The sequence below is a fragment of the Schistocerca serialis genome, chromosome 6 (assembly GCF_023864345.2).
Source record: "Schistocerca serialis cubense isolate TAMUIC-IGC-003099 chromosome 6, iqSchSeri2.2, whole genome shotgun sequence".
NCBI lineage: Eukaryota > Metazoa > Arthropoda > Insecta > Orthoptera > Acrididae > Schistocerca > Schistocerca serialis.
Genome location: NC_064643.1, coordinates 119,883,502 through 120,134,285, shown reverse-complemented (window position 1 = coordinate 120,134,285; position 250,784 = coordinate 119,883,502). Strand labels below are relative to the sequence as shown.

Below are 250,784 nucleotides of genomic sequence, written 5' to 3'. Positions count from 1 at the left end.
TGTTGTGGTCTTCAGTTCTGAGACTGGTTTGATGCAGCTCTCCATGCTACCCTATCCTGTGCAAGCTTCTTCATCTCCCAGTACTTACTGCAACCTACATCCTACTGAATCCGCTTAGTGTATTCATCTCTTGGTCTCCCTCTATGATGTTTACCCTCCACGCTGCCGCCCAATGCTAAATTTGTGATTCCTTGATGCCTTAGAACATGTCCTACTAACCGGTCCCTTCTTTTTGTCAAGTCCTGCCACAGAAACGCTTTCCTTGCCGTTGCAACAAAGTTAGAGTTCTTAAAGTGTTATACTGATGTCACAGAACTCCAAGGCGCACTCACTCTGGTCCCATACACGAAACGCCTCTGGATATGTGTGTTTACCGCTGCTAGCGCGTCACCTGTGGATACTGATGTCACAGATCATGGTACTGAAATCTGTTCCAGAATAGCACAGGCTGCTTTCTCCCTCTCGATCCTAACGGGACATACAAGCTGCGTCTAGCCATGCACACGTGCTTACCTCCCCAGAGAGGCTGATGCAACTCTGCGAAATGTCTGCATGGACACTCACCATTTAAAAGGTACTCTATGTTATACTGACGTCACATGGCTATCCAAAATAAGAGCCAAGTCGTCTTTTGGAAATTGTATACTGCTCCAGAAATAGTTAACGGTCACTTTTGTAGCAGCTTTTATGATGTCTCAGCTTGTCTCCATGGAAATTCTTTTCCTAACAGAACCTGTTTACGAAAATAGTGCGGAATAACGCCGAATGCATTCCTCCTGATAGTCCTGACATGGCACCCCGTCCATCACGTGTTACTCTTCCTGGAAATCGTTAAGTCGTGCTTTCAACAAACATCTCTGAAACGCAAACATTCTCACCGCTGTGCAGAGGCTCCTACATCCCGGCACAAAGGATGTCTTGTGAAATGAATGGAGCATTATTATTGGTTCTTATTGCATTTACCTGCCAAATTACTGATTCCGTCAGTGTGGAAGCACCGTCTGCCTTTCTTATTTTCTTTCTGCAGACGAGATTTTCAGTGGCAAAAAACTATTTTGCATCGATCACCATATTGCACCGACAATTAGACCTTGGAAAATGGCCTACAGATCGTCGAATGCGGAAAGACTCTTACTCAATTACACTGCTCTGCCACTAAGGACAGGAGCTTGAATATCAGAGTGTGAGAAGGTCACCATTTTTGCCAGTAAGTTTGGCAAACTTCATTAGTGTTTCAGTAACAGGTTTCTTGGCGATAATGGATTTCTCTCCTCCAAACATTTTATTATTCACGAGAATTAAACAGTTAATGCAAAGAAGTCCCTTTCTAACTTGTGAGAACACCAGCCATGGATACTGTTTGAAGTGAATATCGTGCACTTGTCTGTGTTCAAAGTAGGAAAGGTATAACTTTTTTCAGGTTTTCTTGGAGCTGTGGGAAACATGTTTTATATCATAACTAAAATTTCCTGACGCTAATATATCCAAATAATTGCCAATATCCGTGGGATTAAGGGAATCAGTCGATGAACCTTGTGGAAGTTTCGACGAAGTGCTGGCCTCTGCCTGTACATCTGGCAGTGTTTTTGCGGCTGACTGGTGACCGGTATCTTCAGATGTTTCTACTTTTCTTTTTCTTATTACATAACGATCCATTTTGTTATATTGTTACGACGTAGGAATTAGATACAAATTATTCTCAAATAAACACTTTATTCACACTGAAAAATTCAACACTGGTATACTTCGCACTAAAACACACAAGGTCACACTCTGCGTATTTATAATATCACTAAGCAGAACACTGACAGAAGTCCGTGGTAATAGCCGATAATCGCAGTTCTTCACTTTTTATCACTTCCAAGTTAACGTGACGATTGTAGCTTTCAAACTACCTACCTGTCAGCGACTCTGCTTCCCCTATAGATGTGGCTCGGTTGTTTCGAGAACATTTGCTGCCAGGATGTTCGCTTCCAGACTTTTATGGAGTGTGAACAAATACCTACCGCGAAAGCGACAAAGGCAATCTGTACTTACGACGTATAATATATGTGCGAATTTCCAATGATGACGTCATTCAGCAATTTATGTGTGTGTAACTTTTATTGTCGATTCCGTTCCTTTCTAGTGCATTTGAAGGAGCGCCTATGTAGTGACAATGCATTTTAGGTATATTCTCGAAAGTCACTATTACCCGAGATATAAGCATCAATAGTTTCCCAGGCATGTTATTAGTAAAAATATTGTTACGAGTCTCGTAACAATATTTTTACTGAGAAATTACTATGAATTACTATTATTAATACTTCACAATCAAGTGATCACTCTCACTCTTGACTAATCTTCACACTTGCAGTTGCTACTACTAGGACATTTACTTATTCGTTCTTCAGTCTTAATACTAGCTTCCTATTTGGCGAATAGTCCTTATTTATAACGCAACGCATCGAAGGTTCTCTGTACAAGAAAGCAGTACAATATTGGCGGTTTTACTCGAACAAATGCCAGACAGAATCATGTATCGAGATCACTAGGCTTTTCTCGTAGCTATGTGTTGGCTATCTATGTGCCAGGCAGAAACGTATAAAATATGATGATGCAGACACGCGTGCTTTATAGGAAAGTAAGAAACGAACGAATAGCGTGCGCGGGGAGTGCGTGAGCCCCCCCCCCCCCCCCCATATGAATCTGCCACTGGTTCCTATCATATTTAGCTGTCTTACATCTCCGTGGTAGTATGACAGTCATAATTAGCAGCACACTTGCTACATCTCGCTAGACTTTGGGAGTATTTTCCTGTGTGTGCTTCATGTGTCATTGGAAGACGCTTCACCATGATGTGGAAGCTCAATAACTTCTTCAGCTCACAGGCTTTGTCTCATCTATTCTCAGCACAGATCTTTCGTATTACTCGAGCTTCTCAGCTTGACTGCCCTTCGCCAAATCTGGAGTATGGTAACCATTTCTTCAACACACGAACATGGAAACCTATGGAGGAGTATTCTGACTATTGACAACTTTTTTTTCATGCTATGTCTTGGCAGGTGCTGAGACAATGTATTTGGGTACCAGGAACTCGATGCCCTTTTAACTTTACAGGTTCTTTCTCTGTTATTTCTAGGAGAGAGTCATTGTCCAGACAATTGACACTGGGCTCAAATGATGTGCAATCCTGGAGAGAGCTCCTTGTCAAGCTCTCTCTAGCCCTGCATTGAATGTGCAGAGGAGGAGCAATGTCTTTCAATCATTTGTCACATACACCTCATTGTCTGTGTGGACAACAGCAAGCATCTTCATATTATATTGGTGTGCATGTAAGGGTCCAGGTCAAGGAGTGATGTACAGTGGCTAGGGTCATGCATAGATTTTCATGTTATTTCAGCTATAGTGAAGGTACTAAGCCTTTGTAGTGATCACTGTTGTGGCATAAAGTAAACATGAGACTATTACGTTAAAAAGTGAGAGCAATAATTTTCCGATCATACAATTTTTTCTAAGGAGAACCAGAAGCAGAAAGAGGGATTCAGTCTGACACTCATCTCAATATTTCCAGTTACCAAGGTAGACAATGGTGTGAGTATGTGATGTGGGACAGAGACAGCAAACACACTGCCTACACAGCCTTTTTACTTGTGCATCTCTATGGTCCTCATGAATGATCTCCCCAGCAGAAAAGTCCATCTTGTTTCTCAAGGTTCACCAATTGTATGCCAGTGGACAAGAAATTGAAAAATGAGTTTGTTGCTCAGTCAGCTCAGTAAACAGAACTGCCTAGAGTTCCATCACTTCAATTGGTGTCACATCTGTTCTTGCCTATGCTGCACACCAGTAATGACATTTTAACTGAATTTCTGCAGCACAAATCTGTATGTCTTCTCTCCCTTGTGAAAGAGACCATTTTAAAGAAAGTACAATCTCGTAAAATCAACCTTACTCACAGTTTAACTCAGCAAGCCAAGCAGATGACTGCCTGCCACAGTCAACAAGTAGTGCTAACCCAAAACTTACAGTGAGAGTCTCTGAGTACCACATGCACCCTTTCCTTTGTCTCCTGAGTCACTTCACCCAAAGCTACATCTTTATTCTGCAAGTCACTACCAAGTCCAAGGCATAGTTATGCGATGTTGTACCAATATTATTAAACTTACAATTCCACGATCAACCATCTGGCTTTCGTCTGGACAAACTAATGGTTTCTAAACTGACTGAACATGGTAGTATCCAGATAATGTCATGATACTTTTCTCATTTAGATGGTACTGTTGTGTATTAACATCCAACATGTCTCAATCAAAATTGCTGCGCACAGCAGTGAGATGTTTATTACACCCTCTATTCAGAATTGCCACATGTGGTGTTCCATGCAGGCTAAGCATGTTGCATCTACTACAAATGACAACATCTATGGCTAATTTAGAGTAAAATGGTAGCACAGACATAAAAATAAATCAGCACATATTGGCAGTGAATACACACTCCTTTTTTTCCAAATAGAATGTAGTAAAAATGGTCCAAAAGAAAATTCTCTCTCGTGCAATGCATTGTAAATAAAATTCAAAGAAATAAACAGAGCTGAACACACTGAAAGTATCCTCTGAAAAATTTCTTTGTCGTCATGAAGTTGTCCATAAATTGCATTCCCGAGATAATAGTAATTCTCATCAAATAATTGAATATTTTACTTTATTTGATCCCTTAATGGATTAACATGGGACAGCTTTGGAGAACTAAAACTGAGGATACAAGGCAGGTGCAATATGTTGGAAATATTACTTGACACCAGTTGATTTAATTCATAACTAACACTATTAAAAATAAAATTATTTCTGAAACTTCATGGCAGATTAAAACTGTATGCTGGGCCAGGACTCCAACTTTGGATCTTTTATTTCTGTAACTCAAAGAGTGAAAAAAAAATATATTCGATCAATGCTGGTTACATGCTTGGTATCGGTTATAAGAGCAAATGACTATTAAAATTATATTTGTTGATATTGTTAAATCTATAAAATAATTAATTCTTTATTTATCAGCAAGGAGCATGGTTGTGTTGCTATCCTTGACTTATTCCTCAAGACACCACCTACTGTTATTTGTCAGTATAGTTTTGTTACTTATCTATTGATGATATGTACACTAAGTGAAGTCTCCTACTTGTATATATATGTGAAGGCTCCCTAATATTTGCACATTAAAGCAGTTTTCACTCCACAAAAAATATAAAACAAATTAGATTCCTTCTATGACACTCTTAACAATAATATTAAATGCAAAATATTGGCAAAATGAATTACTATTATGAAAATCAGTAGCGAGCTTTTCAAACGGGACACACCTACTGCCGATGATACAGCAGATAGGGTATATTCATTATTATACTATGGGCTGTATAAAGACAAATCATCTCACTGAAATCAATTATTGTTGTTGGTGTAGCATTTATAATTGCTTATGGAGCTATGAGATATTTGCTTCTGGTATCTAAGTCAACCTATGTGGTTGCATTTTGTTCCCTCCTCCCCTTCTGGGAGTATTATACAATACTGTTTTGAGAGATTCATCCTTCTGTCCTCATTAGTGGCCATTTCTTAAAATAAATTAAGAAAACTAACTACTACAATCATATCATCAAAGAAATTTATTTCAAACAACTAGTTTCAGCACATTGCTTGCACCATCTTCAGCTTCGCTATAAACCAAGGAGTACTTTCATTCCTTGGCCCATATGTCATAGAAACCATATAGTACTAGTTGCCATGGACTGCAAACATCAGAAGTGCATACTCACTATAGTGAAGGTATTGGGAAAACGGTCAAAAATTTTTGTCACTAAATATTCTGAGCCTCTGATAGTTTTACTCTTTAGTGTTGTATACATAGACATCACTGTTCTTCTCAAATTGTGAAGATGAATTTCATTAGCGAATATTATGTATTGTGATGGTGCAGTTAAAATGCCCAACCCCATGAAGAGGAACATGTGTGGCGAAGATGGATGAACAAAACGTATTATTCTTACTGCTCACTTTTGTGCAATCAGTACTTTCTAAGTGATGAGTACCTCAAAAAAATAAATTCATAAGACCTTACTGAGTGGAAGAATGCAAAATATATCATGAGGCTGATTCGTTTGTGTCCCAGAATAGCAATTGTATGAAGAGCGAAAGTAGCTGAACTTAACTGTTTGAGAAGCTTAGTAATATGCCTCTTTGAGTTCAAGTTTTCATCAGTATGTACACCCAAATATTTGGAGAATTCTATCCTGTTTACTGACTCCTTTTCATATGCTGCATCAATTTTTAGCATGACTATTTATTTTACAGGTTGAATGTAGCGTGTTTCCTCAAAATTCGCAGAGAGCCCATTTTCAAAGAAGTACTTAAGAATTCTTGGCACATCATCATTGACAGTTTCTTGTATTGGTTTCTCTCTAATGGAATTTATTATAACACTAGTATCATCTGCAAAAAGTACCAATTCTGCTTGTTGAATATTTTATATTGATATCGTTCAGCTACATAAGGAATAGGAGTGGACCCAAAATTGAAGCCTGTGGGTTCACTTTGTAATTTCTCCCCAGACACTAAAATTTTCAATCTGCCCAGAATTGTTTGAATTATTCAGCTAAACATTTTGCATTCTGATTCGGATCAGTTATGTGTAAAGCCAGCAATTCCATAAAATTTAAGTTTTATAACCATATAGCAAGAACTGCATAATCTAATGCTTTGGAAAGATCACAAAAAATAGCAACTGGTGACTTTTATTATTTAATGCTTGTAATATTTGGTAGGCAAATGTGTAAATACCATTGTCAATTGAGTAACTCTTCCATAATCCAAAGTGTGATATGCTAAATAAATTGTTCTCGCTTAAATGTGAGCCTACTCTAGAGTATTTTACTTTTTTGAACATTTTGGTAAAAGATGTCACTAAGGAAAATGGATGAAAATTATGTCTTTCTTGTCACCTTTCTTACAAAGAGCCTTAACAACTGTGTATTTTAACCTGTCTGGAAAAATTCCCTGTGAGAAATAAGGACACTATTTATTAAGTTAGAGCAACTTTTCAGAATTCTCTCTGAAGTTCCAGCAACACAACATGAGCCTTTGTTTTTTTACAATTTTTATTACTCTATTAATTTCAGTGTAGGATGCTGATGCTACTTCTAGTTGTTTGAAGTTTTGTGGAATACATTTTTAATATATTCTCTTGACACTTCAACTGAACCACTTAATTCTAATTTTGCTACTACATTTAGAAAGCAATTGTTGAAAGTACTGTGCTTCCAACTTCTGACCTAACAGCCAAAACATTATCATTTAGTTTAATTGTTATGGTATCACATTCACAGACTGGCCGATCAGTCACCCATTTGACAATAGGCCATAAAGTTTTAATCTTATTACGTGCTTTATTGATTTCTGCCAGGACATGCATACTTCTAAGCATTTTACGATTTTCCTTAAAATATAACAGAATTTTTTGTTGTATGCAAGTAATGTCAAATCTTGACTTTGAAAAAATTTCTAGGCGGTGTGATGAATGGTATTTTGCTCTAAATGTAGAAAAATATAAGTAAATTCGAATGAGTAGGAAAGGCAGTTCTGTAACATTTGAATACAACATCAGTAGGGTGTAGCTTAACCAGTCACTTGGATTAAATATCTAAGTGTAACGAAGCAAAGTGATATGAAATGAAATGAGTGCATCAGACTGGTAAGTAGGGAAGTAAAATGCTAGACTCCATTGTATTGGGAGAATTTTGGGAAAGTGTAGCTCATCCAGGAAAAAGACAGCATATAGAATGCTAGTGAAACCCATTCGTCAGCTCTGTTCAAAAGTTTGGGATCTCCACCAGGCAGATTAAAGGAAGATATCAAAATAATTCAGAGGTATGCTGCTACATTTCTTATCTGTAGGTTCAATTAGCATGCAAATATTATGGAGCTGCTTTATTAACTCAAATGGGAATCCATGGAAGGAAGATGATGCACTTTCTGGAAAGCACTATTGCACAAATTTAGAGAACTGGTATTTAAGGCTGATTGCAAAACAATTCTTCCGCTGGAGATGTACACTTCGTGTAAGGGCCATGAAGATAAGATGCAAGAAATTTGGGCTCATATGGAGGCTTTTCAACAATTGTTTTTCACTCGCTCTATTTGTGAGTGGAACAGGAGAGAAAATGACTAGTGCTGGTGTGGAGTACCCTCTGCCATGCACTGTATGGTGGTTTGCAGTGTATGTATGTACGTATGTATGTATGTAGACTCTGGCCTTTGTATAAATTTCTCTCTTTTTATTACATGATATTTTGATTTAATTAGTTATCCACAGTTTACTCGTCTTTTTTTCTTTCTTTGTTTTTAAATGGAATTTCTGAATAACCTCAGGATATTGATGCATATATACTAAGAAATAAATTCAATTTGATTTTAGCATCTCTTTCTATACATACTTCATCACACATCACAAAGAATACATCCTGTTCTCATTAATGTGCCTCGCTGCTTTGTATGAACTTACCATGAGTGTAAGGTGTAGTGTTTATTTCTGTTAATTGTGCATTATGATCAGATAGTGCATTAGCAACTGGGTACACATTAACTGTTTCAGCTTGAGTTCTGTCTACAAAAATTTTATTAATATGGGTCCTTTTATCTTGCTGCACACTGAGTTGGAAAATTAACCTTTGAAATCAGATTGAATAACTCAAATAATGATGCCAGTTAATTTTTCCTGTCTGTATATCTTAAGTAAACTACATCAAAATCTCCACAATCTTAAGTGTTTCTTCTTGTCTGACAGGTAGCTCAACAATCCATCTAGATTTCTCATGAATATGGAAGTATCCTAGAGGGGATCTGTAAACTATTACAATTACAAGAGAAGCATTCTGAAATAACTACTCACAAGCATGTCTCTAGGTACTGATCAACATACAACCTGTTAGTGTCAATATTTTTTACTTGCATCCAACATTTACATATGTTGCATTTCCTCCTTTTTCCATGTCCACACAAAAATGATGCTAGTTTACAATCCCTTATATTTAACTTTTCTACCCCCTATAGCTACATGATTTTCAGACAGGCAGACATCATTCCATTAGGATTTTCCACATCTTTTAGGCATAAAAGAAGATCATCTATCTTGTTTTGCAGCCCACTAATGTTCTGATGAAGCAAACCAATTTCACTTTTCTGGAAACTGTTACATACAGTATGGCCCTGCTCTGTTCTAATTTCTTTCAAGAAAGTCAGTCTGTAACCTGATTCCGATACAAAAAATGAGTCCTCTGATTCCATTAACCACAGGGATTTTACCTTGTGTGAACCCCCATCTCCCAATTGCAGCAACAGCTACAGCAACAATATGAGGCTATTGCAGTCCGAAGCAATTCACTCAGCTTTTTGTTAAAATGGCTAACAGGGTTGTTAACCCAGGGCTGGACATGGCACATCCACAAATCCCACGAGTGTGCACTTGTGCTGCACCTATTTCCTCCAGATCACCTTTAATGCTCTTAAGTTGCTAGCCAGGTTATTTCCTGCTTTTCCTACCATAAGTACCTGATCCTCTCCATCAAAATCTTTGCACAAGTTCCTACGTTCTCTGTCATCTGGCTACAGTTAGCACTAGGTTTCATGAAGCTTGTGACCTGGTACTCTATTCCTAGCTATTCCTGTAGCATTTCTCAACACCCATCCCATGGTTGCTTCCTAGCAGCAGGAGTCTCTTCTTTATACTTCACTTTTCTACTGACCTAGTCCTCAAGTTGTTTCAGGAGTCTTCTGCACTCCACTCTGCTCAAAATTTGGTTCGGTTCTTCCCTGTTTCAAGTAACAACTTGAATTGACTGCTAACCAGGGAATGAAATGTGATTTCTGAGGGTTTCTCCTTTTGCTTATTACATATATCTTTTTCCCAAGTCATATTTTTTCTTTCCCCCTTCAACTTATCAAGATCAGATTAGGTCATTTCTAATTTTGCCTAATGGGCACAAATCTTTTTCCCCATTCCACAATTCTCGTGTCTCATCTAAACAATCCCCTTCTCCATGGAAGAGCCTCATCTGACACTTTAATGGCTTCCCCACTACAGTCATCCCAGTGAAACAGTACCCTACAGTTCTGACGAGCATCTCCCATACTAATTAACCTACGGCAACACTCACAATGTCTCATATGACACTACTTTTTATCAAAAAATTGTAAAGCACTAACACACACTTACACTGTAGCAGAGTAAGATTTAGTTAAAACTTACCTTGCAATGCACTGCACAGCTAACTTCAAGATGTCAGACTGAAGTAAAAACACATGAAGGGGGAACCAGAGAAGGCGAAAGGATTACACATGTGCACTGGCAGAGTAGACGGTGTGTGTAGGGCTGGCATGGGTGCAGGTAAGGAAATAGGCAGGTGGAGGACAGGGACTAGTGAAGTTTGAGGCCAGGGGTTATTGGAACGAAGGATTGTTGTAAGGAGAGTTCCCACATGGCACACTTACATTGTGCCCATCATGTTGAGGTGCATGCTCAGGAATTGGATGGTCCACCTATGTCTTGGCAACAGTTTGGCGGTGTCTCATATCTCTACAACAGACCTAGATGCAAGACCTATCCAATACATCCTCCCACTACCACTTACTCCAGTTGTCACAGACATCTCCTACCCAATGAGAACAAGGGCAACTGTGAAAGGAGCCATGAGATCTACCAACTTAGTGCAACTACTGTGCTGCATTCGAAGAGGACATGACCACTAGAAGGCTATCAGTTCACTTGAATGGCCACTGCCAAATTGTGGCCAAGAGACAGGTAGACTAGCCAGTTGCTGAGGATGCCACCCAACACAATGTGTTTGACTTTGGTGACTGCTTCACAGCTTGTGCTGTCGGAATCCTTCCCAACGACATCAGCGTTTCTAAATTGTGTATGTGGGAACCCTCCCTACAACAATCCTTCATTCCCATAGTCCCCAGGTCTCATCAATCTTCGCCGGTCCCTATCGTCCACTGACCTACCATGTATACCATTCCTTGCTCCCATACCAGCCCTGCAAACACCTTCTATTCCACCTACACACCTTCATAGTCCTCTCCTATTCTCTAATTCTCTCTTCTGCCCTTTTCCATCCACAAGTACAGCCTCCTGATGCTGCACATAGCAGCCCAGCCTACTACACTGTCCCACCACGTCCCTGGGTGCTCTCATAGGCAACACTATAGTCCAATCCATGAACGATGGCAGTTTGCGCACGTTAAGGCACAGGCGGGGATTGTATTGTTGATGATTCCAAGGGACAGTTGCTGTACGTGCATGCGCGTGCTTTCCGCTCAAAGGAAGCATATATCCTGGAAATTATGTCCCTCACTTGCTTATGCAGGATTTACCACTAACCACCACCATCAGCGGTAACAGTATGCAAAAGATTAAATAGAAATTCACTGAACAACTCACTACAATCACATTTAATGCTCACATTAGATATGGCATTCAGAGCAGGGCACTCAGACCACTACTGAACACTCACTGGCTGTTGGAGTGTGCATGACGTAGGTGTGCAGAACAAGCCTAAACTCGACTGCCTTCATTCATGACTCCAACTATAGCATCTTCCCCTACCCCTACTCTATGATCCCTTCCCTCCCCTCCCCACCCCACCCAAATGCCTCTTCTGTACCCCACTACCCCACCTCTTCTGTATCCCACCCAACTGAAGATTGCTGTACCCCCTCAACTGTTGGCCATTAGTGGTCAGAGATGGCATCGACCATGTGTGTGCTAGCTGTAAATGTGTGTGTGTTTTGTTTTGCCTACATCCGATGAAGGACTTAGTCCAATAGCTAAATGTGCCTGCCTACCACCCAACACCTCTAATTGGTAAATAGCACTGTAACCTTTCCACACCATTACTATCACTCCTGGATTTTCCATTATTTCATTTGTATGAAACTGTTTTATCAAGCAGATATAGAAGAATCCATGAAACAAACACCATTGTAATAAGACAAAAAAATTGGAATTCATGTTTTGATTTGTACATAATAAAAGTAATATATTTTACATCAATTGTATAAAGTAGTGTTTCTGTAATAAACACTTGAACCCATTTCACATAACTCCTCCAGACATGTTAATATAAAATGTACAATTCATTTAAATCTGGGCTAAGTGAGCTATGATTTAATCTACTCTTAAACAAGAAGTCATGGTTAAGATTTAGAAAAACCACCACATAATAAGCAAACAATTAATACCAAAAGTATATACAAAAATTGAGTATGCTTATACAAGTTTAAGTTTATCACAGCCTGCATATTATGAAACACATGTTTATAAATTCTGGCCCACGTTTGTTTCATCATCAGAAGAAGCCTGTTCAAAGACTGGGCTGCAACAAAGAAGTAATATACATCAGTCTGTTCATAAAAGTTATATGTATGATTAATTTTGGCAGTGCTCTCTAACTCATTCATCTTAAAGTTCAGGTCTTTAATGTCATTACCTGGAGATTATTGTTCCACTATGTGTGTGAAGTACCAGATAGTTCTCTTTAGTTTTAACTTTATGTTTTTAACACAAAACCATAAATTTCATTTTGCGTGTTGGCTTTTGTCTCAGTCCTTTGGCTGACATTTATTTACTGATTTTTCTGTTGCTTCACCAGCATGAGTGGCTGACATTGTCAAAAGGTCACCTCCATGCTGATGGCAGATTGGAGTCAAACCCACAGCCAGAGATCGTGTGTTCCTGTTGTGCCAACATCTGAAGCCCTTTCGTTGGTCATTACTGTTGTGGTTCTGCACTTGTTTGTTGCAACAGTCATTTACTGCAGCACAGGAATCCAAGGTCAACTTACCTTGGGACTTCTTCTTTATTATTACAACTATTGTCATGTTTATGAATTTCAAGTGCTTCACTGAAAAAAAAAAATGTAGCAGCTCTCCTCCACAGTGAAAACCTGTGCATTGGTTCATGAATTTCATTTCGTGGTCAGAGTGCTTACTTCAGCATGGCCAATTTCTCCACCTGCAGTACTGTTTATGTTCAATGACCCTAGTGTTAACGAATCATCTGGTTATTACAACACAGACTACTCCACATGTCCATGATATACTGTACCAATATACTCCCTGACACTGCAAGTGGCTGTCTTTTGTCCCATACGCTTCCGACATAGTCTCCAATCTTCTTTCTCAGTTTAAAAACAGACTTTACTATATGTTTGTGCAACATATGACCAATTCTGTCTGTCAACTTAAGAGACAGATGGCCATATCTGATATTTCATCTCTCAATATGTCACTTTGGTGAGTGCTGACTTTCATATAATAATATGATTGGTGGAGTACACATAGATCCTCACAACACAATCCAAGATGTCCTTGAAAATCATTGTTGTTGTTGTTGTTGTTGTGGTCTTCAGTCCTGAGACTGGCTTGATGCAGCCCTCCATGCTACTCTATCCTGTGCAAGCTTCTTCACCTCCCAGTACTTACTGCAACCTACATCCTTTTGAATCTGTTTAGTGTATTCATCTCTTGGTCGCCCTCTACGATTTTTACCCTCCACGCTGCTCTCAAATGCTAAATTTGTGATCCCTTGATGCCTCAGAACATGTCCTACCAACCGGTCCCTTCTTCTTGTCAAGTTGTGCCACAAACTCCTCTTCTCCCCAATCCTATTCAATACCTCCTCATTAGTTATGTGATCTACCCATCTAATCTTCAGCATTCTTCTGTAGCACCACATTTCGAAAGCTTCTATTCTCTTCTTGTCTAAACTATTTATCATCCATGTTTCACTTCCATACATGGCTACACTCCATACAAATACTTTCAGAAACGACTTCCTGACACTTAAATCTATACTCGATGTTAACAAACTTCTCTTCTTCAGAAACGCTTTCCTTGCCATTTCCAGTCTACATTTTATATCCTCTCTACTTCGACCATCATCAGTTATTTTGCTCCCCAAATAGCAAAACTCATTTACTACTTTGAGTGTCTCATTTCCTAATCTAATTCCCTCAGCATCACCCGACTTAATTTGACTACATTCCATTATCCTCGTTTTGCTTTTGTTGATGTTAATCTTGTATCCTCCTTTCAAGACACTGTCCATTCCGTTCAACTGCTCTTCCAAGTCCTTTGCTGTCTCTGACAGAATTACAATGTCATCGGCGAACCTCAAACTTTTTATTTCTTCTCCATGGATTTTAATAGCTATTCCGAATTTTTCTTTTGTTTCCTTTACTGCTTGCTCAATATACAGATTGAATAACATTGGGGAGAGGCTACAACCCTGTCTCACTCCTTTCCCAACCACTGCTTCCCTTTCATGTCCCTCGACTCTTATAACTGCCATCTGGTTTCTGTACAAATTGTAAATAGCCTTTCGCTCCCTGTATTTTACCCCTGCCGCCTTCAGAATTTGAAAGACAATATTCCAGTCAACATTGTCAAAAGCTTTCTCTAAGTCTACAAATGCTAGAAACGTAGGTTTGCCTTTCCTTAATCTATTTTCTAAGATAAGTCGTAGGGTCAGTATTGCCTCACGTGTTCCAACATTTCTACAGAATCCAAACTGATCTTCCCTGAGGTCGGCTTCTACCAGTTTTTCCATTCGTCTGTAAAGAATTCGCATTAGTATTTTGCAGCTGTGACTTATTAAACTGATAGTTCGGTAATTTTCACATCTGTCAACACCTGCTTTCTTTGGGATTGGAATTATTATATTCTTCTTGAAGTCTGAGGGTATTTCACCTGTCTCATACATCTTGCTCACCAGATGATAGAGTTTTGTAATGACTGGCTCTCCCAAGGCCGTCAAGTAGTTCAAATGGAATGTTGTCTACTCCCGGGGCCTTGTTTCGACTCAGGTCTTTCAGTGCTCTGTCAAACTCTTCATGCAATATCGTATCTCCCATTTCATCTTCATCCTCTTCCATTTCCATAATATTGTCCTCAAGTACATCGCCCTTGTATAGACCCTCTATATACTCCTTCCACCTTTCTGCTTTCCCTTCTTTGCTAAGAACTGGGTTTCCATCTGAGCTCTTGATATTCATACAAGTGGCTCGCTTTTCACCAAAGGTCTCTTTAATTTTCCTGTAGGCAGTATCTATCTTCCCTCTAGTGAGATAAACCTCTACATCCTTACATTTGTCCTCTAGCCATCCTTGCTTAGCCATTTTGCACTTCCTGTCGATCTCATTTTTGAGACATTTGTATTCCTTTTTGCCTGCTTCATTTTCTGCATTTTTATATTTTCTCCTTTCATCAATTAAATTCAATATTTCTTCTGTTACCCAAGGATTTCTACTAGCCCTCGTCTTTTTACCTACTTGACCCTCTGCTGCCTTCACTACTTCATCCCTCAGAGCTACCCATTCTTCTTCTACTGTATTTCTTTCTCCCATTCCTGTCAATTGTTCCCTTATGCTCTCCCTGTAACTCTGTACAACCTCTGGTTTAGTCAGTTTATCCAGGTCTCATCTCCTTAAATTCCCACCTTTTTGCAGTTTCTTCAGTTTTAATCTACAGTTCATAACCAATAGATTGTGGTCAGAGTCCACATCTGCCCCTGGAAATGTCTTACAACTTAAAACTTGGTTCCTGAATCTCTGCCTTACCATTATATAATTTATCTGATACCTTCTAGTATCTCCAGGATTCTTCCATGTATACAACCTTCTTTTATGATTCTTGAACCAAGTGTTAGCTATGATTAAGTTATGCTCTGTGCAAAATTCTACCAGACGGCTTCCTCTTTCATTTCTCTCCCCCAATCCATATTCACCCACTACGTTTCCCTCTCTCCCTTTTCCTACTCTCGAATTCCAGTCACCCATGACTATTAAATTTTCATCTCCCTTCACTACCTGAATAATTTCTTTTATCTCATCATACATTTCATCAATTTCTTCATCATCTGCAGAGCTAGTTGGCATATAAACTTGTACTACTGTGGTAGGCATGGGCTTCGTATCTATCTTGGCCACAATAATGCGTTCACTATGCTGTTTGTAGTAGCTTACCCGCACTCCTATTTTTTTATTCATTATTAAACCGACTCCTGCATTACCCCTATTTGATTTTGTATTTATAACCCTGTATTCACCTGACCAAAAGTCTTGTTCCTCCTGCCACCGAACTTCACTAATTCCCACTATATCTAGCTTTAACCTATCCATTTCCCTTTTTAAATTTTCTAACCTACCTACCCGATTAAGGGATCTGACATTTCACGCTCCCATCAGTAGAACGCCAGTTTTCTTTCTCCTGATAACGACGTCCTCTTGAGTAACCCGCCCGGAGATCTGAATGGGGGACTATTTTACCTCCGGAATATTTTACCCAAGAGGACGCCATCATCATTTAACCATACAGTAAAGCTGCATGCCCTCGGGAAAAATTACGGCTGTAGTTTCCCCTTGCTTTCAGCCGTTCGCAGTACCAGCACAGCAAGGCCATTTTGGTTAGTGTTACAAGGCCAGATCAGTCAATCATCCAGACTGTTGCCCCTGTAACTACTGAAAAGGCTGCTGCCCCTCTTCAGGAACCACACGTTTGTCTGGCCTCTCAACAGATACCCCTCCGTTGTGGTTGCACCTACGATACGGCCATCTGTATCGCTGAGGCACGCAAGCCTCCTCACCAACGACAAGGTCCATGGTTCATAGGGGGTGAAAATCATTAACATGGGGTAAAAAGGTGAGTACCACAGCAGCAATGACCTGGGAAAGTCCCTCAGACACTTACATGACAGGTACATTTAAATTACGCCTTGACTCCAGTCTACCATTTATGCTGGCGAAACATCAGAAAAATCAGTATATATTTTGAGATGAAAGCCAACAGGCAAATCATCAATAGTTGACCACAAAGTTTCTACAGTTTTATTCACGTCACTGTTGGGAACAAATAATGGTTCTTCACTCTTTAGTAGCAAAAAGTTCTATTAATAAAATTTAATATTTGCAATCCATTCAACTATCAGAGTCTGTCAGGCAGTTTTTGGAGGAAGAATTTAGAATCAAATACACATTGTATAAAAAAGACTGATAGATGGCACACGTCTTTCTCAGATGAATCACCTGAATTTTTACATAAAAATCATAGAGTTTTGTAAAATCATAGAGATTTCATAAAATCATCATGAACAAGAACATTCAAAAATAAACAGGGTGAAAATTAATAAAACCGATAAACTGCAGGGATGGATTCCTATGAACACGGGTCCAGAAATGGACAGTGTGCATGTAGTGACAACAAATCGGAACAGTACAGAGATGCATCACACCCACATCACAGCAGATGCTCAAAGTGGCCCTCCATGGCATGCTGTGTCATGCAGGATACACATGATCACTCATACTTTGGCCCGCCATGTTGGTGGGCCACTTGCCTGGAGCTTGCACTAAGGTTCTTGTCAATATCCTGTACAAGCTGGTCCTCCAGTTCTGGTGTAAGCACAGTCTGCCACCTCCCTGCATGTCCATCTGTCTGAAAGGACCTATGGTCACACAAATGTCCAAAAAGGGCTTGAAATGTTGTGTGATGTGTTTTGGTGTAGACATGTTGCCTCTCTACAGTTTCCATCTGTTTGGTCATACATGAACACCATCACGGCTTGTTCCCGGTACGAAAACCGGACCATTCCACTGCTTACAGAATGCTGTGCCAATCACACAGCCTGCAACATGCAAAGAACACATGGCACATGGTCAGAGGAACCATCATTCATCAGCACCATGTACCATGGCAATGATGCATTTCCGGACTTGTGTTCATAAGAGCTTTTTTCCTTCATTGCCAGTCAGGAATCTATACCTGCAGTTTGTCCGTTTTATTAATGTTCACCCTGTACATTAAACAAGAGAAGTCAAAAATATTCCAGTATGTCATATTAACAATTGAGAAGTGGGAAAATATTTCTGCATTTCATATTAATAATTGACTGTTATTAAGTACTTTCATTATGTTGGTATATTCTACTGGCAACCCACCAATATTTCTGAGTATGTTAAAGTGACAGCGTCTGGGCCAACGGGAGGCCCACCGACTCCAGTTCGAATTCACCCAGTGGATTAACAATGAGGGCTGGTGTGTTGACCATCCTGGATGTAGTTTTTAGGTAGTTTTCCACATCTCTCTAGGTAAAAACTGAGCTGATATCCTTGTCCTCCCTCATTTACACACTACAAAAACATTTCAAACATGTTCTCACACCTGAACATGAGATTACTCCAGATGCAGGCATGCGGGGTAAAGAAATTATCGTCCCAGGGGGATGCTGTGGTGTCAGGAAGGGCATGCATCCACCAACTAACACTAACAATGTTAAAACTGATCTAACATGCACACCACATACACACGGCACACGGTAAAGAATGTATTTTGTTGAAGCTTATAAATCTATAAATGAACATTGCATTACTGCTTGCTCAGGTATTTTCACACTGTTTGTTGAGATGAAACTAACATCAAAAATTGAATTTATTTTTTCCATTTATTTCATCAGACCAGATAAAGACCTTCTGCCTCCCTCTTCTAACAGAACAGGAGTTACAGCATCAAACTTTCACAAAATACTGTACTAACAATAATTATATTTAACAATATGAATAACACAGATGGAAATGGGAAGTGTAACACCCAGAAACACCAGTCACACTTTGTGGATATGGTCACAACAGAATGGGTATTCACTTATTAAATATTTATTCCATTCAGAACTGATGACCACCATCAACATCAGTGTTAGGTGTGATCCCAGAAGGGCACAAATGCACTCTTGTATTCATAGTGATGTGGAAGCAAACCACCTCCAAATCTCACCTCGAGAAATTTCTTGCAGTTCCAGAAACATAATCTGTAAGGTTCATTAAGATTGACTGGAGGCTGGTGTGAAAACATACACCTACTTATCACAAGACATGCACCACGAGTGACAAACAAAGGAACCAGTCAGGCAAGTCAAGGATCTGAACATTCTTCAATACGTTTGTAGCATGAAATGCAATGTGGGGTCATGCATTGTCCTGTTAGAATAATGCATTTGGTACCCTGGTCATAAAGGGTATGAAAACAGTGTTTACTATTGTTGTTATGAGTACATACTTCAGGCATTCAGCCTCCCTTCAATAGTTATGAAGTCACACCTGTTGCCACATGAAATTGCTCTCCACACCATGTTTCCAGGAGTGGGAGAGATAAGGACATTGAGAATTGCTGCTTTCTGTGACCTTTCAACACATCATCTATGGACAAGTTGGCATCAATAAAAGCAAGACTCATCACTAAACATCACAGAACATCACTCGAAGTGCCAGTTGACTGGCTCTAGACTATTCAAGAGTCTGTTGTTTGTAGTATAATGTCATCTGTAAATGATGAACGGAAGCTCAATCTAGTTTCCAGCAATAGTTCATGGTGACACATTGCCTATATTTTCGCTGCTGTCATCCATTTATTCATTGAAGCCAAGAGAACAGTCCTACAACTTCTCATGGTGTAGTCTTCTTGCGACACTGTTTTCCTTGTTCCAAAGCTATTACACTATAACAATTGTCGGCAGTATGATTATGCCAAGGCCCCCCTACCACCCATGTACATGACTTGATTTTTTCAAAGTCCAAAAGATGGAGATAAGCTACACATACAAATCCTCTGGGGCACACTGGATTGTGATTTCAACCTGGAAAGTTCCAATAATGTTGGACACGACCAAAAGCAATCTTTTACTCACAGCATTCTCTGTATACTGACTCATACCCTACAGTGGTAGGATTAAAATGTTTGACCAACTGATAGAGACCTGGCCAATGATACCTGTTTCTGACATTATTAAAGGTCTTTGCAAGTCGCAGATGACCCGATGTTGGGGGTTTTGAAAAAAATACTTCATTATGGATGGCCATAAATGACATGGGATGATGAGCAACCATTAGGTTTAATTCCTCCTATACAATTCTTATGTGACAGCTTCTTCCTTCTCTGAGGCCCTATGTCTTCAATGATACTTTATCTCTTTTCATTCAGCTGCCATGTTTGTCAGTAACAATTGATATACCACCAGGACTGTAACAACCCTCCAATCGATTCCACAAAAGGCAGACTTTATCTTTGTGTCTGAGTTCATTTTTGAACACTGTAGTAATGTATTCCTGCAGACAGTGCCCATCTTTCCAACTTCTGATTCATCCTTCAGGATTATCAGCCAGTATAATGAATGGTGGTCAGTCACAACAGTGAATTGTCTGCCATGTAAATGAGATCAGAGCTTGCTGATTGCCTAAACAACTGCCAAGGCACTTTTTCCTCAGCCAGAGTGATTCTCATCAGATTTGGGGAGTACAGTACTCTGTAGGCATAAGCAATTGTTGTTTTGGTGCCCTCCTGGATTCACAGTAAAACTATTTTTGTTCCACTGCCACTCACAACAGTGTGCATTTCTGTATCATCATCATCCATCATCAAAAAATGTCAGGGCTGTTGAAGAAGTCGCCACCTGGGTAAGTATATGGAAAGATTACGCTTTGCCCCAAGGTTATCTGGGATCTTCCTGCAGCAGTTCTTCCAGTGGGTGTGCCTTGCAACCAAAAGCCTTTATGAAGCATCTGCAGTAGGAGCACATTTCGAGGGAGCCTTTCAAGTAACAAATGTGCTGAGGTGTTGGGAAATTTGCTATTTTTTTTACTTTTTCTGGATCAGGATGGAATCTGTTTTTGTTAACTAATTGCTCTAAGATTTTTGTTTCAGGTGAAGACCTATGTCTTGGATAAACTTCAGCATAATTGAAAAGCAGTTTACATGTTCTTCAAATATCTCTAAGAAAATAACAATGCATCCAGATAGCAAAGGCAGGTAGTTTATTTAATCTTTCAAAGCAGGTTGTCTTTCATACATTCTTAGGTGGCTAGAGCTTTGCACAACCAAATGATGTAACTTTGAAATCATAGAGATCATCAGATGTTATGAAAGCAATGTTTTCCTGGTTAGCCTTATTAAAATTCATCTGCCTACAGGCTGTCAGCATATTCATAGTGGAGAAACATATTGCTCCCTACAATCTACGTTGTCACGAATTCATGGCAATGGGGTACATCCTCTTTGGTGACACTGTTCTTCCACCAGTAATTGATGAAGAAACACCACTTGCCACTGTTCCTCATCATGAGAAAAACATGGGAGAACCAATGACTGACTCCCTGACTGGTGAATGGTGTCATGTTGCAGTCTTCTCTACTTGCTTCTGAATTAGCAGTCATCCAGCTGGATACACCCTGTATGAGTGCTGACTAATGGGGTGATGATTTACAATGTTGATAACATGTTTCACAATGCGTCGTCTGATCTGTCTTGAATGCTACCAAACACTGGCACAAAACAGCCAACACTTATTGACATTGTTTATCGGATAAGCTGTGGGATACAGGTGAGTGGACAATAGATTCCTCCAGTGGGTTAGGTGGTAAGGGTAGTGTAATATGAATCACTATTTATGCCACTGGGTTGACCTGCCTGGACTGATTTAGCTCTGCCTACAGCTATTACTCTGAAGGATGAGTTGCAACAATTCATAAAAACTGGTGATCCCGAGCTTTCTCTGTCCACTTGTAATGGTTATTATAATCTCTGGCATATACACTGATGGAAAAAAAATCACAACACCAAAAAATAATTAATGTAGCATAATGAAATTTCGGGAATACATTTGTCTAGATAACAAAGGTAAGTCCTTAACATAGCAAGGACACAGGTTAATGTAGGTGCAAGGTAAGGCATTGCAAATGTGAAATGCTGGTACATTAGTAACTGGTGTGCCCACCAGAATGTTGAGCACAAGCATGCAAAAATGCATGCATTGCGTTGTACAGGTGTCAGATGTCAGTGTGTGGGATGGAGTTCCTTCCTGTTGCACTTGGTCAGTAAATACAGAGACACTTAACAGTGGTTGTGGATGATGCTTGATTTGTCATCTGATGATGTCCTATATGCAGGGCCACTGACAGCCAGGACCAGGCCTGAGGCAAGATGTGTGACTGGACCCCATGTCCAAATGTTTCAATCCAATTTTAATGTTATTTTAAAGAACATTTGACAGGATTTAAACATAGCACAATTCAGGGAATATTGGAGATGCATCAAAATTGCTCATTGGGGTGAAATACGGAATATAATTTCTTATTAAACACTAAACAAATTTTCACAACTACCAATATGTTCTAAAGAGCTACGCATGAGAATGCTATTTTTCAGGTAGTCATACCTCAAATTCTATTCATCACAGAGATATGGGATCAAGTGCTTTGGATAAGCCTTGACCTGGCAATAATTTGTATACCTAATGGAAGAACAGGCATATTATAGCTATCCTTCAGTAGAAGGTCAAAATTTAAACACTACACACTTTCTCCAGGCCAGCAAATTGAGCAAATCAGTTGGTTATTTTGCGTTAGGTGTGGTCTAAGGTGGGTCTTGATTTTATAAAAGCATCATTTGTTCACCAGTAATTCCTGAGAAAAGCCTGATCTTTGGGTATGAAAAAAACCAACTGTAGGGATGCCAACTTCTATAATTTCTATTGACAGCAGATTCCTGGGGAATATTGAAACTTGCTTTGAAATCTTTATCAGTCACCGATGACCAGAGGTTTCAAAATTACCGAACTTACACAGAAAACTGCAAATATCTGTTTTTAGCCATTTTTGCACCATGGGTCACAAGAATCTAAGTAACTAACCATAGCAAGAGATTCAAATTTTTACTGTACATTTTTTAGAAGTTCAACTATAAACCACATTTTAGAAAATCTATACCTGTTATGAAGATTCTCTCTCTCTCTCTCTCTCTCTCTCTCTCTCTCTCTCTCTCTCTCTCAGAAGCATTCCACGTGGAAAAAATATAGGTCGATAGACACACAAACATACACACAAAATTCTAGCTATCGCAACCAACGGTTGCTTCATCAGGAAAGAGGGAAGGAGAGGGAAAGATGAAAGGATGTTGGTTTTAAGGGAGAGGGTAAGGAGTCATTCCAATCCCGGGAGTGGAAAGACTTACCTTAGGGGGAAAAAAGGACAGGTACACACTCGCATGCACACACATATCCATCCGCACATAAACGGACACAAGCAGACATTTGTAAAGGCAAAGCGTTTGGGCAGAGATGTCAGTCGAGGCGGAAGTACAGAGGCCAAGATGTTGTTGAATGACAGGTGAGGTATGAGCGGCGGCAAATTGAAATTAGCGGAGGTTGAGGCCTGGCGAGTAACGAGAAGAGAGGATATACTAAAGGGCAAGTTCCCATCTCCGGAGTTCTGACAGGTTGGTGTTAGTCGGGAGTATCCAGGTAACCCGGACGGTGTAACACTGTGTCAAGATGTGCTGGCTGTGCACCAAGGCATGTTTAGCCACAGGGTGATCCTCATTACCAACAAACACTGCCTGCCTGTGTCCATTCATGCGAATGGACAGTTTGTTGCTGGTCATTCCCACATAGAAAGCTTCACAGTGTAGGCAGGTCAGTTGGTAAATCACGTGGCTGCTTTCACATGTGGCTCCGCCTTTGATCGTTTACACCTTCCGGGTTACAGGACTGGAGAAGGTGGTGGTGGGAGGGTGCGTTGGACAGGTTTTACACCGGGGGCGGTTACAAGGGTAGGAGCCAGAGGGTCGGGAAGGTGGTTTGGGGATTTCATAGGGATGAACTAAGAGGTTACGAAGGTTAGGTGGACGGCGGAAAGACACTCTTGGTGGAGTGGGGAGCATTTCATGAAGGATGAATCTCATTTCAGGGCAGGATTTGAGGAAGTCGTATCCCTGCTGGAGAGCCACATTCGGAGTCTGATCCAGTCCCGGAAAGTATCCTGTCACAAGTGGGGCACTGTTGGGGTTGTTCTGTGGGAGGTTCTGGGTTTTGAGGCGATTAGGAAGTGCCTCTGGTTATTTGCTTCTGTACCAGGTCAGGAGGGTAGTTGTGGGATGCGAAAGCTGTTTTCAGGTTGTTGGTGTAATGGTTCAGGGATTCCGGACTGGAGCAGATTCGTTTGCCACGAAGACCTAAGCTGTAGGGAAGGGACCGTTTGATGTGGAATGGGTGGCAGCTGTCATAATGGAGGTACTGTTGCTTGTTGGTGGGTTTGATGTGGACGGACGTATGAAGCTGACCATTGGACAGGTGGAGGTCAACGTCAAGGGAAGTGGCATGGGATTTGGAGTAGGACCAGGTGAATCTGATGGAACCAAAGGAGTTGAGGTTGGAGAGGAAATTCTGGAGTTCCTCTTCACTGTGAGTCCAGATCATGACGATGTCATCAATAAATCTGTACCAAACTTTGGGTTGGCAGGCCTGGGTAACCAAGAAGGCTTCCTCTAAGCAACCCATAAATAGGTTGGCGTACGAGGGGGCCATCCTGGTACCCATGGCTGTTCCCTTTAATTTTTGATATGTCTGGCCTTCAAAAGTGAAGAAGTTGTGGGTCAGGATGAAGCTGGCTAAGGTAATGAGGAAAGAGGTTTTAGGTAGGGTGGCAGGTGATTGGCGTGAAAGGAAGTGTTCCATCGCAGCGAGGCCCTGGACGTGTGGAATATTTGTGTATAAGGAAGTGGCATCAATGGTGACAAGGATGGTTTCTGGGGTAACAGATTGGGTAAGGATGCCAGGCGTTCAAAAAAGTGGTTGGTGTCTTTGATAAAACATGGGAGACTGCATGTAATGGGTTGAAGGTGTTGATCTACGTAGGCAGAGATACGTTCTGTGGGGGCTTGGTAACCAGCTACAATGGGGCAGCCGGGATGATTGGGTTTGTGAATTTTAGGAAGAAGGTAGAAGGTAGGGGTGCGGGGTGTCGGTGGGGCCAGGAGGTTGATGGAGTCAGGTGAAAGGTTTTATAGGGGGCCTAAGGTTCTGACGATTCCTTGAAGCTCCGTCTGGACATCAGGAATGGGATTACCTTGGCAAACTTTGTATGTAGTGTTGTCTGAAAGCCGACGCAGTCCCTCAGCCACATACTCCCGACGATCAAGTACCATGGTCGTGGAACCCTTGTCTGCCGGAAGAATGACAATGGATCGGTCAGCCTTCAGATCACGGATAGCCTGGACTTCAGCAGTGGTGATGTTGGGAGTAGGATTAAGGTTTTTTAAGAAGGCTGGAAGTCAGAAATTCCTGGAAGGTTTGGAGAGGGTGATTTTGAGGAAGAGGAGGTGGGTCCCGCTGTGACGGAGGATGGAACTGTTCCAGGCAGGGTTCAATTTGGATAGTGTCTTGGGGAGTTGAATCATTAGGAGTAGGATTAGGATCATTTTTCTTCGTGGCAAAGTGATATTTCCAGCAGAGAGTACGGGTGTAGGACAGTAAATCTTTGACAAGGGCTGTCTGGTTGAATCTGGGAGAGGGGCTGAAGGTGAGGCCTTTGGATAGGACAGAGGTCTCGGATTGGGAGAGAGGTTTGGAGGAAAGGTTCACTACAGAATTAGGGTGTTATGGTTCCAGATTGTGTTGATTGGAATTTTGAGGTTTTGGGGGGAGTGCAGCTGGAAGTGGGAGATTGAGTAGATGGGAGAGACTGGGTCTGTGCGCAATGAGAGGAGATTGAGGTTTGCTGAAAAGGTTGTGAAGGGTGAGTGAGTTGCCTTTCCGGAGGTGGGAAACCAGGAGATTGTATAGTTTTTTGAGGTGGAGGTGGCATGCTGATCTAATTTGCGTTTGGCTTGTAGGAGGATGCTCTGAACAGCCGGTGTGGATGTGGGAGAGGAAAGATTGAGGACTTTTATTAAGGAGTTCACGGGTTCCTCAACTCCTTCGGTTCCATCAGATTCACCTGGTCCTACTCCAAATCCCAAGCCACTTTCCTTGACGTTGACCTCCACCTGTCCAATGGCCAGCTTCACACGTCCGTCCACATCAAACCCACCAACAAGCAACAGTACCTCCATTATGACAGCTGCCACCCATTCCACATCAAACGGTCCCTTCCCTACAGCCTAGGTCTTCGTGGCAAACGAATCTGCTCCAGTCCGGAATCCATGAACCATTACACCAACAACATGAAAACAGCTTTCGCATCCCGCAACTACCCTCCTGACATTGTACAGAATTAAATAACCAGAGCCACTTCGTCATCCCCTCAAACCCAGAACCTCCCACAGAAGAACCCCAAAAGTGCCCCACTTGTGACAGGATACTTTCCAGGACTGGATCAGACTCTGAATGTGGCTCTCCAGCAGGGATACGACTTCCTCAAATCCTGCCCTGAAATGAGATCCATCCTTCATGAAATCCTCCCCACTCCACCAAGAGTGTCTTTCTGCCGTCCACCTAACCTCCATAACCTCTTAGTTCATCCCTATGAAATCCCCAAACCACGTTCCCTACCCTTTGGCTCCTTCCCTTGTAACCGCCCCCGGTGTAAAACCTGTCCCATGCACCCTCCCACCACCACCTATTCCAGTCCTGTAACCCAGAAGGTGTACACGATCAAAGGCAGAGCCACGTGTGAAAGCACACACGATTTACCAACTGACCTGCCTACACTGTGAAGCTTTCTATGTGGGAATGACCAGCAACAAACTGTCCATTCACATGAATGGACACAGGCAAACAGTGTTTGTTGGTAATGAGGATCACCCTGTGGCTAAAGATGCCTTGGTGCACGGCCAGCACATCTTGGCACAGTGTTACACCATCCGGGTTATCTGGATACTTCCCACTAACACCAACCTGTCAGAACTCCGGAGATGGGAACTTGCCCTTCAGTATATCCTCTCTTCTCGTTATCCGCCAGGCCTCAATCTCCGCTAATTTCAATTTGCCGCTGCTCATACCTCACCTGTCTTTCAACAACATCTTGGCCTCTGTACTTCCGCCTCGACTGACATCTCTGCCCAAACTCTTTGCCTTTACAAATGTCTGCTTGTGTCTGTGTATGTGCGGATGGATATGTGTGTGCATGCGAGTGTGTACCTGTCCTTTTTTCCCCCTAAGGTAAGTCTTTCCACTCCCGGGATTGGAATGACTCCTTATCCTCTCCCTTAAAACCCACATCCTTTCGTCTTTCCCTCTCCTTCCCTCTTTCCAGATGAAGCAACCGTTGGTTGCGAAAGCTTGTATTTTGTGTGTATGTTTGTGTTTGTTTGTGCATCTATCGACCTGCCAGCACTTTTGTTTGGTGAGTTATATATATATATATATATATATATTTTCCCACGTGAAATGTTTCCTTCCATTATATATATATATATATATATATATATATATATATATATATATATATATATATAAAAAAACAAAGATGATGTGACTTACCAAATGAAAGTGCTGGCAGGTCGACAGACACACAAACAAACACAAACATACACACAAAATTCAAGCTTTCGCAACAAACTGTTGCCTCATCAGGAAAGAGGGAAGGAGAGGGAAAGACGAAAGGATGTGGGTTTTAAGGGAGAGGGTAAGGAGTCATTCCAATCCCGGGAGCGGAAAGACTTACCTTAGGGGGAAAAAAGGACGGGTATACACTCGCACAAACACACATATCCATCCACACATATACAGACACGGTCTTTAAATATGTCTGCTTGTGTCTGTATATGTGTGGATGGATATGTGTGTTTGTGCGAGTGTATACCCGTCCTTTTTTCCCCCTAAGGTAAGTCTTTCCGCTCCCGGGATTGGAATGACTCCTTACCCTCTCCCTTAAAACCCACATCCTTTCGTCTTTCCCTCTCCTTCCCTCTTTCCTGATGAGGCAACAGTTTGTTGCGAAAGCTTGAATTTTGTGTGTATGTTTGTGTTTGTTTGTGTGTCTGTCGACCTGCCAGCACTTTCATTTGGTAAGTCACATCATCTTTGTTTTTAGATATATATTTCCTACGTGGAATGTTTCCCTCTATTATAACCATATATATATATATATATATATATATATATATATATATATATATATATATATATATATATAAAACAAAGATGATGCGACTTACCAAACGAAAGTGCTGGCAGGTCGATAGACACACAAACAAACACGAACATACACACAAAATTCAAGCTTTCGCAACCAATGGTTGCTTCATCAGGAATGAACCTTGGTGCCAGATAGCCGGCGCAGGCCACCCCACACAACCGAAGGAGGAGTGTAACTGTTGAATGGGCTGGTGAAAACCACCCATGCAAGCCCTTTTTCCTTTCTTTGATAACACAATGACATTGTGCACGGAGTCGTTTGTAACTGATACAGTTCGTCACTGTAGGGTGGCGTTGGAAGGTGCGTAAAGCACGTCACCGAGCACGAATAGCGTCGCTGTATGCTGTAGTCCACGAGGGGACTGGGACTCGACGTGGAGAAGAGGAAGTAGGAGGGATGGAATATTCAGCAGCTGGGAGAATAACATCCATGAGGTATACGACATGACTATCGCAGCTGGAGAAATTTTGATCATGGAAGGTCGCCAGGGAGGTGAAAAGCACCCAGTCGGCTTTGGAGATTTTCCAGCAAGTGGAACGTGGAGAAGGGGTGTGATGCAGGAGATGGATTAGGCAGGGGAAATGGTCGCTCGAGTATGTGTCAGACAGAGCATACCACTCGAACCAACGTGCAAGTTGGATAGTGGATATTGAGAGGTCCAAGTGGGAATAGGTACGTGTTGAGTCCAAAAGGAAGGTAGGTGCACCAGTATTTAAGCAGACTAGATTGAGTTGGTTGAAAAGGTCTGCCAAGAGGAAGCCTCTCGGGCAGGATTGTGGACATCCCCAAAGGAGATGGTGGGCATTAAAGTCTCCAATCAACAAAAATGGTGTAGGAAGCTGATCAATCAGTTGTATCATGTCTGCCGTAGTAAAGGCAGACGACGATGGAGTGTAAACAATACAAATGGAAAATGTGAAAGTGGGGAGAGTAATTTGGACGGCAACTGCCTGCAGATCTGTGTGCAATGTGATTGGATCATAGTAGACATCATCCCGAACCAGCAACATGACCCCTCCATCATGAGCTGGAATACCTGCCACAGGGGGTAGGTCAAAACGCACGGAGGTATAGTGTGCCAGGTCAACACGATCGCAGGGGCGTAACTTTGTTTCTTGGAGACCTACGACAAGCGGGCAGTACATTCGAAGGAGCAATTTTAATTCCTCTTGGTTGGACCGAATGCCACGAATATTCCGTTGAAGTAGTGCCATTATGAAAATGAAAAGAAAAGAAGAAACAAGAAAGGGTCACCTTGATGGCTGCTGAGGGCCTGGCTTCGAAGGAGCACTGCTGCTGCAATCGATAGGTGGTGAGTCATGGTCCATCAACTCAACAGTTGTGTCTGCCACCTTCCTGAGCTTGTCAGGAGGGCAGCTTCCTCTGCCGGTGAAAGGCCAGGTGATTGGCTACCAGCGGTGCAGCCTGGCGAAACTGAAGATGGCCGGGAACGGCAACCGCTGGGTGGTGCAGGAGAAGAAACAGAACTCTTTTTGCTATGAGCCTTCTTTGAAGAATTACGTTTTGGCGAAAGAACAGTTGATGGCTATGAAGTTTGTGTACACAAGAAATCTTCGCATGCTGGTTCTTTTTTGAAGGTCCGAGCATCTGATTTAGAGGTCCTAATCTTAGCAGTAGCAGATGATGATGTTTGAGCCTTAGGGTTGGTGGGAGGAAGAGGAGACATTGATCGGGCAATCGTAGCACTGGCCGCCGATCTGACGACCAAATAGCTAAATGTTAGATCGCATGTCTGTGTAGCTACCTCCCTGGTAGGCCGAGGAGAGGCGAGAACGGTACTGTATTTACCCGCCAGAAGCACAGTGGGCTTTCTGCTATTGAATAACTTGCGAGCAGTCGAGGTCGACACCTTCTCTTTCATTCAAATTTCTTGTATACTTTTCTCATCTTTGTAGACGGGGCACTCCCGAGAGGAGACAGCATGGTCACCCATACAGTTAATGCAATGAGGGGACGGAGGTGGACAGTCACCCTCATGGGCGTCCCTGCCACAGGTAACGCATTTAGCCGCACTTGAACAAGACGTGTATGGTTAAACCGCTGACATTGGTAACACCTTGTAGGGCTGGGTACATATGGCTGAACAGAAATGATCTCTCATAACCCGCTTTAATTTGTGAAGGCAGTTGCACATTGTCGAATGTCAGGAATATGGTTTGGGTCGATATGAGGTCCATGTCGACCCTTTTCACGACCTGATGGATGGCCGTCACTCCCTGATCAGAGAGGAAGGGCAGAATCTCCTCATCAGTTAGTCCATCGAGTGACCTGGTATACACCACGCCATGTGACGAATTCAAGGTACTGCCAGCCTCCACCCGCACAGGAAACGTAAGAGAGGGGCTCGAAGTAATTTTTGGGCCTGGAAGGTGCTCTCTGCTCCAACAGCAAGGTACCATTGTGCAACCGAGTACAAGATTTCACAAGTCCTGCAATCGCATCTACACCCTTTTGAATGACGAAAGAGTTGACTGTTAAGAAATCGTGACCGTCAGATCTTGTGACAACAAGAAACTTTGGTTCTGGTGGTAGAATTTTCGGAACAGGAGTTTCATCTAGCTTTCTTTTTTGGGAAGAAGACAGTGAAGAAGAAGAAGAAGAAGAAGAAGAAGAAGAGAAGAAGAAGAGAAATCCATTGCAGATGAATCCCCCATGATTGCCAGTGTCTCTGATGGCGCGCACCTTCCTTGTGGGGGCCCTCTCAGAGGGCACTCCCGCCTTAGGTGATTGTTCACACCTCAGGTCACACCTCCTGAGAAACGGACGGAGGGACCAATCAGCACATTCGGAAGGTAACAGCTCAGGCAATCACCCCTCCCTGGGCCTGGTCTTTACCAGGTGGTGAGTGCAAGCTTTACTTGTCTACCCAGGGCGGGGAATTACGCGTTACCCCGTCACCAGCTACACGTGCGAATGCGTGGGTTGGCCTTCAGACACGCACGGGCAGGAAAGAAGAGAGGAAAGGGATAGAGGGATAGAAGAAAGAAACTCAAACGCCGAAGCAGAGAATAAGACACAGAAAAGAAGACAAGGAGAATAGGGCAAGGACAATGAGGTAGAGATAGAGGGAAGGGCATGAAAGCAAGGAGAAGAGTACACACAGGGAAAGACCAATGGAGAAAGAAAGCGTGAGGATGGAGAAAAACAAAGGAAACAGGATCTTGGAGTTTTCAAAGGTCTGTCTCCGGACAAAGGCTCGATACATTACTCCCAAGAAGAGGGAGTGTGAAGGGGAGGTAACAGGGGGGGGGGGGGGAGGATTGGGGATGAGGAGGGATCGGGAAGGGGGGCAGGGCAGCCCAGAAAGGAAGGGGAACTGCACTAGCTTGGGGCCCCATGCTCACCACGCACATATCCACAAAAGAGTTGTGGACCCCCTGAGGGGGAGGGGGAGGGGGGGGGCTGATGGGCTGATAGCTATCCACATCAAGCGGGTTTTTACCGGGTTTGAGTACTGGAATGATGTTGGTCTCCCACCATTGCGAGGGAAAGACGCCATCTTACCAGAACCGGATGAAGATGACGAGAAGATGTCATTTGTAGTCTGATGAGAGATTTTTAATCATCTGGCTGTGGATGCGATCAGGCCCAGGAGCTGTGTCAGGGCAATGTGCTTCCACTCTGTAAATGGGGCGTTATAGGATTCATTGCAGCATGTAGTGAATGAGAGGACGTTCCCTTCCAGCTGCCGTTTGAGTGTGCAAAAGGTTGGGGGTTAATTCTCCGATGCAGAGGCTCGAGAAAGTGCTCAGCAATTGTGTTTGCCATTTATGGTAACACCGGGGACAACTGTTGGGACCTGGTACCTGAAAAGACGTTTGATCTTTGCCCCGACTTGCGAAGGTGACATGTGGCACCCAATGGTGGAGGCATATCTCTCCCAACACTCCTTCTTCCATTGTTTGATAAGGTAGCGAACACAGGCACGGAGCTGTTTAAAGGCTATGAGGTGCTCCAGGGAAGGGTGCCGTTTATGCCGCTGTAGAGCTCGCTGATGCTCCTTAATTGCTTCAGCAACTTCCGGCTACCACCAAGGGACGGCCTTACGCCTCGGGCACCCTAAAGAGTGAGGGATCGCATTTTCTGCAGCAGGAACAATTGTGCTAGTTTCCTGCTCACCCATCACATCGATGTTACTGTGTGGGGGAGATTCAGCGGTGACAGCAGAGGTGAAAGTTCCCCAGTCTGCCTTGTTCAAAGCCCATCTGGGCAGGCTTCCGTGCGCCTGATGCTGGGGCAGTGACAGGAAGATGGGGAAGTGGTCACTACCACATGTGCTCTCCAGTGGATGGATGGGTGAAGTCCTGGGCTGCAAATTGATAAATCATGGGTGAGTAACTACCATGAGGCACACTGAAATGTGTGGCAGCCCCAGTATTTTAAGAGGCAGAGGTCGAACTGCGACAGTAAAGTTTCGACATATCTGCCTTGGCCAGTAAGCATGGTACCTCCCCGCAAGGGGTTATGGGCATTAAAATCTCCCAGAAGTATGAAAGATTTAAGCAGTTGATCAATCAGTGCAGCTAATAAATTCAGGGGTACTGCAGCATCTGGAGGAAGATATACATTGCAGAAAGTTATTTCCTGTGCCATGCCTATTCTGACATCCACAGCTTCAAGAGGGGTTTGAAGGGGCACATGCTCACTACAGACCGAGTTTAGAACATAAACACAAACTCCACCTGACACTTTATTATAGTCGCTACGGTTCCTGTAATATCCCTTATAGCTGCGGGGGGCAGGGGTCTGCATTGCTGGGAACCAGGCTTCCTGGAGGGCAATGCAGATAGCAGGTGTAAAGCTTAACAGTTGCCCTAGCTCAGCCAGGCGGTGGAAGAAACCACCGCAATTCCACTGGAGGATGACATTGTGAAACTGGGAAGGCATGGAACATTCAATGAGGCAGTTTATGCCTCAGAGTCACCTGCTGCCACCAATTTATTGCCTGAGCTGCCTATATCCATCGTGTCTGAGAGTCTGGTAAGATCTAGGTCCTCAGCGGACGCCAAAATCTCCACCTTATCCTCAGCCGCAGAGCTTGTAGGTAGCGGTGGTGTGGGTGCCTCCGCATTTTCCTTGGTCTTAGGGGTTTTCTTCGTGCATTTCTCTTACTACTCCTTGGGTTTCCCTGTCTGGGAGGACTTCACTGGCTCAGTCTCCAGGACTGAGGATGAGCATGATGCCCTACGACCAGCTGCTTTTGGGTTCTTTAGTTACTGGTGGGTGTCGTCTTTCCCACTAGAAGAAACCTGGGAAGGGAGTGACCCAAGGGACCCCTTCCTAGCGAGAGAAGCTGAAGAAGACTTACGCTCCTCCGGCTTAGAAGTGGGGACGGACGTCCCTGATGATTGGGGGGGGGGGGGGGGGGAGGGGGGTGGTGTTGCTCCCAAAGTAGGTGGTGCAGGAGCAACAGGGAGGGAAATGCCCCCCACCATTAAGAGGGCAGGTGTAGTCTACCGGCTCTGAGAAGTGACCTGGATTGGCGGAACTGATGGTGCCAGAACTTTTGTAGCAGTGGCATAAGACAATGTCATATGTACAGGATGCAGGCATTCAAATTTTCTCATAGCCTCAGTGTAGGTCAGTCTGTCCAGGGTCTTGTATTCCACGATTTTCCTTTCTTTCTGGAGAATCCTGCAGTCAGGCGAGCAACGCGAATGGTGCTCTCTGCAGTTGACACAGATGGGAGGCAGGGCGCATGGAGTATTGGGAAGTGATGGGCGTCCACAATCTCGGCATGTGATGCTGGAAGTACAGCGGGAAGACATATGGCTGAACTTCAGCACTTGAAGCACCACATCGAGGGGGGGGGGGGGGGGGGATATACGGCTTTACATCACACCAGTAGACCATCACCTTTCTGATTATCTTTCGGACCCTGGTGGACATGCTGGACGAAATGTACACCTTGCCAGTCTATTTGGTGTACAGCTCATCGTCAGACTGCAAAAGAAGGTCTCTGTGGAATATGATACCCTGGACCAACTTTAAGCTCTTATGTGGCGTGATGGTTACAGAAACATTCCCCGCTTGTCACAAGTGAGTAACTCCCATGACTGGGCAGAGGATGCTGTTTTGATCAAGACTGACCCAGATCTCATCTTGGACACGTCCTACACCTCCCCGAACGTGTCCTCTAAATGCTCAACAAAAAACTGAGGCTTCATCGGCATGAAAGATTCCCCATCAGCTCTTGAACTTATAAGGTACCGAGGTGAATAAGATACGCTGCCATCCTTAGCCTGATGTTCCTCCCATGGTGTGGCCAGGGAGGGGAACGATTTGGGGTCAGCAGAGCAATCCCTGTGTGGTCAGGGGGGCTACAACCAACGGGGTACATGGCGGCCCCACCACAACAGACTGGCTACCATGCTGGATATCAGGTGCAAAGAAGTCCATGGTCATCGTCAACAGAGAAATCGACACTGCATAGTGCACGGTGGAAAACGCACCCAGGAAATTGTACTCACCCAAGAGATGGAGAATGGGCAGGACTGCAATGTGATGACGAGAAAGTGGGCTAACGATCCCAATGCACTATTGACATGATGCACCTTGTAAGGCGCCCTACCCCAATTGGCTTGTTCTTCGAGAAAATTTTGAAGAGTGGAGGCCAAACCCTATAGGGGACCATCACATAAAGGCCAAAATGTGTGAAACTCTTTTTAGTTGCCTCGTATGACAAGCAGGAATACCTCGGGCCTATTCTAACCACTGGACCCACAGGGGGGCATGGCTCATTGAACAGACGCACACACAGCTATAGGTACGTAGTTCTGATGATGGCCAGATGTAGAATTTCAGGACACATTTTATGACCTTCCTGTGTGGGAAACATCTCTTCTACACATATTGAGATACAATTCCACAAAAAACAATCGTGTGAAACCCAGCTTACTCTGTATTTCCACAAGACCTAGAAGTCAGCAGATACTGACACCCATGTTGATGTTGCATTTCAGAAGGCATCCGATACAGTTCCACACATTCACCTAATGAACAAAATACAAATATCATGCCAGATTTGTGATTAGATTGAAGATTTCTTAGAAAGCCAAACACAGCAAGTCATTTTTAATGGAGAGAGGTCTTCAGGAGTAAAAGTAATGTTAGGTGTACTCCATGGGAGTATAATAAGAGAGCCTGTATACAGAGAAATCGCAACAGTAGAAAATTGTAGTGAAATGCAGGAAGACGTTCAGAAGGTTGATATTTGATGTGGGGATTGGGAGATGACCCTCAATATGAACAAACATAACATATTGCATATAAATAGGTGGGAAGATCCATTATTGTATGGCTACATAATTGACAAACAATTTCTGGAAGCAGTTACATTTATTAAATATTTGGGAATCTGCATACAAAGTGATTTAAAGGAAATAACCACATAAAGCAAAACCACAGTTAAGGCAGGTGCCAGAATGAGATTCATTGGAAGAATCATTAGGAAGTGTACTCCATCCAGCATTAAACATCCTCGATTGACCAATATTTCCAATATTACTAGTCAGGGGTTCTCAACGAACTCCTGTGGCAGATGCTACAAGGGAAGAGTTATGCATCATGGTGTGCTTTACTGTTATAATTCCAAGACCATTATTGCTTCCTCCTATCTACATCTCAAGACAATGTCATAAGCTCACATGGCTGCTTACCAACAATCATTCTTCCCGCACACCATTTGCAACTGTGCAGGAAAATGAGTAAGTGACAGTGGAACTCAAAGTGTCTTTCACCACACTCTATAAGATGCTTGCAAAGTATATATGTAGATGAAAGCTCCACATCATAAACCATGGACATTGGCAAATTAGGATGATTTGTATACCTCAATAACACATATAGCAAAACCATTGGTGCAACTACAAGGGTACCTGCGGAGAGGCCAGTCTAACTTCTGGTTCCGGAAGATGAACAGCAGCTTTTACAGTAGTTACACAGGCGAAAGTCTGGATGACTGGCTCATCTGGAACTGTAACATTAGCTAACATGGTATTGACATGTTGGTACTGCAAATGGCTGAAAACAGGTGGGAAATGACAGCTGTTATTTTTCCCAAGGGCATGCACTGCTGTATGATTAAATGATGATGGCATCCTATTGTGGAAAATAGTCCAGAAGGGAAGTAGCTGGAAGGGAACAACTCTACAGGATGTCATCACACAACAAAAAAAAAAAAAAAAAAAAAAAAAAAAAACAAACCCACACAACCTATCATTTTAAGGATCAGAACATGGGATGTTAGCTCTTTTAATCATGCAAGTAGGCTAGATAAATTAAATAGGGAAATTGATAAGTTGAGGTTAGATATGGCAGCAACACATAAAGTCAGAAAGAACAGGACTTCTGGTCGGGTGAGTACAGGGTTACAAATACAATATCAAATATGGGTAATGAAGGAGTGGGTCTAATTATAAACAAGAAAATAGGAATGAGAGTAAACTTCTATGAACCATATAGTGAATGCATTATCATAGCCAAGACAGACACAAAGCCCATACCCACAACAACAGTATTAGCTTATAAGCCAACTAGCGCTACAGATGATGAAGAAATTGAAAGAATGTATTTTTACATAAAAGAATTTATTCAGATAGTTAAAGAAGATGAAAATTTAAATGTGTTGGGAACCTTAACTCAATAGTTGGAAAAGGAAGAGAAGGAAAAATAATAGAGAACACTGATTGGAAATCAGTGGGAAGAGGAAGCTGCCTGGTAGAATTTTCTACACAGGATAATTTAAATCATCATTAATACCTTGTTTAAGTATCAGAAAAAAGGTTGTATATGTGGAAGAGACCTAAAGAAAAAGGGAGAGTTCAAATAGATTATATAATGGTAAGCCAGAGATTTACAAACCGGATTTTAAATTGCAAAACATTTCCAGTGACAGATTGAGCGGACTCTGATTACGGTGTAGTGACTATGAACTGCAAATTAAAACCGAATAAATCAGTAAAAGTTAGGAAATTAAGGAGATGAGACCTGAATAAATTAAAAGAACCATGTGTTGTTGAAAGTTTCAGAGGGAGGATTAGGCAATGATTGACTGAAATAAAGGTAAGGAACACAACAGAGGGTGAATGGGTAGCCTTTATATATGAAATAGTGAATGCAGCAGGGGATCAAATAGACAAAACGACAAAAGCCACGTAAAAATACTTGGATAATGCATGAGATATCTAACATAACTGATGAAAAGAGAAAATATAAGAATGCAGAAAATGAAGCAGGCAAAAGAGAATACAGGCACCTAAAACTGAGAATTACAGCGAGTGCAAAATGGCACAGGAGGAATGTCTACAGAATAAATACATGAATGTACGAGGGTTGGAGCTTTAATAGTGGCAACTATTTATTTACAGCTCGTACAATATAGATATGTACAGTTGTAGGTTGTGTTCCAAAAATGAACAGCATAGTGGCAGAAGTGATGACGCTATCTGCAGGACCTGACCATCATTTTGCAGGACAGTGCTCAAGCACGTACAGTGCAAGCTGTTACTGATTTGTTTGACTGATGGGGCTGCTAAGTGCTATACGGCCTACTGCACTCCCCTGACTTAATCCCTAGTGAGTTCAACTCGATATCCAAACGGAAGGAAACACTTCACAGCATTCGCTTCAGAACTGCTACAAATTTGTTGAGCAATAGACCGTGCCAGTCGAACTGTCAACGCAACTGGAACTGCTGAGAGTATCCTATGACTTCCACATCACTGGCAATGGGCTATACACAATGGTGGTGACTACTTTGACAGTCAGTAAAACTTTGAAACACGTATCTATTTTGTACGAGCTGTAAATAAACAGAAGCCACTATTAAAGTTCCAACCCTCGTAGCAGCATGCATAACTAGGCAAGAGATAGGAAAATTAAAGAGACTTATGGAGAAACGAGAAGCAGCAGTTTGAATATCAAAGAAAGAAGATGAAAAGATAGATGGAATACACAGAAGCATTTGATAGGGCACTGAAAAACTTGAGTGGAAACAAGGCCCCTGGAATAGGCAGCCACAAAAAAACTGTTCCACCATGTGTGCAAGTTAAGGCAAAAGATCCTCATAGTTCAAGAAGAATGTAATAATTTCATTTCCAAAGAAGGCAGGTGCTAGGTGTGAATACTACCCAACTACCAGTTTAATAAATCATGCTTGCAAAACATTCAAATGAATTATTTACAGAAGAAAGAAAAATCTGACAGAAACTAGACTCAGGGATCAGTTTGGGTTCTGGAGAAATGTAGCGACACGCAAGGCAATACTGACCCTACAACTTATCTTAGAAGATAGGTTAAAGAAACATAGGCCTGCATTTATAGCATTTGTAGATTTAGAGAAAGCTTTTGACAATGTTGACTTAAATGTCCTCTTTGAAATTCTTAAGGTAGCAGGCATAAAACAAAGGGAGTGAAAAGTTATCTCCAAATTGGGCAGAAACCAGATTGTAGTTCTCATCATTTATAGATGATAAGCATTGCTAACAAGAATAGAGTAGCAACTTTTGAGATGTGGTGCTACAGAAGAAAGCTGAAGGTGAGATGGGTAGACTGAGTAACTAATAAGGAGGTACTCAACTGAATTGGGGACGAAATTTATGGCACAACTCGACTAAACGAAGGGATAGGACACAGGGAGAAAGAACAAATCATCAGTTTTGTAATGGACACAAGTTTGGGGATAAAAATTGTGGATGGAGACCAAGGAATGAACACAGTAAGCAATTTCAAATGGATTTCGGTTGCAGTAACTGTTCAGAGGTGATGAAGCTTACACATAAGAAAGGTGCATCAAATCTCAGTCTGTGGACTGAAGCCAACGGTGACGAGGGCGGCAACAACAACAACAACAACAACAACTACTACTACTACTACTACTACTATTTTTGGGGGGGGGGAGGAGGGGGGGCTAGGACATTATTCTTGTTCCAGATTCTTGTCACAACAACTATCACTGCTGGAACTAGTTCCCTGAATCATCAAAATATTTCCTATTGCGTTTAATGTTTTTACAGCTTTTATTTCAATGTCAACAAGATTTGAATGAACGTCCAAGAAATTAAAAGCAAATCATGTATATGTAGGTCTTGATTTCGATTGCATACCACATGCTTCACATTTTACCTTTGAAAGATTGAGAATATTGAATGAGTTCTACACTACTGTGACACCCAGGAACCTGCACAGATGCTCTTAGAAGGCATGGGTGAAGGAAATTCAATGAATATTACTCCAGTTTGAAAGCCACTCCTACTCTGGGTTAAAGGAGTTGTTGGTTGGTTGGGTTGTTTTGGGGAAGGAGACCAGACAGCGAGGTCATCGGTCTCATTGGATTAGGGAAGGATGGGGAAGGAAGTCGGCCATGCCCTTTCGAAGGAACCATCCAGGCATTTGCCTGGAGCAATTTAGGGAAATCACAGAAAACCTAAATCAGGATGGCCGGACACGGGATTGAACGGTCGCCCTCCCGAATGCGAGTGTTTGAGTTAATTGGGTGTCAAAAGTTATTGGGGGTCAGGCTTGTAAATTATAATAGACTAGAGGAAAAAGAGGGGGGGGGCAGGGTTATGCACAGGGTACACATGTCAATTTATCAAAGTTCCTAACCACGTACCTACTGCCACATGTCCTATCCAAACTACCACTATTTCTGTTCATAGCTTCACATTGAAATAATAAAATATTTTGGAATGATGTTAAAACTATTTCAATGAACACCCAATTTCTTGTTCTTTACACACAAGCAACATCCGTATGTGTCTTAATCACACTTATTCTACGGTCACACTCAGTCACTTTACACAATTCAATTTCTATTGCTATTCGATTCTTTGTAGTCACCTTTAAATTCAAATGCTTTTGCGAATCACCAAATTAAACCCATTCTTCAAATTACACAATTTTATACGCAATATCATGCACCACTCACCCTGCAACCCACTTGGCATGGTGACTAAAGCCACACTGATATATGTGCCAAGGATTGGTAGGTGCCAAACTGCACCCTGCCTGTAGTATGGGGCTTCCCCACATCACCTATCTCACTTTACCAGAGCAAATATGAGTAAGGGCGGATTCAACCTGTCAGGTTCAGAATTGATATCTGCATCCTTATGAGCTTTCTCCTCCACTGTTAACACATACCAATACTGTAGCAGGAACTGGTAACTATTGTTGTTTATGGATATTAAATGGGTTACAAATTCAGTGTGTTCAAGCTCTGTTAACACTACACATTTCTCCAGCTGCCCGATGGCCAACAGTTACTTTTTTAAATTTTTGTAGAGTGTCTTTATCAGATAAACTTTTAACAGCACATTCATTTTGTTGTATTTTGCAAGACATTTCACAGCAGGTGTCAATGAGTCTGATGAGATCAATCTCTCATTAGACTAAGCAAACACAAATAGTTTAAAACTTCAGAATAATTAATTATTAATGCAGTTTTTAAGAGCTACTTCACTCTGCTAGTTAACTCGAGTTATTTCACATCCTGCAGGTTTTACTTCAGGATGGGAACTACAGAACACTACAGATGTATGAATGAGCAAACGAATAGCAGGATGTGTTTACTTCTGCAGGACATGGCATAAAATTCTGAAAGAGTAGCAGTGTGTGTGTGTGTGTGTGTGTGTGTGTGTGTGTGTGTGTGTGCGTGCTCGCATGCACATGCGTGTGCACGCATGACAGAAGGCGTGAATCTGTCCTGCTTGTAGATGATACAAGAATAAGAATAAAAAATAATACCAAACTTCCTAGTGAAAGGGCAGCTAATGAAATCTCTGCAGCATAGTGTGCACCGATTTGACTCTTCCTGGCAGATTAAAACTGTGTACCAGTTGATGACTTGAAGCTGGGGCCTACGGCATTCACAGGCAAGTGCTCCACCTATTGAGCATCCAAGCACAACTCATGATCTGACGAGGTACTGGTGGTAGTAAAGCTGTGAGGACGGGTTGAGAGTCATGCTTGGATAGCTCAGTCGGTAGAGCACCTGACTGCAAAAAGCAAGGTCCTAGGTTTGACTCCTCATCCAGCACACAGTTTCAATATCCTAGGAAGTTAAATATCAACAAATGGTTAAAGTCAATGGTTGTTGTTGTTGTTGTTGTTGTTGTTGTTGTTGTCTTCAGTCCTGAGACTGGTTTGATGCAGCTTTCCATGCTAATCTATCCTGTGCAAGCTCCTTCATCTCCCAGTACCTACTGCAACCTACATCCTTCTGAATCTGCTTAGTGTATTCATCCCTTGGTCTCCCTCTACGATTTTTCCCCTCCACACTGCCCTCCAATACTAAATTTGTAATCCCTTGATGCCTCAGGACATGTCCTACCAACCGATCCCTTCTTCTAGTAAAGTTGTGCCACAAATTTGTCTTCGACCCAATTCTATTCAGTACCTCCTCATTAGTTGCGTGATCTACCCACCTAATCTTCAGCATTCTTCTGTAGCACCACATTTCGAAAGCTTCTATTCTCTTCTTGTCCAAACTATTTATTGTCCATGTTTCACTTCTATACATGGCTACACTCCATACAAATACTTTCAGAAACGACTTCCTGACACTTAAATCTATACTCGATGTTAACAAATTTCTCTTCTTCAGAAACGCTTTCCTTGCCATTGCCAGTCTACATTTTATATCCTCTCTACTTCGACCATCATCAGTTATTTTGCTCCCCAAATAGCAAAACTCATTTACTACTTTAAGTGTCTCATTTCCTAATCTAATTCCCTCAGCATCACCGGACTTAATTCGACTACATTCCACTATCCTCGTTTTGCTTTTGTTGATGTTCATCTTATACCCTCCTTTCAAGACACTGTCCATTCCGTTCAACTGCTCTTCCAAGTCCTTTGCTGTCTCTGGCAGAATTACAATGTCATCGGCGAACCTCAAATTTTTTGTTTCTTCTCCATGGATTTTAATACCTACTCCGAACTTTTCTTTTGTTTCCTTTACTGCTTGCTCAATATACAGATTGAATAACATCGGGGAGAGGCTACAACCCTGTCTCTCTCCCTTCCCAACCACTGCTTCCCTTTCATGCCCCTCGACTCTTATAACTGCTATCTGGTTTCCGTACAAATTGTAAATAGTCTTTCGCTCCTTGTATTTTACCCCTGCCACCTTTAGAATTTGAAAGAGAGTATTCCAGTCAACATTGTCAAAAGCTTTCTCTAAGTCTACAAATGCTAGAAATGTAGGTTTGCCTTTCCTTAATCTTCCTTCTAAGATAAGTCGTAAGGTCAATATTGCCTCACGTGTTCCAACATTTCTACGGAATCCAAACTGATCTTCCCCGAGGTCGGCTTCTATCAGTTTTTCCATTTGTCTGTAAATAATTCGCGTTAGTATTTTGCAGCTGTGACTTATTACACTGATAGTTCGGTAATTTTCACATCTGTCAACATCTCCTTTCTTTGGGATTGGAATTATTATATTCTTCTTGAAGTCTGAGGGTATTTCGCCTGTCTCGTACATCTTGCTCACCAGATGGTAGAGTTTTGTCAGGACTGGCTCTCCCAAGGCCATCAGTAGTTCAAATGGAATGTTGTCTACTCCCGGGGCCTTGTTTCGACTCAGGTCTTTCAGTGCTCTGTCAAACTCTTCACGCAGTATCATATCTCCCATTTCATCTTCATCTACATCCTCTTCCATTTCCATAATATTGTCCTCAAGTACATCGCCCTTGTATAGACCCTCTATATACTCCTTCCACCTTTCTGCTTTCCTCTCTTTGCTTAGAACTGGGTTTCCACCTGAGCTCTTGATATTCATACAAGTGGCGCTCTTTTCTCCAGTGAGATAAGCCTCTACATCCTTACATTTGTCCTCTAGCCATGCCTGTTTAGCCATTTTGCACTTCCTGTCGATCTCATTTTTGAGACATTTGTATTCCTTTTTGCCTGTTTCATTTACTGCATTTTTATATTTTCTCCTTTCATCAATTAAATTCAATATTTCTTCTGTTACCCAAGGATTTCTACTAGCCCTCATCTTTTTACCTACATGATCTTCTGCTGCCTTCACTACTTCATCCCTCAGAGCTACCCATTCGTCTTCTACTGTATTTGTTTCCCCCATTCCTGTCAATTGTTCCCTTATGCTCTCCCTGAAACTCTGTACAACCTCTGGTTCTTTCAGTTTATCCACGTCCCATCTCCTTAAAATCCCACCTTTTTGCAATTTCTTCAGTTCTGATCTACAGTTCATAACCAATAGATTGTGGTCAGAGTCCTGCCCCTGGCAATGTCCTACAATTTAAAACCTGGTTCCTAAATCTCTGTCTTACCATTACATAATCTATCTGATACCTTTTAGTATCTCCAGGATTCTTCCATGTATACAACCTTCTTTTATGATTCTTGAACCAAGTGTTAGCTATGATTAAGTTATGCTCTATGCAAAATTCTACCAGGCGGCTTCCTCTTTCATTTCTTATCCCCAATCCATGTTCATCTACTATGTTTCCTTCTCTCCCTTTTCCTACTCTCGAATTCCAGTCACCCATGACTATTAAATTTTCGTCTCCTTTCACTACCTGAATAATTACTTTTATCTCATCATACATTTCTTCAATTTCTTCGTCATCTGCAGAGCTAGTTGGCACATAAACTTGTACTACTGTAGTAGGCATGGGCTTCTTGTCTATCTTGGCCACTATAATACGTTCACTATGCTGTTTGCAGTAGCTTACCCGCACTCCTATTTTTTTATTCATTATTAAACCTACTCCTGCATTACCCCTATTTGATTTTGTATTTATAACCCTGTATTCACCTGACCAGAAGTCTTGTTCCTCCTGCCACCGAACTTTGCTAATTCCCACTATATCTAACTTTAACCTATCCATTTCCCTTTTTAAATTTTCTAACCTACCTGCCCGATTAAGGGATCTGACATTCCACGCTCCGATCCGTAGAATGCCAGTTTTCTTTTTGCTGATAACGACGTCCTCCTGAGTAGTCCCTGCCCAGAGATCCAAATGGGGGACTATTTTACCTCCGGAATATTTTACCCAAGAGGACACCATCATCATTTAACCAAACAGTAAAGCTGCATGCCCTTGGGAAAAATTACAGCTGTAGTTTCCCCTTGCTTTCAGCCGTTTGCAGTACCACAATAGCAAGGCCGTTTTGGTTAGTGTTACAAGGCCAGATCAGTCAATCATCCAGACTGTTGCCCCTGCAACTACTGAAAAGGCTGCTGCCCCTCTTCAGGAACCACACGTTTGTCTGGCCTCTCAACAGATACCCCTCCGTTGTGGTTGCACCTACGGTACGGCTATCTGTATCGTTGAGGCACGCAAGCCTCCCCGCCAACGGCACGGTCCGTGGTTCATGGGGGGAGAAAGTCAATGGAATTATCATTAAATGTCAACAAGACTCTGTACAGACAGCTTAGAAATTCTCTTAGTCATAAGCTATAAAAATGGAATTTTCAAACAATGAAGTACAAGAAGTAGAAAGGGATGAATTTTTGGGACTGTAGATAGATCACAGTCTCAACTGGATAAACACATACTAGAATTAATGAAGAATGTTAGTTCAGCTACATTTGCAGTACACATGATAATGCCATAGGTGATTTAAAAATGAAGAATATTGTTTATTATTAATATTTCTTTTCATTAATGAGTTAGACCATTTTTTGGGGAGAACTACACTTACAGGGACAGATTTTCAGAATACAGAAGCATGTTAAATCAATTATATCTTATCTTCATTCTACAGCATCCTCTAGATCTCTCATTCAACGCAAGGAAATAATAGATTGTGAATGCATGCGTGGTGTGATATGCACATGAACATGACTGAAAATACTGTAGAACTTTTGGATGGTATCTTCCTCCACAGCTAACAGGCATAGAATTAACATAAATACACATTCATACCTATTGTTGTCCTAAGTAACTACTTTGTGCTGACTGTAGCTTGACTGGGAGGAGAGGTTGTACTAGTTGGAGTAAAAAGTTTGCTCTGGTGCAGTCAGTGGGGCATGGACAAGGAGATCAGATGGTTTAGGCCAGCAGGACTGCAGGATATGTTGTAAGAACAAACCTCATCTGTGTACGTCAGAGAAGTTGGTTTTTGGATGGGAGGGATACATATAGCACAGGTTGTGAAGCAGCCACTGATATCAAGCATATTGTACTCAACATGTTCCACTACTGGGTTGTCAACTCTGTTCTTGGCCAGAGTTTGGTAGTAGCCACTCTCATCTGATGAAGGACTTTATCTGAAAGCTGACATTCCAACAATCTACTTTTAAATGAGTCTGTCTACCACTCAATGTTTCCTTTATGTGGTGAATGGTTGTCACTCAAACTGATATTGTTATTCCATTCCAGATTTCCCATTGACTTAAACATGCTATTGACTACAAGGAGCAATACAAACCTCTTACGCATTGGTAGAATCATTGCAGACCTTCCCATTGTGTCTCCCACCATTTTCATGGAAATTCGCCATAGTTCTTGAGCCAAATCGTAATCTTGAGCAGCTTCACTGGGTTCGCACCGACAACAGTTGTTAAAGTACATTCCTGAGACTGAATCTAGATCTGGAGCTGTTGCACAGTATACAGTTGTTGCTGCTGCTTGTTGCTGTATTCAAAATTAAACAAATAATGAATTACTTTCTCTGTAATTTAGTGTGTTGATTGCTTAAATTATTTTGAGACAGCAAAAATGCAAATTACCTGAAGCTGGCACTCTGATTTAACTGCAATGCCACTTTAGGTTTCAGAACTATTAGTTCCTTCCTCAGTGGGGAAAGAGGGATAAAGTGTGAAAGTTGGAAAGGAGGGCGAGTCACTCAGATCCCAGGATGAGAGGGAGGCACTTGATGTGGACAGGTAGGCATTCACTACCCAAAGATAAGTTGTGACCAACCCAGGGCCACTTCAGGAACATTTTCTCACGCAACTGAATAATCATTTAGTGCCCTCCTTTTCCCCTTTACCCTTGCACAATTTCACATACTTCAGCTTTAGCCACAATCTGTGATACAAACTGTACACAAATCTTGTACCTGGGTGCCCCCCTCAGCACGTTGACCCAAGCGACTGCTACTAATTATGGTATGTCCTACATAGAAATAACAAAGTTATGGTGACTCTGATGTCCCTCTCAGCTTGGTGCCCCAAGGGGTAGTTTACATAGCTTGGACCTTAAACGATCCCTGAGCCAACCATTCTGTCTCATTATGATTTTACTGTTTTCTCAATTTCTTTTCCTTACATTTTCATATATAATACAGCCACAAACAAACAGCTTTTCATAATCACTAAATGTCATATATATTATATATATATATAAAATAGAGAGAAACATTCCAAGTGGGAAAAATATATCTAAAAACACAGATAATGTGACTTATCGAACGAAAGTGCTGGCAGGTCGATAGACACACAAACAAACACAAACATACACACGAAATTCAAGCTTTCGCAACCAACGGTTGCTTCATCTGGAAAGAGGGAAGGAGAGGAAAAGACGAAAGGATGTGGGTTTTAAGGGAGAGGGTAAGGAGTCATTCCAATCCCGGGAGCGGAAAGACTTACCTTAGGGGAGAAAAAGGACATGTATACACTCGCGCGCACACACACACATATCCATCCGCACATACAGACACAAGCAGACATTTGTAAAGGCAAAGAGTTTGGGCAGAGATGTCAGTCGAGGCGGAAGTACAGAGGCCAAGATGTTGTTGAAAGACAGGTGAGGTATGAGCGGCGGCAAATTGAAATTAGCGGAGATTGAGGCCTGGCGGATAACGAGAAGAGAGGATATACTGAAGGGCAAGTTCCCATCTCCGGAGTTCTGACAGGTTGGTGTTAGTGGGATGTATCCAGATAACCCGGACGGTGTAACACTGTGCCAAGATGTGCTGGCCATGCAGCAAGGCATGTTTAGCCACAGGGTGATCCTCATTACCAACAAACACTGTTTGCCTGTGTCCATTCATGTGAATGGACAGTTTGTTGCTGGTCATTCCCACATAGAAAGCTTCACAGTGTAGGCAGGTCAGTTGGTAAATCGTGTGTGCTTTCACACGTGGCTCTGCCTTTGATCGTGTACACCTTCCGGGTTACAGGACTGGAATAGGTGGTGGTGGGAGGGTGCATGGGACAGGTTTTACACCGGGGGCGGTTACAAGGGTAAGAGCCAGAGGGTAGGGAAGGTGGTTTGGGGATTTCATAGGGATGAACTAAGAGGTTACGAAGGTTAGGTAGACGGCGGAAAGACACTCTTGGTGGAGTGGGGAGGATTTCATGAAGGATGGATCTCATTTCAGGGCAGGATTTGAGGAAGTCGTATCCCTGCTGGAAAGCCACATTCAGAGTCTGATCCAGTCCCGGAAAGTATCCTGTCACAAGTGGGAGCTTCTGGGTTTGAGGGGATGAGGAAATGGCTCTGGTTATTTGCTCCTGTCCCAGGTCTGGAGGGTAGTTGCAGGATGCGAAAGCTGTTTTCAGGTTGTTGATGTAATGGTTCAGGGATTCAGGACTGGAGCAGATTCGTTTGCCACCAAGACCTAGGCTGTAGGTAAGGGGCCGTAATGATGTGGAATGGGTGGCAGCTGTCATAATGGAGGTACTGTTGCCTTTTGGTGGGTTTGATGTGGATGGACGTGTAAAGCTGGCCATTGGACAGATGGAGGTCAACGTCAAGGAAAGTGGCATGGGATTTGGAGTAGGACCAGGTGAATCTGATGGAACCAAACAAGTTGAGGTTGGAGAGGAAATTCTGGAGTTCTTCATTACTGTGAGTCCAGATCATGACGATGTCATCAATAAATATGTACCAAACTTTGAGTTGGCAGGCCTGGGTGACCAAGAAGGCTTCCTCTAAGCGACCCATAAATAGGTTGGAGTACGAGGGGGCCATCCTGGTACCCATGGCTGTTCCCTTTAATTTTTGGTATGTCTGGCCTTAGAGGAAAGCTATGTTGATCCTGTGGTGAACTTGAGTTGGTAAACAACGATGTGCACAAAGCTTAGGTGGTTGTGTTGCCGCCAAAACACGTTAAAGGGTGGAGAAATTCGGGAAAATTTTGAAAAAACTGCGTGTAAATGTATTAAAAGGAGTGGTTTTGTGGTGGCAGATTATGAAAATGAAGCTAACAACTGTCTGACGAAGAAATAATGACGTTAAAACCTGTGGGAAGCGGCTAAAAATGATCAGCTCCACTCCCCCCAAAACCTCAAAATTCCAATCAACACAATCTGGAACCACAACACTCTAATTCAGTAGTTAACCTCTCCTCCAAACCTCTCTCCCAATCCAAAACCTCTGTCCTATCCAAAGGCCTCACCTTCAGCCCCACTCCCAGATTCAACCAACCAGCCCTCGTCAAAGATTTACTGTCCTACACTCATAGTCTCTGCTGGAAATATCACTTTGCCACGAAGAAAAATGATCCCAATCCTACTCCTAATGATCCAGCTCCCCAAGACACTATCCAAATTGAACCCTGCCTGGAACAGTTCCGTCCTCCGTCACAGCAGGACCCACCTCCTCTTCCTCAAAATCACCCTCTCCAAACCTTTCAGGAATTTCTGACTTCCAGCCTTGCCTCTCAATCCTTCTTAAAAAACCTTAATCCTACTCCCAACATTACCACTGCTGAAGCCCAGGCTATCTGTGAGCTGAAGGCTGACCGATCCATCATCATTCTTCCGGCGGACAAGGGTTCCACGACCGTGGTACTTTATCGTCGGGAGTATATGGCTGAGGGACTGCGTCAGCTTTCAGACAACACTACATACAAAGTTTGCCAAGGTAATCCCATTCCTGATGTCCAGGTGGAGCTTCAAGGAATCCTCAGAACCTTAGGCCCCCTACAAAACCTTTCACCTGACTCCATCAACCTCCTGACCCCACCGACACCCCGCACTCCTACCTTCTACCTTCTACCTTCTTCCTAAAATTCACAAACCCAATCATCCCGGCTGCCCCAGTGTAGCTGGTTACCAAGCCCCCACAGAACGTATCTCTGCCTACGTAGATCAACACCTTCAACTCATTACATGCACTCTCCTATCCTTCATCAAAGACAGCAACCACTTTCTCGAACACCTGGAATCCTTACCCAATCTGTTACCCCCGAAACCATCCTTGTAACCATTGATGCCACTTCCTTATACACAAATATTCCGCATGTCCAGGGCCTCGCTGCGATGGAGCACTTCCTTTCACGCCGATCACCTGCCACCCTACCTAAAACCTCTTTCCTCATTACCTTAGCCAGCTTCATCCGGACCCACAACTTCTTCACTTTCGAAGGCCAGACATACCAACAATTAAAGGGAACAGCCATGGGTACCAGGATGGCCCCCTCGTACGCCAACCTATTTATGGGTCGCTTAGAGGAAGCCTTCTTGGTTACCCAGGCCTGCCAACCCAAAGTTTGGTACAGATTTATTGATGACATCGTCAGATCAAAGCAAAATATGCGATCGATTCAAACCAGATGAAGCACGTGAAAAAGGAAGGGTTCCCATATAAATACGGACTGAGCGCCTGATGCATAGCACTGGCTACCTGGTAAAGCTTAACTGCTAAGCTTACAACTCGCACCAATCTACTGCAGGTGTATCTTCATTCATTCGACCTAAATTGTTTCTCATGTTACAAAGGACCAACTTTGTTTCAATTTGGAGGTGCGGTCTAAAACTTTTCTTTCCCCTTGAATTTCGAGTCTCAAATTTCAGGTGCGGCTTAGATTTGGGAAATTTTTTTCCTTGCTTTCGAGTCTCATTTTTCTCAGTTGCAGCTTAGATTCGAGTAAATACGGTATACCATGCGGGGCATTGACCTGGGCTTCCATGACACCTGTGATTGTAATCAAAGACACTACGACGGTGTGGACCACCTGCATCCCTTCACCCTTGATGTCTTCCCTGATGCGGATCTTTGTCACACAGCCAGAAAAGTGCTACAATGGTTTGGAAAGCATCATAGTGAACTTGTGTTGATATCTTGGCCAACAGTTTCACCTGTTCTGAGCCCAATGGGACATATATGGTATGCTTTAAGGTGGCATCTCTGCACCCACAAAAGAGAAGCTCACCATTTATGTGAATTGTGTCACCTGTGCATAGACACCTGGTGTGGCATACATCTGGAAACCTGCCAAGGACTTTTTGAATCCATGCCACACATAACTGCTGGTGTATTACATCCCAAAGGTGGACTAACACTCTAATAAGTAGGAGGTCATATTGTTTTGGCTCATCAATGTACATTACGATAAGTTTCATCAGAAAAATGTTTTTATCTCATTTAAAAGCTGTTTTGAGTTTATGAAATTATGTGATGTTAAAGAAGTCTTCTACTGGGCCACAATGATTTTGAGTAATACTCACCAATGATTTTGTAAATGGTCTGACCAAGGTAAACAGAAGTCGATAAAACCACCAGTGTCGAGGTAAATCTGAGCTCACTAAGTTTCCAGGATGCAAAGAATTCACACATACTCCCTTATCTAAGCATCTGCGGGCCAGTTCATTGGCAAACAGAATGTTACAGAGTTTTGAATGATTATAAGCCATCAAAGACCAATAATGACTCCCCGAACTGGGAGATAATTTACTTTGTGAAATATTGCTGAGACACAAATCCGAAGACCTGCAAAAGAAACTTCATATCAGTTTCTGTCTTAAAGTGGATTAAGACAAATGAGTACTTAACACAATGAAAAATTCATACAACTGGACGCAGAAGAAACTACAAAGCTTTAAAATAATGGAATGAGGAGATGAAACTAACTAAAGATGGTACTTATCACACAAAAATAAAAATATGTTGTACTTCATTTTTAATCACTAGATAGAAATTTTGTGACCATAACATATATATAAAATAATTCTCTGGGAAAATGCACCATCAGCACATTAAGGTATATGGAAAAACTGTTATTGCTACTTGTAACTTGGAGAAATTAGAACTTCACAGACCATAAATCATTCCATTAAAAATAATGAGTTTTGTCCGCAGCCTTTAACACTCTGTGCTGTTGCAATGACCATCTTTTGAACAGCATGGGGAAACTGCAAAGAATGAAACAAGGTCACAGCAACAACAAACGAACCAACACATGACTCAGTCCTGAACAGAATTTTATCAGAAAAATGTTTCACACATCACATTATTCAGTAGCCTTTTTAATCATATAAAATAAAAAATATAGTTTTCTTTAAAGTTGTTTCTCAATGATAACAGCTTTTACTCAGTTAAAACATTTCTTCAGCTCTAAACCATAGCATCTGAAATTTGTACTATATATGCGCTTTCTGGCCATTGCTCTTTCTTAACAAAATGTTAAAATGACATATCTGACTATTTCAATAGAAGGCCAGAGTACGTAGTGTTTCAGGATATTTGTAAACATCCCAACGCACCACTGGGAAGCCATCAACAAGAGATGCTCTTGAGTAAGTTGAATAAGGATAAATGTAGTGGGAAAGGGAAACTGTGTGTTTTCCTTTCTTGTATGCAGTGAATGTGGAGCAGTGGTGGAGACGGCGAGAGGGGGATCAGTAAAAATGGTATTGCAACCACTGGTCGACTGGGAGTCATTTGGGATATGGTGTAGCAAGTGCCTGAATACGAGAGCCATGGAGTAAATGATGCACCAACAAGGGCATAATGAACATTTGAACAGCAGTAGTTTTTTATCTGTGTTTTGTTTGCTCTCTCAGGTCCTAAAGTATGCATGTACAAATGTTTTTGATTGTACTCAAGAGAGTGGTACTACCGTAGCAATTGTTCGTCGTGTTGTTAAAAGAAATAATGAAAATGTTGGGCAAAATATACCTGTTTGTGGGAAGTGTAGCTATTTATGTAGTAGTGCAATAGAGAGAACTTGCGGAAGCATTCCAGGAATCTTCACTGCAGCTGGATCGACAGGGAGGTGGCACGGAAGGATCCAGACCACCAAACAACTACTCTGAGAAGAGAGGATAAAGGTAATACTACTTTCATCTGGTGGTGTATTAGGGTCAGCAAAATACTGCCCAGTTATATCGGCCAGGGATGCAACTCTCCGCTAGTGCTGGTATAAGACCCACCACAAACCCTACAAAATATACATCAGCAGGAAGAAGAGGGAAAAATACACCCCAAATAGGATGGTGCAAAATGGGAATGACATACTGTTGAATAGTTCACATACTTTCAGTTGGCAAGAACTGAATGGATATGGCAATGAAAAATACAGGAATACCTTCTGTTAGTGAAGACATACAACCAACATATTTTTTTTTTTTTAGCACTTTTCATTCCTTCTCCTAAGGTGAGAAGGCGGGCTGTTTTAGGGCTTGTCTGTTTGCCCTTTATCAGCCATAGGGTACATTTTTATTTTATTTATTTCCATTTTTCTTATATATCTGATTACATGCTATTATCTTATGTTGGGTTTCTTAATTTTACGTTATTTTTTGGTGTATATAATGTGAGAGAATATTGATTGATTTTGTTATGTATTAACTGAACATGTTTAACAATATAACTAACTTAATAAAACTAATTGTTTACTTAATTGATATTAGTTTATAACTTATAACTGGAAGTGACACATTATTCTAATGGGGGATTTTTTTTTTTTTTTTTTTTTTCAGCGCTTACACTTATTTTTCCCTCTGTAATACTTCCATGTGATGGAGTATGTTGTTTTGGAAGATATATTCTAGCTTAGACTAATCTTAATATTAATGTTTACAGGTTCTCCTTTCCTGTTTTGTAGTACTTGGAGCTACAATGTTTTTTGCCTTATTCTAGTTTTACATATTCTCCTTTCCCTTTGGTGGTACTTGGAGCTGGTTTTTTTTGTTGTTAACAATAGTTCTTATCTTGTCTATGATTTCCTTAATGTTATTGTGTTTTGTTCTATGGGGTGTGTTGTGTGTTGAGTGTGAGGGGCTGTCGTGGTGCACTAGGTCATTGGTTACTGTGCTATTGTCTTTTGTCTAGGTGGGGTGGGGTGGTTTCGCCTCCTGTCAGTTGTGTCACTGTGGGTGCTAAGTCGGGGAACTCAGTTGTTGTATTTTGTGCTACTGTAGGCGCCGGGTAAATGTATTTCCTTTTTGGGCGTCTTGCTGTGCGTGGCTTGGTCGTCAGGATGTCTTCCATGTCGGGTCGTTTGTGTAAGATGTGTGAGCCGTATCTTGCTCTGAGTTTTGTCAGTCTTGTTTGCAGAGGGGTTATTTCTGTCGCCTCGTATACTTCGTCGCTAGGGGTGCAGCATGGTAGTTTTGCTATGCTGCGTAGTAGTCGGCGTTCTGTCGAGTACAGTCTGTTTGCTACTGTCTTTGGTATTCCGCCCAGTGGTGCCGTGGCGTATTCGTACATTGGTCGTATGTATGTCTTGTATGTGTGTATGGCTGTCCTGGTGGAGCAGCCATACAGTCATCCTTGTACTTGTCAGATTAACTGTTGTCGTTTCCTCGTTTTGTTGAGCAGGTATTGCAGGTGGGCTTGGTAGTTGAGGTGTTTCTCTAGGCAGACACCAAGGTATCTTGCCTTGTCAGTCAGTTGTAGGGGTTCGTTCCATAGTCGGAGTGTTATGTCTTCTTGTTTTTGCTGTCGTTTTTTTGTCAGGTTGCGGTGTTGGAATAGGACTAGTTGTGTTTTAGCCGGGTTTGGTCGGATTCTCCATTTAGTCATCCATGTCTCTAGTTTGGTCAGGTATTTTGCTGCTTTTCTTTGTATTGCGTCTGTTCTGAGTCCTGTGCACCAATATGCAGTGTCATCTGCATATAAAGCGATTTTTTTGTGTTGGTCTGTTGGGGTCGGTATGTCGTGTGTGTATAGCCCGTACAGTAGTGGGGATGATATTGCACCTTGCGGGACTCCTGCCTCTGGGGTGAATGGTTCAGAGGTGGCGTCTTGCACATGTACTCTGCTGTGTCGTCCGGTGATTTGAGTTTTTATTAGGAGTACGAATTTCGGTGGCATGCCGAGTTTGAGCAGTTTGAACAGGAGCCCATTGTGCCATAGACGGTCGAAGGCTCGCTCAATGTCGAGGAATATGGCTAGCGTACAGTGCGATCTGTTGAAGCCCTGGGTGATGTCACATGTCAATTTCAGAAGTGGGTCTGTGGTGGAGTGGTTGGGGCGGAAGCCGGCTTGGAGTAGGGGGAGTAGTTGTTTGTTGTCCACATATTTTCGCAGTCTGTCGGTCAGTATACGTTCATAAGTTTTTCCTGTAACGTCCAGTAGTGAGATAGGTCGGTAGGAGAGGGGGTCCGTTCATGGTTTGTCGGGTTTGGGGATCATTATGGTCTTACTTGTCTTCCATGCAGTCGGGATTGTTTCTGTCGTTAGGCAGCAGTTGAACAACAGTGAGAGGATTGGGATTAAGGCAGGGAGGGGGGCGTTCTGCAGGTGGATACGTTTGATGTTGTTTTGTCCTGGGGCTGAGTTTCTTCCGGTCCATATTGCGTTGGTGATTTCAGCGTCTGTTATGGGTTTGGTCAGTTCGGAGGTGTCTTCTGTTTCTGCTGTTGGACTTGTTAGTAGGTCAGGGAGTTGGTTCTCTACGTGTCGGTAGAAGTCGTTGTCGAACTTGGCGTCTGTTGGGAAGGAGTGGATGATTCGGAGGGCGTTCTGGAATGTGTCTGCTTGTGTTTTAGGGTCTGTGATTGGTTCGTTGTCTACTATTAGTGTCTGGTTGGGGGGTTTCTTTTGTCCAGTTAGTGTCTTGAATTTGTTCCAAAATTTTCTGCCTTCTTTGTAGTTGAGTTGGCGGCAGGTGTCGTCCCACTCTTTTTGTTTGTGCTGGGAGATTATGCGTTTCGCTTGTGCGTTTAGTCGGTTCCACTGTTGTCTTAAGTCTGGGTTATTTGTACGTCTAATTTCGCGCTGTAGTTGCCTTTTCCGCCTTAGAATTGCTAGCGCCTCCGCCGGAATGGTGGGCCTCCAGTTCTCTATTGTCTTTTGTGGGATTGCCTCGTCTATTGCTGTTGTGAAGGTGGTTTCTAGTCGTTCGTTTAGGTGTTCCAGGTCGGCGTTGTCTGTCAGGGTAGTTGGCAGTGCTAGTTCGTCTTGTATGATGGTTTGGAATTTCCTCCAGTCGACTTTTGCGTATAGGCGGATGTTGCGTTGGGTGGGGTGAGGCGGTGGTGGGTTTATAGCGGTTGTGGCGAATATGATGGGGAGATGGTCGCTGGTTATGGGGTCACCTAGGAAGGGATTGGATAGGTTATTGGTTAGGATCGGGCTATGGAGGATGTGGTCTGGGATGGAGGAGCCGCAGTGTCCGATGAATGTTGGTTGGTCGAGTGCAAGTCTGGATATCAGGTCGGTTGTTAGTATGTCAAAGAGTGCTCGTCCATTGTCATTCGTTGCTGTGCAGCCTAGTTGTGTGTGCGTTCAGGTCGGTCAGCAGGATGAATTTGTTGCAAGTCGTCATCAAGTACTGCAAGAAGTCTTCTGGGATGGGGTGTCCGGGTGGGTTGTACAAACATGCGACAGTCAGCTTGCATCTTTGTTGTGTCCTGATTTGCACCACGACAGCTTCCGTATCCTGTAATTGTTGCGGGAGGGGCATCTCTTTAACTGGGATGTTGCTATCTGTGTATATTGCTACGCCCCCCTGCCGTCGGGTCTGTTTTTGGAATGGCAGGTGTATCTGCTTAGTTTGCAGTATTGTTGTGGGCGTAGCCATGTTTCGGCCACGCCAAGGATGTGTATCTTGTGTTGATGCATGCTGTGCATAAGTGCATGTTTTCTATTTTGCAGCCCTTGGGCATTCACAAACATGATGTTTGCGCTGTCGTTATCTGTCAGTCCCGCCATCGTGCTTCTGCCGTTGTAGGGGAGGGGGGGGGGGGGGAAAGTTGTCCTTTGGGGTATTATATAGGAATAAGGGTACAGTACAGCGTTTCTCAATGTGGGGGTAATTACCCCCTATGGGGTAAAATAAAATTTTCTGAGGGGTAGAAACAAAGGGGTTCAATTACGTTTTGCTCAAGAATTTTGATTATTTTTAAAATATCTGTACTATTATCGAAAATGGCTCTGAGCACTATGGGACTTAACATCTAAGGTCATCAGTCCCCTGGAACTTAGAACTACTTAAACCTAACTAACCTAAGGACATCACACACATCCATGCCCGTGGCAGGATTCGAACCTGTGACCACAGCAGCAGCGCGGTTCCGAACTGAAGCACCTAGAACCGCTCGGCCACCACGACTGGCTGTACTATTATCACTATTTTATAAGAGTGTAATACAGATTACATAAGTTGCCAATAACTAACTTTTTTCCAAAAACTAATGTAATGCATGACACAATGTAGTGAAGGTTGCAGCTTGTGAAACGGATATATGAATACCTGGTTCCTCATATAGTCCATACAGGACAGACATACTTTACAGTACTTTGTACCGTGCATCTACGACAGTAAAATTATAATATATACATCTCATAAGTTTACACATCTTAAATAAATTATCTTCTCCAAGTTGTAGGTAGTTCCCACAATGGACCAGAAATTGCTTCATTATGCACTTTGCAACAGATTCACAAACTAATGGACAGCATAACACAAGAGTAACTATGTAATTGTTATGGTACTGTTGTAGAGGAAACCTATTATTATTATCATCATCATCAGCAGCAGCAGCAGCAGCAGCAGCAAATTCTTTCAATAAATGGAAGACATTAAGCAAATAAATCTGTCAACTTTTCTTTAGGTTCTTGTTCTTCCAATACGCTTTCATTCTTTCCGAGAAGGCTTGTTTACGTTCTACTGACCACTTTGGTCTGTACTGCTTTTGTTTTGTTTGCTCCGACCCAACTTCCCATTTGTCTGCTTTGTGTCTGAAGATGTGTGTATCTAAAATGCCAGTTGGTGTCATATTTGCATTTTTGAGGTTCTTTCAAATTTCATTCAGACAAGTTGTTGAGTTCTTAAGTGATGGTACCTAGTCTAGTATCCTTTTTGTCAATCGCTTTTCTGGTAGCTGTTGGGATGTCCAGAGAATTTCATTTGTATTTTTTTTAATGTCAATTTTGATATTTGAAAATTTTTCCGTTAATTCGACTGATTGTAGCCTGTAACCATCTTGGGTAGGTCACGCTCCTAACATTTTCCTAATGATCTTTCTCTCTCCTTCTTTGACTTCTTCATGTTCAAGTTTTCTATTAAGTGTCAGTGATTCACTTGTATAGAGAACTGTGGGTTTTATAACTGTCTTGTAGTGCCGAATGTCTTGACATGGATATTTTGATGCAGAGGTTTTAGATTAACTCTAATCTTTCTCCTTTTTGGAGGTGATTTTGCTGTGAGATTTTTTCAAGGCCTGTCAGTTTCATGAATTCTCTGAGGTATTTAGAGCACACGGCCCTGTTGACTTTACTGTATTTTGTTTTCAGGCTCACAATTTCTATCTTTAAACATAAGAATTCAATTTTCTTGAATGTGATTTGAAATCTTATTTTTTCTGCTAAGTACCTCAAGATGATTCACGGCAAGCGCTTTGTACTCTGTAATTATTGCCAAGTTGTCTACAAATATGAGGTATAGTATGTAGAGGTTGTGTCTGGAGGAAGCCCAGTAGAATTGGCTTCCAAAACCCACGTTTCTTGAGTTCTTTCCCCCATTCTTCAATAACCTTGTCTAGGACATTGCTGAACAGAACAGGAGAGAGTTTATCTCCTTGTCTCACACCTGTACGAATGTCAAAGGTTTCTGACATCTCCCTCATAAATTTTACTTTGGATTTCATGCCATTCAGTGTTTATTTTATGAGACCTTGTGTTTTGGTATCTAGTCCCCCACGTTCTAAAATTTGGAATAGTGAGGGCCTGGATATCAAGCAGAATACGTTTTTGTAATGTACATATGTGTATACTAGAGGTTTTTGTCCAAGAGCTTGCATTTTGAGTATGGTTTTGTGATTAAAAATTTGTTCTGAGCATGATCTCTGTAGTCTGGATCCAGGTTGATATTCTGCAAATATGGGTTCTAATCACTTTCATGCTGCAGTGAACAGACAAGCTGAAAAATGGCTCTGAGCACTATGGGACTCAACAGCTGTGGTCATCAGTCCCCTAGAACTTAGAACTACTTAAACCTAACTAACCTAAAGACATCACACACATCCATGTCCGAGGCAGGATTCGAACCTGCAACCGTAGCAGTCGCGCGGTTCCGGACTGAGCGCCTAGAACCGCTAGACCACCGCGGCCGGCCAGACAAGCTGATAAAATTTTGTATGTGACTGGTAAGAGGAGAGATCACTCTATAGTTGCTTATATATGATTTGTTGCCTTTTTTTTGTAGTGGATGGATTAGAACAATCTTCCAGTCAAGAGGGATTTTTTCCCGTTTGCCAAATGTTTCAGATTATTTGAATGAGTTTGCACCTAGCTTTTTCAAGAGTTCAGCCACAATTCCACCATCCCGTGGTGCTCTGTTGTTTTCTAGTTTCTTGACATGTAAACAACTACTTCTTGTGTTGGTGGTGACGAACTTTCCATTTGGACTCATGGCTGTATTTTTAGGAATCTCTCTTTGGGTTTTAGGCAATTTAAAAGCTGTGAAAAATATATGGTTAGTTCTTGGCAACTTTCTTTTTTTGTCAAGGTTAATTTACCATCTTGTTTTTGAAAGCAGAGACAAAAGTCTTGTAGAAGTTGTGTGTTGTAACTTTTGAAGTTGTCTTTGGTTGACTACAGATGGTCTTTGACATATTTCTGTTTATTTTGTCTTAAAATCTTCGACGTTTGTTTGTGAACTCTGACGAATTTCTTCTGTTTTTCTTCTGCATTTGCAATTTGGAAATGTCTTTTTTCTTTCTTCTAGTGGGTTCTCACATTTTTGCTCCCACCAAGGATATTTTGGTTTTTTGTGAAGAGGAATCAGATCTTTTGCAGCTCTTATGATTTCAGTTTCAAATTTCTCCCAGTCTTCTGCAAGTTGTTCTTTCCATTTTTCTTTTATTTTAGAGCCTTAGTAGAACAAATTTTGGGATCATCAGAGTTTTCTTGTTGAATTTTCTTTTGGATGTGAATTTAATTTTGATTTTGGATAAATAATGATCCGAATTGATGTTTGTACCTTTGCATACTTGCACATCATGGATTTCTTTTTGATAGTCACACGATATAGCCACATGATCAATCTGAAATTCTTGTAAATGATGGATGGGTGATCTCCATGTCTTTTGGTTTTTTTTTTTTTTTTGGGCTTTTTGCGAAGTGAAGTGACATAATTTTTAGGCTATTTTGTTGGCATAACTCAATGGGTCATGTGCCATTCTTACTGGTGAACTTGAGTTGAGGATAGTCTCCCACTGTTCTCTAGTATTTGCGTTCCCTGTCTATTTTGGTGTTAAAATCACCGAGTAGATTTTTGCATCATCTTTTGGAATTTTGGCAAACTCTGTTTCAAGTTGTTTCTGGTTTTTTGAGTCCTCTTTTATTGTTACCATTTGCTGGTACATGCACGTGATTAAAGATGTAGTTTTTGTATGTGTGTTTGATTCTTAAGGTCATAAGTCACTTATTAATGGGTTTCACTTCCTTTACTGAATCCAGAACTTTTTTTGTCTATAATGAAGGCAATGCCAAACAGTGCCACTCCTTTGCCAATTTTCTTGTTTGTTCCACTTTTTAAGATTCTGTAATTATGGTAGTCAATCTTTTCTCAATCTTTGAAGTGTGTTTCTTGAAGGGCAAGAATTTGGATTTTCTGCCAATCTAAGTACATGCTTTTTGTGGAAGTTTACGGGAACACACCAGCTTGCTCTGTCATGTAAGTCTAAGCTCCCCAGAGTTCAAAAGCTTGGTTGCCACTTTGGAGGGTGTGGTTTGCTTACCTGGTGTAATTCTGTCTTCACTTGTACGGGTCATATTTGCTTGTCATGAATTTTCTACCTTCTGCTAGTGGTGTAGAACCAAAGATTGTGAGTTCCTGGAGCATGTTTACATCCATACCTCCTGGTGAACAGACACTGATTATACTGCTCCAAATCACAAGCAGCATGGACTTTGGTTATCATTTTGGTCTGTGGGTAGTATTTGATTCCCGACCTACCCTGCATATCTGCCAAATATTTCCCTATCCGCCTCCTGTGGGCACGCCAGATGGGGCTGATAAACCCCATCCTGGACCCATTATTATTATTATTATTATTATTATTATTATTAGTTGCAGACACAAAGCATTAGCAGCATTAGCATCTTTAAGTCTTCTAGTTTCTGTCAGTTTAGAAGTAAGAGGTCTAGCAGTCAAGTCATTATAAGTATGGTGCTCACAACTTAATTGGTTGATTTTAAATTAGGGTGCATGGTGTGGGTGAAGCTAGGGAGAGAAGAGATGCATAGGAAGCACGTGTTGTAACAAGTGTCTATTCATGTCATCCTCAACATGGATCATTGGCTTTCTTTTCTGCAATGGAATTGTAGGTAGCAATGGCGATGTGTTAATCATAGCTAAGCAGCATCAACTGTTTGTTGACGAGGTGGTGAGGTTTAGCTAATATGTGGTTCGACTCAAGAGTAATGGTCTCAAAACGCTTGGAAACTACTGTCCCCTATTTCTGTCTGCATGTGTTGACTCACAAAGGCAGAGGTGTGGGTATCTGACACTTGCCACTGGTGAAAAAAATTCTGTTACGTGGATGTGTGTTTCATGAGGCATAGTGCACTACTGTTGATGTGTGTAACTTAGTAGTCCACTGACTCTATACTCTATGGTCAATAGTTTTGTTGAGTTCACTAATATTCCCTGTGGGTCATTAATATGATGTATTGCAACGAAATGGAATGATTTGATTTACAAATTATTTAATACAATTTATATTTAAGCGTGGCTGAATGTATATTATTTATAGAACTACTTCTGCTTTTTCCTGGCCATATCCCCTGTCTTCATGGGGCAGCATGTTATTCTGGATTTGGCATTGCAGAACTGGTGCTCGAAAGTGATGAGACCCTACACTGCTGATGTATGTCATGACACTGAAGTGGCATGCACGTGACAGTTGGCTGCATGGAATCAGTGCTACAAGAGGTGATAATGTGGGAATGTGACATAGTTACAGAAATGAGCTACCATGTATAGCTGTGCCCATGACTATACACTGAATAAAGTCACCAGATTTAGTACTGCACCAATGTGGGCAGTTGATTCTGTCTACAAGGAATGGAGTACCACTTGCAGCCACCGAGCGAGGTGGCGCAGTGGTTAGCACACTGGACTCGCATTCGGGAGGACGACGGTTCAATCCCGTCTCCGGCTATCCTGATTTAGGTTTTCCGTGATTTCCCTAAATTGTTTCAGGCAAATGCCGGGATGGTTCCTTTGAAAGGGCACGGCCGATTTCCTTCCCAATCCTTCCCTAACCCGAGCTTGCGCTCCGTCTCTAATGACCTCGTTGTCGACGGGACGTTAAACACTAACCACCACCACCACCACCACCACCACCACCACCACCACCACTTGCAGCCATGTAATACAGTGTAAGAATAGTGGTAATAAAGAGATCCTAACTGACAATGGGACTGGAGACAAGTGTCATGTCTTCTCAATGACATTTTTTTTTGTTCCTGTCAGTGAGTAAGGGTCCACCTCCACCAGTTTCTGAACACACATTGTGAAGGGAACATAAGAGGCATTACTCACAGTCGCACATAGAGCTGCATGTCTTCAATTCAGAGGTGAATAAATCCTATTCCATTCCATGAATATAATAGAGGGAAACATTCCACGTGGGAAAAATATATCTAAAAACAAAGATGATGTGACTTACCAAACGAAAGTGCTGGCAGGTCGATAGACACACAAACATACACAAAAAATTCAAGCTTTCACAACCAACGGTTGCTTCATCAGGAAAGAGGGAAGGAGAGGGAAAGACGAAAGGATGTGGGTTTTAAGGGAGAGGGTAAGGAGTCATTCCAATCCCGGGAGCGGAAAGACTTACCTTAGGGGCAAAAAAGGACAGGTATACACTCGCACACACACACACACACACACACACACACACACACACACACACACACACATATCCATCCGCACATACACAGACACAAGCTGACATTTGTAAAGGCAAAGAGTTTGGGCAGAGATGTCAGTCGAGGCGGAAGTACAGAGGCAAAGATGTTGTTGAAAGACAGGTGAGGTATGAGCGGCGGCAAATTAAAATTAGCAGAGATTGAGGCCTGGCGGATACCGAGAAGAGAGGATATACTGAAGGGCAAGTTCCCATCTCCATCTCCGGAGTTCTGACAGGTTGATGTTAGTGGGATGTATCCAGATAACCTGGACGGTGTAACACTGTGCCAAGATGTGCTGGCCATGCACCAAGGCATGTTTAGCCACAGGGTGATCCTCATTACCAACAAACGCTGTCTGCCTGTGTCCATTCATGTGAATGGACAGTTTGTTGATGGTCATTCCCACATAGAAAGCTTCACAGTGTAGGCAGGTCAGTTGGTAAACCACGTGTGTGCTTTCACACGTGGCTCTGCCTTTGATCGTGTACACCTTCCGGGTTACAGGACTGGAGTAGGTGGTGGTGGGAGGATGCGTTGGACAGGTTTTACACTGGGGGCGGTTACAAGGGTAGGAGCCAAAGGGTAGGGAACGTGGTTTGGGGATTTCATAGGGATGAACTAAGAGGTTACGAAGGTTAGGTGGACGGCGGAAAGACACTCTTGGTGGAGTGGGGAGCATTTCATGAAGGATGGATCTCATTTCAGGGCAGGATTTGAGGAAGTCGTATCCCTGCTGGAGAGCCACATTCGGAGTCTGATCCAGTCCCGGAAAGTATCCTGTCACAAGTGGGGCACTTTTGGGGTTCTTCTGTGGGAGGTTCTGGGTTTGAGGAGATGAGGAAGTGGCTCTGGTTATTTGCATCTGTACCAGGTCGGGAGGGTAGTTGCGGGATGCGAAAGCTGTTTTCAGTTTATTCGTGTAATGGTTCAGGGATTCCGGACTGGAGCAGATTCATTTGCCACGAAGACCTAGGCTGTAGGGAAGGGACCGTTTGATGTGGAATGGGTGGCAGCTGTCATAATGGAGGTACTGTTGCTTGTTGGTGGGTTTAATGTGGACGGACGTGTGAAGCTGGCCATTGGACAGGTGGAGGTCAATGTCAAGGAAAGTGGCATGGGATTTGGAGTAGGACCAGGTGAATCTGATGGAACCAAAGGAGTTGAGGTTGGAGAGGAAATTCTGGAGTTCTTCTTCACTGTGAGTCCAGATCATGAAGATGTCATCAATAAATCTGTACCAAACTTTGGGTTGGCAGGCCTGGGTAACCAAGAAGGCTTCCTCTAAGCGACCCATGAATAGGTTGGCGTACAAGGGGGCCATCCTGGTACCCATGGCTGTTCCCTTTAATTGTTGGTATGTCTGGCCTTCGAAAGTGAAGAAGTTGTGGGTCAGGATGAAGCTGGCTAAGGTAATGAGGAAAGAGGTTTTAGGTAGGGTGGCAGTTGATCGGCGTGAAAGGAAATGCTCCATCGCAGCGAGGCCCTGGACGAGTGGAATATTTGTGTATAAGGAAGTGGCATCAATGGTTATAAGGATGGTTTCCGGGGGTAACAGACTGGGTAAGGATTCCAGGCGTTCGATAAAGTGGTTGGTGTCTTTGTTGAAGGATGGGAGACTGCATGTAATGGGTTGAAGGTGTTGATCTGCGTAGGCAGAGATACGTTCTGTGGGGGCTTGGTAACCAGCTACAATGGGACAGCCGGGATGATTGGGTTTGTGAATTTTAGGAAGAAGGTATAAGGTAGGGGTGCGGGGTGTTGGTGGGGTCAGGAGGTTGATGGAGTCAGGTGAAAGGTTTTGTAGGGGGCCTAAGGTTCTGAGGAGTCCTTGAAGCTCCACCTGGACATCAGGAATGGGATTGCCTTGGCAAACTTTGTATGTAGTGTTGTCTGAAAGCTGACGCAGTCCCTCAGCCACATACTCCCGACGATTAAGTACCATGGTCGTGGAAACCTTGTCCGCCGGAAGAATGACGATGGATTGGTCAGCCTTCAGATCAGCAGTGGTGATGTTGGGAGTAGGATTAAGATTTTTTAAGAAGGATTGAGAGGGAAGGCTGGAAGTCAGAAATTCCTGGAAGGTTTGGAGAGGGTGATTTTGAGGAAGAGGAGGTGGGTCCCGCTGTGACGGAGGGCGGAACTGTTCCAAGCAGGGTTCAATTTGGATAGTGTTCTGAGGAGGATCAACATAGCCCAGCTATAACCAACACTTTTTCACCTTTTTTCACACCAGATCTCCAGTTGATTTCTAGTTCACCTTTATCTCTCCCATATATTTTTACTTTCATTTTCATTTCTGCCTCATGCTACACTTCCCACCTTCTAATACCATGTCACCCTCACAACATCCCCACAACGACCCCACTAAGTTTTATTTACATTCCCTCCGCAAACATGCCTTCGCCCTAGGCAGATTACACTCCCATATTTTATTTTCTCATGCCTGTCTGACATTTGGCATTACCCCTAAAGGCCTCACACTTAAAGTTCCCATCTCTGGCTGTAACCCTTCTTTCCATCAGTCCCTATACCAGTTAGAAACTGAACAATCCATTGCCCTCACCAACCAAATCCTTCACCTACACATCAACTCAGCCAATGAACACACCCGTCAACTACTATCCTTAATAAAAGTCCTCAATCTTTCCTCTCCCAAATCCACAACGGCTGTTCAGAGCACCCTCCTACAGACCAACCGCAAATTAGAACAGCATGCCACCCTCCACTTCAAACCTCAAAATTCCAATCAACACAATCTGGAACCACAACACTCTAATTCAGTAGTTAACCTCTCCTCCAAACCTCTCTCCCAATCCAAAACCTCGGTCCTATCCAAAGGCCTCACCTTCAGCCCCACTCCCAGATTAAACCAAACAGCCCTTGTCAAAGATTTACTGTCCTACACCCGTACTCTCTGCTGGAAATATCACTTTGCCACGAAGAAAAATGATCCTAATCCTATTCCTAATGATCCAACTCCCCAAGACACAATCCAAATTGAACCCTGCCAGGAACAGTTCCGTCCTCCGTCACAGCGGGACCCACCTCCTCTTCCTCAAAATCATCCTCTCCAAACCTTCCAGGAATTTCTGACTTCCAGCCTTCCCTCTCAATCCTTCTTAAAAAACCTTAATCCTACTCCCAACATCACCACTGCTGAAGCCCAGGCTATCCGTGATCTGAAGGCTGACCGATCCATCATCATTCTTCTGGTGGACAAGGGTTCCACGACCGTGGTACTTGATCGTCGGGAGTATGTGGCAGAGGGACTGTGTCAGCTTTCAGACAACACTACATACAAAGTTTGCCCAGGTAATCCCATTCCTGATATCCAGGCGGAGCTTCAAGGAATCCTCAGAAACTTAGGCCCCCCACAAAACCTTTCACCTGACTCCATCAACCTCCTGACCCCACCAACACCCCGCACCCCTACCATCTACCTTCTTCCTAAAATTCACAAACCCAATCATTCCGGCCGTCCCATTGTAGCTGGTTATCAAGCCCCCACAGGACGTATCTCTGCCTACGTAGATCAACACCTTCAACCCATTACATGCAGTCTGCCATCCTTTATCAAAGACACCAACCACTTTCTTGAACGCCTGGAATCCTTACCCAATCTGTTACCCCGGAAACCACCCTTGTAACCATTGATGCCACTTCCTTACACACAAATATTCAGCACGTCCAGGGCCTCGCTGCGATGGAACACTTCCTTTCACGCCGATCACCTGCCACCCTACCTAAAACGTCTTTCCTCATTACCTTAGTCAGTTCATCCTGTCCCACAACTTCTTCACTTTCGAAGGCCAGACATACCAACAATTAAAGGGAACAGCCATGGGTACCAGGATGGCCCCCTTGTACGCCAACCTATTCATGGGTCGCTTAGAGGAAGCCATCTTGGTTACCCAGGCCTGCCAACCCAAACTTTGGTACAGATTTATTGATGACATCTTCATGATCTGGACTCACTGTGAAGAAGAACTCGAGAATTTCCTCTCCAACCTCAACTCCTTTGGTTCCATCAGATTCACCTGGTCCTACTCCAAATCCCATGCCACATTCCTTGACATTGACCTCCACCTGTCCAATGGCCAGCTTCACACGTCCGTCCACATTAAACCCACCAACAAGCAACAGTACCTCCATTATGACAGCTGCCACCCATTCCAGGTCTTCGTGGCAAATGAATCTGCTCCAGTCCGGAATCCCTGAACCATTACACCAACAACCTGAAAACAGCTTTCGCATCCCGCAACTACCCTCCCGACTTGGTACAGAAGCAAATAACCAGAGCCACTTCGTCATCCCCTCAAACCCAGAACCTCCCACAGAAGAACCGCAAAAGTGCCCCACTTGTGACAGGATACTTTCCGGGACTGGATCAGACTCTGAATGTGGCTCTCCAGCAGGGATATGACTTCCTCAAATCCTGCCCTGAAATGAGATCCATCCTTCATGAAATCCTCCCCACTCCACCAAGAGTGTCTTTCCGCCGTCCACCTAACCTTCGTAACCTCTTAGTTCATCCCCATGAAATCCCCAAACCACCTTCCCTACCCTCTGGCTCTTAACCTTGTAACCTCCCCCGGTGTAAAACCTGTCCCATGCACCCTCCCACCACCACCTATTCCAGTCCTGTAACCCGGAAGGTGTACACGATCAAAGGCAGAGCCACGTGTGAAAGCACACACGTGGTTTACCAACTGACCTGCCTACACTGTGAAGCTTTCTATGTGGGAATGACCATCAACAAACTGTCCATTCACATGAATGGACACAGGCAGACAGCGTTTGTTGGTAATGAGGATCACCCTGTGGCTAAACATGCCTTGGTGCATGGCCAGCACATCTTGGCACAGTGTTACACCGTCCAGGTTATCTGGATACATCCCACTAACATCAACCTGTCAGAACTCCGGAGATGGAGATGGGAACTTGCCCTTCAGTACAACCTCTCTTCTCGTTATCCGCCAGGCCTCAATCTCCGCTAATTTCAATTTGCCGCCGCTCATACCTCACCTGATCTTTGCCTCTGTACTTCCGCCTCGACTGACATCTCTGCCCAAACTCTTTGCCTTTACAAATGTCAGCTTGTGTCTGTGTATGTGCGGATGGATGTGTGTGTGTGTGCGAGTGTATACCTGTCCTTTTTCCCCCCTAAGGTAAATCATTCCGCTCCCGGGATTGGAATGACTCCTTACCCTCTCCCTTAAAACCCACATCCTTTCGTCTTTCCCTCTCCTTCCCTCTTTCCTGATGAAGCAACCGTTTGTTGCGAAAGTTTGAATTTTGTGTGTACATTTGTGTTTGTTTGTGTGTCTATCGACCTGCCAGCACTTTCGTTTGGTAAGTCACGTCATCTTTGTTTTTAGATATACTATTCCATTCTATCATACTCTAAATTTGAAAGCAAACAGAGAACGATTCTTCTGGAAAATTACTGTTCAATAGAAGAATAATTATTTATAAATGTTCCTTGATTGTGGCCTCGTTCAGGCATGGAAGATTGTCCACAAGTTTCTTCAACATGAAAACTGAACAGCAGCTAATTGGAAGAGTGTAGTGTGGCACGACAAATCACAGTAATATTGTCTCTTTGCAAATTATGCAAAGTGTCAAGTGCACCAGTGGTCAATAAGCTATTTAACTCATGGTGTGTGGAGTGTATAATGCAGACCATAGGAACAGAATGTGATATTTTGGGGATGTTTTTCATACCACAAATTGAGCTCACTGGTTCAGGTTACAGCGAACATCAACTGGGATTTTCTTTTTTGACAGTCTCAGTGACTAAGAGTTGCCCTTTATTTTATAACTTCATGATGAGTATGCTGTGTGTACTTCCTCTCCTAAGATTACAAGAGCTGCACAGATATGGTCTCAGTTTCATTAACACTCGAGCACTCTATCATACCTCGACTGGGTTGATAAATCATCCGATGTTAATCCCACAGAAAGTGCCTGGAAGCATTTAGAATGATGGGTGAAAGATAGCAGCCAATATTCCTCCAATTTGGCACCTGTACTGGATCTAATTAGCAGAGGATGGCTTCAGCCAGAAATGGCATACCTAAAGAAACTTGTGGACACTCTTCCTTGCCTAAACAATGCCACTATCAAGGCACAGTAGCTCTCTAGAATAATCTTCCTCAGTTTGCTTTCAAACTTAGAATAAAATAGAACAGAATAGGATTTATTCTCATTTGAATACGTTTGAATGTAATTGGCGCCATGAAGTTGATTTAATCTGGAAACTGTGTTAATATAGTGTGCTTCAACAGGTCTTATTAAGTAAAGTTAGTATGAAAACTTAAAAAATTGTCATTCTACACTACATTTGTATGCCACAACAACTAATTACTCATATCACATTAAATGATGATGCATGCTGTTACAGCTTATTGTTAAATGCCATTCATCATTAAAATTCCAGGTCAACTACGAGGGTCGTACCAAAATCAGTCTCCTATTTTCATTAACGGAAACTATAAGAGATACATAAATCACAGCAGCACAGCTAAATAGAGCAACATTTCAGTTACAGACTGTCATTTTTTCACAGTCACCATCATTTGTTATGAACTTTTGCCAATGATGAACCTGAGCCTGTGCTTGTAAAAATCATCAGAACCAGCTGACACTAACCACTTCCTTACAGCTTTGACAACAGCATCTGATTCTCGAAAACGGCGCTACCTAGTCCAGCTTTCAGAGGCCCAAAGGGATGGAAGTCTGAAAGCCCTAAATCGGGACTGTACGGTATATGTGGTAAGACAGTCCTGCCAAATTTTGAAATGAGTTGTGTGGTAGGAAGACTGGTGTGGGGCCCAGCTTATCGTGTTGTAGGTGAAAGTTAGTCTTTTTCTCTGGACTTACCCTGGAAATTCAGACTTTCAGCCCAGTCAGTGTTGTCTTGTAGCATCCTGAATTAACAGTTCTCCAGGCTCCAGGACATCCGAAACAACCACACCCTGGCTACCCAGAAGACTGTGCACATCGCCTGCAGACGACAGTGTCTTGAATCTCTTATTTGATGGAGAATTCAGATGTTGCAATTCCAAGGACTGTCTTCTCTGGTCATTATCCACTGATCGGCACAGATGAGTTGATCAAGATGAAATTCATTGCGAGAGATGAAAACTGTGCAGGGTCAACTGGGCCACGGCTAGTCATGCACAACCTATTCACCACCTTGAAAATGCTGTACCTATTGCCTCACATTGGTCACGTCTATTGTATCATCTCCATATACCTTTAACAAGTGTTGATGGATTTCAATTAGCACAATTCTTCAACAATGAAGAATTAAATCATACATCGCTGTTTTATACGTGTGTCCATATCAGACTCCATTTTGGAATACTCCTCTGCTGATGCCAACTACTGCAGAACAATGGAATCACCTACAAATGAAAGGGGAGGGTTCAAGCATTAGCACTACACCAACAACATATAATGCAGACATCCTGAGTGACCACAAAAAAATAGGAGGCATTACCTTCATAACAACCTTCATATTATATGGTCCTTGAATACTAACACTGAAAAACGTGCTTTGCTTTAAAACCATTTTGCTCCTCTTGTTTTGAATTCAGTCACAGACAGTGAAAAGGTTTTTCTAAATAGTTTGTTAAAGAAGGCAAGGTCAACTACTGTGAACTTTTGTCAACTTAACATGTAACACATCAATCATATGTGTATTCCGCATGTTGTGGTGTTGCACTGATGTCTATAAAGAGTACTTCCGGAGCACTTCATTAACATGATAAGAAACTGTGTCAGAACTATATGCATACCTGTTCTCTGTAACACTGTCACATATGGTAAGCACTACCTCATTTGCTTAACCTGTTACCTACAAATAGAAAAAAAAACTGCCATATTTTGTGAAAGGTCATTCATATCAGGAAATGTATCTTTTTAAGTAAATTGGAATATTCCATTTTAGGACACTTCCTTTTTCTTGTGTATATCAATGACCTTTCATCAGTAACATTACCAGATGCTAAGTTTGCTAGTCCCCCATTCGGATCTCCGGGTGGGGACTACTCAAGAGGACGTCGTTATCAGGAGAAAGAAAACTGGCATTCTACGGATCGGAGCGTGGAATGTCAGATCCCTTAATCGGGCAGGTAGGTTAGAAAATTTAAAAAGGGAAATGGATAGGTTAAAGTTAGATATAGTGGGAATTAGCAAAGTTCGGTGGCAGGAGGAACAAGACTTCTGGTCAGGTGAATACAGGGTTATAAATACAAAATCAAATAGGGGTAATGCAGGAGTAGGTTTAATAATGAATAAAAAAATAGGAGTGCGGGTTAGCTACTACAAACAGCATAGTGAACACATTATTGTGGCCAAGGTAGACACAAAGCCCATGCCTACTACAGTAGTACAAGTTTATATGCCAACTAGCTCTGCAGATGATGAAGAAATAGATGAAATGTATGATGAGATAAAAGAAATTATTCAGGTAGTGAAGGGAGACGAAAATTTAATAGTCATGGGTGACTGGAATTCGTCAGTAGGAAAAGGGAGAGAAGGAAACATAGTAGATGAATATGGATTGGGGGGAAGAAATTAAAGAGGAAGCCGCCTTGTAGAATTTTGCACAGAGCATAACTAAATCATAGCTAACACTGGGTTCAAGAATCATAAAAGAAGGTTGTATACCTGGAAGAATCCTGGAAATACTAAAAGGCATCAGATAGATTATATAATGGTAAGACAGAGATTTAGGAACCAGGTTTTAAATTGTAAGACATTTCCAGGGGCAGATGTGGATTCTGACCACAATCTATTGGTTATGAACTGCAGATTGAAACTGAAGAAATTGCAAAAAGGTGGGAATTTAAGGAGATGGGACCTGGATAAACTGACTAAACCAGAGGTTGTAGAGAGTTTCAGGGAGAGCATAAGGGAACAATTGACAGGAATGGGGGAAAGAAATACAGTAGAAGAAGAATGGGTAGCTCTGAGGGATGAAGTAGTGAAGGCAGCAGAGGGTCAAGTAGGTAAAAAGACGAGGGCTAATAGAAATCCTTGGGTAACAGAAGAAATATTGAATTTAATTGATGAAAGGAGAAAATATAAAAATGCAGTAAATGAAGCAGGCAAAAAGGAATACAAACGTCTCAAAAATGAGATCGACAGGAAGTGCAAAATGGCTAAGGAGGGATGGCTAGAGGACAAATGTAAGGATGTAGAGGCTTGTCTCACTAGGGGTAAGATAGATACTGCCTACAGGAAAATTAAAGAGACCTTTGGAGAGAAGAGACCCACTTGTACGAATATCAAGAGCTCAGATGGCAACCCAGTTCTAAGCAAAGAAGGGAAGGCAGAAAGGTGGAAGGAGTATATAGAGGGTTTATACAAGGGCGATGTACTTGAGGACAATATTATGGAAATGGAAGAGGATGTAGATGAAAATGAAATGGGAGATAAGATACTGCGTGAAGAGTTTGACAGAGCACTGAAAGACCTGAGTCGAAACAAGGCCCCGGGAGTAGACAACATTCCATTAGAACTACTGATGGCCTTGGGAGAGCCAGTCATGACAAAACTCTACCATCTGGTGAGCAAGATGTATGAGACAGGCGAAATACCCACAGACTTCAAGAAGAATATAATAATTCCAATCCCAAAGAAAGCAGGTGTTGACAGATGTGAAAATTACCGAACTATCAGTTTAATAAGTCCCAGCTGCAAAATACTAACGCGAATTCTTTACAGACGAATGGAAAAACTGGTAGAAGCGGACCTCTGGGAAGATCAGTTTGGATTCCGTAGAAATGTTGGAACACGTGAGGCAATACTAACCTTACGACTTATCTTAGAAGAAAGATTAAGAAAAGGCAAACCTACGTTTCTAGCATTTGTAGACTTAGAGAAAGCTTTTGACAACGTTAACTGGAATACGCTCTTTCAAATTCTGAAGGTGGCAGGGGTAAAATACAAGGAGCGAAAGGCTATTTACAATTTGTACAGAAACCAGATGGCAGTTATAAGAGTCGAGGGGCATGAAAGGGAAGCAGTGGATGGGAAAGGAGTGAGACAGGGTTGTAGCCTCTCCCCGATGTTATTCAATCTGTATATTGAGCAAGCAGTAAAGGAAACAAAAGAAAAATTCGGAGTAGGTATTAAAATTCATGGAGAAGTAGTAAAAACTTTGAAGTTCACCGATGACATTGTAATTCTGTCAGAGACAGCAAAGGACTTGGAAGAGCAGTTGAACGGAATGGACAGCATCTTGAAAGGAGGATATCAGATGAACATCAACAAAAGCAAAACGAGGATAATGGAATGTAGTCAAATTAAATCGGGTGATGCTGAGGGGATTAGATTAGGAAATGAGACACTTAAGGGAGTAAAGGAGTTTTGCTATTTAGGGAGTAAAATAACTGATGATGGTCGAAGTAGAGAGGATATAAAATGTAGACTGGCAATGGCAAGGAAATCGTTTCTGAAGAAGAGAAATTTGTTAGCATCGAGTATAAATTTAAGTGTCAGGAAGTCGTTTCTGAAAGTATTTGTATGGAGTGTAGCCATGTATGGAAGTGAAACATGGACGATAACCAGTTTGGACAAGAAGAGAATAGAAGCTTTCGAAATGTGGTGCTACAGAAGAATGCTGAAGATAAGGTGGGTAGATCACGTAACTAATGAGGAGGTATTGAATAGGATTGGGGAGAAGAGAAGTTTGTGGCACAACTTGACTAGAAGAAGGGATCAGTTGGTAGGACATGTTTTGAGGCATCAAGGGATCACAAATTTAGCATTGGAGGGCAGCGTGGAGGGTAAAAATCGTAGAGGGAGACCAAGAGATGAATACACTAAGCAGATTCAGAAGGATGTAGGCTGCAGTAGGTACTGGGAGATGAAGAAGCTTGCACAGGATAGAGGAGCATTGAGAGCTGCATCAAACCAGTCTCAGGACTGAAGACCACCACAACAACAACAACAACAACAACAACAAATTTGCTTTATTTGCAGATGATACAAACGTTCCAATAAACAGTAAACCACGTATAGCTTTAGAAAGGTCGGCTAATGAAATTTTCATGGACAGTAATAAATGGTTCCTAGCCAATTCTCTGACATTAAACTTTGAAAAACATACTACATGCAGTTCAGAACCTGTAAAAGGTTTCATGACAGTATATGCCTAAAATATGACAACAAGCAGATAGAAGAAGATGACAATGTTACATTTTTGGGATTACAGCGTGACAGTAAATTTAACAGGGAGGAGCATACCACAGAACAGACATAGGTTGTATAAAAATAAGAAACTATCATAGTTTAATTATTTTCATTCCATACTGCCAGACGGGATTATTTTCTGGGGTAACTGATCAAGCCATGCTAAAGTTGTCTGAACCCAATAGAAATTATTTCTGGTGTGAACTCAAGAACATCCTCCAGAGGGCTGTTTCGGGAACTGGGGATATTAACTACTGATTCCCATCATATTTATTCCTTAATGAAATTTGCCATTAAAAATATATCTTTTTCTTCAAACCAACAGTTCAGTTCATGGAATAAATAGTAGAAATAAGAATAACTTTCACAAATATTTAAAGTAACTTATTTGGTTCAGAAAGATGTTGACTATTCAGCAATTCACATTATCAATAACATGCTAGCAGCCATAAAAAGTTTAACTAATAATAAAGTTCAGTTTGAGAATAGTCAGACCTGACTGTTATGTGCATGTTGTTAACAATATTCAGGGCTGTAACAAGTTTCCCCAAGTGAAATTTCCTGATCTTTCCCTGATTTCCAGACAATTTTTAGCATTCTACCCTGACAAATTTTGAGATCTTCTGTATTTCTAAACATGTGAACAAAAATCTTAAGTACTAACATCAACATCTTTTGTAATGAACTGTTTTTAGATGGAGAAAGCAAGCCAAATGTTATATATGTTTTGTTAAGACCACTGATGGAGGCAGCAGTGCTCTCAGATCGAAAAGTGATGGTTCGTGAGCTCTCCGAAATGATCCCTGATGTCAGCAAAACCTCTATTGACAAGATTTTGAGAGAGCATCTAGGGTATGCTAAGGTTTGCGCAAGGTGGGTGCCAAGAATGTTGACCAAAGGCCACAAACAGCAATGTGTTGAAGCGGTCCAAGAACTTCTTCAAGATCATGGAACTCATGGCGAGGGATACCCTGACTCCATCATCTCTGGAGATGAGACTTGGGTGCACTACCGCACACCCGAAACCAAAGAACAGACCAAACAAAGGAAGCAGCCAGAGTCGCCGAGACTGCGAAAATTCAAACAAACGCAGAGTGTCGGCAAAGTGATGGCAACAGTGTTTTGGGACAGGAAGGGGGTATTGTTGTGTGAATTATTGCCCACCGGTACAACAATCAACGCTGCCAGGTACTGCAAGACACTGCAAACATTGCGTCGCACAATTCAAAACAAGAGGAGGGGTATGCTGTCCGAGGGGGGTGTGTCTGCATCAGGATAACGCTCGACCACACACCGCTACAGCCACCAGTGAGCTCATCACAGAATTTGGATGGGGTATTGTCAAACACCTGCCCTACAGCCCGGACTTAGCCCCAAGTGACTACCATCTCTTCCCTGACATGAAGAAACACCTGTGTGGATCGCATTTCGGTAACAGAGAAGAGCTGGAAGAAGCGATTCTCAGGTATCTACGCAGCTTGGTGGCAGATTTTTTTGACTCGGGCATTCAAAAGCTCATACACCGCATGCAAAAATATATTGACCTCAGTGGCGACTATGTAGAAAAATAAGTTAAAGTCTGAACTTTCCAAAAATGTACGCATTCATGAAATAAACATGTTTTACACTATAAAAAAAAATTGGGAATCTCATTTTACTGACACCCTTTGTACGTTATTGTTGGTTATTATCCACTGTGTTTTGTCTATTATTCTACAGGTATTGTGTGATTTTTCTTTCAAGAAATGCACGAGTACATAGCGTACAAACAAACTGCCAGCGACTGCCATAATTTTCTTCTTCTTATCGTCCATACTTTCTAATATACAAACCACTTTCGAAGTGCCAAAATGTACTAGAATAAATAAAATGTCACACTGTACAATGTATTTGGGATGAGACAGTCGCAATTCCTGAAATCCATTGCCCATGGCCTCTGTCCTGCCGAGGAGCACCACAGTCCTAGATTCATGGATAAGCCATGAAAATTCGCTACATTACGCCACAGATCAGCGAGACTAGATGCAACAGGCAGGGTCCGCACATTAGTGGGAAACTATGGGCTTCAGATTGGCAGGCCAGATCTATTAGAAATACCCACAGAGATGCCGGCACTTTAGTGGGAAACTATGGGCTTCAGATTGGTAGGCCCGATCTGTTACAGATACCCACAGAAATGGCCTGCATTTTTGGCCCATCATGGAATTCCACTCGTGTGGCCAGCTATTACATGTCAGAGACACCATGTTGATGCAGTGGGACCACGGTGATCACCAACGCAACAGATATCTTGTGCAAATACTCTGAGAATCAATACTAATGAGGATACGTAGCAACTCACTGTAAAGATGATCGCTGAGCCACAGACAGGCGCACAGAAAAGACAGTCACACTCTCAACTAAATTTTTGGCCATAGCAATTGTCAGAAAACGACATCGCACACACATTCACAAAATCATTGTGACACAACTCGTGCACACATGACCGTTGTCTCCAGCCGCTGCTTCCACAAGCTCTGAGAATCAGATCCACACAAACCACTCCTCACACCTGCACCCCTGCCTGTCATCGGCAGCTGCTAGGCTAGCAGCAAGTAGTGGTGGCAGCACTGACTGCGGGGGAGGGGTGGGAAGGGGAGCAGCAATAAGAATAACAGAATACGGAAGCGGTGCACATACTCAGATGTGCCCAACCAGTGATGAAGCATGACATCTCAGTAAACAAACAATTTCATGCTACAGAGACAAATCGAGATTTTTCCAGTGGTTTTTTTTTTTTTTTTTTTTTTTTTTCCCCCCATATTTCCCTGATATGTTTGAAATTCCCTGATATTCACTGATTTACAGAACCTGTGGCAACCCTGATATCAAATAGTGTGAATATTATCTACAATCTGACTTCTGTACAAATTTTGCGCAGTAATGTAATCATTGTAAATAAGTGCTGTGAAACATTTTTTTGAATTTTATTCTTTTATTTGATGATGTGTAGCTAATAACCAAAGAATTATCATATACACGGAAGTGTATTGAACGTGTAATTACTAGTTTTATATCCTTTTGAATGTAAATATGCTTAAGATTTTCCTTGACTGATTCCTCATCACGAGGGCACTTTCTTTTGGTTTCTGTGGAAGGTACATTAACATACCTGTTATTATTTTGTAAATATTTATTGTGTACTCTTGTTTTTGACATGTTTCACATCCCAGAGGATCTCCTCACTATGGATCAATTGGATTGAAAAGTACGTCTAATCTACTTCAATTCAAGAATGGAATCCTATAGCAGGCCTCACTACTGGAATCAAATTTTACCCTTATTTGTTGATGCTTTGTTGATGCCTGAGGATAACCTTCTGCTTCCTGCATTCTTGATAATAATGGAATCATTTATGCGTACTTCCCTAATTTCATTATGTACTGACTCATGCAAAGTGTAAAATACCATTTAGACCTGTTAATGCCTTACACACAAAAGATTAAACTATCTTTCCTCTCAATGCTACTTTCCTGAATCCGAGTCTGACAATAAATTGCAAGTATTGTGATTGTGAACTTCTATTTACAGAAAATCTTCTCAAAGATCTTCAAAAACTTAAGTAATAAGACAACCATCATGTAATTGTCTCTATTATCTCTTGTTCTCTTTTAATAATATGGTTTTTCTAATTAATATTTTAATATGTTTGGAAACTGACTGTACCTGAAAGACACATTGTGCAGATGGCTGGGTGCACTAAGTCATAGTCTATTTGATATTTCTTTGTGGCTATGAAAGTCATTTCTCATCAGTGATTTAATAATGGATTCACAATCTTCGTTGTTTCCTGCTATTTTTCATGATCTAAACTGCATCTGCAGGCTGCTGTTTGGAACCTCATTTCCACATAAATGTCTCCTAACACTAGCATGAAATCTCTAGAGTATCTTAATCAATTAAATTTACCTCTGAAGTAGCATGCCCATGATAATGTGATCAGGTGAGAATTCTTGATTCTGTGAAACATTGAGTCTACTGCACTCAATGTATGCATGCAGTCAATGTACGAGCAGCAGGAAGACAGAAGAACAGAGTAGACGGATGGAGTTGAAATATATGATATGACTATGTGATTATGAAGAAATTAGAAGGAAGAAAAAAGAGACAAGATGAGAATTCAAATAAATGGACATGAAAAACAGGATTGGAACATATTACAAACCCCTCCAATGGATAATTTGCAGCAACTTACCTGTGGGATTCCGAAGACACAACAACAATCCTAGATGATGAATGCAGCGATGACAGAAGCAGCAGTGTGAGATAGAAGTGACTCAAGTGGTTTACTTGAAACAATGTTTCATATCCATCCCCTGTCAATGAGAATGGTAACCCAAAAATCGCTGCATTAAGAATGAGATAGTCCAATGACCTGTGAATACAGTAACAGATTAGTATCAAGTAGAACATGCAATCATTTCATAACAATACAAAAATACCAAAATCTGAAAACATAGGGCAATGGCAACACCAAGAATGGTCAAATATTTCATTTTATACTGCAAACACACTACTATTTTTTTAAAAAATTAATTAATTACTCAAAAGCCTTTCTTTCTTTACATTACCAAATAATAAACTGCAGATAAACTCTGTTTGTTAATGACATTATGAATAACTTGCTTATTTCTTTCAGTGTGTGGCAATTACAACTCATTGGGTGGTATGAGCTAAGATAGGAGATGCACCCTGTGCTTAACAATGCCTGCCAGCAGTGACACCCTTCTGCTATTTCTCATGATCTGAATTGCATCTGCATGCTGTTGTTTGGAATCTCATTTCCAAACTATGTTGTCAACTTTACCCTTTGGCATCTGGCAACTCAGAAGTATACATCTTCAACAGCAGCATTCATCTGCAAATTCAATTCATTGATCATTCAATATGGTCAGATTTGGAGATAAGTGATATGCTGTGTTAAAGCTGTGGATTCAGAAAAACCCCTAACAGTCAAGATCGCAAATGTAGTTTTATCAGTTACTACTTTTGGTTTATCTACAAGCTATCTTTAGATCTGTAATATGCAAAATAATTGGCTAAGGTTCTCTCTTCCAATTTCGTCTTTTCACATACAATACACATTACACTGTATATGCAGATCTAAGGCTACAAGCTTCACAACTTTTCAGTTTCTTGTATATACCAACATCAGATGACTAACTGTCAGTTAATATCAACGTACTGTATTACTCTCTTAACTTTTTTATGAGAAGGAAAGTTGCTACTCACCATATAGTGAAGATGCTGAGTCGCAGATAGGCAGAACGAAAAGATTTTTACACTTAAAGCTTTTGGCCAATGGCCTTTGTCAACAATAGACACACATACGCACGCACACACACACACACACACACACACACACACACAACTGAAACCACATTGTGAGCAGCAGTACCAGTGCACGATGGGAGCAGCGACTGGGTGGGGGAAAGTAAGAGGCTAGGGCAGGGAGGGAGAGGTACAGTATGGTGGGGATGGTGGACAGTGAAGTGCTGAAGGTTGGGTGGTGGGCAGGGGAGAGGTGGGGAGGAAGGGGGGGGGGGGGTTGGGGAAGTAGCGGGGAAAAGGAGAGAAAGAAAGAGAAATAAATAAATAATAAAATAAAATAAAATAAATAGAAAATTTGAAAAAAAGACTGGGTGTGGTGGTGGAATGACAGCTGTGTAGTGCTGGAATGGGAGCAGGGAAGGGGCTGGATGGGTGAGGACACCGACTAACGAAGTTTGAGGCCAGGAGGGTTACGGGAACGTAGGATGTATTGCAGGAAAAATTCCCACCTGTGCAATTCAGAAAAGCTGGTATTGGTGGGAAGGGTCCATATGGCACAGGCTGTGAAGCAGTCATTGAAATGAAGGATATCATGTTTGGCAGCGTGTTCAGCAACAGGATGGTCCACTTGTTTCTTGGTCGCAGTTTGTCGGTGGCCACTCATGCGGACAGACAGCTTGTTGGTTGTCATGCCAACATAGAATGCAGCATAGTGGTTGCAGCCTAGCTTTTAGACCACATGACTGGTTTCACAGGTAGCCCTGTCTTTGACGGGATAGGTGATGTTAATGACCGGACCGGAGTAGGTGGTGGTCAGAGGATGAAAGGTACAGGTCTTGCATCTAGGTATATTACAATGGTATGTGCCATGAGGTAAGGGATTGGGAGCAGGAGTTGTGTAAGAATGGACGAGTACATTGTGCAGGTTCAGTGGATGGCGGAATACCACTGTGGGAGGTGTGGGAAGGATAGTGGGCAGGACATTTCCCATTTCAGGGCACGACGAGAGGTAACTGAAACCCTGGCAGAGAATGTAATTCAGTTGCTCCAGTCCTGGGTGGTACTGAGTTATGTGGCGGGATGGCGGGGCTTTGGGAGGTGGTGGGAGACTGGGAAGATAAGGTACAGGAGATTTGTTCTTGTACAAGGTTGGGAGGATAATTATGGTCAGTGAAGGATTCAGTGAGACCCTCGGTATATTTTGAGAGGGACTGCTCATCACTGCAGATGTGATGACCATGGGTGGCTTGGCTGTATGGAAGGGACTTCTTGGTATGGAATGGGTGGCAGCTGTTGAAGTGTATCTATTGCTGGTGGTTAGTAGGTTTGATATGGATGGAGGTACTGATGTAGCTATCTTCGAGGTGGAGGTCAACATCTAGGAGGGTTGAGTAGGGCCAGGTGAAGCAAATTGGTGAGAAGTTGCTGAGGTCCTGGAGTAATGTGGATAGGGCGTCCTCACCTTCAATCCAGATAGCAAAGATGTTATCAATGAATCTGAACCAGGTATGGGGTTTAGGATTCTGAGTGTTTAGGAAGGCTTCCTCTAGATGGACCATGAATAGGTTGGTATAGGATAGTGCCATGCAAGTGCCCATAGTTGTACCCCGGATTTGTTTGTATGTAGTGCCTTAAAGGAGAAGTAACTGCGGGTGAGGACATACTTGGTCATGGCGACTAGGAAGGGGGTTGTTGGTTTGATATCCGTCGGGTATTGGGAAAGGTAGCGTTCAGTAGTGGTAAGGCCATGGGCATTTGGAGTGATAGTGTACAGGGAGGTGGTATCAACAGTGATGAGCAGTGCACCGTGTGGTAAAGGGACAGGAACTGTGGATAGTCCGTGGAGGAAATGTGATTGGTATCTTTTATATAGGAGGGTAGTTTCCGGGTAATAGGTTGTAGGTCTACGAGAGCAGAGATTCTCTCAGTGGGGCCACAGTAACTGGCCACAATGGGGAGTCCTGGATGGTTAGGTTTATGGACATTAGGAAGCATATAGAAGGTAGGAATGCAGGGAGTGATAGGGGTGAGTAGAGAGATGGACTCCGGGGACAGGTTCTGAAATGTGCCTAAGGATTTGATTAGTGACTGGAGGTCCTGATGGATTACTGGAATGGGGTCACTGTAGCAAGGTTCGTCGGTGGAAGTATCTGACAGCTGGCTGAGTCCTTCCGCTAGGCAATCCTTGCAGTTTAGAACAATATTGGTGAAGACTTTGTCCACAGATAGGATTATAATGTTGGGATCAGTTTTTAGATGGTGGACTGCAGTTCTTTCTGGAGATGTAAGGTTAGTCTACATGTTGAGGGATTTGGGGAATAATGATAAAGCAAGGTTTGAGGTTAAGAAACTCTGGAAAACTAAGAGGGGGTGGTTTGGGGGTAGTGGGGGTGGATCACAGTTGGATGGAAGGGTGAACTGAGTTAGACAAGATTCAATATTGGTCTTTGGTTGAGTCTAATTGGTAGGGTTGGTGGCAAAAAAGTGTTTCTACTGCAGGGATTGGGAGAAGGAAAAAAGGTCTTTAACAAGTCCTGTATGACTGAATTTGGAAGTGCGGCAAAGGTGAGCCCAGTCACTAACATCACCTATGTCATAGGAGGTAGGGCTATCTGTGAAACTAGTCATGTGGTCTACAAGCTAGGCTGCAACCACTGTGCTGCATTCTATGTAGGAATGACAACCAACAAGCTGTCTGTCCGCATGAATGGCCACCGACAAACTGCGACCAAGAAACAAGTGGACCACCCTGTTGCTGAACACGCTGCCAAACGTGATATCCCTTATTTAAATGACTGCTTCACAGTCTGTGCCATATGGGTCCTTCCCACCAACACCAACTTTTCTGAATGGTACAGGTGGGAACTTTCCCTGCAATACATCCTACATTTCTGTAACCCACCTGGCCTCAACCTTTGTTAGTCACTGTCCTCACCCATCCAGTCCCTTCCCTGCTCCCATTCCAGTACTACACAGCCGTCATTCCACCACCACACCCAGTCATTTTACATTTTTAAATTTATTTTATTTTATTTTTTATTTATTTCTCTCCTTTTCCACTACTTCCCCCCCTCCCCACCTCTCCTCTGCCTGCCACCCAACCTGCAGCACTTCACTGTTCACCATCCCCACCATACTATCCCTCTCCCTCCCTGCCCCAGCCTCCTCCTTTCCCCCACCCAGTTGCCACTCCCATCATGCACTGGTGCTGCTGCTCACAGTGGGGTTTCAGTTGCCTGAGACTGTAGGCGTTCGTGTGAGTTGCGTTTGCGTGAGTGTGTGTGTGCCTATGTGTGTCTATTGTTGTCAAAGGCCATTGGCCGAAAGCTTCAAGTGTGAAAATCTTTTTTTTTTCTGGTGCCTATCTGCAACTCAGCAGCTCCACTATATGGTGAGTAGTAACTTTCCTTCTCATAATATTGTTATACTCCATCCTGGATTTTCCACTGTTTGATTTCTTAACTTTCTCCTATTTACAAAAACGGATATTATTGTTTCAATACAATGTTTTATGTACACACACTTTTATCACTTTATATCTTAAAACTAAAATGTACACAACCAATGTGAGGCTTGTTAATGATAGTAATAGTATTGGCTTACTGATTGTTATCATTCAGCCTACTTCCAGACACTAATATAATTGACAAATACCTGTTCTTTGAATACTGATGTCAAAATTATGGCACAGTGCTAAACACTTTGTTGGCAACAGTTACCTATCATGTTGCTTGATAGTCTCTTGGGCATGCAGTTGGGTTCATTGATCACTGTAGAATGAATTTTTGATGGTGTAATGTGGTATCGTCATCACGTTACTCCTGCTGACTGACATTCTGGACCAGTAAGTGCGACATACAGAGTGGAGAAAAATTGTGACACGAAATTTTAACTCTGGACAGCTGGTGCCAGTAGGAAGCAAAATTACTAATGTTTTGTAGGTCAACAATGCACAATTTTTAAACTACAGAAACTTGGCACCATGCACTCCGACTGTCAGTGGGATTGCCCTGTTGCCAAATGCTCTGAACAATGCATGACCATGAATGATTTGCCTGCCAGAGATTGCAATGTATCCAAGCCTTCTGCTCTGGGAGCCAATCGCAGGGGTCCCCGACACATCCATTGTAGTTTCATGGTAAGACTCACCAGGAACAAACCCATTAACAGCTGTTAGTTCATGTACCAAAAGTCTTTTACAAATTATGTCAGCCTTGAAATGGGCCTTTTTTGTAGCTAGGACATTGTTTACTTAAAGCAGGTGCTCGAACTGGCACTCGCTGCCCCCCCCCCCCCCCCCCCCTCCCACACACACACACACACACACACACACACACACACAGAGGAAAAAGTCTAGTGGCGTGATGTCTGGTGATTGCGGAGGCCATGTCCTACGAGCACCTCTGCCAATTACCTGGCTGTTGAAGAGATCATTTAAATGTCTGCGCACAGCACAACTGTTATGTGTGAGCGCCTCATTGTGCTACAACCACAAGCAGGTCGGGTAGAGTTTCTTGCAAAAACTGAAGGTAATTTGCCTTGGTAAGTCAAGGAGGTAGACAGACCACCCCACTCAATGGTCACCCACAAGGACTGCCCAAATGTTGAGCGAAAATTGTTCCTGGTGTCCATGGACATACGTAACATGATGATTTCACCTTGTCCAGTAATGAAAATTTTGAGTGTTTTAAAGGCCATCCTGATGGAAGGTGCACTCGTCGGTAAACAACACAGTGGCGAGGAAGTCAGGATCTTGTGCAACACATTGCTGAAACCACCGGCAAAACCATAGCCTGTGTTCATAGTCCACCACAGGATTTAGGTCTTGGACAGGGTATAAACTAAATGGATGCTCACTGTCATCTCTCAAAACCTCCCAGATTAACCGACGAGTGACCCCCCCCCTCCCCATGTCGTGTCCAACTGCTCAAGTACTCGTCATAGGTGCTCCCTCGAAGCGCTCGAGAACAGTCTCTTCAAATGCAGCATCCCGTCATGTTTGAGGTCTTCCAGTATCACCATGATACCGCTAACGAGCCTGTTTCACCAAGTTACGGCTGAATTGCTGTAAATGTTTGTGGGCGTGGGTGGCATCTTGCTGGGTACCATTCCTCATACAACAGTCGGGCTTCATGCGCATTATTGCCAGCTAATTCATAAACAAAAACCATATCCCATTGTTCTTCAAACAAATACTCTGCAGCCATGCTTACTGTATGACTAAATCGCAGATGACGTGTGTGTGTGCTCCGAAGGGAAGCTTACATATGAATGCCTCTGACGTGAGGTGGAGACAAACAGAAAGACCTATTTGACACGTGTGTGTATCACGTTGGGGCAGTGACGGGGCAAGGGATGTTTGTATGTGTGAACCGACAACCACAGTGCTGCCTGTCAACTGACAAACAGCAACAGGGCAATCCCACGGCCAATCGGAGTGTGTGGCACCAAGTTTCCGTAGTTTAAAAATAGTGCATTGTCAACCTACATAACATTAGTAATTTTGGTTCCTGCTGGCATCAGCTATCCAGGGTTAAAATTTCATGACACAATTTTTCTCCACCCTGTATGTACTGGTCATCTCCCCCTACATTGACCGTATGTACAGACTGCATGGTGTACTGGCCGTGGTGGTGGGGGTAGGTCACACTCTGGAATCAAGTGGCAGTCCTCAGTCTATGCTCTACCTTTGCTTGCTCAGTGTTCCGTCATGCTCAGTGTTTCGTTTCCACTGCATTTGGAGAATTTTCAGTTCCGGAGCCCACATTGACGAAGTTGATCCACTGTCCTTTTTGATGAGGTTCTCATGTAGCTGGATTTTGATAGCTTCCTTGTATACACTATCCCAATAGTAGGATGTGTATTGCAGTATTTTTGTATCTTTGTATTTCATTTTGTGGTTAATTTCAAGGCAATGTAAAGCAAATGCTGATTTTGTGGGCTGCTGGAAGCTGATGTGCTGTTTGTGTCCCGTGCACCTTTCTTCAATTATGTAAATGGTTTGCTGACATACATGTTCCCAACTCACGTGGTATGTAATACACTCGAGATTCAAGACACCCAGGTCATCTTTACTGTCCCTAAAAGGGAATTGGTCCTCCCCACCATGTGGTACACACATCTAATATCTTGTGATTGTAAAATTTTACTTATTTTTCCAGATATGTTGCCCATGTATGGAACTTAGGCTATCTGTTTTGGTTGGTCTTGATTGGGTGTTGACTGTGGTGTGGTCTTTTGCTTGAAGGTGCATAAATTTGGTGATCACTATAGCCATTTTTCTGAAACATGTCACTAAGGTGGTCCAGTTCAAGTTTTATACTTTCTCTGTCAGAGATTACATGAGCTCTATGGACCACATATTTAGCACTCCTTCCCTCAGTGATGGGTGATGACAGCTAGAGGCATGAAGGTAGTGGTCTGTGTGGGTTTTCTGCTGATAGATGCTGTCTGGTTTTCTGCGTACCAGAACATCCAAGAATGGCAGCTCCCTGTACTAAAATGTTACCACACACACACACACACACACACACACACACACACACACACACACACACACACACACACAAATGACAAAAATCTCATACATTGAAAATGTACAGTAAAAAGGAAAATCCATCCAAGGGAACAAAGTAAAAGAATATAGCTGATAGTGATCTTCAACAGATTCGTCTCATCATCAGCTAAAATAAAGGGCAGGTCCCCATTGAAAATTGCTTTGGTCCTCTCATCATAATACAAAATGCACTCATTTATAATGTGACCTACAGTGATCTGCACACCACAGCCATCAGAGACTGGGGGATCCACTCACTGGAATAGGAAGCTATGTGTTATAGGACAGTGCCCAATGCAGAGACAGGTCAGGGCTACTTCAACCTACAGACTGACCAGCATGAGGTACACCATGTCTTCACCAACTGCAGCTTATTGTACCTCACTGCAGCCACTCCACCCTCTACGGTTGCATGGATCTCTAACACAACAGTGAAACCTGCAGGGGAATGCCACGCTGTGTTATGTCACTCTGCTGCAGAGTGAAAATCTCATTCTGGGAACATACTCCTGGCTGTGGCTAAGATATGTCTCCACAATATCCTTTTTTGAGGAGTGCTAGTTCTGCAAGATTTGCGGAAGAGTTTCTGTGCAGTTTGGAAGATAGGAGACGAGGTACTGGCAGAATTGAAGCTGTGAGGACACGCTGTGAGTCATGCTTGGGTAGCTCAGGCAGTAGAGCACTTGTCCGCAAAAGGCGAAGGTCCCGTTCTCAAGTGTCGGTCCAACACACGGTTTTAATCTGTCAGGAAGTTTCATGTTATGTTATGTTTCCTGGAGGCTTTCTTGGTGGCTCAGTCTGTTTCTGCATTTCTCCATTTCCCACATCCCCTTGTACTCAGCAGAATGATACCTGCTTCCTTCACCACTACTGTGTGGGGTAGCCATGCAGTTTGAGGCACCTTGCTACGGTTCACGTGAATTGGGATGGGTTATTAATAAAAATTTCATAAGTGAGTACATATACATGAAGCTACTGTGAATATCCCTAGTTCCTTAAATAAATGTCAGCAAGATGATCTTGGCCGGGCTCCATCTATTATTCTGATTACATGAAATGATGAAGTGCATCAAAAAATGATACCATACAAAAGCAGTGAATGAAAATAGGTATAGTATGCTAATTTACTTCTATGTTTATTGCCAAAATTTGCACTAACCTTAATAGCACAAATAGCTGTACTCAAACATGTCAGCAGATCATCAATGTGTTTCTTCCACCTCAATCTCTCATCAGGGAACACACCAAAAATTTGGAATATTCTGCCTTAGCTACAAACTTCTGCTTGAGGCCCTATATCTATTAATGATGTTGTGTCTTTACTGTACAGAACTGTATATATTGTGGTTCAAATGGTTCAAATGGCTCTGAGCACTACGGGACTCAACGTCTGTGGTCATAAGTCCCCTAGAACTTAGAACTACTTAAACCTAACTAACCTAAGGACATCACACACATCCATGCCCGAGGCAGGATTCGAACCTGCGACCGTAGCAGTCGCGCGGTTCCGGACTGAGTGCCTAGAACCGCTAGACCACCGCGGCCGGCTATATATTGTGTTTTACTAAAATTTAATGAGAGTTCATTTGCAGAAAACCACATAATAATTTTCTGAAAGATGTTATTTACAATTTCCTCAGCTAATTCTTGTGTGTTGGGTACTAATATACTTGTATCATCAGCAAAAATAACAAGCTTCGCATCTTTGTGAATACAGCGTGGCAAGCCATTAATATATATTAAGAACAATAACCCAAGATTGAGCCATGTGCAACTCCATTCTTGATGTCTCCCCAGTTTGAGGAATTTGCTGAGTTTTGTGCATTATGTGAACTGTTTATTTCAACCTCCTGTACTCTTCCAGTTAAATATGAATTGAACCATTTGCACAATGTCCCACTCATACCACAATACTTATGCTTATCTAGAAGAATTCTGTGATTTACACAATCGAAAGCCTTTGAGGGATCACAGAAAATCCCAATTGGTGATGTTTGGTTATTCAGAGCATTTAATATTTGATGAGAAGACGTATATATAGCATTTACTGTTTAAAAGCCTTTTGTGAAAAACAAATTAGCATTTTGTTAAAACTTACTTTTACAAATATGTGAAGCTCCTCTTGAATACATTACTTTTTCAAGAAATCTGGACAAAGCTGTCAGAAGCGAGATTGGGTGGCAGTTGTTGGTATCAGACTATCCCCCCTGTTTAAGCAATGGTTTAACAATAGCATGTTTCAATCTTCCAGGAAAACTGCCCTGTTTCATTGACTATTGTATGTGGCCGAGAATCCTATTTATCTGTTGGGAATAAGATTTTAGTTCTTTGTTGGAGCTGTCATTAATTCCATGTAAGCTTTTACTTTTGATGAGTTTATTGTTTCCAAACTTCAGAAGGAGAGGCAGGTAGAATTTAAGTTTTATCAAATTGCATAGGTATTGCCTCTCCCGTATACTGCTTTGCCTTTTCTAATGAACATTGGTTCCTATTTTCTCCACAACATTTAAAAAAATGATTATAAAAATATGTTCAACCTCTGACTTTTTGTTAGTAAACTTTTCATTCAGTCTGATGGTAACACAGTCTTACTGGCTTCCCTTTCAACAATATTCCAAATTGTTTTAATTTTTTGTCACAGTTGCTACTCTCAGTTATAATGCACATACTTTAGGCCTTTTTAATAACTTTCCTTAATACAGTACAGTAGTTTTTATAATATTTGACCGTTTCTGGGCCGTTTCTTTTTCTTGCTCTTAGATACATTTATCTTTTCTATTTACAAGATATTTTTATCCCTTTAGTAAGCCATGGTTTTTGACATGGTCTTGTAGAAGGGACCAGCTTCTTGGAAGGGGGAGAATGTGCAAGAATTTTTCTTGAGAATAGTTGATTTCCTTGAAAAGTTTCCAGTACTTGTCAAGAGCTAAGAAGCTGTAGAGACCGATTACAGTTGGCCCAAAGTTTCAGCATGTGTTGCTGAGCTATCATTGCTCCTACAATATGATTGCTGACAGAGGGACATTTTCAGGTGGACCTCGTTCATGATTCTTAACCAAAAGGGGTGCGTAGAAGGGTCATGTGGTGCCTGAGATGCAGTCACGCCAGGGAGCAATGTCATATTTTTGGTACAAATAGGAAGTGAAATCGCGAGGACTGTACACCATCCTGAATTGCTTAGATTTTGTGGAAGTAACTGTTAGTGTGCCACCCGTAATGTTAACAAATCTGGTCAATATGTTCTCCGTTGCTTTCTGGCTGACCACAGAAATAGTTTCCAGGCTCTTGTAAAAAGACGACATTGCCGCCCCACAAGTTGTTCACATTCCCTAGTCATATGGCTTATTTTGCTTTCATGAACCACTGCCAATTGCTGTAGCATCATTTTTTCAGTTCCTCCCTTTGCTACCTCCTGTGTAGATGTTTTGCCGCCTGTTGCTCTGCGCTGCTGCACAGGCCATGATTCCCATTTGAGTTCACTTATTGTGATTCATGCTTATGCTATGTCATTATTCCCTACTATGCTTGTGGTTAAAATAAGGATTATCTCCACCACACAGGTGGAGTGAGCAGGGTATCCTCCTCTCCCTTACCTTCAATATTGTTTTACATTGCCGCAAGTTACCACAACCTGCATGTTGGCTGTGTCCAGTATTATTTACAGTATTCTATGCTGTGCTGTTGATTAATGACAGACTGTCCTTGGATAATGAAGTCCATAGAATCTAACATTGAATCATTACCACCTGGAAACACCTCACTGTGTGAAGCTTTTGAGAATGAACGCCTGTGAAATGTAATTTTGCTACACTCTGAGTAGTCAGTAACATTAAGTCATTCTTAGACTCCATAAGACATTAGCACCCATCCATTCTGATGGTTGACAGAGAACAACAATTCTAATTAGTACATTACACAGTCAATAAGCATCATATCACAATTTTATCCATTTGTCAGACACACTTACTTAAGGAACATATGACTATAATCTACGTTTCTATGATTGCTACAGAGATCTTTGTCATACATGGTTACAGCAGTTATTTGTTACCCATCAACTCCACTGTTATGGCCAAGAGAGTTTAACTGTTTTCTGCAATTACTGTTTAGTGCACTTCCGCATATTCTATGGCACTCTATCCAAGTGGCTTAATTCAAATTGTTCTTCCCTTAGGAATTTAACTGATTAAAGTGTGATTGTTCTTGAACTGCCAGCAGTGTAGGTTCCTGGCCACCCTTTACACGTTTTTATGTAGTAAGACATGCTAAACTTTGCAAAGATGAACATGAAAGTGAAATTAGTAGACGTGGGAAGTGCAGACTGAGTACATATCTTTGCTTCAGCAACAAACACCTTCTTAATGCCAAAACTTCTGGACAGTTAAAGCCACTTAGAAAGCAGTAATTAGTGAAAGCAACTGGAAATAGTTGTCAAGCTTTTGTGATTTTGTAATTGTTTATGAAATGGCTATTAATGTCATCCAACTAGATGACTGTAAAGTTGACACTTGAAAGCTATTCAAATTTGCTAGCTGGTCACGCATGTGAGATGCTATTTTGGAGAGGCGAAGTTTACTGCTTTCCCTTACCTCATTCTTGTCCCTCAAGTGCTCGGCCGTTTGGACATTGCTGAGACCTCTCTGAACTCTCTTCTCCCCCCCCCCCCCCCCCCTCACACCACTATTACCACTGGTACTTCACTTACACCAATGTATGTGTACCCCCTTCCCTTCCGACCCTCACCAAATTGATACAGGATTATTTGTTGCAACAAACCTAAAGGAGTATACCAACATCTCAAGTAGACCTCTCGTTCTCAAAAATCCCCTCCTCAATTGGTAGATTCGTTAATGTAATAAAGTTACACTTAATTAGCTTTCACAATGAAGTCTGTTGATATCCTAGATGCCTCTACTATGGGTAGTAACAAAATCAAGTGCAAGGTAGTGTGCTAGCCACTAAACCACGATTGACATATGCACAGCCCATTGACATGCTGAAAGATAGAGCCGACAGACCTCTGACTGGAATGACAGATTGTGGAACAATTCAGTTCGCACTTGTGTGGTGCTGTCATTTTAGAATTCCTTCCAGAAATTTCGACAATGAATACTGCTCTCTTGTACACATTTTCCTTAAGAATTACCACGAATATTGATGCCCTATCCATTAAGATTTACCAAACGTATATCCTGGAAGCTTATCACAAGTATTATTAATTGATTTCAAATTGTAGCTGTGACCACAGTCTGTGTGCTGTTACGTATTAGACATCTTGGTTATGAAAGCAACCTTCAAGACACTGCTGCTTTCATTACACACTCCTTTCTATAATATGCAAGCAATCCATAAGAGACCACCATCGACATAAAAGATACACAGATCAGCCGTGAGTTGTGACAATGCGAGATCCTCATTTTACCTTCTGACATGCACCAGGCTTACTAATTCACTGATTTACATTATATGCCGTTACCATCACAGAACACTTAATTTTATAACTTCTCCACAGCTCTTACTCTATGGAATCAATTGCGAAAACAAATTTTCGGCAGGTACGTAGATCCAGTATGAAACGAGTGACACAGATAAGCACCAAAAAAGGCACAACTGAACCAGTCCACGACATCATCAACAGCTGCCATAATTCATGCCAATAGATACACCATTATTAATCCACAACACCTGCTACACTTATTGGCTGATATGTAGGTTATGCCAAGTGATAGGCGGAGACATGATTCAATAGTAATAAAAAATCCCATTCTCAATGCATTAAGACCATATTTGCCTTAAACTACTATGCCACAATGTGACAGGAAGCTGCAGTCTTGGACGAGACTGCACCTTGTTCCTCGTGTGCATCAGAATACAGTTTATCAGCAAGAGAGCTACATGCCACTAGCTGTTGCACTGCATGGCTGTTACATCATTTACGATGTGCTGAAAACAAGTGACTGGGATAAAACTCTGTTCCTTAAATCCATATAAGAATGAGCCCAGAAAGTACAGATTCCCTTAATGAATGACTGCAAGAAGTCACCCTAAAGCTTATCGCTTACTATAGGGACATTGCAAATTATGTCAACCTATGTCTTGTCCCAAAAGCATATCAAACAATAGCTTCAATTTTGGACACAGCCAGGTGCAAGCTCACTCCCATATGAGACTTTCAAGAAACAACCTCTGCTTCCACTATATCTGACTCCAATCACTTTCATTATTTGTTGATGTTTGTATTACAAATGATTGATACTTATATTATTTTACTACAGTACCCATTTTGATGCTAATCTTCAGTTAACCATTTAGTTTGATGAATATTTACATTTGTGCTATGATTATTTGTGCAATTAGATCATTTAAATTGTCCATACTTGAGCCTCAATGAAGTTCCAAGCTACTGCATGAATTTATACTGAACCATCAACATGTTCCCCTAGCTACGGAGCTGTTCTCCATTACCATATTAACACAATGAAGTATCTGTTCATCGTGTTCCTGAAGTGTACTCTATTTCTGTTGCTAATGATCTGCTGTTGTTTACGGATTTGCCAGGATGTTTCCTCACTATGTTGTTTGCCTCAAATAGCTATGCAGTGTTCACTCATTTCTTCTGTTGCTTGGAAACGTATGACTGTTCTCTGTGCTCCACTGAAACGAATCCAGCAAGTGTCATCTGAGCACTGGTCTATTTGCTTGCAGGAAGAGTACTGGTCTATTTGCTTGCAGGCAGACATCTCCCGAGTCATTTGGATTCACCATATATTTGAAGATAATCTGCTTAAAAGGTTTTTACCAGTTCTGACTTTGTCAGTGTTCTTACAAATTATTCACCCTTCATACCCATCAGCAATGTAGTGATCTGTGTTTGCAATTGGTCCTCTGACTTTACATTTTGGGCATTAATTTACACAATTTATCACTAGAAAGTCTCAAGTCTTTACCAGTGGCTAAATTGGAGTTTTTCTGCAATGACCATGAATGATATGGTTTCACCCAACCAACTGCTCACATTGCATGAGAACTATGGAAGTGTATGTATGTTAATGCCCAGACATGGCCTCCACCTCTGTACAGCCACCTTTGTCAGACATAAAACTCAGCAATGTGCATACTATGCAAGATTATCAAACTGCCAGCTTGTTTATTGTGTGATTGAGAACATCACGTGTTGAGAACCCAAACTGTTTAAGATTGGTACCATGTGATGCTACACATCTGCCAGACATGTGTATCTACTTCCTGCATTGCCAATACCTCATTCATCTAATGAAATCATGATGGGTGTATTACATTATAACAACTACTGGTCTAATACCTCCATACCTTCAGCATTCCACTCCAGCAAGTAATTTAGCTGTCAATTTCCAGCCCTTATCGTAACTTTCAGCATCTCATCCTGTATCAAGCAGACAACTTATGTAAGGTGCTACATGTGGATTGTCTTGAGATTCTATGGATTAGAAGTGAAGTTACACATTTACATCCTTACATTAAAAAAAAAAAAAAAAAAGATGATAAATTATGTAAACCATAATGCCGAATATCCTTAAATCTACCCATACTTTTGAACCACTGTTTCAGTTGCTTCTCCACATGTTTTCCTTTCACTAGAGATTGATGCGCAGTGGCTTCCTACCTCTTATTGCTCAAACACTTTTACCTTCTAAAGAGATTGGTAAGCAGTTCTGTGAACCAGTGGAAGAAGTGACTATAAGAACCACAGCCAGTACACCTAGATTGTACATATAATTGAGGCATGGACCCTCCCTCAGATTAGTACATAACTACAAGTAAAAAGTGTTGAATCTTTCTGCCAGATAAGTATCACAGCACCTTTATTAATATATTAAGGTTGAACTTCTTGTGAATTTTATCAATAATAAGAGTATGTTAGTATACTTTAATATCTAACTGCTTGTTCTATGGACACTCTTTATAAAATGTTGGTAACTGATTGAGCCCTGCATGGATTTTTCACATTTGCATAACACTTTCTGTAAATATTTTTCGCTATAGAAGGAATCAGTATTTAGATTTTTAGGATATAAAATTTATTAAATACTTTCACAGAACCTAATGGAATGAAGAAGTAATTTTATTTAATGTTTAATTGTACAACATGACATAGATACTTGCAATTTGGGTAATTTATTTCTGTTTCTAAATAATTTATAGAAAGAGTTTTAATATTTAAGAGAGAGCCATACTTACTTTGTAGGCAATGCTGCTGTCTCAAATGTTATAAGAATACAAGTGGAGAAAACTAAGCAGAAAATATCTGTAGTCACTCACTAGAATTTTAGAATAGAGGCCTTCAGCCTCAGCTGTTAGCATTATGGAATGCAAACATTCCTCTGAACACAAGAGACTGGACAAATACAAGAACTATCACTTTATTATTGATTATTACTATGCACACAACTTTGTTTATATTAAATATTTTACTCTAAGAGTACTTCCACTGAGCCCTCCTGTAAGACACACTGGACGGGATATTACAATACTGAGGACCTTGCACAGGGTGGCACTTCTGCGCCCTGCAGCTGCTTGCAGAGGCCTACTTCTTCCTGCAGGCCACCACAGCTACGCCGCCTTTGTTTTGCCCGTAGCATTCCGCCGTCACCACTACATGCCCTATCTCTTCGCACCAACCATGTCACTTCTCTCTGCGCAAAGCAAGACATGGTGATGCCATGATGTTGTGATGAATATATTTTGATCCATGACACAAGGGACTTGAACCAAGATCAGAAACATGAACATTTTAACTCAATGTAAACTTGTTGATCTACACATTGTAAAGCTTTATCAATTCTTCACTTATTTTTTATAATAACAATTGTTATCAAATTTTACCATGTGTAAATCACCCTAGTTATTGACAAATTCACAAGACAAGTAATCTCCCCCCTCCCTTCACCCTTCGTTCATAAGGCTTCTCAGCATGCCTGTCCAAGGAAGTCCTAATGTTCCATCACTCTTAGTACACAGTCCTATCGTTATAAACTTACTCCTGCAGAAGGAGAATGAGTGTAGAGGAGACCACCTGCTTGCATGGAGTAGAAAGCATAACTTTTTTTAAAAAAAGATTATAGAGAACATTTTATTTTCTTGAAAGGTTTCCAGTAGTTGTCGAGAGCCAAGCAGCTGTAGAAACTGGTCGCAGCTGGTCCACAATTTTAGCATGTGTTGCTGAGCTATCATTGCTCCCACAGTTGGACTGCTGAAGAAGGGACACCTTAAGGTGGACCTTGTTCATAATTCTTGGCCAATAGGGGTGCATAGTAGAAGGGTTACATGGTGCCTGAGACGTGGTCATGCCAGGTAGCAGAGCCGGTGGCTTTCCTCTCTTGCTTGGCGACCCTTGACTAGCCAGCATGTACCTTTTCCACTCTCCTATGCCTATTCCAGATTCTCAGTCAGAATGACTACCTTTGTGAGCAGGGGGTTGAGCCCTCAGTGCAATATATACCCCTAGTTGCAGTCTTGATTGAATAAACCATAATGTGTAGATCTGAGCTAAACTACCTGTACCTATTTCAACCACCTGGAGCCCACAACAATTTTTTTTAGTTTCTATATTTTTCTTGCTATGGTGACTGTTAACATATATGCCAACTCCTCCTCTTCCCATATTGTCTCTGCTTACATTTATATTTTTCATATCTATGGCAATATGACGTTCCGATGGGCACAGTACATCCACTGCATTCTCTGCTTCTAAATCTTATAAGCAAACAAGAATACTCACACTTGTTTCATGAACTAAGCTGTATTTTAAATTAGCAACAGGTTCCCAGTACACCTCATCCCAGTGTAACTGCTGCAATCGTTAAATCATTAATTGTACGCACCATTTTGGAGGACTATTTTGCATTACTGTTTGGAGCTATGTCATAAATTCCAACCAGCTGTGCATCATGATATTCTGATGCAATACACTAACATCATTTCACACTGCATTTTTATAAGAATCTTGTGACACTTTAACATCTACGGTGCCTGCCTGTCGAAGCTTCTCATTATGCTTGATACCTTTCAATGTTGTATCACTGAAGACTGATCTTGCCCTAAAAAAAGAGATACTCTCATGAATTTCAATGCCGCCCACCCCCAGCACCCCATTAAGGATTTTGTTATCAACCCAGCCAATTTACTGTCCCCTTTCCTATTGAGATGCAGAATGTATTTTATGAAAGCCCACCTACCAATAGCATCAACAGGAACCAGACCCATGTCTGACCCCGTAGCTGCCCGAAGCAGCCATTCAGCTCCATATTCCAGCTGATAATGGTAATAGAATAATAGAATTATAGTACTTCATGTTGAATTGGCAGAAACTGGCTTTATTCCCCAGAGTAAGCTAATTTTTAAGGCATCATAGGCTAAGAATTCTGAGGATTTCCATTCTGAAATGGAGTGCAGTGCGTCTTCAAACGGTGGTTTAAAGCACAATTGTTGCCGTATACCCATGTGTCTTCAGTTGATAATGCACGTATTGACTCAGCCCAAGTGAACGAAGATCCAACAACAAATTCCAAAATGGCAGATATTAATGGATGGTTGTCCTCTAATTGAGTACCTCATAGTTCATCACATAGCAGAACAGAACTGTTCATTCTTGTCAATGCCCTAAAGTCTGCACACGAGTTTATGAGATAGATGAAATTGCAAAGCAGCATGGACACCATATTGTTAGATTACCCTCATACCATTATCATTACAATCCAATTGAGCAGATATAGGCTCATGTGAAAGCTTATATTGTGGAAAAGAATGATACATTTAAAACTACAGACGTTGGCAATACACAGTATGTCAAAATCTGCATCGGCAGCTTGTGTAATACAGGCAGAAAAACTGAACGATACAGACATTGGTAGGCACATGACTATGGAACTTTTCATTCTAAAACTTGCTGAGTGTATGTCACCTACAGGAGACCGCGAAGATGATGGCATGGATTTATTACTGTGAAGTATGTAAGTATTATTTAACTGGTGCTTATGAGTTTGTTTGCATGATTGTTTCTGCATCTGCATTAAAAATTATTAATAACATGAGTATTCATCTTTGGCCTCATAATAATGTGGTTTTCATCATAAGACATCTTTCGTTAAATGTATAAATTGTAATGCTGTATTAGGATGCACAATGAAAGAAATCAGCTTTTAGTAACCCATTAAATGATATGTTTCTGATATCACACATTTTTATACCTTGAAACAGATTTAAATATATTCGATCACTGTAGATGCCTAATGTAATCAATGCAAAAATCTGTTTGTTTAACAAACTGGATTACTAATGTTCAAAACACGAAACGTTAAACATTGACAGTATTTAAAGAAAGAAGCTACGTCATGATTACTGACAAAATTTTGTGTGTGTGTGTGTGTGTGTGTGTGTGTGTGTGTGTGTGTGTGTGTGGGTGTGTGTGGGCGCGCGCACGTGCGTGCGTGCAGGTACATGTAAGTGTTCATGTTACTAAGAATGCTGTTCACTGTGGCACGTTGAGTATGCTAGAGCACCGTCACCTGTCAGAGTGCATGAAATGACAGAAGACAACTGGCAGCATTACAATGTATTTTCCCTCTCTCTCTCTCTCTCTCTCTCTCTCTCTCTCTCTGGGCAGAATGACATCACACCTATCTTTGTAGCTGCTCTGGACTCTAGCCAGACCAATGTCTCTGCTGGGTATATGTATCATAATGGTGGTAGGATGTTAACAGAATCTGAGCAGATGAGAAGCTGAACACGTCTCATCTGCTCCAGTGCCTTCAGGATTGCATAGAGAGCAGTGGTAAATACAGTATATTTGCATGGAAGGCAAATCCTAAGGACTTGGTTGGTGAACACTATAGGCCAGCCAAGGGAGTCTCCTTGTTGTGATCCATCAGTGTACGCAACTGTAAAACTGAGATGCCCATCTCAAATGTTAAAAACCAGAGAGTGAAGTGTAAAATATGGTGTGTGATCTTTCTTACAATGCATAAAATCTAAAATAATTCTGTAGGAGCCAAGGGGCAGATACGCTCTGACCTCGCTGTAAGACTTTAAAGCTAGCCACACCCATTCGTCATCTGTTGCGAACCAATGCCCGCGAATAGCTTGTTTTAGAGGTCCAAACACATGAAAGTGAAATGGTGAAAGGTCGGGACTGTATGGTGGATGTTCCAGCAGTTCCCACCAAAACTGTTGCAATGCTGTCTTCGCCGCATTGGCCGTGTGTGGGCGGGCATTATCATGCTGGAGGATAACGCCACTGGACAGCATGCCCCAGCATTTCAATTTGATAGCTCATCGAAGGTTCTGTAAAGTGGCTTGATAATGCTGGGCATTGATGGTGATTCCCCGATCCAGGAAATAAACAAGCGGTGGGCCCTTGTGGTCAAAAAAGGAGGTGCACGGCCTTTGATTTCTTTAGAGGTAGTGAAGTTGCATGTTTCCACTGCTTGCTCTGATGCTTGCTTCCCGGTTCAAAATGGTGACACCATGTTTCATCACCTGTGAAAATACATGACAGAAAGCTGCATTCCTCCTCGTGATAGCATTGCAGATGACTCAAGACAGCATCATTCGAGTATTGTGCTGTTCGGTGGCCAGTTGGTGAGGAATCCACTGCAAACAGATTTTTAAAGTTCAAGTGTTGATGCATTATGGTGTGTGCAGTACCCACGCTAATGCCCAGTAACTGACAGATCTCATCAACGATGATTCTGCAGTTGTCCAAGACTAAAGAATTCACTTCCGCAACAATTTCCATTGTGATGACATGCTGAGCCTGTCCAAGACAAGCATTGTCTTCCAGTGACTTGTGGCCCTCAAGGAATTGTTTGCGCCATTCCACAACACTTGAATGACACAGCCTTCATCCGTCGATACATTTCACGGTCTCCAACTCCCTCCACCGCCAAAAATCGAATCACTCATCATTGTTCCTGTTTACTCACTTGCATGTTCGGTAGTGGATGATAACTTGTGTGACCAGCTTCCCTCCATCAGCTTCCCTTCGGCGTGAAACCACGCTGGCGCTATGCAACATCAAACTGTGTTCATAGGAAAGGATAGTTGCTACTCACCATAAAGCGGAGATGCTGAGTCGCAGATAAGTACAACAAAAAGACTGTCAAACGAAACTTTTGACGAAACGGGCCTTCATCTTCATCAGAATTAGACAATAAATACAAACACACACACACACACACATACACACACACACACACACACACAAGCAGCAGTTTACAGTCAGTGGCCTTGCCACTATTGAACACTACCGTTCCCAATGCTCGATGGATTCCAAACCTTCAACCTCCTTCCCAGTCACCATGGCCAAGTATATCCTCATCAACAATTACTTCACCTTGGAAGGCATAACTTACAAAGAAATCCGGGGTATGGCTATGGGCATCCGCATGGCATCATCCTCTACCAACCTATACACGGGTCATCTAGAGAAATCCTTTCTAACCACCCAGAATCCCAAACCCCTTACCTGGTTCAGATTGACTGGTGACATCTTTGTCTCCAGAACCTCAAAATCATCTACCCATTCACCTCACCTCATCCTCGTCCACCCAACAAGCCACCTTTCTCGGTGTTGACCTCCATCTCAAAGATGGCTACATTAGTATCTCCATTCGTATCAAAGCTACCAATCACTCCACTTTGAAAGCTACCATCCATTCCGTAACAAGAAGGCTCTCACACACAAGCCTAGCCACCCATGGCCGTTGCATCTGTAGTGATGAGCAGTGCCTCTTGAAATATACCAGGGCTCACTGAGGCCTTCACAGACCATAATTACACTATCAACCTTGTACAAAAGTAGATCTCCCGTGCCTTATCTCTCCAGTGACCTTCCACCTCCCAAAACCGCATCATTCGGCCACAGAGCAGCAGTCCCCTTGTGACTCAGTACCATTCAGGATTGGAGTAACTGAATTACATTCTCTGCCAGGGTTTCGGTTACCTCTCGTCGTGCCCTGAAATGGGAAATGTCCTGCCCACTATCCTTCATACCCCTCCCACAGTGGTATCCCACCATCCACCAAACCTACACAATGTACTCATCCATCCTTACACAACTCTTGCTCCCAATCCCTCATGGCACATGCCCTTGTAATAGACCTAGATGCAAGACCTGTCCCATACATCCTCCTACCACCACCTACTTCAGTCTGGTCATTAGCATCACCTATCCCCTCAAAGGCAGGGCTACCTGTGAAACCAGTCATATGGTCTACAAGCTCAGCTCCAACCACTGTGCTGCATTCTATGTGGGAATAACAACCAACATGCTGCCTGTCCGCATGAATGGCTACCAACAAACTGGGCAGGAAACAGCTGGACCACCCAGATGCTGACCACGCTGCCCAATGCGACATTCTTCATTTCATATAGTTTTAAACATAGGAATCACACAGCCAACTGGGTGCAAATAACTGTTTGGTACATTAACGTAGATTTTGATCCTCTATGATGTTATCATCATAGTGAAATTTTAAGAAACCATAATGTTACATTGCGAGAAGGCAGAGTTTCAAGCAAATATGTTCAAGCAAAAAATTGAAACTAAACATGTTCCAGCCTTTGCCATGTATTTAAATGACTGCTTTGCTGTCTGTGTCATCTGGATCCTTCCCAACAACACCAACTTTTCTGAACTGCACAGGTGGGAAATCTCCCTACAATATATCCTACATTCCCATAATCCTCGTGGCCTTTACCCAGCAATCCCCTTCCCTGTTCCTATTCCTATTCAAGCAACACATCCCTCTATTCCATCAACAAACCCATGGTCTTTTTACTTCTCTCCTTTTCCGCAGCCCCCTCCCCCCTGCCTACCATCTACTCTTCAGACTGCCCTAGCTGCTCTACCCTCTCCCAACCTCGTTCCTGTATGCTTGCACAAGTAGAACTTTGCTGTCCTCCACCCCAACCTTGCATTCTTCCCTCTCCCTACTTCAGCCTCCTCCTTACCCCCACGACTCAGTTTGCATCTCCAATCATGTGCTGCTGCTTGCTGTTTGACCTTGGCAGCCAGAGATTGTGGTCGCAGAGCATTTTATTCCTTTATGATGCTCTCAAAGACTCTGAAGACTTGTGCACATAGTATGTGGAACAGAATTGAATATGTGTGTGTGTGTGTGTGTGTGGGGGGGGGGGGGGGGGGGGTGTAGTCTAATTCTGATGGAGGCCTATTTGGACAAAAGCTTTGCTTGCCTTTCTGCGACTCAGCATCTCCGCTATACGGTGAGAGCAATTATCCTTTTCTAGTATTCTAACTAATATTGTCATTTTTGTAAGTTATTAATAAACAGAAACTGGATTTTCTGGAGATTTGTAACCATGTGTGCGTACGCGTGCGCATGTGGTTTTGTTTTTGTGTTTCGCGCAATGGTGAAAATTTTGGTAGTTTAAGTATAAAGTAAACACTACATATTGTGAGAAAATTGGGCAGTTTGAAACAATGCATAAATTTCATGAAAGATAAAATTCTTATTGTTGATGTTTTACTTTCTGTGATGACTGCATGTACGTTAATCTGTGAGATCAGTTGGTAGCAAACAGCTACATAAGAACAGTCAGTGACAACTTCCAAAAGGTTAGGTTAGGTTAGTGTTGTTTTAACGTCCCGTCGACAACGAGGTCATTAGAGACGGAGCGCAAGCTCGGGTTAGGGAAGGATGGGGAAGGAAATCGGCCGTGCCCTTTCAAAGGAACCATCCCGGCATTTGCCTGAAATGATTTAGGAAAATCACGGAAAACCTAAATCAGGATGGCTGGAGACGGGATTGAACCGTCGTACTCCCGAATGCGAGTCCAGTGTGCAAACCACTGCGCCACCTCGCTCGGTCACAACTTCCAAAACTAATTGCTTGATGAGATAAGTATTGTAACAGCAATGATCGATACGTTTTGGGCAATGTAGAGCTATAGAAAACACAATATACTTTCTGCACAACTTCACTTTCTTAAGCAGTTACTATACTAATACAATGAAACAAATAAATACGGTGTGGGTTTTTTCTTGGAGGTTATCATAAACCGCTACTGCAGAATACTGCTCTTGAGATTGCTTTTCTGTAGCAGTGTGCTTTTCACAAATGAAAATCTTCCTATTAGATGCAGAGATTGAGAGCATTAAAAAAAACTATTACCACCATATTCACTCTTACTCCAAATACATGGAATGGCATTTCAAGGGTGTTGTCAGCTACTTGTGCTCTATGTTATGAGCTCCACAGCAGTGTTCAATTTGTTGCAGACTACTTGACCCACCTTCTGGTACATGTGTAAATTCTGCCAATTTACGGAAGATTTTGGATTCCGTTTTTTTGTACATATATAGCAGAAACTTTATTACGAGCAGTCAGCTGTTTAAACTCCTAGTTACAATGAACTTTCGAAAGATGTCACTGTGAAGGATTACAACTCAATCGACACAATTTGAAAACATAGCATTTTATTCCTTTATGATGCTCTCAAAGACTCTGAAGATCTGTGCACATAGTATGTGGAACAGAATTGAATGTGAGCTGCAAGTTAAGATGCCGCATCAGTGGTAGTGACTTATGTATTGGCTTAAATAACTATCATGAGAAGGGGGTTACTACTAATCTCGAAACTAAAATGATTTAGATGAAGATGGACAACACTGATGGTTACTTTAATAGACCACCTGCTTCAAGTGTTACAGTAACAGAATACTTCACTATAACTTAAAATATATTGCACATAAATTTCCCTTTATGATTTCAACTTATTAGCTACAGAGCAGAAGGCTCACAAGGAACAGGCAGCAGGGAAATAGGCATATGTGAACCTGTTTCATGCTACAGGGACCAACTTGCTGAAGCAGCGAGACACTTCTTATGGCCAAATTTGAATCATATCTTTCAGTCTCTAGGTACTAAAAATGATTAAACATAAAAGTATAGAATTAAACTTACTGGTATATGTGTCTAAAATTGACGACAAACATCTTCACACTTGCCAGTGAACAAAGATCTAACTCAATGAAATTACATCGAGCATTTGGTCTTTCAGCTTGAATTCTTGCTATAGCTGCCTCAGCCCTCGACTGACTGCGACAAGCAAATACTACGATGCATCCATGGAATGCTAATGATCTTGCTGTTTCATAGCCTACAAAAACAAAAACTGCAGATTAGTATTTAAATACATGACATAGACACTAATACAGTGTGCCTCAAACCATTTGGGTGAAATTGAAATGGGTGATAGTGGATGAAAAAATTGATTTTATTGAGACGGGGAACCAACAGCTGGAAATGCATACTTGTTGTGTTATGGACATACAAAGCATACACCGCATGACAACAACATAGCTCATAATAATTGTTCAATGTGATAACTGCCAGTCTCAATGCATGCATGGCAATGGTGTATGAAGTTCTGCCGCACTCTTTCAAAGATCACTAGTGTCTGTTGTGCCAGGAGACACAAAGCTTGGCCTCTAGCAGCAGGTCTTCATCCACTTCTAAGGAGGTTTCACACACCAATGCTTGACGTAACCCCATAGGAGAAAGTCCAGAGATGTGACATCCAGCAATCGTGCAGACCATGGAACAGGACCTCTCCTTCCAAACCAACAATGAGAGTATGTATGCCTCACTGCTGCTGTTACTGTTAAAAACATAATCAATGGTGAATGAGACCTTCTCTGTAAACAATACAAACTGTACGAAGTTATGCTCTACAGCACTGTGGTGGATAAAACACTGACAGAAGTGAATGCAGGGCTCACTGTCTGTTGACCCCAGTGCTTGCACATGTTCTACGATAGGGATGCAATAGTTGTTCCACCAGCACTCTACACACTTTTACTTCCAAGTGTGCATTTCATGGCCACACTGAAGGGTGCTTGTTGCTGGATGGTTGGCCACACAATCCAACACTGTGTCCTCAAAGTCTGGTGTCTGGACATGTCTTCGGTGGAAATCTCGGCCAGCTCTCTGATCCGTGAATGATCCCATCTCTTGTAAGTTGGTATCCATGGAGATAGACTTCTTCCAATTAGTACCCCTGTTCGGAAAACATTCTCTGCACATTTGTGCTGATTTACAGACACCACATCCTGCCTCACTGTTGTGTACATAGTTCCACGTAGTCAGCGCATACACAACTTTCCCACTAGAGCGTGCCCCGCTAAGCACAACAGAGCAGGTGCAGCGCTGGTCTGTCTCCGCACTATGAGATGGCGCTGCCTTAGAGACAGACCAAATTCTGCTTCCGCCGATCCACGTATTAATATATAATGCAGCCAATGAGACTGCTGCTAACGTAGAACCTTTTCTCCTAGCGGATCACACTCGCGCAGTGATACATGAACGCGCGAGGTATTATAACGAGTGTAGAGACCTCCGATTAGTCAGTCTGCATTTGTCTGCACCAGTCTGTACCAGTCTATAGTCAAGTTTCAGTCTGCGCCTAATAAGATTATCATATTCCTGTACATAGCCATGAAGATAAATGCATAGACACTTTGTCAAGTATCAGAGATATGTGAGAATAAGATCAACGTACCAAGAACAAAGGAACTTCAGATTGTCAATTGTAAACAGCATCCGGAATCAAGTTATGTAATGTCTATGCTTTTTATTATTTTAATAAATGTGTGTGAAAATTAATCAAGTTGTGTTTAAAGTTGGTCACCTTCAATCTGCTACTCTAAGCGTGCAAGTGACATTTCTATCGTCTGACCTAATGGCAGAAGATAAACACGCCACAATAAGACCACGAGACATATTGCTGACGCCTACTTCATTAGAGCGACAAGTCAAATAATCTGATGGTGTGTGAACCGAAGGTCTTACAGTACGCACACCACACTCACTGTACATTAAATGCTTATCTGCCAACTCTCATAATGAGTAACGTTCCATCTTCAACTGTACACAGTAACACAACTCACTATAATCACGTCACAAACTGTCTGATGCAATGGGCAACTTGTAATGGATCTGGGAGATGTTATTTTTTTACCGTATTTGTTGATACTGAATTGAAAATGTTTTCTTATATTTTTGTCAGAATTTATTATAATTTGTCTTATTATATGTTAATTTACTTCTGTTTTTGAGAGTAAAAGCATATTGATTACTATTAGAAAATGTATTTAAGAATAGCAAAGAAACTGATTGTGTAAAATATCTTTGACGTTGGCGTAGTCTTTGACTATAGTCAGTCCGAGTCGGAAGCTAACTCTTGGTGTGTGTTGACGGAAGAACAATGTGAAGGTCGCAGTCATAAATAATTTTGAATTATGTTAACTATTATTTTTGTATTATCTGAAAAGAAGAAACTACATTGGAAGAAACTGTATTTGAAACACCAAAATGAGAGAAACACGTTGAACCACGTCATTTTCTGCAGCCGACAACGATGCATTGTGGAATCATACTTAGACAACTGAAGCCAAGACTTATATTTGCTTGCAAACGTCTAATGGAAAAGGTACTGTCACGAAATATGGCAAATTTAAGTTTATAAAAAAAAAATAGTGACCATATTTTCAACTTGTGTAATAGCCGGGAAGCCATATTTCAACTGGAGACTGTAGCCGGGATATTGTGTTCACGAGATCTTCAACAGTGCTACGAGGAAGAAAATTTTTGTGTGTTAATACCAGTTTCTTCAGAATGTGTGTTACAGTGTTTGTGTTCATCGGGAAGTAAAAGTTTTGGAGAAGAAATGTTTCGGCGAAAAATATAATTTTCGACAGAAGAAAATACTTCAAGAATTTTGGTCAACAATCACATGGATGGAAAACGTGGTTTTGCAACAGTAGAAGTGTGTTCCAGATAAGTCACGAAACCCTCGTATTTTGTTAAAACAATATTTTTATCTTGTTTTATATTGTTGTGTGTAAATTTTTGTTCTTCACAATGACTTATGAGATTTTCGAGAGTATTGTGCCTAAAGTAGAAAGTAGTAATTTAATAGACTTCGAACATCAGGACAGGTCAAATGAAAGAGAAAGAACCGATCAATTTGATTTAAAAAGTTTTCTTGTAAATTTCACGAAAGAAATTAAACAGTCAGTTGACGACAATAAGACTTACTGGGATGAAAAAATTGATAACATTTTGTTGCAATTCCAAGCAGTCAATACCCAAGTGGGTGAGCTTTCGAACAGAGTTGGCAGTGTTGAGGAAAAAATTGAATCTGTGGAAGCAAAAGTAAATGAAAATGATGTTAAATTGAGCGGTGAAATTAATACTGTAAAAAATGAGTTACTGGTAGATAGGGAAAGAAATTTAATTGATTTTAATGAGATAAAAGGGGAAATTAAAAATTTGGATGAGAATACAAAAGTTTTAGTTAAAAATGTACAACAAGAAACTGACAATCGTTTGGTTACTCTAGAAGAAAAAGTAGAATGCTATGATTTGGAAAACAAAAAATCTGTCAAAAAACTTGGCGAAAAAATTGAAAGTTTTGACATTGAATTTCAAAGCAAAAATTACAATGTCAACACGTGTAATCTTATATCTAATATTCCAGTGAAGCACTTTTCGGTAGATGGGCCCTTACATCCCGTTGATTTTATGCAGTATTGTAAGGATTGTTTTTTACCTCACTCACCAGATGAAATAAAAATTAAATTTGTGAAAAAATTCTTGTAAGGGGAAGCTTTGACTTGGGCAAACCAGATTGTAACTTTAGGGATGACCTTTTCAGAATTTGAATCAAAATTTTTGGAAAAAATTTGGGATGATTTTAAACAAACTAGAATCAAAAGTGAATTTTTGAATGGGCGAAACTATAGGGAATCAGATGGGAACATGAAACAATTTTGCAAAAGTGAACTTCAAAAACTTATTCATTTAACAAAACCTTTGGATGACTTGATCAAAATTGATACCTTAAAGAGAAGATTGCCATCAGCAATGCAGTTGAGTTTAGTTCATTGTCCTGATAGTAATGTAGAGCAGTTTCTCAATTATATTGAAAAGTTGGATAGGGTAACAACAAGAACACACAGTGGGTTTATTCAGAAAGGTAATGGTCAAAATTGGGGAAATGACAACTTTCAAAAAAGGGAACAAAACAATTATCATGGTGTCAGTCAAAATTCAGGGGGATATAACAATTTTGAAAAGAAGGACCATAATTTTTATCCAGAACAAGAACAACATTTTCTCGTTAATAATCAACAAAATAGAGAACACTTTAGGGATCAAAATCACAGAAATTTTGATAGAAACTACCAACAATCAGGTAATGTTTGGCATAGGAATGGGATCAGAAATGTTGATCAGAGACATTGGCAGAACCATAATTAGCAGTTCAAACAGGAACCGGAAATAAAAAACGAGTAGACGCCCCCTTGAAGGTCCGCAAGGTTGAGGCAGAAGGTGAGCATGATGAAAGGACCAATGGATGTGACTATCATAAACCCAAACAGGTCAGTTCCAAACCTAAGCTATCACATGAGGTGATTAGTTGTTACTTATTGAAGAAATTTCAAGAGGAAAATAATAATGATAAAGATAACATTTTCAATACACAAGAACATACAGTAGATACAAGTAATTGTGATTCATTTAATTTAACAGAGTTTTACACTTGGGTAGAAAAGAACAACACTTTGTCAGATGATGTAATTTGTAGTAGTTCAGAGATGTGTGTGAATGAAAGAGAGAATGCATGCTGTGAGAATGAAAATGTTGGTGAAAGGGATCTGGTAACTTTAGAAAGGGGAAATAATATTTTGGGGGATAATTTGATTGTGTATGACCTGAATATGTGTAATGATAATGATGTTGTTGATAAAGTTGATAATGATGGTAATGGTATTGATGATGATGTTGAGGAAAGGTATTTCATTAGTTTAAATAGGGAGTTGGGTATACACATGGTTGAAAATGGATTAAATAGTGAGAATATTATAGAAATTCCCAGGGATGTTACCAGGATGAATAAAGCTCACAAGCTGGATGTGTCTAAAGTGTGAATTTTGATGTTCTTGGTAAAGAATCTGATTACACAAATAACGATGACACATGTATAACTTCTAACCTAAGTGAAACTTTTACAGATACTAATGATACACACACATTTCTTATGAATATATGGCTGAACAGTGAAACTATTTCTTTTGACAAGAACTTTAGAAAGATGCTTATTAATGTATGTGAAACTGTGTGTCCTGAGTGGTGGAAAAAGATGAGATATTTTATTTTTGAAAAGCTGAAGGATAAGTACTTCAATAGTATACAATGTGATTTGGATGAAAATTCTTGGCTATTTGAGATAATAGAGAGTACTAATGACAATTTTGTATCTTGTGCAAATTTTATAACTGTGACAAATAATACATATAATGGTATACCATATGATTCTGATAAGTATAGGTTTGGGGAAATTGAAAGTGATTTATTACATGAGAATACAGGTTCTGAGAAAAGTGATCAATTTTGCAGTCCTTATATAAAAGTTCAAATTGGGTCATGGATTGGTAAATGTTTAATTGATACAGGAAGTGAGATCTCGGGAATATCTGAAAGATTAAGCAAAAAATTGAAAGTGGGGAAAGATTATGTTGAAATGCCAGTTGTTGGGGTAAAGATAAAAGGTGCTACTGGGAAGAGCAGTAAATTGGTAAAAAGCCAGGCTTTAGTGACACTTTTAATTGAAGGCAAGTTGTTCACACATGGATGTTTTGTAATTCAGGAATTTAATGAGGATTTTCTTTTGGGTATGAATTGGATAGTAAAAGTAAATACAGCATTTGATTGGGTTGGAAGAAAACTTTTGATAGAAACTAGTGAAAGGGAATACATTCAGACAAATTTTGTGACACACTTGGTGATCAGAGTAATGGAAATTTTGACAGTATTAATTTACTAAAAGAAAATAGATTGGAGAATATTGAAATTCATAGATTTGATACTGATGAAGTTGAATTTGGGAATTTAGTAAATTTGAAAATTTCAGAAACACAAAATTTATCTGGGGAGCAAAAACAACAGTTAGAAAATCTGCTGTGGGAATACAGTGATGTTTTTAGTGACATACCTGGTAGGGTAAAGGGTTACCAGTGTGAGCTTCAGGTAAAACCTCATGAACCATTTTTCATAAAACCATACACTATTGCAATATCAAAAAGACCTGCTGTTGAGAAAGAGCTGAAAAAGATGGAAGGATGTAATATAATAGAAAGGAGTATCAGTGCATATAATAATCCTCTAGTAGTAGTTTTGAAAAAAGATGGTGGAGTAAGATTGGTTTTGGACTCTAGACACTTAAACAAAATTTTGTTCAGACAGACAGACCATCCTGAAAATATTGATGAGTTACTCTATAAATTTACAGATATAAAATATATGTCAAGTTTGGATCTAACTTCGGGTTTTCATCAGGTACCACTTTCGGTTAATACTAGAAAATATACTGCTTTCTTGTACAATGGTAAGAGTTACCAATATTGTGTTGTGCCATTTGGGTTAAATTCTTCTGTTTCCGAATTTATAAGAGCTTTGGATCATGTACTGGGGCAAGAACTTGCGTCTAAACTGATAATCTATGTAGATGACATTTTGGTTACAGAGAAAAATTGGGAGGAACATTTTTTGATTTTGAAGTCAGTTTGTGAAAAACTTAGAAAAGGGGGGATGACATTGAAATTAGAGAAATGTAAATTTGCAGTTTCTGAATTAAAATTTTTGGGTCATGTTGTCACAGACAAGGGAATTTTGGCAGATCCAGAAAAAATTAAAGCAATTTCAGAAATTCCTATTCCTAAGACTAAAAAACAATTAAAGTCGTTCTTTGGGTTATGCGGTTATTACCGAAAACATATAAGTGATCAGAGTCTGAATGCACCATGTTTAAGTCAGTTACTTAAGAAAAACACTGTTTGGGTTTGGGATAAAAGTTGTCAGGAAGAGTTTGATAAAATTAAGCAAGAGTTGAGGAAGCAACACTTATTACACAGACCTGATTTTAATTTATCATTTTGTTTGAACACTGATAGCAGTAATTATGGGCTTGGAGCAGAGTTATTTCAAGAAAGAGTAGAGAATGGAGTTAAGATAAATTGTACTATAGCATTTGCAAGCAGAATGTTGCTCAAGCATGAGAAAAGTCATAGAAAATCCACACCCTAATGCTTATCGTTTGGTGTAGCCTAAGTCAAAGAAATTATTTGGTCTCAGGAATGTTGTCTCTTTAAAACTGTATAAACAGAAATCATAATTTCAAAAATTTAAATAATCTATTATCATCTAAAACAAAAGTCCTCCACTGGAATACGCTTGTTAGAACAAAACTACCTGTACAACCAAGTATGTATATTTGCATGTATAAATTAATAATTTGAAGTCACATGTTAATTGAAACTGATGAAAAAAAACACTGATGTAACAAAGAATGAGAGAAAGATTTATTTTTACTTTTTTACAAAAAAAGTCTCCCTAGTGAGCATTTCTGAATTTTTCTAATTTTGGAAGCTAAGTCTTCCTTGCAGGTGAAGGCATGCATGTGAGGACATGCATGCAAAGGTATAAGTTTCAAAACCAATTTTAGATAAAGCCTCATGATATATGAGCAGTTTATTGTTGTTTATACTGATGTTGTGGGGAGCAAAAGTACTCTTCATAAAAATGTGACTTGTAGTAATATTGTAGTAGAGAGGAAAGTGTACATAAATAATTGTAAAAAATTTAGATAATACTGATGTATCTTTAGCTGTACTAAAAGAAGAAAATCATAAAAAAAATACAAAATAAAAAAACCATGAGTAAAATAAATTTAAAAAGAAAATCATAAGAAAAAAAATATACAAAAAACAAAAAAGAAACCATGACTAATAAAAAAATATAAAAATTTAAAAAAATCAGAAGTTAAAATATATATATATATATATATATATATATATATATATATATATATATATATATATATATATATATATATATATATATATATAAAAGGCAAATATAGAGAAAAACACATTACACTATATATGTGCAGTATCATTTTTACTGTTACAATATGTAAGCATAATGAAATTAACATTAATATAAAAAAAAATTAATTAAATCTTATTCTAGGAAATGAGTTTTACCTTTCTATTATTTTCAATCTGTATGCTGTATGTTAGAATATTTCTCATGTATGTTTTATACCATGTATATTTGTCATGTTAAATAATTTCTTTACTTGAAATTTTTGTGTATGGGATTGATGGGGAAGTATCATTGCAACAACAGCCAGTAACAAGTCCACAGATTCAAAGAGTCCAAATTTGGAAGAGGTTATCAGACTGCATCATTAATGTACTAATTGTGTAATACAGATCCATCACTGAGTGTTGTCGGGATTTTGTTGTATATGTCCATAACAACAAAAGCCCTGGGGAGCAGTTGTAATGGATCTGGGAGATGTTATTTTTTTACCGTATTTGTTGATACTGAATTGAAAATGTTTTCTTATATTTTTGTCAGAATTTATTATAATTTGTCTTATTATATGTTAATTTACTTCTGTTTTTGAGAGTAAAAGCATATTGATTACTATTAGAAAATGTATTTAAGAATAGCAAAGAAACTGATTGTGTAAAATATCTTTGACGTTGGCGTAGTCTTTGACTATAGTCAGTCCGAGTCGGAAGCTAACTCTTGGTGTGTGTTGACGGAAGAACAATGTGAAGGTCGCAGTCATAAATAATTTTGAATTATGTTAACTATTATTTTTGTATTATCTGAAAAGAAGAAACTACATTGGAAGAAACTGTATTTGAAACACCAAAATGAGAGAAACACGTTGAACCACGTCATTTTCTGCAGCCGACAACGATGAATTGTGGAATCATACTTAGACAACTGAAGCCAAGACTTATATTTGCTTGCAAACGTCTAATGGAAAAGGTACTGTCACGAAATATGGCAAATTTAAGTTTATAAAAAAAAAATAGTGACCATATTTTCAACTTGTGTAATAGCCGGGAAGCCATATTTCAAACTGAAACCAGGGATACTTGTGTGCATGTGGCCAGGTTAATGCGCTGATGTGATGCTTATGGTCATTACATTACACATGGTATGAGCTAAGTTGTATACAGAATGTTTATGATGTACACTGTTTATCACCAACTGCCTGCTCCAGTGTTCAACAGTCACCTGGGGCCTTTGTGAGATTGTGGGAGAACGGCATGTGCTGTTGCAATACATGCACAAGACTCGTGGTTGTCTCTTTGAACAATTACTATGAGCTACACTGTTGTTATGCGGTGTATATCCATAACACAATAAATACAAATTTTTGACCATTGGTTCCCAATCTCAATATAATCAGATATGATCAGTTGTGGACCCATAGAAACCTGTTTCAGTTTGACTCAAAAGGTTCGGGACACCCTGTATTTTACTCTTGTCAGCACTGTGTTGATAAACTGTGACAAGTTAAACAGGGTGCTAGATTATAAACTGACTGAGACAACTGATTTTCACAGGCTGTAACAACTGAGCCACCTACCAGAGCAGATTGAGTGGAAAATAAAGAAAAAAAGAAAAAGAAAGGCTATTTGCCCGGCACCTGGCAGAAGCATATCAACTTAAGGATGCTCTCCCGTAATGCTACAGCCCTACTTCTTCCTCATAGCCTATATTGCCTGTTTATTATCTGAAAATACAATGTTTACAGAAGGATCTTGCACTCATATGAGGGTGGCTTGAAAAGTTCTTGGAATCACCACGAGAGGTCAGTGGTAGCGCGAGTTGTTCACATGATATTCACTGGACTGTTGCCTGTAAACACATGCCATGTCGGTGTTCTTGGAAGAGAGCTGTGGCGGTGATGTGGCTCTATTGTTGTTTTCACGTAGTGATTTGCAAAGATGGAAAAAATTGAGATTTGAACAGTGACTGAATACTTTGTAAAGAAAGGTATGAAAGCAAAGGACATTCGTGCTGATTTCCAGAATACACTGGGGGACTTTGCTCCTTCATATTCAACTGTTGCCAAGTGGACAAATGAATTTAAATTTGGTCTGGAGAACTTAGATGATGATCCGTGCAGTGGTCAGCCAAGATGTGTCACTACTCCAGAAATCATTGCAGAAGTGCACAAAATGGTCATGGAGGGTCGCCAATTGAAAGTGCGTGAAATTGTGTCATCTGAAAGGATATATCACATTTTAACTGAAGAATTAGAAATGAAAAAATTATCTGCAAGATGGATGCCACAACTCTTGACACATGCCCGCACACACATGCCATTGCCATGGCAAAATTACATGAACTAAGTTATGAACTGTTGCCACACCTGCCTTGTTCACCTGCTATGGCTCCATCAGACTTCCATCTGTTCCCAAAACTGAAAATTTTTCTTGGTGGTTGAAGATTCACTTCAAACATAGAATTGATAGACAGAGTTGACAACTATTTTGCAGGCTCTCATTTTAAAGATGGGATCAAGACACTGGAACATCATTGGACCAACTGCATTAATCTACAAGAAGACAACATTTAAAAATAATAAAAAGTTTCAGTGATGTAACTACTTTTTTTCTATTTGGTTCTGAGAACTTTTCAAACCACCCTCGTACTTCTTAGCTTCTCCAAGTCCAGCCTTTCCTGTTAGTTATGTACTTTGTTCACTCGAAAGAAATGTGGGGGCTAACTTTTTCTGCCTGTTCATCCAGCATGTTTATCTATTCTACAGTAGTCTCTCTCTCTTTCTTGACAGGGTCATCAGATCACTGTTGAATGCAAGACAGTTGATTCTAACACTGTTTTCTGAACCTTCAATTTTAACTTTGTTCAGTAACGCTTCCCCATCTAATTCCTTTTCCCTTCTTGGACAACGTTCCCTAAAACACAATTGAATAGAACTGGAGAGAGTCCATCACTCTGTCAGACACCAGTTTTAATTAAATTAGTTCTCACATGAAAATTTACTTTTGAAAATATCTGTGTCAAAGCTTAAGACATCAAACAGTACTTCCAAATCATTCAAATCACAGGCTTTTTGGCTGTCAACAAAGACACTACCTGATCCTTCGAGATGTAATTTTCCAATACTCTTTTCAAACTACAGATATGCTCAAAGCAGGATCCGCCTTTCCTGGCTCCAGCTTGATCAAGATTACTGAACGCAGCACACAGGTCATACTTCTGCCGGAAGAATGTTTATGAGCAGCATTTTGGATTTGGTCTGTAACATCGCCTTTAATGTCATGACCTAAGCACAATTCAGCAACATGAAGGTGTTCAAAGAATTAAACCATCATAACACAATATACGTGTAATAATACAGCTGAGGTAGTTTTTATTAATCATTAACAGCTTGATAGTTACCTATTTAATGATCTAGTGTTTCCACCAGCCTCACCTGCAGCGCTTTGGAGAATACCTTGTAAGTTTGGGGTACAACAGAAATGTCATGGTAGTTGTTGACATCAGTTTGCTTCTCCATAGTCAAACAATGTTAGCTAGTTAAAATGTTTCTTAGCTTTCGCAAGTTCACAATTTACTTGTTTTGTGTTTTTTCTCTCTCATCTGTTACTTCTACATCAAGCCATATTTTCATAATTCCTTAGAATTGACTTTTGTTACATCACAGCATGTGAAGAGCCCTTTCTTATCATCATGGATAGCTGCCTAACATTTTGGGCCTAAAAATATAGTCTTCCACTGCTAGGACAGGAATATTTCATCTTCCTCTTGCACAGGCTGACCACATGTACGGTGAAGTTTTAGTACATAGTACCAGAAACTGATATGAAATGAGTTGATCTGAAATTCTGTGTTTGTGTGGCATTTGACCTGGTGCCGTAAGAGTTATTACTTTTTTTGTTTGGTCAATGATATGGTAGCAGTGAACTCAAACAGAACTGATTTTTGCACATGCACAATTTTTTAAACAGACTGGGAGATGGGTGGTAGCCAGTCTGCAACAGAGTGAAAACTAGGTTCTCTAGTAATGGATTGCCATAAGCATCCTACATTTCACAATGTCTGTATTGGGTATTATACTGTTCATATATAGGACATGCCAAAGTGAAAACATAATATTCACAAGACTGGTAACAAAGCTTGGTACACACTGTTAAACACCAAAAAAAGCTAGCAATTGTAATCAGAGTTCCCATCATTTGTTGAAAGAGAGGGAAGTGATGCAACAGAATCAAAAATAGAGATTACACAGAAAAATTCAGGACCTCAGATCACTAGGCAATAGGGCCTTCAAATCAAATAATTATCTTAACCATTAAAATCTCAAACGGTTTCCCACGTCTCATCAGCCAGTCCCACTATAACTTAATTCTCTTGAAAAGTATGGAGATCATCTGTTGTCACTAAATATTTTCACATTGTAACTATATTCAAGTCCAAACCTGAACGCAAGGTCATCACTGAAATACAACACTTAACACTGAAAGCACATTTATTACTTTAGTTCGTTCACGGCAGGACCCCAGCATAGTTGGCCATTCCATTTCTGCACATCTGCATCATATGGGTTGTCAGCTCTTGGCCTGCAGGTATTCCTTCTTCAAAGACTGTGATGTGCCTTGCTAGCACATCACTTGTTTGGATTTGGTGCTGATAATGTATATTCTGTTAATAGGCATAATGCCTGCAGAAATTACCAGGAACGATTATCATCGCTCGTAGGCAGCGCCTGCAGCAACAACACAGGTGCTGCTGCTGCGAACTAGCTTCCATCCGTGGGTCAAACGGTTATCAAGGGCCTGCTGCTATTCCTCCGCTACTGTGTACTGAAGCCTTGGTGCAACCACCAGCAGCAGCTGTAGTCACAGCCGCACTTCAGGCCACTAGCGCTGATCACCAATGGCCTCCCATCTGTTGGGATTCAAGCGAATCTGCAGCACACAGCATCACTCCACTGTGCCACCCAGCAGCCAGCAGCCATTTTCCTGGGGACTCAGTGCTACTGTGTAATTGTGCTATGGCAATTAATGAACAGACGTTTCTTTGGAGTGCGAGTTGCACTTATGTCTCACCAAGGGTGATCATTTCTGTTATGTCTGTCTTATGAGAGATTTTACTTTTCTGTGATGATACTGTGATGATACTGTCAGACTACTGGCGAATCCTCCTCCTTTGTTGTACTGTTAACTATCATCATATCGGGCCGCACCAGAGATTTGGATACGCTATGCTATTTGGATTTCCCTTTTGTATTCTGTGCCACCTTATGCTTGGCTCAGTATACAAGTTAACTGTTCAGCCTTCTTTTGTACTGCGTGCTGCACTACAATTAATGATGAGGATTATTGGTTTTGCGTTGTTTTCTGCAGTCAGATTTAGTGCTTCTCAGAGTCACCTATCTTTCGTGCATTTCAGACTCTGGTCATCATAAGTGACAACTGTGAACTGAGCTTACATGAGCACCACCTACAGAACCTTGAACTTTGCATGTGCTCTATCACTCAGACTGTGACAATTTTTGTGCAGCCCTTGTTGGACTATGAACTTTTCTGTGATCTGTGGACCTTGGTCCTATGTGCTTTGAATAGCAAACAGTGCTTGTTATTTCTTCCTTTCAGTCCCCATGAACAAACCATCTTTGGCAGCCATTCTGCAGCAGTTGATGAAGGGAAAGTCAGCTCTTGGCTTGGGAACTGATTCCAAAACAGGCAGCCAATCCTTTGGCAAGGCCCACTGCCATTCTTCCATTTGAGCAGCTTAGTGTTCTGGCTATTGCCCCTTCCCCATTATGAATGCCACAACTTCTGATGCTTCAGGTTCACAAAGACACTTTGGAGCCAGGTTCTGCCATCCTTGATCAGCTTTTGTGGTCTCCGTCATCAACAAGGGCTGTCACAAAAAAGTTCTTCTTCACATCTGGTCTGGCACTTTGGCTTATTGCCTTCTTCCGTCCCTTAATCCTGGAGTTCACCTTTTTTCCTCTCCTACACTAAATTTCGGGAACAGCTCGTGGCTCATTATGCTGCCCCCACTGTCTCTCATGCTTCTGCATCCCCTTCCTCTTCCAATGCATCTTCTCTGTCCTCTCTGGGCTCACAAGCACCTTTGTTACAGGCTCCATTGCCTGTTGGCACTGGCTCCTTCACGGCCGGCTCTGCTACTACCCAGGTGTCATGTCAGACTCTTGGAGAGTTGCCTTTCCCTCCCTCTTTCCCTGGCACCTCTGGCGAGTTTCGATGAGTCCTGCACTGCCAACATGGCCCTCTCTCCAGTCTACACGCGTGACCTCCAGCACTGCCGGCCCCAACACAACCTGTCCTTCCATACATGTTTCCCTTCTTCCGACTTCCATTTCTCCTTCTGTTCTGTCCTTGTTTTCGGATTCTTGCTTCCTTGTCCCCTTTATTCCCTCTGTACCCACATGCCTCCACAATCCCAAGCGCACTTCCACATGCCTCAAAGCACTGTTGGGACCTGCCGCAGCCAAATGCGCCCTTCATCATTTTCTCTTCCTGCTCCTCGCAGTTTATGTTTTCCACACCTTTCTGCATGCCTTCCTTGCTGCCTCTTGACCTGTTCCTCATCCTGCTTCCATACCTGATTTTCTGTGCTTCCTTATACATTGCACAATCTTCATCTTTCTCCACCGCCTCTCCTGCCACACACCCCCATGGTGGCCACCGCTGATTCCACAAGGACAGCCCCTGTTGTGACTGGCTCTCGTGTCGTTGCTGGTCCAGACAATGCTGGCTCTGTCACTGCTGAAGCCAGCCCTGTAACCAATGATGTAGCCTCTCTCACTGCTGACCCATTTGTGGCCGGCCTGGTCCTTCCTGCCACCACTGCAGTCGGACCTGTAGCCCATCTCGAAGTCCCATCAGGCACTGATGTGTACTCCTGTGTGCAATTCCACATTTACCATGATACAGTCCCAAGCACACGTGCAAATGGTGTTTTCATTGTCTTCCTCATGCTCACCACACTATGCCTCATATTCGGCTTTTCTTATTCTGCAGGTGGTGCCGTCCCCACAATGGCCCAGTTGTTCTGCCACAGCTGCCCTTGTGCTGCCTGTAACCTTCCTGGTAAGGCAGTGAGGGAAGGTGTGCAGTATATGCAGGGTTCGGCCCCTGCTTAGTCGGCCATTCTGTTTCCAGCATGATGTCTATGCCATGCAGGCTGCCTGCTCTTGACCTACTACTCCTCCTCCTTTGGACACTGTTATGTGCCTCACCATTACATTGTGTGTTTGGATTCGTTGCTAATTCCAAATATTCTCTTTACAGGCGTAATGCTTGCAGCTACTACCAGGAACCACCATTATCACCCACAGGCAGTGCGCGCAGCAACAACAGAGACTATTTTGTGTTCACAGGACATGTGGTCATCAAGAGCCCATGGGTAGTCCTTCACTACAGTGTACTTAAGCCACGGTGCAGCTACCAGCAGTGAGGGTTGCAGCTTCACTCCTGGCCACTTGCGTCACTTGGCTATGGCATCCTATACGTTGGAGCTCAACTAAATCTGCAATACTCCACATTATTCTGCCATGCCACCCAGCAGTTACCAGTCTACTTCCTGGGGATCTAGTGTTACTGAGCAGTTTTGTAACAGTGATAACTGAACCGAAGTTTCTTAGGACTTAAGCTATATTTACGTCTGGTCAAGGATGACCATTTCTGTTATGACTATCTGTACAATAACTGTATACTGTCAGACAATTGCAGATTCCTTATTCTTCGTTGTGCTGTTCACTGTCATCACATTGGGTCACGCCCTATGTTTGGATAAACTACGCTGTTTGGACTTCCCTGTTATTGTATTCTGTACCATCTTATGTTTAGCTTAATAAGCAAGTTAACTGTTCAACTGTTCAACCTTCCTTTATGTTGTGTACAATAATGATGAACACCAGCACATATCCAGAAGAGAACTGACTTCCTGGATGGACAGTGCAGCTATTTGTAAAACACGGAATATTTCAGACTGCTGGTATTAATAAAAACACTGATAATTTCAGAAAACAGTAACATTATGAACACAAAATATTTCAAGAACCTTCCAGAAATGATAAATACTAAATTACAAATAATGGCTCATGGTCAGTTTTGAACTGGAAACATGTAGCAGAGCAGCCAGTGGCACTAATCACTACATCACACTATTGCATCACAGCTCACAGCAGACCCTTCCCTGAAAGTTAGCATACTCTTCTTCTCTCAGTGTTAGAAGGGAGCATCAAACGAAAAATATAAATTTCCAGTAAAAAAAGTGAAGATGGCATCAGCAGCCTTAAGTTTGCAATCATATTCTAGATAGTGTGCTCAATGTTTGTTAGGTGGCAGTGTTATCAAGCTGTGCAAACAGCAGCACAAGAACAGTAGGAATTTGCTTCAGGCATAACAACATTTGATTCCTCATTTATAATTTATAAAATGATTTTAAATGAGGATCACACTATCTGTTATTCTTACCACATCCAACATTGGCAACCCATTTCCTTACTACACAGATCATATCCTTGTTACGGTTCTCATTCTGATACTGGTTTTGTGTACCCTTCTCTACTGTGGTGGACTTTGGTTCATTGGTAGGATGCTAGGAAAATGCAATTGATTTACAAAGAAGATTGCTTGTAAAAAGCTGAGTGCAAAATGAAAACTGTATGTCATCTCCCAGTTAGAGGAATCACAATGGCATGAAGCACTCTAGATGCTGCAACCAGAGCCTCTAAATATCATTCCATGGATTTGAAGAAAGCTTTGATACGTTTCTAGGGTATGTTTCTTCTCTTGATTTGCATGCTATCAACAAGGCATCAATAGAGACTGCTGTGGGACTTTGGCAAACTGGTTCCTTACCAACCATCTTTCCAACATGTGAGATGAGAAGTCAGAGGAACATGTACACCAGAGAACAGTGGCACTAGCCATTATCTGAAGAAGGATTGCAATTCTTCATCACATGATGCCTAGTATTATTTCACTGAAGTATGTTACGTCTATTCAATATGACAGTCAATAATGCTGACTGCCGGTCATAGTCATAAAGGTAGTGCTGACATTCAGCACAGTAATAGTGGCTTTCACATGCTCATTTCTTTATGAGATGCTTTTGGTCTTTAACAATGGAAGTGGATGCAATAGCATATATAGCACCAGTCTAGTTCCTATACAACAGCACCAAACCATCAATGCAGATAGGTTCACTTTTTTTGTAGTGGTCCAGCTTTGAGCCAACACTGGACAAATCTGCACATTTCACTGCAACCGTAGAGGCATGATGGTAATCCTCCCATGGTGCCAAATAGTGAAGTACAGCAGACAATCATCACAGCCGTCATAGCCCGTCATAGCCGTCTTTGCCCTGTTTGTTTAATTATTGTTTGAGTTAGACAGTTGCCAATTGCTAGACCCCTGCACCACGTCGCATCTTTGCTTTGAAGTGGAAGGGAGTATTATTATCACTTAAAGACAAAGTAAACATCATTGATTCATTAAAAAAAAGGAGAACTGGTTGTAAGTTAGCTGATAAGTATGGTGTAGATACTTCTATGATAAGCGATATTAAGGAGAATACTGATTCAGTTTTGAAGTACATCTGCAAACTTGATAGTGAAGATGGCAGTAATCATTGAAAAGTGATGAAGAAATGAAGATTTGGAAAAGCTGTGTATTGTTGGTTTTTACAAAAATGATCAACTAATCAATCAATATCTGGTTCTTACAGTTCAATAGGTTATGCTGGTTCATTGAAGTGGCACTTATCTTGGAAGCTCCTTGTTCTTTGTGCTTGTAGTTAAAAATCATTCAGGTGAGAGAGGTGCACTACATTCTGTCTGCTTGCTGTTCCCCGTATTGTCTGTATGGCTGCTGTGTTTTCTTCTGTTGTTGCTTATTCTTCTTCTGCAGGATGATATCATGTACATACAAAATCTTGGGTGTGCTTGTTGTATGTTGCTTCTGCTTCCTGGCAGCTATCAATATGCGAGTTTATTTCTGGAGCTTGCAAAAGTTAAGCTTCATTCGCCTTTGTCCTTTTTAGTTTAAACCTCTTCGTAACTTACATCAGACTTGCAACTTGACTGTTTGCTACTGTCCTTTTCAGTTTAAACCACTTGGTTATTTGCATCTGACTGATGACTTTATTGTCTGCAACTCACCTGAAACACGTCATTTGTATTTGTTTGCCACTTTTTCCATTTTCCACACAATTCCTCAAAATATGAGTCGATATTTTGTCAACAAGTAACTCCTTTCTTGATGAATTTAAATGAACACTGTGGACTCTATGGAACATTCACTCCAAGCTGCTTATGTCTATAGTATCGACATTCTTGAAGCGAGTACATATTGCCGCAATACACTTGTTTGCAACAATAATTTTGCACTTCACACATGAGCAGGATGCTAAATCATGATGATGCATGATATTCACAACGAGTACATTTGTATGGGTTAAACTATTTAAATATTTCCTCAATTCTGTGCTGATGATTTATGCGAAGCCAAAACCAACTTTCTGTTCCAATAAAATATAACTAACTAATATAATGAAGTCTATGATCTATTAACATACCTATGGCTTTGATATTCTTTAAAGGTAAAAGTGGCCTTATTTCATGAATATAAATCTTCACTCTTACCTATTCCTGTGTTAGCACCTGTTATTACAGCAACTTTTCCTGTCAAATCTCTGCCATGTAAAATCTGTAAAGCAGTAGTCGAACCATCATATCGTTGACGAAAGTCATGTGGATGTTCCTTCTCTTCTGTTGCAAATGCCAGTCTTGGATCAGTATACGTTGTACGACGATTTACATGATCAACATAAAATATTTTTCCGTCTTCAGACACACATTTTTCCCATCCAAATGGAAGATCTGCAATAAATTCATCTTAGTATTAGATCCCTCAATAATAATTCAATGAAACTGATAAGTGGAAATTCTTAGTTAAGTCATATATACATTACCATAAACATTCTTTTTGCTAAGAGCAGCTTTCACTAAATAAATATGTAAAACAAATGGTGAAAAAACAATAGAACACTACAGATTTGTGTATAAATTGTAGATGTCTTCCCTGTTCTTTTCTCCCACTCATTATGTCTTTTATGCCCCAAGACCCACCCCAACAGGGAACTATACTTGTCCAAGTTGGGCCACTGTGTCTGTAGGGGTGGGTTGGGAAGGAGGAGAGTGATAAAGGGGAGCGGGGTCACACATATTTGCTAGTTCTATAAAGGAGGACTGTGAAAGTTCAGGTTGCAGTTATCCTGTTATACAAGCTTGTTTGATGTTCATGCGAAATGCAATCCACCCTCACATAGACATTTACTTTTATTTTATGGTGTTATTACACTGCAGGTAGTGAAGTGACTGAATATCCAACACTGTTCCCTACTTAGGCCCATTAGTATACACAATGATACAATATGGAGTAAAAGGTTGGTTTCGAAGCATATCTGGAGCACCTGCCTTCTTGTACTTCATGAAATTCAAGGACAACCTGTGCTTCACAGTTTATCCAAGTCTGTGAGTAAGGAAGCATTTAACTTCATCACTCCTATGTTACTGAGGTGTTCCGTCCCTTAAATAACAAGTGGCCTGTTGGTTACTAAATAAGTAACCATTTCACCGTATCTAGTGCCAGTGTTGTGGTGATGAAAGTTGTAAACTTTTTGCACCATGAGTAGTTGCCTTTTGACATAAGGAGGCAGCTAACTAGGGAAAGGATTAAGAGCTCAAACTGTACCCATCAATCACCAGCCTTTGCCATCCACAGTGTACAATGCGATGAAGAACACTTCTTATTTGGAAAAATTTGTATGAACTGGATCTTCAGAGTTCATGACAGACAGAAGAATAATCCAGCCAAGAAAGAGCACAGAAAGCTGTCACATATCCACACAAACTCCCATAAGCTTTGTCGCTGTTGTCAAAAAATTATGTGAGGTAACATTTGTGTAAGAAAGTTTCTGATATTTCTGATACCGCGCGCCGCGGAATTTCAATCCGCGCCAGACGTCATGGACGTCGAAGACCCATAGAGGTCTCTGCACCATCGCGCCGTGAGCTGTGGTGGTGCGCGCCTCCTGGCCCGCTTTTAGTGTGAGGGCGTCACAGTTAAACACATGGTCCCAGCAGCCAATAGTGGCGCCTCCGATAGCGTACTTAAGCGCCAGCTTCTCGCTCAGGCAGTCAGTCTAATCTCGCTTATGTCGGTTTACACCTCGATTTGCACTAGACTGCTTACTTCCTAGTTTGTGTACAAGTGGATGTGTTTGTTTCCCTGTGACTCTGTTGTTCCGTCTTGTTGTATTCGTTCTGTCCTTCATTGGTCGTGTCCGTCCTCCTCTGTTGTGTTGTTGTTCGCGGACCTCTCCGCGGGTCCTGCCGTGCTTTCCGTCCTTGCTACCCCGCGACCATCCTGGTTGTAGTTACAACAATATTAGTACCTTCAATACACTTAGGTTATCAAGAGTTGAATGGAACTTCCTGAATCCCAACACTTGAAGCAGTTGATGGCTCCTTTGTCTCAAGAACACAGGATCGATAATAATACATCATCTTGTTCATAAGTTGTCTTCACACAGCTCACTACAATATCTTACTGTAGAAAATTGGTATTGAATGTCTTCTGAATGTACAATAACATATTTTAGTGGACTATAATGAATGGGGTCTTTCTCTTGCACTGTATCACCAGCCACAGACAAATGGAATTCTTGTTTCCACATGCAGAAAGGGCAATTGTGTGGTTCTTTATTGGTGGAAATGAATGTATGGTTCATATAAATAAATGCAATTCAGTCTATTCAAGGCATCAACCACTCTGCAGCATCCTTGTGTTTTGGAGAGGAAACATTGTGTATTAAACAATTGTTTCCATAGTTATAAAAGTGGTGATAAGAATTCATGAAATTTGCGGGTGTAAGTTGTTCTGTTCCTATACTTTATAATAAGAGACTTTACTGTTACAAATGATAAGCCAATGGAATTTTAGTCTAATTGGTTTCTTTGTTATCTACATAATGAGGTGAGTGTAATACACATTCCTGTGTAGGTTGGGGCCACAAATACACTTACCACATTGCCCTCTCATATGACCTTTTAGTTCGCTTGTTTTTTAAAATTTAATTAAGGAATTATTATTTTGTAAAATTTTTTGACACTTTGTATATTTGTGCACTGTAATGGGTTTATATTTAATACTGTTATGTGTGTTGCGTATAGCACATCTGAAGATGACATTGTTTACTTTTGAAATCAATCAAGTGAATTAAATAGCATACATAAAACAGCACACCTGATTACCCAACACAGAATATTTATTAAATGATAAACATAACTTCAGCATACCTTAAACTACCGGAGATACTTTAATGAACTACACCAATGACAAATGACGCAGCAAGAGGAACATCGGAAACAACAAGAATGCCACTAGAACTGCCCCTTCTAGCAAGCAGTATGCAACTAGTGTAACAAGTTTAGCCACACTGCTCTTGTCTATGAAAGCAAAAGTAAAACAAAGGCTCATCCTAAAGAGCAAGTTGATTCAATATCACTGCCCAGACTTGCAGACACAATTTGAAATTTGTATTCATGGATCTTGGATCAGGAAAGTGCATTTTGAACAAATACAAGAGCAGCTAGTACTTAACAAATATACATAAGTTAGGAGTTCCACAACTTTCTCTCACAAAACATGGTTTACTCTCACAAAATATGATTTATATGGCCTGCCATAGCATGATGAAGTAGTTGTTTTTTCAGACATGGTAGCGAGGACAGTTTTTTAAAATTAACTTGCTTTGTTGATTGTGCATGGGCACAAACAAACATGCATATGGGGTGAGGGGGTGCTTGCCTACCTGCTAATCTACTAACTGTCCTCTTCCTTACTTGCTACCTACTGCACATTTCACAACCAGTGACTCATCCGTGTGCTATGTGGGCCACGTGGGCAATGAGTGAAAGCATACGTCCTCGCCCGCCCTTACTTGCTTTCTTTGTTTCAGTTCAGTCAGTCAGTCAGTCAGACAGATACACTCTACGCTGTTGCAGTGGCTGTGCGCTGCTTAATAGTCAGCTCCCAAGGAGATTAAAGGTACGTAAATATACGTAATCTGTCACACAAGAGCATGGTTTTTCTGGTGATGTGTGGTTAGAAGTAGCGCCACAGGACCATAGAGCTGAGTTGCCTGGCTTGTGTGTGCATGTTTCTGGGATTGCTGTGAGCTGTTAAGATGACACCTAATATGGCAGCCATGTTGGCAGTGATATTGCTTGTTCGGTGAACACGTGTGGTAACTATGGTTTATTAGCCACTCTTTTGCGTATGTTTGTCTCTGTCGCACATTTCATGGTGGCTTCCATGATTTAGTATGAAACTGATAGCAGAAACATTGCCAGAAAACGATGCTCATGTACAAGCTCCAAAGCCTCTGACACTGATAGTGCACTGTATCCTTATGAACTGGTGTCAAACTATACATACCAGTATATACATCCCTCTTTGATGTGTACAAGTTTAGGAAAGAAGAATTCAATTTATTGTAATTCAGGTTTCTTAGAGACTGACTTTGCCTCTCAACTGCTTGTTTACCTACATTTTATTCTGATTTTTGACTGACTAATGAGACTTATGAGAATATTCATTATTTTGTTCTAGAAGACATGTGATTATGAAGATTGTTATATTTGTTGGCTGGTCAGCAGGCCATGTTTAAAATACCAAAAGAAAACTCAGAGACTGTAACAAAACTAAGCTTTAAGGCAACAGAAGTTATTGCCAAAAGAGGACAACCTTTATCTGATGGAGAATTCATCAAAGAATGTTTGGAAATCTTTGCATCAGCATTGGGTCCAGAATGGACATTATTAGTGAAAAATACAAGCTTGTCACATCAAACTATAGCACTCTGAGTTGATGACATAGCAAAAGATACTGAAATTTCACTCAAAACACAATTAAAGTAATGTGTGCTTTACAGCTTAGCGCTTGATGAAGTGCTGATGTTTCAGATGACAGTCTTTGTAAGAAGAGTGACAGAGAACTACACTGCAATCAAGGAATTATTTGACTTGCATTCAATGAAACGTAAGACAATGGGACACGACACATATGATGAAATAAGAAGTTGTTTGGAAAAGTTTGACCTTCAAGGTGAAAATCTTTTAGGGCTAACAGATGGTGCGCCACTGATGACAAGGAGAACAAACAGATTTGTGGCTTTGATGAGTAATCGCATGACATACACAATTGTAAAACACTATTACATTATTCACAAAGAACAGCTGTGTACCAAAGATCTTGATTTGAAGAATGTAATGAAAAAGGTATATTATCTGTCAATTTCATATACACAACAGGACTAAATCACAGACAATTTCAGACCTTTCTGTCAGGAGCAGGCCCAAGGCATGATATCATATGGCTCAGCAGATCAGCAATGCTCACACAATTTTATTCTCTGTTGGGTGATAAAAAACCTTAATGAGACAGACAAAGGACAAAATTCTAGGTTTTTGGAGAATGAACAATGGTTGAATGATTTGGCTTTTTTAGTTGACATGACTACATACCCCACCAACCTAAATATAAAGCTCCAAGGTAATACGTGTAGAAATGTATGGACATATTCAAGTATTTATTGAAATGCTTATCTTTTTCAAGAGAAAGGGAAAAGACAGTTGGGTCACTGGGAGATACTGGATTTCAACATGTATGTATCTTTGTTGCAAATAATAAGGAATGAGTCTGACAATAAATTCACAGATTTTAAAAAATCGAGAGCCCTATATAAAAATGTTTCAAAATCCTTTTGAGGTTAAGAATGAAGACATCATGTTACACATATAGACGAAGTTGACTGAACTTAAAGGTAACGAAACCCATAAGACAACATACCAGAGTTGCCTGCAGAATGGACTGATGATTTTATATAAAAATGTATCAGACCTGATAATCATCCCAACCTATCCAAGTTAGCACTTCAACAGGTGCCCGTACTTGGAAGTACACATATCTGCAAGCAATTTTTTTGATGAATGGCAAATGTAAAATCTAAAACAAGATCTTCAATGACACATGGCAATCTCAGCATAATTCTCAGAATTTTGGTATCAAATATATCTCCAAATAATGAAGAGCCATGGAAAAAAAAGCTTTTTGCTCATTGAATATTCATTTTTTTTCATTTGGGCATGCAAAAGGCTGTTTTTACTTGGCGTTTCTTCAACATGCATCCAGTTTTTCATGATAGTGCGCCAGTGTGCAGTATAAAAGCAGAAGCTGCCTCTTCCTCTGTGACTTCTTCTGTTTCCACAGGATGTACTGTTTTGGTGGGGCGAAAAGCGTGCCTAATCTACCATTCTAAGTACCCTGGGAACAGTATTATGGAAAAAAAAAACGGGTACCCAGAACAGTAGACTAGGTGCGCTCTCCGCCCCATCGTAACAGTAAAAGCTATGGAAGTGGAAGGGGTCATGCAGGAAGAGGTAGCCACTGACACTGTACCACACTGGTGCACTATTTGGAAAAATTGGACACATATTGAAGAAGCACTGAGTAAAAACTGTCTTTTGCCCACCCTATAAAACACCAGCATTCTTGGGAAGTGTCAAAGACGATCTCGGTCTGCAGAAGGCTGCTGTATACCAGATTCTTTGTCAATGTTGAAAGATATATTGGACAGACAGTGTGCACCATCAAAGATCATTGACAAGAACACCAGAGGCACCCTCGACTGATGTAACCCAACGAGTCATTGGTCGCAGAGCACTGTTTGTCTTAGAACCACGCGATGGAGTACGAAAGAAAGCACCAGGATCTTACCGAGATTGCAGCTATAATCTTAACAAGGCTTGGGAACCAATAGTGAGTTTAATTAAGGCAACTCTCAGGAAACAAAATGATCTGGCAACTGAGATAGCGTCTCCGCAGTTGCAGGTGTAGACCATGGAGGGAATGGTTCGTGGGGAGGGGTGGGGGGGGGTGGGGGGGATCGGTTGCAGCTCAGCTGCATGTCCTCAGGAGATAGCTCAGTTTTTCTCAAGTCACATTATCAGAAAAGTCCTTCCACTCCTAGAGCCTTCAATGTACACCTTCCACCTATCTGCACTTTCCTCTGCATTTGACAGTAGAATTCCACTTGCACACTCAATACTGATGCCTTGCCTTTCAATGTTACTGCAAGTTGTTTTGAATCAGTCCTGAATTTAAAGTAACAGGGATATTGTTGGGTTTGATGTGGAAAGCATGAAAAATTATTTGTGAATAATGAAACCCGTCTGTCCACATAATGATGAAACAAATTACTGGCTTTCGCCATTTATATTAAAATGAAACATTTACTTACATAAAACTTGCAGTGCCTCGCAAGTAACTATCATTTGCATATTGGGAGGGCTGTGTGCATATTTCTTTATCAGCTTTTGAAACAACTGCTACACATCTGATCTTCATTTTCAAATTAAAATATACAGCTTTCCTCAGTCTAAAAGTTGGTATGAACACCACAGTGTTTTACAAGGTATCATCCTGTAGGAGGTGGAATACCCTTTGCCTTCTTTCAACCTTAGAAATCACTCACCCAGCCAGTTATGGCAGAGGGTGGGACCCAAATTTTAAAGTGTAATGTGGATTTGGTGACAATGTTCGTCTTTTGCATTTTTCACATTAACAAATAATTGCCACTGCTGAAAGAAGCAACAAGTGATGGGTAAAAAGTCTCAGGAACAATTGGAAATTGAACACCAGACCTTTGGATTTGGATTGTGGCAGTTATTCACTGGGCCACTCCATCTGAGTTTATATTTCGTGAGTAAATATACAATAGTATTCTCAGAATAAATGCTTCTTTATCTAACATACGTAGCAACACAAAGTGTTTTCATCAGCTGAGTGCCTCTTCCATTTTCTCACAGCCTCCTATGACAGTACTGGAAATACTCACTGAGAGTATGTGAGTCAGTAACGTCACTTCTGCTCTACTCAAATGGCCACCAACTCTGTTTGCACTGACTGGCCCCAGCTGTTGCCTCCTAAGGCAGTATTGGAGATAACCAGAGGGAGTGCACTAGTTGGAAACTCTGAGTTACCTGCTGCTTATCCAGATCTGATGGCAAGTTCTAGCCAGCAGCCACAGACACTTCTACTGTTGCTCCTCTCATGAGCACCACATCAGTGTCATAACTGCAAACTGAGGTTCCATCCTGAGTGGCTGTGTGGACAAGGACATTTCAAAGGTATTCCAGGTGACAGGAGATAGAGTGATTTCTTTCTGTCTTTGTAATCTAATGTGTACTATGGCCACCAAAGGGCAGTATACTAGACGATTCAGACCTTTGGTAATCACAACAGCTTCTGTTAATTGCACTGTCCTCGTAAACATTAAACAAAATGTATACTCCGGGTGCATACTATCCCTGGAAATTCCAAAATCTTGGTCGTCTTAATGAAATTACGCTCACAGTACTATATTCATGTTCATGCTGACGCCTTGGGAAATGCACAAGGGGCCACTGCTATCACTGAAAAACAAGGCCATCAGCTGAGCTGCCTGCCTAAATTATGATGACAATGAGATGCCACCAGCTGCTGGAAGCCCAGGAAACTGCACTCACCAGGAAAACAACACTGCCAAGGATATCATAAAATTCAAGGACACAGCTGACAGCGAAACGTCATAGAGTGTTAAACCAACACAGTGGAGGGACGTAGTGGCTTTGGCAACCTTACCCCATCTGCCTTGATGCTAGCTGGGACATTTCAGACCCTATTGCCACTATCAAAAGGGAGTACTGGTAAGTACCAGGAAATCTATGTTGTAATGGCAGAGGAAACAGTTCATCTAAGGAGAACACTGTCGTAGAATTTAATCAGTACCAAAAGCTCCAACTGTGACACATCACAATAAGCCACACCTTGCACAACACACTGTCATTACAATATGGAGCACAAACTGGACTCTTCACGTACTGGTATTTGTTTATTCTGTACTCATAATTTTGCTTGTAAGAACATTTCATGGCAGACTACATGATTCTAAGAGGTTATTTATAAATACCGTACACCAAGGATTATAAGTTGTGCTGCAGATACTGATTAGTAATAACGCCAGACTGTACCTCGGTGAAATTCATATTTGTGACTCAAATCCAAAGTGATCATGACAACAGATTGGACACTACACACAAGAATAGATATTATCTTTGGTTCTTGTTAGAAATGCTTTCCTGAAGTACAATCTTTGTCTTATAACACACTAGTATAGAAACTGGGAGAAGCGTTCATGATGTAGCTGTATCAACTATCATTAAAAAAGCTACACAGAGTTACAGATACAAACATAAAAGTCTACATGCAGAGTAAACTAGACATGCATGTATTTTTATCATTCCTAATGCAGTATTCAGAATCATTAAATTCAGGTAAGGGGACATAACTATGACACATGTTCAGGCAAACAGCTGACCAAGGTGAAGACAAATATGCACGTAGCAGAACAGTTGAACACACAGAATCCTCCAATGTTTGTCAATAAGGTTGGGCATAATATTTTCTCTGTTGGTTTATCTGTATCCATTTTATGTTTATAGCATGTATTAGTTGTAAGAATGCTATTTATGGCTTAAGATTCACCAACAAGAATTTGACATTTCATTGGTCTCAGCAAAATTGACAATAAAACATGCAACTGAAGGTTCTTCTTAAGCAGAAGTATATTCGTATTGCAACCACTGAAGCACTGGCTTAACAATTATCCATTACGAAGTATATTGTTTCTCAATGAGCAGCAAAGTAATCTCTGGTTCACAATGACACACACACACACACACACACACACACACACACACAAATGGTTAGAGCTTCAGAAGCAAATGACCAAATTATGGTTCATGAGGGAAACATAAAATACAATAAAATAAAATAAAACAATACAGATTGAACTGAAATGAGAATTATTGTAGACAACATTAAACAAATAAATGGCACACAGTTGCCAATCCGATGCACGTCTTGATACCTTTTGCATGTTTCCGACAACACAGCAAACTGCTTTGATCAAATTTCATAGTTTGTTGATACATCTGATACAGAAGTCAGCCATCAGCCTCTGCTGGTGAAGCACCAGGACACTAGCAAGTTTAATATTTAGCTTTCCTGTTGTGTTCACAGTTTAATTTTTAAATATTTTTATATTTTTATGTGCCTGCATAGTTTCATTCATAGATTCACGTAATTGAGAGGTGTTGTATTGTGTTTCAATAATGGTAATGTGTATATTCGTGCAGTCTGCAGCACAGTAGTCGTTTTTTTGTTCCTTCTGGATAGCCAATAACCATTCGCCACAACATAGTCAGCTACCAGCCTCCATTGGTGAACCTTCAGGAGGCTCGCAAGGCAGATATTTAAGCTTTTTCTGTTTGTTTCACTGTTTAAATCTTAAGTTAGTAGGATGGATAGTGTTGTGTACATAGTTACACGTAGTCAGCGTGTACACAACTTTTTCACTAGAGCGTGCCCCGCTAAGCACAACAGTGCAGGCGCAGCACTCATCCGTCTCCGCACTATGAGGTGGCGCTGCCATAGACACGGACCAAATTCTGCTTCCGCCGAGCCGCGTATTAATATGTAACGCAGTCAATGAGATTGCTGCTAACGTAGAACCTTTTCTCCTCACGGATCACACTCGCGCAATGATACATGAACGTGCAAGGTATTATAATGAGTGTACAGACCTCCAATTAGTCAGTCTGCATTTGTCTGCACCAGTCTGTACCAGTCTGCATTAGTCTGTACAAGTTCTACATTTGTCTGTACCAGTCAAGTTTCAGTCTGCGCCAAATAAGATTACCATATTCCTGTACATAGCCTTGAAGATAAATGTATAGACACTTTTGTCAAGTATCAGAGATATATGTGAGAATAAGATTAACATACTAATACCAAAGGAACTTCAGATTGTCAATTGTTAATAGCATCCACAACCAAGTTAAGTAATTTTCATGCTAGTTATTATTTTAATAAATGTGTGTGAAAATTAATCAAGTTCTGTTTAAAGTTGGTTACCATCAATCTGCTACTCTAAGCATGCAAGTGGCATTTCTATCGTCTGATCTAACGGCAGAAGATAAACACGACATGATAAGACCACGAGACATATTGCTGACACTCGCCTAATTCGTTAGAGCGACAAGTCAAATAATCTGATGGTGTGTGTACTGAGGGTCTTACAGTACGCACACCACAGATAGTGTGTGTGCATGCTGTAGGCGGGTGCAGGAGGAGCTGGACGCAGTATGTGAATGCAGCTGGAGACGCTTATGGCAATGGTCAGCCACCGGCAGGCTGCTGCCTCTGGGTATAGCGGTAGCAGAGCATCTGGCACATTGCATGGGACAACTCAGGTGTCACTCGTTTTGCTCACGTGCTCTGCTACCAAGGCACCTTGCAGTGTACCCATTGCAAGGGGTTCATGCTCACCACATGATGAGTTGCAGATTGTAACATATTCATGGTGATTATGGTGGATAGTCAATGTGGAGGCTGGCTGTCTGGCCTCACCCATTCACTCAGTGAGCGGACAAGTGGCCATTCCTTCAGCAGGCTCTGGCTCTGAGTAGGCACAAGGTGGAGGGCTCACTAGTTATCAGAAGCACGAATGTTAGGTGCATTAAGAAGCCCCTAAGGAAAATAGGGTCCTGGGCTGGCACTCAGTATGTCTGCCGGGGGCCTCATCAGAGATTTGGAGGGGCCCTGCCTGCAGCAATCGAGCGTGCAGGGCGCAATTGTCTGCAAGTTGCAGTTCGTGTTGGCACCAATGACATCTGTCGCTTGGGCTCCAAAGCTATCCTCAGTTCGTACAGGCATCTAGTAGAAGGGGTGCAGACTGGTGGCCTCCCATGTAGGGTGCAAGTAGAGCTCACAACTTGCAGCATCATTCCTAAAGCTGATAGGGGTCCTTTGGTTTGGACCCAAGTGACGGGTCTCAACCAAAGCCTCCAGTGATTCCATGATGGTCTTTGCTGCAGATGTGTAGACTCATATTATGTGGTGAGGGATTATAGTATACCCCCTGATAGATTAGGAGTACACTACACAAAGGAAGCAGCTACTTGGTTAGCAGAGTACTTGTGGAGTGCACATGGTTTTTTTTTAGGCTAGGTGGTAGTTTGAGTGCCTCTGATGAAAGCTCACCAGTCAGTTTACAGAGAGTGAAATCAGACTTCTTATAAAGAAGGTAAACTTCAACTGTCAAAATTTTAACAGCAAATTGTTAAAGTATTCATAATAAAGTTCTTGAAGTTACTGCTCAAATTATTCTAGGAACACTAAGTGGAAAGCTCCAAATTATTTAGTAACGCATAGAGTGTACATCAAAAAGACAGATTAGATGCCATAGGAGGGGGAGCATTCATTGCTGTTGAAATAATATTCTCTCTATCAAGGTCAAAATTGACTCCGATTGTGAAGTAATGTGGACGCAAGTAGCAGGCCTAGGTAAACTCAAGTTAATCAATTGGTTTCACCACCCACCTGATTCTTATGTGACACTTGTAGAATCATTCAAGGGAAGTCTACACTCAATAGTGCAGAAATACCTAGATCACGCAGTACTAGCTGGAGGTGACTTTTAATCTACGTAGTATAGGCTGGCATGTCTCTGGATTCACTGCAGTGTACAGACAGATAGTGTTGTGAAGTACTTTTGAACATGTTTTCTGAAAACTACCTTGAACAACTATTTTGACAACCCACACACAATGGAAATACTCACATAAAAAAAAGTTTTGCATCACCCCGGTTCCCAGAACTCATGAAGATAGATGTTGACTATGGATATTGTATCACAGACACAGTCCCTTTGACTGTTCAGAGATGTCACTAAACCCACCCAAAGATGTAAACAACCATGCATGAGCAGTGCCTCTTAGATGGAGGGGGTCCGACGGCCGATCAGTTCCAGTCATTTCACCAGGAAGGAGGTACATGCCTCGTGTTGTCTGTAGTTCAATCATGCCTAGACAGTCAATACCATGGTTTTATCACATCAGCATTGTTATTTTGTGCCAGGAAGGGCTATCAACAAGGGAAGTGTCCAGGCATCTTGGAGTGAACCAAAGTGATGATGTTTGGACATGGAGGAGATACAGAGAGACAGGCACTCTCCATAACAACCTCACACAGGCCGCCCAAGAGCTACTATTGCAGTGGATGACTGCTGCCTACAAATTGTGGCTCAGATGAATCCTGACAGCAACACCACCATGTTGAACAATGCTTTTCAAGCAGCCACAGGACATCTTGTTACAACTCAAACTGTGCGCAATATGCTGCATGATGTGCCAACTTCACTTCCGACGTCCATTGTGAGGTCGATCTTTGAAACCATGACACCATGCAGCAAGGTACAGATGGGCCCAACAACATGCTGAATGGACCACAAAGGATTGTCATCACGTTCTCTTCACCGATGACTGTCGCATATGCCTTCAACCAGACAATCATCAGAGACGTGTTGGGAGGCAACCCGGTCTAGCTGAACGCCTTAGACACACTGTCTAGTGAGTGCAGGAAAATGGAGGCTCCCTGCTGTTTTGGGGTGGCATTATGTGGGGCCAACGTATGCCACTGGTGGTCATGTAAGGCGCTGTATGGCTGTACGATATGTGAATGCCATCCTCTGACTGGCAGCATATTGGCGAGGCATTTGTCTTTATGGACAACAATTCGCACCCCTATCAAGCACATCTTGTGAATGACTTCCTGCAGGATAATGACATCACTCGAATAGAATGGCCAGCATGTTCTCCAGACATGAACCCTATCGAAAAATGCCTGGGATAGATTGAAAAGGGCTGTTTATGGGCAATGTGACTCAACAACCATTCTGAGGGATCTACACTGAACTGCTGTTGAGGAGAGGGACAATCTGGACCAACAGTACCTTGATGAACTTGTGGATAGTAAACCACGATGCATACAGGCATGCATCAATGCCAGCGGACGTGCTACTGGGTATTATAGGTACCGGTGTGTACAGCAATCTGGACCACCACCTCTGAAGGTCTCACCCTATGGTGGTAGAACATACCATGTGTGGTTTTCATGAGCAATAAAAAGGACGGAAATAATGTTTATGTTGATCTCTATTCTGATTTCCTGTACAGGTTCCAGAGCTCTTGGAACTGAGGTGATGCAAAACTTTTTTTGATGTGCGTATTTTAGACCCAGTAGCTACAAACAATCCAGACCTTATCGACAAGGATTGGTGATCATGCTATCATAGTGACGACAGTTAATAAAGTTCATAAATCCATCAAGAAGGCTACCTGAGTATTTATGCAAGGAAAAGCAGATAAGCAGTTGTTAGCATCCCACTTAGACATCACTTACTTCCCGTGCGATGGATGTTGAGGAAGTTCAAACTGTCGCACTTTGGAGGTGTACACGCAAAGTAAATGTATTAGGGGTGGGATAGACCCTCCATGGTTTAATGATCGAACTCATAAAATGCTAAGGAAACAGAAACCATTGCACTCTTGGTTCAAGAAAGAATGTGCAAATGTTGACAGGCAAAAGCCTGTAGAAATTTCTGTGTCCAAAAGACAATGTATGTGGGAATTATACAACAGCTTCCACTATCATACCTTAGCAAACATCTTGCTGAGAAAGTTCTGGTCATACATAAAATCACTAAGCAGACTGAAGGCTTACATCCAGTCACTTGTTGACCAGTCTGAAGGCAGATGACAGCAAAAGGAAAACTGACATTTTAAATTCTGTGCTTAATCATTCACACAGGAGAATCATACCAATAAACCATTGTCTGGCTGTCACACGGACTTCAGCATGAAGGACATAGAAATAGGCATCTCTGGCACAGGGAAGTAACTGAAAGACCTCAAAACAAATAAGTTGCCAGATTCAGATGGAATCCTAATTAGCTTTTGTAGAGAGTACTCTGTGACACTGACCCCCTTACTTAGTGTTCATTTATTGCAAATGTCTCAGACCTTAAGAGTTGTGAGAACTTGTTTAGTAGCGAAGATGAACAAGTGCTCAAAGTTCTTAAGGCATTTTAAAGCCCATGTTTACTAAAGCTTTTTGCTTTGGATGATTGAGCCTGTTACATCTCTGAATACTGACTATTCCTCCTGGGGTACCCTGTAAGCCATGAAATGGTATGCTGCACTGGGTACTTGGTGCACCTAAATAATTTTCCCAGCTTATAATTATGTTCAAACATTGTGTGTGTTGAGAGAGCAGAAAATATTTATTTTCCTTTTGCATATACCTAAATTTCTCTACTTTCACCATGACGGTAATGCACACTCACTGACTGCAACATCCATCATATGTGAATTACATCTCCTTCGGATTCTTCCAATAAATCCTAATTCAGCATCTGCCCCTCCCCATGGCTACATTTATGTAGATATTCCCCTTCAAAAGACTCAGGACAGATACTACCCAATACCTGACAAATGTCACTGATTTTCAGAGAGCACATGTCAATTGCATAAACTAAAAATGTGGGGCTTTATGTTTGTTTACATGTAATACATTACACTTATTTGTTGTTGAGGGTCGGCAACTACCGTAACCTTTGTGCCAAGCACCGATGAAATTGGGATCTTCTTGCATCTTGTAACACATTCCTAATGATATATTGTCATACAGAACTGCATCATCCATAAACAGCCGCAGATAGCTATATATCTACTTGCCTAATCCTTTATATAAATGGTGAACTAATCACAAAAAATGGCTCAAATGGCTCTGAGCACTATGGGACTCAACAGCTGAGGTCATCAGTCCCCTAGAACTTAGAACTACTTAAACCTAACTAACCTAAGGACATCACAAACATCTATGCCCGAGGCAGGATTCGAACTTGCGACCGTAGTGGTCACGCGGTTCCAGACTGAAGCGCCTAGAACCGCTCGGCCACACCGGCCGGCAACTAATCACACTGGGGTACAATGGACACTAAGAATGTAATCAGAACTGTTAATCAATTTATTGTCACATGTTTTCACTTGCTTATTGTTAATTGCAGATTATGGAAAACAAGTCTTATCACAGTATTTCAGTCATACACACCATGGAAATAAAATGAATTATTTTGTATAAAGATGTTCATTTAGTACAACACATTACTTCACAAGAGCAATAAATAGTTAAGAGTTTCAGAAGCTGCAACAACATGACAACATATAGCATGATGAAAACATTGTGCATTTCTGAAACATTGTAATGATTCGCTTTTGGCAGTGGTGAAGTAGGTAAGTATGAAGCATAATTCTGAAGAGTTGAGAAACACTTTAAACCACGCAAACACTTAAGGAATACAAGAAGTAATAACTGAAGTAACACTCGGAACGAAATCCGTCCTTGGTACCTACGAAAAAGAAATATCTCCAATTTCTGATTCCAAGCAATAAAGTACTGTCAAGAATGTGCAGAAAAATCAATACAACAATTTCAGGCTATTGCGATTAAAAGGATAAGCATTAAGAATATTACATAAGCAGAAGATGACAGATCATAATGGAATACCTGTATGTCTTACACAAAAATGTGGAAGAGTAAGAACTGAAAAAACTGCAGTAAGCATAGTGTAAGTGAAGAGAGCAATAAAGAAAATGACATTCTTTCTTGACTAACACAATATAAGACTACTGTAACATATTTTTCCACAACATGATGAAAACAGACACACTAACCTCCTGACACAACTTTCTTCTTTCCTGTCCTTGGGTGTGTCCATTGCGTTCCTTTTGTTGCATGGCTGCATGAAAAAATTATATTACAAAAACAATCCAAACACAAAAAAGCAACAGTATATTAAGTGCACAATATTTATCATGTACGTAAGAATGAAGACAGAAGATTTATTTTGTTTTCAACCAGACATGTTCCACCCATTTGTGTTAAGCATTATCAGGAAAGTAGATTGCTAATAAAATGAGTTAATACCATATTCTGCGTGTGTCAGGCATGCTGTATTTGCAGTCTTTCTCTGAAATGATGTCTCTGAGATTATTCCTGGAAATTACATTTCAGCCATACCTCAAGGGTAAAGCTGTTGGTGGATTCTACCAGAAAACTGAAGTCAGCCACAGAATTTCAAATGAGAAGTTACAAAAACCTTACATTCATTAAACTGAGCTCTCAAAACTGAACACTTCTTTGTAACACTTTATGATCTGTTACACCAATTTGATGCCACCAAAGTTGTTCTTCAACTTGAAAAGTTCAAAAACACACAAAGGAAGTAACAGGATTTTGCAAGGTAAAGGACATAAGACAGACCTTTACCTTTCCAATGTCAGAGAGAGGGGTCAAAGATCTTGCATATTGAGAGAACAAGAACTGAATTTCCATTTTTCAATATTTTATTTAACTAATTAATTTAATTATTTATTGTGGAGAGAATATGGGTGGAATATCTTATATACACATCAAAGACACCAACTGTCATCAGTGTTCTTCTGTGAGAGAAGAGTGAAACACCAAACATTTGGGTAGCATGCTGGTTTTAACAGCTACAGAGACAATACTGTTCTATTAGTTTCAGACTTCACAGAAGCTGCCATGCATATCTTACTGGACAAGTACCCCGGAAAAAAGGATAACACAAAAAAATGGCTTAGCACAGCCTAGAGATTGTTTCCAGAATTAATCTTTTGAATGATGTCTCAGCACAGTTTTAATTTGCAGAAAGTTTAAAAACGCCATGTACTTTGCTACTGAGTAAAAGGTTCATTCAAAAAACAATCACTACCCAGGGGGTAATTCTTTTATTACCGATAATATTAATCCAGCAAAGTATGCAGCAGAGCATCTAAGAAGCCTAGAAAGTAAAAGAGAGGTACTTGCAGGACAAGCTGTAAAAGCAGGTCCCAACTTGTTCCTGGATAGTTCAGTCAGTAAGTCATGAAAGGCACAGTTCTGGGTTCAAGTACCAGTCTGACACACAATTTTAATCTGCCAGGAGGTTTCAATACATTGCACACACTGCTGCAGAGGAAATACTTTGGTGTATATGAAGGGGTCAAATAATTAGGAGCTCAACCGTATTTAGAAAAAGTGAAGAACACTTCAAAACACTTATTCAACAATACTTAAAAGTTATAATGTTTCTACTGTGAATTGGCCTCATATCACACATATTTTCATTTTGCATCTTCAAACATTGATTACTTCATTCCATAAAGCTGTTTTGATCATCCAACAATGGGACTAAGACTCCAAATTTTTTTCAGTTTTGAGAATTCTATTCAATGGTGACAATTTACTAATATCTTCCCAGTTACAGCTGATTAAATTACAAAAAGAGCACTTTCATTTTCTTTTTATTAGCACAATATTTAGCTTTTGGCAAGGATGAGAATATACACAGTAAGAGATGGAAATATTTATTTATTCATCCATGTATCATCTGATAATGATATAGAATTTGTCATCATAAAACAATGAAAATAACTAGCTGAAATGCACACAGACAGAATATATCTGGATGAGGACACGCCAGGTAGACGACCATAGTGCTTCTGAATGAACGATCTTGGCATTTGGCTGAACTGATTTAAAAAACCACAGAAAACCTACATCAGAATGACCACACAGAGTAAATTCCATTCTCTCAAACATGAGGTCAGAGTCTTAATGACCCCACTGCCTCTAGTTGGTCTGTTATACAGCGTTCTTTTGTTTATACACAATTTGAACAAGATAATTCAAAACACACACACACACACACACACACACACACAGGAAGGTATTTAGGCAGGTGGAATGGTGTTGGGATTGTGTCAAGAGCAATGGGTAGAACGAGAAAAAGGTGGGAAGCAGGAAGAGGGGTTGGGGATGGGTAGCTAGCAGCTCTGAGAGAGGCAGCAGATGTGCTGGCAAGGAATGTGGGAAAGAGGGGCGACAGGTGCATGAGCTAGACATTTGATACACAGTATCAGAACTGGTGTGGTGCATCATACAATGAACATGATTTGGAGGTGTGGATTGGGATGAGGAGACAGTACAGAGAAGGGGAAAGTGTAGGATAGCGGGTGTGGGGCCAGCGGGTTTATGGAGACTAAGGTCAGGAGGATTATGGCAGCTGCAAAAATATTCTCTATCTCTCTCTCTCTATCTCTCTCTCTCAGCATAATATCAGGTCCCATTTCAGTATGGCCTCGCCACCTTTGACGATATCAGTGCAGTTGCTGCTATCACAGGATGCCACTGCTGCCACTTCAAGCCAAGCCCATCATCAACCAGCTGACATCCCACTGGTGCATCAACAGCTAGCGAGCACCACCAGTCCGTCACTTTCAGTTGAGCCTATCAGCTTCTGCCAGCGCCCCACCCGCCTGTCGCGTGATGCAACCACCCCTCCGCAGCCATCCTTGTTGCTGCACTGGTGTCGTGTAGGGACCTGAAGCGATGCTTTTCCTCTGGTGTGCCTGATGCTGTTTGCAGGTTCAAATGAGTCTCTAGCCACTGTCACTACCATCATGTTTCCAGCTGCAGGCAGCCTTGCTGCTCCAGGCTTCTTTGTGGCCATCCCTGTCACTGCAACAGTGTCAAGTTGGGTGCATGTGGAAACGCCTTTTTGTCCATTGCTCCTAGACACCACTGGCAGGTTACGAGTTGTTGGCCACCACTGCCACCGCCAGCCTTCTCGACATTAATGTCACTTTTTCTGCGTCACTTCCTTCTCCCTTTCCTATGTTGTCACCTCTGCCATATCACTCTTGGTCGAGTCATCGTACCCATGTACTATCCTTTTCCGGTGGCATTTGGTGGGGTATTCTTGGAAGCTGCGATGTAAAACCCTGGGCCACACCTGGTTGTGTATTCATCACAGCATCCAGACAGCCAGTTTCCCTTCCTAAATGATGAGCACCCTGCCTGTCTGTTTAATTCCAGATCCCCAAACATGACAGCCTTTCGAGTTGTCCACATCAATGCCATACTGGATGTCTAGCCAGCATTGGCGTGTCTTGGGTTGCCACCATTGATTAAGCATTGACCCCTCATTGGTCGCCAAAGCCCGCTGATGGTGCTTCTGCTCCACTGATCACATGGCATCTTCTCCCACTGGCAGCCCCTTCACCTTCGAGATGGCTTTTCCACCTCTTTTTAAGGCAAAAGGGGTATTATATCCCCTGGGATCCACCATTACGCAACACAGGTCTGTACTACAGGCTGCTGCCCCTCCAGGCTGCTAGCAATACCTGCTATGGAGATGCGGGATAAACAGTACAACCATAACATAAGTACACCACTTCTGTTGTCAACTGCACCTCCCGCACCCACCATGGTAACACACTGCTAGAGGCCCTACAATTAGTGCTGTCATCGGGGGCATCAATTCTTCTACCACAGATCACGTGCCTCCCAATCATGACAGTGGGATTTTTCCACCGGGCAGCTGTAACGGATGCCACTTAGCTGACCAGGGCCAGTTCACACTGCAAGTTGCTCTGGGAAAGTGCTGATCATATTTTGCCTGTCCGTGAATCGGAGCTCCCTTTGCCCAGAACAGCCTTTGCTCTGAGTTGCATGCAAAGCCTTCACTCCATGTCTAGCCTGAGTCCTCCACATCTCGCCTGAGTTCTGCACACCAGCTGCTCAGGTCTTTGCTACAAGCTGTGCCCAAATCTTCACTCCACCTGTCATTTGAGTTCAGCATACTGGCCACTGATGCCTCCATTCCAAGGTACATTCTCCAAGATTTCCATTTTGGGCCCGACATCAGTTGCACCCATAGCTTGCTAGTGCACAACTCAGTCACACTCCCGGATTACGACAGACATGTCCTCGGCCCAGCCGATGGAGCCCATCTTTCTGCAGTAGCCACGCTACCTCTGACCAGTTATGAGCTTCTGCTTTCTCTGGGACCTATCTTCTGGACTGTCCTCAAGCTCTACCACTTTCCACTGATATGGTTGCACTGCCATCACCCTTGTCATGATGCCTTCAGAGGTATATCAGTGGCTATCAGTGGATAGGAAATAAGCAGTGTTGATTGGAGTCCAAATGACTGTTTTGTTGTGTTCAATTTATGAGTGTAAATAAAGTTCATTTATTATTGCTATCTGGGGCATGTTAAGTGGCATGGCTCTCTAGGCCACAACACAAAACACAGCTTTTGATGCAGCCACTGAAGTTGAACGTGTGCTCAACTGCATATTGTGCTACTAGGTGGTCAAATTTGTTTTTGGCCACAATGTGGAGCTCATCAAAGGATTTCTTCCAAAAGCTAGCAAAGTTTTCAGTCCCTTTTATGTGTGCCTATCAACAAGTCAACGTTTCTGCTATTTGGTGAGTGGTCTCCTTCACTTATAAATTATTTACATTCTGCCAGAACTTTCCTTACTCTATTTACAACATAAAAAATAGTTTTTCTTTGTGTCTCTCTCCACTATCACTGCTCACATGCTATGAACATGTGCTAGTAACTTCATGACCACAAACATGTAGCTAAACCCTTCACACTCCTTTCAGTCTGTCCACAAAACTGTCCCCAGGACTATAAACATGTTACCACACCCCAGGTCCTTGCTTCACTCTATCTGGAAAACTGAGTAGCGACTCCCACCCACCTCCCTCCGTTCCCCATCCTCATTCTCATCCTAATCCATGAATGAGATGTTGAGCTCAGGAGAACGATAAGGCTTTAGTATAGGACATGATTGTCTTGTAAAAAAAAATACATTGTGATCAAGTATTGTAAGATGACAGGGTGTCATAACTGTCTTCTTCTATTATTAATTCCTACTCTTGGTCCTTTTTAAACAGACATATATAACAAATCTTCTAGGGAAATTTATCATACAATTTTATTCCATGATAGAAAACATTATTTCAAGTTTTTTGTTCATTTTTCCTTGGTAAATGTGGGTCCAAACTGGATCCTGTTCTGTGATTAGGTACAGAACTATCAGTGGAATCACTTACTTATTTATGTCTTCCTTCATATGCACAACAGATTAGTAGATGCACTTGGCTGATGCATACTAATACTCAGATTCTTAAATAATTCTTTACTATGAGCCTGCGTGCTAACTTCAGTTATTATTATTATGGTTTTTTCTGCAGTTTGAAAATTGCTTCCATGTTTTGTGACTTTGACCCTCAAAAAAGAATCCCATACCTACATAAATAAGAATTGAGTGGACATAGGAATAATATGTCACCACAAGACATTGGATGTTACACACTGATGACATTCTCAGAGCATTACATGCTGATGACATTATTTTTGCTAGTAACTTTGTGTGTTCATTCCATATTAACTGACAGTGAAAATTATTCTTAAAAATGTTATGTTTGTTTGTTTTTTTATTTTTATTTTTTTTTGGGGGGGGGGGGGGGGAGGGGGGGAGGGAGGTTGTAAAAAAATTAAGGTGATATGCATCCGTATCAGAACCTTAGAACATTAATATGAAAAAGGAGTAAAAAGCGATTACATGTTAAGCCCAATTGACAGAAGGAAAGACAGCTAAAAACAAGGACTTCCTCTTTGATGAAGGTCCATAAAATACACCATTGACACAGTGGAGGTCCTGAACTAATGATTAAATGTCCTTTACCATATAGCTATGATGGATAAAAAATAAAACATGGTCAACAGCCTGTATGTCATTCACTAAAACGACCGGTAACTCAGATGGCAAATATAAATTAGAATAGTGGTTAAAAAAGGGAATTCAGTCAAGAACTAGCAAATCATCAAAGGTTGATGACAATGAGCACACAGTGTTGGGGATTACCACTTAACACATGGCGATGGCTAAAACAATAGTGCCCAATATGCAACCTAGCTAAAATGATCTCCTCATTGCAAGAGAACAGAAAGGAGGTCAGCCAAGCAGTTGGGAGAGGTTTAATTCCCAGGAGCTTGTTCCCATGAAGGGATGCCAAATGGACACCGCCTGCTGACAGTCGGCAACACCGAGATCGTGGGAAGAAATGGAAGAACTAGTAGGCCGAGATAGGAGGGCTGCAGCCTTGGCAGCAGTGTCAGCAGCTTTGTTTCCCGTCAGACAGACATGACCAGGGACCCACATAAACATCACAGTGGCTCCATCAGGAGGGAACAAGTGGAAGCTCTGTTGGACCTGTTGCACTAAGGGAGGGACTGAGTGCAGCACATAGAAGCTCTGAATGGCACTAAGGGAGTCGCTGGATGTATTGCGTGGCCTGATACAGGGCAAAGAGTTCTACTGTAAATACAGAGCTGTGTTAAGGAAGCTGATACCGAAAATAGTCGGGGCCCATGACGAAGGTACATCCAACACCACGGTCAGTTTGAGAGCCATCAGTGTACACAAAGGTACTACCGCTAAGTTCCATGTGGCGGACAAGAAACTTGTGAGAATTCGGAGCAGTGTCCTTAGGGAGTGAATGAAGTCCAAGACGAACATGGGCCGCTGCACAAAGCCAAGGTGGTGAAGGGTTCACATCTATCAAGAAAGTGGCAGGTGGTGTGAATTTGAGCTGCTGGAGCAGTAGTTGGAAGTGAACTCCAGGAAGTAACAGAGATAGGGACCTGCCCCATACTGGCAGTCAAAGGAGTCATCGAAGGAGGAGGTGTAGGATGGGTGGCCAGGCATGGCAGAAAAAGGGCATGCATGTCTGCTGAGGAGAACATCACATCAGCATGACAGTGGTAGTTCAGCAGCTTCTGCATACAGACTCTCAACTGGGCTAGTGAAAAAAGGTGCCAGTAGCCAAACGGATGCCACAATGGTGGACTATATTTAGATGGCGTAGGATCGATGGATGTGCAGGCGCATAAATGAAACCCCCATAGTCTATTTTTGAAAGGACAAGGCATCAGTACAAAAGGAAGAGGGCGGTCCGATCCACTCCCCAGAAAATACTGCTGAGGACACTGAGGGACAGTGTACAGCTGGCGGTCGAGTAACACACATGGGAGGACCAAGAAAGTTTCCTATCACGCATGAGCCCCAGGAATTTTGTAGTTTCAGTGAATGGAAGAGCAACAGGCCCAAGAAGTAAAGACGGTGAGAGAAACCCATTGTGCCGCCACAAATTCATATAAATGGTTTTGTAAGGGGAAAAGGAAAAGCCATTGCCAACGCTCAACAAGCAAAGACGATTGAGACGCCACAGAAGACACTGCCCATGGAGACAGCCATGGAGAACTGCAAGAGATCACAAAATCATCAATGAAAAGGGAACTGGAGATGCCTAGCAGGAGACGGACCATAACAGGGTTAGCGGCGATAGCAAAGAGGACGGTGCTCAGAACGTAATCCTGAGGGGCACACACTTTTCCTGGGTGAAGGTGTTCGACAAGGCAGAACTCATACGTACCTTGAAAACTCAGTCTTTTAACAACTCCTGAAGGAAATGGGGTAGGTGGCTTCGGAAGCCCCACCTGTAGAATACAGAGGATGCCAGTCCTTCGACAGAGGTCTTAGGCTTTCTTCAAATCAAAAAACATTGCCACAGTCTGGTATTTCCACAGAAAACTGTTCATGAGATGGGTTAACAAAATGATGAGATTGCCAACAGCGGAATGGCACACTCAAAATCCACACTGTGCAGTGATTAGTAGATTACGAGACTCAAGTCACCATACCAGCCAGGCATGAATGATATGATCCATCACCTTGCAAACACAGCTGGTGAGAGAAAGGGGGTAGTAGCTAGAAGGAAGGTGTTTGTCCTTACCAGGTATAGGTATGGGTATGACAGTGGCTTCATGCGAGCATCTGGGAAATGTGCCATCTGCCTAGATATGATTGTACGTATGAAGGAGGAAGTGCTTGAGAGCATGATCTAACTGCCGCACAGTAAATACAGTGTTGTAACATTCGCAATTCTGAGAGGTGAGGGTTATCAGCGAAGCTTCCTCAACTCATTTCCAATGGAGGAAGGCAGGATGATAGTGGGTGGAGCTTGAAACCTCCACAAAATAGTGGCCCAAGGTGTTGGAGATAGCAATAGGGTCCACTATGACACCATCTGCTATGGTCAAGCCGGATACTGGGAAATGGACCTTGGCCCCAGAGAGCTGTTGGGGGTTATTCCACATGACTGAAGAGGGAGTGGAACTGTTAAAAGAAATAGTTAATGAAATCCAGCAAGCTTTCTCACTACCTTGAGGAATGCAACGACTTTGGGCTTGCAACTGTTTAGAACAAATGCAGTTTGTCATTATAGGACGATGGTTAAAAACATGGAGAGCACATCTCCACATTTGATTGCATTGCAGCACGCCTCAGTCTACCAACAGACCAGGACACGGCACGGTAAAGGTGAAGTGCAAGGAATGGAAGGTTCTACAGTGAAAACAACAATTTTTGTAAAGTATTTTACTTGGGGATCACAACTAGGGGAAATGTTCGTCAATGGTTCCAGCGAGGAGTAAAGCCTCCGGTTGGTCTTAGAAAGCTGCCGACTGGGTCTACTCATAGTTGGGGTAGGAGTCAGCAAACAGATAGCACACAGGAAATGATTGCTTGAGTATGTGTTAGAGAGAACGGACCACTCAAGATGATGGACAAGCTGGGCAGTGCAGAACGAGAGGTCCAAATGGAAATAGGTGTGGGTGGAGTCTGAAAGGAATGTGCATGCTCAAGTGTTAAGGCATACGAGGTAGAGTTGACTGAGAAAGTCAGCCAAGAGGGCACCTCTCTGACAGGTCCTGGGAGACCCCAAAAGGGATGGTGTGCCCTAAAGTCACCGAGCAGCAGAAAAGGGTGAGGGAGTTGCCCAATAAGCTGGAGGAAGTCCAGCCTCATGACACCAGATGACAGAGAGATGTAGATGGTACAAAGAGAAAAGGTGAAGTGAGGAAGGAAAATGTGGACTGCGACAGCTTGCAGGCAGATGGTCAGTGAGATGGTTTGACTATGATCATCATCCCAGATGAGCAATTTTATTCCCTGGAGGCATAAAACAAGTGGACGCTGTGATTCCAAGACCAGTAGTAATTCCTCCTTGTTGGATCTAACATTGTGAACACTCCATTGGAGGAGAATCATGATGGGGAGAGGGGAGGAGGGTAAAAAAATGAAGAGTTGTCACCTCAGCAGCTGCCGAGTGCCAGACTTCAAAGACTCAGTGCTACAGGGTGCAGAGGCTAAATGATCCTTCTCAATGAGATCTACAGAGGTGTCAGCACTCTCACAGGGTTGGGCAGCAGATTTCAGGGCATAGAAACAGTTGGTGGTGTGCACTGCCCAAACGGACATAGGCCAGGTGAGGGTATAACAGGAGGACACTGTCAAAGACGATCTCCGAGTTGGTGAAGGAGAAGACTGTTTCATTTTTTGGAGTCTTTGCAGTTTGCAGCTGAACACTCAGGTGTCTGTTGGCTGTAGGGACATAAAAAGTCTTCATGGGAGTATTCCTTCTGTCCTTTCTGACCTGCCTGATGTGTAGCAGGTGATTTCGTTGCCAGAAGGGAAAATTTGGTGAGTTGGTACACAGTCAGAGGAGAAGATGGGGATGCTACAGTGACATTGGGTGATTTTACAACCATGGTGCTGAATTTGAGGTCGCAAGTCTGTGTGACCGTGTCCTTCGTGGAGCTAGGTGTAACAAGAACAGTACTGTAAGTACGCTAAAATGCATGGCTTCTGAGTAATCAACAACTTGTGAGTAACAGGATAAGGCACTTTTCCATTCATGGGAAATTTTCAGAATGAGGCTGCATGGTCGTCATTGTAACTGGTGGAGCGGGAAGGAGGAAGTGGTCAATCGCCCTCATGGGCATCCCTACCACAAGTAGCACATTTGGCCAGGTTTCAACAGGACATTTGAATGTGGTTGTAATGTTGACACTGGTACCAGAGAATCGGGTTTGCAATGTACAGTTGGATCGTGATGACTCCACAGCTTGCTTTGATCTTTGATGGAAGCACTACTCTGTCAAATGTCAGAAAAAGAATGCATACAGGCATGAAGGATGCATCAACCTTTTTTATTAGCCAAAGAACTGCAGTGATGGCCTGATCAAAGGCTTGAATCTGGATTTCTTCCTCAGTCAGACCATCAAGCAGCCTAGTGTAAATAACACCACATGAAGAATTCAGTGTTTGATGGGACTTGACACAAACAGGATAGCTGTGGAGGAGTGAAACTGCACCCAGTTGTTGTGCTTGATAATCACAATTAGTTTCCAAAAGTAAAGTGCTACTGCATAAATGACAGCAGTATTTCACATGGCCGGCAACTGTGTCAACACCTTTCTGAATAATAAATGGATTAACCGTAGCAAAGACTGACCTTCAATTCGCGATACCAGAAGGAGCCAAGGTTAAGGTGGGAGAGTCTTGGAATCTTTAGCCTCATTCCGCTTGCGTTAGTAGACGTAGACTGAGTTGGTGGTTGGCTCATATCGAGAAAATTCCCCATGATTGTTAGCGTCTCCGATGGCAGACTCCTTCCAACTGGGGGGCCCCTCAGAGGGGGCTCTGAACTCGTGACAGAGGAATCAATTGGCAATTTGGAAAGGTAACAGCTCAGGCTGTCACCCCTCCATGGGCTTGGCCTGTACCAGGGCGTACACGCAAACGCTACCTGTCTACCTGGACCTGGGAATTATGCATTACCCGGTCACCTTTTACGCATTAGATGTGTAAGTCTGCCCTCAGGAGCACACAAGCAGGTAGAAGAAACAAAGAGGAACCTCAAACACAATGGCAGAGGAAGGATACGAGATGGAAAATGAGCAAAAAAAGAAAGGAAAAAAACATTGGAGAGACTATTTTGATGTTAGGCTACTGAAAATCAAAAACACATTTCCAAAAATACCCCAGACATGTTCCCCAAATGAGCGGAAAAAGAATAACAGGAGAATAGACATGCAGCACACAAGGGAAAAGGCGCAGCAATGGCTGGGGTGTCGTGGCAGCCAAGCCTGGACTCACCAAAGAGTGGTGAGCCCCCTGGGGGGTTAAAATTTTGTTTTTATGTTTGTTACACAATCTATATGTTTGCATCTATGCTTCGTGTGTCAAGTTGTTTTCCTCCTTTATGCTGAAGTCCATGCCATCTGTTTTCTTTATGTTGAATGTTAGCCTATTACATACAGCCCAATTTGTAAACATTCTCTAGGGTTTAATTTGCCTTCTCTATTATGAGCTCTGGCATTTTATCAGTGACTGTGATAATCTGTCAACAGATACTAGAATTCTCCCCATGTCTATTATAATAAGAACGGAATTTGATCCAGGAAGGACGTCTTATGTTTGTATGTTTCTTGCCTGCCAATTGTTTACTAAAAAAATATCACAAAGAGAAGTGTGAACTATTTCAACTTTTTGCATATTATCATCATCCAGATAATTTGTTATTCTTCTTGCACCTAGTGCTTTTGGTGTGTTGAGCAGTATTTTATTGTCAGTAGTGTCAAGTCTAAGAATATGTCTGTGACACAGTCAGCTTTGTTAAGAGCTTCAAGTCCCACATTTGAAAGCTCTAATGGCAGGTATTGCACTTCTCTTAACTCAGAAACCAAACTATGCTTCATTACAAAGGTTGTATTTATTCAGGTATCTCATTAGCTCATCTTTCATGACTGATTCAATTATCTTTCAGAGCACCGAGAGTAGTGAAACTAGTCTATAGCTTTCTATACTCTCTAGATTATCTTGGTTTAGTAAGGACTAATTCATGCGCTTTAGGTACCTGGAAAAAAAAAAAACAACACTGAACTAAAGGACTCATGTGATGTTCGTTAACACTGTATATGCACATGTTTAGGACAGTGACTGGAACCTTGTCTATGCCTGCTGACTTTCTTTTTTCCCCCTTTTTGTAGTCTTCCTGACTTAAAGCTCCGATGTGGGAAGCATCAATATTGTGGTTGCTGTGCAGGTCATTATGGGTGCTAGATGTGTTTTTGGAATATTTTGTTGCAAGTTCCCTGTAAAACCAGTACAACAGTGATTTATTTACAAAATGTGTTAGTTTCTGTGGATTTTGTATTACTCTACTCCAATCTTTGATTTGTAAGCTGCCTTTTCTTGTTTCATGTTTTATGACATCTTACATAATTTTATTGCAGCACATAGTACCCTGCTGTATACCAGTTTGTATCTGTGCAGCAGATATGCAATTTGTCATAAATCTGACGCGGGTTTATAAGCACTGACATGCAGGCACGGGATTAGGGTGGCATTTGTTGTGTCTTTCTGATGTACATGCGGTAAATGCAGAAACATGAACTACAGTGACATTATCACCAAATGCATCCGATCAGGACCAATACTGATACACATGTCACAGAATGAAGAATGTATATGGGGCAGCACACTGGTTGAAAATCACTGTTGCGGATTGGTGCACCAAGAGGTGCTGCTACTTTGTGGTAATGCATGTCCCCATATCACAAATGCCATAACACGTAAGTTACGCCAGTGCAAGTGGAAGGCACACTAGCACCTGCCCTATAGTCCTGATCTCTCCCTGTGTGATTATCTGGTCTTCACCAATTGAAGGAGGACTCGAAAGGTCGATGATTCGTGTTGGATGAGGATGTACAGCAAGTAGCTGCAGACTTCTCCATGCAGCAGGACATGTTGTTTTAGAAACAGTTACCTTAAAATGAGTTCTTCCGTTCGATGATTACCTCAATGCTCATGTTGATTTTGCCTGATTGGCATATCAATTCTGGACTGTATGGCATTTGAACAAAAATTTGATTGCCCCTTATATTTTCCTTACCTGTTGCTATTGAAATGGCTTCTTTTAGAAAAGAGAACATGGGATCTACATTGCTTTCCATATACACTTTATCCCAAGTTTGATTTGCCAATTCCCTACAAAAAGTGTGCATTGTATGTTCAGAGGTCCTTTTGTAGGCCTCAGGTTAAGAGAGTTTTACCAAGGCTGTCTTTAGATTTGTATCTGACAGTAATGATCAGGGGGGCCAAAATCTTTGGTAAATAGTTTACAATTTGCTCTGTTGATATTTGTAAGAGCATGGTGTCTGCTGAAATTTAGTGATACTGTAGAATTTGTGTTTACCATTTGTGCTATGCCAGAAGGATTCAACATGTTTAGGAAGTTATTTCTAATTTCATCCTCAACACCTATATTTATCACATAAAACTTTTCGTTATTGTGTATCTAATGAGCAGATGGTTCCAATGTAAAATCTTTACGAGTCATTGTACTGTATATAAGGACTTACTGTTTTGGGAGGACGAAAGAAGAGGTGTGTGAAAAACAGACTATGAATTTTTATAATTTGTTGTGGTTTTCAGTCCAGAGACAGGTTTGATGCAGCTCTCCATGCTACTCTATCCTGTGCAAGCTGCTTCATCTCCCAGTACCTACTGCAGCCTACATCCTTCTGAACCTGCTTAGTGTATTCATCTCTCGGTCTCCCTCTGCGATTTTTACCCTCTAGTACTAAACTGGTGATTCCCTGATGCCTCATAACATGTCCTACCAACCGATCCCTTCTTCTAGTCAAGTTGTGCCACAAACTCCTCTTCTTCCTAATTCTGTTCAGTATCACCTCATTAGTTATGTGGTCTACCCATCTAATCTTCAGCATTCTTCTGTAGCACCACATTTCGAAAGCTTCTGTTCTCTTTTTATCTAAACTATTTATCGTCCACGTTTCACTTCCATACATGGCTACACTCCATACAAATACTTTCAGAAACAGCTTCCTGACACTTAAACCTATACTCGATGTTAACAAATCTCTGTTCTTCAGAAACGCTTTCCTTGCCATTGCCAGTCTACATTTCATATCCTCTCTACTTCGACCATCATCAGTTATTTTGCTCCCCAAATAGCAAACCTCATTTACTACTTTAAGTGTCTCATTTACTAATCTAATTCCCTCAGCATCACCCGATTTAATTCGACTAGATTCCATTATCCTCGTTTTGCTTTTGTTGATGTTCATCTTCTATCCTCCTTTCAAGACACTGTCCATTCCATTCAGCTGCTCTTCCAGGTTCTTTGCTGTCTCTGACAGAATTACAATGTCATCGGCGAACCTCAAAGTTTTTATTTCTTCTCCATGGATTTAAATTCCTACTCAAATTTTTTCTTTTGTTTCCTTTACTGCTTGCTCAATATACAGATTGAATAACATTGGGGATAGGCTACAACCATGTCTTACTCCCTTCCCAACCACTGCTTCCCTTTCATGCCCCTCGACTCATAACTGCAATCTGGTTTCCGTACAAATTGTAAATAGTCTTACGCTCCCTGTATTTTACCCCTGCCACCTTTAGAATTTGAAAAAGAGTATTCCAGCCAACATTGTCTAAAGTTTTCTCTAAGTCTACAAATGCTAGAAAAGTAGGTTGGCCTTTCCTTAATCTATTTTCTAAGATAAGTCATAGGGTTAGTGTTGCCTCACATGTTCCAACATTTCTACAGAATCCAAACCAATCTTCCTCGAGGTCGGCTTCTACCAGTTTTTCCATTCATCTGTAAAGAACTCGTATTAGTGTTTTGCAGCCATGGCTTATTAAACTCATAGTTCGGTAATTTTCACATCTGTCAACACCTGCTTTCTTCGGGATTGAAATTATTATATTCTTCTTGAAGTCTGCGGGAATTTTGCCTGTCTCATACAGCTTGCTCACTAGTTGGTAGAGTTTTGTTAGGCCTGGCTTTCCCAAGGCTGTCATTATTTCTAATGGAATGTCGTCTACTCCCGGGGCCTTGTTTCGACTTAGGTCTTTCAGTGCTCTGTCAAACTTTTCATGCAGTATCGTATCTTCATCTACATTCTCTTCCATTTCTATAATATTGTCCACAAGAACATCGCCCTTGTATAGACCCTCTATATACTCCTCCCACCTTTCTGCTTTCCCTTCTTTGCTTAGAACTGGGCTTCCATCTGAGCTCTTGATATTCATGCAAGTGGTTCTCTTTTCTCCAAAGGTCTCTTTGATTTTCCTGTAGGCAGTATCTATCTTACCCCTTGTGAGATAAGCCTCTACATCCTTACATCTGTCTACTAGTCATCCCTGCTTAGACATTTTGCACTTCCTGTCTATCTCATTTTTGAGACGTTTGTATTTGTTTTTGCCTGCTTCATTTACTGCATTTTTATACTTTCTCCTTTCATCAATTAAATTCAGTATCTCTTCTGTTACCCAAGGATTTCTATTAGCCCCGTCTTTTTACCTACTCGATCCTCTGCTAACTTCACTATTTCATCTCTCAAAGCATTCTTCTAATGTATTTCCTTCCCCCCATTCCTGTCAATCATTCCCTAATGCTCTCCCTGAAGCTCTCTACAACCTCTGGTTCTTTCAGTTTATCCAGGTCCTTTCTCCTCAAATTCTCACCATTTTGCAGTTTCTTCAGTTTTAATCTACAGTTCATAACCAATAGATTGTGGTCAGAGTCCACATCTGCCCATGGAAATGTCTTACAATTTAAAATCTGGTTCCTGAATCTCTGTCTTACCATTATATAATCTATCTGAGACCTTCCAGTATCTCCAGGTTTCTTCCATGTATACAACCTTCTTTTATGATTCTTGCACCAAGTGTTAGCTATGATGAAGTTATGCTCTGTGCAAAATTCTACCAGGTGGCTTCCCCTTTCATTCCTTACTCCCATTCCATATTCACCTACTACATTTCCTTCTCTTCCTCTTCCTACTATTGAGTTCCAGTCACCCATGACTATTAAATTTTCGTCTTCCTTCACTATGTGAATAATTTATTTTATATCATCGTACATTTCATCAATCTCTTCATCATCTGCTGAGCTAGTTGGCATATAAACTAGTACTACTGTAGTAGGCGTGGGCTTCGTATCTATCTTGGCCACAATAATGCGTTCACTATGCTGTTTGTATTAGCTTACCCGCATTCCTATTCATTATTAAACCTACTCCTGCATTACCCCTATTTGATTTTACATTTATAGCCCTGTATTCACCTGACCATAAGTCTTGTTCCTCCTGCCACCACACTTCACTAAATCCCACTATATCTAACTTTAACCTATCCATTTCCCTTTTTAAATTTTCTAACCCACCTGCCCAATTAAGGGATCTGACATTCCATGCTCTGATCCGTAGAACGCCAGTTTTCTTCCTCCTGATAAAAACGTCCTCCTGAGTAGTCCCCGCCCGGAAATCAAATGGGGGACTATTTTACCTCCGGAATATTTTACCCAAGAGTATGCCATCATCATTTAACCATACAATAAAGCTGCACGCCCTCGGGAAAAATTACGGCTGTAGTTTCCCCTTGCTTTCAGCCGTCTGCAGTACCAGCAGAGCACAGCCGTTTTGGTTAGTGTTACAAGGCCAGATCAGTCAATCATCCAGACTGTTGCACCTCTTCAGGAACCACACGTTTGTTTGGCCTCTCAACAGATACCCCTCTGTTGTGGTTGCACCTACGGTATGGCTATTTGTATCGCTGAGGCAAGGTCCATGGTTCATGTGGGGAGGAACATAAACATAAATGTATATAAAGTTGTATTACTGTGTATTGTATGAGACTGACTTATTTGGTTTGCACTACTTTACATATATATTTGTATGTTTAATTTCCTTTTGAATAGTTTTACTTTAATTCACACATACTTGTACATTTGGACAATATCCATACAGTATTTATTGTCTAGGGTAGATAAATGAAATAAATAAGTATTATTATATTTTTTTGAGGTCAGACTCTTTCCAGGACTTCATCTAATAAGGAAGGAAGGAAGGAAGGAAGGAAGGAAGGAAGGAAGGAAGGAAGAACGAAAGAGTGTGTTCACAACATCAAAAGTATAGTGGCACGTGTACAGAATGACTAACTTTTTATCGATGTCTAGCTTTGACAGTTCAGTGCTGCCAATTCAAAATGTTTATCTATCCTCATTGTGATCAGATCCTACCAGAAAAAATATAATGTCTTGAGAGTAGCATAATTCAGTTTCCAAAGTAGTAGTTACTATGATCATTAATACTAAGATTAATTTGCTACAATTTCCCATTCTTCTCATATGCCATCAATTCTCTTCATTTTAGCATGACTTCTGCTGGTCTCATAATTTACAATCTGCCTTATATTTGGTGACTTCTAACAAATTTTTTTCACTTTAACAGGCTCCACCAACAACACAGTATTTATCACAGCTTGCAATTGTTAAATTTCTGTCTTCTGCACTGTCCATGTTTCCCACCAATACAGGGCTGTGTCTCAAAATATACCCTTCCAAGAATCTTTTTCTGCCTATTAACCAATGTTTCTATAGAAGCAAAGCCCTTTTCTCGTGTGCATTTTCTTCTTTGTCTTTCTTGCACCTTTCTTCTTTATCTGTTCAACTTCAGATGCAGAAAAATTCACATGATTAGCTTAGTTTTCTGATCGTTTATGTGCATTTTATAGCTATCAGCTAGCACATGGTAAAATTTTAATTGGGGCAAGTGCTATATTTACATGGTTTGCACAGCAATGTAGTCAGCACTTACTGTGAGATATGACAGGCACAGCACAGGATGTGCCAGCTGTTGGTTCTATATAGCTAATGAGAGAGCAGCAGCCAGATGACTTGTTTCGTAGCAAGAGATGAAAGAATGTCAGTCTCATGTCAATATAAATGCACAATCTGCTATGTATTCAGAAAAAATTGGAAGCAATTGTACATGCAAAGGATAGCAAAATATTTGCTGTAGTAAACAAAGTGAATGGGCAGTGCTTAAGATATAGCTGAATTAAAAACCTGTAGGGGTGTGAGATGTACATAATTTGTTGTGACTGACTGTCTTCTTTTCGTAAGTAATCTTTAAGTTCCATTAGTATTATTCAACAACAATCAACTGTCTGTAACATTTCGTTTATTTACACTTACTATTCTGTAAATGAAATAGCTGACAAAGCGAAATAATAATAGGGTTAAATAAAAAACTGTATTGTTAACATAATTCATATATTTTTCACATAGTGACATCGAATTTTGGAGACACGTATTAACTGGAGAGGTAATTACACTAATCAATATTTAAGTTTCCTTGGGGAGAGGAAGCCCAAAGAAAAAAGAAATAAATTACAATACACATGTAAAGCTTGGTAATTTTGTCAAAATAAAGGAGGGGGGGGGTTGATAAAAAAAAAAAAAAAAAAAAAATATCAGCATCCTAATTGTGTTAGTCTAAATTGTCAAGCAAATTTTAACACAAATCTGGTAGTGAAATCAATTGTTATAAAACTGATAATATAGTAACTTTAATAAAGAAATGAACACTAATCTCATTTACTAGTTTCCAGGATTCCAGGAGACATGATGTCAATAACTGTATGATTTACCAAATTATGCAAAAGTTGCTGAGAACAGTCAAAGTTGCAATACTAATTTCCTTTATTACTTCATGATTTGTTTCAAGCCTAAGTTCATTATCAAATCATCCACTAACCTATGCAATAACATGGAGCATGCAGTTAGTTGAATGAACTTCAACCCTGCACTAATTTAAAAGATACGTTTAACTGGAATGAATAGTCGTGTGGCTTAGGCTCAGTACTAATCATCAAGTATCAAAGAAAATTAACATTGCAACTTTGATGGTTCTCTCCTATTTATTGCATAATTTAGTACTAATTGCATTGTTAAAAGGTTATACAAGTGACTGCAACTCCCATGACAGGATTAGCATTTGCTAAGATTTTACTCAATCCTGGCTTAATGATAACAGAATTTGATTGACTCAGTTTTTTGTGAATAAATGTGAAAAATTAAAGTACCGTGTGTGCTGGACTTTTCGAAATAGAAGTTAAAAGATTTACATCGGAAAGCAATGTGGGAGACCAAGAAACACTACAGTGAAGTATCTGATGCTGGGATTGATGTATATCCCAATCTATAGGTAGCAAATACAACAAATGCCTTGTAAACTTTGCTAACTTTGTAATTCTTAATTTTACAAAAACAGGAGTCTACAAATGTCATAACACATAAAAAAGCATACTTTTTGATGTCAACTTGATATTATCCTACACAAAACTGATTTTGTAGATCGTTCTGGAAAGTTTGCTGCAAATACCCTAATCCTTTACTCTATTGCCCAAGGCCGATTACTTTATTATACCTACCACTGATTTATTGTTATCAAATTCTGTTTCATCCTAGAGGAATGTAGCAGTTCCTCTATTAGTCACAGATGGCAACTGTTTGTCTTCTGCAGGCTTTCCCAAGATGACTTAATTGTTGCAGTACTGCAACGTGTAGGATAACTGGAAACTATCACATTATCTTTCCTAAGACAATGCAATTTCCTACTAAAAATATCATGACAGCTTCCTCCTGGTTAAAATATTATGTAGGTTAGATAGTCATCCATTTGAATGTCCAGACACAGGAAACTTGAGAGAAAATTGAATTTTATTCCATCACTATTTGACTTCATTGCCAACTGCTTCAATCTTCCTACCTTCTAGTATCTTAGAATGCTGTGGTAGTGTCAGGACAGACTAAATCTAAAAGTAGAAATGAAAGGGATGTAGCCACACATTTGAGAAACTGGTGAATAAGACAGGCATATTTGAGGACTGACTACCAAGATGCAAAAATGATACAAGCCCAACAAAGGGAATATCATGGTTTAGAAACATTTTTCAGTCCCAAAATATAACAATATAGCCTACGAATTTCTCAGGGCAGCACTTTAGAACAGATATTATTCATGTACAATAATGACTTTCTACACAATATCACATACAAAAAAAAAAAAAAAAACAAAAAAAAAAAGTCTTTGCTGATGACAGAAATATTATAACCACACATAAAATACCAGATCTGCTGGCAAAGAGAAAAAGAATGGCGTTTTTCACGAGTTGGAAATTTTAGTTGGCCTATGTGGATTAATCTATCAGTTTATCATGCAGATTAATTATCATGCACATTAATTGTTACACCATCAGCTTTCCCTGTGATTGTGGGACAAGAGCCAAACTGAACTGACGCTTAACAAATAAGTCATCATTGTAAGAAGAAACTGCATGAATAGCAGCTACAGCTGCTGCTACGAGACAGCGCACTTACCCAGGTGGACCTAAACAGCTCACAACATTTATCTGAATTAATTTTAGGGAAAGATAAGCATGATAATATCCGAATACATGAATTTGAAGAGAACGGATTAATGCTTCTCTTTCCTTTAATACTGCAATGATAGATAACTCTCAATGTCATCAGAAGGCCAATGTCATAGTACGTATAGGATCTACACAAATTTATTATTAACAAATAGATATTACTTTGCTAGGTACTCATAATGGAACTAATACTTTTACTTCGCTTAAACATCTCTTTTCATTCTTTCTGCTACTTATCATCGGAGTTGATCTTCTACGACGTGTATAAAACATATTCCTATGGGGCTTCACAGATTATTTTAAAGTGTTATTTGGGAAAGAAAGTAACAGCTTACGAATCGTATCAGAAGATGCAGTTGATACATGCTTTCCGTGCCAAAGTTACGAATGATGCGATAATCGTACACATTAAAAACTAGTTTGTCAAAATTTTCGACACATCAAACTGTTTAAAGTATTTTGCTGCAAGTGGATCGTAGTTCGACATACTTCACATAGTAAACACTGCCGTCAACCGTGGTTCTTTCTTCCCATCCCGGTGGTAATTCGTCTTCGCTATCAGAATCTGGCAGAACAGCAGCCATACTCGTAACATAAACTTCGGAACATGTGACAAGTAGCGGTATTTATCGATATGAACACTCGTTTCCTAGGTAACGGAACGAGTTGTAAACGTGGATGAAACGCTACTTTATGAAGTTGCCCTTTTGCTGCCATCTGTCGTCCCTTCATATAAGACTAAACTTATCCCGATTGACCACTAGGTGGCAGCGAATAACACTAGGCTTACAGAGACGATCTCTACTTGGCTGTGGCGCATTGTACGAAAGCTCGTGTGTTGGTCGTTTCAGAAATACGCTTAGTTTTAGTTCAAACACTGTGTGAAGCACATAGAGTTCGCATCTAAAATATCTTTTCGTACTGAATGACAAAACTATTGATAAACAGTCTATGAGACTAAACGGATAACGCGGTTCACGGCTCCATCCCAATCGCTGGTTGCCTATCAAACGGCTTCCACGAGCAACAAAAATTTTACCATCAATATTGTATAGAGTTAATGACAAAATTTAAAAATTTTGAATGCTTTTATAATCTACCCACTAAAAATTATTTTATAGGTTGAACACAGTAAGACAAATAATGCTCTTAGAAACCGTTTATATATTGAGGCAGCATTACTCACGCCGCGGAAATTACTCAAACTGTATTCAGCCAGTATTTGAGAATCAGAGCCCTTAGTGACTTACAACAAACTTTACACATAACTTCAAACTTTCATAAAAAAAATTTCTCGTTGACACTTCTAACAAAATGATGAAAGAAATAAAAGTGTATCGCTTACTACATTTTCGGTGTTCGTACAGCAATGCTTCTGCATCAGGCATTACGTTGTAATTTATCACTCAATTTATATACTATATCCACAATACTACTGAATGTAGCTGCAAAATTATATCACTGTACCCCGAACGACTCCTGGTTAACGGAATGTGACGCCGTAAACATTTATATGCGTGAGAAACTAGTTTTGTCTTAAATCGGAGAGCAAATTAGCCAGACTACAGAAATTCAGTGTTTTCTCTCTTCGCGACTGCCAACAAACTTTAAAAATAATTTGTTATTCCAAACTTTTCCTCGCTTGCAGCCTTAACGTCAAATATTTAACATGTTAACTCATTTGTAAGGTGTGATTCTGTTTTTTAGTTGGGAGTTCGATTCATTAAGCAACGTCAAATATTTAACATATTAACTCATTTGTAAGGTGTGATTCTGTATTTTAGTCGGGAGTTCGATTTATTAAGCAACGGGGTCAATAGTGTTCGCCTACAGAAATACGGGGCTATAATAAAATAACGAGTAATTAATTTTCTGAAAGTTCGTAAGCACTGAAGCCTAAAGGTATAAAGCGTGCATCCGCGACATAAAAGAAAGGATAGGCCTGCTAACTCTGAAGGATACGACTTTAAATATGCACCTATAAGTCGAAAAAAAAGTTCAGGCTGATACACAAGTAGATATCACATCTTTCATTTAAATCTTTTTCGTGCATTTCCGATGCAACGGCTAGAATGGTTATTACCTGGGACCCATCCAATACGTTAAGTGAATCAGTGCAGTTTTTATAGTAAGGAGAACGTGGTTACGAAAGGCTTGAGAAAATTACTCGTAAGGCATAATTAAGCGAATTAAAGCCATCGTATTTTTAATGAAAGGGTCAGCAGCCCTGTGTCTACTGTCATTTAATTTATAATGGTGATTGGAGTTGCAGTTTTCATTTTATTTTAGTTCTATCTCTCTTTGTAAAGGGACTGGCCTGGACGGATATAGCGACTTCGACACAAGCTCTGAACGTCTCTGGAAAGTCTGTGTTACAATTCGAATAGAACTGCAATCATTAAGGTATTCAACGTGATTTATTAACATCGCTATGAACAACTATAGCGTACTAAAAAAAGAACTTTAGGTCGAGATTCATATCAATCCAAAATTAGCATTTCAATAAAAAAAGGTTGTTTGCTAGGTAAATACGAGATGATAAAAGAAATATTTCAGACAGGAAAATTTTGCCTATATTTAATACAAATACATTACTTTTACAAAAAATTTACGTTGTCTCTATCCTTTACAAGTATAGTCAGTTCCAATCAAATAGAGGTCGAAGAACAAGAATATGACAGCAGAAATTTTTTGTTAGCTCTTGGTTCAAAGATATTTATACAAATGCAGGAATATATAGAAATTCTCTCTTTGGTCTCTTACCTATTTGTTCACTTGAGCATTTCTGTTCTTTTTTACTTTCGTTTGTAATCTACTTCTGGAGCTTCTCTCATGACATTCCAACAAAAGTCTGCAAGCACATATGAGTTACACTTGTCCTGGTATCTTTTTACCATCGCTGAAACGTCTTTATGGAAGAGCTCTTTTTGCTCATCACTCATAGTGCCACTATTGCTTGGAAAGAAGTTGAGGTGGGGGTCCAAAAAGCTGATCTTGAGCGCCATATTACAACCCAGATCTTGATATGTCCGTAGAAGTTCATTAACAGCTACATTGAAATTTGCCTCTTTGATTTTCCAAGAAATATTCAGGAGGTATGGATGGGATCAAGCAAACCTTCTCCATGTGGAACTGGTCGTGTAGGTGATGTCAAAGATATCCATGATGGTCCACCTTTTCTTTCTCCTCATTCCATGTTTAAGAGGAGGCACCATACAAAAATAACAATTACTGACATGATTTGAAGTTTCTCGCCATGTCATGGGAACTACAAATTCCACTGAATTTACTGTCTTGCTTAACGAACAGAGATTTACTGGACATGAATTATAGCAAATATTTGATGCCCAAGGTTTAATGTCATCTGTTTTGCAGTTGAAGTAATGGTAATATGCTGTCTTTATTAATGGAGCCAGTTCACATTTCTGAAAACCAAAAGTCACTTCACCACACACATAGCAAAAGTTATTCACTCTTTTAACACATTTATGTGGCATCTCTGAGCTCAATTAATGTAAAACGCAAACAATGTAAATTTGCACAAGAAAATTTAAATTATGAATATGTCTTTTGCACCCATGAAGATAAAAGAAGGTTTGCGCTTGATTTATTATTTATCTGTGAAAGTTTAACTTCAAACACAGATAATTACTTAAACAGTTGGAATGTGGATGATGGCTGCAGTCGCAGCTGAAAATTCTGAGTCCATCTCGGCCATGTATTCTTCTCCAATGAGAGACATGTCTCTCCCACCACTATATTTTCCGCGTCCGGTAGCTGAGTGGTCAGCGCAACAGAATGTCAATCCTAAGGGCCCGGGTTCGATTCCCGGCTGCGTCGGAGATTTTCTCCGCTCAGGGACTGGGTGTTGTGTTTGTCATTTCATCCCCATCGACGTGCAAGTTGCCGAAGGGCCGGCCGAAGTGGCCGAGCGGTTCTAGGCGCTGTAGTCTGGAACCGTGCGACAACTACGGTCGGAGATTCGAATCCTGCCTCGGGCACGGATGTGTGTGATCTCGTTAGGTTAGTTAGGTTTAGGTAGTTCTAAGTTCTAGGGGACTGATGACCTCAGAAATTAAGTCCCATAGTGCTCAGAGCCATTTGATTTGATCGCCGAAGTGGCGTCAAATCGAGTCTTGCAGCAGGCGAACGGTCTACCCGACGGGAGGCCCTAGTCACACGACATTTACATTTTCCAGTATATTCTTCACTGTCCTTGAAGCAAGCTTACTCTTCGATGTTCATGCAGCAAGTGTATTCTGTCTTCAAAACTTAGCTGGTTCTGCCAACATCAGAATATTACCAGCGAACTGCACAAGACCTCTCTGGTTCTGAACAATAATAATGTTTTGTAATGGTTAATCTACATTGGTTTGGCGCGGGAAGGAAGGCAGAAACTGTATCCCACTATAAGACAGATTTCCTAACCTGGCCAGTCAAAAGCGTTGAACATAGGAATGTGTGTGAAATAGTACCCTCTACCGAAATAAGTACTGCGAGCCAGTTACAGACTATTTACTTTATTTCAAATGAACGTTCCTACGCTGCATGCCAGCACTCAGTGTCCAGCCTCACGGTCTGAAGCTCCGTGTTTTACACCTCTTATCTACCAAGATGATTCCTTTTCACGTCTGACATAATGTAGTTTTAATGGAACATAGCCTGCCCTCTCCTACGCTCCTGTGCAGGACACAGAAGGCTGCTATTTCCCTGTCCTATACCTGTGCAGGGATGGCTTTCAGTGTCAAACAAGTTTATGACACTCCGGTCCTTCTAATTTAACTTCTCTGCCATGCGCCACCTAAAAAGAGTCCAAGGTTGCAGAAAATAACAGGTCTCCCTCATTGTAATAAAAGAAAAGAAGAAGTATTTAGCAGTGAGTTATTGGCAGTAGCGAATATTGTCTGTAGTTTTCATGCAGCGCTAAGGAACTGACTATACTGAGTATTGGAATGTGCATATTACATTATAAAATATGTTGGGTGATAGTTTGGGCATAAACTGCCAAGTAACACAACGAACAAATACACTCCTGGAAATTGAAATAAGAACACCGTGAATTCATTGTCCCAGGAAGGGGAAACTTTATTGACACATTCCTGGGGTCAGATACATCACATGATCACACTGACAGAACCACAGGCACATAGACACAGGCAACAGAGCATGCACAATGTCGGCACTAGTACACTGTATATCCACCTTTCGCAGCAATGCAGGCTGCTATTCTCCCATGGAGACGATCGTAGAGATGCTGGATGTAGTCCTGTGGAACGGCTTGCCATGCCATTTCCACCTGGCGCCTCAGTTGGACCAGCGTTCGTGCTGGACGTGCAGACCGCGTGAGACGACGCTTCATCCAGTCCCAAACATGCTCAATGGGGGACAGATCCGGAGATCTTGCTGGCCAGGGTAGTTGACTTACACCTTCTAGAGCACGTTCGGTGGCACGGGATACATGCGGACGTGCATTGTCCTGTTGGAACAGCAAGTTCCCTTGCCGGTCTAGGAATGGTAGAACGATGGGTTCGATGACGGTTTGGATGTACCGTGCACTATTCAGTGTCCTCTCGACGATCACCAGTGGTGTACGGCCAGTGTAGGAGATCGCTCCCCACACCATGATGCCGGGTGTTGGCCCTGTGTGCCTCGGTCGTATGCAGTCCTGATTGTGGCGCTCACCTGCACGGCGCCAAACACGCATACGACCATAATTGGCACCAAGGCAGAAGCGACTCTCATCGCTGAAGACGACACGTCTCCATTCGTCCCCCCATTCACGCCTGTCGCGACACCACTGGAGGCGGGCTGCACGATGTTGGGGCGTGAGTGGAAGACGGCCTAACGGTGTGCGGGACCGTAGCCCAGCTTCATGGAGACGGTTGCGAATGGTCCTCGCCGATACCCCAGGAGCAACAGTGTCCCTAATTTGCTGGAAAGTGGCGGTGCGGTCCCCTACGGCACTGCGTAGGATCCTACGGCCTTGGCGTGCATCCGTGCGTCGCTGCGGTCCGGTCCCAGGTCGACGGGCACGTGCACCTTCCGCCGACCACTGGCGACAACATCGATGTACTGTGGAGACCTCACGCCCCACGTGTTGAGCAATTCGGCGGTACGTCCACCCGGCCTCCCGCATGGCCACTATACGCCCTCGCTCAAAGTCAGTCAACTGCACATACGGTTCACGTCCACGCTGTCGCGGCATGCTACCAGTGTTAAAGACTGCGATGGAGCTCCATATGCCACGGCAAACTGGCTGACACTGACGGCGGCGGTGCACAAATGCTGCGCAGCTAGCGCCATTCGACGCCCAACACCGCGGTTCCTGGTGTGTCCGCTGTGCCGTGCGTGTGATCATTGCTTGTACAGCCCTCTCACAGTGTCCGGAGCAAGTATGGTGGGTCTGACACACCGGTGTCAATGTGTTCTTTTTTCCATTTCCAGGAGTGTATTTGTGCAAACATTAACAGAGACATAAAAGCAATTATTTTACACATTTGAAGTGACATGTGTTGGCTTCAGATAAGAATGCTGAAATAAAATTAATCCGTCCCTTTACAACTCCTGAAAAAACTAATGAAATAGAGAGATAATAATATCAATGAATAAATGCATACTGAAAAAAGTTTTGAATACTACCAAATGTGTTTGTAAAAAATTTAAAGGCTTGCTGGAGACTGCAACTTCAAATTATTCCAGAAGCAACTGTATATGAATTTGTGGAACCACACATAGGACTAAATATGTTAAACAACAGAAGGACTGAATAATAGTTAAAAAAATGATACACTAAAAACAGATTTAGTTTTGGATTTACTGCATTATTAATGAAAATAAACTAATTGCCTTTGGCGGGAACTTTCAAGTGTCAGGGCAGTCCGTCAGCAGCAGTTACAATGCTGCTTTATTACCTAGTGCCATCTTGAAGGTGATGGCGTCGTTCTACATCGACGAAAAGGGCGAAACGGCAACGAGCGAGGTAGCGGAGTGGTTAGTACATTCGGGAGGACGACGGTTCAAATCCGTGTCCGGCCATCCAGATTTATGTTTTCCGTGATTTCCCTAAATCGCAAATGCCGGGATGGTTCCTTTGAAAGAGCAGACCTGATTTCCTTCCCCATCCCTGACAAAATCCGAGCTTGTGCTCCGTCTCTGATGACCTCGGCGTCGACAGGACGTGAAGCCTAATCTTCTTCCTCTGGTAAAACTGCGCTCATTCTTGGTGAAGAGATTCAACAGCTTTTCTTGTTTCAACAGCGGCAGCCGATATAAAACTAGGCAACCCACAGCTTACAACCCCCTTTTGAATGTACACTTATGTCGCCAGCAGCAGTTAACAAGCCCAATGATGTGAAAACGACCTTTCGTAGAGGCGCCTTCGAAGCGATACTTAACCTTAACGAAGAATTAATAAAATAGAGGAACAGATGGAAGGAATTTGTGACAAGAACGAATGGGATCAGAAATTCAGAGATATTGCTGAATTACAAACCGGAACATAGGAAAAGAAACTGAGGAAGAGGTGGCTGGACTACAATATTTGAGGGCGGGAAAACTGGAATGGCTTGATCCTTGCTCGATGATAGAGTTGACATTTGAAGTGATTCTCGGAGCAGTGTCAGACGAGTGAGTACGCGTTAACAGTAGCTTTCTGATAATTCACATATGTGTCCGCTCAGTTGACACAAACAGTTTTCTGTAGAGGAGAGCGTTGTACCTTGGAGCACTGTTCAGACTTTCATCTCTGTAATAGAGGTTTAATAATCTGACGAGAAAAAAATCAAACACCAAAAAATAATTAATGTAGAGTAATGAAATTTCGGGAATACATTTGTCTAAGTAACATTTTAAGTTCAAAAATGGTTCAAATGACTCTCAGCACTATGGGACTTAACGAGGTCATCAGTCCCCTAGAACTTGGAACTACTGAAACCTAACTAACCTAAGGACATCACACACACCCATGCCCGAGGCAGGATTCGAACCTGCGACCGTAGCGGTCGTGATGTTCCAGATTGTAGCGCCTAGAACCGCTCGTCCACCCCGGCCGGCACATTATAAGTGATTAACATTGCAAGATCATGGGTTAATGTAAGTGCGGGATAAGTCATTGCGGATGTGAAACGGTGGTACATTAACAACCGGTGCACCCGCCAGAATGTTGAGTACAACAAGCCAACGTGCACGAATCGTATCGAACAGGTGCCTTCCAGACTCTGAGAAGCTCATCTGCAGAAACCAGCACGGTTTTAGGAAACAGCGGTCATGCGAGACAAGCTGGCCCTCTTTGTGCGTGATACCGGCTCCCAGGTTGAGGCCGTGTTTCTCGACTTTCGAATGGCGTTCGACTCAGTTCCGCACTGTCGCTTGTTACAAAAAGTGTGCGCTTACGGTCTATCCAATGACATATATGGTTAGATAGAAAGTTTTCTAACAGGCAGGGAGCAGTATGTCGTCCTGAACGGGGTGACTTCAACAGAAACAAGCATAACTTCAGGTGTGCCCCAGGGCAGCGTAATAGGTCCTCTGATTTTTACGATTTACATAAACGATCTGGTTGATGGAATTGACAGCGGCCTTAGGCTATTTGCCGATGATGCTGTAGTCTACAGGAAAGTAGTATCACACGAAAGTTGTGAACAAATCAATGAGGATTTGCAGACAATAAATGCGTGGTATAATGACTGGCAGTTATCTCTCAATATTAGTAAGTGTAACCTACTGCGTATAGCAAGGCGAAAATCCCCATTAATGTACGAGAACAAAATAAATGATCAGTCTTTGGAAGCGGTAACATCAGTCAAGTAGCTGGGTGTGACTGTTCGAAATGATCTCAAATGGAATGATCAGATTATACAAGTAACGGGTAAGGCGAACTCTAGGTTGCGGATTATTGGTAGAATCCTGAAGAGATACAGTCCTTCAACAAAGGAAATAGCTTACAATACGTTAGTTCGTCAAGTCTTAAGAGTATTGTTCGTCTGTATGGGACCCATACCAGTTGGGTCTGATTCAAGAGAGTGAGAAGGTCCAAAGAAGAGCGGCGAGATTCGTAACTGGTACATTTAGCAATCGCGAGAGTGTTACAAATCTCATAGAAAGTTTGAAGTGGGACACACTTGCAGATAGACGACGCGCTAAACAGAAGGGGCTGCTCACTAAATTCCGAAACCCAATCTTCACCGAGGATGTAGAACATATATTATTACCACCAACTTTCAAATCGCGTAATGATCATCATTCAAAGATAAGGGAAATATGAGCTTGTACTGAGGCGTTCAGACAGTCGCGCGATCCGCGAGTGGAACAGATGGGGGGGGGGGGGAGAATATGACTTTGGCGCGAATTGTGCACTCCGCCACACACTAGTGGAGTATATATGTAGATGTAGATGTAGATACCTGATGTCAGTTTGCGGGATGGAGTTCCATTCCTGTTGCACATGCTCGGTTAATATAAGGACTGTTAGCGCTGTTTGTGGATGACCCAGCTGTCGTCCGATGTTGTCCCTTATGTGCTTCATTGAAGACAGATCTGGTGATCGAGCAGGCCGAGGCAACACGACGAGAATCTGTAGAGTGTGTTGGTTTACAACAGCGGTATGTGGGCGACCGCTATCATGTTGGAGAACACCCTCGGGAATGCTGTTCATGAATGGTAGCACAACAGGTGGGATCACCAGACTGAGGCACAAATTCGCAGCTAGGGTGCGTGGAATTACCACGAGAGAGTTGCTGCTGTTATACGAAATCGCACCGCAGACCATAACTCCAGGTGTAAGTCCACTGTGTCCAGCACGCAGACACATTGGTTGGAGGGCCTCAGCTGGTCTGCTCCTAACCAAAATACAGCCATCACTGGCACCGAACAGAACCAACTTTTATCAGGAGATACAACAGACCTCCTCCATCCTGTCCTCCAATGAGCTCTCTCTTGACAACACTGAAGTTGCATATGGTGGTGATGTGGGGTCAATGAAATGTACGCTACCAGAGGTCTGGCTCGGAGCTGTCCTTGAAGTAACCAATCTGTAACAGTTCGTTGTGTCACTGTGGTTTCAACTGATGTTCAGATTGCTTCTGCAGATGCAGTACGATGCGCCAGAGCCATATACCGAACACGATGGTCTTCCCTTCCGACAGCGCCACATGGGCTTCCGAAGACCGGTCTTCTTGCGAGCGTACATTCTCCGCCAGCAATAGTATACAGTGGATACATTCCCGTCAAGTCTTTCTGTAGTATCGAAGAAGGAACATCTAGCTTCTCGTAGCCCTATTACACGTCCTTGTTCAAACACACCGAGGCGTTGATATTGGAATTTTTGTCGCCCTAAAGACATTCTTGACAAACATCAACTCACCACGTCCGATCTCAAACGTAACTAATGCTCTCTATCGTAACAGCGTGTGTTTAAAGCAAACCTAATCTGCCAGGAAGTTTCAAACCTAATTTGTATCTTCATAGTGGCGTTACTAGCGCCACTCTTACCGCGGCTGGCGCCAAATTTTAGGCATCATTTTCAGTTGCAGTAATACGCCTACCAACTTTCGTTTATGTCGCACAAGCCCCTCTTGATGTTGTGATTTTTTTCCGTCAGACTGAATTTTTATTTCACCCGCCAGGTTAGCCGAGAGCGCTAATGCGCTGCTTCCTGGACTCGGGTAGGCGCGCCCGGATCGAATCCGCCCGGCGGATTAACGACGGCGGCCGGTGTGTCGGCCAGCATTGATGTGGTTTTTAGGCGGTTTTCCACATCCCGCTAGGTGAATACCGGGCTGGTCTCCACGTTCCGCCTCAGTTACACGACTCGCAGACATTTGAACACCTTCGCACTATTCCATAGATTACACTAGACACAGACAGCTGGGGTACACTCATTCCGTCCTGAGGGGGTACGGTGTGGCGGCAGGAAGGCCATCCGGCCACCCCTTACAACTAACCTTGCCAAATCCGTTCCTAACCGTGACGACCCTGTGAAACTGCGGGACAAGGCACCAGCAAAAGAAAGGAAGAAAGAAAGATTGAATTTTTATTTCATGTTTAAATGACAGCATTCACTCATTGTGTGGAGCAATCTTTTCCTGAATTCACAAAACTTGTTCTAGAAAAGTAAGTCTTTTTCAGATGTGAAAAATATTCCAAGATCAGGTACCTTGGAACAAGTATCCTACTGAAATCTGAAAGTAATGCTATCGCGAAAATCTTGACAAGACTGTATTTAATTGTCGACCTGTTACATTAATTCTCTATTACACACCAAGTGAAACAAAATTAAGCAGAAGTATTATCAAGTGTGTTTTTTTTTAAATATATTCATATTCCGATCAAATTATTATTCTCTTGTGAAGATTCAGAAATCTGTTGTGAGTTTTGCACCACTTCTTGGCGGGAAGTGCAAAGACCTTTTAAAAAACTAAAGTTCTGTAAGTGATAGTTTATATTTCACCGGAATTCTTTGCAGAAGGCGTAGCGTTCTCAAGATCAAGAACAGAGTTCGCATTGCCACTTAATTTATTTGTGTCGTGATCATGTTCGATCACGACCGGATATGAGACATAGCAACTACGAACACAGAAACCTAAGGGACCAGACAGAGCTGGAAATTTTCTTTGCTATACTACACCACACATTAAAAGAAATTGGATTTAAATCACAAACAAGGTAAAATAGCAATGCGCCTTCTGCCTTAACTACGACGTTTGCGGACAGGCAGTCGGTCCTTGGTAGCTGTATGAAAACTATAAAAATACAGTTATTTCTGTTGCTATTAATAGGAGATGGATAGCACAGAAATACTTTAAGTAATAAGCAGGCACTACTGCATTTGAGAACACAATAACTTATTTAATTACCTTAGTCAGTATTGCTAACAATAGGCTCCGTACAAGAACAGAGTTCGCATTGCCACTTAATTTATTTGTGTCGTGATGATGTTCGATCACGACCGGATATGAGACATAGCAACTTCGAACAGAGAAACCTAATCTTGCTGGCTGTTTCTTTAAATAAACTCCTTTAACATCTTCGATATTTCATCTTAGATGCACACATAACTTCTTACATAGCACTGAACAATAGTAATATTTTATAATAACTAATTAGTGATTGCGGACCACGCCATATACGCGTCCGCCGTCTTTAAAAAATATCACGACTGTGATAACAGAAGAGGATTACAATTCTTCAGCTGTCAAAAAATAAGAAAACTCAAAATATCTCTATCGATACAATTTATGAACAATTCGTATTCCGCGCCGTGACGCGTAAGGTATTCTTTGAAATATCAGGTGGTCGCTGCCCAGCGACGATCTAAGAAATTTTTACACAAATTGTGTGGCTTTTATGAGGCTGCATGGTTAGATTATCGAATGTAAGTTTATTTAAGCTATCGAAACAGATACTAATATTACAACAACAAATTACAACTACGATACATTTTGAAATAGAAGCTATCGAAAACTAACACAAATTCTGCTTTTCGAGGAGGTAGAACTGTTAAGACATTAAGAAAACGAAGTATATTTTCATATAAAAGTCGTAATTACGTTTCAAGGTTCAAGATGGTGCACTACCAACGAACTATGGCTTGACCGCCAACTATTTTTAAAATTATATAGAATTTTATTCACCACAAAATTCTGTAACTGAAGAGCTAACAGCATCTTTCAAACAGTTTTAATGTATTACACAGCACTTAATTGTCTAGAATTATACTTACAAATGTTGCACAAAACACAATTTCAGTAAAAGCATTAGAAAATCCCGAATATTGCGTTCGGTGTACTCTACGTGCCCATATGCACTACTACTCTGCAATTCACACTTAAGTGCGCGACAGAGGATTCATCGATCCATGTTCAACTATGTCCTACATTTTCACTCCCGTAAAGCGCACGGGACAAACGAACACTTCAGGTTTTCCGAGCGAGCTCTGATTTCTCTTATTTTATCGCAATGGTCATTTCTTCCCGCGTAGGTGATCGTCAACAGGATACTGTCGCATTAGCCCGAGATAGTCAGTGATTGAAATTTCGTCAAAAGATCTCGCCTTTGTTTTAATGATTGCCACCCAAACTCGTATACCATATACGTACCACTACCTTCCCTATTCCGCGACAACACGAACGAATTGCCATTCTTTGAACTTTTTCGATGTTGTCTGTCAGTCGTATCTGGTAAGCATTCCATATCATGCAGCAGTACTTCACAAGAGGACGAACAAACATAGGATATGCAGTCTCCTTAGTAGATCTGTTGCACATTTTAAGTGTCCTGCCAACTAGACGAAGTCTTTGGTTCTCCTTCCCTGCAACATTTTCTGTGTGGTCCTTCCATTTTGATTTGTTCGCAATTGCAAGCCCTAGGTATTTAGCTGAATTGACAGCCTGTAGATTTGTGTGATTTATCGTGTAACCGAAATGTAAAATTCCTTTTAGTACTCATGTGACTGAGCACACAGTTTTCATTATTTAGAGTCAAGTGCCGCTTCTCACACCAGACGGTAAACGATAACATCATCGACAATCAGTCTAAGAGGGCTGCTTGGATTATCTCCTAAATCGTTTACACAGATAAGAACAGCAGAGGGCCTATAACACTTCCTTCGTGTCGCTCGTCATGGAGCATCAGTGAAGAGGCTGGCCTTACGACCTCGCCCATTCACCCTGTGAATGGACAAGTGATCACTCCTTCAACAGGTCTGAGCTGACACACGAGAGGAACGGTTTGCTTGTAATCGGGAGCTCCAATGTTAGGCGCCTTATGGAGCCCCTTCGGGAAACAGCGTCCAGGGCTGGAAAGAAGCCCAATGTCCATCAGGTATATCTGTCGGGGGACCTCATTTGAGACTTGGAGGAGGTCCTGCCTGCGGCAATCAAGGATGCAGGGTGCAGTAGTCTGCAAGCTGTTGCTCATGTCGGCGACAACGGTGCCTGTTGCTTGGTTTCTGTGGCCATCCTCAGATCACACGAGTTTGTGTTGGTAGTTGTTCAAACGGCTCTGAGCACTATGGGACTTAAGATCTGAGGTCATCAGTCCCCTAGAACTTGTTGTTGTTGTTGTGGTCTTCAGTCCTGAGACTGGTTTGATGTAGCTCTCCATGCTACTCTATCCTGTGCAAGCTTCTTCATCTCCCAGTACCTACTGCAACCTACATCCTTCTGAATCTGCTTAGTGTATTGATCTCTTGGTCTCCCTCTACGATTTTTACCCTCCACGCTGCCCTCCAATGCTAAATTTGTGATACCTTGATGCCTCAGAACATGTCCTACCAACCGATCCCTTCTTCTAGTCAAGTTGTGCCACAAACTTCTCTTCTCCTCAATCCTATTCAATACCTCCTCATTAGTTACGTGATCTACCCACCTCATCTTCAGCATTCTTCTGTAGCACCACATTTCGAAAGCTTCTATTCTCTTCTTGTCCAAACTGGTTATCGTCCATGTTCCACTTCCATACATGGCTACACTCCATACAAATACTTTCAGGAACGACTTCCTGACACTTAAATCTATACTCGACGTTAACAAATTTCTCTTCTTCAGAAACGATTTCCTTGCCATTGCCAGTCTACATTTTATATCCTCTCTACTTCGACCATCATCAGTTATTTTACTCCCTAAATAGCAAAACTCCTTTACTACTTTAAGTGTCTCATTTCCTAATCTAATCCCCTCAGCGTCACCCGATTTAATTTGACTACATTCCATTATCCTCGTTTTGCTTTTGTTGATGTTCATCTCATATCCTCCTTTCAAGACACTGTCCATTTCGTTCAATTGCTCTTCCAAGTCCTTTGCTGTCTCTGACAGAATTACAATGTCATCGGCGAACCTCAAAGTTTTTACTTCTTCTCCATTAATTTTAATACCTACTCCGAATTTTTCTTTTGTTTCCTTTACTGCTTGCTCAATATACAGATTGAATAACATCGGGGAGAGGCTACAACCCTGTCTCACTCCTTTCCCAACCACTGCCTTTCATGCCCCTCGACTCTTATAACTGCCATCTGGTTTCTGTACAAATTGTAAATAGCCTTTCGCTCCCTGTATTTTACCCCTGCCACCTTCAGAATTTGAAAGAGAGTATTACAGTCGACATTGTCAAAAGCATTCTCTAAGTCTACAAATGCTAGAAACGTAGGTTTGCCTTTTCTTAATCTTTCTTCTAAGATAAGTCGTAAGGTTAGTATTGCCTCACGTGTTCCAACATTTCTACGGAATCCAAACTGATCTTCCCCGAGGTCCGCTTCTACCAGTTTAACCATTCGTCTGTAAAGAATTCGCGTTAGTACTTTGCAGCTGTGACTTATTAAACTGATAGTTCGGTAATTTTCACATCTGTCAACACCTGCTTTCTTTGGGATTGGAATTATTATAATCTTCTTGAAGTCTGTGGGTATTTCGCCTGTCTCATACATCTAGAACGCCTAGAACTTAGAACTCCTTAAACCTAACTAACCCAAGGACATCACACACATCCATGCCCGAGGCAGGATTCGAACCTGCGACCGTAGCGATCGTGCGGTTCCAGCGCCTAGAGCCGCTGGGCCACACCACGCTCGTGCGGTGCAAGAAGAGCAGCATCGTATCGAGAATTGACCGGGGTCGTTTGATTTGGAGCCAAATGGACGGTATCAACCAAAGGTTCCGTCGATTCTGTGGCGGTCTTTGCTGCACAATTTCTGGACCTGCGTTATGGGATAGAGAATTGTAGTGCTCCTCTTGATAGATCAGAGAAGTATAACACAAAGAAAGCAGTTATTCAGGTAGCAGAGACTTTGTAGAAAGTAAAGAAACTTCGATTGTCAAAATTTTAACGGTAAATCGTCGAAGTATTCGTAACAAATTTCCTGAATTTGCTCCCATCCAGGAAAGTAATCGCACTCAAAAAATTATAGGAGAGCTGGCTCAAATCCAAAGTAGAAACAAAGTAGAAATCTCCCAGATGTTTAGCGAGATAGGGAACGTATATTGATCTGTGTGTGCTGTCCTTAGTTAGGTTTAAGTAGTTCTAAGTTCTAGGGGACTGATGACCACAGCAGTTAAGTCCCATAGTGCTCAGAGCAATTTGAACCATATATATATATATATATATATATATATATATATATATATATATATATATATATATGTGTGTGTGTGTGTGTGTGTGTATTGGATGCCACCTAGTGGCATTGTGGGCACGTAAGGCGGTAACAAAAGTATGTATGCGGATCAGACACGGACGGGGGAACATCATAGCGAAGATATGGACTGCATCATTGAGATAAACGACTTTCACAAAGGGTAGATTATTATTACGCAGAACCTGTGAACGAGTATCTCGAAAACGGCGAAGCTGGTCGGATGTTCATGTGCTACTGTTGTGAGCACATATGGAAACGGGCACAAGGCCAGTGAAGCTACTACTAGGCGCTAAATGTCTGGACTTCCACGACTCTTCACAGAACGCCAGGGTTCTGAGGCTTGTCAGTTCTGTTAAGTAAAACAGATGATGATCTGTGGTATCTCTACCGAAAGAGCACAATGCTGGTCCACGTACAAGTTTTTCGAAGCACACCGGTCATCGTGCATTGTTGAACATGGAACTCCGCAGCAGACCACCCCTACGTGTTCACATGTTGACCCAACGATATCGCCAATTACGATTGCCGTGGGCACGGGAACATCGGGATTCGACCGTCGATCGAGGGAAACGTGTTGTCTCTTCGGATGAATCACATTTTTGCTACACTAGGTCGATGCTCGTCTCCACACCGAGCTGAACGGCGGCTCGAAACGTTCAGCGCGCCCATGACGCAGGCTGGTGGGAGCAGTATTATTCAATGGGAGACATTCTTCTGCGTCTGCACGTTGCCTATGGTAATAATCGAATGCCGACAGCTGTGAAACACTTGCATCCCTTCTTGCTTGATGTCTTCCCCGACGGCGCTGTCATAAAAAAAAAGGTGGTTCAAATGGCTCTGAGCACTATGGGACTTAACAGCTATGGTTATCAGTCCCCTAGAATTAGAACTACTTAAACCTAACTAACCTAAGGACAGCACACAACACTCAGTCATCACGAGGCAGAGAAAATCCCTGACCCCGCCGGGAATCGAACCCGGGAACCCGGGCGTGGGAAGCGAGAATGCTACCGCACGACCACGAGCTGCAGACAAAGTCGGATGTCGGGATGGAATCCCAATTCGGTTTGACATAGAATACTCGACGGCATTCGCCCTTTACTTTCGCTACAGCGCAACGTTTCAATAAACTGGAAAAAAGCACAGGTGACTCGTTTGTATAAGAACGGTTAAAGACCGGACCAGCAAAATTATAGATTATGGATGAAAGGCATGAGGCCGATTCCATATTGATGGATTTCAGAAAGCGTTTGACACGATGCCCCACTGTTAACAAACGTCCGGACATACGGATTGGATTCCCAGATGTGTGAATGACTCGAAGGCTTGTTAGGTAATAGAATCCAGTACGTTGCCCTCGTCGGCGAATGATCATCAGACACAAGGGTACTGTCAGAAGTGCCGCAGGGAAGTGTGGACAAGACTACTTTCATTCTCTATATACAGAAATGATTTGACGCAAAGGGTAAGTGGCAGTCTCTTGGGTGATGATGCTGTGGTGTTTGGGAAGGTATCGTGATTCAGAGACTGTGTAGGGGGATACAAGATGACTTAGATGTAATTTATAGTTGATGCGATGAATGGCAACTTGCTCTAAATGTAGAAAAATGTAAGTTAATGTAGATGAGTATCGAAAACAATCCGGTGATGTTCAAATAAAGCTTTAGTACTTGCTTCTTGAAACAATGCTGATGATTAAATATCCAGGTGTAACGTTGCACAGCGATATGAAATGGAGCGAGCACGCCAGGTTGGTCAGGTGAAGGCTTGACTTCGTTTTATTGGGAGAGTGTTACGAAAGTGTATCTCATCTATAAAGGAGACGGCGTGTAGAACACTAGTGCGAACCATTCTTGAGTTCTGCTCGAGAGTGTGGGATCCCTACCAGGTCGGATTAAAGGAAGACACCGAAGCAATTTAAAGGCGTGGCGCTACATTTGTTACCGGTAGCTTCGACCGGCACGGAGATATTACTCAGATGCTTCATGAACTCAAATGGGAATCCCTGGAGACAAGACGACGTTCTTTTCGCGAGGCAATGCTGAGAAAATTTAGAGGACCGGCATTTTAGACTGACTGCAGAACTATTCTACTGTTGCTAGCGTACATTACGCGCAAGGACCACAGAGACAAGATAAGAGAAATTAGGCACCATAGGGTGTCTTGCAGAGTCTGTATATAGATGTAGATGGGGAACGCCAGATATGACTTACGTTCTACTCGATGACTTTCAGTCAGTTACTACGAACTGTGACCTTTCTCTCAGGAAATCACGAATCCAGTCGCAGGACTGAGACGATACTCCGTAGCCAGGCACTTTGACTAGAAGCCTGGGAAAAACGGTGTCAAAAGGCTTCTGGAATTCCATAAATTTGGAATCAATTTGGCATCCCCTGTCAAAAGCACTCATTACTTCGTGAGAATAAAGATCTAGTTGTGTTTCACAAGAACGATATTTTCTAAATCCATGCTGGCTGTTTGTCAGTAAATCATTTTCTTCGAGGTAATTCATAATGTTCGAACACTCAATGTGTTACAAAATCCTCTTGCAAATCGACGTTAGCGATATGAATCTGTAATTCAACGGATTACTCCTATTTCCTTTCTTGAGTATTGGCGTGACGTGTGCAATTTTCCATTATTTAGATAAGCATCTTTGGTCGAGCTAGCGGTTGTATATGGTTGCTAAGCATGACGCTGTTATGTCAACATACTCTGGAAAGAACCTGACTGGTATACCGTCTGGACCGGAAGACTTGCTTTTATTAAGTGACCTGCACTGAGGTAACAAAAGTAATGGCGGACTTCTCTTTGCTCAGCGTAGTGGCGCAGTTCGAGGTGGCGTGGTCTCGCAGAGTTATTAAGCTACGGTGCCTCTATAGCCGTCCATAATTGCGAAAGTGTTGCCGGTGGAGCATTTTGTGCACGAACTGACCTCACGATTACGTCCCATAAATTTTCGATGGGATTCATGTAGGGCAATCTGGGTGGCCAAGACATTTGCTCGAATTGTCCAGGATGTTCTTCAAACTAGTTGTGGGCCATCACATGGTGCATTGACATCCATGAAAACGGAATCCGAGAATGGCTGCATATGGTGTCCAAGCAGCCAGTCAATTATCTGTTCAGTCCATACCATATAAACCCAGCCTAGACCATTATGAAACCACTTCCAGCTTGCGCAGTGCCTTGTTGATAATTTGTCGGTCGCGCAGTGAAGATAGTAATTGTGTCTTGCCGCTGGTGTACTTTAAGTATGACCAGAATTTGTTCGGAGTTTCTGACAGATTTCGATACAAAGTTTCGTTGCGTGCTATTACAAGCTGTAAGTAGGCTGTTTATGTTTTCTTATTGGCAACGTTACGTAGCGCTCTGTATGAAAACCACTGGCTGTGCTGTGTGCAGTCTGTGGCTAGTTTGCATTGTTGTCTGCCATTGTAGTGTTGGGCAGCTGGATGTGAACAGCGCGTAGCGTTGCGCAGTTGGAGGTGAGCCGCCAGCAGTGGTGGATGTGGGGAGAGAGATGGCGGAGTTTTGAAATTTGTAAGACTGGATGCCATGAACTGCTATATATATTATGACTATTAAGGTAAATACATCATTTGTTCTCTATCAAAATCTTTCATTTCCTGATTATGCCTATCAGTAGTTAGTGCCTTCAGTAGTTTGAATCTTTTATTTAGCTGGCAGTAGTGGCGCTCGCTGTATTGCAGTAGTTCGAGTAACGAAGATTTTTGGTGAGGTAAGTGATTTGTGAAAGGTATAGGTTAATGTTAGTCAAGGCCATTCTTTTGTAGAGATTTTTGAAAGTCAGATTGGGTTGCGCTAAAAAATATTGTGTGTCAGTTTAAGCACAGTCTTGTATGATTGTTCAAAGGGGACGTTCCATATGTCGACCCTTAGCCGAGGATACCTCACTGGAATCTTCTGATTTTTTCTTGTAGTTTGTGTAATTAGTGTAGCTTTAGTTTATTGCTAGCGCGTAATTGTAGAGAGAATCTCCTTTGTAGTGGCAGTCTTTCATTGTTGTACAGTAAAACAGTTGTGGCATGCATGTAAATTTGCACCAAGTATTTCGCAGCTGCGCTTGCAATTAACTAGATATTTTTTTCAGTACTGTGTTAATGTGTTCTCTTATTTTTGCTCTTCAAATTGTGCTTTTCTGTGTTATCGTGTGAAATATTGTGACAATAATGGCGTGTGAAAAACGTAACACTAGGCTCCAAAGTAAACTGAGAAATAATAGTGACGACGAGCGTAGCTTATCAGCACCACTGTGTAATGAATTAACAGACATTCAAAGTAGTAATTTGGTAATTGTGCATAGGGAAATGGAGCGGGCGGCAAATAATGGTGTAGACAGTGAAACAATTAGTGAACAGGGAAGCATTGTCGATCGATCGGTCGGCAACAGCTCGCCTCAGGATTCCGAAATGACAGGACACAATATTGCAAATACTGTAGACTCAGGTTTTGGGTTCTCACCGTTTTCTCAAATGAGTCAAGACACATTTTCCGCTTGTCAAAATGTGAATGTTGTCGGTGCAAATTCACTGCCGAAAAGCACTGAAGAACATGTTTCAGACACCAGTGCATTGTTATTACAATTAATTCAACAAATGGGACAAAAGCTTCAAAAGTTAGACACAATGGAACGTCCCCTTTGAACAATTATACAAGACTGTGCTTAAACTGACACACAATATTTTTTAGCGCAACGCAATCTGACTTTCAAAAATCTCTACAAAAGAATGGCCTTGACTAACATTAACCTATACCTTTCACAAATCACTTACCTCACCAAAAATCTTCGTTACTCGAACTACTGCAATACAGCGAGCGCCACTACTGCCAGCTAAATAAAAGATTCAAACTACTGAAGGCACTAACTACTGATAGGCATAATCAGGAAATGAAAGATTTTGATAGAGAACAAATGATGTATTTACCTTAATAGTCATAATATATATAGCAGTTCATGGCATCCAGTCTTACAAATTTCAAAACTCCGCCATCTCTCTCCCCACATCCACCACTGCTGGCGGCTCACCTTCAATTGCGCAACGCTACGCGCTGGTCACATCCAGCTGCCCAACACTACAATGGCAGACAACAATGCAAACTAGCCACAGACTGCACACAGCACAGCCAGTGATTTTCATACAGAGCGCTACGTAACGTTGCCAATAAGAAAACATAAACAGCCTACTTACAAAGCATGTCACATTAAAGCCAGCGCGAATTTTCGAGTTTCTGTAGAATATCGCCAATCTTCGAGATTTTGCATTCTTTTAATTGCACTTTCTTCTTGCGGTTCTAAAATTTGTCACTAGATGGAAATAAAGACAAGGAAACGTCATGTGTCCGTAGGTACACTATCCTGAAAGTAGGACACTCTTCCCTACTAAATGCATGATTCCAGAATGAGATTTTCTCTCTGCAGCGGAGTGTGTGCTGATAAGAAACTCCCTGGCAGATTAAAACTGTGTGCCGAACCGAGACTCGATCTCGGGACCTTTGCCTTTTGTGGGCAAGTGCTCTACCATCTGAGCTACTCAAGCACGACTCGCGGCCCCTCCTCACAGCTTTACTTCTTCCAGTACGTCGTCTCCTACCTCGCCCACGAAAGGCACAGGTCCCGAGATCGAGTCTCGGTCCGGCACACAGGTTTAATCTGCCAGGTAGTTTCTAAATGCATGATGTTTTTTTTATTTTTATTTACACCATGCTTCATTACAATATTCGTAATACTACATGTGTGTGTGTGTATGTGTGTGTGTGTGTGTGTGTGTGTGTGTGATATATAGAGTAATGTTTGTGTTGTATGATGACGACCACGATGAGAGAAGGAGAGAGTGGAAGCCGGTGCCCGCTCATAGCCTGTTTTTCGTGAATAGCACCCACGGGAACCCCTCATCCCAAACGTCCATATACAATGGACGTGTCGCTGTCAACAGCGTCACATGCCCTCACTTCGTGAGACACTGCGGAGAGGTCTGGTATTTAAACGAGGACATTGTCGCAAAGTCTGGTGACGAGGAACTTTAAGCCACCACATCTCCTGCCTTTGCCGGCCAAATACTGGCAGAGAAAATTTTTTACACCACAAATGCTTGGTGCCGAATTCAGAATAAAGTAGGTTTACAGACTTCTTTAAGTTATCTGTTCAAAAAGTTTATTACCTCTGCAAAATATGGTTATTACGTTAGTATACCATACACTCACGCACACCTCATCCCAAACACGCACACACACACACACACACACACACACACACATACACAGGCAGGCATACATATGCACACAAACTTTTGATTTCTGTCTGGGATAGTGGACAGGGTAGGCTTCAAGGACCAAGCGGCACGGACTGTCGCTGGAGGCGCCAAGCCGAGCAGGGTGCCAGAAGCGCCACAGCTGAAGATTTCTGTACGAAATGCGTCACAATTAGTAGCGGCCGTTTGTGGCTCCAAGCTGGGAGGGTTGCCAAGCGGTGCCTAAGTGCAACAGTTGTATACAGTGCGTATCACAATACTAGTAGCGAAAACTGACTCGCGTGAATGTGTACGAGGGGAAAGGGGGATGGGGGCGTGCCAAAATAATATGTCGCTTGAGTGGGGAAATGTTCTTGAACCGACCATGTGCATGGCCCAAACGTTTAAATTTAAGAATATGTGTCCTAGATATGTATTCCTTCTTAATATTAGTGGCAACTCTGGCTTCAACTTTACTTTCGACAGTGGCTCATGTTTCTGCATCTACATCTACATCAGTACTCTGCAAACCACCGTGGGGCGCAAAGGCAGAGGGTACGTGCCACTGCATCAGTTATTATGGTTTCTTCCCTTTCCATTCACGTGTAGAGCGCGGGAAGAATGACTGTTTGAATACCTCTGTGCGTGCAGTAATTATTCTAATCTTATCCTAACGATGCGTATGTGAGCGATACGTATGAGATTGTAGTATATTCCTAGACTCATCATTTGAAACCGGCTCTTGAAACAAAACTGTTAAGGCTTTCGTGGCCACTTGTTGACAAACTGCCTATTGGCTCCTGGTTCAAATGGCTCTGAGCACTATGGGACTCAACTGCTGAGGTCATTAGTCCCCTAGAATTTAGAACTAGTTAAACCTAAGTAACCTAAGGACATCACAAACATCCATGCCCGAGGCAGGATTCGAACCTGCGACCGTAGCGGTCTTGCGGTTCCAGACTGCAGCGCCTTTAACCGCACGGCCACTTTGGCCGGCTATTGGCTCCTGTCTCGGGTTCTTCGGACGACGTTCATCTAATGATTTTACTGACGTTTCGCCAGCACGAGTGGCTGGTATTGTCATAGCTTCACCCTCCATTGGCGGTGGTGAACTGGAGCCGAGCTCGCGGCCGCAGACTACATGTACCTGGCGCGCCAACGTCCGAGGACTTCTCCGCGGTCATTTCCGGTGCGGTTCTCCTCTTGCTACCTGCGACGGTCGTTCGCTGCAGTACGGGAAGCCAGCATCTGTTTACCTTAAGGCTTTCCTCCTTCTTGTTGAAACTGTTCGCGTGTTTTTGTATTTCTACAGCTTCTCTGAACAAGCGCGTGTGATAGTGCTTCTCTACAGCCAGAACTTCCGTGTCGGCGAATTTTATTACGTGGTCGGTCTGACTCAGTGCGTGCTCTGCCACGACCGATTTCTCTACCTGCCCCAACCTGCAATGTCGCTTATGCTCTTTGATCCTGGTGTTAACTGATCTTCCACTCATTCCGACATAAACTTTTTCGCATGTGCATGGTATACGGTATATTCCCAACACTGCAAGTGGGTCCCTTTTCTCCTTCGCCGATCTAAGACACTCTTTGATCTTCTTTGTCGGTTTTAAAATCAAAGAAAACTGGCGAAACGTTAGTAAAATCATTAGATGAACGTCGGCCGAAGAACCCGAGACAGGAGCCAATAGGCAGTTCGGTTCTTGAAACTTTGTTATTAGAGTTTCTCGGAATAGTCTTCAAGAGTCTGCCAGTTCTGCTGTTTCAGTATGTCTGTGACACACTCCCACGGATTAAACACACCTGCCCTCCTCTGTATTCGTTCCATATCCCCTGTTAGTCCTGTTTGGTACGGGTCGCACATACTTGGGCAATATTCTAGAATGGGTCGCACCAGTGATTTGTAAGCAGTCTCCTTGTAGACTGACTGCACTTCCCCAGTATTCTAACATTAAACCGAAGTCTACCACCTGCTTTACCCACGACTCAGCCTATGTGATCATTCCATTTCATATCCCTGCAGTTAGACCCAGGTATTTGTATCAGTTAGCCGATTCCAACAATGGCTCATTGATGTTATGGTCACAGGATACTACGTTTTTTCGTTTTGTGAAATGCAAAATTTTACATTTCTGAAGATAACTTGCCAGTCTTTCCACCTCTTTGAAATTTTTTCAAGTTCTGACTGAATATTTATGCAGCATCTTTCAGACAGTACTTCATTATAGATAACTACACCAGCTGCAAAAAGCCTGATGTTACTATTAATATTGTCTTAAAGTCATTAATACACAAACTGAACAGTAAGAATCCCAACACACTTCCCTGGGGCACGCCCGAAGTTACTTCTGCATCTGACGATCACTCTGCATCCAAGATACCATGCTACGCCCTCCCTACCAAAAAGTCTTCAACCCAGTCACAAATTTCACTTCATACCCCATATGATCGTACTTTTGACAATAAGCGTAGGTGTGGCACTGAGTCAAATGCTTTTCAAAAATCAAGAAATACAGCATCTACTTGATTGCCTCGATTCAAAGCTTTCAGAATTACATGTGTGAGAAATGCAAGTTGGGTTCCACATGATCGATGTTTTCGAAATCCATTCTGGTTGGCATTGAGGAGCCCATTCTGTTCAACATACCTCATTATGTTTGACCTCAGAACATGTTCTAAGAATCTACAGCAAACTGGTGTCAAGGATATTGGACGGTAGTTTTGTGGATCAGTTCTACTACTCTTCTTGTAGACGGGTGTGACCTGTGCTTTTCTCCAAGAACTGGACACGGATTTTTGTTCGAGGAACCTACAATAGATTAGAGTTATAGTATAGTATAATCTTATGTAAAGTCCTTACTCTGCATGTGCATAGGGAAACGAAACAAAACTACTGGGTGATCAAAAGGTCAGTATAAATTTGAAAACTTAATAAACCACGGAATAATGTAGTTAGAGTGGTAAAAATTGACACACATGCTTGGAATGACATGGGTTTTTATTAGAACAATAAAAAGTATTGCTAGACGCGTGAAAGATCTCTTGCGCGCGTCGTTTGGTGATGATCGTGTGCTTAGCCACCACTTCCGTCATGCTTGGCCTCCCAGGTCCCCAGACCTCAGTCCGTGCGATTGGCTTTGGGGTTACCTGAAGTCGCAAGTGTATCGTGATCGACCGACATATCTAGGGATGCTGAAAGACAACATCCGACGCCAATGCCTCACCATTACTTCAGACATGCTTTACAGTGCTGTTCACAACATTATTCCTCAACTACAGCTATTGTTGAGGAATGATGGTGGACATATTGAGCATTTCCTGTAGAGAAAATCATCTTTGCTTTGTCTTACTTTGTTATGCTAATTATTGCTATTCTGATCAGATGAAGCGTCATCTGTCGGACATTTTTTGAACGTTCGTATTTTTTTGGTTCTAATAAAACCCCATGTCATTCCAAGCATGTGTGTCGATTTGTACCTCTCTATCTACATTATTCCGTGATTTATTCCGTTTTCAAATTTATACTGACTTTTTGATCACCCGGTATATCATCACGCTTAATAACTAGACAGACGAGCCACAGCAAGGCAGCGTTACTAAATGTGGCATATTGCGACACATGACCAATCCAACGCATGCGATTCCTCAGATCGGTTGGGAATTACGAGCGATTAGCGATCGACTGCTACGATTTGCCCACACAGGAGCAATCTACGGATAAATCCCGCGGCCTGGCGACTGATTGCTTGTGTGTGGAGCCATTGAGATGATTAAATTAAACGCTTCACGCTGTATACTGTGCAGTATTGACATTAAAAGAAAATAGAAGCTTCACTGAGATTGACTCAGTAATACGTTGTACGGCGGGCGGCAGAATGTTTATCTGTGCTGTGACGCGTGTACCACTGCTGCGGCCGGCGATTGCAGCGCCGCCCGGCCGCTGCGGCCGTTCCATTAACGTATTGGGTCAGACGGAGGCGCCGCGGCGGCAGCCCCCACTTAGCGGAACCGCTGGGGTGGGGTGGGGTGCGCCTGATAAGCGCGCAGAATGAGGTCGTAAAAACGCAGGGGGCGGCAGCGGCGGCGAAGGCGGCCGGGGCGCCCGCACGATGTGCGAATGAGTTACTGCGCGAATTTGTAGCTTTTAATAATCATTATCCTATAAAGTGTAGATTACTTTTCCGCCGAGATCACGGCCACAGCAGGAATGAATATTGCGTATTAGGCTGCGAGAGGACTTGCTATCTAACCCGCACAATTCATTTCTAGACGCAAAGAAACTTCGTCCCGGCGGAGGAGAGAGTACTGGGATTAACCTCCGTGATAGGAAATCGACCGCTGCAACCAGACTGTTGGAGATGACAAGGTCTAAACCCTTTCCAGTTGTCTTATGCCCGAATCGTAAGATTAAACCTAATGTAAACAAATGGCTGCGTCGGACGCAATGCATCTACAGGGTGTTACAAAAAGGTACGGCCAAACTTTCAGGAAACATTCCTGACACACAAATAAAGAAAAGATGTTATGTGGACATGTGTCCGGAAACGCTTAATTTCCATGTTAGAGCTCATTTTAGTTTCGTCAGTATGTACTGTACTTCCTCGATTCACCGCCACGATTTCGTACGGGATACTCAATCTGTGCTGCTGGAACATGTGCCCAGCGCCGGCTTTAGGGTGGGGCGACTCGGGCGGTCGCCCAGGGCGCCGGGGCCCAAGGGGCGCCACGTACTAAACGCATGTAAAAAAAAAAAAAATACAATTTTCAATCACCCATTTCGCGAAACTAAAATATTATTCAGTCTCATTCAACATACGTCGCTAATCTCACGAATGCGCGATGAATTCGGGGTAGCAGAAGAGAGATCATGCTGAATGCAATCTTCGTATTGTCTGCAACCATCCATGTTTGACGCGGGCTAGCACGGGCTCTACCAAAGCGCCTCTCTTATTTGTTTCAAGAACTGCAACAAGGAAGAGCCCATGCAGCCGCACCATCTCTCGTTTACAACAGAAACTACCGGTCGCTCCAAATAAAAGAAAATACAGACTGTGAAATATACATTACATTATGATTTAATTAATACGAATGTATTTATATCGAATATTTGTGACTTAATGACTCATGTACATTAATTAATAGATCTTGCAATGCGTGCACTGCATTCATAGAGAATTCTCTCCTAACTCACTGAAATAATACAGCGCCACACAATGTTTGTTAGACTGCATATGTTGGCAGCGCTACGATTTGCACCCGCATGTCAGTAATTGTCAGTAAGAGTCGGAGGCAGCGGGCATGTTTTCGTGGCTGAATAATTGTGAGTGAAACGAGTGTCGTGACTGTGTCAACATTTTAATTTTCTGGTAGGTGCGAAAAACATTTTTATCTTTCAGTTCAGGTTTTTTTCTAGTTACGTCTACTGATAGGTGAATTTCTTTATTTGTTATAGATCGAATATTGTGGTCGCGAAATAGAGCAGTGTCCAAGCAATAATTTGTCAAATTATTAAATCATTCCAGAAGAGAAGGAAATGATTAAAAAAAAAGCTTTCTGGTTCAGAAAAAAGGAAAAGAAAAGCTGAAATAGAAAAAGTTCTTGAAGAAACTAAAAAGCACATGAGTATTTATAAGTACCTTAAAGGAAATTCTAAGGCAAATACTTCAGATATTGAATCAAAAGTTCATGTATCAGCAAATATTTCTTCAGACTGTGAACAATTATACACAAAAAATATACAATCACCTATTGAAGGTGATCAAATTGACCAGCGCAGTACATCTTTGCATGAATCCTCTGATATTTCTCCAAGTCAAAATCAACACATGACATCTGTGGTCGATGAAAGTATCAACGTTCTTGCAATAAAAGAATACAATGTTTCTGATGTAGGTACGTGGCCAAAAGTACTTAATGCTACCGAGCGAGGTGGCGCAGTGGTTCGCACACTGGACTCGCATTCGGGAGGACGACGGTTCAGTCCCGCGTCCGGCCATCCTGATTGAGGTTTTCCGTGATTTCCCTAAATCGCTCCAGGCAAATGTCGGGATGGTTCCTTTCAAAGGGCACGGCCGATTTCCTTCCCCATCCGCCCCTAATCCGACGAGACCGATGTCCTCGCTGTCTGGTCTCCTCCCCCAAAAACCAACCAACCAACTTAATACTAGAGATATAGATCGCATTATAATATGTGGACCCTCACAAGTATGTCTAAATAACTTTCCAAAAGATGAAAATGGGCGTCATTTCTCTTCAACTCATTACACAAGAAAACTATCAAACGAAGAAACTATCAGACGACGGTGGCTAGTTTATTCTGTATCAAACGACAGTGTCCTTTGCTTTTGTTGTCGACTGTTTGATTTAAAGTCAACTACTAATTTGACTACCACTGTGGGTTTCAGAAATTGGAAACATTTAAGTGGAGCTCTGAAACTGCATGAAAATAGTCCTAACCACAAAAAAGCATTTACTCAATGGACTGAAGCTGAAATCAGGTTTAAAGCTGGATTAACTATTGACAAGGAAGAACAAAAGCTAATTTCTAAAGAAAGTTTACGACGGAGCAATGTGCTTCAAAGATTGATGCACATTACTTTGTATTTGGCTGAAAATAATATGGCATTCAGAGGGTTATCAGATAAATTATTTACCCCAAATAATGGAAAATTCTTAGGTCTTGTACAGTTATTGGCAAATTTTGATCCAATCATGGAAGAGCACGTCAGACTGGCATTGAATGGTGATTTGGCTGACCATTATTGCGGCAAAAATGTACAAAATGAATTAATAGAACTCATGGCATCACACGTTATGTCTACAATCGTATCCCGCATAAAGGGTTCAAAGTATTATGCAATCATAGCTGACTGTACTCCAGATATAAGCCACAAAGAACAACTTTCGATAACTTTAAGATGCGCCGACGTAACAGAGGATGGCGTAAGTGTAAAAGAACATTTCATCTCATTTCTGCAAATAGATGATACAACCGGTGAAGGCCTCACAGAAAGCATTTTAAAAACATTGAGTGATCTTGACCTTAACATTAATGACTGCAGAGGACAGGGCTACGATAACGGCGCGAACATGAAGGGGAAAAATAAAGGCGTCCAGAACAGAATTAAGAAGTTAAATCCACTAGCTTTTTTTGTGCCATGTGGATGCCATAGTTATAATTTGGTATTGTGTGATGCGGCAAAATCATCAGTAAAATCCGTGACACTGTTCGGAATGGTACAAAAAATGTTTACTCTACTTGCTGGATCGGTAAATAGATGGAAAATTTTGACCGACCATTTGAAGATATACACCCTGAAAAATGTAAGTGACACACGCTGGGAAGCTCGAATTGATAGCGTCAAAGCGGTTCGTTATCAATTATGCGAAATGCATGACGCTTTGGTTTCCTTGGCCGATGCTACTGAACAAAGCGATGCTGCGGTGTCACACGAAGCGACAACACTAGGAGAACAATTAAAAGACTTCAGCTTCATTGTTTCTCTCGTGACATGGTATGATGTTCTGTTTCAAATTAACGTTGTGAGTAAAGCAAGTCAGTCACCCACAATCAACTTTGTCGAGTTTATGGGAATTCTTGACAAATGTTTTATTTGGAAACATATATACAAACAGGTTTCGAACAAGCTATTGTAACAGCAACTGAACTGGCTTCGAATCTTGATACGCAGCCATTATTTAAACCACAAATGCGATTAAGACGTATTAAACGCAGGCCGGGTGAAGAGGCTGTTGATGATCAAATAACTGACCCAAAAAAGAAGTTTAAAGTAGAGTTTTTCAATGCACTGTTGGACACCGTGCACATACCCATGAAAGAAAGATTTGAACAGATGCAAGAATTTTTTGCGACATGGAGTTTCTTGTTTGACATTAAAAAAAATCAAAATAAAGAAGAACTAATACAATGCTGTTCTAAATTACAAGAAAAGTTAACTGTCAACATGAAGTCAGATATTGATGGAAATTTGCTGTGCGACGAAATTTTAGGCCTGCAACACTATCTCGAAGACAGCCAGGCAACCCCTATTGAAGCCTTAAACTTCATAAAAAAGCATAATCTTCAAGAGTTATATCCCAACATCTGGATAACGTTACGTATTTTGCTAACAATACCAGTGACTGTCGCAAGCGGCGAACGCAGTTTTTCCAAACTGAAGTTGATAAAAACGTACTTGCGGTCTACAATGTCTCAAACAAGACTAACCAGTTTGGCCTCACTGTCCACTGAAAATGAAGTTGCAGAAAACCTGGACTTTGCTAATCTGATCAGAGACTTTGCCGACAGAAAAGCGAGAAAAGTAAAATTTTAGTCGTTTATAATTGTTTTTCATTAGGCATAATATGTTTTGTGTTCAGATGACTGACAGAAAATATAGGTTTATGGCTTACAGTTATATTAAATTCAATAAAAGTATGGCACCCAATTCAAAATTAGTGTTTTTTCGTTATACATATTACCTCCTATATATAAAAATCAATTGTTGTGTGTTAGTCTCACCAAAACAAAGAAATGGCTTGACCAATTTGAATAATTTTTGTTTTGTTTTGTTCGCTTTAGTACAGGGGTGCTTCAGAAAAGAAAAGAAATATTTGGGATATACGAGCCTGTTTCAACCACATTTTACGCATCTTTTCTTTGTTTGGAACACGCAAAAACAATTTTCTGGAGTTGTTGTAGATGTACAGTGCAGTACTACGCAATATTTTTAGACAATTTCCCAAAACGTGAATGCCCAAACAATATATCACTGCTATACTGACTGTTACGGCAGCGACAGCAGCATGCTGGACTGACGTCAGCTACACAAGACTCACATGGAGCGTCTTAGCGGGCTTTCAGATTATTTGGATTTCATTTCCATTTAAAAAAATAAAATACTCAAATTTACGATGGAAAAAAACATGTTATGATCATGAGATGACGCCATTAACCACTTAAGACGATTTCTAGAAAACAGTCAAATACCGTGTTGCAAAGCACTGCCAGGTTCGCTATTTATACAATAAAGGGCGCCAACTGGACGACTCGCCCGGGGCACCTGGATGGCTAAGGCCGGCCCTGCATGTGCCTTTACAATTTATGGGGGAATTTGAAAGCTCTTGTCTACTCAACCCCGGTACCAAATGTAGAGACTCTTCGTGTTCGTTTTGTGGACGGCTGTGATACAATACGCCATTCTCCAGGGCTGCATCAGCGCATCAGGGATTCCATGCGACGGAGGGTGGATGCATGTATCCTCGCTAACGGAGGACATTTTGAACATTTCCTGTAACAAAGTGTTTGAAGTCACGCTGGTACGTTCTGTTGCTGTGTGTTTCCATTCCATGGTTAATGTGATTTGAAGAGAAGTAATAAAATCAGCTCTAACATGGAGAGTAAGTGTTTCCGGACACATGTCCACATAACATATTTTCTTTCTTTGTGTGTGAGGAATGTTTCCTGAAAGTTTGGCCGTACCTTTTTGTAACACCCTGTATATCACACGTTATTTCGTTTCTATTCTAGCATTAATGACACGATGCGGCACGCCAAAGCACTGAAAGTCTTCACTGTTTTTGCCAGTTGCCATTCGTCGTGAAGATTTGTGTAGTTGCTTCATTTTCCGCAGTAAAACTTAAAGCTAGTTTACACGACGACGCCGGCCGCAGTGGCCGTGCGGTTTTAGGCGCTGCAGTCTGGAACCGACCAACCGCTGCGGTCGCAGGTTCGAATCCTGCCTCGGGCATGGATGTGTGAGATGTCCTTAGGTTAGTTAGGTTTCAGTAGTTCTAAGTTCTAGGCGACTGATGACCTCAGAAGTTGAGTCAAATAGAGCCATTTTTTACACGACGACACTAGGTTGCAGGCAAGTGCGCTTCGGGCCACTGCGCATGCGCGCCTCGCGTTTGCGCTACTCGTTGGTGAAACGAAACACTTTCGGCGTGTTCCAACTTGGGCGACACTAGTTACATGAGTTTTGAGGTTATGTGTGTTCGTAGAGTGTAGACAAAGTGAAATATGAAGTGGGAAACTGAGAATAATGTTCGCTTTTTGGATATCTATGTTTTGCATAGGTGTTTGTGGGATTTCAGTGATGCTGATTACAAAAATAAACAACATACTGCTACCACTGAGACCGTCAATGCGATCATAACATTGATGGTTTGACAATATCTCAGCTGCAGGGCAAAATTTATTGAGTTAGGGCTACATATACAACTGAGTTAAGAAAAATACAAGTGTGTGTAATTCTAGCTGTGGTAGTGCTCTCGTCTAAAAGACTAAAATCCCATCCTTTGAGTTGGCCAACTCTTTGTTAAGGAATATTGTTGACAGGAGGGAAGGCTATACAAATTCAAGAAGCTGCATTCTTTATTCAATACTCATCTATTTAAAACGTCGCTGCAGTGCTCCCCATTCACATATGTTAGAATTTTGAAATATTGCCACTGTACAGAACTATCTTCAAGAGAGTAGTTTGCAAACCATTCTCTTCTTAATGCGGCCTGCTTCGAATAATTATTGTTGCTAATGTTAATAATTATTACTGTTAATGTTAATAATTATTGTTGTTAATGAAATAGCGTCATCATCAACTAATACCGTATCTTATAGCATGCCGAGTGTTCTCGATTGTAATGTACGCAATATGATACGTAATTTCAGTTCTGGCAACAATACTTCATGCAGTACAGTTCCTTTATTCCTTACTGCATAATTAACTCTATTGAGAACAAATGTGTCATTCTAAGATAATTAAAAGAACTTCTTGGATCTTCCATTACAAATTATTTCAGCAAGGATGCTGAGCAACCGAGCTGACGTCTTTCCTTCATCTAGTCACGAATAGAACCACGTTTCTTATTTTTTCTTAAGCCGTCGGCACACGGACCGTGCATCCGAACGTTGAGCGTTGAGCGTGTCGAGTTTCTGACGTCATAGCGTGGAATAGCACGTTCGGAAGTCTTTCCGAACGTGCAGAGCAATATCTGGCATGTCAGATATTCTGAACGTGCGTCTGAGCGTTGAGCAATGAGATGTCACAACGCCATCTACGTCACACGCACGCCGTCTCCCTTCAGTACACAGTTGTGAGGCGTTGGCATTCAAAAAATGGTTCAAATGGCTCTGAGCACTATGGGACTCAACTGCTGAGGTCATTAGTCCCCTAGAACTTAGAACTAGCTAAACCTAACTAACCTAAGGACATCACAAACATCCACGCCCGAGGCAGGATTCGAACCTGCGACCGTAGCGGTCTTGCGACTCCAGACTGCAGCGCCTTTAACCGCACGGCCACTTCGGCCGGCTATTGGCATTCATTTCAAGCCTATATGTATATATGCCGTTTCTGAGCACCAGCAAATTAGGAATCACTGGAACACCCGTTGTTAACTGTGTGATTAGTTCCAATAAAATAATGAGAAACATCATATTCGTAGCAAAAGAATTATTGTACCTTGCGTATTATGAGAGTAGGCTATTTGAAGGCAGCGACACACTGAAGATCCAGCCAAAACGCATTGTTCTTGGTACAATTCGCTATAATTAAATTTCAATTAGTGACATGTCTACGATTAAGGTTTTCAGCATGGGGTAACATAATGTGATTAGGTGCACTACATGTGCTATTGATAGCTGGCATGGTAGCTCAGCGTGTTCGGTCAGAGAGTTAACTGCTATTAAAAAAAAAAAAAAAAAAAAAAAAAAAAAAAAAAAAAAAAAAAAAAAAACTGAGTTAATGGATCAATAACGAACTTAAACGGATGTCTTCCGACGTCCGCCCGATCAGATGCAACGAATAAAAGCGAACAAAATGACGTTTAAAAACAAAAAATTGGTTTAGCGTAATGAGTAGTTTCTCTCTCCCCTAACAAGAATTTTGTTGACGGCGGAGGTTCGCAACTTGACACTCCCAAATTTTTTTTATTAGGTTCTGACACTTTATTATTAGTTTAATATAAGTATATAATATAATATTTGATGCTATGTAAATATAAGTTCCTTTTTTGAGGTGTGACTTTGTTCGATTGGCTTAATCTATAGGATAGCTTGCGCTACTTGTATAAAGATATTTTGCTCGTTTTTCTTTTACGCTTCGTAATTCACATGTTGCAAAGCTTCTACTACTGGATAGGTACAGTTATCAAGTAAGACTGACCTTGTGACTTTACTAAAATGCGGGAATGATGAAATAATCTTTATCTTATGCGGAGAAGCATTCCAAATTTGTGCAGCACTGTTTGTAATGGAACTTTTATAAACCTGTGTCCTTATTGATTGAACATGGTACTTTTCGTGGACGAAGGAGGAAATGTGTGTTTTAATGGAGCTAAAGTGGGAATTTTACGCTCGCCCGTTGAGCAATCAGTGTGATTTACAAACTAGAAACATCCCTCAACTGCTGCTGGAGTGCGTTGCTATCGCGTATACCACGTTGGGGCCCACGTACCGTGTGCACAAGTCGCATCGTTCCTGAGCGTTCAGCAGCACGTTCAACTTGGCTCGCTCAATGTTAACGTTCGACAGCACGGTTCGTGTGCCGACGGCTTTATGCTGCGATTCCACGCCACAAGCTTTAACTCCATCACAACTCGTGCGACGTGCAGCTGCCAAAACTTTCATTTCAGACACGACTCAGGGACCGACAAAACGACGAAACTGAACTGTATACTGGTGTCGCCGTGTCTACAGTCAAATATGAAACCACTTGCGTTCAGCTCATTCCACGCAGCGAGTGGCGCAATCCAATGTCGTCGAGTGAACTAGGCAGTACGCTCACAATACCGTTAAAAACCACCGAGAAACAGATTGTGTTTATTGCCTTCTAGACGATTGTGGGGGAAAAATCCGTCCCTACCGCCGCGGTATACTTCAGAAATGACATATGAGTTTACCAGAATTCCAGTGTCGCATGCATTACGAGCCCAGAGGAAGGAAAGTACATAATTAAGCACACACAGGTAAACTGTCAACTGTTGAAATCTCTGTAGCACTCTTTTACATACCACATACCTGAGAAAGGTTCTTCTGCCGCTTGATTCCTTGTAAAGCGTGTTTTGGAGTTTCACCAATCGTTATTTCATTGTCCTTACAGGTCGTACTAAATGAAATCTGACGTTACACTATTTGCCTCCTGCTCGTCGCTTTTACGAATCTCATAAAGTAGGAATTTGATGTTACGTTGTTGGGCTGTTAAGACACGGTAATGCCCCAGTTGTAGTGGGAATCCCAGTAGCAGTGAGCCCGCATCTCGTGGTCGTGCGGTTGCGTTCTCGCTTCCCACGCCCGGGTTCGATTCCCGGCGGGGTCAGGGATTTTCTCTGCCTCGTGATGGCTGGGTGTTGTGTGCTGTCCTTAGGTTAGTTAGGTTTAAGTAGTTCTAAGTTCTAGGGGACTGATGACCATAGATGTTAAGTCCCATAGTGCTCAGAGCCATTTAGTAGCAGTGAGGGCAGCTTTGTGTCTGCAGGTTTAATGAGCCAGAAAGGCGATGAGCGAGCGTCGGGGCGGCAGCACAAACATTCGCGAGTGTAGTCGTCACCGCGTAATTTACGTCCGTGGTAAGGAGACTCCAACGAGACAACAACAAACGCGCAGGGACGTGTAGCACGATGTTAATTTCCGTGTTAAACGTACGTTAAACAGAGTATGCTAACTCTGTTTTTTTTTAATTGTAAAAGAGTGCTGCTATTTAAACAGCAATACGAAGCGATCTCAACGGGGCTGGATGGCCATTTCGTCAGCCGGTGCCCTGGCGAGGGCTCGAATCGCTTGCGCTCTCTCTACACTACCTGTACAAAATAAAGTGGCCTCGAAGTTGCGCACTCAACAACAACTTTAACGTCATTTAAAGTAATGATGAAGGCTTCTTTTACTTTTGTTATTTTTTTTACAGCATGATGTTACGCGTTCTGCGAGTTCAAACATACGCTATCCGTAAATCCCATAATCAAGGACAGCCTTCAGGGGTGTGGAAACAGTGAGGTTATACATTTACAAGTACTCTAAAGTATTCGAACAACAAATAATGGTAATTTGCTCACAATGATAATTATGGAAATTACTTACAGTTTGCTACATATACATGGAATGTGTTTTTTGCAAAATTACAGTGGACAGTATGGAGAAGTGTGTCATATACGCACTTAATTTTTAACTTTTATAGATGCCGAATTACGACACCGATTTTTTTTTGTAGAGCCATATTCTGTTCTTGCGACACTGAAAAGGGCCTTCGAAGATGATTTCAGTAACGTAACATGAGTGGAACTTGATAAATTACACTTGCGTGCAAAACTTAACGATGAAAGTAACTCCCACATGATATGTATGTGCTAGAGTTGTAAACCTACCAGAACTACCATAAGTAAGCTTGGACTGTGGTAGTGCCGGCCGCTGTGACCGAGCAGATGCCGCCACGGTAGCTCAGCGTGATCGGTCAGAGGGTTAGCTGCCCTCTGTAATAAAAAAACTGAGTCAACGGCTGAACACTGAACTTGAACGGGTGTCCTGGGATATCCGCAACGAACAAAATCGAACAAAATGAGAACAATTAAAAACGAAAAAGCGGTTCTGGGTGCTTCAGTCCGGAACCGCGCTGCTGCTACGGTTGCAGGTTCGAATCCTGCTTCGGGCATGGATGTGTGTGATGTTCTTAGGTTAGTTAGGTTTAACTTGTTCTAAGTCTAGGGGACTGATGTTAAGTCCCATAGTGCTTAGAGCCATTTGAACCATTTGAACTATGGTAGTTTGTTGTACGTTAAGTTAGTTGTACGTTAAGTGTGTTGCATATCTCTCAGACGTACCTCATAATGGTCTCTTTCTTCACATATGCGATCACTGTCTTGCTACACTGAAGCGCTTAAGAAATCGGTATAGGCATGCTTATTCAAATACAGAGAAATGTAAACAGGCAGAATACGCCGCTGCATACGGCGCCGCGGTCGGCAACGCCTATATAAGACAACAAGTGTCTGGTGCAGTTGTTAGATCGGTTACTGCTGGTACAACGGCAGGTAATCAAGATTTAAATGAGTTTGAGGGTGGTGTTACAGTCGGCGCACGAACGATGGGACAGCATCTCCGAGGTAGCGATGAAGTGGGGATTTTCCTGTACGACCATTTCACGAGCGTACTGTGAATATCAGGAATCAGGTAAAACATCAAATCTGCGACATCGTTGCGGTCGGAAAAGCTCCTGCAAGAATGGGACCAAAGACGACTGAACCGTTCAGCGCTAGAGAAGTGAAACCCTTCCGCATAGATTTCTGCAGATTTCAATGCTGCCCCATCAACAAGTGTCAGCATGCGAACCATTCATTGAAGCATCATCGATATGGGCTTTCGGAGACGAAGGCCCACTCGTGTGGGCTGCAAGACAGAAAGCTTTACGCCTTGCCTGGGCCTGTCAACACCGATACTGGACTGTTGATGAGAGGAACATATGGTCTGGTCAGACGAGTCTCGTTTCAAATTGTATCGAGCGGGTGGACATGTACGTGTATGGAGACAGGGATATGGGTGGGATCCCTGATACGTCTAGATACGACTCTGACAGCTGACACGTACATAAGCATCCTGTCTGATCACCTGCAGCCATTCAGACCCATTGCGCATTCCGACGGAGTTGGGCCGTTCCAGCCCGACACCCCACAGGTCCAGAAAAGATACAGCGTGGGTCCAGGTACACCCTTCTGAGTTTAAACACTTCCGCTAACCACCAAACTCGCCAGACGTGAACATTACTAAGCATATCTGGGGTGCCTTGCAACGGGCTCTTCCGAAGGGATCTCCACCCCATCGTACTCTTATGGATTTATGGACAGCGCTGCAGGATTCATGGTGTCAATTCCCTGCAGCACTACTTCAGGCATTCGTTGAGTTCAAATGGCTCTGAGCACTATGGGACTTAACATCTGAGGTCATCAGTCCCCTAGAACTTAGAACCACTTAAACCTAACTAACCTAAGGACATCACACACATCCTTGTCTGAGCCAGGTTTCGAACCTGCGACAGAAGGAGCAGCGCGGTTCCAGACTGAAGTGCCTAGAACCGCTCGGCTACTGCTGCCGGCCATTAGTTGAGTCCATGCCACGTCATGTTGAGGCACCTCTGCATGCTCGCGGCGGTCCTACACGATATTAGGCAGGTGTACCAGTTTCTTTGGCTCTTCAGTGTAGATTCCGCTAAAAACCGGAAGCGGTGAACCTACAGAAACATAGTGAGGATATATAACGAGGCGGGTAGCTTGCGGAAGTGTTTTGTTCTACATAGTTATCCTCCTGCGAGTTACTTAGAAATAAACAGTATTTATTGCAAAACTGCAGAATTTAATGTTCAATTCAGATGTTATTCGAAAATTCTCGATTTGTGACGTGAAACAGAGGGATGTTGAAGTAAAATTAAGGAAACAATAGAGATTTACCATACATCGCTAGGAATTTCCTCAACAAAAAGTTAAAAGGAAAAAACCACGAAACAGCAATATACCAAACATTGCTTCAATAGTTCGTCGAACTTATACAAATCATGTTTATGTTATTCATAAACAAGTTTTACATTTATTAATAATAACAGGAATTTCTCGCCTTTCATCATGATGAAGACGTTCTATTGACTACAAAGTAACAACAACAATTATATATATTTTTACGTTTATGCATGTAAATTGTACTTGCATCAAAATTGACTGCTCTGGTTACACAAAAGCGCAGAAGTTACGCGATCAACTAATTTTTATTACTTATAAAATGCAATTTATATTCTCTAAAGCTGTGAAATACACAATGAACTAACACTGATTGCTGTACGGTTCTAATTATGTCCATAACAAACAAACAAAGAGAAGTTGTCGGCCCCAGTTTTTCTTTTCTACAGTAATTTATTCTTCTTTTCTTAGCGATGCTGCCAGATCTACCCGTAACCCTACCATTTACTGCTCATTTATGTAACTCACCAAAACTGCCGAAACGTGGTTTTGGTAGAGCGCAGCTCTAGTCGCTGCCAAGTAACATAGCTCGATGAAACTGGGACCATACACAGAAAAACCTGCTACAGTATAGTACACAGGGTAACTGAAAGAAATACGCAATGAGACGAATGGAATTGAAACTTTTATTCAAAGACGATAATTACACTGAAGTCACCGCGATTTATGATGATCCGCTAGACATGATAAAAGACGGGACATGTTTCATAATAGGCTGTGTGATCGCCATGGATAAAAATGCTTGCCCTGCAACATGCTCACATTCTGGTCACAAGGTTGGGGAGTTATTGTGACTGGGCGTCCCATTTCTCCACCAGCGCAGCTGACAACTGCTAGATCAATGGTTGCCAACCTTTCTGATACCATTACCCCTGAGTGCAACTAGATATTTGTTAGTAACACCCCTCCTCCTCCCACCATTACCGCCTAACTTAACTTTAGAATGAACAAGTATTTTCTTTGAACCTCCGGAATATATTACCCACGAGGACGTCATCATCATTTAATCATACAGTAAAGCTGCTACTTATGTGCCCACAAAATTTTAGTCGCCTATTTCTAATGTGCGCGGCGATGTTGCAGAACTTCTTTGTGGTGTCCCTGGAGTGAAGCCTATATCCATCGTCCGTGAGTTTTGGCCCAATAATTTTCCTAATGATTTTTCTTTCCTGTGTGAGAATGTTCTCAAGGTCGGCCTTTGTGTGTAACATCAGTGTCTCACTGGCGTATAGCACCTCAAGTTTTGATTACAACGTTGTAGTGACGAATTTTAGTGCAGGCGGACAGACATTTCTTGTTATAAATACCCTGTGTTTTGTATTAGGCTCTCTTCATTTTTAATAACCTATTGCTCTGGGCAATTTTCTCCTTTCCTATCGGTTCGAGCACTTCACCTAGGTACTTAAATTGTGTGACCCTGTTGATCTTGCCATACCTTGTGCTCAAATTTGGAATGTTTAATTTCGTGCAGAATAACTCAGTTTTCTGAAAGGAAATCTGTAGCCCTACTTTTTCTCCGCACTCTTTGAGTACTTTTATCTGTCTGATTGCTGTAGTTTCGGTATCTGTGAGTAGTGCCACCACTATTATTATTATTTCTTTCTTGTCTCAGACGTTATGTCTGGTTAAAAATGGAAGGTGACGCAGACCTTGATCAAGCGTGACTTCCTTTTAACTGTACAGTATATGTTACATTGCATTTAGGAACTTTCGGGTAATTGGACAAGTGTCAATAATTACAGATTTCTGTAGTTGTATATATAAGTTTGGATGTAGCTGTATTGCATTGATGTACTGGTGGATATTGTGTGGTATGACTCCTGTAGTTGATAGTATAATTGGTATAATGTCAACTTTATCCTGATGCCACATGTCCTTGACACCCTCAGCCAGTTGGATGTATTTTTCAATTTTTTCTCCTGTTTTCTTTTGTATATTTGTTGTATTGGGTATGGATATTTCGATTAGTTGTGTTAATTTCTTCTTTTTATTGGTGAGTATGATGTCAGGTTTGTTATGTGGTGTTGTTTTATCTGTTATAATGGTTCTATTCCAGTATAATTTGTATTCATCGTTCTCCAGTACATTTTGTGCATACTTGTATGTGGGAACATGTTGTTTTATAAGTTTATGTTGTAAGGGAAGCTGTTGATGCTAGTATTGTACATCCATTTGTGATGTGATCTACTGTTTCTATTTGTTGTTTGCAAAGTCTGCATTTATCTGTTGTGGTATTGGGATCTTTAATAATATGCTTGCTGTAATATCTGGTGTTTATTGTTTGATCCTGTATTGCAATCATGAATCCTTCCGTCTCACTGTATATATTGCCTTTTCTTAGCCATGTGTTGGATGCGTCTTGATCGATGTGTGGCTGTGTTAGATGATACGGGTGCTTGCCATGTAGTGTTTTCTTTTTCCAATTTACTTTCTTCGTATCTGTTGATGTTATGTGATCTAAAGGGTTGTAGAAGTGGTTATGAAATTGCAGTGGTGTATCCGATGTATTTATATGAGTGATTGGTTTGTGTATTTTGCTAGTTTCTGCTCGTTCTATAAAGAATTTTCTTAAATTGTCTACCTGTCCATAATGTAGGTTTTTTATGTCGATAAATCCCCTTCCTCCTTCCTTTCTGCTTAATGTGAATCTTTCAGTTGCTGAATGTATGTGATGTATTCTATATTTGTGGCATTGTGATCGTGTAAGTGTATTGAGTGCTTCTAGGTCTGTGTTACTCCATTTCACTACTCCAAATGAGTAGGTCAATATTGGTATAGCATAAGTATTTATAGCTTTTGTCTTGTTTCTTGCTGTCAATTCTGTTTTCAGTATTTTTGTTAGTCTTTGTCTATATTTTTCTTTTAGTTGTTCTTTAATATTTGTATTATCTATTCCTATTTTTTGTCTGTATCCTAGATATTTATAGGCATCTGTTTTTTCCATCGCTTCTATGCAGTCGCTGTGGCGATGGAAAAAAAGCAGATGCCTATAAATATCTAGGATACATACAAAAAATATTATTATTATTATTATTATTATTATTATTAACACAATATAGGTCCTACAACTGCTTAGTAGCCATTACATAGTTACTGTTGTGTCGTACTGTCTATTGTTTCATTTACTTTCATGGATGGAATAAAGGAGCAATTTATGGTCTGTTGTGAGAACTATCTACAAATCGGACAAGATATTTTTGTTAGATATCTAGGGATATGTGACCTGTGCATCTCTACTCTCATAAATGCAAAGCACAAAGTATGTATGTGGTAAGTGGGCTGTGTGAGGAAGATGATGTTCTTACTTTTGTTTAACAAGCTGTAATATATTCCACATTGTGTCATACATTAAGGCTCGTATTTTTGAAAAAAATGCAATTATTGGCAGTCCAGTGAAAAAGTGATAGTACTGATTTTAAAAATATGTTAGTGTCATGACCGAAACGGAGTTCAATCCTATTGTTTCTACCCTTCAGAAAATAACTTTTTACGCCTCAGGGGACAATTACCCCCAGGTTGGAAACCATTGTGCTAGACGGTCGTTGGTGCATGTGGGCGTGCTGCATGTCTCTCCAACACATTCCATACGCTCCCTGTGGGGTTTACCTAGGAGGAGGGGGATGGGGGACACGCAGGTCTGTCCATTCGCCGAATATCCTTTCGTTCTAAGGACTCCTACAACTTGAACTGTTCGATGCAGTCGCGCATTGTCATCCACAAAAATGAAGTCAGGGCCGAATGTACACCTGAAAAGACGCATGTAGGGAAGGAACACAGTGTCACTATAATCGGTGATTGTACTGTGTTCAAAGATTTGCGATGGCTCACAAGAATGGTTGAAATGGCTCTGAGCACTGGATCGACCGGGAGTGTGGTCGCGTGCTCTTCACGGGTGACACTGCTCTGAATCTGCATAGTGGTTCTAGATGCACCCTTAGACAGCGGGAGGTGGGAACACGTAGTGCACCCAGGAGCATTGTCGCTACGGTTCGGGGACGCATACTGTTGCATGGGCGTACTGACCTTCGAATCTTTGAACATGGTACACTCACCGTTATTGTGACATTTTACTCCTTCCCATGTTCGTCTTTTCACTGGTGCATTCTGACCTGACTTCATTTTTATAGATGACATTGCGCGACCGCATCGAACTGTGGAACGAGAGGATATTCGGCGAATGGGCTGATCTGCCAGGTGCCCGTACTTAAATTCAACCGAGTGCGTGTGGTATGCATTGGGGAGTCGTTATGCAGCACGGCCACATGCACCAACGATCATTCAGCAGTTGTCAACTGAGCCAGAGGAGGAATGGAATGCTCTTTCACAAGAGCTCCTCACCAACCTCGTGGCCAGCATGGGAGTACATTGCAGAGCACGCGCTGCCGTCTGTGGTGATCACATACCCGATTAAGAACTATCATAAACCGTCATGACTTCATTGTAATTTTAGCCTTAGAATCAGAGTGTCATTTGTGTTCGTCTCATTGCGTATTCCTTTCAGTTACCTTCAATACTACTCTGTCGAGCTGTGTTACTTGGCAGTGACACATCAAGTGGATTTTACTTTCGTCCTTAAGTTTTACATACCAGAGTACTGAGAAAATAACAGTGCCAAAAAAAACGTCTGTCGCACTGTAGGAAATGAAACCAAACACGTAACTGAGATGCTCAAAATGTTGACCTCGAGCACTGATACACGGACAGACAATACCACATATTGCATTTCATCTGGAACCGTGTTGTAAGGCATTTCGTGTGGTTGGCCAGATATAAACGATAAACATTAAGTAAATACGCCAGAAAATTTGGTGTTTATGTAACTTTACTCAAAACACTGTCATCTGTCCATATTCTGGCAAAGTCAAAACCTGTTTATTACGGACATTAAGGTCGACCGAAACTCATATCCCTGAACCCTAATATTCTGGTAAAATATAGATGGAGCGCCAAATAAGGAACTAACACATCCTCATCTGAAGAAATAAATCAACTGACGATCCAAATGTCCTGATATCATTTTATTCCGAGATCCCCAACAGAACTGTAGACGCAAATTTTAGTGTGGTAGCTTCATCTGATCCACAGTATAAAATTTTCGCAGATAAAGATGCAGGCACTTGTTGATAATATTCTGACGCAACAGTCTTTTATTTCATACCTGTATCGTTAAGCAGCGGTGCGATTTTGTCAGACTTTTCACTTGAAGTATTTTTTCGATGTATGGACTAGTTTCCCATGGTTTCGTAATAAGCACTTTGCTGTTTAAATTTTATTGTCATGGAAATCCTAAAACACCTTTCGGGCCAGGGTTGGATTACGTAACGACTTGCATGCACACCACTGTTGCTTCTGTGACAAGGACGTTTCGCATAGTTAACATCGCGAGGCCAGATCCGTATTTCCGGCACCATATTGAAAGCGTCAGCTGAACTTAAGAAGAAACAGAACATCCTGATCATCAAATATAAACGACAACCCACTCATCTCGATCGTAAATATAGTTTCTGTGGCAGAGTTGAACTCAACCAACAAGGGAATTAGCAAACGGAGCATTTAATGGTCTTCGTTTCCAAAAAAATTCGCTCGCCGTTTGCCGTTCCCATAAGTTCTTTTCTTTAGAAAAATTGTATACAGTGGTGCATTGTTCCGTATGTGTGCTTCCCCAAGAGCCATCGTGGGAAAGCTAAAGGGTTCGAACAAAGGAATCTCTGATTTCAAAATTAAATGATGATGATGATGTGGCTTTCCATTGCCTTGCTCCGACCGTAATGGGGATGAATGATAATGATGAAGACAACACAACACCTAGTCATCAGGAGGCAAGGAAAAATCCCCGACCCCACAGGGAATCGAACCCGGGACCCCGTGCGCGGGAAGCGAGAACGCTACCGCAAGACCACGAGCTGCTGACTTAAAATTAAATGACAAGAAAATAAAGATCGATAGAAGAATACAATAAACGGTATGCTCATAAATACAATCATCGTCTGCAAGTAGTCTTTGCAATCACATCACAATCTTCTCAAAATATCCATTTGTTGCAATACAGAGTTGGGGCAAACGAGTAATGAAATTAATTAAATGTATTCGCAACCGTGAATGTGGACAACCATCAGCTGTAGAATAAACTGATGGCAATGAAAATTTGTGCCGGGCCGGGACTCGAACCCTGATTTCTCGCTTATCGCTGGCGATCGCCTTACCATTCCTTTCTTTTTTTTAGATTTTTTTTTGCTCTATAGCGTTCGTTGAGTTTGTTCTGGGTGGACGTCCGAGGACAACCGTTCAGGTTCTTCGTTGATCCATTCACTCAGCTTTTTTATTGCACAGGGTAGCTAACCCTCTGACGGAACATGCTGAGCTAGTTGGCTCTCCGTACACGACTCACACCCAGATCCAAACTTCAATATGTCGTCCGCCAAGCGTCTACAACCTGTACTCGTATATCCATTATGTATATTCCCGCACAGATGAAACCTTTTTTACTTGAAAGTCGCTTGCCCGGTATCGGAGGATGAATACAGGGTGCGCCAAAAAATGTATACACACTTTGAACTGTCATAGACAATTTATTTCCCGTTCTACAAGGTTAAATATCTGTGAGAAAGTAATGTTATGTTTCTTCAACAGGTGGCAGCAGTGGCAAGGAAGTGAGTGCAACATAGCGGACGTGCGTTTGAGCTTCGAATTGCGGAAGCAGATAATTAAGTAGTACCGGAAGTTTGAGAATGTAGCTGCGGTTCGAAGACAGTGGAGAAGTGAGTATGGTACAGAACCACCTTCAAGGTTAACAATACACGTCTAAGAGACAAATTCGAAATTCATGGAACAGGTGTGATGTACATAAAGGTCGATCAGGGCGACCTCGCACATTTACAAGTGATGATTCCACAACTGCGGTCTTGGAACTGTTTCAGCGTTCGCCTCAGAAATCTTCAAGGCAAGCGGCACGTGAGAGTAATGTAAGTGCTAGTAGTGTGCTACGCATTCTGAAGAAAGGCAAGTTTCGTGAAGCTGGTGCAACAGATAAGTGACGACGATCCAGATCGAAGGTTAGAATTTTGTGGATGGGTTCAGATGGTGAGACGTGAACCGGGATTTATGGGTAGCATAATTTGGTCGGATGATGCCCAATTCAAACTCAGTGGGACTGTCAATAGGCACAATTGTGTGTACTGGGCTGAAGATAATCCTCACATTACAGTTGAAGAGGCTGTGAATTGGCCTGGTGTAAATGTGTGGTGTGGTTTGTCTGCAAGGGGACTCATTTGGCCTTTCCGCTTTGAAGGTACTGTTACTAGAGAATTTTACCTAACAATGCTTGCTGACTCCATATTCCCTGCCATTCGTGCATTATACGGCAATGATGAGTTTTATTTCCAACAAGATGGCGCCCCGCCGCACTATCATAGGGACGTACGAGCATACCTGGATCACAATGTGCCAGGCTAGTGGATAGGACGCAGGGGACCAATCGAGTTTCCTGCACTCTCTCCAGACCTCACGCTGCTGGATATCTTCTTATGGGACACAGTAAAAGATGAGGTGTACAAACGTAAACCACGTAATCTGGACACACTTTGGAATGAGATTCAGGCGGTGTGCGCAGAAATCTCATTGGACACTTTGGTACGATGTACAGAATCAGTGGTGACTCGTACTCAGAAATGTATTGATGCTGAACGCCACCAGTTTGAACATTAATCACATTTGCAAAGTACATTTATTTTTCCAATTGGACTTTAAGCTTTCCATTTCCAGAAATTTAACATTGTAAAACGGGGAATAAATTTTCTATGACGCTTCAAAGTGTGTATACATTTTTTTGACGCACCCTGTATATTGCAGTGCCTGTGTTACTCTGTATACGATGCAAAGTTCAAATGGACAAACATGTGTGAATTCCTAAGGGACAAAACTGCTGAGGTCATCGGTCCCTGGACTTACACCCGCTTAAACTAAGCTATGCTAAGAACAACATACACAGCCATGCCCGAGGGAGGACTCGAACCTCCGGCGGGAGGGGCCGCACAATCCGTGGGACGGCGCCTCAAACCGTGCGACCACTCCGCGCGGCTGATGAAAAGTTCCTTTTTATATGAATGCATGTATAAAGGAACTTTGCATTGTATTCAGAATAACACGGGCACTGCAACATTGTAATATTGAAAGTTGCAATTGCATCTTGTAGTGCCTCAGCGAAAATGGATTTATTTGCCACACAGATTGACGAATGAAGCACGTCCACCATGGCGGGATAGTTCAGGTAGACATACTCTTTGAATGTGCAGCCAAAAAAAGTAATTATAGTGAATCATATCGGGTGAATGTGAAGGCCAATCCTTGCCTGCATCAGTAAACCTGGGATAATACAACGCAATGACTCTATTCCCGGAGTATCACCAAGAAACCGAAACGCGTGTTCGGTACGATGTCGGACTCCATCTTCTTGTCAAATAAACCAAGATCATTAAAAAGAAGCGAAGCGCACTGCGACTGGCTGGAGCAGTGACGTCACTATTGGAGCACAAGGACGCAGCGGCTGACAGAGCAAGCGGCTCGTAAGTACAAATAACTACTTACAACTGCAATAAGTTTTCAAAAAAATGTTTAAAACAGTTGATTTATCTAGTTAGATGTTAGTAGTGCATGAAGAGCTCCACTGCTTTTTGCTTTCATACTGTTGCCGTCTTTTGCATTTTCATCTCCGTACTGAAGAAGTGCACCCGACTGCAAATAATTGTTCTGACATATAGTTGGACGACTACCGGTGAAAAAATCCGTACGTGAATTGTTCTGACATATAGTTGGACGACTTTGGGTGAAAAAATCCGTACATCTGGTTTGGACAGTAGCGTAGATTGTTTTTACTATAATGATGTCCTTCGAAATACTTTTCAAACCGTTAAATTCATTCAAAATGAATTCAAACTGCGACAGTTTGTGTAGCTAGTCATCTGTCGGAACTGTAAACCCATCGCGAGAAAAGATTTCAATCCAGTCAAGATGTTCCACGTCTATAGCAGAAGGACTTAAAACATCACTAGATGGTATTCCCAGGCTGCCGTCATACTTCTTTGCACGATACGCGGTATAGCCAACCAGGTATCGGAATCCTTCTGCAGGGCAGTCAGGTGCCTCTCTTCACAGATGCTTCTTCTGGTTCAGGTTGAAGAGGAAAATCAATATCTTGCAGTTCTGTTTCACCATTTACCATTTCCAGTGCGTCTCTAATGTCGGTCGAAATCCTTTTGAACGGATGCGACAGTCGGGCGATATTCTTCTGAGCAAATGTGACGTCGAAAGTCCATCAATGTCATCTGCCTCTACGAAGTCATATTTGACAGAGGAATATCACCAGCATTGTGCCCCTAGAGTGGCAGCCGTAATGTATGTTTCAGTACTGTTGGAGAAGGATTCAAGTGGAAGTGACCAAGTCCTCTTATCTGTGAGAAAAAATTTCCAGTGTGCCTTGGTTCAATCGTGCAGTTAGAATATTTTTCATCTCCTGTGGCTGAAGGTCTAACAACAGTCTAAATGACGAGTGAATAGTTGTCATTATGCTAACATTCTTTCCTGAACATGCTTGTGAATCCCATAACAACATAACGTGTTCTTGTCTCTGAATCTTCGGGCATTCAGGATGTCCAATGCATCGTTTTTAAGCTGAAAAAAAATTTGCTGTCTCTTCTTCTTCCGGCGTGAGGTACCTTATGGCTTTAGACGTGGTACTAGAAAATAGTTGGATTGCTGAAAAAAACCTTTTGACGTTCTGTGCACTTGACACTGAGGTGAATTTGTGACAGTTTAGGGCACGACTACATTTCAATCCTATCTAATGCGAGCAGTCTTTCTAACTCGGATTTATTAACAGTTTTCCCACCTGGAAGTCGTATTCCATCATCCAGAAAATGCTTCCTCATTAATTTAAATAAAGGTGGATCGTCTGAAAACTCTCAGATTAGTTTATTTTCAGGTTGCGGATTTGGAATGCAGGAATTTGTCTGTGTCACATTCAGATCTTTCTACACAGATCGATTTTTTGTGGCGAGGTCATACACTACCGCAACAACAATGTAGCCAGCATCTTGTATGGAGCAGACAGAATCGTATGTGACTCTACTGTGCCGCCCGGAGTGGCTGTGCGGTTCTAGGCGCTACAGTCTGGAACCGAGAGACCGCTACGGTCGCTGGTTCGAATCTTGCCTCGGGCATGGATATGTGTGATGTCCTTAGGTTAGTTAGGTTTAAGTAGTTCTAAGTTCTAGGGGATTGATGACCTGAGATGTTAAGTCCCATAGTGCTCAGAGCCATTTGAGCCATTTGACTTTACTGTCTACATTCATTTCGTCAAATGAGAGCAGACACGTTCACCTTTTGGCAGTACAGATGCCTGGGCTTCCATTAACTGCAAAACATCTGTAAATAAACCAGAAATGCATCTAGAAGAGCGTGATGTCCATCTTTTCCGTGTTGATAGCCTTAGAAATGGGAAACCTACCTGATTTCTTAAAGTCGGGCAGAGTGGCCGAGCGGTTCTAGCCGCTGCAGTCTGGAACCGCGCGACCGCTACGGTCGCAGGTTCGAATCCTGCCTCGGGCATGGATGTGGGTGATGTCCTTAGGTTAGTTAGGTTTAAGTAGTTCTAAGTTCTAGGGGACTGATGACCACAGAAGTTAAGTCCAATAGTGCTCAGAGCCATTTGAATCATTTTTGATTTCTTAAAAACAGACAACACTTCCTAGTTACAGCACTAAGAGAGGTCGCATTACAAAACTCTTCCTTTTGCCACTTTGCTCATTCCTTTCCACTCAGCAAGCAGTTTATCGGCGTTCTTGAAAACGGTCTACGTAATATATTAGTCACCTTCTCTTGCACTCCCTTCTTTTGATATTTTTGTTGATGTTTTATTTCCTCAACACAGGATTACACTTTTAGTTTGCGACACTTCCCACTGTACCCCATTTTTGCACACGTAGTTGTCATTCGATTGTTCCTACATTGTAATTTTTCTATGCATTTAGGAAGTCCATTGATTTTATTACTGTCAGTCTCACAGTCATCTGTAGCTGTTGCCTGTTCCATTTGTCTTTTTCTGTGAAACACTTTAGCCAGGATCTCAAGTGCACTTTGCCTTATCTTCCTTGTCTGCGGCCTGTCTGCCCTACTTGGAGATTCTGCATCATCTGCACTCCAGGTACCACTTACACTGGCACCACTTCCTGGTATATTTACACTCAGATACATCTTGTATAAGTACTTTCCTAGAGTGGTAGATTAAGAAGTTCTGCTCGCAAGTCACGGACATAATCACCAGGCGCGAAATGTAAAGCACCCACTGTTGATGTCGTAACACTGAAACAGTCTTTTCGGTGGCACTTCATAATCCAGACACTTTAATTGAGTGTCTTTTGGGAACGAATGATAGATTATATCCGAGCCTTTTGGCTTCATGCTGTACAACAGGCGTCCGCAGCTCGTGCTCGTGCGGTAGCGTTCTCGCTTCCCACGCCCGGGTTCCCGGGTTCGATTCCCGGCGGGGTCAGGGATTTTCTCTGCCTCGTGATGACTGGGTGTTGTGTGATGTTCTTAGGTTAGTTAGGTTTAAGTAGTTCTAAGTTCTAGGGGACTGATGACCATAGATGTTAAGTCCCATAGTACTCAGAGCCATCTGTACAACAGGCATCCCGTTATAGCACGGCCGGGCATTTTAGACAAAACTTCTATAAAACACCGCAAAGCACCACAGACAAAAGCAAACAACACAACTCTCTTACGTGCTTCGGTACACAGTCGAGCTGTGCGCTTTTATCATGACGACATGCGCCGAACGACAATTTGTTAAGCGATCTGAGATTGCCATTTGAGCGCCCTAGAAATAAACTGATTGCTCGGGTCTTCAGAGTACTGTTTATAGGCACTACGTATTGCGATTACAGCGCCATCCGTTAGCATCTTTTGTAATTACTATTTCGAAACTTCTGGATAAAGTTGTTACAGCTTTCACAATAAAAGTACGGAATTTAACGCTCATTCTGAAACTTGAGACAACAAACCGCGACGTGCCTCAGTTCTCAACAATGTAGGGATCCGTGAAGCAGTACGCGCCGTTGCGTAGCATGTTTGAGACGAGACAACTGGCGAGCGACACGGGTCAGAGCGTCCCCAGTCAGCAAATTTGAAGAACACCATGAATTTCAGTACGAGCACGGAGCAGCGACAGCAGTTACAGGGTAAGTCATCAACAAACACATAAGTTGTGCAAATACGTGAAATCCGAAACAGTAGCATCAAATTGGATGCATTTTTCTGTGGACGCACAAGTTAATAGGCTTACATGATGAACATGGAGATCCTTAACACGGCATTTGCATTCAGGGGGACTCGCCATTTTTCAAACCATGGCTTGTCTGAAAGCTTGTGTGCTCCAGAATCTTGAATTGTATAGCTTCTAACTACAGGAAAATCGGAATACTACAAGTTATTCATTCTCCTATGATGTACACTTCTCAATTCGCTCGTACAGAAAATTATCGAGAGCTCGAGTGTGTCACAATGTTGTCTTGAAACATGTTTTTTGCATGGAGATATCGTAATAATCAATATAGTTTAATAATAATTTCTAAATCGTTGTAGACTGAAATCATGCATTAAGCTATAATTTTGTCGAGAAACTAAGTTGTAGAATATTCAGTATACAGACGTTCATAGGTTTCTTGAAGTCCATCCTCTTCACTCTGTAAGAACAGATACTACAGTCGATGAAAAGCAGCGTTGAAGAAACACGGACTAGTACCAACCTAACAGAGGCCACGTAACTCCAGCTAGGTGACAGTTCGTAAGACAATATAGGGCGTTCGGGATTCTATCTATTTGCATATAAAGGTTTAAAGTACAGTTAATTTTGCTGTATTAAATCACTATCAAGCGACTTCGTAATACCGGAAATACTGTTGCGCTACAAATCTTCACATGTAAACCAGCCAGAATTACACATTCAACCAGAATATGTTGCACTATCTGAACAGTTACTGACCCACAGGCTGACAGCTGTTAGCGAGTAACTTCATGCAGTTGTTCAGTGATGATCTAGAAAAGAAATGCTCGCCATAAAATTTACTTAACATGCCATGTAAAGTTGTTAAGCGACCAGAAATTTCACACACAAGTAACTTCCAAGTGATGACCTCAGATGTTAAGTCCCATAGTGCTCAGAGCCATTTGAACTATTTAGAAAATCCAAAATTTCAAAAAAAGATTTCAAACTTTATTACGTCCACTTTTACGGTAAAATAACCGAAAGAGTGGATAAATTTCTACATCTTAGCCGAAATTCGTATCGAGCAGCTGGACTTGCAGAGTCAGCCAGAATGCCGTGGCCGGCAGATAAGCAGTCTGCATGCACCGTGAGAGTGATAGTGGTGACAGTAGCAGGCAGGCACTGTAGGGGAAATGCCGAGCGCTGGAGGGGAAATGCCGAGCGCAGGAGGGGAAATGCCGAGCACTGGAGGGTTGGTTGGTTGGTTTGATGGAGGGGACCAAACGGCGAGGTCATCGGTCCCATTGGATTAGGCAAGGATGGGGACGGAAGTCGGCCGTGCCCTTTCAAAGGAACCATCACGGCATTTGCCTAAAGCGATTTAGGGAAATCACGGAAAACCTAAATCGGGATGGCAGGACGCGGGTTTGAACCGTCGCCCTCCCGAATGCGAGTCCAGTGTGCTAACTATTGTGCCACCTCGCTCAGTGTGCTGGAGGGGAAGTGATGTTCTGAGCTGAAGCCTACACTCACATTGCTTGTAAATATTAAGTATAGCCTCTCTACTCTGACATCTGTGTCGTGGCCATTCAGAAATATTTGTAACCTCTTGATTTGGTTACTATTTAAGAAGAATTTGTCTGAAAATGCAACAAAAGCAGCGATTTATTTTCGCATGCCTCGTTACTATTTGTAAATTTAAGAGAAGCGTCATGAGTGGCGAATTTTGAGTAAAACCTACACATTTCTCTTGTTGGCTTGTTGCAGTCCGGAGCCACGCGACTGCTACGGTCGCAGGTTCGAATCCTGCCTCGGGTGTGGATGTGTGTGATGTCCTTAGGTTAGTTAGGTTTAAGTAGTTCTAAGTTCTAGGGGACTGATGACCACAGTAGTTGAGTCCCATAGTGCTCAGAGCCATTTGAAGCATTTTTTTGTTGGCTTGTTGAAATTTGCTTCTTTTTCCAAAACACAGCGGAGTTTACACAATGTGATACCTCTAACATATTGAGCAGATACAGTTCGGAGGGAATTCTGAAACAGTGATTTGTAAGTTTATTAAGTGAGGAACTGAGGAACCGTAAGGTCAGTAGCTTATGAAAAACCACGTCCTCGATACGAATATGAACGTTTAATGTCTTCACTTATGTTGTTCCAAATAGCATTTTTCGTTTCAACAGCTATCGATGGCCTCGAAAAACTACATTCTTTCTTTAAAAAAAGACTGTAATTGGTAGAATAACACAGTAGATAGTGAAGTTTACCACAATAACAATATGGAAAAATATTCTCCTCTTTACATGCTATTGTTTGTCATTATTTCATTTCGATATCTCAAATCGTTTATGAAATATGAGGAATCTTATGGATATTTTACTCTGGGTTTATCCCTGGCGATCGCGACCGCAAATGAGTGTGCTAATGATTGAAATGGTTCAAATGGCTCTAAGCACTATGGGACTTAACATCTGAGGTCATCAGTCCCCTAGACTTAGAACTAACCTAAGGACATTACACACATCCATGCTCGAGGCAGGATTCGATCCTGCGGCCGCAGCAGCAGCGTGGTTCCGGACTGAAGCGCCTAGAGCCGCTCGACCACAGCGGCCGGCTAAATGAGTGTGCTATATCAAATCAATTTCCTCATGATCGGTAACAGGTACAGACCTCTACCCAAGTACAAAGAAAAATTTAATATTTTAGCTAAATTTCGTGTCCAGCAGTGTTTTATGTAATATCCACCAAATGCAAAATCATAGCGATCCCATTTTTCATTGCAAACCTTTTAGAGTTTCGCCCAATGTTTTACTTCCATGCAAATATCACAGTAACTACGACCATAAAGGAAATGATGGCCATATCTTCATAAAGCTGACATATAAGGCTATAAGTAAGGCAAAAATGAAATTTTTTGCCGAATAGTTTCTGTAAAATCTTCCGAGGAAGAGTGCAGGGCGTGTGCTTCGTTTCTGTCATCGCTGACCGGCCGAAAGGGCGCAAACAATGTCGGCGTCCCCTTCCGAGCAAGCAAGTAAACTCGCCCAGCACTTTGGACGAAACCTGGCCACTGCACATCGCCCACCGTCCTGCGCCGACCCTACTGGAGTAATAAGATGACTATCGAGCGACTCCTTCTTTAACTAACGACAACCACAGAGCCACGCACTAAGCACGGGGAATGCTTTATTCTCATTGACGGCTGAACTTCACGGCCAATAAAATAGGTGTCTGCTTTCAAATACCAATGGTAATCACCAACTCACCGCCGGCCGGTGTGGCCGAGCGGTTCTACGCGCTTCAGTTTGGAACCACGCGACCGCTACGGTCGCAAATGGTTTACTAAAAATTATTTTAGTTGTTTTAAGTAATCGACCTTGAGCCATTTTCAAATTAGAGTTCTTGTCTTTCAAGTATCAGACTGTGTGGGGCCTTCAGCCTAACTGAAGATAAGGCCTTCTGCCTCGTGTTTTTTTAAAATTAATTTTACCTGCAGTCTTAAATTATGGGCCTTCAGCCATCTTTTAATTAAACTTGTTTGCTTTTCAAATGTTAGATTTGTTGGGCCTTCAGCCAAGTTATAGAACTTACTTACATGAGGACTTTTGCCTCCTAAATATTGTTTTGAGTGTGAATTTTAAGTTAATGCCTTTCAGCCGTTTTCAAATTTAAGTGGTTGTGCCCTTAAGGCAAGGATAGTGTGGCCTATTCAGCCGATAACTAAGTTCAAAAATTTTTGCTGTATTGTTTGGAGACTAAAAAAGTTATATATGTTTGAGTGTAACTGACAGCCCCATTTTGACCCCTTTCCACAATTCCAACTACCTGTTCTGTCCTGCGGACTTAAGTATGGCGCCTCATTAACTTACTCAATTTGTGAAGCTCTTTCTCTCGCTTTCTTTTTCCTAAATGGTTCATATGGATCTGAGCACTATGGGACTTAACATCTGTGGTCATCAGTCCCCTAACCAACCTAAGGACATCACGGACATGCATGCCCGAGGCAGGATTCGAACCTGCGACCGTAGCAGTCGCGCGGTTCCGAACTGAGCGCCTAGAACCGCTAGACCACCGCGGCCGGCTCTTTTTCCTAGAGTACATAATGTTATTCATTAATGCTAAGTTTATTCCGTTCATTTTTCCAAACTTTATTTTACAAATATGTCTTGGAGTCCTCACTTTTCATTTAATAGTCTTTTGGTTTAACGACAATAGCTTTTTAATAACGATGTATCTATGAAAATGTTATTAATAGAAGTGCTGCTGTATGTCAACAAATATTCTTGTAATTCTATGAGGGAGGGGCAGAGCACGTGATATGGCACGGACTCAGTAGAGCTCTAATATAGATATAATGTAAAAAAACTCAAAATTAAATCGCCATTCATGACGCATGCTCCGTCAAAGCATTGGCCTTTCATTCTATAGATTCAATTAACTGTTGCTCGAGTCCTAATTGAGACTGATCTTTGAAATGGGTAAAGGAGGTATACGATACGCGTATATTCTCTGAAGGATTACCATAATCATTTTTATTGTTTCAACACAGCGATTTTAGTGATTTTTCACATTGACTTCGACTTTAATTTTTATTACTTTTGTTTCCTGTTTCTCCCTTGTGCGGCAGGAACTACTTTTCTGCTGGGCGCAAGGCATTTCCCGAATATTGCAGCCTAGTATCGCCCCCGGGAGAACAGTACTTACTGTGCCACTGTCTATAATCAAAACCAAGCAGTTTCGCACTCGCGCACGTTCGCCTTCAGTACATCAATAAGTCATGTTGCCCATTATTCCTTCAGTGAAGTGCGGCTTTCCGATTAAATTCCAACTCATTATGCTCCCATAAACAAGAAATGATTCACCGCCAAAACTGGCTGGAATTATTGTTCATGTATGAGCTGAATTTCTATGTCTATTACATGTAAAGTGAAAGTGAGTTAACTCAGCTAACTGAATAATATTTGCGACAGAAATACATTATATTCATGAAGAGCTTAATAAACTATTTTGTTATATTACTTATGCCATTTAATTAAACTGACCATATAGCACAGTAATTCAGTTCCCTTGATTTTTCATACAAAATTTAGAACAAAGACAAATCGTTGATTGAAGAGAAGAACAAATACAACTTTATTCATTAGAAAACAAAAAAATGTGTTTTTTTTCTGAACACCTACAATCGGAGTCTAGTTTAGTTCTCTGTCTTTAATTTCTGTAAATGAAGTGTTGTTTACTTATTCGCTTGGGGCCAGGGCAGGCTTCGAGAACATTTTTCCACAGAAGCAACATATCATGTGGCAACCACCCCCCCCTCCCCCGTCCAATGTCCTCTCCGCTCATTTTGCTCATGTGATTGGACCGGGTGTTTCCGTAGAAGTGTGCAAAAATGTAACAGAACACAGAGAATGCTCCACTGAACAATTTGAGGTAGCGAATTTGGGATCGGAGAAGCCAGATTAAGGAGATATGGAAGTAAACTTGTCTACCGCTTTATGTAGCATTAGCATCTTCCAGCTTATTTATAACTAACATGAGTACAAGTTTATACGTACTGTGCTGTTCATTTACATGTACATTCTTAATTTCTTGCAAAGAAAGGAGGAGGACGAACATCATTACTAGGAAGTCATGATGCAGTAACCTTCTGTACGCCCACCTGTTCATGAGGTGCGTGCAGAGAGTTGTATCTGGGTTGTTGGAGAACGTACCCTTGGCTGTTAGTGAGAAGATGTGGTTACAAGATGATGGTGCACCGCCTCACTTCAGTGTTGATGGCCGCAACCGTCTCAGTGCTGTACTTCCTGGTCACTGGATTGGAAGAGGAGGTCCCATTCCGTGGACCTTCGAGATCACCTGACCTGAATCCCCTATATTTCCTATGGGGATATCTAAAGTCACTTGTGTATGAGACACAAGTGCACACGGAGATGGAATTGTTGTTGTTGTTGTTGTTGTGGTCTTCAGTCCTGAGACTGCTCTGATGCAGCACTCCATGCTAATCTATCCTGTGCAAGCTTCATCTTCCAGTACCTACTGCTGCCTACATCCTTCTGAATCTGCTTAGTGTATTCATCTCTTGGTCTCCCTCTACGATTTTTACCCTCCACCCTGCCCTCCAATACTAAATTGGTGATCCCTTGATGCCTCAGAACATGTCCTATCAACCGATCCCTTCTTCTAGTCAAGTTGTGCCACAAACTCCTCTTCTCCCCAATCGTGTTCAATACCTCCTCATTACTTATGTGATCTACCTATCTAATCTTCAGCATTCTTCTGCAGCACCACATTTCGAAAGCTTCTATTCTCTTCTGGTCCAAACTGTTTATCGTCCACGTTCCACTTCCATACATGGCTACACTCCGTACAAATACTTCCAGACACGACTTCCTGACACTTAAATTTATACTCGATGCTAACAAATTTCTCTTCTTCAGAAACGATTTCCTTGCCATTGCCAGTCTACATTTTATATCCTCTCTACTTCGACCATCATCAGTTATTTTACTCCCTAAATAGCAAAACTCCTTTACTCCCTTAAGTGTCTCATTTCCTAATCTAATCCCCTCAGCATCACCCGATTTAATTTGACTACATTCCATTATCCTCGTTTTGCTTTTGTTGATGTTCATCTTATATCCTCCTTTCAAGATGCTGTCCATTCCGTTCAACTGCTCTTCCAAGTCCTTTGCTGTCTCTGACAGAATTACAATGTCATCGGTGAACCTCAAAGTTTTTACTACTTCTCCATGGATTTTAATACCTACTCCGAACTTTTCTTTTGTTTCCTTTACTGCTTGCTTAATATACAGGTTGAATAGCATCAGGGAGAGGCTACAACCCTGTCTCACTCCCTTCCCAACCACTGCTTCCCTTTCATGTCCCTCGAGTCTTACAACTGCCATCTGCTTTCTGTACAATTATAAACAGCCTTTCGCTCCCTGTATTTTACCCCTGCCACCTTCAGAATTTGAAAGAGAGTATTGCAGTCAACATTGTCGAAAGCATTCTCTAAGTCTACAAATGCAAGGAAACGTAGATTTGCCTTTTCTTAATCTTTCTTCTAAGATAAGTCGCAGGGTCAGTATTGCCTCACGTGTTCCAACATTTCTATGGAATCCAAACTGATCTTCCCCGAGGTCGGCTTCTACCAGTTTTCCATTCGTCTGTAAAGAATTCGCGTTAGTATTTTGCAGCTGTGGCTTATTAAACTGATATTTCGGTAATTTTCACATCAGTCAGCCGGCCAGTGTGTGCCGAGCGGTTCTAGGCGCTACAGTTTGGAACCGCGAGACAGGTACGGTCGCAGGTTCGAATCCTGCCTCGGGCATGGATGTGTGTGATGTCCTTAGGTTAGTTAGCTTTGAGTAGTTCTAAATTCTAGGGGACTGATGACCTCAGAAGTTAAGTCCCATAGTGCTCAGAGCCATTTGAACCACATCAGTCAACACCTGCTTTCTTTGGGATCGGAATTATTGTATTCTTCTTGAATTGTGTATTCTGAGGGTATTTCGCCTGTCTCATACACCTTTCTCACCAGATGGTAGACCCCCCAGGGGGTCCACAACTCTTTTGTGGATACGTGCGTGGCGAGCACGGGGCCCCGAGCCATTGCAGCCTTCTTCCTCTCCTGGGCTGCATTTCCTCTCCCTTCCCCTCCTTTCCCCTCCATGCTCCTTTCCCCTCGCCCTCTCCTCTCTCTCTATTGGTATCCTTGCTTATGTTGGCCCCCGCTATCCTCCTGGTTCTGTTGGTTTTACACTCCGGCTTTGTTGCGTAATCATCTCCTCCTTTTGGCATTCCTTGATCCCCCTCTGGGGTTTGACCTCCATTACAAAATTTCTCCTCCGTAGTGTGAGCCATTTGGGGAAGAGGACCTTACCTAGTGTCTCCGACGTGCGCCCTCCTAGTACATTCCACCTTTTCTTTCACGTCGTTGTCGGATGCTAGGGTGCATAGCCAGCACGGTAGCCAGCCCGTGTGGTGGGGTCGCTATGTACCCTTTTGGTTGAGCCCCCTGAACACACAGGGATCACACTTCTGATACCTGAGCTGTGACCTCCTCATGCATGCCTCGGAGTGGTTGCTCGTCATCCTGGAGCATCGGAACTCCCGGCAATGGCCGCCGTGCCAGACGGCCCTTGCTGTGGCTGGGTGGCGCCCGTGAGGAGAGCCCCTGATCGGAGTGGGTGGTATCAGGGCAGACGCTATGCAGATGAAACGCATACGGGTCCAAAACTCTGGCCGTTCTTCTGCGGCTGTCTCTCTGCGTGGAACTGATTCCTCAAGTGCTGCTTCTCTTGCCCCTTCGGCCTTCCCTTCCATGGCTACCCCCTGGGAAGAGGGTCAGGCCCGTCGTCTAGGGGCAAAACCTCTTCCCCGTTATCTAGTTTGCACCAGGACTGATGGAGATACTTTCACCAGTGTCAAACCTTTATTCTTTGTGGAACACATTGAAGACAAGTTTGGCGATGTGGACTCCCTGAGCAAGATGCGGTCGGGTTCGTTGCTGATAAAAACTGCTTCAGCTGCCCAATCTGCGGCCCTTCGTGCCTGTACCCATCTTGGCACAATTCCTGTGTCCATTACCCCTCACCAGTCTCTAAATATGGTACAAGGTGTGATTTTTCACAGGGACCTCATCCTTCAAACTGATGAGGAACTTCGGGACAATCTCGGACGGCAGGGTGTTCACTTTGTTCGGCATGTTCAGAAGGGTCCTAAAGATAATCGTATTGATACTGGTGCCTTTATCCTGGCCTTTGAAGGGGATAGCCTCCCTGAGAAAGTTAAGATTATGGTCTATCACTGTGATGTGAAGCCGTACATCCCACCTCCTATGAGGTGTTTTAAGTGCTTGCATTTTGGCCACATGTCTTCTCGCTGTTCCCAGGCCTCTCTCTGTGGTGACTGTGGATGTCCACTCCATGAGGGGAGTCCCTGTGTTCCCCCTCCTGTATGTGTAAATTGTCATGGTAGTCATTCTCCATGTTCACCAGATTGCCCAGTATATAAGAAAGAAAAAAAGATACAGGAATATAAGTCCCTCGATCGTTTAACCCACACAGAGGCCCGTAAGAAACATGCACGACTGCACCCTGTGTCCATGACATCTAGTTACGCCTTGGTTACATCTTCACCCCTTCCTCCCCCTTCCTTACCCCCATCCCAGACCCCTCTCCTCCCCCCCTCTCCTGTGGCTCCCACACCTTCTCTTATGGGCGCTGCTCCCCCTCCCCAGCCGGAGAAGTGTCCCACTCCTTCGGCGTCTGTTGGTCAAGGGCACCTCTCCCGGGATGCCCCTTCCCGGCACCTTCCAGGTCAAAGGTCTGCTGCCGCGCGGCGACCGCGAGAGCCGCGGTCTGTCGGTCCCCAGGTCGCCCGGTCTCTTTCTGTTCCTGATCTTGCTGCAGCTGGCTCTTTTATGCCACACAGCCCTCCTCGATCTCAGCCTGAAAAGAAGAAGAAACATAAGTCCCGGGACAAAGAGCCTCTGGTGTCACTGGAGGTCCCTTCCCCGACTTCACAACCGGATTCTGACCTGTCGTTCATGGATGTCGCCCCCTCCTTGTCGGTGACGGGTGGGGACCCGGCGGTATGACTGGATTTAGCGTGTTCAGCCCTCATTTAAACCATCGTTCGTGGTTCTCCAATGGAATTGTAATGGATACGTCACCTTCCGGAATTGAAATCCCTTCTTTTGTCCTACTCTGCAGCTTGTGTGGTTCTCCAGGAATCTCATTTTATTGATCCTCACTCACCGACCCTCCGTGGGTTCCGTGTTTTCTGTCGAAATCGGGTCGGACACTTGCGGGCTTCTGGTGGCGTTTGTACGTTGGTCTGTACAGACATTGCTAGCACGTGGATTCCTCTCCAAACTACATTGGAAGCGGTTGCTGTTAGGGTCCAATTAGACTCTGCAGTCACAGTTTGCAATCGTTATCTCCTGACAGGACTCTTTCACCTGCTGCCTTAACCACCCTTCTTCAGCAACTTCCTCCTCCCTTCCTCCTCCTTGGGGATTTTAATGCTCATCATCCTTTGTGGGGCAGTGCCTTTCCATCTAGACGAGGTCTTCTTATAGACCAATTTATTGCAGACCACGACCTGTGCTCCCCTACTCATTTCAGTGCCGGTCATGGTACCTTTTCTGCCATTGAGCTTTCTCTTTCTTCTCCCTCTCTCCTCCCTTCATTACACTGGTCGCCACACGACGACCTTTGTGATAGTGACCATTTCCCATTGATTATCACGCTCCCTTCCCGCTCCCCGATGGACAGGTTACCTCGTTGGTCTTTCCACCGCGCCGATTGGCCTCTATACACTGCACAGGTCGAGTTTCCTCCCTCTTTGTCGGGTTGTATTGATGACGTCCTACGTGACGTGTCTGACGAGATTGTTCGCGCTGCTAGCCTTGCTGTCCCGCGCTCATCTGGACCATTTCGTCGCCGGCAAGTCCCGTGGTGGAGTATGGCCATTGCCATTGCCATCCGTGATCGCCGTCGAGCTTTGCAACACTTTAAGAGGCACCCATCCGTAGCCAGCCTTACTACCTTTAAACGCCTCCGTGCTAAACCCCTTTATTTAATCAGACAGGGTAAGAGGATATGTCAGGAACGATTCGTTTCTTCCCTTGGTTCTACTGTCCCTCTGTCACGGGTATGGGCTACACTTCGTTCTCTCCAAGGTTGCCATCGGCAGTCCACCCTCCCAGGCCTTCACCTCCCAGATGGCATTTGTACGGACCCATTAGTTCTTGCAGAACATCTTGCGACCCATTTTGCACTGGTGTCAGCCTCAGCCTCCTATCCAGCTGCTTTCCTTCATCAAAACAGCTGGCTGAAGCTTCCACCTTATGTTTCACCCCTTGTGAGTCAGAATCTTACAACGAACCTTTTACTGAATGGGAATTTCTTTCTGCTCTATCTTCTTCTCATGATATGGCCCCTGGCCCAGATTCCATTCATAACCAACTGCTTCAACATCCCAGTGCTCCACAACGGCAACATCTTCTTCGGGTGTTTAACCGTATCTGGCTCCAGGGTGACTTCCCTTCTCAGTGGAGGGATAGCATTGTGGTTCCTGTCCTTAGCCTGGTAAGAACCCCTTATCTGTTGACAGCTATCGGCCAATTAGTTTGACCAATGTTGTTTGTAAGTTACTTGAATGGATGGTAGCCCGTCGGCTCAATTGGGTCCTCAAATCTCGGGATCTATTGTCGCCTTACCAGTGTGGCTTTCGAGAGGGACGGTCTTCAATCGATCATTTAGTTCGCTTGGAATCCGCAGTTCGGCAGGCTTTTTCCCAGTGCCGCCATTTGGTTGCAGTGTTTTTTGACCTTCGCAAGGCCTATGACACGGCCTGGCGCCATCACATCTTACTTACCCTTCATCAGTGGGGTCTTCGGGGCCCACTCCCGATTTTTATCCGCCAGTTCCTGATCCATCGGTCATTTAGAGTTCGAGTTGGTACTGCTTTTAGTTCTCCATGGACCCAGGAGATGGGCATCCCACAGGGTTCTGTCTTGAGTGTCCTTCTTTTCCTCATTGCTATCGATGGACTTGTGGCCTCTGTCGGTCCCTTGGTCGCCCCTGCCCTGTATGTGGATGATTTCTGCATTTGGGTTAGTTCCTCCTCGATGGCATCTGCAGAGTGGCAGCTCCAGGTAGCTATACGGCGTGCCTCTGCATGGACCCTCTCACATGGGTTTCAATTCTCTCCTTTAAAATCGCGAGTGGTCCACTTCTGTCGCCGTACTACGATCCAACCTGATCCAGAGCTCTATCTCGCTGCACAACGATTGCCTGTGGTCCCACAGTTTCGTTTCCTGGGTCTTCTTTTCGACAACAAGCTCACTTGGCTGCCCCATATCAGACTCCTGAAGGTAGGATGTTTCCGTAAACTCAATGTCCTTCGCTTCCTTGCCCACTCCTCTTGGGGTGCGGACCGTTCCCTCCTCCTCCGTCTTTATCGTGCTCTAGTTCTGTCTTGCTTGGACTATGGTTGTCAAGTTTATGGTTCAGCTGCTCCTTCCACACTGCATGTGCTGGATCCAGTCCACCATCGTGGTATCCGTTTGGCCACTGGTGCCTTCCCTACTAGCCCTGTTGATAGTCTCCTGGTTGAAGCTGGGATCCCCCCCCCCCTTTCTGTTTGGCGGTCCTGTTCCCAGAGCATGAACGTCGCCCACCCGACTCCCGCCCTCGGGCGGGTTTACCAGTTGAGCTGCGCCTTGCATCTCTTTGCCGTGATTTTCAGCTTCCTTCTTTGTCCTGTCTTCCTCGCTCCCTCCCCTCCACCCCTCCTTGGTTAGTCCTCGGCCTCGACTTTGGATGGATCTCCGCCGCGGTCCGAAAGATTCCATCCCCCCGGTGGTGTTCCGTTCCTTTTTCCGCCAAATTTTGTGGGAGTTTCGGGATGCTGTTGTTTTTTACACTGATGGCTCTAAATCTGCTGATCGTGTTGGGTATGCCTTCACGTCCTCTGTTGGAATGGAAAGTCATCTGCTGCCACCTACATGTGGGGTGTTTACTGCGGAATTGATGGCAATTTCCCAGGCCCTTACCTTTATTAAACAGTCCCAACACAACCACGTTTTGTTATGCACGGACTGGATGAGTGGCCTTCTTGCTATTGACCGGTGTTTTTCGTGCCATCCCTTGGTCTCTGCCATCCATGACCATCTCGCTGATATTCACCGTGCTGCTTGTTCTATTGACTTCCTTTGGGTCCCAGGCCATGTGGGTATCCCGGGTAATGAGCTCGCTGATCGTTTGGCTGGGGGAGCAGTTACTTACCCCCGTTTTCTGTAGCCCCTTCTGCAGCGGATTTACGGCTTCACATCAAATCCCACTTCGCACAGTCATGGGCCAATTCTTGGGAGGCTACTCCCCTGTCTAATAAACTTCGTGCAATTAGGGTGACACCAGGCCCGTGGCATTCTTCCTTTCGCATCTCCCGAAAGGACTTGACCACACTGTGTCGTCTCCACATTGGCCATACTCGGTTGATCCATGGTTTTCTTTTGCGTGATGAGCCACCCCCACTATGTGGTTTTGGAGCCTTCCAGTCAGTAGCCCACATTTTGGTTGAATGCACCCTTCTTTTGGCTCTGCGTGCTAAGTACAGGCTCCCCCACACTTTACCTTTGATGTTGGCTGACGATTCCCGGATGGTCTCTCTGGTTCTCGGTTTCCTCCGGGAAAGTGGTTTTTATTCTCAGTTTTAAGGTTTTTAATCTCTCTCTGGTGTTGGGGCGGGGCGGTGAGTGTTTGGGTGTCTCCCACTGTAAGCAGTGTTCGGAGATTCCTGATTCACCTCGCTGACCGAATTCTTCTTTTCTTCCCCTTTTACTCTGTTTTTACCCTTTTTTTTTAAGGCTTGGTTAGTCTTTCTATTCCCATGCGTACTTTCTACATTATAGCAGTTGTACCTTTTAAGTCACAGGTGGTCTTGCCTATGCTGCTTCAGCATAGTGTTGGGTTCGTTCTCTTGCCGACTTCCCTCATTTTGTTTTTTACCAATGACAACATGACTGCCTTTTTACATTTTTTCCCTTTTTCCGTTTTATTGTTCTGACTTTACTGAGTTGTCCCATTAGCGGAATGGTACATATTTGAAACAAGGGACTGATGACCTTGCTGTTGGGTCCCTTAAACCTCAACCAACCAACCAGATGGTAGAGTCTTGTCAGGACTGGTTCTCCCAAGGCAGTCAATAGTTCTAATGGAATGTTGTCTTCTCCCGGGGCCTTGCATCGACTCAGGTCTTTGAGTGCTCTGTCAAACTCTTCACGCAGTATCGTATCTCTCACTTCATCTTCATCTACATCCTCTTCCATTTCCATAATATTGTCCTCCAGTACATCGCCCTTGTATAGACCCTCTATGTACTCCTTCCACCTTTCTGCTTCCCTTCTTTGCTTAGAACTGGATTTCCATCTGAGCTCTTGATATTCACGCAAGTGGTTCTCTTTTCTCCAAAGGTCTTTTTAATTTTCCTGTAGGCAGTATCTATCTTACCCCTAGTGATATGCGCCTCTACTTCCTTACATTTGTCCTCTAGCCATCCCTGCTTAGCCATTTTGCACTTCCTGTCGATCTCATTTTTGAGACGTTTGTATTCCTTTTGCCTGCTTCACTTACTGCATTTTTGTATTTTCTCCTGTCATCAATTAAATTCAGTATCTCTCCTTGAAACTATATGCAACATCTGGTTCCTTCAGTTTATCCAGGTCCCATCTCCTCAAATTCCCACCTTTTTGCAGTTTCTTCAGTTTTACTCTACAGTTCATAACCAATAGATTGTGGTCAGAGTCCAAACTGCCTCTGGAAATGTCTTACAATTTAAAACCTGGTTCCTAAATCTGTGTCTTAGCATTATATAACCTATCTGAAATGGAATTAGTTGTCGGAATTTTAGCTGCCTGTGGTCTGATTCGAAACACACCTGGGCTATTTGTTAGGGAGTGTCTTGCTCACCGATATCATGCTTCTCACAGAGGTTGATGGGCGCCAGTTTCGGCACACTTTGTAAGGTATAGTACAAACGGTACGTTCATTGTCAGTGAGGGTATTTGCAGTTAATAGTAACTAATGTAAATAAAAAAGTACAGAGTAACGTGTTTTTTTATTTCTATTATCTTCTTAGGTAGGCTTCTCTGCCTCAGGTTCCCTACCTCAAATTGTTCAGTGGAGCATTCTCCATGTCCTGTTACATTTTTGCACGCTCTTACGGGGACACCCTGCATATATAAAATCCCCCTTGGTAGCTAAATGGTAACATTCATCCCTTCCATGTCGTGACTCTTAGTTCGATTACTCGTAACACCGCAATTTACACTGAGTCGCACGTCACTGAAATGTAGTCGGGTGAAAAGTACTTGCAGTGAGCTATGATCCGTATTATACTTATCATTTATTTATCTATATAAATTACAATAACACAATGCTCTTGTATATACAGGGTGGATCGCTGGTAGTGGTGAAAACTGAAACGTGTGAGCCATAATAAAGGCAAAAACGTTTCAGACAAACTGGACACAAAACTAGCCGTTTGCGAGATAATTGCGAATCGAAAAGTTTACATTTGAAGTAGATCTGCACAAACTAGGACAATGTTTCATATTGCTGTCAGTGGCGACTCCGACTTCTCTTCCTTTTATTTTTTTCTTCTATTTTGAAATAATTCGTAACTGACTGCAGAGACGAATGCAGTATTCGCTTCAAATATGTTGACGATAAGTGGAACATCTCCACTAACGTGTATGGATGTACAGTAAATTGTTACATGTATTGTGCTGAGACAGTATTGTACAGGGTTATTACAAATGATTGAAGCGATTTCACAGCTCTACAATAACTTTATTATTTGAGATATTTTCACAATGCTTTGCACACACATACAAAAACTCAGTTTTTTTAGGCATTCAAAAATGTTCGATATGTGCCCCTTTAGTGATTCGGCAGACATCAAGCCGATAATCAAGTTCTTCCCACACTCGGCGCAGCATGTCCCCATCAATGAGTTCGAAAGCATCGTTGATGCGAGCTCGCAGTTCTGGCACGTTTCTTGGTAGAGGAGGTTTAAACACTGAATCTTTCACATAACCCCACAGAAAGAAATCGCATGGGGTTAAGTCGGGAGAGCGTGGAGGCCATGACATGAATTGCTGATCAAGATCTCCACCACGACCGATCCATCGGTTTTCCAATCTCCCGTTTAAGAAATGCCGAACATCATGATGGAAGTGCTGTGGAGCACCATCCTGTTGAAAGACGAAGTCGGCGCTGTCGGTCTCCAGTTGTGGCATGAGCCAATTTTCCAGCATGTCCAGATAAACGTGTCCTGTAACGTTGTCTTCGCATAAGAAAAAGGGGCCGTAAACTTTAAACCGTGAGATTGCACAAAACACGTTAACTTTTGGTGAATCGCGAATTTACTGCACGAATGCGTGAGGATTCTCTACCGCCCAGATTCGCACATTGTGTCTGTTCACTTCACCATTAAGAAAAAATGTTGCTTCATGACTGAAAACAAGTTTCGCACTGAACGCATCCTCTTCCATGAGCTGTTGCAACCGCGCCGAAAATTCAAAGCGTTTGACTTTGTCATCGGGTGTCAGGGCTTGTAGCAATTGTAAACGGTAAGGCTTCTGCTTTAGCCTTTTCCGTAAGATTTTTCAAACCATCGGCTGTGGTACGTTTAGCTCCCTGCTTGCTTTATTCGTCGACTTCCGCGGGCTACGCGTGAAACTTGCCCGCACGCGTTCAACCGTTTCTTCGCTCACTGCAGGCCGACCCGTTGATTTACCCTTACAGAGGCTTCCAGAAGCTTTAAACTGCGCATACCATCGCCGAATGGAGTTAGCAGTTGGTGGATCTTTGTTGAACTTCGTCCTGAAGTGTCGTTGCACTGTTATGACTGACTGATGTGAGTGCATTTCAAGCACGACATACGCTTTCTCGGCTCCTGTCGCCATTTTGTCTCACTGCGCTCTCGAGCGCTCTGGCGGCAGAAACCTGAAGTACGGCTTCAGCCGAACAAAACTTTGAGTTTTTCTACGTATCTGTAGTGTGTCGTGTCCATATGTCAATGAATGGAGCTACAGTGAATTTATGAAATCGCTTCAATCATTTGTAATAGCCCTGTATTTCTCGTGAATGTAGGGCAAGAGTGAATTACGAGGCCAGTTAGAAATGGAATTAATCGAGAAGTTTACATTTCAAGTACATTTATACTAACTAACACAATATTTGATAATGAAGTCAACGGTGGCTCGTGACATACATTCTTAGTTACACTGACGATCCGAAACGTTACAACTGCATGCTTAATAGCCTGCTGGTTCACGATCGTACGTGGTAAGGATTCGACAGTTTCTGGGTAGGTTTCCGGAGGTGTGCAACACCAGATGTCTCCCAACAAGTCACGCAGTTCCCTTATATCAGCAGCGGATGCTTATAGACGCGGTGCTGGCGCCTGATAGGCTTAGATCAGGCGAACTTGGTGGCCAAGATATCAACGTGACTTCACTAACCTGCTCCTAAGCCAGTGTAGCACGATTATGGCCTTATGTCACGAACAGTTATCTTGCTGGAAGATGCCAGAACTATTGGGGGAGATACCAAGTATGAAAGGAGACTGGTGGTCTGCCACAATGTTCACGTGGTCCACAGCCGGCATAGTTCCGTCGATTACTACTGCAGGTCCCGTGGAAACTGCAGATGAATGTCCCTGCAGCATAATACTACCTCTACCGGTCTGCATCTGTGGCGTGGTGCATGTTTGAAGCAGCTGTTTCTGTGGATACAGACGTATCCCATCACGGTCGCCGACCTAGTGCAACATGAAACGTGATTCATCCGACCACGCGACACGGTTCTATTGTGCCACGGTCCAAGAGCGACGGCTCATGTCCATTATAGCCGTAACAGACGATGTCGTTGGGACACATGGAAATACGCGGGGGTCATTACCCATGTTCAACGATGTGAGCTGAACGGTGTGCTCTGAAACACATCTGCACCAGCATTATACTCTGTCGTCAGATATGCCACAGATCGTCGCCTATTCCGCTTTACAGAACGGCCAAGCCTCCAACCTGCACGTTCTGTGACGAGGCGTGGACGTCCAACTCATGGCTTCTCCGTCCTTCAGCCACTTTCTATACAGGAACATGTGAACAGCCAACCCGCATCGCCGTCTGTGATGTTCGCTCCCATGCACCAGGCCGCAGTAATCTACCTTTTGTCAGAGTCACTTGTGTCAGTGGATTTCCGCACTTGCGGCCCATATTGCCGCTAGAATGATTCCCCAGTCGCCTCTACTCCACTTATACACTTCCCTTACCATGTCACGTGTCAGCAATGCCAAGAGGCCGCTTTCAGTCTCGCAGTGGGCAGTGGAGGAGGAGGAGATTAGTGTTTAACGTCCCATCGACAACGAGGTCATTAGAGACGGAGCACAAGCTCGGGTAGGGAAGGATGGGGAAGGAAATCGGCCGTGCCCTTTCAAAGGAACCATCCCGGCATTTGCCTGAAGTGATGTAGGGAAATCACGGAAAACCTAAATCAGGATGGCCGGACGCGGGATTGAACCGTCGTCCTTCCGAATGCGAGTCCAGTGTGCTAAAGTGGGCAGTGGTCATAATGTTTTGCCACATTGGAGTTTCTCGCAAACGGCTCTTTTCGGACCCAAGTTTACCGGGAATATGACAGACGGTGTAAAAAAGCAGGTGCCATTATGAGAGAATTCGTTCTAACCACTAGAAGGGAGGATTGTCGCACCACTGAGGTTTTTCAGCCCATCTTGAACTGGTTCTGTTCCAGTCAAACGGGGCCTTCATCATATTTGTATTCAGTGCTGGTGAAAATACAGCCGTATGACACTGACAAAAATTCGAAATCACTTTTCAAAGTATTTTGTTTATTTGAAGAACTTTTGATTATCCCATCTTGATACTGAAGACAGCTTCATTTTGTAACAGCACACCACTTCCAGTAGGAGCAAGGGTTCATTTCCCTTTTTTTCTTGATTCATCAGTTTTATGACTGGTTGGATGTGACCAGTCCTAAATTCCTATCTTGTGCCAACCTCTTTATATCAGAAACCACTTGTTTCCTTCGTTCTCGGTTTTTGTATGTATTCCCATTTCTATTTTCCCCTACATTTTTTACTCTCTACATCTTCTTCTAGTACTATGGAAATTATTCACTGATGTCTTAACCCATGTCCTATCACACCGTACCTTGTTACTGTCAGTGTTCTCCATATGTTCCTTTATTCATCTATGGTGCAGAAAATTGTTTTCTTGTCTTATCAGTTCATCTAATTTTCAATATTCTTTCGTAGCACCACATTTCAAACGCACTGATTCTCTTAGTTCCTGGTTTTCTTACAGTCCGGGGATCACTACCATAGAATGCTGTGCTCGAAACGTGCATTATCATAAAATTCTTCCACAAATTAAGGCCGATGATTGACACTATTAAATATACTTGTCCGCTCCTCCGCCCTCTTTGACAAGGCGTTGGCAGATCGAGGATGACTTCTTATGCCAGAAGTCTTCGGCCACTACTGCTTACGATTTTTATTCAAAATTTAAGCAGTGGGTGGGATCGAACCCGGGACATGGAAAGTTTTGATTACCAAACAAGACGCTACTCCTAGACTACACGTCTATCCGTTCGTCATGCCAATAAAATACATTTTTTCTCCGTAATAATAATAATAATAATAATAATAACTTTTTTGCATCTGCAGCGAGGGATTAAGCAGAGATATTGCTTACGCCAGTTTCTCTCCTCTGTCGTATATTTTGTTGAAAGAAGCAAAAACAAAAACAGAAGTGAAGTCTGGAACGTGTGATTCTACTTGTAATACTGTTATATGATCAGTGAAGAATTAATACACAAAAAATCTGAAATGTTAACTACGTATTTGTAAAGTAACAGTTCGAGTCTTATCATTTCAGATATGTGCATTAAGCGCGATAGATAAAATACAGATGGCGACTCGTTTCCACAAAATGATCTACAGTCTTCACATCAAAGACTAGCCATTTTTTATTATACAGTAGTAGTAGTAGTAGTAGTAGTAGTAGTAATCGTGATTTATGTGATCTAAATTTCATTTTCTCTAAAAATAACGTACTGATCGATTTAATGTATAAAAAGAATATGTGTTGCTGTTTATCTCGTTGTATAGAAAGTTCCCACAATTGTGGAAACTGATTTCAAACGAAATTCTACAAGACTAGAAGGTAACAGGCCATTACGAAAATGGTAGAAGTCTTACGACTTTTCCATCCCATTATAACAGAGGAAGACGCAGTGAAAAAAAATTAGCAATCTACAAACACAGTATATGCGGGTGTGTAACAAAATAAAGCAGTCAAGGCTTTCCGGTACATTAAGCAACTGGAATATACAGTGCGTTAAAATAGTATTTCGTATTTTGAGAGGTGTTAGTGGTACAAGACAGAAATTTACCAGTAAAAATGGTCTCTAAAATAATACTTTAAGAGCTGTGAGCATTTGCTCATTTTCGCTACTGTGAAACACGTCTCTTCTACTGCAAACTCTTTGCTATTACGAATGACCTACAAAATACAGTAAGCAAATGAGGACACAAAAATTCAAATGGCTCTGAGCACTATAGGACTTAACTTCTAAGGTCATCAGTCCCCTAGAACGTAGAACTACTTAAACGTAACTAACCTAAGGACATCACACACATCCATGCCCGAGGCAGGATTCGAACCTGCGACCGTAGCGGTCGCGTGGTTCCATACTGTAGCGCCTAGAACCGCTCGGCCACCCTGGCCGGCTAATGAAGAGACATTCCTCTATTTTTGCTCATGGCTACAGCACGCAAGCAAACACCTGTTAAGTGTTGTTACTGTAAACCGTATTCACAGTTATGAGTAAGTGCAGCTTATACTTCAGTGTAATGGAACCAGTTCATGTTCTGATACGTTTGTAAATTGTTTTACATTGTAGTTTTATCTTTGCACTTATCAGCGCAATGAAACGCTATTATTTCATTCAGCAACTGGCAGACATGATCTTTCCTTATTGTCTGGCAAATAGAAGCAGCCATGAAACCTGTGTCCTGTGTGCTAAAAAATATACAGAAATCCCGGTACCATTTGCACAATTAGTCGTGTTTTCGAGGGACAGGAAAACTCTGGCTCCGTACTTCCAATATTCCAATATTGGTGGATCGTGGCAGACCTCGTTCCATTCGTACTCCTTTTGTGAAGGAGCGAAGTATAGACAGAATCTCAGCATCTGTCGAGGTTAGTCATCTTCTAGTCTGGGCAATCCTGCGTGAGTAGTTCCTATACTCATATGATGTGCAGCATTTCCAAGTCCTTTGGCATCAACCTTTTTTTACACATTGTTCTAAAGTCAATTAAGAAATGCTTTGTGTGTACTACTGTAAGCAATTCCCACTGTAACTTTTTCTAATTAAAATGTTTTTTTGATGCGAACTAAGACTGGACTGGTGTCCAATCTTTAACTTCGTGTATCTGTGTTGCATTCTGAACAATACTGGTGGTTTAGTTACGGAAACGCTGTGTGATAAAATGAGTCGCCAAATTGCCTGAAACTTTATAACTGGATAGATTTGTTGCGGCTAAGTACAACCAAATTAATTAGATAACCTAGAGCTGTAAACCAAAGAAACTGTCCTATTAAATTCTATTGTGCAATACAGTGCACGACGCCACAATGCGTGACTTGCAGTTCCAACACACAAGCTGACAGAATGAAAGTGCTACTAGAAATTACCAATTAAATTCTGAAAGAATAAGTAAACAAAATGCTTCTTTTAAAATGCCCTGTGGTTTTATGTACACAAGGTGACTAAGGAAAATTTCAAAGCGTGAGTAATACGCAAATGGAATCTGAACACTTTACCTAATCTGAACCTGATAATAATTTTGAAATGCAACACCGAATTGTACATGATCTTATTATCTTGTCTGGCCCCAACTAATTTTCATGGCTTACCAATGGCAACGGAAACTCATTGCTGTTCGAAGTTATGAACATAAAAAACGCAGCGCAGCAGCAAACCAGATACAGGAAACAAAGCCTAGCATAGTGAAATGCATGGACGTGCAACTATGCTAAGCAAATCATGCTTCGATTGTTGTGTTCCGCAAAGTGCAGTGCGGCGACACACATAAACAAAAAATACTTTCGTGGGGAGACGGTGATAGAATTTAAACTTATTAAACGACTGAAAACAAACGTGTTTTAGAGAACTATATTATGAGTAATGAAACTCCTTGTCTGACTATGGGCAAACAACTTTACAAAAATTACTCATTATTTAAAATATGACTCTGCGACGAAATTAATTACTAAAATTTTAAAGGAGTGGTAAATCTGTTGTAACACCCCACCTGTCACTTATCTGGTTCTGGTGTGTGTTCACCCCAGGTAATTGACTAACAGATCAACAGAGAGTGCAAAACTGCCGCAGTGTCAGATAACGCAAAAAAAGTAATAAGGCCCTGTGACTCCTAACTGAACTGCGGTGGCAGTGTTGACATTAATTGATTCAGAATTGATACCTTTTAATTAAAAGGGGTGCACATTGATGTTATATTCAGCTATTGAACAGCAGATGCAAATGTTGAACATAAAATTAATTAAGAAAGTGACTTGGGATTTCAACTACTTGATTGAAAACAGATGCAGTCGATTAGCACAGATTTATTTTTAACTCACAACCTTCAATCATCACATTACATGACTCTCCTAACAGGCAGTGGTAATAAATTCCGTTTGCGTGGAGTAAAGTGTGATAACTCAAAAGTAATTCCTATCGACTGACCCAGGCATAATGAGAAGTACGAGAAGAATTCTACAATACACCGCCCATGAAACCCTCGTGGAAACTTTGCCGATGTGATCCAACAAATTAATCAGTGGCCGGAGAGGGCGCAATATCACCGAATACAGCATGGTGGAGCGGCGTCGTTGTGGAGACGTCGGCCGACCTCGTGGTGCTGCAAGGCTGTGCTCATCTATTTACTCCCAGCTATCACGCTCAGTATATAGCTGAACCAAAACTTCCTATCTCCAAGCTCAATCGTTCCATTTTCTAGGTCCTAAACTGCAGAGATGCTCGCTCTTTCCCAGGCAAGCTGAGTAAAGAACGCCACGTCCGCACTGTAGGCAAGCTGGGAACGGAAGACCACTATGGAGACTTCTCACAGTCCGCTCTTCACCTCGGTTTCTCCTCCAGCAAAATCACTTATGCCAATTGCAGCACAAGTCACGTTAATTATGCGTCGCTTCCCAGCGCTGACCAATGCCTGGCCTGGGAAGTGAACAAATTACGACAAAATTTCCCTTCCTCTCAACTTCTGCCATGTAGCTCCTCCCAGGCCACCCATCAAGGTAGGTGTCAGCACAAACACAAATTTTTCCGGAATTCTGACTCCCAGGAGAGTACTTAAAATTTCTTGGTCCTACGTTCCCAATGGAGGCTGGCGTATTTCATTCTGTCGCTCTTCACCTGATTTACTTCAGGCTCTGTTGACCATGAATTCAGTGTGAAGTTGCTATAGTCACAAACACGCATATTTTGACCTCTGTTGACCGCTCCACCGTAGCTTTGCGTGGCTTTCTCGCATGTTTCACTGAAAACGGGACGACAGACATTTACCAACAGGTGTACAAGTTCTCCGTCTGCTTCCCGGTACACCAGCGTGGGGTCAAGCACCGACTCACTGTCACTCATCTTAAGGCAGCTGGAGGCCGTGCCCCGTTACCGCTTTCTCAAGAGTTTGAGCCGCCCTAAGCTGCCTATTGTCGCTTCCCTTTGCTGCTTCCCAGCCGTGCACCGTGGTCAACTCTGGATACTTCCCTGGGATGAACTAGCCTCTAGTAAATCGACGCATTTCCACAAAGTTTTCATGTTGTGTGAATTACTTTAAAACCATCACCCAACATTAATTATTCCAATACGTCCATACTATACCCTCTACAAGATGCATTGTGCCTTGTCAGTCATTTTTGTTCGGCTCTACTGTTCGCTCAACATGAGTTCGGTGATCTTAAATGACTTCATGCAAGGGGCATAGTTCTTGCCATCTTACACTGTAACTTTGGAGTGTGATCCATGTGTCAGATAACGTTACTTAATCACGTCTCAAATGAAACTAACTCAAACCAATAAAGAAAAATCCTGCAAAAACTTTCTGTTTTTGAAATACCTTATGAATAACGCACAAGCAAGCAGTGCAGCAACAACGGTACCTGTAAATGTTAACGTTTCGAATTAACCTTTACCAAATCGTATTTCCAAAATTCATCACCCTCTGTATCTTTATCTCTGTGGTATGCAAGCTGTTTCCAAACCGCTCAGTACCACGGCCTCAACACAACTCATTCTCTAGCTTGTCTTAAGGGCTCTGCACATGAGCGACGACGACTTGGACAATCCATAGTGTGGGCGACCGATCACTTCGTAGATTGCACGTGTGGAGGCAAATCGCAGCGATCGGTTGCTGATCGCTGGTCGCATGGAAATCCCAAGTAGTCTGACGGACTGCGTGCGATTTGTGCCCTCAATATGACTGCCTGGCTGGTTGGAAGAGGTGTGTGGCAATATAGCTGCGATTCGTTTATTTATCAAGCGTGTTTGTGCAGTTTTGTTTCGTTTCGCTTTGCCCACGTTAGAATTTATAGTGATACAAGGACCGTGAAGTACTCTGAGAGGTGCAGTGGAAGCCGGAGTTGCCATTTATATTAAGAAGTAATACGAAATACACCCTCCGCTTTTGCATTAATTAGCATTTTGAAAAAATGGCTCTGAGCACTATGGGACTTAACTACTGAGGTCATCAGTCCCCTAGACCTTAGAACTACTTAAACCTAACTAATCCAAGGACATCACACACATCCATGCCCGAGGCAGGATTCGAACCTGCGACCGTAGCGGTAGCGCGGTTCCAGACTGTAGCGCCTAGAACCGCTCAGAAACTTTGGCCGGCAGCGTTTTGAAGCTTCTGCAAATTGCAGTAGAAGCGATGGGAAGTTCACAGTAATAGTCACGACATAATGGGCTCCATCTTGTTATTTTGTGTTGTTTATGAAACAACTGTACGCATTGTCAAAGTTTCTAACTTCTAAACAAACATGCGTACCTACTGTAATGTTCGGAAGGACATTTTAATTTAAACGTTCAGCGCAAATGTGATATACAGTTGTAGTAAAGTACCTTGTCATTTGATATAATGTATTTCTCCTTCACACGATTTATAGCACAAGCTATGGTAATCAGCAGTGCTGCTATTAACATCATCTCTATACAAACATTGAATAAACTGTGTCGGTCTAAACTCTTGCAATTAAACAATAAGACTAATGAATAAAACGTGAATTGAGGACTGATAAACGTGAAACAAACTGTTTTCGCACACTGAAAAAGATTTGCACAAGCCATTTGGCGTCAGTGCAAGTATTCGTGGGTATATGGAAATCAACTGCAACTGCTGCTAAACAAATCAGTTCGTTCCCCTTAGCAGACATCGACACTACAATTGCTTGGCAAATCGTTCGTGTGTTGGGTGTCGTGCGAACGACCGACTGCAGGCGATATCGCACGAGACGGATTGCAGCGATGTGTGCGGGGCCTTCACAATGCTGCAGCAAGGACAATGCTGCTGGCAGCCGAAGTTCGCACTGCTTGTACGCAGGACATCTGTGGCGTAAGATATTGCCAGTTGAAAACCTCTTGCTGGAAAAGTAATCACTGTACACATGTGGAGTATGACACATTGAATGCAACTGGAGCTTGCATCACTTTTCTTGAATACCGAAAATAAGCTGGAAACCTTTACACCACTTGTGACACCAATAATCGATAGATTTACGTACATTCCGTGTACGTTCTCTGCTGACATTGTACATTAGTGTATATGCATAGCCAAGATCTTTGGTTGTGTAAATATGAAAGAATTATTGTAACCGAAACTTCCTGGCAGATTAAAACTGTGTGACGGACCGAGAATCGAACTCGGGAACTTTGCCTTTCCCGGGCAAGTTCTTTACACTTTTTTTAAAATCTCATTTTTTCGTTGTCATTCATTGCATTTGATCGTGGAGGACGTCGCGAGACACCCGTTTAAGTTCGCCGTTGATCAATTAACTAATTTTTTTTTGTTACAGGGGGCAGCTAACCCTGTGACCGAAAACGCTGAGCTATCGTGCCGGCGAAAAATAGATCAAATAACGCTTGAAACCGATACTGGTTTGTTCCAATGGTTCAAATGGCTCTGAGCACTATGTGACTTAACATCTGAGGTCATCAGTCCCCTAGAACTTAGTACTACTTAAACCCAACTAACCTAAGGACATCACATACATCCATGCCCGAGGCAGGATTCGAACCTGCGATCGTAGCGGTCTCGCGGTTCCAGACTGAAGCGCCTAGAACAGCTCGCCCACAACGGCCGGCACCACCTGAGCTACCTGAGCACCACTCTCGACCTATTCTCCTGCCTTCCAAACTTCACAGAAGCTCTTCTGCAGACCTTGCAGAACTAGCACTCCTGGAAGAAAGGATATGTGGAGAAATGGCTTAGCCACAGCCTGGCGGATGTTTCCAGAATGAAATTTTCACTCTGCAGCGGAGAGTGCACTGATATGAAACTTCCTGGCAGATTAAAACTGTGTGCCAGACCCACACTCGAACTCGGGACCTTTGCCTTTCGCGAGCAAGTGCTCTACCATCTGAGCTACCCAAGCACGATACACGACCTGACCTCACAGCCCGCGAAATGCAAAGGTCCTGAGTTCGAGTCTTGGTCCGGCACACAGTTTTAATCTGCCAGGAAGTTTCATATCAGCGCACACTCCGCTGCAGAGTGAAAATTTCATTCTGGAATTATGTTAACTGTTTTGGAGTTTTAAGAAATTATATTGTAACTGTACCTCTGGTTTTATATGTAACACTATGAGAATGCAATAATTCGTAAAAGCTCTGTGTATTTTACTGGTCCATAAGTAGGGAGGCTAAATGTTAAAGTTGTATCAAAGCACCGCCGCTACGGAGGTAGTTTGGCGGGACTGAAAAGGTGGACTTGGCGCGCAAGGAGCTTCATTTCTTTGTGGCGAGTGGCAGTTCGAGTTCTGACTGATATAATCAGTGGTCAGCGGCGGCGTTGGTCAGCTATTGTGGTTAATTTGGATGTATAAAGTGAGGCATGAAGAGTTTGCGAGCATGTAAATTAGCCTCGGATGGAATTAAAGCGGCGTATCAACCATGGTATCATTATTGGCTCTGTTTGGTTAAAATTAGGACGCCAAGAAGAGTTATATCAGGGTGTGGATAACATCAACAATCATGGTTGCTTTACCGCCAGTTTCATAGCCACTGTAATTTGCCACAAGCGCCACCACCTTCAGCAGAACTATTAAGCAAGTATGTACGTCCAACTGAGCGGGTACTACGTGTTGAAAATAATTTTTTGTGGAACTTCTAACTTACGTGTGCACACCCATGATTATCCCCAGTCACATTGCTAGACAGGGTCCTTTCCAAGTGAACTAACTCCGAGTATCCTGTTTTTATTTAACTTTTAATTCTGGTAGTAAAATATTTTGTAGTTTTATTAACTTTGTGGAATACGAATTTTGCTAGTTTTCTGTGCAGTAGTAAGTGATTTATTCCACATAATTTGTCGTCTTAAAGTTTCCTAATGTGTGTTCATAAAGAAAGGTTTTCATTAACTAAGAAGCTGCCATTAAAGTAACCAATGACAAAAATATAAAGTGCTTATAGTCGTGTATAAGCAAAAGTTACAAAAAGACAGCAGTATTCTTTCAGTTTGAACAGGTTTGTAAACTTGTAATTGTTTGTTTCTTTGTATGTTTTGTATTAAAATAGTTTTTTAAGTTGGGTAGTCATTTACAAAGTCAGTTAGACTTTGAATCTAATGAGAGACTACCTGTTGAACTGTTTTTGCATTATTCATTTCACTTAAAGTTGTGACTAAAGATATTTATCATTTTCTTAATTTTGTGTGGTAATATTTACAACTGATTATGGTTCTTCAAACCATACCAGTTTTAGGGATGCCATAAGCTATTTAACTTGTGTGACAAATGAAAGCAAAGGCTCCTTCTGAGCAAGTATAGCAACCAGTAAATCATTTATTCAGCACCAAGTGTTTTGTTATAAATAATAATTGCACTGCCCATTTGTATAGAGTAACTTCATGTGCAAATTTCCGATGGCCGTATCAATCGGTACTGCTTCATATCATGATCTTTTTTGTGGTAGTTAATAAAAATAATAGTTCATGCTGTTGCCAATCAGACTTTGTTAGTAAGTTCATATGCCTTTCTGCATTTGTTCATTATACTGCATAGTGATTTTTGCCAATAGTAAGTGATATTGTGAGACAGTTTATACTGCTGTATTTATTGGCCATTCCATGTTCTGCATAAGAGTTAGCTGTTGTGTTGTTTGCTACGACAAACTGCTCTATAATATTGAGAGTAACTGTGTTAGAAGAGATTAGTAAGGGTATTAAGTGAGGTCAGTTTTCTTCGGTAAAGATTATTTCCGGTTTGCCATAAAACATGATACCGCAATGACTAATTAGGCTGGTGACTGCATGTATATATAACTGCAGTTTACTTTGATATTGGTAGAATGTCAGTTCAAAACCCGTTTGCTATGCTGTGGTTTCTGTTTCCCTTACTTCGCGATTACGAAATTACAGTCCGATTCCTTGTCATTAGGTACAGTCACTGTCGGGCTAAAACCCTCAGAGAAGGTTAACATTGGTTTGGTAAGGGCTAGCGGTGTTACACACTAGTGACAAAATATTTAGCGACGCAATAATTGCATAATGCAAGAGCTGCAAGCAGTGATAGCCAATTCTGCATATACACTACTGGCCATAAAATTGCTACACCAAGAAGAAATACAGATGATAAACGGGTATTGGCTCAAATGGTTCAAATGGCTCTAAGCACTATGGGACTTAACAGCTGAGGTCATCAGTCCCCTAGACTTAGAACTATGTAAACCTAACTAACCTAAGGACATCACACACATCCATGCCCGAGGCAGGATTCGAACCTGCGACCGTAGCAGCAGCGCGGTTCCGGACTGCAGCGCCTAGAACCGCTCGGCCACAGTGGCCGGCATAAACGGGTATTCATTGGACAAATATATTATACTAGAACTGACATGTGATTACATTTTCATGCAATTTGGATGCATAGATCCTGAGAAATCACTACCCAGAACAACCACCTCTGGCCGTAATAACGGCTTTGATACGCCTGGGCATTGAGTCAAACAGAGCTCGGATGGCGTGTACAGGCACAGCTGGCCATGCAGCTTCAACACAATACCACAGTTCATCAAGAGTAGTGACTGGCGTATTGTGAGGAGCCAGTTGCTCGGCCACCATTGAGCAGCCGTTTTCAATTGGTGAGAGATCTGGAGAATGTGCTGGCCAGGGGAGCAGTCGAACATTTTCTGTATCGAGAAACGCACGTACAGGACCTGCAACATGCGGTCGTGCATTATCCCGCTGAAATGTAGGGTTTCGCAGGGATCGAATGACGGGTAGAGCCACGGGTCGTAACACATCTGAAATGTAACGTCCACTGTTCAAAGAGCCGTCAATGCGAACAAGAGGCGACCGGCACGTGTAACCAATGGCACCCCATACCATCACGCCGGGTGATACGCCAGTATGGCGATGACGAATACACACCTCCAATGTGCATTCACCGCGAAGTCGCCAAACACGGATGCGACCATCATGATGCTGTTAACGGAACCTGGATTCATCCGAAAAAATCACGTTTTGCCATTCGTGCACCCAGGTTCGTCGTTGAGTACACCGTCGCATGCGCTCCTCTCTGTGATGCAGCGTCAAGGGTAACCGCAGCCACGGTCACCGAGCTGATAGTCCATGCTGCTGCAGACGTCGTCGAACTGTTCGTGCAGATGGTTGTTGTCTTGCAAACGTCCGCATCTGGTGACTCAGGGATCGAGACGTGGCTACACGATCGGTTAGAGCCATGCGGATAAGATTCCTGTCATCTCGACTGCTAGTGATACGAGGCCGTTGGGATCCAGCACGGCGTTCCGTATTACCCTCCTGAACCCACCGATTCCATAGTCATTGGATCTCGACCAACGCGAGCAGCAATGTCGCGATACGATAAACAGCAATCGCGATAGGCTACAATCCGACCTTTATCAAAGTCGGAAACGTGATGGTACGCAATTCTCCTCCTTAACACGAGCCATCACAACAACGTTTCACCAGGCAACGGCGGTGAACTGCTGTTTGTGTATGAGAAATCGGTTGGAAACTTTCCTTATGTCAGCACGTTGTAGGTGTCGCCACCGGCGCCAACCTTGTGTGAATGCCCTGTAAAGCTAATCATTTGGATATCACAGAATCTTCTTCCTGTCGGTTAAATTTGGCGTCTGTAGCACGTCTTCTTCGTGGTGTAGCAATTTTCATGGCCAGTAGTGTAGTATTATCCTATGATGGGAATAGAGTTACTACACAAACAATAAATGTGAGTGAAACTTTCCGTATTGGCTATTAAAACAACATAGTGGGAAACTAATGATTTCAGATGGGTACATTAAAGTGCGAGGGATGGTATAATTTCTCGACAGCGTGTAAGGAAGAGTCGTGGGGGCGACTCGCGGCAGTGGGGTGTGCCCTCGTCAGGGGAGGGTCCGGAGCGCGTGACGTAATTGAGGCGGGGTTCTGCCGGAGGGCCGGCTCCTTGGGAGGCGGGCAGACGCTGCCGCCCGACACTTAAGTCAATTTGCCTGCCGCGGCATCCTTTGCGGCCGCAGACGGCGGTCTAATTCCGCGTCCGGGGCCGCCGCTGCCGGAGTCGCCTCTCGCATATAATCTGGCGCTTTGTCCGTGCATCGTCCAATCTGTCCGGCGCGCCCTGCCCAGCTTTATCTCCCAATCGTCTTACGGCCGCCGCGCCGCGCCGCGCGGATCTTCCCGGCAGATAGTCTATATATTCGACGAAAGCGCAATGACTCGAAAAATATACTCTCCCCGCGCCTTGCCGGACTGCAATTTATTGAAAATAAATCGCTTTTTAGGATTTAAAGAGATATCCTCCTAATGCCAGCGGGGGGCGGCCTTAGGGGCGAAGGGCAAAGGCGCTGGGGGGCCGCCAGCCAGCGAAGCCCTCGGAGCTCTCTCCCCCTTCCGTATCTCAGTCCCTCCTGCCCCCTCCTCCTACCCGCCCCTTGCCACCCCCACCAGCTGAGTGATGGCCACTGGCGGTAACCCGGGGACGCGCAAAAACAGGTAACGGGCGCTGGACTCTACACGGTACGTCCGACTTGCGCACTATTTCTTCCCGAAGCCAACACAACGTCATTATACTCTACTAACCACTGTGAAGTGCATGGCAATAGGTATTTACCATTGTACTACGCATAATAGTTTCTTCCTGCTACTGTCATTAGCGCCCAGTCTGTGACTTTGGAAAAGGCAGAAATGGGAACGAAACTCAAAAAATTGGAGAAACTAAAAATTGAAGGAAAGCTTAAAAAACCACTATAGAAGGGGGTTGGTTGTTCCCAAAAAGAGCTTCAAATGACTGACGTCATCTCATTGGCACTAATAAACTCGAGAACGCGATCGGCTGAGCGCGTGTCATTTGCTAAAATGGAAGATATATCAGGCGACAGCTGTAGACTGACGCGTAACGGAGTAAAATAGGGGCACTCAAGTAAAAGGTGTCTTACCGTCCACAGCTGAGAGCAGTGGGGACAGAGTGGGGGAGGATCACCACTTAAAAGATGTCGTTGGCTAAAAAGACAGTGCCCTATCCGGAGTCTGTTCCATTCGCATGTTGATCATTGGAAGAATAGCTGCTAGTACCTCTGTGTTATTATTATTACTATTATGTAGTATTTTGCCTAGTGGCAGGTCCATGTCTTCGTACGGAGAATTTCTGATTCCACTGTTCCCTGTCTTCAGCTTCTTCCTTCAGTCTGTTGTATCTCCTTCCATCTTTCATGTCGTCCAGATGTTGAATTCTTCTTCTTCCTCGTCCTGCGTTTCTTCTGAGTTTCCCTTCGATGACATCACGTATGAGTCCCTCGTGTCTAACAAAGGAAGCTCCCCATCGCACCCCCCTCAGATTTAGTTATAAGTTGGCACAGTGGATAGGCCTTGAAAAGGTGAACACAGATCAATCGAGAAAACAGGAAGAAAATGTGTGGAACTATGAAAAAATAAGCAAAATATACAAACTGAGTAGCCATGAGCAAGATAAGCAACATCAATGCCAGTATGAAGTGAGGGGTGCCGTGGTCCCGTGGTTAGCGTGAGCAGCTGCGGAACATAAGGTCCTTGGTTCAAGTCCTCCCTCGAGTGAAAAGTTTAATTTTTAGTTTCAGTTTATGTGACAAACTCTTATGTTTTCATCACTTTTTTGGGAGTGATTATCACATCCACAAGAAAACCTAAATCGGGCAAGGTAGAAGAATCTTTTTACTCATTCGCCAAGTGTACAAGTTAGGTGGGTTGACAACATATTCCTGTCATGTGACGCACGTGCCGTCACCAGTGTCGTATAGAATATATCAGATGTGTTTTCGTCTGGAGGAATCGGTTGACCTATGACCTTGCGATCAAATGTTTTCGGTTCCCATCGGAGAGGCACATCCTTTCGTCTACTAATCGCACGGTTTTGCGGTGCGATCACAAAACATGACACTACACTTACTACAGTGAACAGAGACGTCAATGAACGAACGGACAGATCATAACTTTGCGAAAATAAAAAAAAGCAAACTTTTCACGCGAGGGAAGACTTGAACCAAGGACCTCTCGTTCCGCAGCTGCTCACGCTAACCACGGAACCACGGCGCCCCCGACTTCATACTGGCACTGATGTTGCTTATCTTGCACATGGACTACCCAGTTTGTATATTTTGCTTATTTTTTCATAGTTCCACACAACTTCTTCCTGTTTTCTTGATTGATCTGTGTTCAGTTTATCAAGGCCTCTACACTGTGCCAACTCATAACTAAATCTGAGGGGGGTGCGATGGGGATGTTCCCTTGTAAGTACATGTCCGCTCCAGTTGGCCTTTCTCTGAAGAATAGTACGCACAATACTTCTCTCCTACTCTTCGCAGTACATCGTCATTTTTTATGCGATCTATCCACTTGATCTTTTCCATTCTCCTCCAGCACCACATTTCAAAGCTCTCTAAGTATTTTTTCTCCTTCTTTCTCATGGTCCATGTGTCTGCTCCACACAGCGCAATGCTCCAAATGTAGCACTTTATCAGTTTTTTCCTCAATGCCAAACTCAACTTGCTGGTCAGCAGAGTCCTCTTCTTGTTGAAAGCAGCTTTGGCCATGGCGATTCTTGCTCGGATTTCGTTGGTGCAGTGGGCATCCTTTGTGATAAAACTTCCCAGGTACTTGAACTGATTCACATTTTCCAGTTCCCGATTGTCAACAGTTATCTTCAAGTGTTTCTCACGTTTTGATATGCGCATCACTTTTGATTTTTCGATGTTGATTTCCATGCCGTATTTTCTTCCCGTCTCCACCAAATTGTTCATCATGTGTTGCAGCTGTCTCTGATTTTTAGCGAGCACTACCAGGTCGTCTGCATACTTGATGGTGTTGATGAGACGTCCTCCTACTTTGAAGTTTCCGTATCCTTTCAGCGCTTCTCTCGCCAGCATTTCTCCACACAGGCTGAAGAGACTTGGTGACAGACAACATCCTTGTCTCACTCCCCGTCCTATTTTCACACTGTTCGTTTCTCCATATTTCAGTCGTACCTTTACCCTTTGTCCCAGGTACAAGTTCTTTATAAGTCTCCGATCCCTTCAGTTGATTCCTATTTCCTTAAGGATGTTCATCAATATATTCCAATTGACTCTGTCGAACGCCTTCTGCCAGTCTATAAAACAAGCGCAAACTTCTTCGTTAACGGCCTGACAATATCCTCATCATGCCAATGGCGTCTCTGGTCCCTTTTCCTTTCCTGAAGCCAAACTGGTTTTCTCTCTGTGCGCCCTGTTATTCGTCTCGTCTTCACGGTGACCTCGGGAGAGGTACGTTAGGGATTGTACTATAAGGAGCGTTCGAGTGAAAAGGTACGAAAAGTAGTAACAACAAAACCGCTTGAAATTTGCATAAGCCGCTTTGGGATTACTGAGATAATTTACAGAATCTGTAGTTGCACTATGTTATAGCAAACAATCTCAAGTTTGATTCACGTAGCGTATCAGTACCCCATTCGGCCACCAGGAACGCCAGCGTAGTGCATAGCTAAAATGGCTACTTCCACTGGAGCCGAGCATGCTCGCTGTGTCTTTCAGTTTCAAGAAACGAACTCTGCAAAAACTGTTCGGCGTAAATTTCGCACCGAATACGCTAAATAAACGCCAAGCAGGCCTAAAATATACTCTTGGCACAACAAGTTTGTTGAGACAGGTTGTTCACTGCGACATGATAAATCACTTGGACGCCCGTGTTGATGATTATGTCGAACGGGTTAGGGAGAGCTTTTCCTGCAGTCCACAAAAATCAACGCGACGTGCGTCTCGCGAGACTGGCATTCCACGAAAGAATATTTGGCGAGTACTGCGTAGACGTTTAACCTGCAAAACATACAGATTCACCATGGCACAACACATTAGTGATGCAAATAAGGTTGCTCGTCGGTAATGCCGTGCGGAAAGGTTGCTCGGATACAGGACGACAAGACATTCCTGAACACAATAATCATATGCTATGAGTCAACATTTCATATCAGTGGCATGGTGAACACCCAAAACTGCAAAATACCGAGAAATTCCTGGACACAATAATCATCTACTATGAGTGAACATTTCGTATCAGTGGCATGGTGAACGCCCAAAATTGCAAAATATGTGGCTGTGAAAATCCACATGCAACCCAGGAACACGTTCGTGACAGCCTGGAAGTTAATGTCTTTTGTACTCTTAGCAAATTGAAAGTATATGACCCTTTCTCGTTCATGGAGAAAACTGTCACTGGTATAACGTACCTGGATAAGCTTGAAACCTTTTAATTCCACTGAGCGATGGAGATGACCGACATGGGATGGTTTACTACCAGCAAAACCATGCACCACCTCATGTCTACATCTACATCTCACGGAAGTGCGAGATTTCCTCAATAATCGCTTCCCAGGTTGGTGGATTGGCCGTGAAGGGCCATTTGCACGGTCCCCTCGCTACCCAGACTTGACACCACTCGATTTCTTTTCTGGGATTTTATTTAAGACCTCATCTATGGTGCACCTCTACCAAACAATTTAGCCCAACTGAAAAATTGAATCTACGCTGCCGTTGAACAAGTTACGCCCGATTTGCTGCAATGAGTGTGGGAAGAAATTGATTACCGGTGGGATGTTCGTCGCAACACAAGTGGTAGTCACATCGAACCAAAATGACACTTGATACTTTTTGTGAAACTTGAAGTTGTTTGTTGCAAAATGACACATCAACCGACTCTGTAAGTTATCTCAATAAAGTTCGATATCACTTCAAAGTTGAAAAGTCCTTGCCGGATGGGGTGGCCGAGCGGCTCTAGGCGCTGCAGTCTGGAACCGCGCGACCGCTACGGTCGCAGATTCGAATCCTGCCTCGGGTTTGGATGTGTGTGTTGTCCTTAGGTTAGTTAGGTTTAAGTAGTTGTAAGTTCTAGGGGACTGATGACCTCAGAAGTTAAGTCCCATAGTGCTCAGAGCCATTTGAACCATTTTGAAAAGTCCTTTTTGACTCACCCTGTACGACATGAGCAGCATGGGTCCCAACGCGCATCGGCGGGGCACGCCTGGAACTACTTATACGGCTGGCGATGGAGCTCCATCCAAGATAAAACGCTGCGTCCTCCATACCAAAACATCCTTCATTTAGTGACAAATTTCGTATTATAATCCAAAACTATGATCGTAAGCGTTCACATGGCACTGAATCAAAAGTCTTTCGGTAGTCAAGAAATACTGAATTTGCGGTACTGTAGCTTTAGAATATCATGCAAGAAATTCACTACTTGAGTTACGTACTTACATTTTACGGTGTGTGGCGGAGGATATTTTCTGTACTATTTTCACTTCCTGCTTTGCTGTGGATCAGCTCTGGTATTCCTATAGACGGCTGTGATATGGACTCTTACTGGTAGATTCCTTTTTGGCCTCCTTGTAGATTCCTTCTGAACCTCAGCCGAGAAGACTTTTTAAGCCTGTGGCTCCCAGAATATACAATAACGGAAATGGAAAGTGTTGCTTCATGAAGCACTAGTTCGACTTTACGGGAAATTAAGTAGTTAAACTTTCATTCCATTCGGAAATGATGTACATCATCAACTTCATTGTGAGGTGTAGCCCCCATCAGGGGCACAAATACACTGATGTTATTCGTCGTGGCACAGACGCAAACCTTGTCCCAATGTCATGCTTGAAACACATGCCGTGTCACTTCATGAAGACCGATGGCTGTAACTTGGCATTCTTCCTATTGCCTAAAGACATGTTCTTTGGGTAACAAACCATAACGGCCGGCAGAACACTCAAGGATGTTGTGGTAGGAACTTCAGTGTGACGCCTTGCATATCCTGCTGGAATGTGCCATTTGGTGCTGTGTCATGAAAGGCATGGAAATAGGGTTTACCATTCTTGCCACATACACTCATAAACAAAATAATAATATACAATATAATTGATATAATTCAACTATATACAATAGCTCCCGACGCCATGATTTCAGCACTTGCAGAGGCACGAGTCTCTAGAACTGCTGCTTCATGTTACCTGTCACTTGGACGTCTACAGATACAATGGCATAAACGAGACTCATCGCTGAGCACCACAAAATGCCATTCAATGTCACAGTTGACCCTCGTTTTTCGCCGTCCAAAGTCTCTGTTGCCTTTGATATGATTTAAACGGTAGATAATGCATGGCAACTCTAGATCCCAATCCAGCTTCCAGTAGCTCGTTGACGATGGTTCGTAGTTCCACTTTGCCTGTGACATCTATCCAGATTACAGAGCCAATCGAACAGTTCTACGACCTTCTTGTGATGCAGTTCTTCTGTAAGCGCCCGTGCCTACTGTTTTTGCCACAACGCTGTCCTGACTCCATCGTATCACCACTCATTCTGCAGTCACATCAAATGGTTCAATTGGCTCTGAGCACTATGGGACTCAACTTCTGAGGTCATTAGTCCCCTAGAACTTAGAACTAGTTAAACCTAACTAACCTAAGGACATCACACACATCCATGCCCGAGGCAGGATTCGAACCTGCGACCGTAGCGGTCTCGCGGTTCCAGACTGCAGCGCCTAGAACCGCACGGCCACTTCGGCCGGCAGTCACATCACTGCAGCCAACTCTACACCGGGGTGGCCAAGAATTCGTGTGCCATGGCTCGAGTGCTACAGCGCTCGGCCTGGCTGGTACTTTTCCAAAAATCTTGTATAAGCAACTAGACTCCTGGCAAGTTGGACTTGCTATTGCTTGTAAGGACACACATCAAACATTATACACTGATCAGACAGAAGATTATGACCACCCGTCCAGGCAATAACAGCGTTACCTGGCGAGGGATGACTGTTGGTCAGACACACGTGCTGTCCGTTCGTAGAATGGGAAAGGCGCGCGATCTGTCTAGAGTTTAACGAGGACAGATTGTGATGGCCCGACACGAGCATTTCGAAAACTGCACGACTTGTCGGGTGTTCGAGAAGTGCTGTGGTGAGTGTCTTCAGCTCGTCGTGAAACCAAGGTGAAACCACATCCAGACGTTGTGGGTTTGGGTGGCCACCCTCATTGCAATGTCTTCAGCTCGTCGTGAAACCAAGATGAAACCATATCCAGACGTTATGGGTTTGGGTGGCCACCCTCATTGTAATGTCTTCAGCTCGTCGTGAAACCAAGATGAAACAATATCCAGACGTTATGGGTTTGGGTGGCCACCCTCATTGCAATGTCTTCAGCTCGTCGTGAAACCAAGATGAAACCACATCCAGACGTTATGGGTTTGGGTGGCCACCCTCATTGCAATGTCTTCAGCTCGTCGTGAAACCAAGATGAAACCACATCCAGACGTTATGGGTTTGGGTGGCCACCCTCATTGCAATTTCTTCAGCTCGTCGTGAAACCAAGATGTAACCACATCCAGACGTTATGGGGTTGGCTGGCCACCCTCATTGCACACGTTGGACGTCGTAGGCTGAGCAGACTGGTAAAGCAGGACAGGCGGCGAACTGTGGCGGAACTAACACCAGACGTTATAATGCTGGGCAGAGTACAAGTGTGGCTGAACACACAGCTCACCGAACACACCTAACGATGGCCCTGAGGAGCCGACGACCCATGAATGTACCTATGGCATCGCCAACTACTACTGAAATGGGCACGTGACCATCGGCATTGGAAGTTGGCGCATTGGGAGAGCCTTCCGTGGTCTGATGAATCCCGATACCTTCTCCATCAAGCCGATGGGAGGGCGCGAATCCGTCGGCTTCCAGGGGGACAGCTTCTTGACAACTCTACAGCGGGACGGAGACAAACTGCCGGCTGCCCAATTATCCTCTGGGGAACATTTACGTGGGTATCCATGGGTCCAGTGCAGCTCGTGCAAGTAACCATGACGGCCAAGGAGTATCGCACACTGGTAGCAGAGCATGTACAAACGTTCATGAACATCATGACAGCAGTGGCCTTTCTCAGCAAGATAATGCGCCAGTACACAAGACCAGGTGTGTGACGGAGTGGTTCGAGGAACACAGTGGCGAGTTCCAGTTGATGCGCTGGCCCCCCAATTCGCTTGATCTGAACCGGATCGAACACATCTGGGGTGTGACTGAACGACATCGCTTCCCACCCCGGAATTTCCGGGAATTAGGTGACTTGTGTATGCAGATGTGGGGCCAACTCCCTCCAGACACGTACACTACTGGCCATTAAAATTGCTACACCAAGAAGAAATGCAGATGATAAACGGGTATTCATTGGACAGATATATTATACTAGAACTGACATGTGATTACATTTTCACGCAATTTGGGTGCATAGATCCTGAGAAATCAGTACCCAGAACAACCACCCCTGGCCGAAATAACGGCCTTCATACGCCTGGGAATTGAGTCAAACAGAGCTTTGATGGCGTGTGCAGGTACAGCTGCCCATACAGCTTCAACACGATACCACAGTTCATCAAGAGTAGTGACTGGCGTATTGTGACGAGCCAGTTGCTCGGCCACCATTGACCAGACGTTTTCAATTGGTGAGAGATCTGGAGAATGTGCTGGCCAGGGGAGCAGTCGAACATTTTCCGTGTCCAGAAAGGCCCGTACAGGACCTGCAACATGCGGTCGTGCATTATCCTGCTGAAATGTAGGGTTTCGCAGGGATCGAATGAAGGGTAGAGCCACGGGTCGTAACACATCTGAAATCTAACGTCCACTGTTCAAAGTGCCGTCAATGCGAACAAGAAGTGACCGAGACGTGTAACCAATGGTACCCCATACCATCACGCCGGGTGATACGCCAGCATGGCGATGACGAGCTTCCAATGTGCGTTCACCGCGATGTCGCGCAAACACGAATGCGACCATCATGATGCTGTAAACAGAACCTGGAGTCATCCGAAAAAATCACGTTTTGCCATTCGTGCACCCAGGTTCGTCGTTGAGTACACCATCGCAGGCGCTCTTGCCTGTGATGCAGCATCAAGGGTAACCGCAGCCATGGTCTCCCGGCTAATAGTCCATGCTGCAGCAAACGTCGTCGAACTGTTCGTGCAGATTGTTGTTCCCTTGCAAACGTCCCCATCTGTTGACTCAGGGATAGAGACATGGCTGCACGATCCTTTACAACCATGTGGATAAGGTGCCTGTCATCTCGACTGCTAGTGATACGAGGCCGTTGGGATCCAGCACGGCGTTCCGTATTACCCTCCTGAACCCACCGATTCCATATTCTGCTAACAGTCTTTGGATCTCGACCAACGCGAGCAGCAATGTCGCGATACGATAAACCGCAATCGCGATAGTCTACAATCCGACCGTTATCAAAGTCGGAAACGTGATGGTACGCATTTCTTCTCCTTACACGGGGCATCACAACAACGTTTCACCAGCAACGCCGGTCAACTGCTGTTCGGGTATGAGAAATCGGTTGGAAACTTTCCTCATGTCAGCACGTTGTAGGTGTCGCCACCGGCGCCAACCTTGTGTGAATGCTCTGAGAAGCTAATCATTTCCATATCACAGCATCTTCTTTCTGTCGGTTAAATTTCGCGTCTGTAGCACGTCAGCTTCGTGGTGTTGCAATTTTAATGGCCAGTAGTGTATGGTGGACATACCGGCTTTCAGGTAGGTGGTCACAATCTTCTGGCTGGTCAGTATATATTTATCGGTGCATACATTCAGTGTTTCTTAGTCGTTACTCTTCTGTCTACAAATTGCAGTGAACGTGAAGAAAAATGGCGAGGATTTGTGTAACGTATAATAAAATTCGGTAAAGAAAGCAATATTACTTTTCACAGATATGTGGTTGTGTTCAGAAGTTATATGTAGGGAATTTCAGCGCTTACACTTTCAGAAGGGACCGAGCGAGAGAACACATTGGACTCGCATTTGGGAGGACGACGGTTCAAACCGCCATCCAGATTTAGATTTTCCGAGATATACCTGAATCACATAAGGCAAGGATGGTTCCTTTCATAGCTCACGGCCCATTTCCTTTTCCATCCTTCCCTAATCCGAGCTTGTGCTCTGTCTCTAATGACCTCCTTGTCGACGGAACGTTAAACACTAATCTCCTCCTCCTCCTCCAGAATGGATACCTAACTGACGTTACATTCTGTTTTTAACAGTGGTTACTACTTTAGGTAGTACTGCTGAGTATAAAGCTCAAAAGGTTTAACTTTCTGATTATGTAAAATATATCAGATGTTAGTGAAGGCACCACACAATCAGATGTCAGGATTCGCCTACATAATGCATACCACACGAAATAATAATAACATAGTGTACCCGATAGCGGAATAACTATGTAATGCTATGTACTACTGAGTATAAAGCGGGATTACTAAACAGCGACATTCTACAATTCGCGCTCGTGCTAATGTAATAAGCTGCATTTAAATGAGAACAAACAGTTATGGGAAATTTCTCGTAGTACGTAAAATAAAAGGCAAAAAGTCACTGATTGTCGTCTGTTCATAAATTAAATTGATTTCTTTTAGCTACATACACAGTGAAGCGCCAAAGAAACTGGTATAGGCACCCGTATTCAAGTACAGAGGTATGTAAACAGGTAGAATACGGGCTGCGGTCGGCAGCGCCTATACAGGATGAGTCACCTAACATTACCGCTGGATATATTTCGTAAACCACATCAAATACTGACGAACCGATTCCACAGACCGAACGTGAGGAGAGGGGCTAGTGTAATTGTTTAATACAAACCATACAAAAATGCACGGAAGTATGTTTTTTAACACAAACCTACGTTTTTTTAAATGGAACCACGTTAGTTTTGTTAGCACATCTGAACATATAAACAAATACGTAATCAGTGCCGTTTGTTGCATTGTAAAATGTTAATTACATCCGGAGATATTGTAACCTAAATTTGACGCTTGAAACCTCCGACGTTCAGTTGCGTGTTGTAACAAACACGGGCCACGGTCGGCGAGCAACATCTGCAGGGACATGTTTACGATGACGACCGTGTTTACGAGTGTGGCTGTACTGCACTGTTGTGGTTTGGTCTAGCTGTCGCAGTGTCCGCATGTAGCGCTTGCTGCTATTGTTATTCTGAATTCGTCTCCGCACGCAGACCAACTGTAGTACACCGTGTTACCAGACGTCTGTGATAGTGTAGTGTTGTAGGAACTGTGACCATGGTGTATTCGAATTCTGAAAAGGCGGAGATGATACTCATCTATGGCGAGTGTCGACGAAATGCAGCTGAAGCCTGCAGGGTGTATGCAGAACGGTACCCGGACAGAGAGCATCCAACGTGCCGCACATTGCAAAACATCTACCGCCAACTGTATGCAACAGGTATGGTCGTAGCACGCAAACGGGTCCGTAACAGGCCCGTCACAGGAGAAGCGGGTGCAGTTGGTGTGTTAGCTGCTGTTGCCATGAACCCACACATGAGTACACGGGACATTGCGAGAGCCGGTGGACTGAGCAAAGTAGTGTCATGCGCATACTGCATCGTCACCGCTTTCACCCGTTTCATGTGTCGCTACATCAGCAATTACATGGTAATGACTTTAATCATCGAGTGCAATTCTGTCAATGGGCATTAACAGAGAATGCGTTGCAGTTCTACCTGTTTACCGATGAAGCGGGTTTCACAAACCACGGGGCAGTGAATCTACGGAACATGCATTACTGGCCCGTGGTCAATCCTCGCTGGCTCAGACAGGTAGAGCGACAGCGACCGTGGACTGTAAATGCATGGTGCGGAATCATTGGCGACCACCTCATTGGCCCTCACTTTATTGCAGGGGCCCAAACAGATGCAACATACATCGCGTTTCTACAGAATGATCTGCCAAGGTTGCTCGAAAATGTCCCACTGGAAACGCGTCGACGTATGTGGTATCAGCATGTTGGTGCACCTGCACATTCCGCAATTAACACTAGGCTGACCCTTGACAGGCTGTTCGACGTTCGTTTCATAGGACGTGAAGGACGCATAAATTGGCCACCCCGTTCTCCTGATCTTACACCTCTGGACTTCTTTCTGTGGGATACGTGAAAGGAGAATGTGTACCGTGATGTGCCTACAACCCCAGAGGATATGAAACAACGTATTGTGGCAGCCTGCGGCAACATTACACCAGATGTACTGCGGCGTGTACGACATTCATTACGCCAGAGATTGCAGTTGTGTGCAGCAAATGATGGCCACCACATTGAACATCTATTGGCCTGACATGTCGGGACACACTCTATTCCGCTCCGTAATTGAAAACGGAAAC

At 42.3% G+C, this 250,784-nt stretch overlaps 1 protein-coding gene across 2 annotated transcripts; it reads right to left on the bottom strand.

Moving 5' to 3' along the window:
- Nucleotides 1-12,025: 12,025 nt before the first annotated feature.
- Nucleotides 12,026-157,784, bottom strand: LOC126483773 (WW domain-containing oxidoreductase). Of its 2 annotated transcripts, XM_050106926.1 has the most exons (8): nt 157,601-157,781; nt 136,772-136,836; nt 120,674-120,910; nt 102,055-102,250; nt 77,462-77,641; nt 50,379-50,640; nt 45,407-45,612; nt 12,026-12,400 (listed from the first exon to the last, which is right to left on the bottom strand). In XM_050106926.1, exons 1-8 carry the CDS (start codon nt 157,693-157,695, stop codon nt 12,343-12,345), a joined length of 1,299 nt encoding a protein of 432 aa, XP_049962883.1. In that variant the 5' UTR covers nt 157,696-157,781; the 3' UTR covers nt 12,026-12,342. The 2 variants fall into 2 exon arrangements, with proteins under 2 accessions (XP_049962883.1, XP_049962884.1); XM_050106927.1 differs by lacking the exon at nt 45,407-45,612 and having other exon boundaries at nt 157,601-157,784.
- Nucleotides 157,785-250,784: the final 93,000 nt, after the last annotated feature.

What these genes read in the sequence shown, in the direction of transcription:
- LOC126483773 (XM_050106926.1), bottom strand. Translation starts at nt 157,695, where the DNA reads ATGGCTGCTGTTCTGCCAGATTCTGATAGCGAAGACGAATTACCACCG. An exon ending in GGCAGTGTTTACTATGTGAA is followed by an intron (nt 136,837 to 157,600) that starts GTATGTCGAACT and finishes TTTTTCATGCAG; the next exon opens with CCATGCAACAAAAGGAACGC. An exon ending in GTGTCTTCGGAATCCCACAG is followed by an intron (nt 50,641 to 77,461) that starts GTAAGTTGCTGC and finishes TTTCTTTTGCAG; the next exon opens with GTCTTCGGATTTGTGTCTCA.